This window comes from Patagioenas fasciata, chromosome 2 (assembly GCF_037038585.1).
Source record: "Patagioenas fasciata isolate bPatFas1 chromosome 2, bPatFas1.hap1, whole genome shotgun sequence".
NCBI classification, from domain to species: domain Eukaryota; kingdom Metazoa; phylum Chordata; class Aves; order Columbiformes; family Columbidae; genus Patagioenas; species Patagioenas fasciata.
This window is the reverse complement of record NC_092521.1, coordinates 63,476,085-63,764,442: the sequence shown is the minus strand read 5'-3', so window position 1 is coordinate 63,764,442 and position 288,358 is coordinate 63,476,085. Positions and strand designations below refer to the sequence as shown.

At 38.3% G+C, this 288,358-nt stretch overlaps 3 protein-coding genes and 2 long non-coding RNA genes across 22 annotated transcripts in view; 2 read left to right on the top strand and 3 right to left on the bottom strand.

Moving 5' to 3' along the window:
• The window catches only part of GALR1 (galanin receptor 1), a 21,438-nt gene extending 6,584 nt beyond the window's left edge, over positions 1 to 14,854 (bottom strand). Inside the window, exons 1-3 of the mRNA XM_065832675.2 lie at positions 12,912 to 14,854; positions 5,817 to 5,882; positions 1 to 2,291 (exon numbers count right to left, since the gene is read on the bottom strand). The exon at positions 1 to 2,291 is cut by the window's left edge and continues 6,584 nt beyond it. Coding sequence (XP_065688747.1) covers positions 1,974 to 2,291; positions 5,817 to 5,882; positions 12,912 to 13,613 — 1,086 coding nt within the window. The 5' untranslated portion in view covers positions 13,614 to 14,854 and the 3' untranslated portion in view covers positions 1 to 1,973. The remainder of the gene's footprint in view (positions 2,292 to 5,816; positions 5,883 to 12,911) is intronic.
• A 50,530-nt stretch (positions 14,855 to 65,384) lies between these two features.
• Positions 65,385 to 77,480, bottom strand: LOC139827183 (uncharacterized). Of its 2 annotated transcripts, XR_011737483.1 has the most exons (4): positions 76,635 to 77,480; positions 71,922 to 72,054; positions 70,366 to 70,583; positions 65,385 to 67,739 (listed from the first exon to the last, which is right to left on the bottom strand). It is a non-coding gene; the product is annotated as an uncharacterized lncRNA (long non-coding RNA). The 2 variants fall into 2 exon arrangements; XR_011737482.1 differs by having other exon boundaries at positions 65,385 to 70,583.
• On the top strand, positions 76,625 to 191,945 carry MBP (myelin basic protein). Of its 9 annotated transcripts, none has more exons than XM_065831425.2 (9): positions 76,625 to 76,744; positions 103,869 to 103,943; positions 132,521 to 132,611; positions 171,137 to 171,567; positions 185,450 to 185,557; positions 186,807 to 186,842; positions 187,410 to 187,442; positions 188,406 to 188,531; positions 190,193 to 191,945. In XM_065831425.2, the coding sequence occupies exons 2-9, from the start codon at positions 103,893 to 103,895 to the stop codon at positions 190,247 to 190,249; spliced, it is 933 nt and encodes a 310-aa protein (XP_065687497.1). In that variant the 5' UTR covers positions 76,625 to 76,744; positions 103,869 to 103,892; the 3' UTR covers positions 190,250 to 191,945. The 9 variants fall into 9 exon arrangements, with proteins under 9 accessions (XP_065687497.1, XP_065687495.1, XP_065687499.1 ...); XM_065831423.2 differs by lacking the exon at positions 76,625 to 76,744 and adding an exon at positions 77,386 to 77,516; XM_065831424.2 differs by lacking the exon at positions 76,625 to 76,744 and adding an exon at positions 77,769 to 77,944.
• A 1,945-nt stretch (positions 191,946 to 193,890) lies between these two features.
• Positions 193,891 to 271,435, bottom strand: ZNF236 (zinc finger protein 236). Of its 8 annotated transcripts, none has more exons than XM_065831323.2 (33): positions 271,258 to 271,435; positions 260,581 to 260,723; positions 259,142 to 259,306; positions 255,394 to 255,572; positions 252,221 to 252,345; positions 249,041 to 249,213; positions 245,498 to 245,644; positions 244,719 to 244,790; positions 241,022 to 241,225; positions 239,028 to 239,256; positions 237,183 to 237,455; positions 235,342 to 235,545; positions 232,748 to 232,892; positions 229,645 to 229,905; positions 229,171 to 229,421; positions 228,353 to 228,460; positions 223,024 to 223,175; positions 221,771 to 221,877; positions 221,525 to 221,676; positions 221,195 to 221,407; positions 220,430 to 220,709; positions 219,867 to 219,970; positions 217,266 to 217,631; positions 215,757 to 215,902; positions 213,732 to 213,975; positions 213,121 to 213,300; positions 211,766 to 211,918; positions 211,264 to 211,454; positions 209,554 to 209,685; positions 208,724 to 208,921; positions 202,824 to 202,953; positions 196,103 to 196,279; positions 193,891 to 195,663 (listed from the first exon to the last, which is right to left on the bottom strand). In XM_065831323.2, the coding sequence occupies exons 1-33, from the start codon at positions 271,433 to 271,435 to the stop codon at positions 195,536 to 195,538; spliced, it is 5,910 nt and encodes a 1,969-aa protein (XP_065687395.1). In that variant the 3' UTR covers positions 193,891 to 195,535. The 8 variants fall into 8 exon arrangements, with proteins under 8 accessions (XP_065687395.1, XP_071660415.1, XP_065687396.1 ...); XM_071804314.1 differs by lacking the exon at positions 271,258 to 271,435 and adding an exon at positions 271,053 to 271,116; XM_065831324.2 differs by lacking the exon at positions 271,258 to 271,435 and adding an exon at positions 270,915 to 271,000.
• On the top strand, positions 270,695 to 280,251 carry LOC139827182 (uncharacterized). 2 transcript variants are annotated; one of them, XR_011737481.1, is made up of 2 exons: positions 270,695 to 271,078; positions 273,545 to 280,251. It is a non-coding gene; the product is annotated as an uncharacterized lncRNA (long non-coding RNA). The 2 variants fall into 2 exon arrangements; XR_011737480.1 differs by lacking the exon at positions 270,695 to 271,078 and adding an exon at positions 271,436 to 271,708.
• Positions 280,252 to 288,358: the final 8,107 nt, after the last annotated feature.

Below are 288,358 nucleotides of genomic sequence, written 5' to 3'. Positions count from 1 at the left end.
TGACACATAAACATAGATATTTTCATGTGAACTAATGCTCCATAAGTGATGTGGTTCCACCACTCTGAACTTTTTCTTTAAAACAAGTTTGTGGAGAAAAAGGAATCTGACAGAGTATCTGGCCAACACTATTTCACATCTTCAAAAATTCACACAAGGGTGCAGGACTCTAAGCAAGCATGCACACAACACCAAACCCAGGGGAGGGGTGGATATGCTGGAGAGCAGGGATGCATTTCAGACAGCCCTTATAAGGCACAAGAATGGAAGTAATGGCTATCAAGTGAATGAAGTTCAACAAACCCAAAAGCAAAGTTCAGAAACGTGGACTTGGACTATGCACAATTCTGCAGAAAACGACTTGAGAGTGCTTGTAAAGCAGAAATTAAATATGACTCAGTAGTGTACCCTTGCAGCAACAAATTACTGCAATACTGGGCTGTATTAGCAAGAACCAGCCAATGGGCCATGGGAAGCAATGAGTCTGCTCAGTGCTCGTGAGGCTACATCTGGAACACACTGTTTGGTTTTGAACACCCCAGTACATGAGGGGGATGGGTAAGCTGGAGGAAGGCCAGTGGAACGTCGCTAGTATGGCCACAGAGCTGGAGCACAACAGCTGAGGAGAGACAGAGCACTACACATTGCTTCAGAAGAGAAGGCTGGGGGTAAATTTAATTGCCACCTTAAATTATGTATTAGTTCGTTAGGGAGAATACTCAAGTGCACAGTGATGAGCCATGAGTGAGGGTGATTAGGTACTGGGAAAGGTTGCCCCAAAAAATTGCTGAATTGCCATCCATGGAATTTTTCAAAATTTGCCTAGACAAGACAGCATTCCAACTCTGAGGGTAGCCCTGCTGTCAGAGGATGTCCAGAGGTTCCTTCAAGTTAATTTACTCCATGAATCTGTGGGTTATTAATAAATCAGGTAAAAGCATGTCTTACGCCAGCTAACAATAATGTTCTCAAACCACTACTTTTTGGCAGTTTACCACTTAAAGACATATGAAGTACTTTTTATAAAATTGCTGGAATTACTCATTTTATTTAGGAATTTTCAGAAGTGGACCATTTACCTAATGTAATTTAAAATATAAATGAATCCTTCTGAATTTTTCCAGTTTAGAGAGACATTTTGAAACGTATGTGTACATTTCACTATTAAAACTCTCTCTCCATTTCAGAGTCTATAAAGCTAACAAGGCATACACACAGCACATGCAACACATGAAGAAAAGCTTATCACAGACAGACACAAATCCTCATTTTGGTACAACTACATGCAGGCCACAAATAAAACCTTACATAGCATACACAAAGTTCTGTGTACACAGTAAGGCGGGCATATGAAGTGAGAGAAGTCCATCATTACTCAGTATGTTATGTTAAAAAGACAGCTAAACGGATAAAATTAGCATTTCCTCTCTAAAGCAATTGCCTCAAGTTATACATAGGCTATTTCAATTTTGAATCAGAGCCCATCTTTGCTTTAAAAAGAAAAAAGGCATTGTCAAAACAATTTGAGGAGAACAAAAGTTTTCCTCTTTGAAATCATAGTACTACAACATTCATTATCTCTAAGACAGAAAATTTAGCCATCTCTTCACTTTGATGGAGTAACAAGTCAGAAAGTTACCTGTCCATATCAACTTCTCCTTCTTATATATTTGAATGTTTACAGACCGTATGCTTAGTGAGTAAGAATACAGACATATCATCTCCAACATTTTTTTCCTCAAGTATCTTTTAAAGGTCCAAGAGCTTGATTTGACAAACCTATCTAAGATGCAGAGGAGTAGGCCAGTTGTGTTTCATACCAGTTTCACAAACTTTTGCTACAAACCCAACTTCAGTATATGAAATACTGATTAGCTTCATCAAGATAAACCCAGGATAAAGCTCATTGTGCTTTGTTTTCTAGGTGTTTAGCTCACACAAATTAAGAGCCAGCACACAGGACTTTTCAAAGTTCACACATGTGTACAGTTAGTAGATGATGGCGTATCTATCCGACTTCTATTTTCCTTAGCATCATTCAGAGATGACTCCTTATCCATCTGGCATTTGAAGACTTGTTTGTAGGCCTTCCTAAAATTTTCGGAAAGAAATGCATATATAATGGGATTCACAGAAGAATTGCTGTAGGCCAGGCAGTGTGCAGTTACTCTGAAGAGAAACGAGGCTTGAGTCAGTGGGAAAACTCCAAATTCGGCCCAGAGATGAATCACATGATGCGGCAGCCAAGAGATGCCAAAAACCACCACCACCACCAACACAGTCTGTGCTGTCTGAGACAAGGGAAGGAAAACACAGATGTCTGATGAGCACTTGAAGAATCAAATCAGCTTCAAACCCACTTCAGAAATGTGGGGTTTTTTTTGTGTTTTTTTTTTTTTCCTTGGTTGTTGTTTTTTTGTTTTGTTTTGTTTTGTTTTTTAATAATAAAAGAGAATGCACTTCAGAATATTTATTACCGATTTTACTCCATTGCCTATATGGGTTTTATTTTGAATATTGAACTACGGCAAGGAGAACCTTAGCCTTGAAAATGTCACAGTAAAAGGCAAACGTGCAACCTTGCTCAAAGGTACAGAATGATGCTCCTGATTCCCCGCACAAAAGCCTAGCCTTTTCTGAGGTGGACATAAGCTTGATGTAAAATAATGGTAATATCGGTCTTTGGGAAATGTCATCCAGATCTAATCATCTATATTTCAATAGAATACACAAGGATTTCTGATCAAAATTGCAAGAGAAATCTATTAAACATGAAAGCAGCTCGTGGAAAAGCTTAGAGCAGTCAGACAAACACTTTGCCTAAGTGTCTACGAAAGGAACAGGGGCTTTTTTGAAAGTCTCTCCTTTAAACGGAAAATTTCCACAGGGGGAGTCACAGAACAACATTCCAGGATACAACTAGGGGAAAAAAGAGAAAAGTTAAGGAGCTTGAAATTTATGGTGATTGCACATTGTCAAAACCATTCTGGAAATTAAAGCTCATCAGTGAACACCGAATTCAGAAAAATGGAACACAAAAATACCCTTAGTGCTGCCTCCTGATTCCACTGTTGCTATTTATGAGAGGAAGGGCCATTGAGTTCATTAGATTGATCCACACAGCTACAGTATCAGTACAGAACTTTTGGTTGCCACAGGCATTCTACTAGGACACAGTGGAGTTTGACTGTCAATATTTTCTTTAGCTTTCACTTACTTCAGAAGCAGCAATTAGTGCTTCGCAGTTGCTCAACTAATTAATATGTACTCCTCTAACATGTATCTCTTTCAACTGAACCAGACTCCCAATAAAAGCCCAATATTAATTCCAAAGTATATTACGTCATGGACCACTATAATTACTATATTAACACTTTACAACATGATTTTTCAGTATCTTAGGCTATTCTTCACAGGGAAAACTAACAAAGTGATAAATACTGCAGCACAGAGAACATATAGACTTTTTGCTAGTTTATTATTGCTAGCTTGGTCTATACTTCTTGGATTGATTAATGCTCGGTAATAATTCAGACTGACCTACCTAATCACGACATGACTTAACTTATAGAAACTTACAGAAAAAAAGAGTTTAATTTCTGTGTCAACAGATCAAAATAACTTATGACAGATAGTGTTGTTGGTTGGTAAAATCTTTCAACAGAAACCAAAGGACATTATATCTGTAGTAAATATAATTTGTTTAGTTTCAAGGATCCACCTGTTTTCACAAGCTGTTCCTTTACTTAGCCTATGGAGTTTAAATCAGTTGCCACTAACAAACAGCCATGTAAATATTTTCTCTTTCAGGTGTCATCAGGAGAATATGTGCTAAAAAAAAAGAACAAATTATGAGCAGTTAATTCTCTGATCCCTTCCAATGTGTTAATATTCCAACTGAAAACAGATTATCTGGACACCACATGCACAATCACTTCAAAAGAGGCATATTACTTAAATTCTAAAAAAAAAAAAATTACACCAGGAAAATCATGGACTTCCAAAAGACTCTATAGATGCACCTGAAAGTAGAGGTTGACCATGTGTCTCTTCTAACTATTTTACTTAAGGTATTTCATATATGCAGAATAAACAATTTTTCATTGGGAAACATCACAACATCTATTTTATCCCATTATTCCTCCTAACCCTAAATTCAGACCTTACCCTTCCAAAATCATCAATATGCCTTGCTACCAAGGTAACACTAAAGAGCAGTTCTTTTTAGTCTAAGAAGAGCTTGCTTTGAGTTTCTCATCAGCAAATAAAACCCACCTGAAATACGTGATGTTAATATTGATGCTTTATGACCAAAAATTTCAAAAAATAGCATTTAGGCACAGTCATATTTTTCATTAATTTTTTCCCACACATATAGCAAATTAATTTTAAGATTCTACTTCTGAAATTTTCATAAAATTTGAATAAAGCTAGAAACATATAATTAAGCTTGAAATGTACTCTTAATAAAAAGGCTGAAGGAAAAGAAAAAAGATACAGTAATCAGAGAGAAACAGCACACTAGTGAAAACAGAGTTGCTTTGAAAAACATGAGTTAGACATTAGAATCAGAAACTCATTTTTTAAGCCAAAAAAAGGTTTGAGGTGCTGCTTTTTTTTTTTCACCCTTTGGTTACTGACTGAAGCTTGATACATTCAAGGAGTCTTGGGCATATCTACAATGCTTTTCCCTGAATCTATGAAAGCTAGTTCCAAGCCAGATCTGATTTTTACATGAAATTTTTTAGAGTTAGCATTTAGATGAAATGCACAAATATTTCCAGTTTGAGAATAATTTAGATGAGAGTAGAGATGGCAATGTACAGAACACCTTTGAGAGCTACACCTTCAGCCTTGACAACATTAAGTGTAAAAGTATACATGTTAAGTGTTTTAAGGAATCAGGGTCATAATGCTTTTAATTCTATGAATTAAAATCTTTTGACTAGGATGGTTTTCAAACAAAAAAGGGAATGCATAAATAACAGATTACTTGTTCCCTGTTGAGCCCATGTATATCTCATTTACATTGCAGTCTGCATAGCCAAATGGTAATAGTGATCAGATTGAATGAAGAGCTATAGCCTAAGGGGTTTTTCTGACTCCACATTCATAAACTGAGTAGCCAAGTGATTACTATGGTCAAATCTGCTCAGAAATCAGAACCATACTATATTAATGGACAAATTCAATATATAAATACATCTTTCAAACATTGTTCTAAATCAAAAAACTAATATTCTGCTCTGAAGACCTTTCACAATTCTACTTCTAGCCAGTATATAAGTTAAGTCTTCAATATAAGACAAAAAAAATGGTTTTGTGGAAAATCAATACAAGAATTGCAGAATCATTAAAGTCTCTTATTAGACTCAGGAAGTACAATGTACCTTATTTGGAAGTTTCATCATATAACCAAGGAATTCTTTATTTTAAAAAATGAGCTGGTTAAAAGAAAAAACAAAAACAAACAAACAAACACAGATGTACAAGTTAGGAGAAAATGCTGGTGATACAAATACCCTACATCTATTATTGGTAAGCCTCTCCGTGTCTAAATTTCAGATGCTCAGAAGTTCAAAATATGGGGATCTCAGGGGATGGCTTGACCCACTGCAAATGGAAAACCCTGATCAGAAAATATTCCAATCCTGCTAAGTTCAGAGAGACACTGAATATGTCATTAAATACTTCATCTCAACTGCATCTCTCCATTACACCTTTGGCAACAACTAGTATAATACCAAATTAGCTTAGCCATAAAACTAAAACATAAACAAATAAACAAATAGATATTGGTAATGAAAGCGATCTACCTTTTTCTTGGATGCTTCTGACTTCTTTGACATGATTCTCAACTTTTTATGCAGATGATTAAGAACCTGAAAAGATGAATTTGCATCTTGTATTTCACCGTTTTCTGAAATTCAAACCCATATATGTCAGAGTATGCTCTCCGGTACTACATGAGTCACTTACAAACATTCCTGATTCAATTTACACATTTCAAATGTGCACAGTATAAAATCCAAAGGAATTACATGTCTGCATCTGTGTGAATCAACAGATACAAAGCAGATCATAACTGAATTCTTGTATGAAAGCTCACATGTATTACATAACAAATACATATTACAAGTGAACAAGGCAACAAATGAAAATCTATCATGCACCTAGAATTAGAAATCATTCTTCTTCCATATAAATGTCAATCATTGTTAATTTGGAATGACTTTTACTACAAGTAACATTAAAAGTGTATGTTTTGAGGAGGAGTTTTTCTGAATCACCTGCAGAGTTTGCTTTCTTCAGATGGTAATTTTTTTAATATAATCAGGATGTTGGTGCTATTTGATCTTTGAAAGAAGCCTATACTTTCAAGAATAATTTATACTAAAACGTATCTCACATGAGGTGTGACTTTTATCAACAATTTGATGATATCTGTCATGTACCTTTCACAAGTAATTTTTTAAAATATGTTTCAAAAAGGTTTATCATCCAAGAGCAGGGTCCAAATTTTAACATGATGATTTACACGTAAGATTTTGGACAGTGGATGTGTAGAGATGCATGCCCTACTTTATCTGCAGTCATTAACTGAATCTAATACATTCATATGGCATGATTTGTAGGCATGGGAGAGAGGGAATATGCTCTTCAGGTGAACGTGTTTAACAAGTTGTAAACCATACAGAATTTTTAAAAGAAGATGATTAAACTCGAGGGCTTAATTAAAATATGGTGAGAGGAATTTTTTTAGAGAGAGTATCAGAGTGTAGAACTTGGTTAGATGATGATGGTGATGTTAGATTGCACTTTACATAGCACAAAGATGAACAGAACAATTTAATAGGTAAAATCATCCAGAATTAATAGATAAGATCATACAGCATTTAAAGTGTTTTTTTAAGGAATATAACACTAAATTTTAGGGCTTATGAGGAGACTTCTTGAGGTGGAGAAAAGGATGTAAATTCAAATTCTCTTATATCATGTTGGGACATTTTCCCTATTTTCTTTGGGACACACAGCTAACCACTACCAGGACAGACACCAGACAAGATGACCTATAGACTTGGTCCCACTCTGCAATTTGAGTCTGAGAAACATGCATAATGAATTACAGTAAATAAAATGGTATTTGTGGATAACCATAGTCCATCAGTGGATTCCACTTTTTGAGTAACTACTCCTAGCTACCAGTGAACCACAAACAACAATAACAATAAAAACTACTTGTAACCACTTAACATTGGAAGTGCAGTTCATTTGTGCTTATCTCTGCACTAACACGTTTGTGTGTGAAAGACACCCCTGCATGCTCTCCCTATTCTGAAGTAGTAACCAGGACATTACTAAGGCTAACCTGAGCTCAGGAAAGGCAGGAGGAAACTAAACAAGTTTTCTCTGAGAAGGTCTGGTTTTGGCTTCAGCACTTCTGCCTTTCCCAAGATGAAGCGGATCAGAGGGAAAGGACAGAAGAGCCCCTCAGGTACAACAGAAGACTGAGGAGATGATACTCTGGCTTATACACTCTTTATTCACCTGCTGGCACTATGTGCAAGGCAGCTGAATTGCTTAGTCCATGGGTGAAAAATGTAAAAACAAAAAAGAGCATGGGAGAAATACAGTGAAGTTCACTTCCCATCACTGCTCTTTCACCTATCGCACCCCCTTCACATAACTTACAATGATGGGCTGCTTCTGCTGGACCTTTGCAAATCCTATTACCTGCCACCCAGATGCTGTCCTGTATGGTGATTTTCCCTCACAGGCCAAAATTGAAGTCAGATGAACTCTTCCCAGAAATCAGAACTGCAAAATCTTCTTTTAGAGTTCTTTCTTTTGTTCTGAAACTTTTAGCACAAATTTTTGTATTGCATCTCCCTCCAGTCCAATGAAAGATGCAGTAGACAAAGTTATTAAATTGGATATTGGGGACAAGGGGGAGCGAGACGTTGAAGATTTAGATTATAACCTTCCAAGGAATCTTTCTCAACTTCTCTTCTTTCAGATTATGTATGTATTTCACAAAATAAATGTCTGTGGTGAAAACATGCTGGCTTTATGTGGCAGTGTACCAGATGGTATGCAAACCAGCAGCAAGAGAAATAGGCAGAATTTTAGTTACCTGTCAAAAGCAGTGGAACAGCTCTCAGAGACCTATACAGAACACCGTGGAGGGATATTAAAAGCCATGTTTATGCACAAACACTACAAGGCAAATCAGAGACACCTCTCCTCACGGTCCTGTTCAAATTTTCTCTTCTCTGGGCCAATGAATAATCAATTGTTCCTCTAACTGCCACTGTCACTTCACCTGAATGAATAATTTTGTCTCAAGTTATTTCTCTAAGGAAAGTATTTCAAAATATCCACTAATCAATTTACATGTGCATTTTTAACTCACGGAGCAAAATACTCACCTTGCTAAGAAATAGGTGGCCACAACCTGGTGTATTTTTAAAAAATTCAGCTCTGTGGAAAAATTAACTCTTTACATGGAAAATTTCTAATTTCAGTTTTCATGTACCTGTTGATCAGAGAGCTTATTTGGCTCTCGGGGAAGGAATAGCTTTCCTTTCCACTGATGATGAGGGTCTGGTGCTGTGCGAAGAAAAGCTGTTGTGAAAGTGGGTGTAGGGAGATTTGTAGGATCATAGAAGTATAAGAAGGTCCAGGCTGCTCTGGACTGTACTACCACAACTACCACTGATGGCATTTGAGAGGTGCTGGATTTTGTCAACAGACAATCCATTTTTTTGTTTTCCAGTTGTTTCAGGAACTACATTCAGGATGTTTTGAGAGCCCAGCCTAAGGGACTATGACCAAATAAAGCTGTTAAAGGGACTTTTCCAGTAAGGGAGAGAGGAAAAAATAGCTTAAACTATCTGTGCCTATTTACATAAGTCTACTAAACACTGCAAAATTCTGAAGTCTACACTGTTGCAAAATTTATGTCCTGCCTGGCTACATATAATCATTCCACTGACTACACCTTCATTATCAGCCATTGACAATCACGCAGCAGGAAAGCCAGCCCAAGCTCATTATCTAATAAGAATGAACTATTTGTTTAGTAGAGCCATGATGTGACCATGACATTCTGAACCATATAGTATCAACCTGATTCAAATTTGAGTGCCATTGCCTGCAATTCGTTTTTAAAGTAATGCTGCTACTTCTATCATCACAACAGATCTTTCACCCTTTTTCATTTAATAGCGTGTCACTAATGTGTTATACTCTTTATTTTTCTTTTTCAGTGTAGTTTAATAAAGCCTTCCCTCGCTGTTCAGCAAAATTCAAGATGCATTAAATATCTTAAGCCAAGAACCATATAAGTTTGTATTTTATGTTGAGGGTCCTACTTTCTATGGCTTACTTTTAACCAAGTCTAGAAACCATACATGACGTCCATCAATTCAGAATTACCAGAATGGTAGATAAGAATGGAAACATTCTTAAGACAAGAAATTTATTTATTTATTTATTTATTTATTTGAATCTTTTAACATTATACATCTATAAAAGAAAAAATTTGCGAATGATTTTAGGTGTCCAACCAAGAGGTACAGCTGAAATAGGCCTGACTTTCAAGGACTGAATCCTCATGATTGAGTGCTCAAAAGCAGGGACACACAAAATTAGTTGACACATTGCACTACCCCGGCAGACATCAATTGTCAGAAACTCACTGGGAATCATTTATCACTTTGCCCTTTAAGAGCACATTAGTGAACAAACATCATAGCAGTGCTAAAAAACACATGCAAAACCTCAGTATTAAAAAATATGGCAAATAATATGATAAACAATTAAATAATAATTAAAAAAAAAAATAGAGGCTGCCTACAAGTATGCAGCACTGTAACTCAACTAATAACCACACAATCACTACTCCTCCTGCTGGACTAGTAACCTCCTTTCTAGAATAGTTCTGTGAGGCAGCAAAAGTTAGTTTCCTCCGGATTTGTGATTCTTTGACTGTTTGTTCCCAAAAAGCTAGATCTCCTCCATGAGTAGATGCAACGTAAGACTTCTTCCCCCTATGGTTCGTCTGGTGTTTAACAGCTGAGTGCAAACTGACTCTCTTCAAATGAAGGAGGATGACAGAGACTTTCCACCTTCATTGACTCCTGTTTTCACAAAACTAGGCAAATATCATTCCTACAGATATTTTCATTCCTCAAATTTTGTTGAAACTGAACCAAAGTTATTTGTGGCAGAGAGGAAAACAGGCAGCTGTACACGAAGGACACAGAGCACGATCTCTATCTGCCTTAAGAGCACAACATGACATTTCCAGCTCTGATTCTGTGGGAGGACACTGTTCCCAAATACCTACTACTATTTCAACACTTCTGTGGGTTGTAACACAATTGCTGTCCACTGGGGAAAATACAAATCTCTGCTAAAATAATTTAAGAGAGATTGAGAGAATGAATGTGGCTCCCTATTAGATTACCTAAAAAATAAGACTTTCAAAACTGAAAGTTCATTTGCAATTTACTTATAAAAGAAACAGAACTGCCTTAAAGGAGTCTGGAAAAGGCAATATATTCAAATAGAGAAATGAGTCTCCTTCATCTTAATCTAGTGTAGCAGAAGATTGGGTTATTTAGCTGATCCACAGTTCATGAAAACCAGTGAAGTCCATAAGAAACTAATGAATTTATTGCTGCTACACAGCAGCAATTCTCTAACCCTGCCTGCATGCAGAAGGCAAAATACTTGTTGTACGTCATAGTACTTGATTGACATCAATAAAAGCTTGCAGTGAACACTTTGCCTGAGACCTCTCAAAACAGCAATGGCTTTGACAAGTCTAAAACTTAAGTTCAGATTTTCAAATACTATCATCCTTAATTTCTCCCTCAGTGTGTCCCACATGCCAAAATATTGCAGCTGGAGATTTGGCAGTGGCTCCCAATGAGGGCAGGAATGAATCTTTATACTGCAGAGTACAAATATGTCCCATAGTCTTGCACAAGACACAGCATCTTTCAGCTTCGTTGACACTGATGGGAATACCAGATATCTCCAAGGTACCTCCTAATACTCATCCCTTCAGCTTGGGTCTTCCAGTCTGACACCAGGGCAAGCAGGGTCACACATGCAGGTTCAAAACACATCACCAAGCAAGGGTGGGATCCTAGTGTGGCAATAATTACAGCACAACATTTTAGTTGTAACTTTGAATGGCCTTGATTTTATGAACTTTTTAGGAGCATGTATTTTATATAGACTTGCTTTGTCAATTTTTTTTTTTTTTTAAATTTTGGAGGGAGGGGGTTGTTTTGTTGGGTTTTTAAACTACACACATACTAATATTGAGTAATCTTCTGTAGTGGTGCTTTGTAACAATAAGGTATGTTATACTTACTATGCTTATATATATATATATCTTTTCCCTGTACTCTGCAGACCTCGTAATTTTGAAAAACCTATTTTCAATCTTCAGGCATATATTAAATTTTGAAGGCTGGCACTTTATGCTGAAGCTGAAAATGCTTCGGCTTTGAAAAATATAAGAATTCTTAATAGCTGAAAAGCTCCCTCTGCACACATTCCATAACATTCTCCCTGAAATATGTAATATTTTCTTAGAGCTCTGATGATCTATGGCTATAGGCAAGTTTCACCCCTCTCACAGCTCAGTCATATTTACCACTATAGATGAAATACCAGTGTATTGACCCAGGGAAAACAGAATTCAGTTTATGTATGAAAACATGTATTTCTTTTCCGTTTGCCAGGTTGGACTTGATTCATCACAAACAGTAATTTAAAAATGTTGTCCTTTGAGTTCTGCAAAACCCGGTTTTAGCAGAGTTGGATGCCAATCTAGCCTTGAGTTGCACATCAGTTAAACTGATATAATACATACAAAACTGAATAGAACATAAAATTACTTGTTCAAATTAAATACTTCAATTACATCTGTTGAACTTGCCAACTAATGAATTGACCTCTCAACACTTAAGCAGTCTTTATTTGCAAGAGAAGACCTATTTTCTTAAATGTAAACTACTGCCTATGGAGAAATCCCTCTACTGAAGGTTGTGGGCACAGAAAGAGGAGGACCTCTGCCTAATCCCGCAGGCAGCAGCTAGTGCTCCAAATCCTGTCCAGCAGTAAGCAGTGGACCCTATGCTGAAAGCTGCAATTAAGATTCACAGAAAAACTGCGACAGTTTATCTGAGCAGAAAAGTCCTCAAATACACTTATTCATGCACCCTTACTTATTGCTTTTTCCTGCCTGGGTCCTCATGCGCTGCTCCCCGGCACCACCTGCCCTTGCTGAAATCAGGGGTAAATCTCCCATCCACTTCAACTGAGGCAAGACGGGGCTCACAGGGACCAGACAGTGTGATGCATCTTTTGCTCTTAAGATGTTAACTGGATCAGACCAGACTGGTGGATTTATGCCATTTTTAAGTGCACTTCTTTTTAAAGAACTGCAATGCCTCGTCTTGAAGGCTGAACAACCTGTTGCTTTCTTGCACTTTAGTTGAGCTAAGCTCCTCATACAGCACTGCAAGAAAACAGGTAAGTTGTGTTGACAGAGAAAACAGCAGAGTATTGGGGTTTCTTAGCACTTTGCAATGAGGAAATCTGGCAGAGGGATCCCAGTGACTGGCAGAACAACCCCCACTCCCCACCCTATGCAAATCCCTGTCCTGACATGTCTGTGCCACACATACGTGTCCCCCTCAGTCATTCCTCAGCTATAAAATCTGCTCTCTTCCTTTGCACCACAAACTCAACATTGTCCCATTGCCTTTAGATAGTGCCATGTCTTCCCACATGCCCAGAGTTGGCCCCACACCTCATGGACACCCACCACCATCATACCCTCCCCCATCCCTTTTACATACCCTTCACCACTACCTGCATTGCCCCACCTTGGCATAACAGAAGGAGATGAGCAGCAGTGGGAGCAGATATCCAAAGACAAATGTGCAAACCACGTAGACCTTCTTGTGGCGCGGGTTGGGCCAGTGCTCCCAACAAAAGGTCTGGTTGCTGGCCTCACGGTGAAAGAGATGCTGGTGGTGAGCCACGGGTGAGGCCATGGCAAAGGACAGTGCCCAGATGAGCCCCACACCCAGCAGTGCGTTCCGGGAGATACGCAAGGCTGAGGAGCGCCGGGAGTGCACAATGGCCACATAGCGGTCCACAGACATGGCTGAGAGTGTGAAGATGCTGACCAGCATGGAGACAGTGAAAAAGTAGTGGATGAACTTGCAGATGAAGGCACCCAACACCCAGGTGGGGAGCGCATAGACCGTGGACTGGAAGGGGATGCAGAAAAGCAGGTAGGCCAGGTCAGCGATGCTCAGGTTGAGGATGAAGATGTTGGTGGTGCTGCGGCTCTTGCCTGGTGTGCTCCTTGCCAACACCGTGATCACCAGCGAGTTGCCCAACACTCCCAGGGTGAAGATCAAGCCAAAAACGATCAAGGTGATGAAGTTCTCGATGCCGATGCCAAAGAGGGGCTTCCCCTCTGTCTCCGGTAGCTCGGAGATGTTGAACTCCCCGCGGGGAGGCTCTGCCCCTGCTCGGGACCGGTTGAGCGGCGCAGCCGCTGGCTCCTCCGGCTCCATCCTGCCCCTTACGCGCCGGCCAAAGTTTCTGCGGACGGAAAGCGGAGCCTCCGCCTCCCGGTACCGCGGAGAGCCAGGGGCGTCCCTCCCCAGCCAGGGCCGGGCGGCAGCGGGGAGGGAAGAAGGGAAGGAAGGGAGGAGGGTGCCGCCGCGGAGGGTGCCCCGCGTCTCGCAGGGGCGCAGCCTGCGCCACCGGGCACGGAGACGGCACGGCAGCCCCGGTCACCCCCTGGGAGGCAGCGCCCTCCGCCCACCTACCCGCGGGGCTCGGTGTCTCCGCCGCCTCCTCCGCCGGGGGAGGCGCCCCGACCACGGCCGTGCAACCCCTCTCTGCAACCGGGTCCACCTCGCGGAGTGGTGGAGCCTCCGCACCTGGGCGCGCTGGTGGCCGCCCGCCCGCTGCTGCGGGAGACTGAGCCCCCCAGCGATGTCTCCTTGGGAAAGACGGATGGGAGATTTTTTTACCCCCCTTTTTATACCTCTGGTTTAGCTGTAGCCGCCTCCACAGGGCAGCCCGGCGGCGCCCCGGGGCGACAGACCGAGTGCGGAGCGGAGTCTGCAGGACCAACCCCCACCTCAGAAAACTTCTGCTTTTTGTCTTCGCTCGAAAGGAGGCTCGGAAGTCGCGTCTTCCAGCACGGTTGGAGCAGCGCTAGGCAGGTCCAGCTCGTCTTAAATAAACTCTCCTGGAAAGACAGAAGTAATTAAGCGCCTGCGTAAACCCACCTCAACAGGTAGCCGGCAGCAATAGTTCGGGCTAAACACCGCCTATGTTCACTGTTTTCATCTCGTTCGCAGAATTTTATTTATCATTCCGTATATACGCAGTAGCTCACAGGCCAAAAGGTGACAGACGCTGTTAATTTTTTTTTTTTTAAAAAAAAAAAAGAAGTCTGGCCGCTTTTCGGGCTGAAATCACGGAGCGCATGTTTGGAAACGCCACCGCTGCACGACTCCATCCCTGCCGAGGGCTGGCGGGCTCGGAGCCGGGCAGCCGCAAGCTGTTCTTAAAGGTGCCGGATTAAGAGATTTTGAAAAGTCATCTTTTCAGAACTGGGCGAAATAGAAAACTTCCTCCAGAATATGGATGGAAGTTCGTGTAAATATTCACACGGGCACATACACCTTGTGAATGAAAGATATTTGCCTGAGGGTTCTTAAACATTTGCTTTTAAATTGCCAGTCAGCGTGCTACAGCTGATTATACGGTATTTTGTCTCTTTTTCTCTAGGGACCTTGACTGCTCCTTGTTAAAAATCCCTTCGCGATGCAGAGCACACACTGTGCACCCGGCAGGAGGCACAGCCGCCCAATAGCGACCGATTTTCTCAAGGGCTCAGTGATACTTCGCGGCAGTTTTCCTGGAGGAGCAGCAGGGACAAACACAACTGCTCAAAGGTGCTGTTGAAGACAATGAGTTTTTTTGTTTACTTTTTGCAGTCCGCAATTTGATGTGATTTTTTTTCTACCTTTTCTTTTGCTACTTCTATTGAGGCATCTCAGCAGCTGCACATCAGCTGACTACAGAGCTCTTGACTTCTGCAGATGTAGATTTTAATCAAACCGACCTGTTATCTGGTCCATTATGCCCAAAGGAACACATTAACGGGAGAGCACAACTCAGTTTCTATAGATCTGAGGAACTTTTATTTGGATTGAACTGTTTTCTATGTTGGTTGTAACTCAGTTTAGAAGTTACAAACATGCCAAGCAAAAAATAAACTAATAAAGGTTCCTAAAAGACTGGTGTTGCATTTTTTTGTCCTGTGTGCATCTGTTATCATTATATCGTCATCGTCAATTATCATGCAAACCTGCTAGTCTCTGCTTCTGTAAGGGATTTGAGAACGGACATTGTTAAACATTCCTAGAATATATCAGGTCAATGCTGACGTTGCATTGCTTGCAAATCACCATCTGAAATGTTGCATTAATCCTTACCTCTCATGTTTCTGTTTTCTTAAGAAATATTATCTTTTGAACAGTATAGACTAAAAGGTGACCAAAGAATGTTAGGTTGTTTTACAGACGAATATACAGGAAAAGTGGGTACAAAGCCAACACAAGTTTTAAGGGAAAGCAACCTGAAATCACATTTAGTGATCTGGATGGGAGTGTTGACTCTGTTAGTTTCCTTAGATGTTTAACTGGCAGTTTTGTAACTTAAGCTTTTATTTTCTGTTATGCATATATTGCAACATATATAGTAATTAAAAGCCTATCACTGAGCAGTAGGGGGGAAAAGCCCAGAGAACACAATCATATTGTAGTTTTTCTGCCTTAGGAAAATAAGTTGACAGACCTACAGGTTTCAGTTTTTACATCAGTAAATTCTGGCAGCACTCATGAACCCTGTTAAGACTGATGCAAACAAACAGGTGTTGACATTTAAATCCATTGTTCTTGTTATCTGGACTGAGTAAACTGCTAAAATTTGAATGAAGTAGAAAGTTCCAGCGGTGAAGTTTCCATGAATTCAGTACAAATAATTCTATAATTAAATACACAAATTACCTGAAAAAGTGTGAGAAAAAAAAATGAGTAAAAATTTTACATGATGGTTGAGGAAAATAAATTTTATAGCTTGGCAAAAGAGACCTCTTAAGCATGTCTCTCACACGTGTTCTTGAAGCTGGTTTCATCAAATCTAGTCCTGAACACCTTTTGATATGAAAAGATGTACTTTTGTCAAAACTAGAATAGCCTCTGAACTTCAGAAAGAGCAAAGCCAGATGTGCTGGGCAGACAGCAGGAAATCAAATGCAATTTTCTTCTGTCTGTGGCCAGGAATCCACAGTTGTTTCTATCAGATATTATTACTTACCTCCCCCAAAGTATTTTGGCTCCACAATTTTACCTAGCAATCAATAGGAAATGCAGTGGAAAAATCTATAAAAGAGCTGGGAACCTAAGTAAGTCTAGTTAGGAGCTGGGAACCTAGTCAAGTTTGGACCTACGTGTTTACTCCTCAGTGGCTTAATTGGGAAGTTACTACTGAGAAAAAATATCACAAGGATGTCCTTCCTTTTGCTCACTCTGTTGGATGGGTACCTTATTTTTTATATGGTTCCAATAATAAAAATGATTTATACTAGTAATTTTTTTTTTTTTCACAAAAGACAGCTTATTATGTAACAATCAAACAAATTGATTTAAAATATTAATTACTACCACGATCTTTGTTTCTATGTAATGTACATATAATAAAGCATAAAATTGAAATATTGTTGGTAAAATGCATTTATATTTAAAATTAATATTAGTATCTCAGAAACAATGAACAGTGCATGTTTTAATACACATTTCCTATACTTTTTAACTGCAGTCCCACTTGTTTTTTGGATACATTGACTAAGTGAGGCACAAAAATCAGAGGTTGATTATACACATATATACTCAGGTATATTCCTTTAGACATTGTATCATTCTGAAGATGAAGCTGGGGTTGAAATTCAAGCCTCTAAACTGCATCCCAGTGTCAATACAGACAAACAATTTAAAGTGAACTTAAAAAAGTTGTCCTTGCTCATTGCAGGCAGTTGGACTAGATGACCTTTAAAGGTCCCTTCTAAACCAAACTGTTCTATGATTCTATGATTCTTTATTAAAGCATGTGAGTAGCCCAGAAATCTTTTGACAACTCAGCTTTTAAATGATTGACCAGTTTTATTTGCTACAAAAATATTCTCCAGATTTGATTATGTTTTGTTTATAAAACACAAGGATGAAAATAATAGGTTTATTTTGAAGATGGACTCTCTTATTTGTGAAGCAAGATCAAACACAATAGTCACATCCAGCCCATTATTTTTCTTTACGACAGTTCCTGGAGTAGAAGTTTACATTTTAAAGGCAGACGTGAACTTTAAATATAATTCAAAAGCTGAATTTAAACATTTATGATTCATAACCCACCTTTGATTCACCTTCTATAAAGTTATTAGTATGGAAACTGTCAAGTATCTATAAGCAGTTACTCACCATTCTATCTATATTATTGGAAATAGTATTACCCTGAGGTCATAGTTGTGACTACATTCAGATTTCAGTAGTGGAGAGGTGTCAGTAATAAACTGAAGTTTATGGTTCCTTGTTGACATTTAGAAACAAATAAACATCTGCTCTTATTTGTTTGAAAGCCATTGCCATTCCATAACAGAGTTTGTGCTGATTTTTTTTCTCCTAGTTCTCTATTCCATTTCTTCAATATCAGTTCTAAAATGCCCGTTAAAATGCAGGCAATCAAAAGTGGAGAACTATATTTGAAGCTATAGTTAACAAAATCCCATCCATATTTTGTATTACAATTTAGCGCTTTAAATTACTGCTCTAAATATATGACTGAAAGTTATAAATGAAAACATTTACCTATACTTCTTTCAGTGCCCAGCAATTTTCTCTGTAAAATGACAAATGCTAATCACCATGGTCTAACAACATGCCATTGCTTTCTAACTGTTGAAAAGGGCTGCTTGTTTCACTTCACTTGAATTGTGACAATTACGCCATGGGATGCTTTTTATTGTTGGTTGCAGAAGCAACTTGCTTGTGCATTAAAACACAACTGTATTTCATTTAAAACAGAGAGCAGAGACGAAGAGTGTTTTTGTGAAAACTTGGAATACAATATAGCACAATAGAGCAAGTCTTATAAAACTAAGGAGAGTGCTGCAGACACTCAGGTCATGGACAGTGTCTGCAGAAGTCATTTAAATGGATATTTAGTCTACTTTCAAGCAGTTTCATAAGATGGGCGTCTGAGTGGTTCGAGGTAGTAGGGCAAGAATAGAAAGAGTTAAGTCCTGTAAAATGAACTTCATGTTTCTATACAGGAAAAATAAAAATACAAGCTAGAGAAGATTCTTCAGTCATGTGGGAAACATCAAAGTTATCTATGCTGACAGAGATTATAGTGGAAAGAAGTAACCAGGAAAGCACGACTGCTCCTGAAGCAGGTGTCTACTGCTTGTAAAGCAACTAGGAGTCTACAGGCTTCTCTGTCCAGGGTCAGCTCCAGACACCGACCAAGAGACCAGTTGCCAAAGGCAGTCTGATGTCAGTAAAAAGGCCAGGATCTCACTGCTGAGCCCTGCAGACATTCATCACCAGGGCAGCTCTTTGAGCAGAGAGAGAAGATGGGTGGGTAGGAGGGCAGCAGCCAGCAGAGAGCAGATGGGGCATTCTTCCCAGCTGTGGCCACTGCTGCCACCCTCCTCTTCATCCTGGTGGCAGCAGGAGCAGCATCCTTGGCTTTCTGAGGTTCGCTGTAGCTGCTCAGAACGGGCTTGTGTGTCAGCAATGTCCCAGCCTTGGCTTGATCCCCATCTTTCCACTTCAAGGGATGCAAATTCCAATTTATCCACATTGCTGAGGAGCCTGGAGATGACTCAAAATACAACTATGCAAAAAAACAACATGAGAGGACTGCCATTTTTCTGCAGGTATCATGACGAAAAAGTGTGTAAATCATGTAATTTTGATTGCTCTCGGAATATTGAAAATCTGTTATATGGACACCTATATAAGCAGTTTTACAGCTTCCAGGAAAATGCTACAACTATACTTTGATAGGTGTGCCAAGGCCTTGTGCAGATATAGTAAAGAAAAACAGGCTTTTTGTAGACAAAACCTGGTAGTTCACTGTTTCTGTTAATTTTATATGGCAGACTCTCATCATATAAATTCTGAGACAGGAAGAGAAAACCCTAAGACGGATTTAGTAGTCTTTATTAGAATTATCAACAGACCTTGACTGCTTTACAAAACCCATTTCCTATCTTCTATTTAAATAGCCTGATAAAATTAATTTCAATTATTAGGTTCTGGGGATGACTAGAAAGTTATTTTGGTTTGTCTGCTGCCCATCACTTTACTACTGTTATGACTTTGGCTCTGTCAGAATTAAAGGACATTAAAATATAGAGATTAAAATGATGAATTCAACACAGAATCACAGAATCATTGAATGGTTGGGGTTGGAAGGGACCTCTGGAGATCATCCAGTCCAACAAACCTGCTAAAGCTGGTTCACCTAGAGTATATTGTACAGGAATGTGTCCAGATGGGTTTTGAATGTCTCCAGAAAAGGAGACTCCACAACCTCTCTGGGCAGCCTGTTCCAGTGCTCCGGCACCCTCAAAGTAAAGAAGTTTCTCCTCGTATTCAGATGGAACCTCCTGTGCTTCAGTCTGTGCCCATTGCCCCTTATCCTATCAATGGGCACCACTGAAAGGAGTCTGGTCCCATCCTCTTGACACCCGCCCTTGAGATATTTATAAATACTGATGAGATCCCCTCTCAACCTTCTCTTCTCCATGCTCTCTCAGTCTGTTCTCACAAGAAAGGTGCTCTAGGCCCCTAATAATCTTCATAGCTCTCCACTGGACTCAGAAGAATTCATTCCATAGTTGCCATAAATGCAGAAGCCAGTTTTCAGTGCTGCTGTCAGCTCCTTGGATTTTGGTGAATCCTTTTTCCAGCTAGCACAGAGACCAATTTTACTTCCAGGTAATTAGTGAAACTTTTTTATTGCAGTGGGTTGAGGCATCTTAAGCTTCATTTTGTTTGAGTCAGACTTTTTTATTGACTTTGGTAACTACCTGGGTTGGTGTTTATTGTTTCAGGCACAGCTGTATGGTGTTTTAATTTGCTCTGGCAGAGGATTTCGTTCAGAGTCCAGATCATTGGACTGAGTCTATTTTTCATTGTTTTGAGCATCCGAGATGCTATTACTCAGAGTTTGTTTGGTGTTTACTGACATATAGGTGAGATTTTCTTCCCTCATCTCCCAAGACTCACTGGGTACATGCAGAGCACCGTGAAAGAGGGTGTTGCTGGAGGAGTTCCTAATCTAACTGCCCTGCTTTTCAGAAGGCAAACAGAAATCAGAAAGCAGAATGGTTATGTATAATGAATCTTCATTTAATACCTATTTATCCTTTAAAAATGCCACTGATGGAAACCCCACCACCTTTGTTGACACTTTGCTTTAGTGCTCAGCTGTCATGTATAATCAGAAAGCTGCTTGCTATTGTTGACTTAAATTTCAAGTGCAGCCATTTAGCAGCTCCTTTCTGATCCGTGGATATAAAAAACAGTTTGTTCTCTTTCCTCTTGCAGACACTTTTTAATATGTGAAGAGTCACAGCCCTTGCTGGAGGCTGTTCAGATTCACAGGTGTCCATATGGTGGAGGGACTTGAGGGAAAAAGGTTGATGGAAAATGCCAAGATCACCTGTACTTGTCCTCCAGTAATGCAGCTTGATGTACAATGATCATTTTTAGTGAATTCAGAGGATCAAATGAGCTGTCCTAAAGAAGCACTGAAAGTAGACAAAACGGTGGAGTACGTATATTGTGTCTCCTTAAGTGTTCTCCTTTATCTTTCAGTCCTGCACACAGCCCAGTCCTTGGTGTCACCAGCCCTGACATGGAACAAGAGAAGCTGTGGCTGCTTTCAGTCATCAAAACCCCTCATGACATTATTTTTGAGGTGTTTGACCCTGAGGACTCCTGGCCTGTGAAAATCAGCATGGAACTGGGGCAGTTTCATATTTAATTAACCACAGTGACAAAATCCGTGTACCTGTCAGAGGAGAAATTATTCCTTTATTTTCTTCAATATTTTTTATATATTGATTTTCTTTCGAGTTTTAGTTTGGTTTTGTTATGGTCTGTGTCATTTTAGATTGGCTGGCTTCTTGCTATTCCTTTTCTTTTTCTTCCTTTTAAAAAATTATTGAAGCCAGCCTTTGAACATTGTATTTTTGAATTAGAAGTACAATTTTTGAAAGCTAATTATGCTCAGCTTCCACTGATATCACACTAAGTAAGCATCCAGGAATGCCTAAGCCAAGTCAATCACAGCATCAGGTCAGTAGGTTATAGAATTTGCATAACTGTGTGAATCTGTTTCTTTTTATTTTAACGATATTAGACTCTTAGGTTCACTGAGGTTGAAACCTATCACTGATATAATTTGGCTCACCTGAAGCCCTGTCAGTTTGTATCAGTTTTGTATATGTCTTGACTTTTTATAAAAAGTCACACATTAAAGAAAACCCCAGCCTGTATTTCCTATATTTATGTATTCATTTAATAATTTATATGATAATTTGATAAAATACAAGCTTTTTAGTATTGTTATGGCAATCAGTGTTTGATAAAAAAGAAAAAAAGAAGAAGAAAAATTAAAACAATGAAAAGAAAATGTATGAATATAGAAACTAAGCAGGAAAACCAGTTTTCTTCTAATGCTGTTTTTTTCTTTGTACATTTCTATTGAAGACTTTTAAAAGAAAAATATGCAAAGTATGCATACAGAGTGAATCCACAGCTCCTTTTGTCTTTACAAGAATATGCTGATGTTCATTAAACTGTTTCAGTTGTGAAAGAATGACTTTATTAATGAAATATGCTCTTTTGGTATACTTACAAAAAAAATAACATGTAGCAGTCAAGACCATAATGGAATTAGTTTCAGTTTATTTAATATTTTACTAGGGTGCATTTTAGTGGATTGTATCAGTCAGTTGATTTCTGGAGATAGAATCAACTCTTCTGATTTTTTCAATGCAGAAAAAAAATAAACAAGAGATAAAATACATTTCTTCTGAGATGGAGAGAACCCGGAGTAGCGTTGTTTAAATCATCAGGAGAGCTTATCCAAATTGATACTAATGAAACTAAAATACTTTCACGAGATTACTGCATTTTTCCTAGTATTTTATACTGTTATCTTTTCTAAGAGCAAGATGTTTGCAATTACACAAGTTCTTTGCAGCACTGTAGAAAAATATATGGCTCAAAGACAGGCATAATATCATATAGTAATGATTGAAGAGAATGAGTTTGTACTTCTGTCTTAGGATAAAGCTATGCTAGACTCTTATAATATTCATTTCCTTGTAAAAATTCAGAAGGAAAATTTCAATGCTTGAAATTTTTGCTGTCAGGTTGTTGAAAAGAAATCAGCAAATTAGCATTTCTCTCACTTTCATTAATCAAGCTGAAAAACTCTGGACAATGTAATATAGACTGGCATAAATCAGCTGATATCAAATTTACGTTGCCTTAACAGTCATACAAATGCTTTGTTTTTGTATTTGCTACTCATGTCCAGAACAGAAAGATTTCCTGTCAAAATCTGTGTTACATATTGCATATCATTTTCTGGAACAATTTGGCTATATTTATGGAAAGTACAGAACAATGTACTACTGTTAAGGACTTAAAATGAAACAGAAGTTCTCTGTGTGCATTCTATAGCCGTATGATTTATCTGAAGCAGCGATGTATTGAGCTGTCGGTAGGTGTTCCACAGTTCCAACAGAGTTGTAATTCACCTTAGACTTTTTTTGTTGTTGTTTTTCTGGATACTAGAGAGAGCAGGTGGCTTCTTTGTGTTGAAGAGAAACTGCTGTGAAATGTGTGAGGGTGGCTTAAAAAGAATAAGCATACTTTAAGAGCTCATTCAAGTTACAGACTACGGAGGACTTTGATCATTTAAATAATACTACTCTTTTAAAAATTTCCCTGTGGCCAGAATCCATGCTTAAAGACCCACTATAGCCTCAAAAATGCTTTTCCAGAAATTACATTCATGTTTGAGTCTAGAAGACATCATGTTCTCAGCATCCCATCAACTCAGGCATGTTGGCATTTCCTATAAATGAACAGTCATCAACAGGTGCTGTGTTTCCCAACCTTTTCATATTGCAGCTGCCATGAAGCAGGTACCAAGTATATGTGCATGTGTAAATGAATCTATTTACCTTCCTTCCTTCCTTCCTTCCTTCCTTCCTTCCTTCCTTCCTTCCTTCCTTCCTTCCTTCCTTCCTTCCTTCCTTCCTTCCTTCCTTCCTTCCTTCCTTCCTTCCTTCCTTCCTTCCTTCCTTTTCTTTCTATCTATCTATCTATCTAAATTAATTTAAAAATATATGTATACAACCAGACACATGGTTGTGAGATTCTCTGGATCGAGAACTGTGCTCTGTCCAGCAAATGTGAAAGATTTTTACTTTTTGTACAATTCTGGCTTAGATAAAAGACCTTCTGATATGCCATACACAATATAAAAAGTATAAACAGAAGAATAACCAAAAGTTTCTGTGTTACTACATTCATAATGTAAACATTTCTCATTTAGAACTATCATGAAGAAACACGTATTTATCATTCTATTTCTTTTTTTCATTATCTCTGTACTTAGCTGTTTCTTGGAAATGAAATACAGGTATTTAAACCACTAGAAGTTCTGAAGAGGCAAGAAATATCAGAAGCTTGATCTCAGTGAGAAATGATTTAGTCTTAATTCTGTTCCTCTGCAAAGGTGATACAGCTAAAATAGCCTTCTCAAGCATATGACCTGTTATCCAAGACTATGTTGTGCAAAATTGTGTGTGTTTTTGTATTTCAAATAATTCTGTTTTAATGAAAATAATTACCATATAAAATTATCAATACTGATAATCTGATTTTTAAAAATAGATATCTTCTTTTTCTTGCACCTTTAGAGGTGGGTTTTCATTATACTGATCGTGGAAAGATTTTAAAAAATGTATTTTTAAACTAAATAGTAATGTTAAAATTGGTTGGCTATCAGCTGGAAAGAGGGCCATATCTACTGAGATTTCAGCCAGAAATTTTCTCATGCTATTCTGCAATATCCCTGGGACCAAGAGAAAATCCACAGTCACATTTGAGGTAGGAGAAGAGATTGTCAGCTGAGAGCATGATACATCCAGAGTATTGCAGAACTTTCCTTGAGTAAAGAGAGATATTAAATATCATTTAACTGAAATCATGGATTTAGATGTTCTATGTGGATCATTAACACTGATATTTGGGATATTAACCTACTGGTTAGTTGTATCATCTATTTCTTGCTTTCCAAACCCCAAAATGTTTTGAGAAAAACCAAACCAAACCAACAAACAAACAACTAATGCTTTTTTCAAAGATTTTTAGCTCAGAAAGCATACTGTGATCTAGATTACACAACAATGGAATACACAAACCCTTATACTTTAATAAATGTATCGTTTCTTAATCATTATGAAAGCAAGAAATGCTAATTAAATCAGTGTCTTTAATTTGTGGATTTGTACATGGCCCTAAGCAAATCAGTGTTTTTGTTGGATAACCACCAGAGGGAGCCTGGGGAGTCTGTAGAGAGAAAACGATGTCGAAAAATGACAAAACAAAAATGGTGGTTAAAAAAATAATAAAACCCAGGAAAGCTAATCTTACATTTTTACTACTATGCAAGAAGCTTTTACACAAACTGATGCTTCCATTGATGTGAGTAATGAAATCTGTATGGCTGAACGGTTTCCTGACTCAAATCCTGCAAGAGGGCAATGAAGATCAGATGATGCATTCGCATTTCTTTAAACCACTTCTATAGATTTTTCAAATTCAAATAGTTAGTAGTGCTTTGTGTACACAGAAGCTGAAGTGCTTCCTTTAAAAAACTGATAAATGGCCCTAGCTTCTCATAAGGGCTATCTTTAATTCAACATATACAATAAAGTCAAGGCATTAGATTTGAAAACTCAAAAATGTGTATTTTTCTTTGGATGCTGATAACACCTCTTTCGATATTGCAACAGTAAATGGATAAAATAAGGTAGCATAGCTGTATAAACGAAATTCCAATGTATATAGGAGAAAACTGATTTCTGAATGTGATTTTCCAGTTTATGAATGCTTGATGGTCAAAACGGAATAATGTATTGAATAGGATAACTGCAAAAAGTTTTAGTTCATCCATGTCCTTTTAAGTAATTTCAACAGTTATCTGGATTGTAGGATGAGGACTACACTCAGTAGATTTGCAGACAGTGCTGTTGTCAACACATTCAAGAGCAGGCTTAGAAATCAAAAGGATCTGAGAAAAACTGAGCACCAATGCCACTCCCTTTGTGGCAGGATAACAAAGAGTCAGGATCTGCATGTGCAAAATCGGACTTACATTTCTAAATGTCAATGGCAGTGTTCCGCCATAATTTTATTAGCCTTTTTCTCCTAGTAATAGATGAAATATAGGATTATAATCAGAAAGAATGTTCCTTTTAAGGGGTGATTGCTTAGGATGATGGCCTACTTGTACTATTTCACAAAGAAGAATTTAGCAATGTCACTGACAGCAAATCCAGATTCTCCTGTATAAGGGTATGGGTTCATCTCCCAGTGAGCTGAGTTTTAACACTGCCTCATAAAATCAATGCTGCCATTTTCTGTAATTTTATTACAGTATTAAGTGAGTCAAGTTTTTCTACTTCATCAATTTCAATTACATGTAAGGAAAATGAGAATTCTTTAACTTTCTTATGGTCTTGTCATTAATTGTTGAAGTTGTACAAAAATATGTTTGTCTTGCTTCAATTACTTACCATTGCAGTCTGGATGTGGTATTACACAACCTTTTAATTGCATGCTACCTCACGCAATAGCATTGCTATTTGAGATAATTGCTCTAAGAAATTTAATATAATCCGATTTAACTTCAGATCAAGTAGTACTTTAATTATAGTTATAGCTAATCCAGTGAAAATACCCCAAAAGAACATTGAATGATTTATAAATGGATGTACTGGCATTTTGACTGCTACCCAGTAGCTGGATTCTGTAAGACTCATAATGATCGCACAGTATGGGAAATATGACTGCAATTTATCAGAAGAATTGTACTTGTTTCCTGTCAGGGGTAAAAATTGGGTTTTTTATGTAATACCATAACCCTGGTTTCCCAAATCTGATGGAATGTTTATACCTTATCCTCTGAAAAGCACAGTAAAGGTATGATATATGCAGTGTTGTATGTGTGATACTGTCGCTTTGGCAAGTTCTCTGGGTGATAGCAGGTACTGAATAAAGAGTAACACACTGAACCAAGCCTCCAAAACAGTGGGAAAGAAACAGAGCATCTGTTTGCTAAACCTCCTGCCCTCTGTGTTATGATACCGTCTCTCGGCTTCACAAGTCGTTTCACGATGTGACAAGGTCCAGTCTGGAAGAATGGCAGGTTGGCACGGGAGCAGAAGGAATGAGCGTTTATCTGGGTTAGAGCTTCTGTACTTTCAGTAAAAAACTAGGAGGAAACAGCAGGAATTCCCTCTGCAGCCACTGTTCCGGATTTGATTTTCAAACTGGAGGACAGAAGGGGAAAAGCCAGCCTGTTTCACATATTAGCACTATCCCCTATGAGACTCTCATCTCACATGTTGTATTGTCTCAAAGAGGGCAGGCTGGATTGATCCTTTAGCTTTGATTAGGTATATTTGTGAGTCAGATAAAGAAACCAGCTACCCCTGGGACAAGGCTTGCAGCTGGAAGCTTAGGTTTGAGAGATGTAGACTCAGTTCTTTCCATGCTATACTGAGGAAGTAATCAGAACGTTTCTTCCCCTCTTTTGCCATTAGTGAATTCCCAGGGAGCTTTTCAGTTGCTTAGATATATTGCTGGCCAGAGACGTATGAATACCTGATGCAGAAAACAGTCACAATACAATCTTCCTTTCTGGACCTGATGGCAACAGGTCAAGTAAACATAGTTTCCTCATCTGTTCCCAGAAAGTGAATCAATTAATAATAAGGATATATACCTTGAGCTCGAACTCAAATTGTTTATTTTCAGCAATTCTGAAAGCTCACCTGGGTTTTACTTGTCCTAAACCAGAAAAAATCCTTCAACTTTAAACTGCTGTTAATATTCCTAACATTTTGACAAGTGGCCATGATCAGACAATATCTAATTATTTCGCGTGTTTAAAGGAAATACAAGTACTCAGTTGCTACTCAATCATGTGGAAAATACTTGTACATGTAGCTAGCTATATAGCCTCTATAGGTAGGAGTATCATAGGATATCTTACCGGTTTCTGTAGAACTTGCAGAAGAGCTAATCATGTGCTTAAGTGGTAGTATCGCCAAAATCTTGGAAGACATACAGTTAAAGCATTCCAGCTCTTAACAGCAAAAGGTTTTAATTCTCTTTTTTCTTTCTTTCCAGACAGTTTACTATAATAGCATGCTATTTCTACAGAAAAAAAAAAAAAAGTTCCCTTTCAATCAGTACAGTACACTTTTATCACTAATGACAGTTAAACCACTGCAACTGGAGTTCTTGCCTGCTTGGCAAGATTTACAAAAGAGCACTTGTTGCATTTCATGATTGGAAGAGCAAGAGCATTATGGCCCACTTCACAGATGAAGATTGAGCTGAGGTCACTTCTTAGAGCAGTGAGCATTAGTAGTCTGCGTTGCATATGACATCACCACCTGCCAGGGAGAGGAAACAACAACAAAAAAAAAGGTAAAAAGTAGCGCATAGAAACGTGACTGGAAGCAGGAGAGACCAGGGAACAACTCACAATGATGGCTGTGCACCCATTGCTTGAAAATCTTCCAACATAGGGAAGCCTTAGGGCTGATTTACAAATTTAGTTGAATGCAAATCCCTTCAATAAGGCTGTCTTGAAACATTTCATTGAGATCTTCAAACACAAATACGAAAAGGCAATAGAATAACAAACAACATAAAATACACCTATAAGGAAAGAAATAGCACCCCAAAAATCACTTTCAGGGAAAGTGAACAGAACTTCATTTAATAGAGCCATCTTCAGTTTATCAATTCCCCTTAAACTTTTTTGTAAGATTTACACAGGAGACATTGACTGTATAAATAAACCATCAGTACTGCAAAAAAGAAAAGCAATTTGATTCTGCAGTATTGAAGTCAAAGGGAAAAATTACCATCAAGTCGCTTGGAAAGAGAATAAATGACAAATTTTCTTTATAATCATTTCCACATTTTCTGCAAATAAGCTTAAATAATAATAGACAGGGATGGTGTTTTGTAGGGCTGGTAAAGCTGATGTATTTGTAATGACTGCTTTTTATACTTGAGCTGCTGTCTTTCTGCTCAAACTCAGGACATGTTGATCAAGAAAGACATAGTGTAATGAGACTTCCTGAAAAAATTCTGATTTTAGGGTAATATTCCTGTAAATATCTGTTTCTGTAGAAATTTATTTTATTTGCATAGATAACACTGCTACTCTGCTTTTCTGGGATAAAGTTGTTTGGTTTGGTTTGGTTTGTTTTAAACAGTGATTATTCAAAGGAGATTATGTTTATGTTGGAAAAGAAGCAGCATTAAATCTGAGGCAAAAGCAGCAAAAACTCTGGAAGACGAGGGAAGCTGTTTAAAATTATTGATCCTGTGATGATATTAAACACTTTAATGGCATCAATTATTTGGTGTAGTGCAGGGGTGGATGAACAGGCAAGAGTAAGATTTATAATAGCAGCAGATGAAGTCAGGCTGCAAGCTGCAATGCAAGAGGCACAAGAAGCTGGGCTGAGATGTAACAGCAGTCCTAGCAACATCCATAATTTGGATTCTTCAAACTGCTTAAAACCATCATAATCAGGATCAAATCCACCTGCTTTCAGAGCAAGATTCTTCACATTTGAAGAACCCACCTGCTTTTACATTAGTGACTGGCTGAGATATCATTCCTGAATTGCCCCTTAACATCATGTACTTCATTGAGGTTATAGACACAGAATGCCCAGAAATGTAACATATCATGGAAATAAACACAATACTGAAATTAATGCAAAACTTGACAGCATCTCATATAGTTTTAGGTAATGAGTGAAATCTTAATTTCAGAGCAATGCCAATCTACTGAATTAAATGCCAAACTGGGCCTTAAAATTCATGTTAGGAACATTGAATCTCACACAAAATGTGCAATAAATACATAAAGGTTTGAAAAACAGATATTCACAAAGTTTATTAGAATCAACATTAATAGTCTAAGAGGTAGCCCATAATTAATGTGTCTTTGGCCATCTCCTGATGCTGTGCATTTTCATCTGAGAGCATGATTCAATTTCTGGATAAAGCAAAGCTAAATGACACTGAACTCTGTCAGGCTCAGGCCAGTACAAAAATACTTGAAGGATAAAATGACATTGCTCGATTAATCATCATTAATCAACATGGGAAAAGGTCTGTTGTTTTTCACCGTAAATGCAGGTAGACAATCACTTAATGACTTCTCCTGCATTTAAACATATCTTTGAAGCACTAAATATTGTTTTGTTTCCATGCTGGCCATACTACTGAATCATGTTTTGCTCTGAGATGTCTGGATTCAAATTTGCTGAGTTAAATTTCTCTCACGCACACCAGGAAAGAATTGGTTTCAACTGTACCAGACCCTAAAATCACTAACTTGAGCAGAATTAGCAGTACAGGTCCACACAGAATTGTTAAAATCCCTGCACAATAGATTGTCTGTGTTTATTTTAAAGGCTAATATTCCCTTGAATTACAATGAGCTAATATGGTGGAAGGGCAAAGCAGTGAGTTTAAATAAAATAAGAAACTTGATAAAGAATTGTGTGCAAAGAACAATCCCTGTAGTAGTGGAATGTGATGTATCCAAATAGTTATTTGCCCTAAAGTTACAGGTACAGTTTGGCCACAGATTTAAGTCTGCATAAATTGGGCTCTGGAGATTTACTCCCAATAATTCTTGCCTAAATTCTTATTAAGGACAGCAGTGAAGGATGCAGAAAACACATAAAGTAAGGCTGAATGCAAGGAAACCTGGGGTTTCACTTAGGCTATGTCTGCATTAGTGTATTCGATTTGATTAAGAGTGTGTTTTTGAAGCAAATCACCAGCTGATCCCTGTTCTACTCACTCAGGGTGAGCCTGGTGGCTGCCACCCAGCTGAAGCTGAGCTGGGGTTACGGTGAGAGGAAATGACTTCAGATTGTGCCAGGGGAGGTTTAGATTAGATATTAGGAAAAATTTGTTCACAGAGAGGGTTGTGAAGCATTGGAACAGGCTGCCCAGGGAAGGGGTGGAGGCACCATCCCTGGAGGTCTTTAAAAGACACATAGATGAGGTTTTTAGGGACACGGTTTCATGTCAGTGTTAGGTTATGGTTGGACTCAATGACCCTGAGGGTCTTTTCCAACCGAAATGATTCTATGATCCTGTGTGCTCCAGGATGCACACCGTGTGCTGCAACCGCTGATGAATACTCAGTGCCTCAACCAGACTGAAGTGGGGTTGTGGTAAAACTGCTGGAAATATGCGTATTGTGGATTTCAGTTCCCCAACATTAACTGTTTGGTTCAACTGAATGGCTCCCCTGGTGCTGTGCTACCTGGTTCCATAATGCGCCCAAAATGCGACTCTGGCCTAAAAAATCTGAAAATCATCTTTTTAGAGGAGTAATTAGTCTGTATGACAGGTCAAACAATTTGTTGAATTAGGGCCAAAGTTATGTCCCTTAGGATAAACATTGGAACTTTTTATACTAACTAGCATAATTGCAACAGGTTTTGTTGCTGTGCTTGTTGTGGACAAGTACCAAGTCCACCACTTAAACAGCAGTTCTTTCTGGCTGACATTCCATTAGTCAAGTATCTTTCCTGAAGTGGTTTGCTTGAGGTAATGAATGTTACACTTGGCAGTGTATCTGCCCCTTTGTTGCATTTACTAAGAATAATGAGAAATAGGGAAATGAAATTTCGAAAATAAAGAAGCAATTGCACAAAAGACTTCGTAATTTGCATTCAGTCGATTCAGTTGTAATTTGTATTCAGTTGATGACACTGTTGTGCGACTTGTAAAAAATAATAATAATCAGATAGTTATCGTAGCCCGTTCTAGTCTTTCATTACAAAACCAGTTCCATAACAGTATTCTTAGAGATTTGAAGCGGTGTTTAGAAGGGAATCAATAAGAAAAACAGATTTGACCAGCGACTGCCTGAGTCCCCCTATTAATCATCCCTGAAATTTGCTTAAGAATATGTGATAGAGAAATACATCTCAGTGGAAAATAATGTTGTTTAGCTTCCTGCATTGCTAGGTTCAGTGAATGAGTTATCAAGTCAGAGCTTGAACTTTATTAATTACATAAAATATAAATATAGCAATAAACCCATGTAGTATTTACTTTGAATTAATAATGACTTGCAACAAGCTTACTTATCTGAAAATTAATAATGACCTGCAGCTGTGAGTCTGTTTTTTAAAAAACACTGAATATTTTCCCTCTTTCCTTCATGTGCATCATACAATGTTGTAAAGATGCTTAGAAATCACTAACAGAATTGCAAATTATTCATATTAATTTCTTTGTCAGCTACATAAAGGGATTCAAGCCTACAAAGGACCATCTAGGTTAGTGTGTTGCAGGGAATCACTGTGGATAGGTAAGGTACGGTCCTCTCAGCGTCATGGAGCAGCAGGAATTTCATCATGGTTAGTCAAGTATTGCTTCTTAGAAAAAAAAATTATTTGCTCTTTGCTTAGTCCATGGCTCTCAGACAACACTGATTTAAATAAAAATACTTTTAATCTTAGAGAACACTTAGAGAATTTAAATATACATCAAATCATTTCTGTGATTCTCTGTCTAAACTTTGAAACTTCTGGTTTCATATAGTTATTTTCTTTATTAGCATTTTAGGGGTGGAGAGCTGTTTGTGTGTGTGTGCACGCACATGTGTTGCCTTATTTTTCAGTCTAGAAAATGGAAATATTTCAGATCACATTAAGCACAATGACAGAAAAATGCTAATAAGAAGCTAGACAGTACAAAAACAACCTTTCAAAAATACATCTGAGGAAACAAGAACCACAGAAGTCTGGCTGCTTTGCCAAGATTCCTACCAAGAACTCAATCATCAAGTGAAAATTTTACTGAGTACTCACCTTACCTGGCAGCTGCTCACCAGGCTAGATATCACCTATGTAATTTTCCTATTAATTAATAAAGCAATTCTGTATTTTTAGGACTTTAGTTTTAAAAATTCAAGACTTAGGAACTAAAATTTGATCAGTTCTGGCACCCAATATGGTATTTGCAAGGTTCTCTTTCATTTGATTCTTCCGAATTCTCACCTGTTGACTTTCCTTCTCAAGTAATTTAAATACTGACCTATGATAAGCATCCTTTGGATCCAAAGAAAGGGCAAAATCAGCGGCAAAGGATGCCGTTCTTTATACATTACCTCATTACTCATATCAGTCATTCTAACAGGTAAAATGGGTTAGAAAAGTAAACATTTTCAAGATATTTAAAAGACCTTTCCAGTAATTTATTTGCTTTCCAGTAGTGTATATGAGTGGAGGTATTCTGATATTAGTGCATTCTCATGTACAAGGTTGTGTTCTGTCACTCGTTCTATTCACTTTATATGAATCAGTCATTAAAAATATGGTGATCAGGTAAAGCGGCTTAAAAGCTCTTGCTGACTTGCTCACCTTGACAGAAAAAGATTAAAAGCAAAGTCTGACCAAGATCTGCACTTACTTATGAGATCTATATGCTACATTAAAATTGTAATGGTGCAGCATTTTTCTAATGCTTGGAAATGACCTAATTTATGTGCCTTTGCTAGGAAATCTGAGCTCCGTAAGTAAACAACAGACAAAGATGAATTCAAGGACTCTAAAATGACCTCCAGAGATCAACTCTCTCTGCTGACTACCAAGGAAAACTAGACTACTCACCCTTGTTAGAATTCTACAGCAAAGGACTGTACACACCATAGTGTGAAGTAAAAAACATGAATAGAAAAAGACGCTTTGAAGTTCCCATAGGTTAAAAACACTGTTCAACCCAACTGGTCTCTCATACGTCAAAAGCCAGTGACAGTTTCTTGTAAACACATGATCTATCAGAAATATGACACACAAGTTATAATTAGAGTATATTACATAGATATGTTCCAGACTGCTTCCCTACTCTGTGTGCTGGCCTCCTGTAATTTGATATCTGAAAATGAGCAGAGTCATCTTTGAGATGAGTTGTCTTGCTTGATTTTACCATCAAAATTTATTTCTGGAGGGTAACTATGAAATATTAAAACCAAATAATGATTCATTTTATAGCTGTGAGGACTCAGTTATGAGCTGTCAATGTTAATTGAATCTTAATGTTAATTAAAATAACCATGTTTTCAGTTTTTCAGTCAGTCCCAGCAGATCTGTAGTAAGGTATGCAGAAGATATTTTACAAACCCTCCAGTAAAGTAGTTAGAGCACTAAAAAGAACAGGTAAAACTTCCTCCAGGAAAATTCATATTTATCTCTTTTTATTTTTTTTTTTTTTACTATACCCTTTTATTTCTATGCTGTCCCAAGGAACTGGATATCTTTGCTGATAAATGACTTCTCTTTTATAGAAAACGCTTTTGTGTTCTCACAGTCCAAAAAGTAGTATTCACACAATTGTATACTTCCTAATAGATATCAGATTACATTCAGCTACAGCCTCCTAAGTTTCAAATATGTATTATACTGCTCTCTTTATCCGGTTTGGCTACATTGGCCCACATCCTACAAAAAAGCAATGGGTGACCTGGCCTGCCCTTCTCAGCAAGCACATCTCTTTGGAAAGACAGCTCAGGAATGAATGAGAGAAAGTTTGCTCTGGATGATGCTGAATTCTGCAGGACCTGGGGAATCTTCCTGGTAGGAAGGTGCAGTGCTGCATTTAATTCTGGCACAGTTTGGTTGTCAATGATGAACCACGCAAATAAACTTTTGATCAACAAAAGGCTTTTATACAAACTGGTTGACAATGCACCTCTACCACCAAGGTTTTACACAATTTCCTAAGTATCTAAAGACTATCAACGCCCTTGGCTACAAAGTAAAATTTATCAACTTACTTCCAGGCTATACTTGTTCCATTGTTTGAGAGAAGAAGAAAGAGCCCACTGAAGAGTTAACACTTCACTAAATTAGGATTTAATCAAGTCCATGTGAAAATCAGCAGAAGCGTAATTTTACTTTCCTCTCTGTGATACATTACATGGGTTTTGTTCCAAAACATGTTTAAAAAATGTGTAGTCAATTACTTTTGGGTTAAACAAACAAAACAAGCTTCTTGAATTTCATATTATTTTTTTCACAGATATCAACATGATAGCATTGGTCTTCATAAATACTTTGCAAAGGCACTGGATTACATGGCAGAGCTGAAATGGTAATGATGTCTCTATATACTGCTCGTGTTGAAGTGCACAAGAAATGATCCTTAGTCCCAGCACTTAAAAACTGCTGGGCCCTTTTGGGCTTGTCCCTGAATTCTTGTCACAATTAAGCAAATAAAACAATTTGTTTCTGAGAAAGTATCTGGGAGGAAGTTCTTTAAATGAAAGAGGAGGTTGATATGACAGGGAGACTCCCTTTGGTGTGAGGTTTTTTCGAAATCTGTATTGTCAGTAATTATCTGACTACCCACAAAAATGACAGCAAACCTCATTCTGAAGTTTTGAAAATGTTGTATTTGAGAGATGCTGAAAATTTGAGACTTTATATTCTCAATTTTGGTTTTGACCTGTTCTGATAAACCCAATAAACATTTTTTCCTTGGAAACTGTGACAAGCGCTATGCAAAAGACCTCAGCACATGAACCTCTTCTACTTGGCTGATAGAATCACTTGCCTGTGCTAAACCAGTAGACTGTCTGTGTACTTTAACCAATTTTATGAGGTATTTTGCAAGATTTTTTAAATATATATACATATAATTTATATACGTGCATATATATATATGTAGAGAGAGCTATTTTTTAATAAGATCACATATATTTTTTTTTCCTTCTGACATGCGTCTAACTGTGCAGGCCAGACAGCCAAAGCCGGTTAGAAGCATATTGAAATTTAGAGTATAATTATTATGTCCAAATCCTTATTCTTATGATCTTTTTTCTAGTTGAAAAATAATAGAGAGCTCTGTGAAGTTCCTGGAAGTATTGCGAAACTGTCTTAAACATAATAAAATAATCTGAGAATTTTGTAATCCTACTGCCTTAAAAAGTAAGAACTTTGTGTTTTAAAACCTCTAAGAATCTCTTTATCAAGGAGGATATATTTTTCATCAGTTATATCCATTAAATCTGTAATAGCATAAAGAAATGACAAGAGAAATCAAGGTCAATATAATTCAGCGGTATTTTTCTGGCAAGAGAAGCTATGGATAGTCTTCAGTTTACTGTCAGAGATACACACTCCCATTTGTAATGTAAGCATAACTTAATAACTTCAAGTGCTATTTTTAACCTAGCTTTTCTTTTTTGCTTAGTTATGTATTGTGTATCTCTTGTGTATAATGCATAGTCATATTTTTTCAGGTAAAAGCAATGCTGAAAACAAAACCTAACAGTAGAACGACAACAACAACAAAGAAGCCAATCCTTACAGTTAGCTATACCTCACGTTTTAAAGAGAAGTTCTGAAATTTCCTCAGGCAGGAAGTAAAACTGGAAGATTGCCTGAATTTGTCCCAGCCTTCAACTTGCAGATAGCAGAAAGCTGTTGAAAAAGTGTTTACATCTCGCTTGGGTCTTGTTTTACACCTCTCGGCAGCAATGTGAAAATCATTAATGAAGTATTATAATGAATTTTTGTATTTTACTCAAGCAAAACATTTGCATGTGTGTAAGCATTGCTAGATGTTTGTCTAATACCAGCATTAGCTATGGTGACAATTCGTCAACTGAAGCCCTGTGGGCAGATGTGTGACTACTACTCAAGGGTTCAGAGGTTTCAATAGCAATTTGCAGAAGTCACTGGCCTTATTTTCTTTTAATAATGGTGCTCCCTTCTGGCAGCACCAGTCCTATTGTCTTTCACCTACCCAGCTGAGAGCAAAATTGGACCAAAGGTAATATTTCTATGATATTCTTCCTCACTACGCCTTTTTTGGGTTGTAGAGAGTTAAGTTTTTCTAGGACTTAAATTTCCTCTGCAGTTTACAGTTTAAAGTATTTTTCATGAACATGAACTATAGTAGCAGTTGTGGCTGCAAAATACCAATTTCAACTTGTTCTCATCTTGATAATTATTTTGCTCACTCTGTCTTGTTTGTTGGGTTATAATAATTGCATTATTAATATGCTTATGCTGATCCCATGTGCTGCTTAGTGGGCTGCCTTCTCCCTCAGACAGGATTTATCTTAAAATTAATACATCCCCTTCAGACTGAAAAAGAATAATTTATTATTTTTAATTCAAATATAATGTTCATGCTACCGTACCTAGTGTTTTAGGTGCACTTCAGAAAACTGTGATACCAGGGATCTAATTCCTCAGAGAACCAGCATAAGTAGTTGTTGTCAGCTGTCTCCTAAAACACCAGGTGCACAAGGCAGCACAGAAAAACTCAGCAACCCACAACAGCATTTGAGGTTATCATAGAATCATAGCATATCCTGAGCTGGTAGGGACCTACAAGGATCACTGAGTCCAACTCCTGTCCCTGCATGTGACAACCCCACAGTTCACACCATGTGTCTGAGGGTGTTGTCCAGTCTCTTCTTGAACACTGTCAGGCTTGGGGCCGTGACACCTCCCTGGGGAGCCTGTTCCAGTGCTTCACCACCCTCTGGGGGAAGAACCTTTTCCTAACGTCCAACCTAAACCCCCCCAGTGCATCTTCCTGACATTCCCTCGGGTTCTGTCACTGGTCACCAAAGAGCTCAGTGCCTGCCCCTCCTCCTCCCCTTGTGAGGAGGCTGTAGCCCTATAAGGTCTCCCCTCAGTCTCCTCTTCTCCAGGCTGAACAAACCAAGTAACTTTAGCCTTTCCTCATACGCTTCCCCTCCAAACCCTTCACCAACTTCATAGCCCTCTTCTGGACACTCTCCAGTAGCTTAATGTCTTTTTTATCCTGTGGCACCCAGAACGGCACACAGTGCTCCAGGTAAGGCTGCACCAGAGCAGAGCAGAACAATTTAAACCTAACAATCCCTGTTTCTTCCAATGATAAATCCAAAGGGTGGTGAAAACATGACAGATCTATGATGCCTGAAATTCTATGCATTTGTTGTAACCAAAACACTTGTGGCTGCCTTCCTGCTATACCTGGTCTGTGTGACAGCGAGTGATATGAGGATCAGGCAATTGGAAAGGATACTTTCTAAAGAAGTGCTTGACTTCCTTTTATAATCTTTGAAGTGGCCACTTAAGAAAAAAAATAACCATTGAGAAATTATTACTTACACTTAAAAATGTCCATGAACTTTAGAACCTTGGTTCCTTTTAAATTCTGCTGACCTCCAAGTGGTCTGCCTGAGTATACTTGAGTTCAGGCAGAATTATCTGAGTACCTTCCCCTCTCTGTGTTGTACTATGGAAATCATCAGACCTGCTTCCAGAAAGCTGCTCACACAAGGCCACTTATTTTATCAAGCAGGGAGCTACTGGCAATATGTTCCAACTGGGAGTACTTCCATTTGCTGGAGTTCTTCTGACCTCGGTATCTTAATCTTTTGACTTCCCCAGTGAACCGCAGGGGAGAGTTAGGGAGGTATAGTTAAAACAGTTTTATTGGGCCTGTTATGTAAAGGTACTTTATAGAGCTTGGGTAAGGGTAAGGGTAAGGGTAAGGGTAAGGGTGAGGGTAAGGGTAAGGGTAAGGGTAAGGGTAAGGGTAAGGGTAAGGGTAAGGGTAAGGGTAAGGGCAAAGTTTGGGAAGGATAGAGAGAGAACTCATAGAGATCAGTCGGCTGCATTTAAAGTTCCTCACTGTGAGCCCTCTCTTTGATGTCCAGTCTCTATGCAGAAGACGTGACTGATCTGCAGAAAGACTGATTCTGTGACCATCTGCTAAGATAATGTTATTTAGGGCATGTTTATTATATCAGTTAATTTCTGCTCTGGGTTAGACAAGATAACAGAAATACCCCTTTCTGCCAATGCTTTTCAAAGTGACACGCTTTATACAGTGACTCATTTTATTAAATTTCTTTGGGTATCTAATGGAGGAAGAGAGTCCCAAAAATAACTCATATATCTTGTTACAACAGTTTTTAGAGTCTTTCTACACATTTTAGTCAGCTGCTAAAGAGACATGAAAAAGGCAAAATAAAATAAATTTAGTTATTTTACCTAGTTGAATGTCCCTGAATGTATTAAAAAATCGTACAGTACTTTAGAAGGAGTTTTGTAAAATTATTCATAAGAGATAAGACCATTTTCTTTACAGGCACCTGAACAAGAAAAAAAAAAAAGGAGGCTAGTGAATTTCTTCTTTATCAATTAGCCATTTCTTTTAATTCTCCATAGTGCTAGGAAAGGCTTTTATATGATTTAGTTTAGAAAGGCCTCTTGAGCAACTCTCATCCCCTAGTCTGACAGCAAAAATATGTTTAAAATACTACATTGATTCAATTTATTTTAAAAAGTATAGTATCTAATCTACTTACCTGATGACTCCTAATGGGAGCATATACTTGTGTATGCCATGGAATTTTTTTGTCCTTATTTACTGACAGGAATAAAGTGTCAGCAACAAACAATCTGAACATTCAGCATGTCAGAAAAGGCCCCCAAACCAATTTGACATCAGTGTATTCTTCAACCGTCAGTTTTAGATGTATATAGTTTTTATGAGATGCTGAAGGAACATTGTTGCAGATGTCTTTTTCTGCATCTTGGTCACTTCTGAGTCAACTCTGGTTTTCATCTCAAAACATCCATAGCCACATACCTGCTTTATTTTCTCTTGAAAGCTGGCTCAAGTGCCTTACTACAGGTCAATAGGCTATGTCAACAGTTACAGGTCTGACTGACAGACGACTTGTATGTCTAAAGGCATTGTGTAAGGTAGCCTGTGTCTTCTAAAGATGTAGAAAAGCAGCTGTCAGGCTGTACTTCCTCTTGCTGTTTTTTCTATGCCAAATTGAAACCTGACTCATTTTTTATCTATGTGAGATTTTTCACACATTCTTCAAGTACATGTACGTATTATATGAGTCAAGACAGCTATTGTTAATGCTCACAGACAAAATAACAGTTCTTTCTGGAAAAGTATTCCTGTCATATTTTAGCTGTGAACATTTTGTTATATCACCTTCAAAGACAGATGGGATCTTCACTACTTGCTTTCTACCAAGAAGGAAATATAAATGAAGACCAGAAGTGAATGATACAGAAGTGTGTCAGGTTTATGGAGGAATTATGTTGCAGGGAAGCGCAGGTAGTATATCTTAGCAAGGCATTGTATAAAGATCCTATAAAAAATGTTTGGAACAAAACCTTTGAAGATTTGAAGCAGAAACTGTACAAATTTTTCTATGAATCAAAGTTTCTAGATAGAAGTTTTCATTATATGTTTATAAAAGGAATGCAAAATGTATAAGGAAAATGCCGTTCTCTACTTTGACACCATGTGATTTGCCAGTGAGAATGTGCTGGGTGGATTATGCTGTACAGTGCTTCTTAGAAATGTTCATGGAAAAAATATCTCATGCAACCTCCTACACTAGGACTCTTCCTTATCATGAGGATGACAGGACCTCTGATACGGTCCATATTTTCACGATTTCCTGATGGTTGCCTGTGGGGAGGCACGAGTGTCAAGACCAACATTCTGTCTTCAGTCCTTAATGTGCTGAAGTTAGTGCAACATTTTTAGTAGCTTCAGTGGTACAAGGAACAGTAGAAGCTTTGCTGAAAGCTATTCACTTTTATAACAAAACTTATCCATGGGCCCAAGACAGAACATTGCTCTTATTGCTGCTTAGTGCAAATTTACCTGATACTGAATCCTTTTTTCCCTTCTCTGTGCCAAGACTGTGAAGTAATCCCTGAATTGTAGCTCTGATACACTTTTCATTTCTTCTGTTGGTATGTTCCATCTACTACAGATCAAATCAGCAAGAAAAAAATCCTATCATGCACTATTTAAGAGTGCCCATAGCAGCTGTTTGTCTGATAGTATTGTCTGTGTTTTCTTACAGTTACAACTTCTAAAAAAAAAAAAAAAAATAGTTTGACAAAACTTTACCGTATGCAATCAAAATTCTAGGTTAATTGCAGCACTATATAAGTTGAAATGTGCTTGAGATATAAGGCATGCAGGGATCATAATGTCCTTTACAGATGTTCAAGGAGATAAATAAGCTTTTGTAGAGGAACTGGTTTTGTAAGGAAGAGCAGAGTTCTTGTTCAAACTTGGAGTAATTTCACCCAGTTTATAACTCTTAATTTAATCTCGTTTGTAATTTGAAATACCTGCCATAATTTGCATTATCCCCACAAAGCTTTAAATATTAGTTTTGTTTTGTTTTGTTTTGTTTTTTTTCTTTTATTCACTAAAGATAACATTTTGGAAACAAGGATGATCAAGGGACTGGGAAGCCTGCCACCGAGGAAAGGCTGAGAGAACTGGATTTGACCAGCCTTGAGAAAAGAAGGCTTAGGGGAGACCTCATCACTATGTTCCAGTATTTAAAGTATGGCTACAAAGATCAAGACAAGGAGTCGCATGGAAAGGAGGAGGGTAATGGGTACAAGTTAATCCTAGTGAGATTCTGATTGGACACTAGAGGACAATCCTTCACAATGAGAACAACTGGAATAACCTCCCCAGGGGAAGCGGTGGGTTCCTCAAAATTGAACACTTCTAAGATTCGTCTGGACAGGGTGCTGGGCCATCTTGTCTAGACCGTGCTTTTGCCAAGAAAGGTTGTACCAGATGATCCTTGAGGTCCCTTCCAACCTGGTATTCTGTGATTCTATGATTCTCTTGATTGTCAAGAGCACGGTAAGTGCTATCATTTATAATGCCAGACTGTTTATTTAATTCTTCTAATACATCTTTTGCTACACAGTATTTCTATGTGTTTAGCATGTTGACATCATGGTGCAAGGCCAAGTAAAGGTTGATATTGCAATTTAGCTGGTTCCCAGCAAAGACGTCAAGCTTTTCCCACAGCATGCTGAGCTTTGTTTGAAAGAAATCAAGTGAATTCACATGTTCTCCAAGCACAAAAGCTAACATCTATTTTCAGAGTATATCATCACAGAGAAGAACAATGTGTTCTCTGTTTAATTTGACTCTACTTCTTGCACTAGAAGATAAAGCACTAAGTATTGATTTGGAGAGGAAGCTCTACTAAAAGTATCATGAAGATAGCCCGCATAATTTTATTCAAGTTATCAAGCATTTGTTGTCTCACAAAAAACATTTAAGCTATGATGAAGATTATTTTTACATTGTTTTAAATAATCTATACCAGTTGTGAGTGAGGTTTGTAAGATGCTTATCTAGCTCCACGGATGTCACAGTAAGTGGATCAAGCCCCAAGTCTCTATCACGTGACAGGGGAAACATCCACAAGTGGGGGAAACATTCAGTACCAAAAACATGACATATGCATGCAGGTTTATTCTGCTCTGCAGAATAGTCACATACATTTACCAGAGATGAAGACAAACGGTGATGATTAATTTATTTTCCAACAAAAATATAATTTTCCAATGATTTTCCTATAATGTTTGCAAGACAGTTCATTTGCAGCACCTGCTTTGTGTATCTACTTTACTCCCAGGAGATATAGAATTTTATCTAATGAAAGGAAATCTCCCCTGGATGTGTTGAAGGCACATGCACTAAATACTCCACAGCTATAGCTAACAACCCCAAAAGGGCCCACATAGTAGAACACCATTTGCTTATGCAGAACTGTCTTATCTGAGAACTTCTGGCCTGCTCCTAATGAATGGGCATATTCTTCCTGCCAGCTACAAAATTATCATCATTCATGGTGTGATATAAACAGAGTGTCTCTTAGTATAATAAAGGAGAATAAAATAATTGATACAATATGAACTTTCCATTATTGCTCCTACTGCTGCCACAGTTCCTGCACAGTTCCTCTAAGAAATCACATGTGCACTATTTCTTCTGCCTGGAAAGCCGATATTCTATGGATATGAGAAGGATAGTATTAGTATCAGTCAGTAGAAAACTTCCTGAAGTTTTGAACCTGAAAAAATCCACGGGTTTCTTTATTATTTAAAGAGGAACATGCATCAAAGTGTGTAGTTTATATCTAAACTGGTGGACTCACAGTTATTTTTGAGTCATATGCTAACCCTGGGCCATGTCACGTGTTTACACGTAGATATGCACAAACATATACTAGCCCTATATTTCGGTGAGTTTTTCTTTACAGCAATAATAATGGCATACTCAGACCAGGAACGAGCTATAGCATGTTCATTTATCATGGGTCAGTCTCAGTGGAGCCCCAGAATTTTTTTGTGTGTCCAAACGGGCTGTTATTGCTATAGAGAACTGATACAGAGAAGTAGAATGATGCTGAGCCACACAAGTGAACAGGGGTAGCTCTTGCCTTTAGAATAGTCGGGTCCAACCCAGTATAACTTCATAAACCTCACTAAAACATGTATTTGTTACTCTATCTTAATAGTAACATACATGCAAGACAACACAATGTGTAACAAAGAGGAAAAAGGCCACAACAAATACCAGATATCAAAAGCATGTGGCAATTCAGTCTTAGTGCAAAAGGGGGCAGGTCGCAGCAAGTTATAAGGTCTTTTACATGGTAATGGCTATTTTCTATGTTTTCCAAAGTGTAACATCGAAGTCATATTTTCTCCTCAGTATTATCATGTTACTGTTAGGAGTAACATACACTGGTTTTGTTTTGTGCTGTGCTTCTCTCTGAAATATAAATTGTGTGACACATGCAGAGATTTGCGCTTGTGCACAAATCTGCTATCAAGTTTTCTGCTGAGACCTTTACCAGTCAAAATGGGTTAGAGTTGCCAGTGATGGTGCCTCCACTGAAACATCATTCTTTTAATCTGTAGAGGGGTTAATAGGAATATTTTTTTCATAGCCTCACTGAAAAAACTGTTTTAATTTTCTGTGTCCACTAGTTACACCTAGGAAGGTAACAAAACAGGAGAGATAAGTTAAGGGTTGGTGCCTACATCCAGTTCCCTTCTGTAGCGTGCTTAGTAACTGCACACAACCTTTCATGCCATTATTCATAATACATAGCAGCAAGAGCAGGAAGCGTTCTGTTGACAAGAAACCAAGTCAAGTAGCAGGGAAATGTTCCAGTTTCATCACTGCAGTAGTACAGATCAGCCAATACACCCACAATACTGCTACAAGGAGCAATGAAAATGGCAGAAACTCAGAGGAAAGGTGATGGACTCAGCTGCATTTCACATGGCTAGTGTTACTACACGTATGTTTTTAGTGGGCTGTGGCTATTAGCCTTAGAGACATTAATGAGTGATTAAGACAAGCTCATATGGTCTCCTTCTGTCAATGGGAGTCTGCCATTCAGCAATGTAGCCTTTATAGCAGACTGCAGAATGAAATAAAAAGTATAAATAACCTTGAGGAAGAGAGAACAAAACACTTCAATATACAGTGAGGTGTTGCCCACCATTATCTCTCTCTTCCAAAGATGGTAAAAATATGTACCCAGCGACCAGGACTTGCCTGATCTCCAGTTAGTTTTCTACACAAGGACATTTGTTACTTCTTGTCCTATCCTCTCTCTTGTCTGTCTGGCTCTTAGCCATGGGGACATACAAAGAGAGACAAAGTCATCAATTCATAATGTGTTTATGTGCTTGCCTAGTATTAGCACCCGTTACCAAAATTGCCAGGCATTATAAGAGTGTTTGTTAATATTTTTTTCCTCAGTAATGTGTGCTTTTACTGAACAGAAATAATTTAAGCTAAACTTCTCCACTCAAACATTTATCTCAAGGTTTGGGGGAGGGAAATCTCAGCCCATATGGTTTAGCTGCTTCTGAGAAGAAGGAAATGCACACTGTTATCTACATTAAAAATCGATCTGATTGCCCTCTCACAATGACGCCGTTTTTATAGCTGTATGGAGAGGAAATCTTTGCCCACTACAAAGCTCTCTGAACCCTAGTGACTTCATGCTTGGAACAGGTACAGGCAGGGAATAGGAGAGACCTAAATCAAATGTATAAAGATTTCACATTTTCTTATGTGCAAGAGCTGATCCTGGCCCATTCTGCTAGTAGATTTGGTACCTGTCATGAAGGGCCTTTTCTGGCATGTAGGATTCTCTTCCTTCAGCTCCTATGCAAAAAGAACTCAGAAATACAATACAATACAATACAATACAATACAATACAATACAATACAATGCAATGCAATGCAATGCAATGCAATACAATGCAATACAATAATACTTGTATTTACAATTAAATTACATGATTCCAACATAAAATCACCTTATTTATGAGGAAGTAGCAACATGGTGATGGCACCAATGGGGAAGTCACTGAGAGGGGATGCCCTGGCAATGAGGTCTGCCATGAGTCATGGACAGGCTGCTGGGGACAGCTAGTATAAATCCTGAAAGAAATACAAGGTATTTAGGGCATAAGAAAGCTGACAATACCACTGTCTGTTGCAAGAAATTGGTGGTTTGCATAAGGAAGAAAATTACACTGTGCCTGGAACATGCAGGATATTGCTGTGCTATTTAAGGCAATACACAGACATTTTAAACAATTTGTAATCAGTTTAAAGGAACAGATCCGCTGAGAATCAAAGGCAGAAATACTGAATCAGGCCTGAGTGTTGGCACAGACCTACTAACACGAGTTTGCTTCTCTTCCTGCTTAGTGAACACATTTCTGATATTCTTATATTACTTGCCTGCATCCTTTTTGTAACGGATTCCCTCCACTTTGTTCAAGAGGTGTTTCTCAGCACTATCAAAAATTATCTTGAAGAGAAAAATTTTCTCTTGGAGCTAGAGAAAGTTTCTTTTTCTGGGAAGAGAAATGACTGCAGCTATATAGCCATAGTACAGCTGTCTTGAATCACACAATTCCCCCAGCAAAAATAAAAGTCCAACCTGTGCAATGATCTATAAAAGCCATTAAAATCTTCCTTTAATTCTGTGGAATTAGAGGACAGTTCTTGGCAGAATCAGTAGTATCATAAAAAGGCAAATTGTTCAATGAGTAGCAGAGAGGGAGCATTGCTGGCCATGCTCCTTTCCTAATTTTGTAATAAGAGGGGTTTCTTGGTCTCAGCTTTCCCTGCATTGAAGGACATGTGTTCAGTCTCTTGGTTTACATTGGTACCATGTGGAATTACTTTGTGCTGTTGTTCTGTAAAGATCAGTGTCCCTCCTTTTAAATCGAGCAAAGAATGTGACATTAATATGAGATTCCTCCTGCCTACAGAAAGAAAGCTACAGAGCACCTCTTCATTGGCATCAGCCCTAACAAAGTACAAATAAATCCAAGGGGTTCAAAAAGCATTCAGCTAATGCAGAGCAGTTAGAAAATAAAACAGTTAATGAAGTTTTAAAGGTCTCATATGCCTCATTATTTGAAAGTGTATCCTGCTCACAGACTGATACTGGAGGAAGTTAAACAAAGTTAATTAGCAGGTATTTTGGCAATCTGTTCAGTTTAATTGTCTTGCTATATCCTGCTAGGTCAGAGTATCCAAAGAGTAATAATAAAATAGCTTTTGAAAATTCTGTCTTGGCAGAGTGGCTTTACATTGTGAGCCATTGCTCTTACACCCTTGCTGCACATATTATTTTATCAGTCACCTGAGCTGGTAGAGATGCAAGTGGACACCTACCCACACTGGTAAGGTTGGGAAATAGAAGGACCATTTTTTCCTTGATTCAATTACTTGGACAAAACCACAATAAAGCCACAGCCTACAGGTGGTATTCTGTCACCTTACCCATCTCAGCCTCTTAAAACTGAATGACTGAATACCCATCAGGAAATGAGAACCCAGATCCTTGGGCCAAGATCTGTGTCACAGTGAGAATAATGGTGCAGAAATACTGGCTTAACACTCAGGGGGGGTGATTTGTCAGGGAAAACTGAGGGATTACAGTTTGTACATGACTTCTATACAGTCCTCAGAGCAGACAGAAGGTATAGTAAAAAGAAGTGTGACTACTATACATCCACAGCAGGATCTTTTTTTTAGAATCTAAAATCCATCTTTTGGGTACCCCTGGAAGCCTGGTGCTAGACTCTTGAATCAAAAGCTCACAACAGCCTAAGCAAGCAGGCTCACATGGTGAACAGCCTGAAACACCAGATATGTTTGGCACACGTGGTTCATCCATCTTTCAGTTTTGAAGAAACACCAGAAGAAAACGGTGCAGAGCTGTGCCTTTTCTGAGCATCTACAACCACGCAGTGAGCAAGATCTGCCAGAGAGCAGGTATTGATGGCCATCTCTCTAATTTCCCACTGGAGCAGGCAGGGGGCAAGGACCAGCCATTTTGTGCCAGCTGCATACAGCAGTTTCTGGACAAAATCATCATTCACATGTTCTGTGTGAAGTTGTGTTGTGCTCGCTAAACCTCCTTAGTTAACCAAGTTACATAAAGAATTGAGCTCTTTACTGGGGATAGATGGGTAGGACCATGCTTCTACATATAGCCTAAAGCAAATACAATTTGCTTAGGCTGCTAGGACAATGTTTCCCACAGGATCATCTGCTCAGAGGACAGAAAACTTCTACTCACATAACCTGCTTCCAGCTTTCGCTTGCCCCACACTGGCTGGATGTTTCAGCTGCACAATGAAGGGTCAAATGGAGCAACTGCTTTTTGCAAGGCGAGACACTCCTGCTCCAGCTTCTGAACTCGTTCAGCCTTATTTTTTCACTAATACCAACATTTTTGTATTAATGAATACCAAGCAGAAGGCAAGCATGTGGAAACTGATGAGGAAAAAGGACACATGGGAGAAATTCATGCAGTGGCCTTTTACAAGGGAACAGATCTTTTTTTTTTCTTTTTTTTTTTTTTCCCTGTGTTCCAAAGCATAACAACTAAATATTTCACCTTGTTAGTATCACCTTGGTAAGGAGTGACCCATGAGTGACCCATAATGCTCTTATTTCTCATAATGTTGTTCTCTCAAACCTCCATTAGGTGCACATGTATGCATGAATAACCTGCAAAATTTTATAAGACCAGGTTAAGAGCACTAACACTGCTACCAGAGAAGATGAAATATAGGTCAGCAAGGGGGTCAGTTTTAAAATTTTGTTTAACAAGTAGAGGTACTGATTAGTCTCACATGTACTTCTGGAACTTAATTATTGTGCTCCGTGCCTTTTGAGCAATATACTGTATACAGAGGATGTGCATATCTTTGGCCTGTGGTATGTTTTTTTAAGAAGTAAACATTACACAGTACAATCTTTGGATCTGCATAATGTCACCAGAAGTATCTGCAGATCTTCAGTTCCCTCTAATTTCATTATTTTCCTGACAGCTATAAACTGATGCTTCAAAATACAATATTTATTATTCGCTAAAAGGCTTCTTCTCACCAAACAGAATTCCTGTGCTGGAGAAATAGTCCAGTGACAACAGTAGCAGTAAGCTAGGATTAAAGATTTTTAAATCAGTTTCATGGTTTTAGGTGCTGGTCTGGCAATATGTTTTTCTTTTCAGAATATTTGAGCTTGCAATATTTTAACAATCAGAAAGCAACTGCCAATGCAGTGGGATAGCCTGCTAGCCTTTTACCGGTATAGGCTTGGATTTTCACACATGCTTTGGAATGTCCACCAGTGACTTCAGCCAGTTGCAAGAATTGGTAATTCTATAATGAGGAAGAACGACTTGGTTAAGTACTACACAAAGGTGATACAAAGTTTGCATAGATATCCACGATAGATAATCTAAAGTTCTCATCCTTTCTATTATGCAGTGTTATCTAACATGACTTGTGTTAAGTTTGTGTTTTCTGGCAGTCTCTTTTTCTTGCCTACTTTAATCAGACATGCCATGTAATTTCAGACAAGATGAAGTGAGCTGATAAGGGACAGTTCCTGCCTCATAAAGCTGTTGTGTCAGTTGGCAAACAGAAAGATTGAAGGAGATTGCACCACTTCATGGTTAATCTGAGCTTTGAAATGTTCCTATCTAGCCTTGGAACAAGAAGCTTTAAAGCATTGCATGCCATACATGAGTCTTCTGAATCACCAGGTTGTTTCAAGTTTGATTAAAATATATACATCAGGTTTGTGATACAGGCAAAAGAATAAACAGAAGTTTGTACATGGGTCTGGTACTTTCCAGAATACGCTAATTCTCTGCATTTAAATAAAAGGTGTTACATGTAGAAAACCAAGTCTTCCTCTTTTGCCAACATTTCCAGTTACTACATCAGTCTTACAGTGCTAGTTCAGCGTCCTGTTTCTCAGTATACAGACATCATCTCCCGAGGGCAGCAGAAGCATATGTAACCCCATCAGTTAGTGTTTTAACTTTGTGCCAGGAATGCTCACTTGGCTGGAGCTCAGTGGCTGAGAGTCAGCTGATTCTTGCCTTTGTCCTTACCTCCACCCTCTCTCCTTGAGTCAAATCACTCTGTGGCTTCTGAACAATAAGACAAAGTAGTAAATTTGATTTTCCTTTGATGTACCATGTGTGACAACTATTTTGGAAACATGAAAGATTGTGGATTTGTTGTCACAGGTTTATTTCAGATACTATTGTGGGCTGGGAAATAGTCATCAGTACTGTCAGAAGGATTATTTAAGAAAGCTGTAAAAAATATTGCGTGGCTACCAGGCGATGAAGGTACCAGGAACATCTGTAGAAAAGGAAAATTCCTGCAATCCAAACTGAACAGAATTAGTGTTCTAAAAACATACCTTGGCTGTCTGATCTGAAGCTTTCCAAAGTCTCAAAAACAGTGAAGAAAATCAGAAAGACTTAAGGAATTCCATGCAATAATGTCAGTTCAGTGTGACTTTTGCAACCTGCATTACTTTCAAAAATTTAAATTAGAATAGATATTATTTTTAGCTTGATTAATTCAGTTGGTTTAACCATTATGATATTTGTTAATTAAAGGTTGGTTTAATTGAAACTAAGAAGAAACAGTTTATTAAATCTTTATCTATTGAAGTCAGGCTTCTAGAAACATATATAGAGGGATTTTGACTGGTTTAAGTGGTAGAACTAAAGCTATGGAATAAATCTATGCAGGAGGTTAAGTCAGATGATTATAATAGTCCTTTTCAGTGTTAGTCTTGACTATTAGTCTTTAAGTCAATGCACAGTGAGACAGATGTACAGTTATATGTGAAACTCTGTCAAGGCAAGGCAAGAAATGAACTGGACCGGAATGTGGAAATTCATCAACAAACCCTTAAAAATAATGCTGGTTGAACACATTCAGCAAATCAAAGGACAACTGATGTAGGATAAAACTGCTGAGTAAAGATGCAAACTAAAAGCCTATTTCACAGTGAGCACTTCAAGTTTCCTGTAAGCAGTTCAAATGCTCTGAAGTTTAGTAGCACAACTACAACCACCCTCTGTATTGTAAATAAATGTACTTTCTGATTCTTCCAGTCCCCCTAAAAAGCTTATCATTAAATTCTCTAAACATTCCTTTACAAGCAAAATGGATGCTGATCACACCACTGATTATAGGGAAAGGAACATTTTCCTCAGCTAAAAGCAGAGGGAATTTCAGAGGTTTGTGTTGCACATTTTAGAAGTGAAAGAACTCTTTCTACACTCAATTGGAAGATGAGTAATAAATATAGGAAGCCAAACTACTTTCTTCATTTATTTGATTAGCTTTTTAAACCTATTTATCAGTGAGGATATGCTTTTCTAATCAGATGTACCCTGTTTTCCTGAAAATGAGACCTACCCCAAAAATAAGCCCTAGTATGATTTTTCAGGATTTTTGAGGATGCTCAGAATATAAGCCCTACTCCAAAAATAAACCCTAGTTACAGTTTGTTTTTAAAAAGTCAATTTATGTAGTGTCCAGGCAGTTATACATGTAGAATAATAATAATAAGTTTTGGAGCAAAAATTAATATAAGACCCTATCTTATTTTTGGGGAAACATGGTAACAGCTACAATGTCAAAACCAGATATAGTACAGCAGTGAAGAAGTCTAAACATGCTCTACTGATTTACATTAAATTAATCTTCTGTGCTAATATCATAAAAGGATTGGTGAAAGAAAATGTTGGTTTACTTGAGATGCAATTATAGAATATACCAGGCCTGGATGTTTGATTAGATTTGATCTACAAATCCTATTCTGTATATTCACACTCATAATTCAAGTGTAAACAGGTCTTTCTTCTAAATTGAGAGGCTGTCAGGTGCAGATGATAAACATGAAATAGTACAGTACTCGTTACTGTATGTGAATGCACTACTCTGAGGTAACAACATTTGACCTGTATGTGTTAGATAGCTGTTCTCTGATTTTTGACACAAATAAAAATTCATCCTGTGAACAAAAAGGCCTCTGCTACTTCACTTACCTGATCAAATAATTTGTATTTGTCTGGTTTTGTATTGTGTTATATTTAAGGTCTCAAAAATGTTGCAATGTGCCATAGACCAATTGCATCATTAATATAGTTCAAAATGTAACTGTCATAAAGCCAATTTGCAGACTCTATCCTCGATGTGCATGACTGCAGTTACAGTAATCTAGTCTCCTATTTCAGCAGTATAAAGAGTCTTGTGGAATAACGAGAGTTCCTTCTTTCATAATCAAACATTAAGGCAAACTGCACTTGAGATTTAGAAAACCTGAGAGCCTACCAACATACAGGTTCTGTACTTATAGTTTTGTTCTGCATTGGGGATAAAAGTTTTAATCTAAATTTAGCACAGGTTAGAGGGTAAAAGGTAGCCCTGGCACAGCCTGTGAGGCTGCACAGAAATGGCCATACCATGCATACTAATAGCCAACCTAAATTTTTGTCTCTCCACTATCAAAACCTCAGGGTGGACAACATTAATGTAGCTGATGCTGGAATTTCTCTGGTTACTTTACTCCTTGTCTTGATGGTAGCTCCTTCTGACACAATCTCAGACCTATGTAAATGTCAAATCTTAGGAATGCGTTGCTGTGAGGATTGAATCAAACTTTTAAGGGACTGTCTTGCTGAACAACTGTTTGCTTAAATGTAAATGCTGCACAACAGAACTGCTTGCATGTCAATGCAGTAAAGACAGCTATGAAAACAAATAATATATTTGTATCCTCAAATTTAAAAGTCTCCATTAGAAGAATGAGAAGAACAATTCTAGTTCATCCTCTTTTGCACTGTGGTGGCACACATACAAACTAATAACGTCATTGCAATACCCAAATACAAATCGTAAAGGCCTGAAACTTGACCTTTTAGGTCTGTCTACAAGGTTTATTATAGTTCTTTCTCGCTTTTTGAAATGCAAGACATTCAGGGTACAACCTTCCACTCCTTGTTTTTGTATACTTTTTTTTTCAGAGGGCTTGATGAAGACCAGTTGTTCTGTCTGAGAATGAAATAAGGAAAATTTGGAGCTTTCTTACTATTATTAACAGAAAAGGCTGGGAAAAAGTCTACAAGGGTAATCTCCACTCATATCTGCCCTGAAGCATAACACACTGCAGACAGAATCATACTTTGGTGTGGGGTGACAGAAGAAGCAGTAGTGACCTCAGAATTTTTGCAAGAAACTGGTACCTGTGGCCATGAGAGGCTCTTCTAGCTGTCACTGTCATTCTTGCAATTTTGGCAGAAGGCCATATCAATCTTGGCTGCTTTTCTCTTGGGAATGCAGTGTGCTAGTTACATGGTATGATAGTTTATATAATCACGTGATATTTGTTCATTGAAGCGTAGTTTCAATAAGTCAGACCAATAAATGCTATGGGCTTAACTGAATTCTCTTACACCTTTACAACTACAAACTAAGCCAAGGAAACCTGTACTTTCTACATTCAAAATATGACACTTGAGTATTGTCCCATCCCACTAGGTGGGATTAGAGATGAGTTAACTCTGAACACGACATGCACCCTGTCTCACCAGGTGTGGGTTAACTCTGGGTATTTCTGTTCGTTAATGGGAAGTGAACAACAATCACTCGAGAGGTTGAATTTAACTATAAATTTACTAAAAGCACTTGGTGAAATACAAATTATGGTGATTAGTGACTTGGCAAAAGTATATTATCATATCACAAAACTTCACAAGACTTTAGCAGCAGAACTTACAAGTATATTACCTTTGTATGTTCAAGAAGGGAAAGAGAGAGAGAGAAGGAAAACTAAGATATCAGAGAGAGAGAGGGAGTAAGTTATCACCATTCCAGAGGTCCATCTGTCTCACAACGTCCTCTGGAAGAGGGTGGACACGTTGAAGATTTTGGTACACACCACGACTCCATGTCACGTGTGAGGTCGTTTTATAACCCAGTTCATTTACATGTGAGATAGGGGAGGGCAGTTCATCTCCTCCCTCTGTTCGCTCTTCTTGCTAATTAGGCAGATTCTTCTGGAAATTGGTCTGCTGTCTTCAAACTAGGGGAAAGTTCACTGTACTGACCAGAAAAGAGTTGTTTTGCCCATCAGAGGTTCATGGTTTCTTCTGGTAGTTGGTTGTCTGACAGATGGGTCCTCTCTGTCACTCCAGTTAGGCCATGAGGCCTTCACAGCAACACTGTTAATTGCACAAAACCTTGGGAAACAAAAGACAAGGTGTCTGCCTCCACAGTCATCTATCTTTTCTGCCCAAAGTATCAAAAACTAGATGTTTAAGGCATAACATCATTCTTTATTTTAATTGGGAGGGAGGGAGTGCTTCAAGGTTGTCACAGGTATTTGATACTTTGAAACCAAGTTGTAGACATTTCAGACTGGGTATCTGAATTAATATAAACTTCTGGCTGTATGCTTCTGGCTGTAATATTAATTTCTGGCTGTATGCTTCTCTTCATGAAAGTGAGAGAATACCTTATCTTTCTATCACACAAGAGTTGTGAAATACCCCAGTGCTACATTTACAAGCAGCATAAAAAATCATGAGAAGATGAACAATTCTGCTTTTAGAATGGCATTTCTTTTGTATAGGGTCAATATGATTAATAAGGCATAAAAAGGCATTTTTAAGCCTTTTTTTAATGCCTTTTTGTACCTGCACATTGACCAGAAGTGGGGTATGATAGCCAAAATACTGAACAACTGTCTATCTAGAGAACACTGCCCAGTCCGTGTGCAAATGAATAGTAATTTGATTATGCACTTAGTGCATTTCTTTGCATTTCTTAACTTTAGAAACCTTGATTTCTTAGCCTTCCTGTCTTTGCCTACTTGGTTTTGTAAATATTAAGTATTCAAGGAATACTTAAGTCCTTGTAAGGTGGTAAACAACATTCAAAATACAGTTCGAGTTTCCTTACTCATCAGTCATAAAATAGTAACTTCTTGCACATTGCCTAATAATGCTCATAAAGGAAGAGAGAGCAGGCAGAGGAAGATTTATAAACGTTACAGGAGAGTTGAATAACTCATTTTTCCACATTTTTTCCCTTTTCCTTCCTCCTGCTAATATTTCTTCAGACTTGGTCTTTTCCATTTCTTCATCCTGTGCTGTCACGGCATTTCAGCACTGAAATTATAGATGAGAATAAGTATTTCCAAATCTCTTTTATTTTTAAATGTTATAATAAAAATATAATGAGCCTCCACTGAGTGATTTGTAACATCAGAACTCTGGTTTTCACTATATTAAATGTACTCAAAAGTGTCAAAACTTCACAAATAAGATTAAAAATAAAATAATGAAAAAACACCGTGGAAAAAAATTTATACCGTAATAGCACTTAGAGGGATGTTTTTCATCCTTAAATCAGTAATATTTTTTTGTCAAATTCTTTACTAAAAGATTGCATTAATTCCTGGCCAGTTAATTGCATATCTGCAATAAAATGGAAGAAACTGTAAATGCAGTATGAATTGCTAAGATAAAGTTGGTAATAGACATTCAAAAATGTATATGAAATAAAAATGTTATCTGTAAGGACAAGATTCTGGGTTTTTTTTCTTTTCAAATTCAGAAATGACTGCATGTATTACTCTCAGAATTGAATTGTTAGTTGAACTCTGGAACAAACCTATGTAAGACAATTGCGATAAATTGCTCAGATCCTAAAAATTCAGTAATGTCTCCTTTATTCAGTCTTGTTGAGTTTTCAAGCCATTTCCTATTGTAAATGTTAATACTATATCATTCAGATGTGACAGCAATAACTGTTGCAAGCTTCACATAGATCAAAACTAAAAAGCTTGTGATAGATAACCTGATAACATCACCAAGGTTTGCTGTCAGTTTGTAGGAGAATTTCCTCTTATTTCTATATCCTAGCAAGGTGGGTTTTAGTCTCTTTTCCCAAGTAACGAGCAACAGGACAGGAGGAAATGGCCTCAGGTTGCATCAGGGAGGTTTAGATTTGATACAGGAAAGCTTTAGGAGGCCTCCAAAAGACACATAGATGTGGTGATTAGGGACATGGTGTAGTGGTGAACATGGTAGTGTTAGGTTAACAGTTGGATTCTATGATCCCAAAAGTCTTTTCCAGCCAAAATTATACTATGATTGCCATAGGTGTTACAAATCAAGCAGACTCAGTCAATGCAAGGACAAAGGAAAAACGTGTAGAGTTGCATAAATATTCAATTACTTGAAATTGCTTAAATCTATCAAGTAACTACCTAACTTTGGACAAATTTATCCCATATCTCTTAATGATCTTCATCTAACATGTAATTAAACTGTCCTGTAAGTCTAACGTATTAGCAATGTGCAGCAGGTTTCCAAGTTTTACACAGTTTGTATTTGAATCCACGCCATTTGTATGACACTGACAAGTTGCCACAGTGATGTCAGTTTTTCCTGACCCTGCAATGGCATGCCAAGGATAATGCATGAGCATTGGTGCAAGACTAGAGAGAGTTTAATAATATTTGTATAGACTGCTAGTTTTCTTCCTTTTACTCAGGAAGGACAGTGCCATCACCAGCAGTAAGTTCAGGTGCCCCTTTCAGTAATATTTTAATTTTTCTCAGGACTGATTTTTCATTTGTTGTTATAGGCCATCAAATAACATAAAACTTTAAACCTTTGGAGAAAGGGTTCCATGAGTGTTGAATGGAAGACCATGTCCAGGAAAGGTGTGCTGGTACTAGATGGCACAGAGATCGTTATTTAGGAGAGCGCAGATAGTGATTGGAGGGCTCAGAGACCTAATACTCCAGCAGTGTTCAATAGCATTACTAACTAATCCTTTTTATGTCCTCTGGAATTGCAGACATTTAAAATTGCAGTACTGATGTAGCAGAAGAATATTGCCCATTGCATTTCGTCTTGGAACAGAAGATTCATGAAACAAATGTACTTCCTTGACAAACCACAGAGACTTGTGCAGTTTCCACTTGTGTTTCTCTTCCTTTCTGCTCAAACTGCCCAAACCCTTTGGAGTTTCTGAAATGAAACAATTGCTAAAGATTGTTGTAGCAAAATGGTATTGCCTTCATAATTCATACCTAAATCAGCTGTTGGCAAAAAGATTGATATGTCTCTGGGCTCTTCTGTCCACTGGGTCCTCCTTTTTGCTATGGTTCTCTTAGTTTCCTGCTCTGGGAAAATGACTGACATTAAGGATAACGAATGTACCAACTCACACTTCTGTTAGTGATTAAGTCATATTAAAGATTCTCCCTCTGTGTGGGTGGAGGAAGCTGGGCCTCATTAGAGGTTCAGATGGAAAGATCCATGTATTAATTAACGTACTAGAAAATAAGAGCCAGGATCTCTGGATCTGATTTCAGGCTGTGTTCTAGCTGTAATATCTCATATGACAGTTCTTCTAGATTTAGTCAGAATTCATTCCATTAGAAGACTGTTCATACTCACAAAGTTGACTAGGTTTTTCCATTGTTAAGTATCAACTTTGAGAATTTATATTCCTTCTGAGAAAAAGAACTTGTATCTGTTCATCACTGTAAATAATTGAGATAGCTCTGGTTACCTCAATGCAAAATTGAAGGTCAAACCCAGACAGAATTATTTCCCATATTCTTGTAGTAGTGTAGCCAAAATACTGACAAATTGAAGTATTTAATTTATAATGGCTGCCTTTGTTCAGGAAAGGCTCATTATCATTTTCTGTGGCCCTCTGAATCTCAATAAGTAAACAGGACAGGCAATTTTGTAGCTCTTGGCTCTGTAGCCAGACAAAAAGATTTTTTTTTAATTTCTAGTTTTCAAAACCTTAAAAACTTATATGCACGAAGACACCACTTTATGAACAGAGAGACTTTCTCACAGATGATAAATCTTGTGTGTATTGAAGATTTGGATTGAGAAAATGATTGTTTTTACAGGCAGCAAGGACAGAAAGAGTTATGTGATTCTTAAAAATGACCATATTTAGAGCCTGGTGCACCTAACCATTTATCACTGTTGCAACAAGACCTTAATCAAGATGGGGATCCCACCTCCTTGTAAAGATTTGCATTGTATTTTAAGAATGTTTGCATCCTCCACTGAAATATCTGAAGGTTTGTAAAAGAGAATGCAGTAAAATAGACATGACAGTAGCTGATCCAGCATACACCTAAGTGCTAAGTTTATTTTCTGGTATTTACTGTACATTCTGTCATTTTGGGAGCGTCAAATTACAGCCAGCAACTAAAGGAACAAGAAAGGCTATTAAAAGGTACCTAGAGACTTTGTTGTATCTAGCCATTCTGTCATTCAACTTCTGCTGAGTGCCACTGACTTTGCCCCCTCTTGCCCAAGCTTTCTATTTCCAAGTTTCCATCATTGTTAAATACTATTTTAATGCACAAGGTTCAACTTTTCAGCTGGATAATGAATTATTAGGGTCCACAGAATATGCTAAATACAGTTGCCTTTCATTTGGTTTTGTGTGCTTGCTTGTATTATACATTTCTTGTCTTTTCATTGTGTATTTAGATCAGAAGTTCTTCCAGGCAAAGGCATTATGTTTTTCCATACATTCACTTAGTTCATTTTCTCTAGATGGACTTTAAATGTATTTTAATTTGTAATCCCCAAAATAAGAATTTTTATCAGTTTTACCTGTAGTTTTGTTTGTAAAATACTCAGTTTAATGTTTTTAAGACTTTTTCTCCATATTTTTTTTTCACCTTAGAGACTAACTGCTCAAACTGCTGCTTCGGCTTTGAAACCACTGACAGTCTTTTACGCCTTTTCAGATGCTGCTAAAATTCAGGTTCATGTTTAGTGATTCTCATTAGAAAAGGAATAATTTCTTAGATCCATTAATTTAAATGTACTTGGGTAAGAGCTGCTTATGACACAGTTATTATAATAATATTCTATTCTCATATTGCTCAGCTCTGAGTGACTGCGACTACCAGCAAGTATCTTGGGATCCATATAATTAATGAGAACCAGGAGTATGCTTGGTTAACGAAAAAAACATTAGAGGAAGAACTATTAATAAATGTCCTCTGCTAAGTAAAACTCTCTTATCCAAGGAAAGAACAGCTGATGAACCTGAATGGTGTTCATCTTAGCATAATTTAATTCCTTGCATTTGGAAGGGATTTTGTTTTTCTTGTTTGAGACAGGAGGGACAGAACATTTTGTGCTGTGGTGTATCACTCAGGGTCCTTTCCTTACCTGCTGTCCATTACAGTCAGTGTTTTCTCTCCATCCTTCTCCTTCAACATTTCAGAGTAGTGCAAGCAAGCAAAGTTCTTGATGTAGCTAATGGACACAAATAAACTAGAAGTCTAAATTGTGATGGACACATTTCAGATGGGAAGAACTGGGTTTCATCCTGACCTATTTTCTGTGGCTAAATTGGACCAAAAGCCTCAGAAAATACATACCCACCCCTCTGGTCAGCAAGAGCAGCTGGAATTCTCGTGCTGTTTTTCTGGGGTCAGGCAGGGACAGCCAGGTTGTCTGTGCCTTATGGCATTGGCCCATGACATTGCTGTTAAAAGCAAATGCATTGTTTCAGTTTGTTCCTCACCAAAAGGAAAACACCATGGGTGTAAACAAGACCAAGAAACTATTTGCATCACTGGAGATGTTCAGCTACAGACAACCCCAGTGAAGAGATGGGAGCAGATGCTGCCAAGCGACAGTTGCAGAGCATTGACAGAAAGGTGGGACCTGTGGCAAATGGTGGAGTAATATTATTTATTTTAATGTTGCAGAAGAACCTATTTCCAGAAAAACCCTATATTGGAGTGAAAGGGGTATGTTACATCATGGGTGAGTTTCTAGAGGAAGAAGAGATTTCGCCAGTACGTGACATTTCTGTTGGCACAAGTAGTCTTCTTTAAGGTTGTCCATGCTTGCTGGTGTACCAGTCAGACCGTTACAGGTAACAACACAGAAATGTAAATAATTGAAAGACAAGGTGAGCATTCTTTGACTCTGCCTCTTCTGTGCTCAATTATATGCATATCTTATATTGATTTTAGTTTGATTAATGAGGTGACTTTTTGGATTTCAGATATTTAACTGTTAGCTAGTCCCCTGAGAGTGGTGAAGGCTGAAATTGTTGTCACGTATCTAAGAGGGATTCTCTAAACTACTAGAGCAGATTGTGACCCTCAGCGTAACCATCACATGCTTCAAAACAGCATATTGGTAAAGCTTCCTGAAGTGAAAAAGCGTCAGAGTGCCAGTTTGTTCCCAAATCTTGTCCAGAAGGTTTGGCTAGAGTTTTGGTAACCTGTCACAGTTGGTATTATGCTGACTATAGAAGGAAAAAAAAAGAGGGATTAGGATTACGCATATGCACCTAACAAAACCAGGCATTACGTGCCAGACAGCAGAGAGTATGTAACTTATGTGGGGTAACTTTCTTTTAAAAGAAACAAAAACTGTAATAGATCTTGTCTGTCATTTATTTTTTTATCTTTCCTCACACTCTTCTAACAGTAGTATTGGAATTTTAAGAAAGAAATTCCATCACATTTCTTAATAACCGCTCTCCACTAGCAGGCTAGAGTTCTTCACATAATAAGCATGCAGGAACGCATTATACTGTATTTTCCAGTTCATAAAGTATAAACAATGGAGCGAGCTATTCTGTCACCAATGGCAGCTCCATGCCTTTTATTCCCCCATCTTTGCAGGTGTGCAAGCCACATACAAAGAGTCTAGGCTTTGACTACTTTTTGGTGAAATGCATGCTCTATCTCTATTGCATTCAAAATTAATTGGAGAAACAAGCTCTTGAAACCTTGTTTGATTTAATTATCTTCTTCACTTATACAAAGTACTCAGCCATATGCAACGTTCGCTGAACACTGTGTAGGGATTTCTATCTCAGAAATTGGGTGTCTCAGATGATGTAGCTTCAGATGAAATATGGGAAATCTAGCAATTGTCTTTGTTAATTTTTCTATATTCATGAAGAATGACTCGTGTTCCTTACCCAGAAAGATTCACTGAAATTTCTCATTGCCCATTAGCCAGAGTGTGTCACGGTGCCTTCCTCCTGATTTGAGGCATCAACCAACATTTAGAGATTAGGTACCATGTGATGTTTTCTCCTCACCACTGATCATGTCCCTCATGGACAATCTGCTTATAGAGAGTCATCTGATTCACAGATGATTCTGTCTGTAAACTCATTTTTGTACAGAATGTTACAGTTTTTCAAGATCAGATATCACTAGGCTGAAGGGAACTAGCTAGGAATGGAGAAGACATTTAACAAAACAAGCACAATAGCTGAATATGAATTGTTACATGGTTTTAATTTTTTCCCAGGTAGCTTTTGTGTAGGACTTTGATTTATAAAATTTGGGTGAGATTAACTGCACATTTCAGACGCGTGGCCATATTTTTTTCAAAGCTCAACAAACCGTTAGATCTGACAGCTTTGTTTCAGTAAGATCCAGGCTGTTTGCAGCCACTGTCACAGGTAAACTCTGCGGATTTAAGCAAGCAATTTCATCTCTCTTTGCATCCATTTGTCTCTTAATTTGGCTTGTCCACCTAGGCTAGGTTTTCTTCAGCTCAATGGTCCTTACTGTGCTTTTTGACTCTGCTGTTATGACGGGCAAATATAATCCAGGCAGGATCTTGCAAGCAATGTTGTAATAACAATAATTAAAAACATAATAAACAATATATACCTGGAGATAAAACATCAACTTAAATAATGATTTCTTTGTTTTTATAATGGATTGTGGAACACGGATGTGTTAATCAAAAAGCATTTTCTTTTTGTTTCTGAGCATCAGAGACCTACACTGAAGCATACACCTTCAGAGAGGTGCAGGAATAAAGGTAGAGTAAGAGGATGGAAGAGCAATCCCAGATCATGGGCTTTCATAATATAGATAAAGTCTAAATGTCAGTTAAATACAGCAATTTTCACATTTCAGTTTTGAATGAAACATCTTCTTTCCTTCCTTTACAAAATCTCCTGCCTTTGGAATTCATATCATTCCACTTTTCATAAAGGAGAAAACCCCTGGGGGAAGCAAGAGCAATGCACTGTAAAGATTTTAGAAAGAGCCTGCTGCACTGGAAGATGATATTGTAGGCTTACTGGTTCATGAAATGTTTATGCCTTATCTCCTACATAGTTTTCACTCCAAAGCTACTGAGCAGCTTGTAAAGCATGTGGCTTTGTCCTATTTTTTTAAAGATTCTTTCAGCCTTCAATGCAGTGGAAACCAATAATGACACTGACATTTTCCCTGCAAGCCTCACACTTAACCATGACTCTTTCCTGATGTCTGTGATGAGAACCCTCCATCTGACTGGTGTGATTAAAATGAGCCTGTTCTGTTACCATTTGAGTACACAAGTGCATACTAAGGAGGCAGAGGCAGGAGGTAACCCAGAATACAGAATTATTTAGGTAAGCAATGTTGTGCTCTTCCAGTTACATTAAATTCCACTCAAGCTCAGTTACGATAGAACGCAAATACAAGTATTTATTCACAACATCCCAAACCAGCACAGTTACAAATCGTTATCAAAAAGAATAGATAGATAGATAGATAGATAGATAGATAGATAGATAGATAGATAGATATGTAGAAGTGAAAGAAAACCTTGACTAGTGTACTTAAAGCAAGCTTAGGTAAGAAAAGCCTTTCTCCCCTATTTATGTGATTTGATATCCATTTTGAGAAGTTGTCATTTGGAGCTTGGGTCTTTGTCTCCTGCTCAGCAGCTTCCACCAGAAATTTTTCTCATTACAACTTCTTTTAGCTTTCAACAGGGAAACACGTTCACAGTGCACCTTTAGATACACTTACATCTCCCATTCCCACCCTTTGGTGGAACGTTAGCTCTCCTTCCTTTCACCCCTTTAAGGACAACCAGACAGACCTATTCTTTTGCTCCAAAACTCATGTTAATCCATGCTTATGTAGGAGATAAATAGGCCACTCTTCTTAATGAAAACCAGAATTGTTTCCTCTCCTTCAATATGTATATATTGCTTTGTTAGCCAAGTGGTTGCTGCCTATATATGACGAGCTAGTAGACAATACTTTCCTTCAGTGAGTAAAATTCTTTCCTCCTCTCTTTAATGACTGCTTGTCAGTGTGGGATGCAGCTTTCACTGTACTTCGTATCAATCTGTACATTAAAATCATAAATGATGCACTTAGGTGCCTGCCTGCATCTTATTATTGGCTCAGTCATGCCTGGACTGACTGATCTCTGACCTCATTCTCCAAAGGATACAATTGTCCATACGAATAGTCTTAAGTTTGTTTTATTTTGTTTTTTAATTACATTTATAGCTTTATTATCCTAAGAACATTATCGGGAGAGATATAAGACTAAGTTGTACTTTGAAAACTTATAATAATGCAGTGATTTCTGATCAAGTTAAATAAAAATATTGAAAATTTTTTACAAAGTTTCATTTTGAAGACTAGACAGACCAACTACTACCAAAACCACATTGGATGGAGGTAATTCAGTCTTGTATTTCAGATTCGGAAATCGCAGGTTTTCTCTGAAGTGATATTAGTATTGTTGAAAAACAGATTAAGACAGGCAAATGATGTTTGTGAGACATAGCTGAAAAAATAATTGGTATCAGGGACTCTGATGAAGAGAAAGTGAGATTAAATTCATCAAGTAGTGTCCATACTTTCAATTTTCTTTTGTTTTTTGTTTAAATTTCCTAAGAAAAAGTTATTTGATTGCAAAGGGATTCTTCTACCTAGTCAGGAGCATCTCAAAATTCAAGCTTTTTGATGAGCTAGTAGACCTCATCACTGTGCCATCACTAATTGAGTGTGTATGCTTATTGACCTCGATTCTTCATAACACTCCTGAGGCCCAGTTTAGAACACACAACTGAATCCCACGGGAGTTGCTGTAAGCATGCATTTAAATGTCTTTCCTGAGTAAAGATGGACAGAAATCTTGTAGATCTGCTTTTCAGATCTTGTGCTTTCTTTCCATCCTCCAAAAGCTAAAATCCCTACAGCTCTTTCAGTCCTTAAAGGATAAGGGAGTTGCAGAAGATACTGTCTTCTAGATATTTTTTTTTCTTTTTTGGGAAAAGAAGTCCTTTAACTGAAGCATAATTTCTAGAAGAATTAAGCTCCTGACAGTATAAGTGGCTGAATGCAAATTTGCATTTTCTCTTGTCACTGCTGGACAATCCACTATATATGCATGAGCCTTACCCGTAATGAAGAGAGAAGTTTGATCAATGGCTGGCTTTGCTAATTGCCTCTCTGCCAGGGCTCTGACAAGGCTTCAAGAGTCCTCTTCACTATTTCACTACCCTAAAAAGTCTCTCCTTTAATATATACGCTATTTCAAAAGCAAGCAACTCTACAAGTGTTTCACTTCAGCCTTCTTGACTCCTTGAGATGCTTGTCCCAAACACTTGTGACAGGAAGCCGCAACCAATGACATGTTTTTCTTCTTGAGAATGCAATATAAAAATGGAGAAAAACATGGAAAAATTAATGTTTGGGGTTTGTTTGGTTGGTTGTTTTTTGGTTTTGTTTTTTTGTTTGTTTGTTTTTGTTTTTAATTATTTTTTGTTTTGTTTTTCCTTGATTAAATGCACTCAGAAAGCACTGGAAATATTTACACAATTCTACTGCTAACTTTTCATCTTATTCTGAACAGAGATCAAATTTGACAGTTTCATGGATTTGGAGAAGGGGAAACAGTTACATAAAAGACAAAAGTGATTTTGTCCATCAAAATAGCTAATGCACACATCAGGTGCTAACAGTTGTGCATGAACTTTGTGTTAGGTGTCCTGATTATCACATTATCCTTTTCCAAACCGTCTGCATTTATTTCTTAATGACAGTCTTTTTCTCTTAATTAAATGGTTGGAAAAATGGAGGAAAACAGCTGGAGTTTTTCCTAAATGAGACTAATTTTTCAAGAGCAAAAGGTAAATTACATTTTTTTCTCAAATAAAAAAAAAATCTCAGAATACATCAAATAGAAAGAAAATCTTCTATCTCTTGCCCCAGAAAAGTGTAACATCCAGTATTTTTATCTCTTTTCAGAGTAGTTCAGTCTGAAGCCTGTTATAACTGAAAAATTAATTATCAGTCTCAGCAGAAGCTAGGCATTGAATTGGGCCATACAAGCCAAGGCCTTAACTCACAGACAGCCTTGAAATGGAAAGACTGTGACAGTTTCTGTGGAAGAAGGCAGGTGGCAGTGCATTTATATTACATAGTTTTCTAATCATGCTGACAGACATCACTTTTATAGCCCTATTAGCTCAGCACTTCTCTTGAGCAGTATATCCAGGTGTGAATGGCTCCTGATAAAACATCACTGTACAAAACACGATTTCACCCCTCCTGAAACCCCATGTAATAAATAATTTTGCAACTAATGTCATTGGTTTTTAATAGGTGTGTTTGTAAAAAGTCCTCCATACTGCATTAAGAAGTCGCACGATCTAATCCTAAAGTGGGTTTTTTCCAAGTACAGGCATGAAATAATGATGCACTGTGTCACTAATTCTCAGTATTACTGGATAAAGAAGAATTATTTATTTACTTTGTGATCTAATATGTAAGACTTGGATATAGAAAGAGAGAAATTGACAACACAAAACTAAATTTAGTATTTTGCAAGCAAAATGAGGCAGTCTGAGGCACTGGAACAGGCTGCCAAGAGAAGCTGTGGATGCCCCATCCCTGGAAGTGTTCAAGTCCAGGTTGGACAGGGCTTTGAGCAACCTGGTCTATTAGAAGGTGTCCCTGCTCATGGCAGGGCACCTGGAATTAGGTGATCTTTAAGGTCCCTTCCAACCAAAACCATTATATGATTTTACAAGAAGAGAGAGAAAAACAATTGAGAATGTGAAATTGCTAAGTATTATTCTATTATTGAAGAAACAGAAGACATAATTAATAGACAGTGCTGAGCAAGAGACATATTAGTTGATGCTTGATGTTTTATTTTAACCTAGTATTTCACTTGAACAGTGACCTTATGACAGAGGTTATAATTAAAATACTCTTTTCTATACTTAATAAAAAGGTTTCCAGCTTTTTTTTTTTTTTTTTTTGTAACTACTGTTATTACCCTGAATTAAATCTCTGACAGCAGCCTGGATGCCACACATCACAGAAAATTCAGTTCCTTTCCCAGGAGAGCTTATGGTCTGATTAAGCTGACATTAAAATCAACATAGATCTCCTCGTTAACTTAAGGAAAAGAGACTGATTACATCAGTCCAGATTTAAGAGTTAAGGATCACAGTTGCATACTGCTTTGAACAGGCAGCTTCAGTGAATCTAAGTGCAAGATGACATTCAGCAAGCTGTTCTTTGCAAGTGGAACACTCACCAAAAGCACTTTTTTGCCCACATGCAGATATGCCTTGAACACTTTTCAGTGCTATTCCCGGCACGCAGCACAAACACAAGATTTGCAGTGAGGCTGGAGACATTCTACTTGACTTGTTAAGCCTTCAAGATGAGCAAAAGAGGCTTACTCCTGAAAAGGATCCTTTAATTTTTGCAGTTTGGTTTCAACAAAGCAAATGTGGAAACTTATTGTAGAAACACATTATTTCTTACATTTATTGACAGGGTTTTTATAAAGATAGGCATAAGATTTCCAAACAGTGATTTATTTCTTCCCCATTTGAGTGGAAAATCAGAAGCTAACTAATAGCCATGAACAAAATATGTTCGCTCATTGTTAAAACAGATATTATTTTCCCCATCTGGCTACAAATCAGATTGTATGGAAGCCCTTAGTTTGTGCCAAACCGGCAGGAGGTGGGAATTCTTATTAAAAATAGAGGTAGTACAGAATTCGTCAAAGTTGTTAATGAACTACAGTCCCACAGCATGAGAAACCGATGTAGTCAAATGAAAGAAAAATGAAACAAAATAAACCCAACCCAACCAAACCAAACCCAAAAACCACCACAACAAAAAAAAAGTGCGCTAGCTGCAACAATGTTTATTAAGGTCACTATGAACCCAAGGCCTTTTTCTGCTGCATGCCATTTCCAACATTAAAGTAAAGGATAGTGGATACTATAAAGACTTTAAATAACAGAAAAGATAGCAAATGGACACAGACAGATGAGAAGGTGTATAAAGAGGCAAATATTATCGGTGAGCTTGCTTGGTAGTTGTCTTAGTACACCCTGGCCTTAACGGCAGTCATGATGTCTGTGGGTGTTTTTATTTGGGGTGGGAGTGGGTGGTTTTTGCACATTCTGTTTGGGGTTTTTTTGAACATATGTGTTATTGCAACTGAGGGTATTAAAGTAACTGGAAGGAGGATAATGAGATAGCTCTGCAGATGTTTACAGGGAGAATTGAGGGCACAGATAATCTCACGATGTCATCTCTACCTTCCCCTCTAAGGATTTGTGTAAGTTTGCGTGGGTTATATACTCAATTAGCACATAACTGGCTTCAGACCTTTCTAGTTCATACTACACGCCTACCTTCGTTTTGGTGAAGTTCAAGTTGGAGAATTTTAAATACAAGAGATTTTGGTAACAGGGGTGAGGTGTATGTTACCTGTAAAACTAAATGTTGCTATGTAAAGAGGTGTTCAGTCTAAGGGTCTTGTGGTATTAAATATGTACCTGACTTAACCTGGATTGATGGGTCATTACTGTCATCAAAAATATATTTTCCTTTCATAGTTTTTCTACAGTAGAACACTTTTATATTTTTCACTCTATAATACATCATTTCTGAATACATCATTTTCTCATGCTGAGAAATGCTGACACTTGATGTAAAAATTATGCACCAGTTATATTACTAATAAAAAAATAAAACTATTTTCTGCTATTCTGGACAGTATTGTGGCTCCAGTACATGCTGATTTACAATAATAGTTTCACAAAACTGATCTTTGAACAAAGTTCAAAATAGAACAGTAAATGATGTTGATTGCCAAGTATAGTGATATTTTTTTTGTTTGTTTATCATCTTAAAATGGCTATTGTAAAATTATGTTAGCTGTTTCTTCCTACATCTATTATTTTGGACATTGTTTACAATTTATCTAGCAAAACGCCTTTTCATTTGTTAATTTCTAGGGACTCTTTGAATTTTTTCAGATTTACAATTAGCTTGATGGAAAATTGTGGAAGAGAAACCTAGCCATGGCCTACAATCACTGTGGTACCAAACCCAAAAGTTAATGAAAGATACGCAACAGTTTCACGTGTGAAGGAAATATTACACAAAATAATCTGAAAAAAACCCCATGCATAGCATAGAAGTATGACTGAAACAAAGCTGTTTTCAGACAAAGACTTTCCTGGGCTAAGGCTGAACCATAGATAAGACTGGTCTACAAAAAACTTCTCACATCAATATTTTTAGAGGGATAATTTCAATCACTGGCAGCTGTTCTGCTGTGATTCATTTTTTCCAGTAATTTACATCTATCGCTATATAATTACAAGCTATAACTATAGATGTTGGCCTTCACAGGTTCATTAATTTATGAAGACTTTTCTGAACATGTACACAGAACTGAATGCTTTGGGATGAAGTTTTAAGATTTGTCTGTTTTTATGAAATTATTAATATATGCTACTATTTATGAATACACTCACTTTAATTCTAAATTCATTGAATTTGGCTGCTCCCCAACGGAGGTGTTGACAGTAAGTTCGAAAGCATTCACAAAAATATCTTGATCTGCTTGTTTTCTATTTGTTTTGTTTCTTCTTGGAAAGTCTGCTGTCTGCAGACAAGTAACTAGCATTTTTTTCTGTTTTCCATTTTAAGTATTTTTTTCCCTTGAAATGTCAAGTTTCCAATTTACATCATCTCTCTGGGTGATGCATCAGACTTCAGTCCTTCCCCAGCTGTGTGAGCGGTACAACAACAGAGTATACTTTGCATTTTCTTCATTTTAGAAAAAGGGCATGTTGTAAAACATGGAACACTGGATGTCTCATCCCACTAAACAAAGATAGTGCGTAGTCAGTCATTTATGCAATATTTCAGCAGCCATCTTTACCTCTTCCACATTGCTGTCACCTCTCTGCTTAGTGGCAACCATTTACATGCACAAATATCTTTGTCTTAGCTACAAATAGTACTGAAGCAGAGATAACTGTATACAATATTTTGCTTCCAATATTTAGCTTTCAAGTAACTTTGATGACCAATTTTAAGAAAACAAATCTTCAAAAATCAGTTCTAGTCAGGAAAAAAAAAAAAAAAAACAGAAAGAAAATACTTAGTCTAACAAATAGCCCTCTCAGGTAGCTTCACTAAACCCCTACCATGGACTTGCATAAGAAATTTAACAAAAAGGTTTCTTCCCAATATTTGATCCTATGAAGAAGCTAAAAATTTTGCCAGCTATTTGGGCCACTTGGTGTTGGCACCGTAAAACTACCACAGCTGTAAGTAACATCAGTTGCAGTCTGGCATCGTGGTTGCATTCTTTAACTCAGCACGCACCATCACACCTCTTCATTAGTCTTCATCAGGAAATTTTGGACTACCAAAACGATCGCAGGGGGTTGACTTCCATGGCATGCATGCCGTCTGCAGTGCAGATGTCAGAGTTTGAGAACTATGGGGGTGTGATGGAGCAACCCCAAGAGGGATCACTGGCTGTGCCTTCTCCCTGCTGCAGACAGATCATGTCCAGGGCATCGAAGCTCATGCTGTTGCCTCACCCGATGCTTTCAGTTAGCGTTCCCCACCTCTGAACTCCATTCCTACAAATGAAACTACCTTTCTCCCCTTATTTGTCCTGCTTATAAGAATCTATGATACACTGGCAGATTCACAGGTGCACCCTTGCCCAGCAACGTGAATGGTATACTTGTGAACCCCAGTCATGTCCTACACTACTGCTGCCTATTACCCATTTGTATTAATACCTTTGTTTTCCCTTCCCTGAAGGCATTACTTAGGAAAAGTTTAGAGTTTAATTGCTTCAAGAATTTAATTTTCATCTTGTCCTATCAGATTATTTGCAACCTTTGTCAGGTGGCATCTTCCACCCATTTTACAGACATCCTTCTTATCGAGCTCATATTAAACAGGAAGGAATCCAGACAGACAACTGTAGGGTGTGTTCCTATTGGAACACATCTGAGCCCCAAATCTTCCTTTAGTCTATAAGCATTCAATAATCATCACTGATATCAGACTGTCTGTTTCTGAAGCACATGCTACTGCAAATCAGGCCATTTATTCAGGTGTTTTAATACGGACTGAAGAGCCCATTTTAGTCTCCTACTCTCAAAAATCCCTACTTACACACTTGCGCCAATGACCATTACATGAACTAGTGGACAAGTATGAATGATAGTTCCTTGTATGTAGAAGCAAAACACCTCATATAACTGAATTATGAAAAAAGGGAACCTTCATAATCATAGCTCTTCTTCTTGCTCGGTTTGCAGTATAGAAACATTTAGGGTTTCTTCCTTGAAAGAAATTTGTGCCAATAAATATAATCATACTTTGCTTGACCATGTCATAACTAGTCATTAGTCTCATAATGTTAAAGTGTTCTTTACATAGGCAGTAAAACTAGCTAGTAATAAGTTAATTCTTAAATCATTTTGTCTATTTGTAGCTAAAAATCAGATACATCTCATCTGACAGATAAATCCAATAAATCATTGGCAATTCAGTCTTTCTCCCACCAAAAGAGCAGAGTCTAAGCTATGGATTTCTTTCATTGGAAATTATGTTTAAGAAAATCTTCTTTCCATGGAACAGACACTAAGTCCTCCAGCTTCTGTTATCTATTCAAGTTGGAGTTCTCTCTGAATTATTTTTTTTTTAATTTGTTCTACTTCTTTCTTTTTTTTTTTTTTTGTGCTAAGCATCTTCTCTTTTTTAAGTGTACCTCCTCTTACCACCACCTTCCTTCCTACTATCATCTAGTTAATCTATTTTTTGATTTCCTGTTTATTATTTTTTCAGTAAGACTCCATTGATGAAAGTAAAGTTTCATACTACTAACTCAAGCTATGAAGAATGGAAAAACTTACCAGGAATATGATAGACTATTGCTGTCTCTGAGGTGCCTACTGTTTTTCCTTCAAGAGGCAACTTTAATATTTAAAATTACCTAATACAAAGAAGATGCATGGTGTGCATTATTACAGAGCTCAGTGGTGTATTTTGGGAAACAGCTGAATTAATTTGTTCCTGCTTCTTCACTGCATACAATTTTTACAGGACACTTATTTCAAATACATTGGGAAATACCTAATAATTAGCACCAGAAAATATCACAGATACAAATGGAAGTATGCTAGGTGGTCAACACCACCCACTGGAAGACTTGGCTTTGGCCACTTATAATTTCACCAAATTTCAGTTGTTTGGGAAAACAATTTATTTGGACTCTGCCTTTCCCTAACGCCTCGAAAACATTGTTTGAGCTATTTCTTGCACTAAGATTACACAGAAAGTTACTTGTTCCAGTAAAAATAAACAAGCAAACTTAGGTTTTGCAATGTATGTCTAAAAATCTACATGGATTGTTAGTATTTAGAATTTAGATCTACCATGCAGGTTAAAATGAACACCCAGATGCATTGTCTTACCATACCTTATATTTGTTTTCTCCAAGAAATTGAAAGCTTGGCATAGTCAAATCCAGAGCTGATCTGAGGTGAAGTTTTCAGTGTTGCCTGTGAAAGCGAGACAGCAATTAACCTGCTCAAGCCCCTTTGAAACGCTGAGGATAGTCCTTTATCTTCTGAATGTTTGGAGGCTATGGCTTTTCAAAGCTGAGTCTTGTTGCACTGTGACTGTAAAGAAGGTCTCCTGAAGATTGAAGTGTGGAAAAAAAACAACATAGAAATAATAAGAAGGTAATTGAAGACAATACTGTTCAATCTATCATTGTTCAGGAAGACAAGATCAGAACTGTATTTACAGTGATTACTGAATATTGTGTCTATATTAATAGATTCAGACTTCTCCATCATACTTATTTTCACAGTACTTTTCATGGTCGGTTCAAACAGCATTCTTTTATTACAGGTAAATTTATTAGGTGTATAAATCTGAATCACTTTCTGATTGCAGTTTGAGTCACTCTCCTACCCATCACCTCTGAATTTGGGGTAAACTCCAGTCTTAAGCAATTCAGTACAGTGCACACTGTAAAGGAATGAACTGCTACTTGAAAGCTTCTCTGTTTCTACTTAACTATTTGTTAACCCCATAGCATACGTCAATACATATCCATCAGTCAGATGTGATCACCAAGAATAGACATTCTCTGGCACAAACTGTGGTACTGTCATGCTGATCTTTAAAAATACTACTGGCACTGATGCTTTCTGGGCCAGTTTCATTGTAGTGAGGCAAACTCTGCAAGGGTACCCTGTCCTCCTTTTTAAAAACAAACTTCACAGGGGCAAACAATTTCCTTTTGTTGTTGACCTTCAATTTGCTAACTTCAAACACTCTGCAAATGTGGACTTCGGGGGAGGGCATGTTACACATTGACAACTCTAGCTAAAGCCGGTCGCAGAAGAAAGTTATGTGTGCTTTATTAACAAGCATTTCAAGCGTAGCTGATAGAATTCCTTCTTATTTACATTGCACTAGCTATTTCATCCGTTCCGACTGAAAGAAAAGATAAGAGAGCGGTTAACAGGCTGCCATGTATGAAAGAGAAGAGTACTTCCCGGGGGAGGAGGGGAAAGAAGGCAGTGCAAGCAAGTACATGCCCTATAATGGTACACTTTGCATAGATTTATACTGAAAAGTGCTTGCTGTTTCCAAATCCCTCTAGACTGTGCAACAGCAAAACAGCAAAATGGCACGATTTCCTACCCTCCAAAGCTGAAGCCCAGCTGCAAAACGTGACTGTTTTTGTAGCAGGAGAGGAAACAGCGCGAAGGGGAAGGCCCCAGTTCAGTTATTAGACATGTTTGCTGGTTTTTCTATGCTGCAGCTGTATTCAGGCATTCTGGAGTACGTTTTATGTGTGAGACTGGTTGACTTCCTCTCGTTGGAAACGCGTTGAATAGCAATAAAGCAGAGCTTTGTAGGTGTCTGCCCACACAACGACTACAGTTTCTCTCTTTAGCAGCAGGAGAAAATGTAATAATGGCTATAATGTTTCAGATGTAAAGAATATGTTTTACTTACTGTAAAAGTGATCTGAGCACACATCTCCTGTGAAGACATCTCATATTTTATCTGCATTCTGTGATTTAGTTTCAAAATGCAGTGAATTCAAGAGGTGAGTGATCACAAATTGCATGTAACACAAATCTTACGCCTTGGCAGATTTTCATTTCAAGAATTACACCATAACAAAAAAAAAAAAAAAAAATCAGTCATTATCTTATATCACACATTTTTAACACATCTTTTATTTCCCTTATAAAAATGAATTTGTAATTTCAAATGTCAGAATCCTACAACTATGTAAAGAAAAAAAAAATACATTTAACTGTGAGTGCCAGGCAATTATTCTTATTGGTAAATACACTAAATCCATTTTTATGTTTTAAGCCTGTTTGCTTGTTTGTTTGTTTGCGTGGTGGGGGAACGAGGGGAGGTTTGGTTGGTTGGGTTTTTTTACCCCAATTACCCTTTTTGGATACTTTCACCTGGGGAGTTATAAATCTTGTTTTTTAAAACTAAGTGAAAGCATTCTTCCTCTTTTTTTCATTATAAAAAGCAAACAGATTTCCAACTGGACAGCCTTGCATTTAACATTTGTTTCCAAGTTCAGTGTGATAGATTGTTAGAGCTTTCACATCTGTGGAATAAAACTGATTTCTCCAAATGGCTCCCATAAGCTGGTCTTAGAAACAAACCAGCACTTCATGGCATTCTGGGTGTTGTATTGAGAACATGCATAATACAAATGGACACACGGGAAGAACTCCCTCCGACACTAAGCTGAGAAAGGACTGCTATTTTAAAAACTTTTATACTAACATAGGGGAAGTGTTGTGCTGGTCATCCCAAAGTGAAGTCCCGGTTCTGAAGAACATGTAATATAAGAACCAAGGTGTGATAAGGGGAGAGGGGAAAATGAGAAGAAGAGAGTTTCAAAGTAGGTAGAGCCCTGGATATATCCATTTCTTCAAGTTAGTTTTCTGTCTGCCCACAGAAGCCTTTACCACACTTAGAAAGTGGCTTAAGAAAAAAGGGCTATACGTATACCATACGTGTAATTAGTGAGAATAAAGGCACTTCGACTTGTGTAAGCAAAGACGAATTTATACTCAGGCTTGTTTTCCATTCACTCATTTGTAAATTAACCACACACATCAGGTATGTTTTCCAGTTGATTAAGCGCTAGTGAAAAACAGAAACACGCTAATGTGCTTAATAGCACTGAAACACATCAAATATTTTTACTAACTTTTCCTTTCACTGGAATGGTTGCATTAGAAGAAACAGAAGAGTAAAAACTCCTTTTGTGGTAGGAATTTTTGACTATTATTGCAGCAGTGCATGAGATCTGTTCGACATATCCTGTGAGGTAATCATTTTTACAGAAAACTGCGTTGTCAGAGGCAAGCATTAGACAGAGACAAAAAACCTACAAAATGAAGAAAATCAGTTTGAAAGTCTGCGATGTTCATCTTCACACTCCTGTGCTACTACAACCACCTGTTACTGAGCTTTTTGATCTTTTTCAGCAAACAGGATATTGGTGGGTGACATAAAAATAATGCTCGTCTCTTGCTTTAGAATTTGAAGAGAAAATTTTTAGGTAAACAATTCTGAACAAAAATTCTTGTTTGATCATTATCAGGTTATTTTTACTCTAAAACACAATATCACTCAGATCTTTAAATGCCAGCATTTCTGTAAATTATTATTTTTCTTTTTCATTCAGGCAAAGATATAACATATTAATTAAAAGGTCTGTCAATATCTATTACACTATCATCCATCCGCTGCTGTCTTCATCTAGTAGGGAATCCTAATTTACCAGGAGAAAGATTTTCTTCCGAATGCATATTTACAATAAGGTAATGTGCCTTAATAGCATGGGTAGTAGGAAACTATGAGTTTGGACAAGTTTTCTGAAAAGGGTCGGTCTCCTTGTGGCTGCAGAACACTTCGATTCTCAAGGTTCATTTAGAAAATAAAGATGAATTTTTTTTAAGACTCAAAGGCTTAGAAACAGTGTCTTTTTACTGCCCCTTTCACATTTATTTGCTGAAAAAGGACACATTTTGAGCCATTTTTCTAAATGTTTGGTGGAGAGCTTCTGAAGTTTAGCCACCATGACCATATAGAAAATTCTCAGCAACCAAGCCTAACTTTGGGATTCACCAGTTGCAGACACCTAGGTCCTAGCTGGTAGTAGATCTCATCATCTGCAGATAATGGTGTTCTGTTTGATTACGTACACAGAGTTAGATTATTCAAGCACTTGCTCTTGTATGAGAGTCTTCTTGGAAAAAAACTTGTTCTGATTCTACTTATAAAAGTACTGTAAGCATTGTGTTGTTACTTTCAAGGCCTCATATATAACAAAAGCATTTATGAAATACACATCACAAAAAGGTTTTATGAAATACACCAATCTCATAAGCCTTTATAATTAAGATTTGATCTTAAGACTTAAACGATAGTGGTATCAGCTGGAGTTCATGGAAGGTCCACTCATCAAAAATTTCAAATTAGTTCATAATTGGGTCTAGATTAATGTTTCCTCTCCATGTAGGGCTTGATATCATTAATCTTGCATCAGCAACCACCACTGCCTCAGTGATGGTTCCTCATTATGGCATGTGGCCATTTTCAGTCCTTTAAAGCGAATAGCCATTCTTTAATCTTAATCCAATAACATTCTGTGAACTTTAATTAAATCATTCTTTGAGTTTATATGACATTGGTCTGATTACCCATTATGAGGCTTTCATGCCCAAACTACAGTTTCCCTACTAAGTCTAACCTATTGGCCAACCAGGTCAATTGTTTCTGATTAGGAATAATAAATGGCCAATTCTAGTACAAAAATATATATGAAATATTGTGCAAATTCTGCTTCCTTTCCATTCCCTTTCTTTGATTTGCATCTCAAGTAATTTTTACTGGACAGTTAATTTAAAAAAATCAAGATTAATTTCCTTCTATCAGTTGTTTTCATACTCAGGTAGACCTCTCTAGAGTGGCTCAAAGAGCAGGCATGAAATAGCGTGTGGGGAATATTTAAAAAAGAAGACGGCATTTTTATTTTCTCTATGCAACAGGAAGGAAACAAAAGAAGAAATTATACAGGCTTTGTAGGCCAAGACACATATGCACTTGCTTTTTCCATATAGAATTTCCAGTAGCTGGCATTCATTAGTAATAGAATTATAATCAGAATGTCTACATTAATAGCTACCAATGCTGTCCGTGATCCTAGGGTTTTTACAGAAGCTAAATTTTTATGACTATATATGTAAACAAGCATACTGACATCTGCCTACATACAAAATTCCCGGAACAATAAAAGAAGCTACACACTGAAAAGTACGGAGATGTTTGACACATTAAGAGAGAGCTGATGCAACCGTGGTATGCAACACAGCTGTACAAGGGCAATCATTTTTCCATTTTGTTTTTCACATACTGTATGACAATCCATATTTTGCAGCTGTGACTCTCCTCACTCTCTTATAGGCCTTTAGGCCACAACAGAGGAACCATGCATAATTGTACCTACACATGCACACATGGGTATTTTTATATATATTTAGATGTGTAACTGGCGTATGCACATCTGTATGCAAAGATATGTTCACGTGTGTAAACACATGACCCACTAGCTGCAGCATAATTATTCTTGCTCAAAACTACAAGTAATATGAAAATATGCGAGGCTGGTGTTCTAGACTCTTTACCATGATTTATTAATCTGCCTTCTGAGAGTGTGTTTAGACAGGATTTTGGATCTAATTTTACCCTGAGATTTTATGTAAAAAAGGCAGAGATGACCACCTGAAGATTGAAATTGACTGTCTTCTTTTAATGCCGATAAATATTGATTTCTTTTTGTCATGCTTTCTAACAAAGTTGCCATTTAAAAGTTAAAATATGCAAAAATCTTAACTACCAAAGTTATTTAATGTGCTCCTCAAATTTCCAAGAAAAGCAATGTTTTTTTGCCAGTGAGGGAGTGTGAGGAAAGAGGCTGATTCAAAACAGTATTGTCTGTATTCTCAGACTTGGAATTGCTCATACTGGTAGTATTCCATCTATTTTTTTCCCCCTGCAATCCTTCCTTCCATGATCTTTTTTAACTCACACTCGAGAGTTTTATCTTCAGGCTTAGCATGCTGTATGGTAGCCTTCATACTTACAATAGACTCACATTGCAAACTTCTCATTGTAAGGAATTACCAGTAGGATGTTCCTATCATACAGTGGAAATGTTTATCCAAATTAAACTGTTTATCCATAAGAACACACAGTTTATAATCTGACTCAAAGTATTTTTCTAAAACCTTCTCCATCTTCAAAGAGAAATAGCAAACAAAAAAAGTCTTACTTATTGAAGAATTAGTGGGTAGCTGACTTAATAACTCTGCATTTGCTGAGGTTTAAACATGATGCACTTGACAGGTGCAACAGATAAACACAGTAATCACCAGTGAACTTTACAAATAAAGTGACTTCTTTAAAAAAGCAACTATCTATAAATTTGCTTTCTACTTTTGCATTTTTTGCACAGGATGGAAACTCATATTATTTGCCCAAAATATACATAAAAGTGAATTGCTTCCCCCCCTCGCCTCAGGTCAGATGAAATTCCAAAGGCAGTTTCTCTTCCCTCTAAACCCCGAACAGCCCCACCCTCGGGGTTAATGCTCTGAAACTTCTTCCCACGAAGGTGGCCCGCACCTCACACTAACGTGACACCGAGTCACAGTGCTGCAGGATGCCCATCTGATGGCGTGTGAGTTATGCCCTGGGACTCCGATTCAGACCAGGCAAAGCACAGCGTTACCCAGGTATCTGTTGCGGGTGCGTGACTTCGATTCTAAAATTGCAGGTGGCGCTTCCTCCCGCCCCGACTCAGGTTCACTAAGGTCTCGCTAGGCCAAGTTGTGTGGACGAATTACCGGCCCATGGTTGTCAGGCCCGAGAGGGCAGCGAGCGAACAGGGTAGCGAGGTTGTCCCCGCTTGCCTCACCGGAGCCGCGGCCAAATCCAGCTCCCAGTGACCCAAGCCCACTCGCCTCGCCTCCCCTTCCCGGCAGGAGCACGGTGCTCGCCCAGGGTAACGGGCTCCCGTCCCCACTTCGCCCTCAGGGATCCTTGTCCTGCCCGGCTCCACCGGCGGGGTGCGGGGCCAGTCCGGTGCCCTCGCCCGCTGCTGCTTCCTGGTTGCGGGCGGCGCGGCTGCCGAGGGGCGGGCGGTGGGGAGCGGCTGCCGGGCAGCGTTGCAGCCGCCGGGGCGCACCTCCCGCGCAGGTACCGCCGTGCTTGCAAGGGGAGGGCCGAAGGCAGGAAAAAGCAACCCAGGAAAGCGGCAGTACCGGGCGGGGGAAACGCGGTCGTGCGGTAGCGGGAGGGGACCCAGACGCAGAGGTTTCTTCCCTCCCCTGGCTGCGAAGTCTGCCGCCCGCCCCCCTCACCTCCCGGCTCTGTCCCTGCTTCTCCCCGCCTCCTCCCCTCTCGGTGGGTGGCGGGGACGGGTGTAGGGGGTGCTGCTCTCTCGTACCTCGGCTGCACCCCCTGCATGCAGCCCCCGGAGCGCCGCAGCCTAGGAGGACACGCCGGGTGCGTTATTATTTACTCCTTCCTCTATTATTATTGTGTGGTGTGTGTTTTGGTTTTATTTCTGTCCTTCTCTTCGGGCGGGAGACGTGCAGGGAGCAGGTCGGGGGAACTGGGGGAGACCCCCGCCGCCACCACCAGCTTTGGGGCCGTACCCGCCTCGCACGCCGCGCTCCGCCGTGTTTGTTGTTGTGCTCCGGGGAAGGCGGTGGCAGAGCGAGCGGTTCACCCGGGGCCGCAGGGAGCGGGGGGGGAAGCGTTTCGACTTGCTTCTCTTCCTCTTCGCCGTGCCTGCCCCGCGTCCCTCCTCCTCGGCGGGGCAGCCGCAGGGGGCTCGGCGGAAAACGGGCAGCGCTGGGACACCTGGAGCAGGTGGTGCCGGGACGGACGGGCAGCGCTAGGTGGCCCGTGGGTTCCCTCCCCCGGGACAGGTACTCGGCGGATAGGGCGAGCAGCGCTCGGGGCGGCCCGCCACGATCGGCGGGGCGGATGGGGAGGTGAGGGCAGCGCCGCCCGGCCCCGCGGAGGTGACTCCTCCTCGGCGCGGGCAGCCGAGGGACTCGGGGCTCCCCCTGCGGCGGGGCAACGGCGGCCCCGGCCGGAGCCTCTGCCGGTGCGTTACATAACCGGGCGGGTGGACGGACACAGCGTGTCCGCGTCCCGGGCGGCAGCCGGAGGCCCGGGGTGGGTGCTGTGAGCTTCCGGTTTTACATCGTGGACGCGCACGGAGTTTTAACAGAAACAAGACAACTTCTCTTTTTTTTTTTTTTTTTTTTTTTTTAAAACCTCAGGGGGCAAACCCGCGGGGCTGAGGAGCGGGGCAGGTGCTGCGCCCGCCGCCATCCCACCGGCTGCCCCCTCCACCTTCCCCTGCCCGGCCACTCAGCGGTTCTTACCAGGGAATTCCTTGAAGTTTCTGTGCAGAAAGCCTGAGCCGCCCCGGTGGCGGGGTCCGGGCTGCGGGGTGCCGCTGTCAGCGCCCCCGCCGCCCCCGTGTCGCCGCCGCCTCCTCCTCTCACCGGCTTGAAGCTGCCGAACCTTTGGTGCTGTCACCAGCTGTGCGGTTTCTGTGGAGGGTTTGTCGATGTTCGAAATAACTCGGTGTGTGTGGTGGGCTACAGCAACAGTGAAGGCTGCAGATTTAGTTTCTTTCTGTGCTTGTGGGGATTTTAATTTTTTATCTTTTTTTTTTTTTTTTTTTAAGTCGCTGCACGATTAGTCTCAGGAAGAATGTAAACATGTATTTTTGTAGTTTTAAGTAGGTCAGTCATGATAGTGTTTCCTGTGGGCATCACATTTGTTCTTCAGTATATTAGATGCTACATTTGGAGTAATGTTGACTGAAAAAAAAAAAAAAAAGAAGAAACTGTGAAAATAAAGCCTTTCTTGTGAAGAAGCTGAAGGTTCCCACCTTTTCAGTGGGACCAGAATTGAATCTCAGGTGATCAGGAGTGACAGTGTGTATATTGCACTATTTTATTTCTGTTATGCCCACTAATTATTTTTAAAATGCTGAGGCTAATAAATATAGCTTTATGTCTGGAGTACTGCTAGTTCACAGATGGAAACAAGTTAACCTGTAGATTGTGGGGTGATTGTGCATAAAGGCTTGAAATGCCTGTCTGGAAGGATGATGAAGTGCTGCCTGTCAGTCAAGGGCAATAATAACGGAGTTCAGAGAACAGCTTTGTTTTATGTTAATCATTTGGTTACTGGTCAGTTGAGTGGGAAGCAGTTCTCTAAAGACTCTAAATGGTCTTAATGATAACTGGTGTGAGTCTGTCAAAGCTCTCAAGCATCATGGATTCTCTACTTTTCGTGTTTTACATCAGCTCTGCCTATATGCATTCTGAATTATTCTGAAAAGCACCTATGAGAACACTAAAAAGGCCATACTGGGTGTGCTGGTGTTAAACCACGACACTGGGATATACCAAATTTCTACTGGCAGTGGCCAAGAGCAGGTGCCCAGAGAGGACTGTGATGGGGACAGCTTGAAGGGGTGCTTCCCCAGAATATTCTGTCTAGGCAGCTGTGGCTTGAGGATTCCCTTGGGTTAAAGTGTGCTTGACAGACACAGAGTTCATTTTATGTTGTGTTGTTTTTTGTTTTTTTTTTTTTTTCTTTGATCTGATACAATAGTTTTTGAAGCCATGTAGACTTTTAGTAAGATTACAGAAAGGTATCTGAAGAAATAGGTGACAAGATGAAGCATTTCACAGAAATTATTGATCAGTAGTAAAATGGTCAAAGGGCAGTTTCTAGTTTGCAAAGGCCTATGCATAGAAGTTATATTAATGTATATTAATTTTCCAAGCAATGATCATGCATTAGACTCTGAGATAATCCATCTAAAATAAAGCTTGGTATTCATAATGAAACAAATGGCAGAGAGTGTTTTGTTCTTCTAACATCTCCTAATGAAATGGATTCAAATTCATTTTCACTGAGTTGGGAAAAAACCATGAATAAAATGTTTTGTCAGCTTCGCTGGATTTATAATAAGTAGAGAATTAAGAATAGAAATTGAGAGTTTATGCCCTACTGCACAACTGAAGAATGTGCACAAACTTTCAAAGCCACTGATCTATAATGATAATTTCTATGAATTAGGTAGTGAATGGTACGGTTGTTACTGTGGTTATAAATGTTGGCCCACCCAGACCCTTTGCTTTATGATAGAAATTGCAGCATGTTTCTTAAAAATAGTTTCATATTCAAATAGTTGCTTAATTTTGTGCGCTCATGAAAATTTTCATGACAAAATTGTTCTTGCATTGAACTTTGTTCCTCATAAAGTCAGCTCCCATGCCATACCTAGATTTCTAGTCAGCTAAGCTCTACATCCTTTTTAAATACAAGCTTGTCAGAATTATAAAAAACAAAGACCCAAAACATACTGCACATGCAGAGAAGGATTGTAGCTGTTCTCAAGGCATGGCAACAACAGAGACTTGATGTTAGTCACCCTTTGAATCGATAGCATAATTGGGACATGCTGCTGGCTCTTTCCAGTTCTGAGAGTTTGAGAAGATGGGTGCTAGTTGTGTGTTGGATTACAAATGAAGGTAAGTGGAATGGTAATAGTAGGATCAAGCAAGAGAGCAATCCGTCCTAGGGAAATGCCAGTGTTCTCGTTCCATGTTGCTTGGAGAAAGAGGGAATTTGGAAAATAGATGCTTGCATCTCAGTGCTGCCGCATATGCACAGATTTCCTATTTATTCTTTTTGTGATGTTTTTATTCCGTACTCCATATAAATTAGCCATATGATTGAAATAGCCACTTCAGTTATTTGTTCCACCAAATAGAACATATGATTATAGTTTAGGCTCTAATTACTCTGCTGCGTGATTGTTATGACTAATGAAACACTTTCATTGTAAACTGTTGAGAGAAGGCAGATAAAACTGAAATCCGTGTCTCATACTTACTTGCAGGGTAAGTAGCAAAATTTAAGTGTTCAAAATGATGTGCTACATGTGTTCTGTTGACTTCCTACCTGCCAAAAGGGAGTGCTGTGAAAATAGATGAGTGTTCATATGTTAGAACCTGGACAGTTTGGTTCAAGTTTTTGCTTACCAGAACTAAGCTAATTTAATTTACATGAGAACATAACAATTACTGACAGTCAACACAACATATGTGTGGATGAAATCTAGTATTCTTTGGTTAATGCACTGGAAGCTTAACCAGTATTTATTGGGGAGAAGGCTGGAAAGCTTGCAGTCTAAGACTTTCATTTGCATACAGGTTTAAAGTGTAAATTCTGTCATGAATTAAAGGATAGCACAGTCTTCTGGGCAGCTGATGACGTGTCCAGTCCTGTGATGTTTAATTACCTGAATGATTTTTCTCTCAGGCAAGATGTCGCGTTGAAGCTGTGATCCGTGTTTTCTGCGGTGAGGCTCTTGCTTAAATAAAAGACACCAGTGACGAACAGCAGTAGGTCAGGAACTTTTAGATGCAGTTTTGAATACAGCCAGTTGATAGACTTTTATAAAACAGGCATGTGTCTGGTTGCTTCAAAATGCTTTGTAGAAAATGGGAAGGGAAAAAGCAATTACAGTTGTTCAGAGCTGTTAGGTGCTTCCAAGAAAAAAATCAGCAGGACACTGTCATTTCTGAAGAAGCCTGAATTTATATGTCATAAAAATAGTAAGAAGTTAGCAACCAGTGGAAGAATCAGTAAAAGGATGTATGCTTTAGAGCTTGGCTGCTCAAATAGCTGGTGCAGCTGCAGTTTTATACAGATAACCCTAGGCTCCAGTACTTTATTTGCATATTTCTTGTGTTAATATCCATTTTCTGGGGCACCCAGCCTTCTGCACAAACTGTTTAATTTGTACTTAATTAGATAATCGGTAAAAAATGAACAAGTTAGTCTCTTGAGGGATGGATCCACTTGCCAAAGGCAGCGGCTGACTCCAGTGGAGATGACATTAGAGCTACGTTACTGTAGCCTTCAGTCACGGTTCTGGGGGCAGATCCTTCTCACCTGAATGAGACAACACGCGAACACTGTTCAAGCTAAAGGAGCACGATATGCTGATACCCACTAGGTCGTAAATTCAAATGACACAATTGGAATCTGGTTCTCTAGGGGTTTCGCCCACCTGAGGATTTAGATAAAATGTTCATAGTTATGCTGAGCACTGTAGAGTTAGCTGTGGTTGGAAAGTGTGGCACAAAACTTCATTGGCAGCTATCCACAAGTGAGACAGTGATAGTGTCTAATCTTACAGATTCAGTGACATTAAATAGTGGCTATGTCACACTCAGTTTTATATTTTCTTAACTTAATCATCTCATTTAAATCACTTACGGGTCTTCTGTATTTGTTTCTCTGGTTATTTTAATGTATTAGTTGCACATGAAATAATTTCTTGTACTATCTAATCACCGTACACATAGCAAATGTAATCCTGGTTGAATCCTGGTGTCACATGGACTTTTGGGTATAGTAGTAAAAAATTTTTATGTTAATTATGTAGATGATTAGCAATTTCATTGACTTCTGAAGAACAAATTGCACTCATGTTTTCTTACTTTGCCAGCTGTTTTCAGTTTGGCTTTTTCCTTTTTTTATGACATTTTCTTGATGTCCAGAAGATATCAGTCACCCTCATTTCAGTTTTCTCCACCTCATCTTCTTAGCTGAGAGGTTTGCAGAGACTGACCCTTCTTTAAAAGGCTGATCATCCTGGGTTTAACTGTTCTGTAGAGACTGACCTACAGCTTCCTACTATTTTCTTTAAAGGATTCAGAATTGATTATGAACAATTTTTCATAGCTAAAGAATTTCTAAATGGCAGCTACTTAAACAGTTCCTGACAACAGTATTTGGATTTTAATGTTTTGGTTTTCTCCTATTTGGAAAAAAACTTTATGGTTCTTAACATGCTTGGCTAAAAATAATTAGAGAACTCTTTGGTTAATATAAAGTGAGATCGTTACCATGAGGCTTCTTGCATCAGTTGCAGTAACTGTGAAATCCCAACTCTGTTGCTTGGAATAGCTGTAAATCTTGGACATATCCCAGGAAAGCCCACGCAAAGGGCAAGTGAGAGAAAAACAAGAAATAACATGGAAATTTCCAGCCAGCTTTTTTTTCCTTCTTCTTCTGTCCTGAAGTGATTTTGAAATAACTCAGTAGGGAAGTTTGTTTTCTAAATCTTTACTTCACTATAGCTTTTTATTTTTTTTTCTGAAGCTTTTGTAAGGCCTTTCAATGGTGAGAGATTATGAAAGTAATAAACCCGAAAAGATTGATCAAATCAGAATTTATATATTTGGTTTTTTAAGTACACAGTGACTGAAGGTACAATGGTAATTTTTATATTAATCTTTTTTTAAATGTGAGCTGGCTTTGATCCATGTATCAGCTGTATTAGTTCTGGTTTGCACATTGGAAAGGAAGGAAAGATGTTTTTTAAATGTCACTTATCTGTATTTTGTTCGAACACGTGCAAAATCTTGTAGTGTATAATTGCAATTCCTAATATTTAGTCCCTTAAGCTTTTGGGAAAGCTTGCACATTTGAGAATGTTAAAATTCAAGCCTTCCCAGATGGGTGAAATCAAGAACTGAGGGAATTTAGCATCTAACTATTATAATTTGAAAGTGAGAAAAGAAAATCAAAGCAAATACACACCAACATTTATTCCTGAAATTAACTCAGGCCTGTATTGTATTTTTATATGTTTACCTGGTGCATTATCTGGTTTCTGCTAAAGAGTTGAAATCTTTGGATCACAAGTGAAAGTATGTTTGTTCTTAGCCTACTTCTGATTTAGAAGTCAGAAAATTCAGGTAAAGCAATGCAGTTGGATAAGTTATAGCTATCTTTGGAATTCAGACACTTGGCAGAGCGAGAGGTCAGTACTAACAGACACACATAAAGCTGTTCTGGAGAAAGTTTATGTATTGTTTACAACCCTTGTACTCAGTCTTAATGTTTGATTTCAAACCTTGATTTTCTGAAAGAGATGTTTGAAGAATACAGAAAAGGGAACATTGTCATCAAAGATACAGATATGTTTGTCATATCTGGCTGCATTTTTCAGTCAGTTCTCTGGACTATGGTCTTGTGAATACATGCAAGACCATGAAAAATAATGGTTTTATGCAGTGGGTTAGGTTTGATCAAGGACTCCTATAGTGGAATAGTAGTCTGTCATCTCAGTGGCAATATATTTGTCCTCCAAAGATTCAAAAAGCCCTGAAATACAGTTCTGTAGTTGTCAGTACTCTCCCAATCTTTTCTTTTTCTGTTGCAAATTGAGCCATCATAGTTTCCAACTTAGAAGACAATTGAATATTCTGGGTGCCCAAGGGTCTTTCAGAGGACAGTGTCTAGCTGCTGCTTCTGATGTGTCTCAGGATCTGCTGTCAGCCCTTTCTGGACATGGTATTGCCAAAGTGTGGTATGGTGGCAAGAAGCCAACCATGAGGTAGGCTTGTCTTTGGATGTAAGATGTCCCACTGGTAAAACTGTCACAGTAAAATCATAGTTTCCAATGTAGTGGTAGCCTCAGAGCCCTATGGATAGTTGTCCTGTACCATCTACTTAGTATTCGCAGTCCTAATTTTCCTTGATAGAATTCAGATAGATGAACTAAAGTAAGGTAGAGTGGCTTCAGGCTGGTAATGCTGGTTGGGTGCATTAAGTGGTAGAGATGATCTTTGCTGTCTGTTCAAGTCTTCCTCACTAACCTAACAGTATAACTTTCACCTTGTCCCTTTCAGCTGGCCAAATCTCACTTATTCCTCAGGTTTTGTGTAGGCTATGTTAGTGTCTTGATGATGATACACTGTAGACTTTGGGTTTTTATATAATGCAGCGATTCTTCAGATCCCAATAACAGCTGTTGTTGTCCTCTGGCCTTAAACTCTGTGCATAAACCTGAGCGTCATCAACATATCCCTCACTCACAGCCACTTTCTTCTGACTAATATATTTAATAGTATATATATATATTATTAGAACTTCTGTTGACTTCCCAGTATACCCACTCCCAGGAAGTGTTCCTGGGGTTCATGACAAATTCATTGAGTAACCAAGGTTCTCAGCTCATCTCAGAAGAGACTCATAATCTTCTGGGATAAGACTTAAGTCCAAAGTATCTCATGGTTAATAGCAAAACATTGCTTTATGACGTTGTGTAATGTGTTATAATGCTTTTCACTTACCTTACACTCCATCACTGTTATTTCCCAGATGTCAACATCCCCCTTCTACAAAAAAAATCGGTCCTTAGTTAAACTCTCTTGTCAAATCTTGTCAATTCTCTGGATGAATAGTAGTGTTGGAATGCTATCAGATATCATCCCAGGCAGAGCTTGCAGTGATAATAAAGTCATATACTTGGGAATTGTGATGGATTTGCACATCCGCTGGCTTTTTTAGTGTGAAGGACAGCTGTACAACTTTGTGTCTAGAAAGGACCTGTTACAGTGAAAACTATGACAGCAAAGGTTGAAGCCAAAACAAGGAAAATAACTAGCCGATGTTTTCAGTACGTCTGTGGTATGGGATAAAATACTGATGAAACAGTACAAAGCAGTAACTTTGCAGATTGATGTGTTCCTTGAAGATTTATCCATAAAGAATGTTATAATAATTAGAATATGAAACTTTCTACCCTTATTGTGTTGTATTCATAGAGTTTTTGTAGCTCACACCATTCTAGAGAGCTATTAATAAAATAAGAGCAAAATCCATAATCCCCTAAAATACTAAAATCCACTGTCAGGTTACAGAGTGATCCCATTTTAGTTTGGCTCTTTAGTGAAATGGTCACTGAAAAATACTCAGCAATTTGATTCTAGGCTTTTTCAGCTCTACATTGCTTAGTTCAAAGGAAAAAACACCCAGTTCCTGAAAGGATGACCGAAAGACAGTGATGAACTGTTGTGGAAATGGTTGCCTGCTGTGCTTCATATGTTAGCAAAAGTTGTGATAGCAGATAGGCTTTTCACATTTTTAAAGTGAGCCTTGATATTAACTCTCCTTTTATTTTTGTAAAAGTAGAAAGAAAACAAAACAGTGATGTTTTATCTGCAGTTATTTTTTAGCTTAATATACATGCTCAAATAATTGGGATTGACTTGAAGGGGAAAAAAATGCAATCATCTTTTACTTTGGCTCTTTGTTGGGCCTTTTAGACTCTTTCTTCAAATTATGGAAGTATCGAGGGACTTCTTACTAAACAAAGTGCGTAGTTTCTACAGATAGAAACTCCCTGGTTTGGTTTTTTGTAATGTTTTATCTGTACTATTACTTTGCCCTGACTTGTTTGTGGAAAAGAGATAAGTATAAGCTTCTGCTTGGCTTTCATCAGCATAGTCTGACTCAGCACTGTTCACCTGGAGGGTAGGCAATAATTTGGCTTTGTTTTTGTTTTTCAGAAAGATATTCTTGTAAAATGGAAAAGGGCCCCTAACAGTTTCACAGGGAAAAGTAGTTGTTTTAAAGGGAATTCTAGTAGGTGCTTTTCAACTGAATGCAGGACTGATGATGTTGAAAAGTTCATCTTAAATTTTGGCCGACTTTTAGAGTGGGTTGCGAAATATTCGTTTCTCCTCCTCCTGTGTTGGAAGGCTTTGTATGTGGTGTGGTTATTTGGTTTGATTTTTTTTTTTTTTCCTCTCCTTAATTCTAACTCCTCAACACTGTGACCTTCTTTATTAATGAAAGCACTATAGGAAGAAATTTGTGCCCCTGGAAAGCATGAGAAAGGTTGCAAAATAGTTTTCATTACTTTTAATTGGCCTTTTATTATAAACAGTTTGTACATTTCATTTCTGTGAGTAATATTTTGTTCAAGTATTAGGCCTTAGTGAGGCCACAACCAGTAGGTAGCCACAACAAAAGTGTGCTCCTTGACTTAATGGAGTGATTTGGTACAATGCTGAGTAGCATCATATTCAGAATTCTGAACCGCAGTTTATATTCTACCATGAGGGACTGTTGTATCAGCCATGAAGTGTATGCTGTACCTGTAGTCTCTTTTGGTTTTGGTGCCTTCCCTCCGACAGCTGCTGTGCTATTAAGTGAATTAGGATTAATAGGAGTTGAGGTTGTTCAGTCATCCTGGCTCAGTGTGTCAAGCAGCTTTGTAGAGGGTTTTGAAGGACATATTTTGTAGGGCCCTTGTCAGTCACATGACTGAATAAATATGAGCATACACAGCTCTTTTGATCTGCGTAACTGCACACAATCGAGACAATAGTGAAGGCATTCACTGTACTGAATGTACCTAGATCATTTGTACAGCATGTTTTGAGTATGCCTGAAGTTTCTTCTGTCTTCCTGGATGCATTGTGCCTAAATGTGCATACTTTGCATAACGTACATTTGCATAACGAACAATTCCAGCATAGATGCATTCAGCTTAGAAGAGACTTTGGGAGATCTCCAGTCCATCCTTCTGCCCAAAGTAGGGTCACTCATTAAATCAGCAGTGTAGAGCCTTGTTTAGTTGCATCTTTAAAAGCTCCAAGGACAGAGATTCCACTGTATTTCAGGGCACATGTTTCGATGCTGGATTATTGTCATAGTGTAATTTTTTTTCGCCCTTATCTAATAAATATTTATAACTTCCTTGGTTTCAGTTGACATTGTTCTCCCCCCATGCGTGTCGGTAAAAAGCCTGGCTCCACCTTTTTAGTGATCTACTTTTAGATATTGGAAACTGGCTATTAGGTGCTCTAAAGCTTCCTCCAGGCTGAACAATCCCAGTGTCTTCTGCCTCTCCTCATAGGACATGTGCTCCAGCCACCATATATCTTTGTGGCCTTTCACTGAACTTACTCCATTTGACAGATACTTCATAGAGGGCATCCAAAAGTAGACCCAATAGTGCAGGTACCAGAGGAATGGATCATGCATGAAGCAGAACAATTCCTTCCCTCAGTCCACCAGCTGTGCTTCTGTTGTCAAAGCCCAGGATACTTTTAGCTGTCATTGCTGCCAGGTGGGCTGCTGACTCATGTCTTGCCTACTGATGTCAAAGTCCTCCAGATCATTTTCAGCAGAGCTGCTCACCGGTAAGTTAGTCTTCAGGCTGTGCTCACATGAGGTTTCTGTCAGCCCTATCTTAGTCATTCTGAATGGCAACCCTGCCCTCCAGTGAATCAGCTGCACTCCTAACTCTTGTGTTGTTTGCAGACTTATTGAATGTTCTGTACACTCGGCCAGGCTGTTGTTAAAGATATTAAACAGGACAGGGCCTCTAAACTATCCACTTGTAACCAGGTTGTGAACAATTAACAGCTACTGTTTGAGCCTGATGATAGAGATAGGGGTTTTTACCATCTAGTAGTCTGTCTGTCTAGACTGTAACTGAGATCAGGTTAGGCGCAAAGATGCTGTGAGAGGCGCTGAGTCTTGCTAAAAATCAAGGTAGGTGATACCACTGATCTCCTCTCATCTGCAGATCTCATTATTTTATGACAGAGAGCAATAATATTGGTCAGGCGCGATTTAACCGTGGAAAATCCATGTTGGTGATTCCCAGTCACCACCTTCTCTGTATGCCCAGAAATGACATCTGGGTGGGCATATGTCTGAATGTACTATGGGTGAAGACTAACAATGAAAGTAGGCTGGACTGTGATGCTTTCTTTCCCAGTGATCCCTCAGTCTTGGTAACTTGCGCATAATCCCTTTCCTCCTTTTCTTTTCTGGATGCCCTCTTGTCCATCTGTAGGTGGTTGAGTGTGTGCTGGTCACAGGATGGAGCACCTGCATCCTGGGAATGTGGTGATGAATGAGTGGGCACTCCATGTGACCTGGGGGAACAAGCTTGTTAGGAACAGGATATTGCTACTGGAGTGATTCCTGCTCCCTGTGTGTGAGGAATTTACAAGAAAGGAAGGTAGCAGCAGAAGTGACAGTAAGTTTAATAATTATATTGGTTTGATTGTTGTATTGCTGATCTGCTTATAGCCAGTGGGCTTTGTCTTGGATTCTCTTCTGTATTCATTTAGGTCCATAATCTTGCCGTTAGCTTGATAATAACAAGAAATGGATATGCAGGTGTCAGTGAGAGGACATGTGAAAAATCTTTGTTTGCATTCTAATATACATTTAAACCTTTTTTTTTTTTTTGGTGGTTGGCTGTGAGTTTTTTTTGTTGTTGTTGTTTTTGCTAATATGCATTTGAAACTTCTCCAGTCATGTACTGACTTGCTTTCTTCTAATCACAATTTTGATATTCCCTTATTACTCATAATTTTTTAGGTGTTTGTCCAGGTTTCAACTGGGATAGAGTTAATGTTCTTCTTAGTAGCTGGTTGGTGTTCCCATTGTAAATCCAGAATACAGCACTATAATGTTGATAACACACTGATGTTTTAGCTGTTGCTAAGTAGTAAAGGACTTTTCAGTTTCTCATGCTGTGCCAGGGGCGCAAGAAGCTGGGAGGTGGCACAGCCAGGACAACTGCCCCAAACTGGCCAAACGGGTATTCGATACCATATGATGTCATGCTGAGTATATATTTTGAGGGAAGAAGGAGGAAGGGTGGGATGTTCAAAGTGATGATGTCTTCCCAAGTAACCACTGCACATGATGGAGCCCGCCTGTCCTGGAGGTGGCTGAACATCTGTCTGACAATGGGAAGTAGTGAATGAATCCCTGTTTTTGCTTTGCTTGTGTGCGCAACTTTTGCTTTACCTATTAAACTGTCTTTATCTCAACCCATGAGTTTTACTTTACTGGATTCTCCTCCCCATCCTGCTGGGCGTGGGGGAGAGAAGGAACAAGCAGCTGCATGATGCTTAGTTTCCAGATGGGGTTAAACAACGACAGTGACCTTTGGAAAACACCAGTAACCCTCAAATGCAGTGAGACCCACAGTAAAACTGAGACTTGCTTGATTTGCACGCAGTAAGAAGCAAACAAGTTTAACTTAGTTGTATGGTGCTGAGCACTATGTTCAGAATGGCTTATTGGGGAATTCAGTATTTCTCAGGTCTTATCCTTAGCACCACATGCCTTACTGGTTCAGATGTTTAGTTTTCCAACTTTTCCTGTTATTGATGAGCAGTGATTACTCTCCATAGTTCATCACGTATCAAAATACTTCTGTCATGTGGAGACAGTTGTCCTTAGTTTCATACTGTAGGGAACTACACATAACGGTTTAGGTATTCATTGCATTATTTTGGCTCTGAAAATCCTCTCGAGAGCAAGGTTATAAATATGTTTAATGAAGCATTTCTCCAGGACCAGTAGCTGAACTGAATGTAAGAGTTACATTTTACAGGTTAGAAATGTTATAGTAACAATCCTGTCAGCAGTGAATTAATCAGAAATACAGCTTTCATAATATGTTTTGAATGGCATGTGCAATTAACTAATGATTTTGATGATTCCAATAGTGTTTAATTGCAGTAAGGTTTTAATACTTCAGGAAAAAATAATGAGAGATTGAAAGTCATTGTCAGTGTTTTAACTCAGTCCTACACGTGCCCCAAAATCAATTTGACAGTTTCTAAACTGAGACTGAAAAATGTGTGCAGGGGAAAAAAGTCAGATGCTAAAAGGTAAATAGGACCTCAATATTAAGTTTTAGATATATAACTTCTTAGTTTTATTTCTAATGTATATGTGTCTTATATTTTAGGAATCTGTTTCTATGCTTTCATTATTTGTGAAGCGTAAAATCACATTTTCCTTTTGTCCAGTTTACTGATCACTGCAAATAAAAGATTAACACACAAATAATGACACTGGTAGAATATTACATTTGAAGATGGCCAAATGATTAAAGTTATTTCATGACCAGCCAGCTCTGTACTTTAACATGAGAAAAATAACCAGGGCTTCGTCAAGAAAGCAATTAAATAATTTCGTAATCACTCGTGCATTATGGCAATAACAGTGGCACATGCAAGCATGAAAGCTGGTTTTGCGGTGTCTTCCTGATGCAAACCAGCATGATTGTCTTCGGTGGACTTGCTTGTTTAAGAACGGACAGCCCAAACAAGTAAGATCAAATGGATGCAAGAAGATTTTAAGATGTTAAAGTCTGTTGTCACACTAATTTTACATAGATGATATATAGATTAAAAGGTTATTCTGGTTATGTCTTTTTATGGTATTGAATCATCTTGTGATTTATTTTTTTTTCTTTTTTTTGATTGAGAGAGACATTGACTTGGAGTATGTTGACTCAATTCCAGCTGGTATTTACATTCTGTTTGTATAAAATGTCATCCTCTAGTGCCAGTTGAAAAAGTTGCCTGTCATTTACTGTTTCAAGCATTTGAAGTATTCGCTATCTAAAGGTTGCTGCAATTCAGAAATGTTTGAAGTTATTCTTATTTGTATTTGTTTGGGAACCCTGTGCATTGAAGTTATTGAACAGATTTTAATCTATGTTGCGACTAAAATTGCCACTCCTTCAGAGTGGTTTTTTTTATAATAATGGTTTATGATCTAGCAGTCTGACTTTACATAGAATACCCATTTTAATGAGTTCTGGTGTCACTCAAGTTCCTGAAAATTAAGCTATCATTAGATGAAACTGAAAGATAGATGTAAATTATTTCACTTCAAGCCCTGTCATAAAGAACAAGGCTGGCTTGTCAGCAGGGAGATTCTCATGATTACCATCCTGACAGAAATTTGTAACAGCCTGAAGCAGGCAAGTCACAAAGTAGTACCGGTTTGCATGAAACTTCAGAAAATAAAAAATTATGTGCAGGGGAAACTGAGGCAAGAAATTCGAGTTCAGACTGAACAGAATTCAGAGTAGTGTTGCTATGGGACATGCATAGCAATTTTCTGGCCAAGAAAGATTATTTTGTTCTGCTTGCGATACCGTATTTATAATATAAGATCAGGGGAGGGGAGCACTTGCTTTTGTGAAAAATTTTATGTTTTGGATTGTGTTTGGGCCCAGGGAGGCTGCAGTGTCGTAAGGGTAAGCAAGTGATGAGAAATGAGCAAAATAGTAATTGTTATCAAAATTATTAGGTGCCCTTGTTTCTGCCATTATTTTATCAAGTTGTGCGTGTCCTAGTTTCACTGTGCATCTGATTCCTTTATTACCTGCTTATTTATTTTCCCTATGTGGCATTTGAGAGAGCATTTGTGGTATGATCTGCAAATCTTCTCCATTCTAGCAGACAAAACAATGTGTAGTGTAATTCTAAGTGTTTTCGGGCTAGCTAGTTATATGATATAGTTGGGAAAATAAGGGAAATTTATGTGCACTACTAATTGAATTTAAGAGTGAATGCAAGTGAACTCTGATGTATCTAAACTGATGAAAGGTTTACATGGAGCTATGTTAAAAAATCCAAAATATTTGTGGTGGTACTTGCTTTCCACCTTGCTTAACTTTAAACATACAAAGTCTGCAGTATTTTTAGCTTATATTTTTAAACATCCTTGACAGATAATATGGAGGCTGTGGTTTAGGGGTGGAGCTGTGTTTTTGATCAGGGTGGTTTTTTTTCTGAGTTAATACTGTGTGCTTCAAGATAATAAATGGGGAAAAAAAAGTATTTATTTTTTTTTTTTCCTCTCCTAACATTGCTGTAATTTTGTTTTGGACATTGGCATTAATTTTGGCAGATGCTCAAATACCGAACTAGGAATGGATTTACTAATAGATACTTTTTATGAACGGTAATGCATTAGACTTGTTGGATGCACCAAAATAAGATAATGATTAAAACTGTAGCATTAGCTTGGTAAGGGCAAGTTTAGTCATTCAGAATTATTGTTAGCTATTGGAGGGTTTACTGCAGAGTGCTCGAGGAGGGAATGGGATTTTAAGGACTATTTCGTAATATAGTCTTGGAGGAATGTTATGAAAATATTGTGAATGATGATAGTTTCTAAACGGTTTGGGAAATAGCGGTTAAAGTGACTTGAAGAGCTTTGCATAAAGTGTCTAGTCTATTTTGTGCTGAGGATTAAATGTCTCAGATGATTATCCAGTGTAGCAAACAAGCTGAGCATAAGGCTCCTTGAAGTCAGTATCTCTCCAATCACAGTGTGTGACACTGTTGTTCCCAGGGCTGTGCGGGGCAGAGGTGGGTTTTGTGTGTGTCTCACAGCCCTTTCCCAGGGGCAGATGCCCACAAATTTGCAGAAGAGGCCCTGCTGTGTTGGTGGAGATCAGCTCCCTCTCTTCCCTGGATGGTCCAGACCTGCATTTCCCACTCCAGGCTGCAAAGGTAGAAGTTGGTGGGTAGGACTGGTGGCCCTTTTCTTCAGGAGATGTGTGTCTTTGTGCAGAGAGAATTACAGTTTTCCTGTACCTTGTACTGATCACTTATGGGCTAAAATGGATGGACAGGAATTCATCAATGAACTCAGAGTGGGAAATAAAGTCAGTTTGTCCAGTCTGCTACACCTCAGTGAAACCCAGCAGGCTAAAAGATAACACATTGCATTTTTTTTTCTCTCTTTCCCAGGGTATCGCTAGTTTTGTGATTTTAATTTTGTTTGGGGTTTTGATTATTTTATCTTTTTTAAAAGTCAGTTGTTAGTATATGAACAGCTTCAGTAAGAGGTAGTCCCCTCACTGCTCCACCCCTACCTTGCAACGCTCCAAGTTCACTGTCTAGAAATGTGGACTGAAGTATCTTCAGGCAAAAGGAATTACCTGTGTTATTTGGGGCTGTTCTGCCCTGGCAAGAACCACACCATTCACGCAGGCTCTGAAATATAGTGGTTGGTCAGACTCTTGCTTTCCTTCTTGAGCGTAGCTAGGTTTCCTACAATTCTCTGGTTCTTCCAGAGCCCTGCTCTTCTGATGTTTAGAAACACTCTTTCAGCTTAGATTTATATGTGGACAGCATGGATTTTCTCTTCTTCTGACACTCATTTGGCTTTGCTTTACTTAGGCTGGACATATCATGGGCTTTTAGTCTTATCCCTATATAAGAGGCTCCTATTGCTCTCATCATCCTCACATCTTGTTCAAGTAAAAAATTCATGTTGTTATATATGGCTGACCAGAATCGTACCTTGTATTCAGCTGAGGTTATGCTAGTGGTTTTTATTACATGAATTCTTCCGCATCTTGACTGGAAATATCCCCTCATGATACAGCATAGGTCTGTTTGTCTTTTTTTTAATTTTCCCGTGCCAGATCACATTGATGACTCACAGTTATCCTGTGATCGAGTCAGACTGATCTTTCCGCTCAGTATCTTCTAAAATGATCCCTGGTTTCCCACATCCTGTGTGAGTACGCTAATCACAAGCTCATTATCTAATGATTTGGGTGACCTCTTGCTATAGCTGTTTTTAAAAAAGGCATGGAAGGGGGGTATTACAGTGGTTTCCACTCTGTCTTGTGATAAGCCTGGGCCTGATGGTTAGCATTTTCTGTGTCTGAGAAAATCTGCTGAATTAAGAGCTAGGATGGCAGAGAAATAGCCTCATTGTATATTGATGGCATTCTGGTGTAAAGTCATGTGAAGCTGCTTGGCAGCGTCATCATGGCTGGAATGTCATTTTGTATGACTGATGACAGAACTTGAAGTCCACAAAGCCCTTGCAAAATAAGAAAGGAGGTGTCTGTTGTGATTACAAATCCCAGCATTATGCGGTAGCTGAGAACGGGTTTTCAGAATTGCAACTCCGGGTTCAAGTTGCTAACATCGGCCTAAGCTTCTGAATTAGTTTTTCACTTATTGCCTCTAACTTACCTCGCCTTTGTTCTTTAGCTCTAATATGGGAGAAACATTTAACTCCTCAAATTTTGTATATATGAACTGCAAGACCTTTATGGAAGGAACTTCCTTGTTGTCTTTGCATGCTGTCTGGAATGAAATTCCCTCTTGGTTGAAGGCTGTGGACTGTGTCATGATTTTAATGATGACATTAGAAACAATTTCTTCTTTTAGAAACAGTTAAGAATAAAAGTATAATAGTTTGTCCCCGTACTTTACAAGTGCACCTTGTTCAAAAGCAAGATATTCTTGTGATGGGTGCTATGAATATTATATATAAACTTACTTAACTTTTAATCATGTAGTGGATTTGAGGTATATTTTGGTAATGATCTCTGAAGGTGAATACACTGCTAGTCTTCTTACTGGAACACATGTTTTCTTACTCTATTATTTTGACATGTTGCAAGATTTTGTTATGTGTTGGTTTTTGTTTTGTTTTGTTTTTCACTGAATTTGACATAAATGGTGAAATGCATTGGAAAACTGTGCTGAAGAAATGAGTATTTGGCCTGTCACATTCTTTTGTCTTCCTTTTACCATGAAATAAAAAGTCTGATTTTCTTTTCAACAAAAGAAGGGAAAATAATTGTCTTGAGTACATTTTGTACATTCTTGTGTTCAAATAGAAATTTTTCCCTGGATCTGCCATTGTTGTCTTCAATAGTAATTCAGTAATGATTATTTCTCTACTGTCCTTGTACATAGGTTGGATAAATGTTGGGAAAGCAATATTAGTACATGAAACTTAAGACTGAGATAAAATGAGGCAGTGTTTGAGTGTGAGGCACGAGTACTTGGAAGCACATTTGAAGAAGCACACAAGTACAATAATTGTATCAGGGTGATGTAAAAACTGAAGTGTTTCTCATGCAGATTTCATTGCCTGACTTGCTGCTGTCACTCACCAATTATTCAAAATTCCAAGTGCAACAACTCACATGTAGTGACTGTAACCTCCTGAAACTCCAATCTAAACAACTAAAGCCCAAAATACCTGGACTAAAATTCCATTTGAAAAGGAGACAGATGTGTTTATTTCTCAGATATACAATTATCCTTAGCAAAAAAATTATTTTGCTTTCTTTGTTCAGAAAGGAAAGCAAACCATTGTGTCACTGCCAGAGAAAATCCCAAACTGGTGTGTTTTTGTGTTTTCATATAGGCATTCATGAGCACAGAAAAAATGCTTCTATACAGCTTTGTAAGTCACTTTGTTCTTAAATTTATTTATTCATTTAGGAGCAGAGGAATTTACAAATCTTTACTTAAGCTTCATGAGGCATCACTTGCAACTTGCATAGTGAACCATTTCAAGCTAGAGAACTGGCTTGTTTGTCTTTATGCTGATGGACTGTGGATAATGGTAACCTGTTAGGCTGTCACATGAACCTTGAGCACACTCACAAATTAAAATATTAAGGACTAAGTCTCCAGCAAATTACTTAAAAAAAAAATACTTTCAGAGCATAATCTTATGCATGAATGCTCAGGAAATCAAGCTACTAAAAGAGGAGGCAAATAGAAGTGAGGAACATAATACACAAAACGTGAGAAATGCAAGCATATAGTTAAGGACACAATTTTTCCATGGCAGAAAAGAAAGATTGGGTTTTGTTCCTCTTTAGGGTTGTGTTTATGGGAAGGGAGAGACATGGCTTTATATCAGTAGATTAAGCCAACAGGGAAGTCAGCTTGGAGTACGGTGAAAGTCAGACCCTTTCGTAATATCAATATTTGTGCCAAAGGTAACAGAGGAACATTTACAGGAAAACCTTCTTTTGGTTAATACGTTTGCAGTATAGATAGATTGTATATGAAGTCAGAACAGCAGGAGGGAAAGGTCGGGCAAAGAGAGAAGCTTTTTCTTCCTTTTTTTTTTTTTTAAATTGAGTTATTTAATTGAGAAGTATATAGGGGTTCACTGTTTCTCACGGTAAAGTTAACGGTGTCTGGAGAGACTGAATCATCTGGTACATTCTGTCAGTCTGTTGAATATGAGAAGAGCCGGCATACAGTGCCTTTGATTCATGTGTGTTTAGAACTGCAGGTGTGCGTTTTGTCATCAGTCTCTATAGTGTGCTAATGAAATGCTGATCATTGATGTGGCTGTGTTCAGGTGACTGCGCTTTAAAAGGGAGAATATACTGTTCACCATTTGGGGAGGACTTGTTTTTCAAAGCAGAGAAGGGGAAAAACACGTGAGTTTTCAAATATGTCTTGTTTTTATTCTCATGGTATTTTTTCATTTTTATGTGAAAACAGATGTTAGGTCTTGTCTGACTTCAGAACACTTTAATCTCAAAAACCGAAAGTCTCCAAGTAACAGGTAATGATACTTGTCTGTACGGTTTCTTGATTGCTCTGTACTTTTTGCCCCTCTGGTACTGGTGAGATTATTACTTTGGCCTGAAATGCTCTATCATTTCAGTTTGAATTTTACACTTTGTTTTTTTTCTTTTTCCTGGTTAATACTGCACTTACCTTATATATTATTGTATGCTGGTTTACCTTTTAAAAAATATTTAGCATTTCGGACAAGCATGTACGTTTTAGTTGTTGACTTACCGAGGCCAAGAGGTTGAAGTCCACAGCTGCACAGTGGACTCCTAAAGGAAATACAGTACTTTAGAAAGAATGCTAATGGAAAGTAATGGTCTTAGGAGACTACTGCATATCTTTACAGTATATAGGATGAGTTTTTCTCTGTTCTTAGTCATTCTGTCTCTATCTTTCTCTGTCGTGTGTGTGGGGCTTTATGTGTGTGTGTGTTTTGTTTTAATTAGAGAATCTATTTTACTGCAATATCAAATAATTTTGTCTCTGGAGCATACAGGTGTTGGGAAAAAAAGTTACCAATGATCATGTGTCTGATCCTTTACAGAAAGTTGGGAAAAATTGGTCAGTTGAAGCAATCCTAGGTTTTGTATGTTATGCAGACCTAAACAGTCCTCCAGTATGAAATAATGTTTCAGAACTTGGCCCATCTCTCTCTGAGGGATGGTTTTCTAGGTCTAGGATCCTTGCTAAGGCACGTACAGTCATCTATAAATATGGAAATTGCTGTAATGTCTAGAAAGGCCAGGAAGGGCAAGACTCTGATACACAAGTCACTGTATAAGCATTATTAATTACACCTATCGCTACTAAACTCCTGGTGACTTCTCTGATTTAAATGTTATGGTTGCCACTGAAATCTTGGGTTTGATAATTTATGACAGAAATGTGTCTGGAATAATGTATTTTTCTGTCAGGAAGTGTTCCTCAGAGAAAGATTGTTGTGGTATTCAAAAGTGAAATAAGGTTTGATCTATGCAGTTTCACAGATAATGAAAAATGTGATCTGTGTTAAATAATGATGAAACCTGTAGGAGATATAAAGCACTTTATTTTATGAAATAATTTAATACTTGAGTTCAGAAGGAGGGATTCCAAGGACAGGGTTTGCCTGCAAGGCAGGCGGCTTCTGTGCAGTGGTTGCTTGCACCTATCTGTGCAGCATGTGGCTGTGGCTGCTGAGGGACTGGGCTGCAGGTCACTCACCTGGGCCCACCGCAGGTGAATTTGTTGGTGCACTGCAGTACCAGTTACCAGGAAAACGGAATTCTGAAGAAACAGATGAGGCGTGCCTGGCGCCTCAATCTGTTTTGAAAGAAGGCTGAAGTGAAGGGCTTGCTTCCAAAGATATTTATCACACTTAGAGCCCAAAAAAAAACACTCAGAAGATTTCCATTTAGCTGGCAGCCAATGCTGGGCAGTGTGTCAGCTTGCTTCCCAGCAAACTACATAACCTGGACCTGACGTGAGGAGAAAAAAAAATATTAAATCTTTTGCATGTCATTTTGATGGGTAAGTTTGTAATTAAGAGTCTCCATTAGAGGGCTACCAAAATTAGACAGAACTTGCACATTTCTTAAAAGTAATTACAGTTTTTATTTTCTTTAACAAGGTCTGTACGTAGTAGTAAAATGTAATATTTATTTGGATAAGAATAGTCATTATTTAGCAGGGTAAATTCCTCAAATATTTTTATATTCTGTGGTTACCCTTCCTATACGTGAGTAAGGCCATAAACACTTGGTAAACCTATCTAGCGTTGTAGCACCATGCTATTATCCGCCAACATCAGTCTGTGGTGAATATGTTTTCCTAGACAAGGTAATGATGATGTTCTGATACTTGTAAATATGTAAGTACTTGCATACCTTTATTATTATGTGTAGTTCTGTTGAGTCATAACTAAGTGTGTGGGACGAGGTAAGATTGAACCCTTATTTTACATAACTAAATTACTCTTCAAGGATCATATTTAACAATCCATTTGCAGCATCCTTTGATTTACATTTAGTAGTTTATGTACTTTAATGTGAAGTAGCCATTAATGTTCAATAAAGGTGCTCCAGGTCCATTGCTTTATAGCCCCTTGTAATTCCTGGATTACAGTTAGTGAGCTGTCACTGTAAACCAGTGCCTGGGCTAAAGTTTATTGTTTGTATTTAGAATATACAAAAATTACAATGTTCTGTGAGATATTACAGGGGAAGGACACTTTTCTGTCTGACAATTAAAAGGGGTAAACTTTTCTCAGGCTCCCGTGAGTAAGAAAATGCTGTTTTGCAGTTAAAACAACGTAAGCTGCAGAAAGTGATATCATTGTATTTCTTGGTGTATTCAAAAAGTTTAGGGAAGCGTTCTTCTGCATTTCAGTGAAAATTCTAAGTAATAATTTAAACCTCTTTATAGGACAGTGCAAGTGTACAAGAAGATGATCAGAACCTCTTTTTGAACTACAAATACATATTTAATTTTAACAGGCAGACTGGAATTAGGTAGAAAATCATGATACATGTTTACAAAACCCTGTTTTTAATTAACTGCTGAGATGAACAGAAATAAGCTATGGTATCCCAACATACCTGTATTTTGATAGGTGTTGTTTATGAGTGTGATGTGTAGAACTGAGGTTTTTTCCATCCCTTTTTGTATTTGTGCAGTTTTTATTACTATTTTGTGTTTGTCAGACAGCCAAGAGAGGTTTCTCTCCTTGTGTGAGGCAGTGCTGTGTCTGTAGTTGTTGCAAGCTGGAATAGGGCTTCCTATCATGAAAAAAGCGGGAAGGCAGCTTGGTTGGAGCTTCCGTCAGGTTACCTCCTAGACCGACTCCGTAAGAAGGTAGATTGATGGGAGGAGACGCTTAATTTTATTTCCCCAGGCAAAATCCCTGGGCTGTTTTTGGAACTACTTGTAGCCGACTGGATACCTGGAGTTATTCCTGTGTCAGTCACGAATGGGGAAGTGCCCAGGCCTGGGTGGCAGAGCTGGTTCGGCTGGGCTTGTGGCTGTGGGCAATGTTGCTGGGGATGTCTGCAGCCATGCCTCACAGCTGCCTGCCCTCCTTCACTCGCTTCACCCTTAAAGAGCTGTTAGGTTGCCGAAATGTTTTCAGCTTTTAGTCCTATTAAATCAGTTTGCTTGCACGGCCCGTTATTTCCTCAGCCTCTCAGACGGTTTTCAATATGCTGAAACCTACAGTCTCGGCGAGGAGTTTCGTAGGGGAGCTGGTGCTGTGCTCATCGCTGCAGACCTGCGTGGTGTCCCGTCTCATTTGGTGACTCAAGTTCACATGCAAAATCTTTTCATCTGCCGGATTTATGAAACTTGCAGGGTTTCACCAGGAAGATTTCGGGCAAATGCTGTTGCGGTCATAAGCTCGATCTTGTGTTCAGGCCTATTTTGGCAGATTACTGTTAGGTGTGATTCATGTTGCATTCAAAGGAGGTTACTGCATTTCTACAATACTGATTTTTGCATTGTTTTGGAGCTTCACAGCTGTTCTCGTGGCTGTTAATCAGTGCTAAAGCATGTACGGATTCCTCTGCAAACAAGAATGTTGATCAGTTGACTGACACTTGTTAACAAGTGCAAAAAGCTGCTGTTTTGCTACATACAGAGCTGATTAGTCTGACAACCTGTATGTTATGAAGGTGACTAAAAAGAAGATACAAGTCTTTTTCAAGCTCAGATTTTTTGAATAGTTGGCTGCAAGTTCCTACAAAGATCACACAATGAGTAATCTCACTGAAGTCAGTGACTCACCTCATTGCATGAAGATTGGCACAGGTAGAACCTGTGCAGTGTGATCTCCTCATGACAGTAAGAACAAAAACCACTGTTCAGATCTTACTTAACACTTCAGGATATACTTTCATCCTGAAGTGAGAATGACCCATGTGCTCGGTTTTAAATCAAGTAAGGCAGACTTCTTGAGGCTAAAGTGAAAAACTAGGTCTTTTTGTTGTTGTAAATGTTTTTAGTGTTTACAGGCTTGTATATATGTATGTTTTAATTTCCTGATCAGCTGTCTACAGAATATTTAGCACTATACTTTTTTCTTTCCTAATTAATATCGGATTTTTTTGGAAGCCTTTTTTTCCCCAAAAGATTACTTACAGTTTTCTCCACTTAGCAGGTGACATGAAGAATTAGGATATTATAGCTGGTTGCTCTTTTCCCTGCGGATAAAATGTAGCTTTATATCTACACAAGGAATGTATAACAGGTGCCTATAGCTAACTTATCTTGAGTTTAAACATCTGCGTTCATTTATGCATGAAAAAGATGCAGAGAAATCTAGTTGTATTAGTCTTAGTTTGTGGATATGAGGTGAGAATAAGAAGGAGTCAATCATGTGAATTTGGACCACATGCTATCCCTCAGACATATTTTAATCAATAAAGGAAGCAAGTGCAGATTTACAGGCTTAATGCCATTAGTTTCAGCTTATAAGTCTGTTCCTGTAGAGAAATCTAACACTCTGCCGAGAGGCGGATGTACTCTCAAAGCGCACTCCTGAACTTTGAATAGCATTGTAGGTTTCCATTTTTCTAAGCCTTTTTTTTTTTTTTTTCTTTTTGATTCCCTTTTCTGTGTAATTTTTAGCATCTTGTTGGAGGAATTATGGATGTGGGAATCAGGAGTGTATCAATCAGCTGTTTCATACACTTGTCTGTTTGCTTGGTTTTCGTTTTTGTTTGCTTGCTTTGCACAGACATTTGAGCAGAAAACTGGCCTTATCGTTTTCAGGTACCTACCATGTGACAGCATGGAAATTTTTATTGCCTTTTATTTTTTTTTTTTTTCCCCCACTGGCCAACAAATTATTTTTAAACATGTATCTGGCTTAGTTTCAGAGCATAGCTTGTCTGTAGCTGGTATCTTTTTCTACCTTGGCATTGCAGGACTGGGACTCTACTATGCTCAGCATTTCATGGGTACAAAGTTCTGGTTTGCAAGTGTTACATTGGCTCCATAATCTGTTTATTTAAATGTAAATTTATTACAGCTAAATTTTGATAGTTAATCTTCTGATAAATTACTGGAAGAGTAATTCATGGAACATGATGCCTTTATATTCCGTTGTAAGCTTTTCATACAGTTTTGTATCCCACTCTAATTTTGTTATATTGTGAAGTAGGTGATGTGGGAGGTGAGCTGCTGCTCATAATTTGCAGAGGAAAGGTCAGTCTGAGGTAGTTCAGCTCTTAAACTCAGTGTATATGAATATATTTGGGTTTTGCCTTGAAAATCTTCATAATCTCACAAAAATGTGAATTGATCATGCTGCTTTCACAGTTTGAAAGGATAGGTTTTTTTCTTTTAATCTTCTATGCAATAGGTTGCACTGTTTGGGAAAAAAAAAAAATATTTCCAATTTGCCAAAAATCTTCAGTACACTTACTGAGTTTGTATGTTTTTTAGTTTTTTCTTTGCAAGATGTTAGAAGTGGATATTTGTGAGGAATTATTTAATCAGATACAGTGATAGATAGCACTTTGATTTTAGGGCGAATAGAATTCAGTGAATAGTCCAATGAGCACTGCAGACCCTGACTAATTGGAAAGTTTATCATTGTGAGCAGGGAATAAAAATCTATGTCTCTCCAAAAGTTGCACTAGAAATACAGGGCGAGATTGTTCTGATAAAGTACACATTTCTGTCATGGAAAGTTAGAAGTAATCAAGGTCTCTATAGTATTTTGATATACAAATCAGTGCGTGTAGCTGGGGTATGTTTTACTGAGTGTAACTGGTTAATAGCCTCTTGTTTTACTTCATGCATTTTCTGCCACAGTAAAGGTCTGGTTGTCCTTTTCTGCCAGGCCTTTTCATAAGATTATGCTTAATGGCATAACTCAGCCCCCAGTGAGAGCATTGTGCCAAGATTTCTGATGCTAAGGTTTTATGGTATATACCTTTGTTTATTGCAGAGTAGTGCACTAGAAATTGAACTTTATTACTGAAAGTTCAGTTCATAATTCTGAAAGGAAAAAGTCCGCTTGAAACTGCTTTTGCATGTAGTTTTAGGTTTCAGGGCTTTAAATGCTACCGTTGCACTGCGTTTAAATTGGCTGAAGTTAGCAGCTGTTTATGAGATCCTATACAAGCACATGCTTCTGTAAGAAATATGTAGTATAACCACAAGTGTACTCTAAAAGCTGAAATTTGAGTGTTGTGGTTTAACCTACATAAGCTCTGTTAAAGCTGAGATACAACAGGATGAGCCAGAAAATACAAAGAAAGAGTTGGCATTCCTTTCTTCTGTGCTCGTCATGAAGGTGTGGGCTGTAAAGAACATATCCATTCTCACCTCCACAGCAAATTCTTAGTAGTTTAATGTGGTACTTTTTTTTCAGTAATTGCTGTTTATATAAAGCCAAATGTGAATTTGAAAGAACTTACTTGATCTTTTATGGAAGTTTGTAGTTACAGATTACTTGATACATATTACTCTGTTATGCTATTATAATACCAAAAGAGGCCCTCTACCTGGTTTCTTATCTAGTCTTGTTTTATGTACAAATTTCACAATAAACCCTTTAAATTTCCTCCTCTGTTTATATATATATACACACATATTTTTTGTTTGTTTGTTTGTTTTAGAAGAAAGAAACTTTCTGGTATTGCTTAGGTGTACAAAATAGACCAGATAAGCAATATATTTTCTTAGTGTCTTTCACAGAGCTTACGTTGGGCTGTAAAAATGCTTACTGTATGAGAACTATCTCTTTGTTCTGCGTCATATGAAAAATTAATTTGCATTTCAGTACAAATGTATTGGTTTCAAAAATGCTGTTTTGGTTTTATTTTTTCAGAATTTGGAGTTCTGGTGATCCATCATGGGGAACCATGTAGGAAAACGAGAACATAGCACTGACAAGTCAACCAAGGTAAGTCTAGAAAATTGAAGAGGAAAGGCCACTTTCAGAAATATGTATGTTATGAAATATATATGTATTTTTAGTACATTAGTGAGTTTCCCAGATCACTTTCACCACAACTATTTTGTACTTGTCACTGTAAAATGACCACCTTTTTTTTACAGAGGGTCAATGACATTTGGCCAAACCAGGATTTTGCTGTGCTGGATTTAATGAGATGTGATGTTTTCCTGCATCAGATCATAGCTAATAAAAAGCTTCTTAGTCATGGTGGAAATGAATGAAATGAGCCTTAAAAGTGCGATATTGCAGAAATTTTTAAAGAGCCGGTGAGCTGAATTATGTTCTGCATGTTGACGGTTTTCCATTTGAGCAGTCATTGGCTTTATCCATAAGAAAGAAACTATGTAGAAACAAGTAAAGTAAGAGAATTCTGAAGGAAAAGATTGTCAGTCTGAGGAGATACAGCTTTAAAAATCTCCTTGCGAGGAGGAAAAATAAAAATATGAGAAGTGTCAAAATGTTCATTAGAAGTATTTGCTTTCTAAACCTCTGCTGACATGGTTGTGTATTTTGTACATAATGTGGTATTCTGTTTGCCTTGTGATAATATCTTGTTTATTTGTTTTTCTACATTGTACCGGAAGAGAATTCACACATATCTTTTAAAAAAAGGTCTTTCTATATATAAAACAGAAATGCTTCTTGTTGTTAGCTACTGCTAACTTCCCTCCACCCATCCCCACCCAAAAATAACAGTTTACAGTCTGAGCTCACGCTGTATAAAGCTATTGCCCTTTGCATTGGACAGATGATGTAAACAGATCTGTGCTTTATCTGGAGGAATGTGGGTATTTTGCATTGCTGTGGCAGACAAGCAGCTATCCCTAAAAGGTATACAGACTAGAATTTATACAGTTATTAGTTTTGTGCTATCTCCTTCACGAAAGTGTGTAAACACACTGGAAAAAATGGGGAGAAAACAGCAGGAAGAGAGGACAACTGCCTAGATATGGATTTGGTTTGTGTTTCTGCAGTATTTTACAAAATGGTTTTGTGGCCGAAGTTTCAGTTTCAGTACAAACAATAGTGTGAGCCTCAAGATGTGGTCTTGTAGTGACTGGTCTTGTAGACTTCCCATCTAAAAAAACTCCGTTGTGCAGATCCAGCCAAGTCAAATGCAAGGAACAGATGTATTTAGCCAAATACTTTGATGCTTTCTGACAATGGTTGTGAGATCCTGCTGGTGTGATAATGCAGCTACCCTGAGCTTGATGGGCTGTTGTGTACCACATATACCCTGCTTTGGTCTTTGAGTACAAAATCTGATTAGAAAAACACGCATCATAACTTTTCTCTCCCTGTGGAATCACATATGTGTCTGCATCTGGGTGGCAGGTGAGTGAGTCGTCAGGCACATGGAGCTTCAAAAAGGAAAAGATTATTCAAACTGTAGCAGGCGATGCAATTGTTCTGCAGTGGTGAGCAAGAGTCAGGTGGCCATGAGTCTTGCACTAAGTGTGTAAGGCAGGTGTACAAGGAAATGGATTGCTGCAATTTTGTTTTAATTTCTTCTTTTTCCCAAGTCGTTCATGGGAAATACTTGATTCTGTAAGAATACAATATTTATTTACCAAAAATATTTTTGAAGGGAACACTTATTTCTGTAGCAATATCTTCTGTCCCTCATCCTTCTAGAGTGACAAAAAAAAAAAAGACTCCAAACACCAAAACCCTAAACTTTAAAATAGGCAATGCTTGATCAAAATCTCCCTTTATGTATGTAAGACAGTAACTATGTCACAAGAAATAAGGCCACAGAACTAAAATCAGGAAATCTATGGGTAAGGTGTTACTATGTATTCCACATGACTAATCAGTCTTGATTCGTTTCTTACAGGCAGCATTAAAGTTACCAGCAGTAGTAACCATGTGTCATACACTTTTTTTTTTTTTCTTTTTTAAGCTGAAAGTAGCTTTGTTGTTGAATATAGCTGTAAATTAGAACTGTTTTACCACCAGTCTTGCAGTGTTTTATGGGAGACAATTGCTGAAGGCTTGCAGAGACTACAGTGGAAATGCTTAGTGCCTGTCCTTGTTCTTCACAAAATAGAACTGCAGTGAAAGAGACTTAACATCTCGTTAAGGGTCTTTCTGAAATTCATTACTTGTAACTTCAGGCTGCTCATTATATTTTCTTTCCCAAAAATATAGCACCAAAGAACAATATCATTTCAACCAGCTGCTTTGAACCTGTGGTGCCAGGTTTGCTGCACAAACACTGTACTGGCTCCTGAACTGATGGACCAGTTCTCCACATGCCTATTTTGTGTATGGTGACATCAGCAAGACTGTTACCAAACTGCAGCAGTCATCATTCTTGGTTGTCCGAGAAATGTCCTGTAATACAGCAATTATTATGGGGTTTTTTTTTGAGTTTGCATCTAGCTTTGCTTTACGTTCAGTAAATTTGGGTATTTGAATTACAAAAATAGAAAGAGAGATCTGGAGATCAATTATTTCATCAAATGTCTAACGTGACGCCAAGATGCTTTCAAGTAGGGAAACTTACAAAAGACAAGAAGACAACTTCCCTTGCTGTGATACTTCTCTCAAAATATTGTTCTTCTCTTGATCTAGAAATATGCCAAGCTACAGTGATCATTTAATAAATTATAGGAGGTACTGTGAAATTAATTGGATGCTTTGAAAAAGAGTTGGTCTATTTTACCTAAGTAATGTTGCAAATATTTGCAAACCCCTCAGTTTTACTCAAAGCAATAACATATTCCATCTCATGTCTGTCAGATTTCTTTCTCTTGTATTTAATGGATCTGATTTTTGCAAGATACATAAAAATTATTCAGTGAACCCAGCAATTTCTCTTCTTTCTTTTTACTTTGGATGCTATGAGACTTGACTGTCTCTTAATGCATTAGTAAACATTTAAGTATTTATTTTGTTTAACTTTGTTCTTAGCTTGGGTTTAAACTTACATAAATATATCTAAGAATATATCTAAGCAACAGCAAGGAAAAAAAAAAAAAAGTATGGTCCTTCATGCTCCAAGTTCCTTCAAGTTCTTGGAGAGCTAAATGTAGAAGAGTAAACGACTGAAGTTTTATTGGTCTTTGGATTTATAGTTAACGTGTGTCCATGTGGCACTGTTAAGCTACAAAGAGCAATGTGTTCTTTTGTAATGATGAAAGCTGCTTGAAAGTATTACAAGAGTGCAGTTCTCTGCTACTCTCTGTTTCAATTGTCTCCCTCAGAAAATTCTGCACAACATATATATTGCCATCCCAAAATCTTTGAACCTTCTTGGTACTGTCAGAACTGGCCCTTAACTTCACTGGGGTTGGAAATACATTTTCTGGTATCGTCCCATCTATTCCAAAGCAACTCCCAAATGTACCAAGTCCACAGAGCCTGGTTTCTGTGTGTCCCAGGACACATACTACTGTGGGAAGCTGGAAACCAAGCTTGTGACTTATGATAACAGTTTATAACTCACTGTCCTGCCATGTCAAGGGATTACTTGAGAAATTTATACAGGCCTGGAATATGTTAGATTATTGGAAATACTGGATTATTTACCTATTTCATGTCCTTGACGTACCTGGGACATGCTGTAAATAAACACTAAGAAAACAAACCCAATTGCTGCATCTGATATCTAACTCTCAAATCCTTTGAGAGATATAAATTGCCACAGTAGATCGGTTTCTCACAGGGAAAAACTGAAAACAGGCACTCAGTCTACAATTTAATGTCTTGTTTGGACCAAAACTATCTGTTAACAATGACCAGGTCTTGCTGTGTAGTAAACTTATGAAAAAGCTTGTCTTTAATTCCTCCATGTATGTATGATACCTAGAGTCTAGCATGTGTTTCACAGTGCTCGATTTGATAATTTTAATAAACTAACTGGTTCTTCGTGTTTAAGGAGAATTCAGTATAAAAAGTTCAAACTAAATTGCTACAGTGAGCATGTATCAATAAATCGTATGGTTTCTATGGTGTTTCTGAGGAGCTTCTGTTTTCTCTCCTCTTTTTTCCCTTGATTGTCTTGCTAATGTTCAGAAACTTGCATCCTGCACAACCTTACTCCCTATAACATTGGCAGAAAGTTTTCTGGCTCTCCCTGATGAGAAGGAGGTGAATTTCTGGCTGGTAGTTGTATTGTTCATCTCGTAAGTTCTCAGTGATCAGTAAGCAAAAGGGTTTTCACACTGATCTCATCCGATGCCTTACCTCTCATGGTTGGGAGTGCTTACAGACCTCAGCCATATGTGTGGTTTTTACCAGGTGCTTCCTGGTGCTTCCAACAGATGAAGTAATTTTATTTTGCTCTATTAGGTACTCTGAAGTATTACTTTCATAAGATAGAGTTTTAGATGTATTAATAGTGACAGTTTGAGAGATACTTGACATACAGCTTATGTGGATGTTGAAGTCTAGGATGTGCTTTTCTGTCAAAACAAAAACACCCCCCAAAAACCAAAAGAAAAACCTGCCCAAACAAAAAAACTCAAAAACTAAAAAAGTTGCACTTGATTTCATTATGTTTAAATAAATAGTCTTATTACCTTATAGAAATTAAGCAGATTGCAGCCTTTTCATTTTTTCCCCTATATCAAAGTTGTATAGAACTATTTTTGTTTTCTAGCACATTTGTGTGTTTTTTCAGAGTTTTACCTTTTGTAGTAAAGCAATAAAGAACACTGGTTATAGTAGTGTGTTCTTTTTAATTTGATACGTTGATTAAAACACTTCCTCTCAAGCCAATATCTTTCTGAAGGCAAAGGAAAAATAGAGAAAAACTTTAAAATGTTGGGAGATTTGATTAGTGTTTTCACTACCCGGTTTTACAGGTTCCAGACTGTAGAAATTCCCATGACTGACCAATGTCTGGTTAAGCTGGTGCCTGGTACAAGGAAGTGCTGCTTTTGGAAGAGGCAAATTCACTTCTAGGGTGTGAAGGGAAGTTCTGAGCAGCCAGGTTAAGCAAGACCAGCAAAATTTGATAGATGTCTGTTTTCTTCAAATTCTGCCATTGACTGAGATTTGGCCCTGAGCAAATCCTGTTGTGCTCCCTCTATCTTCCTATTTAGTTTCTTAACCTTTGTAGTGTCTAAATGTTTTTTTTTGTTGTTGGTACAGATGCAGTGTCAAACTGTATTAATAGTGGTACTTGCAGACCTTGAGTGGAGCCTTCAGGTACAAATGTGCTTCAGCTAGTGAGGTGATATCATAGTGATACAGAAATGAAGCCTCTGAGAATGCAGAGTATGCAGTAGCTATGACATCTGTCCTCAAAAATTAACCTTAAGACCATCATTCAGTGTGGTATTGGAAGCCTATGTCTAATGTTTAAGTAGGCAAGTAGCTCTACTATAAAGTTAAATGGACCACTTTATGTGTCTAAAATTCAAGTAATGTGTGTGAATAATTGATTATTCATTAAACTCTCCATGTGCTGAATTTAATAGGGTCAATTGTATTTATAATAGTTAATCTTTCTAGTGTCTAAAATATACTAAGCTCATTGCAAGCATGTGTGGAACACAAACTGTCCCTGGTTCAGAGCTGGAACTTTTACACTTCCATGTTTCCCTTTGTTGTGTGTATGTGAAGGCCACTGAAGGTGCAGTGCTCTGCTGTGCAGGGCTGGACTTGATGATCCTTGTGTGTCCCTTCCAACTCAGGACATTCTATGATTCTGCATTCTGGTCAGTGCCACGGCACCTCCTATTAGTCTTTAAAGAGCTGCCTGAATTGTATAACCTTGGCAGAGTGTTGCTAGATCCATACCTTCAGTGAAAACATGAGTAAATATGTAGGTAACTGTTATGTGAAGTATGTTGAGAGCGTGCTTTTCTGTTGTGCGCAGAACTGAGAAGTACTAATGTTTCCTGATTTAGGTCTCGAGCTGGTTGAGCTTGCCTGGGTGCGAAAGGAAGAGGTGCAGTCACTGTGGTTTTGGCTGGGGAGGAGTTGTAGGGTCTTGGGCTTTGTTCTCCCACCCTCAGCCTGCAGAACTGACTAGAAGAAGAGGGAAGTATGCTCTGTACTTTTTAAGGTCTTGTGCTTCAGATGTCATGCTGTCGTGGTGTCGTTTCCTATAGTTCCCTTCTTGTTAGCCTTGATATAGACCTGGATAAACATCCTCTCAAATGAGTTTATGACAGTACCAGTTAAATTGGCAAGGAGCTGGAAGCACAGGGGTGTAGCGCACTGCACATTCTTTGTGAACTCCCTGTCAACTGTTCTAGTTGCTGAGATGGCTTTTTTTTTTTTTTAATAATAATAATAACACTCAGCTGATACTTCAGCCTGTGAACATGTGCTTTAGCATCTTCACACTGGAAGAATGGAGGTGAAGTTGTTTATGTTTTTATTCTTGAGGAAGCAGTAAGTGACCTGGAGATCCTGAAAGAGAGCCGTATCTTCTTCCTTCCTCACGTAACCTTTTTGTGCTTTTACTGTTGTGGTGGTACATAGACCAGCATGTGGTGACATGTTGTATTACCCATTCTGAAAGTGGGTGAGATAGGTCAGAGTAACAAACTAGAATTTCCATCAGTTATATTTGAGAAGAGCCTAAAAAAATCTTTTGCAATAGTGTATTACTTTAGAATGCAGTTAGATCCATAAAATCAGTTACAGTGAAGTGTGTTCTACTTGTTGGAGAGCTTGCTGAGCTTTACCTATGGTACCTGAGACCAAACTGTCACAGAATCTCCAGCAGCTAAGACAATGACTGGTAAACCTGTCCTGTAGCTTTTATCAAAGTATTAAAGTCCTGTATAAGAGCATTTTGAAGTTTATCCTCATCTTCTTCCCTAATGCTAGTTCTGTTGTCTTTGGTGCTCCTGGGCAGCAGCTGAGAAGAGGACCACTGGTGCCACGTTTTAGTTTAATTCTGTTTCACACACTTGTAGTGTGACTGTGCAGCTAGGTCACTGTAACTAGTTGTGAGTCTTGGTTTTACACTGTGCATTGGTACAAAGCCAAAACTCCCATGTTCTGCTGCGAGGAAAGAGGAATTCCACATTGCTAAGGCAAGTTGAATCTTGCTCTCGTTTGTAAATTCAGCAAGTGTGGAATGGACGTTAGAAGGAAACGATACAGGGCTTTCCCATACAAAATATCACTTTAAGAGTAGCTTCTTTTTGCACTTCAGATACTGAAGATGAAAGATAAACAGCAATTTCTTACGTAATTGCAATTATTTGTACACTGAGTAAATTTAAATTGTCTGCGGCTACAGTTCAGAAATTGATTTTTCCACTTTGAGATAAAATGTCATGGAATGTTTTTCCTTTTCACTTAACTTTCTCATGCCCTTTGCTTTAAGTTGATGGAAATACTTAGGTAGCATTTGCTGGAGGAAAAAAAAATGGTTTTCACAGAAGGAAATTGAAAAACTTTTAAGCAGACTAGTATGACACTATTCTTGATTGCTGAGATAAGGTTCACTCTTAAGAACCATCTGATCTTTCAATGCATCATCGCATGGATGTGGCCACAGTAATATAAAAATGTGCATAGAGCTGAAAGCCCCAAGATACAATCACTTACCCTGGGTAATTTGGGGGACTTCTGAGCACCAGTTATAATCAAGAAGAGCTAATAACAGAAGTCTTGCATTTTTGTCATAGTGCCACAGAGTGACATTCAGGTCAGTGTAGCTGCACTTAGCTAGAACTGAAAGATGACTTTAGAGAGGCATGAGGGCATCTGGCTTGCTAGTGAAACCTTTGCAGCTCAAAAACCACAAAAAAGACCTAAGAACCAGAAATCTTAGCAAGTCTGTCACTGATGAGATCTATCCTTAGACAAGTCACTTATTATCAAAACAATAGTCACCATTTTCGGGTCCTGAGTTACTCCCATTCTGTGTAAGAGCTCAAGGATTGGATTCACTGTTGGTAGTGCTGAGGTTTTCCGATGAGTTATGGAAATTCCAGTATACTGCCAATGTCTCCGTTAAAAGCTGCTATCTGAGACTGTTACATTGAAATCAGTGATATTTTTTTTGGTTTTGTGGTCATAAATGACTTAAATGTCTAGCACATTTTCCCAGCCTTTCACACACACCCTCTTCCTTCCTCCCTGTATCTTCCTTCTTCTTACAGCCAGTTTCTGTCTGCACGCTACGTTCTGCCAGCATCTCCATCTCTGATACAGTCTAAATTCAGTGTCATGTTTTGACTTTTCTGACTCACCAGAAATAATACTTAATTGCTAATGGTGCAGTTGCATGCTGAGAAACAGCAAAGAGATGACCAGCTAACAGGCAGTCTGATCAGGAAGGTGGGAACACTGTAGAAGAGAGGGGTATACACTTGAAAATGGTTTTCCCTTCCAACCAGCTTTCCCTCTCCGTGTTGAGATACGACTTCCAGCAACTATACCAGCCTAGCACAGTACATTGCTTTACAAAGCAATCCAGTAGTGCCATTGGCAATATTTGAAAGCTGAAAGTCCAAACTGTTTCCTTGTGTTTTTATGGCCAACTGTCATCTACATTTTTATGCTGTTTTGGCATAAGTTTTTTTGCTTTTTTTTTTTTGCATTTGTACCTTGTTCCTGTTAAAGAATTTGTTTTATGCAGAAAACTAAGAATTGCTGTTGAATTCTTCTGGTGAAACGTGGCTAAAATATGTCAATGTGAAGTGGAACTGTGTGCAAAATCCTTGTGTGCATGTATATATATGTATGTACACATCCATATTCTAAAAAGTACAAGTGAATATTTAAAAAAATATACATGTAAATATGCAAGTATATATTCAAGTATAGACACTCTGCATATAGCAAATGTGTTCACTGTATGAGACTCAAAAGGCAAGACCAGTAGCCATCCACCCTGGGGAGTCCAGCTGTCCGTTCTGATCTTCCCTGTGAACTACAGGCTAAATGTTTTCTTAATGTTGAGCCAGACCTTTCTAGTGCAGATGAAATGTCCCTTATGGCACACAGTGATAAGGCCTGAATAATCACTGTCTTTTTTTTTTTTTTTTTTTTTGACCAATGACTGAAATTCCAGATAACCTGTTTTTACATTTGTTTTGAGACTTGGCAGATAAAAGGCTGGTGAATGTGAGACTCTGAGAATCTCAAGTCAGTGCTCGTAACAGTTGAGGAATGTTTATATTTCATAAAATATAATAAAGATGTTTCAATAATTACTACTACTATGTATTTAAAAATTAAATATATTTAAGAATTTAACAAATATATTGTATAGATAAATATTGAGTGTTCTAGGAAAGGCTTTAGAGCTCACAGTAGCTGAGACCCCCTGCACAAAGTGATGATTGTTTTGTCTTTAGTACAGTGCTACACAAAAAACTTGGTAGGTTTGGGATGATTTATGTTATTCTGGAGCTTGGTCACATGAGATGAGATTTTTCAGTCAAAAGCTGTACATAATGAAGACTAAAACTTAGTTTTTCCTACTGAGAGAAATAACTTGCCTTATGCTGCAGGATACTTGCTGATAGAAAGAGATTCTCCACTATGATGTGGTGCTAATCTTCAGTTTGTTTCAGAATCAAATTTGTGTTCAGTGAAGACTTGCATAATATATTTTATCTGAGGAGGATCTGAACCACTGTAATCCATTATATTCAGATTGACTTAAATGAAGTGTGATTATTTGTAAGTGCTGACAATGTGGACCTGAACATTAGGATTCTTGCAGATTCATTTTCTCAACAAATTACTTTTGATGTTGCTTTTTTTTTTTTTCTACAATTCAGTATTTCAAAAAATATAATTATTAATAAAAGATTTTTCTGTATATTTTGGTCAGCTAATTTCTTGCCTTATAAGTAAAGGTATTGGTAAGTAGAAAAAAATAGGTGAAATATCTATTTAAAATTAGGCTTTGACACTTTTTCCTCTTATTTTGACCTCAGTGCTTTGTATTTTAATTTCCTGCAATCCTCTTGGGAGGCAAAGGGACATAATTCCATTCTGGAATTTCTCCAGCGTACCTCTTCTGCCTGTTGCACCCTTTTGCTTTCCTCTGGCATCTTGTCTGTTGTTTATAATTTTATTATTATTCTTTTAACCTGTATTATATAGGCCCTGTGAGGATTGATAAAACCATCTAAAAATGAAAGTTTTATGGAGGCTGGGGAAAGGAAACCAGAAGGTCACTGCTAGTGGATGGATTCAGGTGGGGTGAGGAGCGTTGAGTTATAATACCCTCTCATCAGGTTGTCCAGATGTCCTGGCCAGTGACGTTTAACTCCAAGTACATGGAGAGGCAGGGGACCAAGCCCTATGTCTGCCTTTGAAAAGGGATGCTGAGATCTTTCAGGCATCATATTCTACTCTGGGATTTTGCAAAAAGAGTTTATAATGGGATAATGCAGTTGATGCTATAATAACACTGTATTGCAGCTGTTGAGTCACGTGATTATGGGAGAATAAAATATTTGTGGCGTTTTGGAAGCTTATGGGGCTTGCCATGTTGACTTTATACCAACTAAATTGTAGGTCTTTGATCACTTCCGATTCAGCCTCTTGCCGCTAGATGACAGGGATGGGAGACCCTCTGAATGTGTCTTATGTGGAGCCCACAAGGGAGATGGCTCCACCAGAAGCAGGGGATGGTTTGGCTTCAATCCCAGCCCCTGAGCACTGGTCTCAGCAGTTGACAAGTCATTCTGTTTTTTGCCCCAGTGAGCTTGTTTTAACCAATTAGGCTACAAAGCGTGGGCTGGCAGAGCAGGTGCAGAGCTGCTTTATTCCATGCGGAGAGCCAGATGGCCAGTTAATTGTCCCAATCACTGAGTAAGACTTGGCCAGGTCTCCTGCGCAATTCTCAATTCTGCTGCTGTGCTGCCAAGTTGGGTCTTGTGGCTTTAAGAAAACGAGGACTTCAGGGACATCTCTAAGCATCTGGACTTAGTCACTATTTAGTGTGGTTAGTTTCAAACCTTGAAATGGTTCCTGGCTGGGTTTTGTTTTCTTAAAAGAAAAAAATGCCTGATGCTTAACAGGAGTAAAGACTTTTTGGTCTGAGTTAAGACGTCTTACTTGCTACAATATTGTTAGTATTGAGATATAGTTGCAGTGGAGGAAAAAGCTTATAATTAGGAGCCCGTATTTTGAAAGATTGATTCTGTGGGATTTTGCAAAGGGAACTTGTATCTGTTGAGTTACCTATTACAGGAGAAGAGTTGGAGCGAGGGTGGGATTTTGAGGGGAGAGTATTTTGGCTTGCTAGAATTTCCAGAATTCTTTTCTAGGATAGTAATTCTTAACTCTTAGGAAGAAAGGGGAAATGATTATTTGAATGCTGCACTTAAGAAGATGTGCTAGAATTGTTTTCTAAGGGATCATAAACTTGCTAATAGAATTGCAAATGAAATGTGTTTATTTATCCATGTGTTTATACTTAGTCACTCAGTGTAATAACTGCAACTATAGTTTACATGTAACCTCTTGTATAATACATTTGTTTGTGAAATGCAATATATCTAACTCAATTAAGTTGCTTTTGTGTCAAGATAATCCGCTTTTGTTACAATAAATGTTTTTAGGAGATGAAACAGTGGGGTGCTAGAGGCAAAGGATGGGATGAAACAGAGTAATGTTAATACGTCTTTTGCAATGGTAAGGAATTTAACTGAATTGAAAAGATGCCTAGGTATTTCTAGTAGACCACCTATTTTGTTAAATGCTGAAAAGACAGTCTCTTGGTCTAAAGTGATTCTGAAGTCCCATGGTGATAGTTATTCAAGGGGCTTGAATAGGTTATCAGTCAATTCACAAGTAGCCTGTGTATGGGAAGGATCAAATGTGCAAGTTAATACAATACAGCTAATTAAGATTTTATATTTAGAGTTGATGAATTCTAATCTCCCCTCCCCCCCCCTTTTTTTTTTTTGTGTGTCCATCATGTTCCACCTGTTTTCTTCAGCCCTGCATCTGTTTTGCACAGCTTTTTTTTTTAGTAATGTTTTGACTGTGGATCTGGCGGTACTAATTATGCATAGAAGTTATGTAGCCAATGGATTTTCCTACCTCTAGGGGAGAAGGTGAAGAACTTTGCATAGTCTGCTGTGCTTATGTCTGAGGTCTATACTGCACAGTGTATGAATAATACCAGAAAGTCTGGCTGAGGTCTAACTTCTTTGAAGTCCTATCTGCTCCTTTTTCATTATGAAATACCAGCAAGAGAATGGCAGTGGATATACCTTTTGTTCATGCATAGGTTTTTCCCTGTCCAGTTAAATTCTCTGCCTAGAGAAGCAGATGAACATAGCTGGTGCAAATTCAATTTACAGTTCCCCACATGACTTTAATTCCTGTTTTCTTGTAGAATTGAGGCATGGATTTTAGCCTTCACAACACACATGCAGTAATATAAAATTCTATTTATGCGCAGAGCGTTACTAAGTAACAGTTGCTGAGGGAAATTCAGTCTTTAACTGCATGACGTCTGTGCACTTGAAATTGACAGCCAAGTAGTGCATTAACATAGATTTTGCACATTAATGTAATGGGATTTGCTGTGGGCTATGTGTGAGCAAAACTTTGGGAAAAATAACAGCGGTGTAGTTTGAGGAGCTGGACTCCCCACAGACTGGTCTTTTGGGCAGGAGATCAAGCTCAGTTTTCCCAGTCTACCTCATCCTCTCTATACCACACCATAATTACGGACCCTAATATATTTGTGTGTATTTATATTTGTATCTACATATGCCTATAGATATAAAGGTTTCCACATGTAATCAGCGTGTTTTGCGTATGTTATCTTCCTTCAGGGGGAGGAAGGTTGTGGGGCAAACAAATAAAAAGCCTGTTGTGACTCAGGGATAGGTTGGGTGTTGATAATTCAAGGAGAAGATTGACTTGAGCTATCTCTCCTCTAGTAACCGTGTTTACCTCTGATTTTGCACAGACATTACCGGAGGATTTGTTTTTCCTAAGGATTTATTTTCAAGGATTGTTACTTTGGAAAGGTGATGTTTCTAGCCTTGACATGGAGCATATGTTTGAAAAAGATTTCACTTAAGTGAGCAACCTTTCCTTTAAGTCATATTTGGTATAACTTAAGCTAGGGCTTTGAGCTGGAGACTTTCATATGCTGATGAAAATGAGCTGTTGAACTATCATGAATCCTACAGCTTTTAACTCATTTCTCTGTTACAGAGTTACTTTGTGTCTGCAAATACTTGGAATATCGGGGTGTGTTTGAATAATTGTTGCAGTGGGAAGGTAACATGAGTTTATTAACTGTATGATTTGCTCATAGTGGACTATGTAGCACTTAATTTCAGTGAGGTTCTTATCATTATGTCTCTCTAAATAAAAGATGTGAAAAATAAATTTTGGTAAGTAACTACTGCCACAAACATGGCATAAAAAGAGGCCAGAAACCTTTCCTTCTGGGCAGAAACGAGTTCCAAGTTCTTCATTGCTCCATCAGGCTCCGCCTTTCCTGTAACTCTTTGTGACCAGCTATGACTGTTCAAGTGGTTTTAAACTGATTAGCCTCATCTTTTTGCTCTGGAGGCTGACATCACTGGTGACAGTATTCACTCCAAGCAAAGTATCTTTAAAGTCTATGGAACAGGCAAAGCAGAACAAGGGGAGAAAATTTGTCAGTGAAACTCTTAAGTACATATCTGTTCTTCCAAACACCTTTCTTGTTGCTATATAGGGACTCGTGCATCTTTTATCTCATGCCCAAGTTCAGGGGACCTGGGGTTAAGTGTTTTCACTAATGGTGCCTTTCTTTGCCATATACTTCAGGAGCTGCTCCTCAGTTCCCAACATCTGTCATACAATAATTTACAGTCATTTAACTTAAATGGATGCAAAAAAATAAACCAAACCTTTTTGGCAAAACTACTTTCTGGTCAGTTGGCTCACAGCTGATCCTGGTGAATGGGAAAGCCCCATTTGGGCTTTCCATTTGTCTTTATTGAACGTCATGAGATTCTTGGGATGTAGCCTGTTAGGGTCCCTCTGAATAGCAGCTCTACCTTTCAGTGTACTGACCGGTCCCCCAGTTTGTTATTATCTGAGTCTTTAATAAAGACATTAAATAATATTGGCCTTAGTGTTGATCCCTAAGGGATGTGACTGCTGACTGATGGCCAGTTGGACTTTATGGCATTGATCACAATCCTCTGAGCCTGGTGGTCCAACCAGTTATCTCCCCCTTGTGTTCCACCTACCCAAACCTTATCTTCTTGGTTTGACTGTAAGGTAGGGTGGCAGACTGTGGGAGACTGTGTCACAGGCCATGCAAAAGTCACGGTGTGCTTTTCTTCTCCTTGGCAGAACCAGTCATTTCATCACAGAGGCTGTGAAGTTGGTCAGATATCATTTGCCTGTGGTAAATCCAAGCAGGCTGTTCCCACTTACCTTCTATCCATGGGGAACAATTACTGTTAATCTGCCTTTAATAAAAAGATGAAAAGAGCCAAGCGTTTGAAATGCGATGTATTAAGAATGGCTCTCACTTTACCGATGCATTATTGCCTCTTCACTGTAGATGCAGAGGTTTCCTTCGGGTACGTTTTGTGCTCTACCTTTGATAGTCTTTTATACTTCAATAGAATACTGCACTTCGGGATAATTGACCAAAAAATACTGGGGATGAGACCTCTTTCTTTCAAGACAAATCCACATAAAAGAAAGAAGAGGCATGAAGTGCCCTTCCTACTTGAATGATGATCCTTGCTTGCTTGAAACCTTGCTAGAAAGATCAACACTGTTAACAGCTTCACAAAGATTTGACAAATTTATACCAGCCTGTATATAGTAACTCTTAATAGTGCAGAGTTAGTGTTGAGTGGTCACAGAAGAAAGGCGACGCTGACTGGCCAAGCTAAAGTAATTTTTTGCTTTTTGGTCATGTTTGTTTGTTTGTGGTTTTTGTTAGTTTGTTGTTTGGTTTTGGTTTGATTTTTTTAATTGAATAGGAAAAAAAAAGAAGATCTGAAAATTAGGTACTGAAGGAAAAGGTGGAAGTTGAAGAAAAGTGTTTCTGCCTGGAGTTGGAGAAAGATGCAGGCAGTGAATAGAAGTGCTTACTGGTAGTGCTTCATTTTCTCCCAAGAGCCTGGGGCTTGCACAGATGGTGACTATAAATGGTGCAAAAGTAGCACTTATTTAAATAACTTTTTTTTAATGTATGGCTCTTGAATTTCAACATGATACAGATATGTCTGTTCCTGCTGCCCCCCACCATGATACTTTTTCTTCTACTGAAGGTGTGAAGGGTTTTTACTAGAGCCACATTGTTAAACCAAACTCCAGTAAACTGAATCATCTTTTGAAATGTCAGTTTCTATTTGCTTTCTGACTCCCTGAGCGAAAAGGTGGCCTCTCACAGGCGTGGTTGTATTTCTGGTATTATAATTTTTCCTGTCTGTACATGCACATGAGTCTTTCATTGTCATAACTTCTGATACTTCTTTGCATCGATAGTAGAGAAGACAGACATTTATTTTTATAATCAGTTGGAAATTTCTATTCCCCAGTCTTTCTCAGGTTTGTTTTCTTTGTTTGAATTTATATATTGGAAAAATGGTAGCTACAGCTGTTTAAAACAATACTGTCCCTGTAAACTGTTTGATTTAAAAACCCCACAAAATAACCCCACACAAACCGCAACAGAACGAAAAGTGCTCCTGAAGAACAGGATTGTGTACAGTGCAGATGGCGTCTCTCAAATTCAGTGATTAGATTATCTGTTCATGCTTTTCAAAAGGCATGAGAACAGCAGTGTGAAATATTTACATTATAGAGCATGTATCTTATATTGCGCATCTGAAGACACTTTTGATAAATCATTTCTGATCACAGTCATTTTTTTATGGTGTACTTAAATGGAAGCAACTGGGTCTACAGGAAAACCTACCCTATTTCCAGGTGAGTAATAGTGTGTATTTGCTGATGAATCAAGTGTCACCTGGGACTGAAGAGGCACAAAGTATGAGACACGAGTCATTTCCTTGGGCTCTCAAGCTTTGTTGTACTATTGGCTCATTGCAGCAAGCAGCAATGGCTAACTCGGGGTGACCATTTCTGAAAACTGGAAATGTGGTAAATTCTTGATATGTCGGGGGAAAAAAAAGCAAAAAAAAAAGCAACATTTTACCTGTACTCATTGCATATGAAATCACCAAGACATAGAATCACAGAATCATTTTGGTTGGAAGAGACCCTCAGGATCATCGAGTCCAATCATAACCTAACTCTAGCACTAAACCATGTTGATAAGAACCTTGTCTTGTTAGAAACTAGCCAAGTCACTTGACCGAAGTGTGGATAGACCCTTAAAAAATCACATGTGTAAGTATTCACATCTACGTGGTACAGCGTGGGCTGCGTTAAGAGTGTGAGTGTGCTCCAGAAGAGGGCACCAGTATCTGAAGATGGCAGTGGAACTGGTATAACAAACCACTTGGTGACCTGGTAGCCACAACTCACTGAGGTTGGGCTCTGAGTGACAGCCCTTACCATATCTAAAAGCCCCAGCGAGTTCAGGTGCGCTGACTGGGTTTAAAATACGTGCTTGTTAAAGTGCATTTATCTCACAACTGCATAAATGTTCTGGTGTTACTGCTGCTGAATGAAACAATGCATCCTCTATTTCCTTGTAGCTTTCTGCTTGAGTTAGGGAACCTTCATGTGCCACTATGGGGCAACTAATGAAATTGGCCTCTGCCATTCATTAACATTGGTGGCTCTTCAGGGTTTGGTGTTTTTGTTGTTGTTTTTCCCTTCACAGTAGTCAGTGCAATTTGAATGCCACTTTAGACATTTTAAACACAGGCCGAACAGTTGCCTAAAAATAAGCAATTAAAGTGTTATCTTTTTGGGCATCTGTGGATAAACAATTTGGTTTGTTTTTTTTTTTTTTTTTTTTTCCAAAAATATATTACCTCTTAGACTTTATTATTCCCTTCTGAAATGGGAAAGTTATTGAACATATAGGTTAGTATTTCATCTTGCTAGTTTGGTACATGTGTTACAATGGTCCATTTTTCTTCTAATCATATTGGTGCAATTGTAGCTCTGCACAGTAGTTCTTGTGAGGGTGCCTCTGTGTTGGCTTAAAGCATGGAGGAAAGCATTGTTCTCTTGGTTTGCTTTTAGAAAACAGAATAAGAAGCAAAATTACGGGAAGAAGTTTCTGGCTTTACACAGATCATGGATACAATGTCATTTATGCAGAGGTGGCTGACAACTTTTACTCTGAAGGCATTCACCTTTGTGATAAGCTGAGCTGCCTTTACTGCTGAGTTCAGTAGAACCTCTTGCTTGAAGTCTCTGGACTTTCAATTCTCACCATAATCAGCATCACAGAATTGGTTGCTTCTGAAGAAGCCATCAAAAAAGGAAATGCCAGTTTTTATGTAATGTCAGATTCCCTGTTTCCTCAGCGTTCTTGCACAAAGTGATCAGTGTGGGTACTGACTTGGTACTTGCTGAAGACTATGAAAAAGCCTATACGATGTCTGAAGAACTGGCTTCCTAATGATTTTCAAATCATAGGATCAAATCTACTTTTCTCTGAAAATAATGATAAAGCACCAGGATCTTGTTTAGTGCATATGAACACTGTGAAAGGGAAATTCTCTCAATAAGGATCTGCTCCTTCATTCCTGCTAACAGATGCTGAAGTCAAAGTAAAGAGTGAATGGAAGCTGTTTCTATTTATGTTGGAGACATAATGGTGAAATTTTTCCTTGTTACTGGAGAGAATTTGTTTTGGTTAGCTTTTTTGAGATTCTCCTGACTTGTGTTGTATTGCTTTAGTGTTAATTAGGTGTATTGTTATGTCTTATTTGTTGTATGTCTTATGACAGTCTTTCGGATTCAGTTTAGACAGTTTCTTGGAAAATAACAATGACAGCTAGAATATTTCAGAAATCTGTTATTCTCTTTAGATTTTGCATTTTGTGGTTGGTAAGGTAACTAGTGATTGTGGGAAAAGGATCCTTGTTTTGCTTCTCTTCAAATGTCTCAGTCAAAATCATAAATTGATTCTAATAGATGTTCTAAAATTGCTCTCTTAAAAATATTCAAAAAAGCACTGTATACATTTCAGTGTTTGTTATTCGGATCTAGGGTGAGTGGAACATCGGAAAATAGCTAGGTGTTTTTCATGTTTAGAAAGTAATTTCATTTAAATATCATTGACAATTATCTACTAATTCGCATTTGGTTTATATGCAAGAGATTTACAGCACCCTGCTGAAAGGAAAGTCTTGACAGATTTGGGCCCACAGTTTGGACGTTAGGTGAACAAGTCCCTGGGATATAGTACTGTGGCTTTCTGAAAAGGTAGTTGTTCCTGACTTATGATTTTGATATAAAAATTTGGCATTTAGATTGCTGCTGCTTTGTGATAATTGTCTTGCATGAGAAAGAAAGTTGGTGAGAGCCGATGGGCAAAGTCTGTCCCTTAAAATCAAGTATAAATCAAGTATTTCAAAATGTATTTTAGCGGTAGTGCCAGAGGAATATTGTTGAATTTGCATTTACTGGATTTCTTTAAAGGAGAGAGAAACCTTTTATGCTACAAAAGGGTAAAAATGTTTTGCAAGAACCATTATTGATGAAAACCTTTTTTTTACTGAATTGCAGCTTTCTGATTTACTGTGGTAGGGTAAGATGATCCTACTTTAGGTTCTGGCTTTCCTTTGCAATTTTCATGCAACTACTACCCAGAATTTCTGATACTGCTTCTTTTTCAAATAAAAACATGGGGAAGATACCTACTTGCCACTGATGATTGAGGAAAATAATCCTTCAGCAAATACTAGTTTTTGCTTAGTGACCATTCCTGGTAAATCTCCGTTAGACCCAAGGTTTTAATAAGATGGAGAATCTAATGTTTGTAGCATATTTTTGATGTGGTTTTACTGTGAGGAACTATTTTTGATACATTACTGTCTTGATAAACTGATCCTTGATAATGTGATCAATGTCTTGCCTTATCTTCACATTATTGTAGAACCACAGAATGTCTCAAGTTGGAAGGGATCCTTAAGGATCATCGAGTCCAGCTCCCTGCTCCTCACAGGGCTGCCTAAAACTAAACCATATGACTAGGAGCATCATCCTCATGTTCCTTGAAATCTGACAGGCATCAATAGTAAAGGTAATACTAAGATAGAAATTAACAGGTAGCACCGAGATAGTAAAAATAAAGTATCCTTACTTTTCTGCTCTTAGTGTTGTGCATGGAGGTTTTTCAACACCTGTGGGGTTTGGTAGAGGCACTTATTTTTTCAAATACAACAGAGGAACCAGACTGACTGCAGAAAATTATGTCCCTGCTCTTGTTCACTTTGTCTCTTGTTCCTGATCACTATTCCGTTCCAGTGACTTAAGCTTCAGTTTTGGAGGTCTCCTACAAAACCATATGCTTCTGAAGTTAATGGAGGTTTTTTGTTTGTTTTCTTGCCTTTTTTTTTTTTTTAAATTTACTTAAGTGAGAGTTAGAAGGTGTCATAACAGTGCTTTACAATTACGCAATCTATTGTGTCTTTATCAGTTTCCTTTAATTAAAAAAACTTCCACGTCAACTGTATTTCGAAACTGTTATCTGAAAAGAAATCTTTATTTACATTGTGAAAAGGGCAATCGCATTTGGATTATTTTGTAAATATCACCCCCATAAATCTTGACATTGGAAAATATTTTAAGCAGTGTTTATGCGTTTATTTACAGTACACAGAGGACTTGTGTTCATTCTGGGAGCATGGAGTAATAAAAGTCAGTTTCTTTCAAGATCATGTATTTAGTATTGGCCTATTTAAATCAAATAGGGAAGAAGAAAAGCTTGTGTCATTCAGTTACAAAGTCCACAATTTTCTGTCTTGAGTGGATTTGTCCAAAGGGCTCGCTCTGTGTGACTGGTGGTAAGTTCAGGGCAGCTTCTCCTATAACCAAACGTTATGTGGCAAACCTTGCTTCTCCCACCACGCCCACAAAAACCTCAAACACTTTTTGTACAAGATTTAAGAAACTTTATAATGTTCTCTTATCACAGCACAGAAACAAATGCACCAGTCAGTACTGTGGTCAGAATGTCCTTTGAACCTACAAGTCTTGCAGGTAAATATAATATATATTAGACTCAGGCAACTTGTATGTAAAATTTTTCTTACCTTTGGCATAGAAATACACTTCACAAGGCTAGTGACTGCCAAGTGACTGAAACCAGTGAAAATAGACTTCTAAATCTATATGTTAGAAAAATTCCCTTCTAAAAATTAACTGCTGGGTGTTAAGTTTAATTCTTCTTTTAATTCTCGGCAATTACTTCTTAAATGCTGAAAATACTTTGGTGATTCTTAGGGAGTTGAAGGGATGTAATTTTGAATCTGAAGTGTTTTTACATAGCAGCTTGGGAGCTTTCTTTCCTCGTGAGCTAAGAGCTAGGAAGTGAAAACTGAATTAATTTCAAGAACTTGAATGTCCATTTTTGGTGTGCAGTGGCAATGGTTTCAGATGTGTTTCCTACTAAGCTCAGAGGGGATTTGGATTACTCTAATGTCTCACTGTGAACAGAATAGCGAAAATGCCCTTTAAAGTTTCCTACCCTTCTTAGCCTTTTTTTGTGGTACCCTCCTAACACAGAGCAAGCACTAAAAAGATACTTTGGTTGTTCAGTAAAGGCAGTCTTCAACTGCATATAGAAATGATGCGAATGTATATGCTGGTGTATTCATTTTGCATGTTGAACAAGTAGTTGTTGCACGTAATGCAGTTAAGAATAAAATACCAGAAGTGAAATTCGGGTCTCTGTGGAGACTGGTTTGCTGCTGGGGGAACTGGGCAGAGATAAACTCTGTTGGTTGCTGAGTTCCTTCTCACTGTGTTTAGCTGACACAATCATGCTTCAGCTCTTTGTAGCCCACATAGTCATGAGTGTTCCACCTCACTTCTGCAGGCCCAGGGACTCAACAATTTATATTGAGAAGGCAAACTTTATCAATTTTCTCTTAACAGATGTAATGCTGGCTGCAGAGTCAGGGTGTCAACTGTGTTGGGTTTTTGTCAAAACTACCTGTCCAATGTCAGCTGGAGTACTGTTAAAGCCAGAAGGTTTTCACAGCTGGAGACTGAAAAGATGTTTGCTTTTTTTTTTTTTTTTTTTTTCTGATAAAATGGGAAACTGGTTTATTTCTAATAGTCTTGTATTGTTCTTAGACCTGATGCTTTTACAGTGAATATTTCTGACATGCTCTGAAATAACTTTAGTTTTATAATATCACTCAAAATACCTTCTAGCTAATGGAAGGAGCAGGCAAACTTTTGGGTGATGAACAGGGACGTGGCTTCAGGCTTGATTTTTTTGTTTGTTTGTCTGTTTTCTTTAAACCTCCATAAGCAGCAGGCAAATGCATCATCACAGAGCCAGTGTTTGGTGGGAGTCTAGGAAAGGGCTGTGCTCTCTCCTGTGATGATCATGGCATCAGGTACCTGCTACATTGCATTGTGGTTTGGAATGGTGAAGTCTCACAAACGTGCTCCTTTGTGGCCAGCTCGTTTCTGGGTTGCCCATAGGGAAGCATTTGAAGAGCTGCCTCGGTGCCTTTGCTTCCTTTACCATTCCATGCAGGTCTGGGAAGGGGCACGTGTGGCCATGCCCCCTTGCACCCTGCAGAAACCCTCTCACCGAGGCACAGTGGCAGGGCTGTACCATGCCCTTGTGCTCCACAGAGAGGGCTGCCATCTTTTTACCTTTGCTCTTCCCCTTGTTAAAAGTGGCAAATACACAGGTTTACTGCCACAGACTGTCCTGGATAGACCCCTATAGGAGGATTCAGGGCTGAGAGCCTCTAATACTTCGGGCAGTGGCAAGTGTTTTGCTTGTTACTTGCTACGGACTGCCAAACTCAAACCTGTGATACAAGAAGTTCTGTGTATAAGGTTGAAAGGCAAATTTTGCCTGAAAAATACCCTGAATGCTTGTAATCCTCTCACCCTGACTAGTGATTATTATTGTGCACTTTTTAAAATGATCATAGTTTTGTGTTGGTTTTTTCTTCTTAATTATTATGCATAATTCTGTAACTAGTTGCTAGTTTTTGCATATCTGTTGTGCTTTTCGCATAGATGGAATATTCAGATGCTTAGATGACCTTTTTTATCCTTTTCTGGTGTATCAGTTATGTGTATTAATTCTTTTCATATTTTACCAATATGCTAGCATAATCAAGTGGCTTCATTAGCAGAATGAAGCAGCATTGCCTTTGTATGCTTTTTTTTGTATGCTGAGGTCAGAAAGACCTCAGGTGTTGGCATTTGAAAATTAGTCTGCTGGGGTAGACACTGCCCTTGTTCAAGGTATTAATGAAGCCATTAAGGAGATACACTGAGACTTGAGGCTTCAGCATCAATGTTGTGTTTATGACTTAAAAGGACATCCTTTTCTTGGAAAAATAGAGAGTGAAATATTTGTACTTGCTTAGCATGTGGCTCCAGTGAGTGCTCAAAGGAAAGTAAATTAGCAAACAGTCTAGATAAAGGTGACGAGCGGACTGTGAAAGCATCAGTATTGATAGATGTAACTCTTTAGACTGTTCTGGAAGTCTGCTCAAATACCTTTTGTAAAAGAGATTTGCTATTGTGTGTGATGCCCAAAATGCCTGGTTTTGGTTTTGTTCATCAAGTGTTGTTATGGTTCCTCTTTGATTCATTAGGTCAAGAGCTGCATCTGTCAGTCTGCCTGCCAGATGCTGTTTGCAGTGGCACTAAATAGAAAAACCACCTGGCTTCAAAGCAGGCAGCACATGTGCTTTAATAACATTAGTTTCAGGTCAAGGGTTCTGGAGGCTGTCAAAACTCAGTGTGTTCCCTAGTGCGGTTCTTAGATCCTTATATTGATTGTTACAGTTTTTTACGTGTTTGTGTGTGCCCCTGTGCTGTGTGTACATCTGCTGAGGTGGGGGTTGCCCTGCTTGGCAGGGCTGGGGTGGGATGGGCAGGGGGAACAGCAAGTTGTAGCTGTGTCCGGACCTGTCTGTGTTTTATGTGATTCACCTCCAGGTTTCCTGTGTACAGTTTCAGGATTAATGTGCACAGTGTGAAAGACACGTGACAGGATTCTTGCTTCAAATTGAAAATAGTGACCTGGAGCGTATTTTTGTGTCTTGCGTTAGCTTGTCTTTTAAATTCCTTGCTGTTTTATGAGAATTCCTGATTCCGTCAGTGTCTTAGAGTACCTACAGAGAAACAGATCACTCACACAGCTTTTCTTCTCCCTTTGCCCCTATGAATAGGGTACATGAATTTGGGTTTGTTGCATTTTCTTTTCAGCTCATGGGAAGACCTTGACTCTTGCACAAGGTTGTCTGTTATGGTTTTTATTTTGTTTTGTTTCCCAAATAAACACTGTCATTTTAGCAGCTTGCTCCCAAATGCAATGAGCCTGTGTCAGTGGTACGGACACAGAAACATAATCACTTGTTTTCTCCCTATCGTGTGCTTGAACCTCCCTCCTCAGCATCAGGGAATACCTCATGGACTAGAAAAGCTGTATGCCACAGTAGCATACTGTGGATCCATTAGTTGTCTTTATCTGTTATATTCTGAAGCTGAAGAGATTTTAGTGCAGTTATAAAATATGAGAACCCTAGGGCGGTCAGGAACCTTTTCTCAAAATATAGCAGAATTGCTATAAAGGGAAGATACTCCGTGTATTAACCCAATGTGTAAGAACTTCTGTACAAACAGAAGTAGCTTTTAAATGTTTTTCATAAATGTAGGGAAGCACATTGCAAAATAGTGTGGAACTGATAATGGGGAATGTGACAAACTACAGAGTTGGAATTCAGTGTTTCCTACTGCAACTGCTCAGTATCTTAAGATCTTAAAATAACCTGAATGCATTTCTTGAAAGACCTGGATAATGTGTTTGAGACATCTCAAACCTTTTTCAAAGGCCCTTTCTCTGCCTTGGGGGTTAGTGATGGGATCCTTTTGTTTGCAACTTCTTTTGAAATTGTCCATTGGTGACATTAGCAGCAGTAGCACTTTACTGTTGAAGCTGAGAGGAACAGAAAAATGTTCTTTGGAAAACTCTAGCTCTCACTTTCCATTGTTATTTAATTTTTTTATCATTCTTTTATGTCTCAAATAAGATCCTTGACACATGCACAGGAACTTAAGAATAATTACTTTATAAAAAATTATTCAGAAGAGGGTATTTTGAGTATTCCACTTTAGTAACCAAATGTAAAGAATATGTAGAAGTGAAAATTTAATTGAGAATATGAGATATACCAGGAAACTGGAGATAATGATTGTGATTAGCTTGCTGTGTAAAAGAGTTATTTTATTTATCTGTAAATTAATGAGAATATTTGAATCCTGTTCATGACTTGGGGACTGAAGAAGGAACTGATGTAGGAGCTCCTGGAACATGTTCAAGAGCTTGAATCTGTGGAGATAACATGAGCCCAGCTTCATTCTGGCATAACCCCATTCTGAATGATGGCAGTGGTCTTGTTTGGGGGAGTATGAATTAGCTGGTATGACATTGTTAATATTCACCGTTCACGTTCTGTGCAAGAAGCGTGGTGCTTGCCAGTAGATGTATGAGTTCCTGTATTAATGAAAAGGGAACTGGAGGATCTCCACAGTTAAGAAGAATTAATGGTTGAGTTCAGGAAGATGTTTGAACATACTCGTTAATGTAGGTCCAGGAGATCTCTGCCCACCTGAAGAAGGCCAATTACCATTCCATTAATTCTGACTGCTACTAAAGGTTGTCAACAGCATTTCATCCATTTGATTGTGTTAAGCTGTGAATGTCAAATTCCTCACAATGGACAAGAGAGAGCTAAAAACTTTTGATACTGATGGAGATCCTTATGATTGCAGCAGTATTTGGTATTTAGAGAAATGTTTGTCCATTTGACAGACTCACCAATATGTGACTCTCAATAATGTTACTGTCACATTTTAGAAGGAGCTCATATCCATGATTTAAACATTTTTTTTTCATATTTTTTTTTTCCCCTGGAACAATGTGAGAGATCAGTTAACTCTGTGGAGAAAAGGTAACATATATAATATTCTGAAGGTGTACTGGGCATCATACATACATTTTGTGAGTATTCAAAGAAAAGTAGCCTTGCATGATGGAATTTACATGAATATCACTGGAGAGGTGGAAGATCAGGAATGTTTTGGGCTTCTCCAGATCATGTTAAAATCAGGTGCAATCTATATTTTTTGGGAACTGATATTACAAAATAAGCCTCTTTCACCTATCACTTCTGAAATTCCACTGAGTGCTCAACCTGAAAGTGCTAGATACATTTACCATGTTAGATACAAAGGACCTTTGTTTTAACCAACCACAAACACTTTACAGCTGTAGGTAAAGAATCCCGCCTGGCACAGCCAAGGCAGCGTAAAGGGAATGTTTTCAAATGTTTTCACTTTTTCTGTTTATTGATTGGAAGGACAGAGACATTTAAGAATCTTTTTTTAGGACGCTGGAAAAAAAGAATTAAGCAACTGGCTAAATGTTGTTTTTAAAAATGCTACTTTATACTATAATTTGGTTTAGAACACTTGGATCATTGATTGTTCTTTTGCAGTGATTTTTCTTCTATGGTTTTTGGTAATATGAATATTAGATATGCCAGTAATAATGTGTAATGTAAATTTTAATGCAAATAATAAAGCAAAATAAGGTTTTTTTGAAGTTTCTATTTTGTGTAAGAAGTCATGCTAAGTGGATTTACATCCAACCATGCACTGTCATGTTAAAGACTAATATATCACACAACTTACCTATCAACTTCTTGGAACTGACATCTGTCAACACCAGCATAGTTGGGCTTTTCCAGGGAGCAGACAACTCAGCTGCTGTGTGATCCCCTCCAGTGATTTAACTCAAACTCAAATATCTCAGGGCTGAGTCTTTCTGATTTCCCTGAGACTGCCAAAACTCTGTTTTAAAAGTAAGGGATGCAGACATCTATAAGAACCTGGAGTGACAACTCATTTCATCACACTGCTGAATATCTGTTGGATAGTGTTTTGATGCTGCTGCTCTTGATGCCTTGCAGCAAGTTACAGACTTTCAGCTGTTTTTCAAGAGGAGCAAGAGCATGAAGAACAGCAATCCTTCTTTGCACCACCAGCTTTCCCATACGCTAAATACTATGGAATAGATTTGAAAATGGAGCTGATAGGCACTGTCTTTACAAAACTTAGAGCAATAGCTCTGATCAGGAGTTCAGCTGTCCCCTTCATCTGGTAAAGTCCTGAACTTGGTTTGATCACTGAACTGCATGAATTTTGTCTCATCCATGATGGCACAATTTTAGTGGCCTTTTGCTTTGGGATTGGTTCACTCTGTAGCAGATGTCGTATTTTATTCAGAGCTGAGGGCTGTTCTGCATTTCTTTCTGCAAAGATGACATAGTTGAGTTGCTCCTCACTGTAGAGCAACTAAAATCGTATGGAGAACCCAACTTGAGCATGCAGCTTAGTGAATCGGTGGCATCTACATGCAAGTGGTTCTGTAAACCAGTACAGATGCTGTGGACCTTGGTGTGTGTCCCTTGTGTGTGTGGACAGCACCTAACACATTGCAAACTGCGTGGCTCCACAATTTACAAATTATATCTGCAGGAAGAGGGCTTAAGTATTTGTACTGGTTATAAAGTGGTTTACCCAAAGCAAGTTGTCTCCCAGTATAGCCACTGCTGGTTTCTGACTGGGACCTTCCGTCTTCCCGAGGAACACTGTTTAACCGAAACTGAGGTGCTAAAACTGTCTTCTCAGCTTTGAGAGATACATAATAGCTGATGGGTTTTCTGTGTGGGATGCTCAGGTTGTTGCCCTGAAGCAGTGCAGAACACTTTCTCTTCCACGGGTGTTTCTTCCTCTGAAGCACAGTTTCTCTTTCCTTTCCTGTTCTCTCTGCTTTCTCTAATTTTTGTCTGCTGCTGGGTGACACCAGTAGGTGTCCTAGGTCTTTGTTTCATTTTTCCTGACAAAGATGGCTGTCTTGCTTTCAAGCCCCTTGAGTTTACAGGCCCGAAGTTTGTACTTGTATTCCATACGGAGGTTGACAGACTTAATCTACCTCCTCTCTTATATCTTCTCTCTGGTTATTAATATGGGGAAATAAGAGACCACTTACTGTTGGAGCAATAAAGGACTCAGCATTCCAATTCAATGTGAATCACCCAAAGCTATTTATTACAGAAACAAGTCTCCTTATATACGCAACTATTCTCTAATCATGCGTCCACGCTCCAAGCATGGATTCGCTAAATGAGTATCATGGGCAGTCCACACGCTGGAGCCCCACCGATGATAGGTCTGACGACTCACGCCATGCTGAGGCCCTGTTAATGAAGAAACGCCCCTCTTTCTCACAGAAGATTCTGTTCTCAACTTCTCCAAGTGGCCCTGAGATTCCTTTGGGCCTGACTAATTCAACAACGTATCTCCATCTAATGAAACCCCTCCACAACTTACAGCTTTGAAGTGTGATACATTTCTGAGGACAAAACCAATAATTTTCATGGGCAGGTTATGTAACTGCATTTTCAAAACTAAGTCAGAACTTGTACAAAGGTAATTTCTCCACAACATCACACAAAGTCTTTGGAGTGAGCACGTATTTGAACAGAGATACCTGTCCTTTTAAAAGCATAGGCATACTACATTTTTCCCCCCCCTCCCCCTTTCTCAACTCTGTCAGCTCTTTCCAGTAATATTTAATATTGCATCAGTCGCTTCATATCCATTGCTCCACAGTTTACTGCATATGCAGTTTACTGTCTGCATTGCTGCAAGCATGCAGATACATTTCTCTTAAGTACCAAAGAAAAACCTTTTGAAAATGTGAGTTATTTTTTCCTTAGTAGCAATATAAATATTTTAAACTCAATGTTTCACAGGCTATGTTTGCTTCAGCTTTTTCTAGCTAGGAAATTGAATGCATTGACTTATGGCAATTAAAGTGCTGAAGCCATTGATTTATTTCTGGACCCAGCCTAAACACCAGGTAGCTAGTTGGCAGATTTATTTCAGAAATAGATAAGTACTTGTGCTTTAAACAGTAAGTACATGAGTTGATTAAAGACTTGAAGATGGCTGCTCCTACACAGCAGTAGCTTTCTCTCATTCACTTACCTTTGCTTTGTAAAGAGAATTATTTGTGCACTATCTTCTGATCTCTTGGTTCACTAAGTCAACAATGGAATATCTCAATAGAAAGAAAATTAAATATGAGGAGGAAAGGTGGAAGCTTAAAAGACCATAATGGTTTTTAAGATCTCTCTTTTATTTAGATGCCTTCTCTGGTCTGCCATTTTATGTCCTCCAGTCATATAAAAACAGACTCAAAAAAAAAGCAGCTGTATTTGCCCTCAATGTTTTGCAAAACTTCATCTATATAGTAAAGATACCAACACCCTCTGTGTTAATGCTTCTGTATTCATTAGGAATGTAATGTGTACATAGTTAAGAAGTTTGAAGAATGTTTCTGGTTGATAACTATAAAAGAAGACCTAATCTGAATAAATGTATGTTTGTTTGGTTTTTTACAGAATGCTGAAATCAAGGTGGAGGAAGCAGCTAAAGAGAGTCCAAAAGCAGCTAGACTAACACAGCAGTCTTCAGAGGATAATGAAGTATTTGGTAAGTTACTCAGACAACTATAAAATGTTATTTGATCTGTTAGTTCAGATAAGAAAATTCCCATAAAGTCCTTGTGATCTTCTTAGTGTTGGTGTATGGCATTTGAGAGTGGGCCATGCAGTTCCACAGAGACTTGGAAAGGTGGAGGAAAGGACCAAGAAGAACACAGAGGGATCAAAGGTCTAAAGTAAATAATATCTGAAGAAAGATTTGCTGTTGGCTACCACAGAGAAGAAAGATTGAATCCAGTTCTTCAACAAAATTAAAGGTGTATGCAGTAAGAGGGGAAATAAACTTTTCTCTGTCTATGATGGATAGGACAAGCAATGAATTATTTAATTGCAGAAATAAAGATTTTTAATAAATATTGGGAAGGAAAATCCTAAAATGAATACTAAAACATTGGGATGCATCATCTGGAAAGTGTGGGGATTCGCCACTGCAGGCCTTTAAAAATGGGTTAGACAAGTAACTCTCTGAACTGATGTAATGCAGTTCACCTTGTGTCAGAAGGATAGACTAGATGACCTTTGAGGATACTTGGAAGCCTAGATTTTTAAATGAGCTCTTCTTGATAGTCTGCTGTGAATTCACCACCCCCCTCAACTACCCCCCATAGGTTTTGCTGGTAGTTCTGTTTTTTGGTCTGAAAGCTCTATTTGGCCTTTTCTTCTGTATTAAGATTTCAAAAAGAGCCAGGGAAACCTTATTATTTTAACTTTATGTTGATTTTTTGCTAGTGGAACTCCCAATAAAAGGGCAGTATTCTAACATTCATGCAGGAGAGGTGAGGATGAGGCTGAAAGTTTATCAGTTGGTGTAGTATTTAGCTCAGTTATCTTTTGGAGTGGAAACTCAAGATCTGCAGATGTCATGTGGATTTTATTAAGGGTGACTAGCTTGAAAACTTTAGGATGAGTCAACTATTTATGAATACAGTAAGGAATTTTTTTCTTTCAAGGTACAAAAGTAATGGAGCATGAATAATTAAATCTCTCTTACTATATACGGAAACAATGTTTGTGACCATTTAAACTGGTTTTGTTTAAAATCAGCCTTCCTCTATGAGGTAATGTAGTGTGATTGGCACATGAGCCTGAATTCCTGGTATGAATGTTTCCACGACTGATCATATAACATCAGTGTCTGAAGAATCCACGAGTGGACTTAAGAACTAGGTTTCAACTTTGTTAATTCAGTGGTGAGGCTACTGCCTCACTTCCTCTACCTCTGATGCACCAGTTATTTGCAGTAGATCCAGCATTACCAGTTATAGAGCCCCACAGCGCTGTGTAATGTGCATCCCAAACGGTGTTCTTTCTCAATTCAGATCTCTCGTTTTCTTGCTGTGGGGAAGGACAGAGGCAGCAAAGCAAGGAGACCTCCATCTGCCTCTTTCTGCCAGTAAAATCTCAGGCTTTAGAACCTTCTCTGTATTCTGATAGCCCCATGTACCAGTGAACTAAACCAGTGGTTAGTCAAGCCTGTGGTCCATGTGGGAACTGTGAACTTAAAAATGAGAATTAAAAAACATGAATTTCACTGTTCATAAGCTTAGTGTTCACCATCTAGTGATTCATACCCTCACTACAAATTCTTTTATAAATTTAAGAAGGTCAACATGCAGCGTACTACATGTTCTTTAAGGCTAATCATTTACTAGCATTGCTAAATATTTCCATGTTCCAGTTCTGTGAACTGAACTTCACATCTAAGCTAAGCCAGTGGTCAATCTTTGATAACTTAGCACAAGGAGGAACATTTTTTCCAATTCCAAAACCAATCAGACAGTAGCATCATATATCAACCCTTTTACCACTTTACAAATGTTTGTTGTTAAGATTAGATCAAAGTGACAAAAAAGGAGAGGAAATATGGTGCAAATAGAGTCTATCTTCCTTTTCACCCTGGTCAAGTGAGGAAGTCAAAGCGGACTGAAGGTGCAAAGGAAACCACTTTAGCGTGAGATGCCCTGAGAGTCAGGGAGGAAATTTTGGCAGATAAAAGCTTGGTGTCTCTGAGAATGACACTGTTGTGTATACCTGCCTTTCCCTGCAGTTCTGGGCAATTTCTTAAGATGTTCGGATCAGTCTCATAAGGGATAAATTATAAACTTGAAACAGTTTTCCCTAGGTGAGTTATTTTTTTGTCCTGTAACTTAAATGATTGTATTACAGACCCTGGTCATTTATTCTGCCTCTGCCTTGCTCTATTTCAAGCTGTCCTTCATTTCAGCGATGTTGATTAGAGCAAGCATCAAGTATGCACCAGGACGTGGTTAATTTACAGCTTCAGCTTTGACTAGAATCCCTCTTCAGAAGAATTTTAAGGAGCCTCTGGTCTCTTTGAGTGGATGCAGTGCAACCTTCCTTTTTCACATAGATCACTGTCCTCTGTGCCTTACTTATTTTTCACAAAGATCACTCTCCCGAGCTTTTTCTGGACAATGCCACCCCCTACAGCAAGGTCAGCACAGGCAGCAGAGAAGTCAGTTCCTGCCTTAGGGAACCCCTAAGCCCGGTTCAGAAAAGGGGGCAGCACCCCTTGACTCCTGCTTACCTTTTCAGCACTGGGGCGCAGGTCCAGCGGGTGCACAGAGTTGGGTCCCCCTGAAACCACTGACTGTCCCTCTTCACCAAGCCACTCGGTGGCAGCAGCTGCCAGTCCCTGGCGGCCACCAGGGTGTCAGGATTGCCAGGTCAAAGGCTCCTTAGCAAAGGAGACAAAAAATCTCTTCCTTTGCTCTTGTCTCCCCCACCTCTCCAAGGTTAGTATTGTCTTGGACTTAGACCAGGTGACAGTATGATTCATCAGGCACAGGGAATCTTCTGTACTGTGGACAGTGTGGAATAGATGCAATTACTAGAGATTGTTATCCGGAAGATATCTGAGAGACCTGTGCTGTTTGAATACAGCAATATTTCTTTTGGAAGTACTTGCTTCCAGAGTAAGTGTGCCTTCTGCAGTCCCTATCAGCTGGGTATGGTTTTGGAAGCAAGTACAGTACTATTGATTGAAAACGTTGTGGAGATACACAACCAAGTGTGGATATCTCTTTCAAGTCTGCTCGACCAAATAGCACTCTTTGTAAGTACAGGTAAAAGATTGATCCACTGCTGTGGAGGACCACTTGTGGGTGAACATGAGTGTCTTAGTGTTTTTCTTCCTCTTCCTATGAGTTGAATTTGGGAATTACCACTCTGGAGTATTTTTTTTTTTCATTTCTCTTGGTTTTGTTTTTTGTTTTTTTAAATACTGAAATGTTCTTATCAACAGTGGAGCTGCATTGTACCAGCTGCTTTACAAAACAAACAAACAAGTCAGGTATGTCATGTGTTTGAGAGTTCATTCTCAAAGGCGATGAACTTTTTATACAAGAGGATAGAGTGGAGAAGCGGACCAGAAGGGTAAGGATATGGGACAGAAAAGAAATCTAGCCTGTACAGTAATGGTATTTGCAACTCTGGAACTCTGAATTAACAAGAGTTAGTTTTGTTTGTCCTTTGAAAGGATTTTCTTGTGATACCCAACAAAGTTCTGTTGTCTGATAGATACTGAATATGAATCTGTGCTGTGGAACTAGAATGTCTTGCTTGCTACAAACTTCTCTTGAACTTGCACGTAGTCAACGTGGCCTCTGTTGCAACCAGTATGTAGTCAGAAAGGATTGTGAATGACGTTTCAGTCTAAGAGAGAGAAGCAAATTGCATGGTTGAGTGCTATGTGTTTAAAGAAATGGATGGGCCAATTGGAGTGAGACCAGAGGAGGGCCATGAAGATACTCAGGGGGCCGGAGCACCTCTGCTACGAAGACAGGCTGAGAGAATTGGAGTCGTTCAGCCTGGAGAAGTCTCCAGGTAGACCTTATAGCAGCCTTCTTGTACCTAAAGGAGACTGACAACAAAGCTGGTGAGGGAATTTTTACAGGAACATGGAGTGATAGGACAAGGGGTAATGGCTTTAAACTGAGAGTACATTTAGATTGGACATAAGGAGGAAGTATTTTACAATGTGGGTGGTGAGGCACTGGAACAGGCTGCCCAAAGAAGCTGTGGATGCCCCATCACTGGAAATGTTCAAGACCAGATTGTAAAAGGGGATTTGAGCAACCTGGTCTTGACCCTGCTCATGGCAGGGGTGTTGGAACTAGATGATCTTTAAGGTCCCTTCCATTCCAAACCATTCTATGATTAGAACTTATTTCTAAATGCAATTTTCAGAAGTTTATATAGGTCTATTTCTGCTCTACAACTGTGAGGCAAAACCAAGGGGCCAAACTGTGGGCCATTCTGACTGGGAGGATTGGACCTTCCTTTGATGCAAACCCGTATTGCATTAATTTGGAGAAAGATAAATCGAGATTTTTATTGATAATTTTTTTTCCTTAGGGCTGAACTAGCATAAAACCACAAGGAAGGAAAAATTCTCCATAGAACTGTGGTATGTTGACAGCATATTCCCCTTTCTGATAGCAAAGAAAAGTCCAGGTGTACTAACGTTTCAGGATATAATGTCTTGATGTTCTAAAACAGGAAAGTTTAATTTATATTTAGTGGAACAGTTCTAAAATTATATCTGTGAAAGTAGCCATGATTCTTCATGCCTTAGTGCTTTCCAGTGATCCGTGCTATGTGGCTGGAGTTGTACTTGTAGGGTGTTGTGTTTTTTTGTTGTTGGGGTTTGGTGGGAAGGGTTGTGTGTTTTCTTGTTATAAAAAAAGCAAAATGACTCCCCCCCCAACAAGATCAGAATTATAGACTTTTTTTTTAAGCAGGAGGTAAGCTCTGTTCTGAGGGTGGCAAAGTGACACTCGACACAGCACCATCTGTCATTCTGCCATTTCTAACCACGGGGCCAGGTACCTCCTGGGGTATCTTTTGAATGCAGCGCTCAGGGATATAGCTAGAAACGGTACATTCAGCATAATTCCATGGTGACTCTGACCTTGATTCACTGCTTGTGCTGATGCCTGCTGCTGTGTCCTACGCAGAATGTCCTGTGGGTATTTGTATAACCCTACGCAGGTTGAGGAACTTCTGTCCTTGTGAGATTTCCATCTGTAACGATTTGACAGATAGAGTCATACTGTTGGCCTTCCTTAACGTGGTAGGACAAGGGTAGCTGCAGAAGATATGTGACTGTGTGTTATATCTGTATGGATTCCACTCCTGTGTTGTATCCATTTTTGCTTTTTGATTCTTGTTTAAAAAGGGGATGTGGCAGAATGCAAAAGGAGGAGCTGGAAGGCATTTACCAGCCCTGGAGTCACAACGCCTTTGTCAGGAGGTGATGTGATCATGTCAGGAGCTTGCTAAAAGCTGAGGGTTATTGCAGTTCAGTGACCTTCCTACTGGGAAGCTTCTCTATTTGTAAACACAATCAATTGTGGAACACAAGCTATGACTTTAATGAAAAATAATGGCAAGCTTACATGAAAAAAATCAATCTGGTGAGATGGCAAATTGTCCTAAAATAAATATTATTGCCACAGTGTAGTTGTTCCCTCTTGCATGAGAGGTAAATGGGGGACTTGAATCTCCTGTAGTTTTTCATTATAAGCTAAGTAATGATTCTGTTGTTCCAACCATCCACCTATTTCCACTTTCCTTCACCATCTCTTTCCCCAGTTTCTCGCAAGATTTGGCCTGTCTGCTTCCACCCAGAGATCACTGGTTTAGCAGAATTACAGCAGCAAGACTGGATTAACTTTCTGAGATTAAAACAATGAATTTACATTTTAACTAAAAAAAAAAACAACAAACCACTTGGCTTTTTTGTGCAGTTGTTGGATCTCAGAAATAGGGCTGAAACTCTGTTCTTTCAAGATCTTATGTATCATAAGACACTTTTTGCAAACTATGTGTAGGGAACCTTGATCAGTTTACTAATGGCCAAGAGAAGCTGGAGATTAGAGAAGAGCTGTGGTGGAAAGAGACTCGCAGGACTTCAGAGGCAACAGGTGGCCAGCTGGTGGGACTTTTGTTATTTTAGGGTTTGGAGCTCTTTCTAGAGTATAGATATTTGCATTTTGATGTTAATTCGGTGGCTGGTTTAGTTGTGCCTTGTTTTTATGGATTTTCTTTTTTTTTTTTTTTAACAGTGGCATTCCAATGTTTATTTCTGGCAGTCATCTGATGCTTTAAACAGTAACAGTAGCTCTTAGACATCTAACTAGTTAATATGCCATTATAATTAATGTACTGCTCTACAGTAGCATCTAAGCCTTTAAGATTACTTCTAGCAGGACACTGATGTTTGCCACAAAATTAGTGCACTAGAACTTAAGGATAGCTTAACAAGTCTCACCTGGTATTATTTTGGGAATTTAAGCTGCATGCATAATAGAGGTTTGTGTTTTTCTCCTTTCATAGGGACTGGAGTTGTTACCAAATTCATTACCATAGACAGGGACCTGAGCCAGTGGTGCCTGCTGTATTTTTAGCAGTGCAGAGCTGGTGGGCTGTGCTGGCTTAATTAATCAGCACAATAACAGTATAGTAAATGACTTATTCATTATTTTAATACTTGCTGTACAGTGTACAGGATCTGCTGAATATTTTCCCCTTTTTTATTCAGTGAGTCTTTATGCGAGATGGGGAGAAGCACAATAGGCATTTACCCTCCTGTTGTTATCCAGAGTACACATTGTGGCTGATTGTGAAAGTGAGGATGGCTAAGGGTGGTCTAATGTCACATGTTGCTGGGTGGTGATATGAGGCTTTCGGCTCATTAGCTAGCCATGAAAACAAGTTACTCCTTTCCCCAGTGCATTTTGTCGTCTTTGTCCTGTTTGCAGGCTGCAGCCCAAGGGAGAGTTCTGTTTGCAGAGGAGAAACAGAGTCCTTAGTGTTCTCCCTCGCTGATCCTTATGTACCATCCAGTTTGGTTTAGGCAGGATTTTATCTGTAAATGATTTAAAAGTGCTTCTGAAAAGTCGTTATGTTAGGGAAAGTGGCTGGGATGTTGTTGCTGTTGTCCCATTTCCAGTTCTGTTGAGGCTGAATAAACACTCCGTTCTGGTTTGAGTGAAATAAGAAGCAGAATAGTCCTCTGTAGGCCAACCACTCTTCTGTCGTGTTAGCTGAAACAGATGTTGTCATTAAAGTTTAATTACAATGTGACTCACTTCTTAATGCAATGGCTAGAAGAGAACCAGAGTGAGTTTCTGTACAATCTGTTAGGAGAATACGGAAACATCAGCTGAGATTGATAATCTTTTTGTGTCTTAAAGAAAAAAATAAAAAATGAAAGCCACCAATTTAGGCCTCTTGCAAAATAAGAATTACAGATTTTCATTTTGTAATTTCCGGATCAAATCCATAATACCTGATTTGAGCAAGAATAATGTGCTATTGCAGTATTAGTACAAAAACAATGGATTCTCCTCAGGCTTTCAGTGGTCCATTATCCCGGTTAAAAAGAGGTGCTTCACTGATTGTCTGGTCCCTATAATTGTCTCTGATTGTGTGCCCGGCTCCATTAGGCTGCCCATAGCAGATGTCATAAGACAGATCCTGACTCAGATTTCTTTTTTTTTTTATCTGAATGTAGAAGACAGAAACCAGGGGGGAAAAGGGATACAGAGGTAACATCTTACCCTCATGAACATGGGAGATCAGTATTAAGTTGGTGCTTCCCATCCGGTGTGCTGTCAACTGGGTGAAATTTCAGTTCTTTTTAATTCCTTGTCAGGATTGGATATGCCTGAGAAATTTTGGCTTGAATTTCTTAGTGGTACTTCCCACTAGACCACCATTTAAGCCTCGTTCATTGGCAATATTGTAACTAGCTCTGTTGACTTTAGCAAAACTATAAAGGTAGTGAGTTGAGCTTAAAAATCAAATATCCATCAACCAGTCCTTCCAGCACTAAAGGGGTGGGCTGGAGTTATGAAAAGAGCTGTGGAGTTTTTTATGTTTAAACTGTTGCCCAAAGAGCATGGAAGGGAGAGAGGTGGTGTAGCTGCATCCTCTGGTTCAGCAGCAGCTCCTCTGGTACAGTGTCAGGCTTGGTGCGTGATGGGTGTAGCTCTGGAAGGGAGAGCCAAGCAGCAGTAAGCCCACTGTGAAAGGACTGTGAAATCAGGTAATGTGACAGCACATTGTGAACACCCCATGCAAGCTGTTCTGGTGGTGACCCTGACAAAATCTTTTCATTCCTATGCCAAGTTAATCTGAATTATTCTTCAGCTTAATGTATGATGCTTGCGACTGTGTCTGCACAACTGAAAAGGAATCTATTGGTGGTGAAGAGTGAAACTAAGAATGAATGTGGAGCTTCTGAATGAGTGAATGAAAATTTTCAGGACTTGGTATCTGTCGGCTTCCCTTTGGCAGCCCCATTGCTGTACCCTGGAGCTCAGTGAAACTCCAGGGCTCCGGTAAGATGTCAGGCAGAAAATCCACCCCATACTTGAAGCTGTTGCTTTCTGTTATGCATTGGTTCAAGAAGGCCAACTGTGGTTTGGCTTAACTCCTTCAAACACGTATCTTGGCAGCACTTGTGCAGTAGTTCAGTTTTACGAGCGTGACAGTGTCCCTTTAAGTGCTTGACAAGGAGGCACAGAGCAGAAATTCACATCTGAGGTATCTATTTTTGATGAGGAAAATAGAAGTGAAAAGGACTAGTATTTACTGGTGTGCACACACTGGTACTTGTACAGAAACATCCTGGTGGCGACAAGACTGCGGTCGCTTCCCAGCCTTGCGAGGAGCAGAGAACAGCCACGATAATGCTGCTCTTTATTTCCAGTGCTGTTCAGAGCAGCCTCCCTCTCTAGAGCCTTCCCTATGCTTCCCTTCCCCGTTGCCAGTGAAAAGCTTGGCTTTCTCTAGGCCTTTTAACATTTCCCCTTAATTAGAAGGAACCACTTTTCTACTGCATACTAAGTATCTCCATCATAACAGGAACTTTAAATTAGTCTGAGTGTTTTTTTTTTTTTAAAGTAGCTGTCATCCACTGTGTTTTTGTTTTTTTCCTATTTTATTGTTCTTGCTGTAGGATCTTAAAATTTCTGCTGTGTGTGATGTTAACCATGGAAAATTAACAATGTCCCCGGTAGTGCTGACATGGAGGATTGCAGCAGAAATCAGCATTTTAAAAACTAAAATCTGTTGTTTAAATGCATGTGTATGGACAGTGTTGCAAAAATACTTCTAAATGTCTGTTCATCCTGTGTGACTTAAACAGAAACTGACTACGGATAAAAGAAATTCTCAAAAGTTCTCATTTCTGTTTTGAAAGACCTATAGTAAGATTTTAGTTCTAACCTTTGCTTGTGGAAAAGTGATTGAATATACTTTTGAAACAAAAGTGCTGGGTTTAAGGCACCTAACTAAGCCACCACACAATGTTACCATAAATAGCCTTGGTTTCACTGAACTCAGTAGAGACAAAATGACAATGTTGATGCTTCTAAAATAGAAACTTAACATTTGACAAACTGTCCTTTCTTTTAAGTAAGTGGGGCTTCCCTCAATATTTATCAGGATGTGGTGACTCTACTTACCTTGATTTATCTACACAGAAGCTGCTGCTTTTTCAGCACAGTAACTCTTACTGATTTCAACACAGTTTGGCGGTGATGATGCCCAGGTTGTTGCCAAGGAGGATGCAGATGTGAGGTCCATGGAGCCCCTGGCTCGGCTGCAGGCTCGGGGAAGCCGTCGTTCACATCAGGCGTCCTTCGCGCAGCCAAGGCAGCTTTGGGCAGAAAGACGTTTCCATTTTCTTGTCTGCAGATGTCTTGCAACCCAAACTCAAATGAGAGAAGTAGAATTTAATTCTTGAACTGTTGAGGGCCTCTCTGTGTTTATTGTCATGAATGGACTGAATTTTTTGCAAAGCCTTTTAGGGTGGGATTAGTTCTAGACATGATATGTTTTTGCCTCCCCCTGCTTCACCTATTCATCAAGTCTAAAATCTTCCAGTTTTTCATTTTTGGAAGGTAAGATTATAGCATGAGCAGGACTTTGCCACGTGAGTAGCATTGCCCTGTTACCTTTTACTTTCAGGCTGTCCTTCCTTTTGTGTGTCATGTTCAGTCTGGTGTATACACTGGCCATCCTTAAGATGACTACAAAACCCTCTTGTTTGATCTCCAGGTTTTTTTGCTATGGTATCACATTTCTTCTACGTTTGTCAACACAGGAAATCTGATGGAAAATAGGATGAAATGGAAAACTTAGGATGTGTGGATACAAATTATAAAGCAAGCCTAATCTGAAAGTTTACTTAGTTTATTTGTCAGAATTTATTGAAATAATTTTACTATTCTGTTTCAAAATATATAATTCCTATATGAAGATCTGAAAGCAAATTTGTTTCAGGATCCATGCTAAAATAAAACCCTCAACCACAAACTGTCAGGACCCCTGAAAAATGAAGGCTTCCCTCTTCTTTTTCCACCAAATTACTCTGCCTTTACTGGGAGCGATCAGTGTCTGGCCACCATCATCATGAACTGCACAGCCTACAAAGAGATAATACTAAATGAAACTAAACAAAGGAGCTTCCCCACGTTTCAGTACAATTAAGCATGTGCTGTAATACTTCGAAATACTATCCAGATTTTGGCATAGCTATTTTGTTGAATCTGGTCTGAAAGTGTGAACTGGAATACTGGGCAAAAGAACTGTTTTCTCCTTTTCCCTCTGTGATAAGTCCCCCTGGGCTCAGGCAGAGAGCAGTTATCTCTGTTTCTGTATGCCAGCAACAATAAATCTGGCTTCTATTTCAAAATCAGTGCTTGCCTGATTGTATTAATTTGTATTTAGTGGCCTGTTTTCAGGATGTGGATTGGAGCAATCAGTGGGATTGAACCTGATTAACAGGATGTTCTGAAAGTGAGAAGCCCAGTAGGTGAGACTTCTTAAAGCATTAATGCTTGTGATTTTTCTTTTTCCTTTTTAACCAGTTTTATTATTTTTATGGTGCACATTCTTTTTTTTCTCTATTGCTGAAGTACCATAATCCAAGTGCAGACTCATTTCTAGCATTATTTCAGTTATTATTCATACTGCAGAAGCACCTTGTTGAGGACTAGGACCTCACTAAGCCTATTGATCTATGAACATGATGGGAAGGCTGTAAGACACTTGCTGTGCACCCATTACAGACGAGTCCTGTTTCTCTGAGTAAGGACTTGCTCTGTCAGGCAAACTGCTTTTGCGCCAAGGAGTGAGCTTACTGTCTAACTCTAGCACAAGAGTCAAATTGCTCTAGTTTTTGCAGATGAACTGCCATTTCAGGATAAAGCCTGTTTTACTTGGCAAAACTGAGTAGCAGAATCACAACAGTACAATGAGTCTGTTCCAATGGGTGCTCCATTAGCACCTGCTCCACATGCAATTTCTGCTCTGGACTGAGTTACAACCGCAGTGTTGTACTTGTACCAATAAAGTTCTGCTAGTGGCTTCTCCTTGAAGGCAAACATTTATTTTTCTGTCCAGCCCTTCTCATCAACAATCTGTATATTCCCTTGTAAATTTTGTTTCAATTCTAAATAATTACAAGGCGTGAAAAATGTCTTTCTAGTTCGAGTTACATTTTTCCCATCCACTTTTTTTCCTTTAACGTATGTGCTGATTACAAATGTCTCCTGCAGTGAAAATGCAAGGCCTTTTCTAACGTATTTTCTTAGTTCCCTTGTAAAAGGACCCATTTTAGCACTGCCTAAAGTTAAGATACCTATTGTGAGATTTCAGAGTCTGAATATTCTTGTGATTTATTTTCAAGATTCCAATAAAAAGAAAACGTACAGAGCTGCCCCCTCAAGAAAACAGAAGGGAATGTCTTAAAATCAGCATGTTACTCAAAACTGCACACTGGTTTGGCTAGCCATTGTGACTCTCGACCTCTTTGTAATACATATATATAAAAATATATATTGTAAAAATATAAAATATATAAATAGAAGTATAAATATGGCATATACAAATATCTGACTTTTCTAGTCAGCTCCCTGTGTTTTCCAGAGTATCATAATCATGTTCTTTATCAGGAACAGAAGTGTGGGAAGAGGCTGAATATAAGTTAGTTGGACATAGGGAGCTATTTAAAATTAGAGCATTTTCTCCCCGATCTATATTTGTCTGCTTATGTTAACATAGTTGTGATACAGCATTGCAACATAAAGACTTTTAAGGACCAGATTCATAATTCAAAAGTTCTGATTTAAAGAAAAATATAACCCCTTTAACAGATTTCTCTGAGGCAGTATAGAAATATTTCATCCTTATGATGGTTTTATTTATGTATTTTATTTGCTTTATTTTAATTAGAGGAAAAAAAGGGTGGTTAATTTAGAGGTTCTCAGTCAGAATATTGGAAAGGGGTAAATTGTTTGATGTATAGTGTTAAAAGAAAAAAAAATCTGTTCAAAATAATGACATTTTCATCTGAGTGAATTATCCTAACATTTCTTGGTTGTAAAACTTTTAACAAGGTCACATCTTTGTGAAAATTGCAGTTTATTTGCATGAAGTGTAGGTTTTTAGAATCCATTAGACCTCCTTAAAATGTTGTGGTTACAATAGTGCATTTATTTTAAGGATGTTATTTATACACAAAAATAAGGAATCATGCTAGTAAGCCGTGTTTTCCATGGAGGGTAAGTACAGCTTGGATTAGGGGGAGGAATTTGATAAGGCATATTTGTGTCCTTTCCTGCATTGTAGATGCAGCTTATTCCTAATGGGGTTGAGGCTGGTTTGTGTCTTAATTCAGAGAACAGTAATTTGCACATAGTGGAGGTGCACAGGCAATTGCCTTGACTCTCTCAAACATAAATAGTGAAGTGCATCAATCTTCTCTAGATTTTAGCACGTAGTACCGATTCGAGTCCTTGCCTATGTGCTAGTTGTGCTACAGTGGCATGAATCAGAGGTGGTTTTGTTGGTTTGTGGGTTTTTTTTTTTCCTGTTTTTTTAAAATCAATATATGTAAGAGTAAGAGCCTGGGCATTTCATTATTGAGAATACTGGTAAACAACTTAGTGTTTTCAACATAACAATGTAAGAATCATTAAAGTGCATCACAATACTATCTTAGTGACTTGAATGGAATGCTGCAAAACAAATTTTAAGAGGTCAGAAATAATTTGTACATATTCTTAGGAGATGGTAGGAGAGGACAGCATGGAGAAGCCTTGTTCTTTGCTAATTGCACTATTTTTGTGTGCAGCTTTTTAGTCTGGCATGTGGGTTTTGAGTGTAGGGATTTTCCTTGTGGTTTGGGTTTTTTTGTCTTGTGTTTTAGTATCTGCTTGTATTAAAAACCTTAAATGCACTTAGAGGTTTCTGCCTGTGGCTTTCGGGAGAGATGGACATGGGATTAGAAGCACATCTATATTTATTTTGTCATTTTTAAAACAGCTTCATTGTTCAACACACAAACTCTCAAACTTGAAATTGTTAAGTAAACGTTTGCTTGTACACTTAAACCTTTTAAATTAGCCCGGTGGTTAGCAAATTCAACTGTCATCTGAAAATGCAGAAGAGAAATTCCAGGCCTGTGAAAATCTTTCACTTAAAATGTCCTGCCAGCAGTTCTACCTCTGTCTTTATATGTGATGGGCAACATATCTCAGATGATCTCAACTCTCAGGGGAGCATAAGAATAGAGGCATTCTCTGCCTTCATGAGTGGCTGGAATAACACTGTGCTTAGTGATCAAATGAACAATCCCTTTGAGCTTTCGAGATAGTACCCCCTCTCACAGGGCATCGGAAAGCATTTCTTTAACAATTATGCAACAACAAAGCACAATAGGATCGCTGGTTGCCATCATTGCTTTTGGAGGAGAAAAGTCGGAGTTTGTATCTTACCTTGTTGTTACAATCTCAAACTAAACCACTTCAGCAGTCAAGGAAGGGAACCTAATCTGTTGCCAGATCCCTGGTATTAGTGGAATAGGCTGCTACATAAATAAAAGTTCAAGATTGTTTTGCCTAGTAACCCATAGATTTTTGCAAAAATGTTACCTGCCTGGTGCCTTTTTAGTTTTGGTTTGGTTTTGGTTTTTTTTTGTGTGTGTGTGGGTGGGTTTTTTTGTTTTATTTTGTTTTGGTTTTTTTGTTTGTTTGTTTATATTTTTTTTCCTGTTTTCTGGCCTTCCTGCTTTGCGGTAATCAGTTTTGAAATCCTCTTGGTGTTAACAGAACCTGTATCACCAACTATGCTTTTCCTAAGCTCCAGCTTACCGTTCTTGCTATTTACTGTGATTTACTCCCAGGGTGTGACTATGCTATTTTGCTGCTGTTCTCCACTTGTTTGCCACCAGTCTGTTCCATGTGCTTTTCTTCCCATATTTTCATCTCCCCTACTGATCTGTTTCTTTCTGTCAGACCTCTTTTAGCTGCATTTGCATCCTCCCATCTCTATGTACATATTTCTACATATTCTCTGTTCTTTTGGATGTTCATGTTACCTGATCTTTTCATTCTAGATAAAAGAAGAATAAAAGTAGAAGATTGTAAATTGCATTCGTTTAAATTTAAGATCAGGTGCTTACATTTTTTGCTGGTGCAGTGCTCATGCTTCATTAAAAACTCAAAAAAAGGTTTAATCTTAAGCAAAATTACTAGTTCTCAGCCATTAAAATGGGTGGGTTTTTTGTTTTGGCATTTTTTTTTCTTCTTTTTTTTTTTTTTTTCTTTTACCCCCTTCTCTCCCTGCCAATGAGATTGATGCTGCCAGCTTACAATCTTCAGACCAAAAAGCATATTTTTACTTTTGTATTTATACTGTTTATCTGTACTTCAGATTCATCTGTACTGTTAAGGAAAGGGAATAAATTTCAGTCTTAGCCTTAGATTTTAGATATGACCTATTATTGTGTCTGGAATCTGTCCTCATCAGCTTTTCCTACTGATGCTTGTATTTTCAGAGAGGTTTTTTTTTTGCTCTGTTTGTAGTTTTGAGGTATCTTGTTTGTCACCAATCCTTTTGCTCTTACAAGTCCAGAAAAATCCAATACCAGCTGTTATCTGCATGTAATCTGTATTGTGTCGTGCTCTGCTTCAGAATCCCTTGGTGCTGTTAAATCCAGCCAAATCAGACTGACAGGTGCTTGCAGCTCCGTTTGTCTGAAATAGAGCTCTGTGAACATTAAGACATCTGTAGTCTGCACTCTAATGAGCCAGGTGATTTAACGAGAACTTTGTTCAAGTACGTAAAGGTTAAACATTTCTTCATAGAAAAGTAATTGCTGTGAATTTCCTGTGTTTTTAAATTTTGCTTAAAATTAAAATCGAAGCTTCAGTTTTATTAAAGTGGAGAGTCTTGTAGTGGAAGTTTAGTAGTTGTTTATGGGTAAAGATGAAGGCTAAACCTATTTTTATATTAGAAGCACATGATATCAAGTAGGTAGAAGTGGCTTTGAGCTTAAGATATTTTTAGGCTTGTTTTTTCCCTTTCCACTGCCTTGCAAAGAGTTACCTTCACCACTGCGCTCTGTAACCTCAGTTGAGGCACCATTTTGCAGAATTCAGATTTTACCCTGCTCTATTTGGGTGGGATTATTCTGCCCAGCTTGAAAGTTTTGAAGTAAATCTCTACTCCAAAGTAGATCACTAACCAAGGCATCTTCAACAGGGATCATTCACACAGATGATACCATTGATGTTGTAGGACAGTCTGGTAACATTCCCCTTCTTCCTGCTCATCCCGGTAGAGGAGACTGTGATGGTTGACTTTGAGCTGTTTATAATCAGAAAGCACACAGTTTGTTAGATTTTTGCATGGCTGGAGTACCAGAGGCTGGGAGTGGGGGTGTATAAATTTTATGTTTGATTTGATATTCTTTATATGTTGTCTTAGGTTCTTTTCTTTCCATTAACTTTATGTTGATCTGATAGGCCTATACCTGTGTGTCTTGGACACTGAATTTTTTCAGGTTTTGACTCTGAGATATTTTAGAGACTGTAAAGTGAATTTTGCACCACTGTTAGTGGGTTTACTAATCACATGCCTACCACAAGCTGTGCTTTACAATCCCTGCTGAGTAAAAGCCACACACATTTCTCCATCTCAGTCTTATTTTCTCCTGATGGAGCAGAACACATCTGATAATGACTCCAAAAGCAAGTAGTTATTTAGGTAGCAACAAAATGCTGCATAACTATGGTCCCATGGAATAATGGGGAGGCGGGAAGGTTGTTCTGGCTTTATCTTGTGGGAGGGTATTTAGCACAGACAGTTCTAAGTGTCACGCTGTGAGATTCCTTCAGTATGTAGACAAGTAGTTTTAATGTCTGAACCTACTGCTGGCCTTTTTTCTGATATCTTAATTATTTTGAGTCCCGTGGGTTAGTGCTTCAGATTTTAAAAACAAACAAACCCGCCCCAAAACCCACAAACACCCGCAGATGAAAATGCATAATAAATTGATGGCATGTTACCCTGTCTGTTAAAGTATGAAACTGGTACAAAATAAAAATCAGATGTAAACTTGTTAAACAGACAGTTTCTGTGTTGTGGGTAGATTTTCTGAAATACCCAAAGGGAATTTTTAAATATTCCAGAAGAATTATCACGAAGATCTATAACCTGTATGTGTTGTAAATAACAAGGAAGATTAAGCACAGAGGTGAGCTCTGCGGAATATTGTAAAGCATTTTCACATTCAGATCTCTGTCTCGAAGAAGAAAATTCTAAATGGAAGGAAAGGACGAGAAAAATCTGGACCATGCAAGTGTCAGTAATGAACACTATGTCAATACCATGTTCTGGGAACTCGGAGATGTAAAATAGCTGTTGACATTTAGGAGTTTGCATGAAGTTTTTGTTTGTTTTTAAGAGCCGAAGGTCAAAATGACTGATGCCAGACTGTATGTGAGCTCTAGCTTGACAGGTGGAGTACTGACACCACTAAACTTTCCCATTTTGCTGGGAATAGTGCAAACTATTCTGGGGGACAGCCAAGCAAGGTGGCTAAATGGACACATACTCTTAAACAGCGGCTGTCTGTAACATCTGCTTTCACTTGACTAAGCACTCATTTGTTCTTTTGCTGCTATTATTTATTTTTTTGGGGGGGACCACATTGTAATCTGTTTGGAATGATTGGTTAAGTTAGCAATAATAGTCCAAAAGCAGAACCTGACAGCCGCTGCTTTAGTGCCAGCTCCTCCATGCAACTCATTTAAAACAAAACCTGTTTTCAGGGTAGAGTGCTTACACATTTCGATTGTTTGGTTTCAATTTCCATTAGACTTTACTGCCAAAAAAACCTGGCCATACCAGTGACGAGGCTGAAAGTTGATTTGCTAACAAATATCAGTGTTTGCCGTAAAAAGAAATTTGATTAAGAGTCAGGCAAAAGCCTTCTCCAAAGAGGGAGGTGTTTTAAGGCAGTAACCACACAATAAAAATATTTAATTTCACTTTCAGAGACCACTCATTTTTTAAAATTTTTCTGGGTGAATATATTCCATTGTATGCTGTAAGTTGATTTTATTTGTTATGCTTGCATGGGGTGGGAGAAGAAGGGAAGCAAAAGAATTGTCTGGGTACAGAGAGTACATTTCTGCTGGTAGAGGGGGAAGGATGATTCCTTTTTCTGCAGCTGGATCTTGGTCTGAAATTCATGGCATGAGTCTCATACTGGCCATGATCATGGGTGGAAAGCTTTGAGTACTTGGCTCATTGCTCTGTTTCGGACAGATACAATACCAGAGTGTTCACATCCTAAGTGGGATAGAAAAGTTGGCTGATCAAGCACATAACTGATCCTGGAATCCAAAGATTTATTTCTGTACTTTGAAATTCTTTCTCAGTGAATGATTTATTTTATATGTGCACCATTAAAAACAAAGAAGTGTTTCTCCCTTCTTTTAAAGTTGAGGATTAACAAGATACGCAGGATCCCTCTAAATTGCAGGAGCCCAGGAACATTTTCCAACACTCTCCTGGGGCTGGGTCCTGGCTTCTCCCTGTATTCGTGTACACTTGGTCCCTTTGTACCCCCCTTCCGCACCTCTGTGTACATGTTTCCATATCAAAGAAGCCTTAAAGCACAGGCTGGGTGACAGAGGACATCAGAGCTCACCTCCTGCCACACAGCATGGGCACAGCTCTATGACCTGAATGCATCCAGGCTGAACAAACGGAAAGAAGAGACTGTTTTTCTGCGGTCAGGTCATTGGGAGTGTGGCTGAGGCTGCCTCCTAGTTCTTAGAGGTTTGGAGTGATTGCTAGCCTTGATCCATTTTCAACTTGTGTAAAATAGCTGCAGGAAAGACTAAGGAATGCTTGGACAATACGATGGATGTTTCCCAAGCATGGATCAGCTTAGTTCTGGATCATGATACCATATAATTCCTGTGAGAGAGACAAAGCACGTAGGCCCTGATATGTATGCTTGGTCAGAGGCAAGAAAGTTTCACTTGGTTATTTTTAAAGACTTTTTATAGATTGCCTAGGGCAAATAGTCTTTCTGTAGAGGAAGAAAAGACATTGCTGTCGCTGTTTCTCTGGTATCATTGGCATCACTGGCATCTCTCCAGTCAGCATTCAAGTGCAATGGTATTCATTGAGTGTTATGTTTTTCAGAAGCAGAGCCTCTTGCTCTATTTCAGCTGGTGTTACAAAACATGAAAAGATGGTCTCTTCAAATAAATTTCCATCTTCTAGTCACTGACCCTTTAAAATGTATTTTTGTTTTGTTTTGTTTTGATACCTCTTCTGGCTACCTTTCAAGGCATACTTGAACTAATTAGCTAACCCTTCTGCAGGCTTAATGCTTATGGTACTCCTGAGTTATTAATGCTCGTGTTTATGTAGATGCTGCTGGAGAAGCTGTGTATACCCACTGGGAGAAGCTTCACCAGCAGAAGATAACCTGGTTCACTCCTCAGGGATGTGGTGCCTCTGTGTTGGAGTACATCCACCCTTGATTTTTGCTGACATTTATCCATTTTCTTAGGGTTTATGTTTATTAGGGGAATTAGCTTTATTCAGGCAGCAGGTAGGCTGACATTTACTAATTGCATGGCATTTGTGTATGCGTATATGCAGAATAGTGCTGACAAAAGGCTTCTGCTTACAGAACTTAATAATTTTGTTTCATAAAATATGTCTCAGTTGTCTGTGAGTCTGTGCTGACGTAGAGCTGTACAGATGCAAATAGCGAGATTTGTGGTTCTATCCAAGATACATCTTACTTATACAAGGTTGTTCATCTTTCCAGTTACATTAAAGCGCCTGTGAGCTGGGCTGGATGTCATAGATCTGCCACTAGCATAAGCACAAGTGGCTTGTAATGACTTGAATACTAGTCAAAATAATCTCTGGCAAAATTGGCAGATCTATACTGCAGTGGAAGCAGAAGAGTGGCAAAAGATTATGCAGTTTTTCTGCTGGTTATTGGTGATGATGATGATGATAGTTGGCACCTAGCCCCATGCAGCTTCCAAGGACTGCACTACTTAAATGTGAATTACTCTTTCAGTTCACTTTTATTGCATTCAGGAATCTTGAAGCCTTTTATTATGTGTGGCAGACCTGGCAATGAAAAAAGATGTAACCAGCATGACTTCAACTTGAAATCCTCTAGTCAAACTGTAGCAAATCATAAATTAGGTTTGTATGAAAAAACATAAATGCACAGATTATGGCATGGTACTATTTCAGATCAAGTTATCCTGTATCTTTTTCACATTTTCTATATGGATCGCAACGCTGCTTTTACCATCAGTAGAAGTGTAGGATAATTTGACAATTGCTGATTCCAACCAAGTTGTGTCAGCCACCTGCAAATAATATGGGCCTTAATTTTATTCCTTTCAGGTATAGGAAAAATATTTTCCTTTTCATAATAGAAAATTGGGAATTCAGAAATAGGGTGGATGTTCTTCTATTCCAAATATTAGGTCTCTCCCAGTTTCTTTGTTGCTTGATAGACTTCTCTTATTTAATGTCACTGAAAGAATTGTCAGGAGGAGGTGTGGGTAGGAAGGGGAGGGGATTTGTTTCAGTAAATGCTTCTTTATGACACTTTCTGAAAGGCAAGCAGTCAGAGCTGGAGGCTTTTGCAAGTGCAAGTCTTTGTCCTAATTATGAACTATGTATTTTTTTTTCCTTTTATTTAGGTAATTCAGATAATTCAGTGTATACTGGAGGCGATTCTGTAAATTGAAACTGCAGATGGAAATGAGGGGGAACCCTCTGGTTTTGTTATGTGCATGGATTAGTTTTCTGTCCGTATCTTTTTGAAGGACAAAGATAATAAATGAGGACTCAAAAATAAATGCATTTTCTTTTTGCATTTTGATGCTTTCGGGCTGTCAGGCAGCAGCAGGAGTGACCTATCCAACGTGGGGGACAAGCTGGGACCCAGAGTGATGGCGAGGCAGGCTGGGCAGGTGCCTCAGGGCCCCAACAAGGGAAGCAGAGCGGGATGAGGGACGGCTGTTACAGAGTCACAGAGTGACTGGGGTTGGAAGGGGACCTCTGGAGGTCATCTAGTCCAACCCACCTGCTAAAGCAGGTTCACCCAGAGAAGATCACACAGCAGCGTGTGCAGGTGGGTTTGAATGTCTCCAGAGAAGGAGACTCCACAGTCTCTCTGGGCAGCCTGTTCCAGTGCTCTGGCACCCTCAAAGTAACAGTTTCTCCTCCTATTCAGATGGAACCTCCTGTGCTTCAGTCTGTGCCCATGGCCCCTCATTCTATCATTGGGCACCACTGAAAGGGGTCAGGTGCCATCTGGTGACCACCATGCAAGTTTGCAGCAACCTGTCAGGACCCACCTCAAGGAGACAGGAGGCTGGGCATGGGCAGTGTTGTGCAGGCCAGCCCAGGTCAGGAGCTGGAGCCAAACCACAACTCCAGGCCAACCACCCAGGTCTTTCTCTCGACTGAGCTGCTTCCCAGCAGTATGTGACCCAGCTTACAGCTGCCCCGTAGCAGAGCTGAGCTTGACTGTGGGCCCGTGTAGTCCCAGATGTGTGGGTGGGAAGAGGCTGCAGAGCCTGTTGGTGCGCTCAGGACTCTGCCAAGGTTACCTCCAGCTATGTTTTTTCCAAGCTATTCTTCACAATTACTGAAGATGGAGTTAGCTTTTTTTCCTTTTTATTTTTTTAATTGCCTCTTATAATACCATTCTCTCTTGCTTCCAGTAGTTCAGGCTGTCAGTGCAGGGGGGAGAGAAAAGAGACCCTCAGTCAGCCATGGACACAAATGTGGAGGTACATGGGGGATTTTCCTCCTACCCCCTCCAGCACACTGGGCTTCTACAGTCTGTGGCTGCACTGGTTATCCTGATTTATCAGGACAACCAAAGTCCATGATTCGCTATGATGGACTACATCCTAAATTGGGAACTGAACTAAATTACAAGGGCTTTATAAATACTGTACTATAATATTATACATACTATTTAAATGCATATAAATACACTACTTACGTATTTCAAAAGGATGCTAAATAACTTTCTGGTGTAGCACAGACTGTGAATAGGAAAGACTTCTTACTTTGCCAAACAATCACAACTTGTGGCTACAGAAAGGTTCTTACCTGGGAAACAAATGACCTTTTATTTTAGGAGATAAGATTAACACAGCGATTTTCTGTTTGTGGAACATTTTTTTTACCTTTTCGTGAGTTGTCTGCACAGCTTCCTAGGAGGCAGAAAAACAAAAACTTCCTGCTGAGAAAATCGAGACAGAGTTGTTGTCTTTGTTTATTTCAGAAACGCGTGGTGTCTCGCACACAGCACTCCTGCACGCACAGGCACGCACACGTGTTTCTTGTCATGCGAGGGCAAACGGAGCGTCGTTTAGAACCAACTGCTAATTGTTCAGCTTTTTCCAGGTGGCACAAGTCCGCTGCACCTGAGGAACTTTCAGCTGGAGGCTGCGAATCCCCAGATAGTGCAGCCCCAAGGCCACTCCAAGCATCAGCCAGGTTTGTTAGTGGGGGTCAGCGTGGCCCTGACGGCTGTGACGTGATTTCTGCTGGCCCAGGGTGTGAGTGGAGCAACCTCTACCTGCAAAAGGCTTCCTGGGTTTGCACCTTCAGCCAGGGATGTGTGGCATGTGTGTCTTCTGTGATGTTGCTTCTGCTGAGACTTATTGAATTGCTCTCAGGCTCAGGTTTTTCGAGGAGTGGTGGTTTTTCTCATTCTCATCCTTTCTGGGTGGATCGAGAGGAACATACCCAAATTACGCTTGGCAAATATGTTTATAACATTTCTTGCCTGTTAAAACATTTTAGATCGTGTGTAGCTCAATTGTACTATCATTTTAGTCTTCAGAACTAATAGTTCTTTTTCTTGAGTGTATTTTCTTCATTGCATAAGTGACTTTCTACATACTCAAATAGCAAAATCAAGTTTGTGAATTATTTTTTTCTTTCTTTTTTTCATAGTAACTCCCACGAACTGGTACAAGGCCTGGTACTGTTCAAGCAGTTTTTCAATCTTAGAATGCTGCTACTGAAAAACAGATATTGTGTAAAGTACCATCGATCACTGCCGCGGTTTTATACAGTTTGTCACCATTGTTCTCCTTATAGCATTGAGTCACATTTAGAACTATGGTACAGCTCATAAGTGTTCAGCAGGGAAAAAAGAAAGTTTTTTTTTTTCACTTAAAAAAAACCCAAAAAACAAAAAACCTTGTTATTTATAATGTAATATCAATGATTTCTTAGTGTATAGAAAATATGTCTAATGTGGCCTAGTCTAGATGAGAACAGGTTTATTAATAGATTCAGAAGTATATAATACAGTTTGCAATGATGGAGAGTGGGATGGAGTTTCTAAAGACCTGAAATAGCTGAGGTAAGATATTGCAATGCTACAGCAAAAATGTAAAAGGCTGTGTTAAAAAATGGTTAGCTCAGAGGCAGAAATGGACTTCTGTTCTGTCTAGATTTACTTTAACAGCTTTAGGATTTCCTAATAAATTTCTGGATTATTTTTCTGACTAAGAGCACATTGTGTCTCAGGTAAAATCCAACTGAAATACTAGATATATATGTCTTTAGTCAAAGAGATTAGTAGCATACATTTCAGTAGCTTTGTACAGAGACTGCTATTCCCACAGCACCACAGAGCTTGTTGTGCACCTTGGATAGGACCCATTACCTTGTGCTTTCACCAGCTAAGAATCCTAAGTCTACTACAGGATTCAGATTTTTCCTAGATTTATTTCTTCTAATACAGCATTGATTTAAACCAACTGTTTCCCTATGAATGTGGTTTAGTGATTCCACCGGGTATTTTGTTTTCATTTGGTGGATTTTTCTGGCTGCATTGATGGGGATGCTACTGTCCTGACTACCATCATTGCCACTTACTGCAGAAAATACGGTGATAAGCACAATAAATGCTTTTCTCTATGCTCAGCTCGCCTTGATCTGTTACAACATGTATATATAAACTGGTCTCTGTGTATTCACTGCTATAACATGTGTTCTGGGGTGGGGAAAGATAGGACTAAGATTCCAAGAGACATGTTTCTTTCAAAGGTGAAACAACCTAAAAAAAATGACAAGTGGAAACTTTTAGCACTTGTTGGAGGCTGGAGACATTTAATTTTGCATAGAGGGTGCAAAGCATTCGTGAGTTTTCTAACTAGTTTTTATCTTGAAAAAAATATGCATTGACAGCAATCGTCAGTTTGCACGAAGAAATCATATCAATTCAGTTGAATTTTTTAAAGGAAATTTTCCTCCTCTCTGTGTGTTTGTACCTGGGAATTCAGCAAAAGAAAACATAGCTGATTATTGCTTTGCCTAAAACATGTAAAATAAAATATTCAAAAATAGTCTAAGGCAAAAGAGTGAGAAAAATGAAATCTGCTATACTCAAGACCATGGAATCCTTAGTAGGAAGACCAGTCTATGATAGCCTGCGGCTTTTACGTTCAACCATCTTGGTCTGGAGTATACTGGTGAGAGGGAGAAGAGATTGAAACTTGTCTCTATATGTATGGAAGTTTGATACCAGGATAAAGGGCTATGGTAAAGTGAAAAGTGGGTACCATTTCTGCTAGCAGAGTTGAGAACAGAAAAATTATTTTAAAGTATCTACCATCCATACCTTGAAATAAGCAGAAATGAACCTTGAAAGGTGAGAGGGATAGGGAATTCTAATTTTTCTGCTTTCAATTAGCATGCAAAAAGTACCTAAAATTTGCATATTAACAGTATAAGAGTATGCTGTCCTTATTGGTAGACTTTACAGTGTAAAACTCAGTCATGTTCTAGATTTACAAATAATTCTATCAAGGAACAGAAGATGAGCTGCACTTAAAGATTTAAAAATAGTGAAAGATGATTGCCTCTCTGCTAAGTTCATCTGTTGTTCCATTAATCTTCTAGCAGGAGAATATTGAGGAGTTAGTGATTGCCCCCCGCCATGTTGTGTGCTGGTAATTAATCCATGGAAAGAACCTGCAATAAATCTATGCACCACACTTCTGTTCAGTTTAGGCATCCTGTGAGGCTTGAAGCTTGAGGACTGTGTATTTTGCTACCAGAGGGAAGCCACATTAGCACTGTGCTGAGCTTCAGCTGGTTATCAGGATCTCTTCTGACTGAGCTACTTATGCCTCGAGCCTTGGAGAAATGGGCCAACTTTCAGTTGGCCTCAAGTCAAGTGCACAGCAAACAAGATCATAGACTCAGAATAGTCTGGGTTGGAAGGGACCTTCAAAGGTCATCTAGTCCAACCCCCTGCAATGAGCAGGGACATCTTCAACTAGATCAGGTTGCTCAGAGCCCCGTGCAGCCTGGCCTTGAATGTTTCCAAGGATGGGGCATCTACCACTTCTCTGGGCAACCTGTGCCCATATTTTACCACTTTCATAAAAAATTTCTTTCTCATGTCTAGCCTGAACCTCCTCTCCTTTAGTTTAAAACCATTACTGGTTGTCCTGTCATAACAGGCCCTGCTAAAAAGTCTGTCCCCATGCTACTTACAGGCTCCTTTTAAGTACTGAAAGGCTACAATAATGTCTCTCTGGAGTCATTCAAAGATAACTTTGACTTGATGTGTGGGCAGAGCACGTTTGCTGTCAGCCTAGCAAACACCATGTAAATATATCTTTTAGAAATGTGAGATTTCATGCTGCACACGTGGTACCAATGGCCCAGGCTACTTTGGAAATCTTGTAATTTTGACCCTTCCTTCAGTCAATATAGAAATATTTTGTTTTCCTTTCATGTACTACCTGTATAGATGAGCTTGTTGTAAAGTGAAATGAGGAAAAAGCTATTTGTAATTTGGACATGGAGGAGGCATCACTCTGTGATCTTTGTATTAGCACAGCCATTTAAATTTCTCTGGGAAGGATGAGAAATGAGCTGTTTCTTCTTTCAGTGCAGAAAGGACAAATTTCCAGAACGAGATCAATCTGTAACATCAACCAAGCAACTGTTCAGGCTGGATATGAGATCTGCAGGCAGATACTGATCCAGCTGTGCTCTGTGGGCAGAGCTGCAGAGGGTTGATGGGGCACCGTTGGAAAGATGGTTGTGAAATGTGCTGTGAGATGGCTTTGAAAGCTCTTAGTCAATGTAGACAAATGTCAGTAATCCAGAGCAGCAGAAGGATTTGAGAAAGGGCAAAAACCCATGCAGTATTTATTTTCCAGGTGGGAATGCATTGAGTTTAGACATTTTGTGTTAACTCCCAGTTATGTAAATGTGTACATGGTCATAGAATCGTCTGAGTTGGAAAAGACCTTTAAGATCAAGTCCACCCATTAACCTAACACTGCCAAGTTCACCTCTAAATCATGTCCCTGATAACCTCATCTACATGTCTTTAAAACACTTCCAGGGATGGTGACTTAACCACTTCCCTGGGCAGCCTGTTCCAATACCTGACAACCCTTTCTCGGAAGAAATTTTTCCTAATACCCAATCTAAACCTCCCCTGGTGCAACTTGAGGCCATTTCATCTCAACCTATCACTTGCTACATGGGAGAAGAGACCAACTCCCTCCATGCTACAGCCTCCTTTCAGGGAGTTGTAGACAGTGATCAGGTCTCCCCTCAACCTCCTTCTCTCCAGGCTAAACAGCTCCAGTTCCCTCAGCCGCTCCTCATCAGACTTGTGCTCCAGACCCCTCACCAGCTTTGCTGCCCTTCTCTGAACTCTCTCCAGCACTTCAGTGTCTTTCTTGTAGTGAGGAGCCCAAAACTGAACACAGGATTCAAGGTGGGGCCTCACCACATGACAGTGTAAGTTAGAAGAGGTGGTACTTTAATCTTGTGACTCTTTTAACTGATTTAGAAATGAACATGTGTTGTCCACTTGTAGTAGCTTCTGATGGCTCTGACTGGTGCTGGACGGGCAGGCTTTATGAGCAGAAGAGTTTTCAGAGGTGAACTGCTGTGAACAGACAATCTGGAATTTGGTCCAGAAGAAGCCTGCAGAAGCCTGCAGCAGTGTGGCAAGGGATTGAGATGTCTGCAGAGGTGGAACCTTGCAGGGGTGGAATAGGTAGCAGAGCAGGGTGGTTTGGACAGCAGCTTTGGTTCAGGAGCCTAATGAAGAGGAGGTGGGAGGAAGGATTGGCAACTGGTGGGGGGGCAGAGAGGGTGCTTGACATGGGAAAGCAGCAGGATGGTGTGACAAACTGGAAGTGCAAATACACTCCTCTCCTTCAGGGTTGGAACATCCAGACATCCAAGCCTATGGATTCTGTGATTCACTGTGGAGTGTACGGTCTTTCAATGTGATGACTTGTAACTCCCTGCTAAATGCTGGCTATTGTTTGCAGGATAGACAGGCAAGGTGATTTGTATCCAGCTCTAAATGTCTGAGTTCACATTTCTCATTAACCTCCTTATTGTGAAAAGAAAGACTCACCTCTTGCTTTCCACTGTCTTTCTTCCAAACGTTTTATTCTCAACTCTCTGCCAGTATTTTATTTTCTTTCTGTGAAATAATCTCTCTACTGTAAGACCCTGTGCCAATTCAGTCAGTTCAGACTGCTTTAGTCTTTGGTGTTTGTTGTTGCATTTGCTGGAACTTCCTGCTTGGTTTCAAGTATTCTTTATCATGGTTTTAGGACTTCACTCAAGGTTATTATGAAGAAGATCTTTCCTTCTCTAAACCATATGATTAGTTCTGGAGATAAGGTTTCATTCTAATGTGTCTTTTTTTGCCAGGCAGGCAGACATTTTAATCAAATGTCATATCAATTGTTCAGGCAGATATTAGAGTTTGCTTCTGAAAAATACTTCTTTAGTTATCAGACTTCTTCACTGAGGAAATCACTGAGAAGGCTCTGAATAGTGTATCTTTGCTGTGTGATCCAAACTGCCTCTAAAACTCTTGTTTTTTTAATTGCATATATTATGAAAACACAAAGGCCTTGAAATAATTTTGCTAATAGTTTAACAAACTACCCACTGTTTATTGCATGTATTATGATATTTTTATACCCTTCACTTGTTCTGCCACAGCAGTTACATGGCTCTGCTTCTAGGTCTGTGCTGACGTGCTCCATTATGCAGCTTCCAGACAAAGCTGTTTTGACAAGCAAGACAGAGCATGGTAGCAAAAATCGTGTTCCCTCCCTTCACAGTAGTCAGCAGGAAGCATCGTTCATGGGAGCCATGTTCCTTGTGCCAGGATCTGCAGAGAAATTTTAAACTGTGAGACAGGCCAAATGCAGCTGTGGGAGTCTCTGCCCTGGGAGCAACCTCATCATAAATGTGCTCAGGTGGGGGTGGTTTCTGTACATGGCTTTGGATATGGCGTGTGGAATTTGTCCTCTGAGTAACCTGGCTTTGGGATTTCTCTTCAGAGGGATCATCTTGGCTCTCGCCCTCTAGAATCCCATATTATTATATGAATACCTTTAAAAATCTGTTTAGAGTAAGCATTGTAAGGCAGACAAAAACTAATATCTGAGATGCTGAACATCCCTGAAGTGACACATCTGTGAAGCATTGACAGTGTTTTTAAAATGAGCAGCTGGCTGCCGATCTTTTAGGAGGAATTACTTTCTCACTGTCTGTACCAAAGGCAGAGCCGGAGCTGCAGATGACTGCCACACACATCGTCTCTATCGGAGAGGGATCTTCTCTCATTGCCAGCATCTTGCACTGGAGGTGTGGCTCATGGTCTTCTTGCATCCCCAAAGGGCACACAGGTGCTCATGTCTTCCCCCTCATGGATGCAGCTGCTGGCGTGGCTCTTGTCTCCGCAGAGGTGTGAACTTCTGCTGCTGCCAAAGTCTTGAGTTAGACTGGGGGGCTGAGTCACAACATGATCACTGCACTGCCCCAGGACCTAGAGGTACTCACGTCTTCTGCTTCCTGGAAGCAACTGGGGATGTGTGTCACAACATGGGCCCCTCTGCACCCTCACAGGGCAGGGAGCTGCTCTTGCTGTTGGCATCATGGGCAGCATGGGTGGGAGGTGTGGGTCACCTCCTGGGCTTCTGCCTCCCACCAGGCACAGAGGTGCTCACGTCTTTTTGGAGTAATCCCATCAGTATCTGAGATGTGATGAGCTCTATGAGCAAACTGTGCAACTGGAGGAATCTCCTGCTCTCTTTTGCTGCTCTGACCTTTCACCACAAATGTGAGGTGAAAATTAATGACAAAGTGAAGATAACTTCAGACCAATACAGAGTCTAACAGTTGTGGTCTTCTGATTGTAGAGATTGCAGTTTGGGCAGCCTTGAGCATCCCTACAGCCCCTTTTGGTTTTTTTCTTGAGTATTTTTTGTCAGCTTCTGTAGAGCCAAATCTTCAATTTTGTTTTACATGTGCAAGAGTGCAACACAATGGGAAGTAGTCTACAGGCTTATTTGTGCCTGGATATTTCAGATATTTTTAGAAATGTTAGCAAATATATACTTTGTACTCCAAATGTGTCACTTAATAGGACTGTAGTGTATGCTGAAATTTTGTGGAAAAAAATGCTTTCTAAAAGCTACCAAAGTAACTCCCTTCACTGCAAATTCTGTAACGATGGTGACTCCCAGAGATCAAATGCGCTATTTAAAGCTTTAGTTCAGAACACATTAACAGGGAAGAACAGAGAAATCCAGCGACACAGCAACGTACACCTGAAAGATGCATGGAGATTTCAAGTGTATTGATTATGGCATCCTGCAGGTAATTCACAGTGACCAAATACCCAGCTTGTGTTGTGTGCTCTTCTCCCTAGGACTACCACATTCCTGTAATTCGCTTTTTCCCTGCACCTGCTCTAGACAAAGCTATCTTGGAAATCAAACTTTGACTTTATATCCACAAAAGAGCAAATCAGTGCATTATTTTGGGGGGAGCTACAAGCATTCATATTCTTTTTTTGACCTAGGTAGAACTTAGAGTACTTTACACTATTGTGCAGTGTTTTGCTGGGGTTAGGTTTAGGTAGTTGGTCTCAGGAAAACTTAACACACATGAACAGTATTATTCCATAGGGCTAAAATGCAGTTTGTATAAATAGGGGTTTGTAGCAGTAAGTAGTAAGTAGTTTCGCTGTGGTGGCAATCAATGTGTGTTTCTTAAAGTTAGAAAATTTGGTTAACTTATTACAAATGTATTTTATTCTGCAGTTTATACTTCCTAAGTAATAATCTGCCACTCAGACACTTAACCTGTGGTCAAGAAAAAAGCAGCAGTGTTACCAAGCCCTCTTTTGGAGAGGCTACGTGATGGATTTTAACAAAACATTTTCTACAGCTGTTTTTTTGGGCTGCTTCCTTTCAAGCAGCTGGTTCAGTCACTGTCCTCGCCTCACTCATCTCAGCAACATTTCTTTTCCTGCTGCTTTTAAGGCCCTGCTTCTCTGTGGTGTTATGAAAGAAATCTAACTGTAATACTGTGTGTTCACTTGCACTGCCAGGAATAGGCTATTTTTCAGAAAGACGTAACTGATGTGGAAAATACGAAAGACAGTGGAAGTTATTGTGAAATGTGATGTAAGCCCTAGTCATTTTGTTGTGCTGTTACTTTGGGCAGGGGTGGGATAGGTACAGGTTTTGCGACCTAATGGTTATTCAAGTTCAGTGTGACTGTAGCAGAACATATGAATAATAAGGGAATCTTTGTTTAATACTAGTCAGTTGCGCATTTTTTAAAGAAAACAAATGCTGATGGGTCAAACAGGTGATTTAATTTTTTTCTCTATAAGTACATGAAACTGTTTGTTACAAAGGATACCCCAGCTCACTTTGCTGTGGGAGGATCTTTTGTGAGATTCTCAAGATTAAAACAAACCTATATGTTCTAGTAACACAAAGGAACGTTTTTCTTTGGAACTGGTGGGCGGGTAAAATTCTTTTGTTAAGCCTTTAAAAAAAAAACAAAAAAACAAACCCTCTCCGCGGGCTGTGTGGAGAATTGCCACATGCCTCTCATAGATTCCAAATTTCTGCCATAGCAAGTCCCACTGGTTCCAACCACAGGCTTTTTGTGTTTTCTGTACTCTCCTTTGTAACCCTCTAGCAAAGGGAGACAGTGCCAGAGGTTCTGGAGAACACGAGGAGAGAGGCTGCGAGCCGGGCCTACACTGCTGCATTCCTCCGCAATGGCAGGCCGCCGTGTGGGCTTCGTGTCAGCCCTTCATTGTCAGCCTCACAGCCATACAGTGCCTTTGCACACTCACGAGGCAAATAAAGCCCAGAGAAGTTTTCTTTTTGCTGTGGTTTGTGCTGTGTATCCGCAAATAATGGGCTTTCTTTACATGTAGATGGTCGATGCAGTTAGCTAAAGGCAACAAATGGCTCGGTAGAAAATGTTTCTGCGAGACCTCAAAAGTTGGGAGCAACTGGTAATTTCTTACAAAGATGCATCAATGAATTGCAGAAATACATATATAGTCTATACCAGGGTGTCAAACTCATTTCAGTAGTAGTTATATTTATATAGTCCTGAAATTACATTCAGCCCTTTGAAGGCAACCGTAAGGCTGATGTGGCCCCTGATGCAAATGAATTTGGCACCCCTGGGCTATACTATAAAACCCCTTTAGAACAAGGGAAGAAGAGGAAATTAAGCTTAGTGCAGCTACAGATGACATGTAACTCAGGCCCCTTAGCTAATACCTTGTGTGTTGAATCTGATGCGACTTTCAGAGGACATTTAACAAAAAAAAAAAGTCTGTTTTACCTCTGGTTTTAAGCTTCAGCATCATCTGCAACAGGGACATGCATAGAGCTGGCATGCAATTACTGCCGCAGTTCCTGTGGTTTGAAATGCGTTGTTGACTGGTTTGCTTTGATCTCTTTCCATTGACATGGCCAGAATAAATATGGCTATTTCAGCTGCTGCCATGACTTGTTTTGCTGCTTTAATTGAGCATCTGTGTGCAGGGCTAAGTTTCTTTGCTAAGAGAAGAAAGAGGATACTTAAAGACATAAATAACACAAGGTGTACAAGTTTGGGGATGGTATGACCTTTTTTTTCCTCAGTCAAGTCTAAAGCCTGGCTCCAAGAGAGCAGCCCCTCACAGTGGGTAACGAACGGGATGTGAACACGTTGCAACTCCCGGGAACCACATGTGCTCCCTGTTAATATTCAGACTTTTGGGCACGGACTGCAACAATGTGTTATTACTGCACAGGCTGCAAATGTTTTTTCAGCAGATCTGGAATACTTTCTAGGTTACTGTCAGAAATTGAGAGAGAGGAATTGCACTTATTTTTTCATACTGTAGTAATTAGTATCTGAAAAAGTTGTCATTCTCCTATGCAATTTTCAGTTATTTCCCATGCCGTAGTTTTATGCTAAAACGTACATATTCCTGGTCTACCTGAGTGAATGCAGTATTTATTTCCTTCACAATATGAGCATAAGTAATACAGACATACTGTCACTTCTTTCTCCCATTAAACCTGCAAAGATGGGTATTGCCATAATAGGATGTGATGGGCAGTTCCCTTCTCTCCATCGAAACCTCTTGGTATTTTCATGCGAGCTCTGCTGCAAGGCCAAGCTTTGCTTCCTCAAGAAACACTCCTCAGCGGAGAGGGACAGAGAGGGCTTGGAGAGATGTCATCTTACATGAGTCTGGTAGCAAATGTGCCAAGACTTAGGTATTAGCAAAAATCCAGCAATTAATAGATCCTATTTGATCTATTGGTTTGCAGTCCAGCAGTAGCTCTAAGGGGGCATAATGCTGCCTGCAGAGAACAGCTATGAACTGGTATTCCACAAGGCATTCCACTTTTTAAGGGGAAGTTTCATTCGTCTGGCTGCAGCAACAGAGTCTAAATGTCAGCTCTAAAAATGTCTCGTGCCTTCACCAACAGCAGCGCAATTCCCGTTCAGCAGACTTAGCCAGGGATCTTTATTGACCCAAGATGTAGTACAGACCTGAACTTGGTCTTTTATTCAACTTAGTTCAGTAGAAGTAAATACAGCTCTCTAGTAACCAGTATTTATGAGTCTATACTGGGCCAGGTGGGGTTTTCCACTTTTTACTGTATTTTCAGTGCTGAGGTTTATTGCGAGGAAAATTGTGGCCCAACAGACCCCTGATTCACTGCTTCATCAGATCAGTGTAGAAGTGTACTGAGCTCATCAGTGGAATGGAAACACCTTCACAACCTTCATTCTTCTCTGGTAAGAGCCTCATATGGTCTGTAATATCTAACGTATGCGGCGAGGGAGGACAGTCAAAGGATTGCCTGTTGTGCTTAGCAGATGGCTTCACATTCTTGTGCATGTTTGGTCTTACAGCTTGATTACTCTGTGGGAAAAGCTGAGTTTCTTGTGCAGAAAAATACCCTTCCTTCAATTATTCTGAACTGTAGGGAAGAATTGCCTCTGGGTGGAATTTTTTCCCTACAAGTGATGAGCTTTGGCAAGGATGGGAGGAGGAGAGTGAGCTGCCCTGGAAGTGATCTCTCGGCTAACAGTAGCAGGAGCGTTAAACTCATGTGAATCTGTACTATGAGACACAGTGGCATTTCTCTCTGCGTTCATTTCTGCTAGCAAATGGGGAAAATGTTTGTGTAAAGGCTAAATGCACCAGCAGATCAGTTCTGGTTGTCCCCAGAGCTATGACCAACTGTTTGTTTCACAATTATGCTGCATGCCATCTATTCCAAACAGAAATATTTGTTCAAAATTGATTTCCAACAGTTTGACAAGCTTCAGACAAACCCAGTAATTAGATCTGTGAAGTGAAATGCCTGATGGCACGTTGCCTTCTAACCATATTAGTGAAGTTAGGCTGAGAGACATTTTTTGTCTGCAGCATCTTAGCATAATGAGGATAAATCAAGCTTTGCAGTTCAGATTTAACAATGCAGACGTAATTCTTTCCTCCCTCTCCCCAGATACTTACGTAGTGAAGCCTAATGGCTATAAACCTTCCATTCTGCTGTCAACTGTGCTGCAGTAGAAGTCCAGACCAGGAGCTTGGATTGTACCTATCATAGAATCATTTTGGTTGGAAGCAACTGTTAAGGTCAAGTCCAACCATAACGTAAATCTGGCACTAAGCCATGTCCCTAAGAGCCTCATCTATGTGTCTTTTAAACACCTCCAGGGGTGGTGACTCCACCACTGCCTCGGAAGTCACTGGTGTTCAAGGGAGAGAGTGGAACTGCCTGAAGCGTTTTGGTGGCATAACTCCTGTATTTTCTGAAACCACTCAGCAAATGACCAGGACATGCATATCCTTGTTTGCTGAACCTTTCCCTGCACCTATTTACTGGTTTGCATCCATCCTCTGATCCCTTTTTCTCCTTTTAGTCTGATCCACAGGTGCTCCCATGAACCCATGCAGCGCTCTGCGGTGCCACCTCCAGGGGCAGAGCTCTGGCTGGAAGCTGGGACTGGCCTCTGTTTCTGGCAGACGACCTGCACCCGTCTGCTGGATAAACAGTTTTTGCTACACTTGCCTTTGATACAGCCGAGCACCAAATAGTTGGATCCTTTTTCCAAGGAAATTAAGTGTTAATTAGACCTGATTTTCATTTGATCCTGGCTGTTGCGGTAGGTTGCAGTGTGTAATTACAGCTGCATGTTCCAACTCATTTACACGTGCACCCAAAACTCCATTGTCCTGTCTGCTCAAGAATGTCAGAGTTTGAAGCGAGGCGGGCGATAGTGCAGGAAAAATGGACGTGTGTGACTTCATGACAGTATCCAAAGCCAGAGCTGAATTAGGGCTCCCAGAGATGCCTTATGCTATCCTTCCTGCAAAACAATTCCTTAAGGTCCTTTTTTCTAGAGAACTGCATAAAAAGGAAAGGCAAAATGCTGGGAAACAGTTATCTTAACACAGAGTTGGAGCACAGACATCCTCAACTGCAGCTCGTATGTAGTGATGATGGATGTGCTTCTTCTGTCCTCTCCATTCTTTCAAATGTCCTGATGTTACCACAATTGTTGCTAAAAGCCACATGTTGTAGAATAGTGGTTTTCAGCATCTTAAATAATGCAAGGCAAACTATTGTTAATACATGGCACATGTGTCTTGCTACTACAGTTTACTGAAGGTCTTGAAATCGTAAGTGTTACAAAGCTGAGTAATTTTTAGGTGCAACCTATTGTTATTCAAGTGACTAAAAACAGGTAAGTCGGTGAAAAATTCCAGTTGCTTTACTTAATATTTTAGTGTCAGCGTTTCACTAAACATACTGAAATATAGTTGACTCCGAACTGAGAACTGTACTTGCATTATATTTAACTATCCAGTTGTCTCCTATAGGAAGAGATAGAACCAAAAAAGTAGAAAAGGACAAATACACATTATATCCCATATACTGAAGAGCAGTGCTTTATAAATATACATGATTCAAGCTAAAATGAAAAGTTGATACAAAAGGACCCTAAAGTTAAGTGGGATAATTTTCATCTTCATATGCTGGGAAAAGAAGGCCAAGAAAAAGGAAATTAGTAATCAGTTACAGCAATGTGTAGTTACAATAAAATATATTAAATATTGTGTGTTATAAATTTGATTAAGCTACTTTCTGGTATTTGTAAGGACTAAATAATACTTAATTCTTAAGATTTTGTACAAATATTGGAGTTGCTGTCATGTGTTATTGCAATCAATATTTGCAATATGCTTTAACTATAGATCTAAGCCTCTCTGGAGAGGCAAAGTGAGGGAATACACTTCGGCTTTCATCAGGCTCATTTTCCTCATTTATCTTACTGCATTTGTAGAGGGAGCAGCAATAAGAATGTGAGAGGAATTAAAACTATCTGCAAGAACGCAAGACTGGAAGGGGGTAGGAGGAGATGAAAAACTTGTAATCTCTTTTTAAAGAAGAAAAAAAACTTAACACATCAAAACTCTTAGCTTAACAACCTCTTTCCAGGTTGTCCTCTGTATGGAAGAAGGCTACAGACTTTTATATGCACAAGGAGAGACTGTCATAGAGCAGCTCTACCAGGTGGCCCATGAGAAGGGTATTTATAACCGAGGACTCTCCATTGGGGATTGTTCTTTGTATAAAACAGGTTTCCATGGTCTTCACAGTAGCTACTGTTTGAACTATGGGGCTGAGAGGTCCCAGCTAACTGGAGGATTAGGTAAAAGTGTCGATTCTCAGGAAATGGGATAAACAGTTAATGTCAAACTGAGTATCAAGGCATGGTGGTTTTGAAAATACTTATACATGGCCTAACACCTATTAAAGGCAATGAGGGGCAGGATTTAATGTCATCTCATTGAAACCACCTTTGAAGCTTCTGTTTTGTTTAACGAACAGACTTTTAAGATTTTTTTGGTCCATCTATATTCCCTGTGTACCCAGGGAACAAATGGCTTTGTTCCCTCTGACCAACATGCAGAGGGAGGATTGTGCCGGGGGCAGGCTCAGGAGCTGTGCAGGGCGAGGGGAAGGGGAGAGGTGGCGTTGGCTTCAGGACCCGTCCTTTGTCACTCGTGGGGTGCCAAACCCCTGCTCAGCGTCCCGCTCCTTCCCGCTGTTTTTGGGCTGGGGCAAGGATGCTCTCCTGCCGTCGCTTGCGTAGCCTTCCAGGACTTTATTCACTTAAATGTAAATAGATGACACTTTAATAGCCTTCCGGTAATGCCTTTGGCAATGTGTTCTGCTGTATTTACTGCCTGAAGACTTCTTCCCTGGGCAGCTTTTGCTTGTACAAGTGATATGGTCCAGGAAGGGTACTCTATTTTAACAAGAGAGCTTCATCTTGCAGGGAAAAACAAACAAACAAACAATATCAGTATCATATGCACAGCATTTGTAATGGGTTTTAATAGGAATCATCTAAATATTTTTTTCTAAATCAATGAATAAGCATATGTCTACATGCTCCATTAATTCTGGATATCCTTAAGATGTTATTAAAGCGATCTGTCTCTCAAAATGCTCTTGAAAACTTAGATTATGTTAGCTCAACTATTAAAAATATCTCTCGGTAATATATTTTTAAATATTAGAGAAGACTTAAGCATGCAGAAAATCTCGAAGGAAACTGAAATGTGTGCTTTCATTACTGAAATAAGGCATACAGAAAGATTTATACTTTATAGCTCGCTGCGTATGCATTGGGAGAAGCTACTTTTGTGGTACAAATACCCTTCTTTGTTGCTTACCAATACCCGTATTCAGTGACACAAAGAACAACTGTTGAAAAAAATATTAGTATGCAGATGCTCTGGTGTTTTGTTAATGCATTTAATTAAATACAATAGCTCTTTTGGTTGTTTTTCTTTTTCTTTTTCCATTCTTTTTTTGAATGGATTTGTATTATGGTATAGAATCTAAGCTTCGAGCTGCTATTTTAAATGTTTTCCAGTTTTAGAATGTGTCGTATATCCATGTTAGTTACTTTCTCTTTCATTCAATTAAGAAAATCATTTATGGGCTTTCTTAATTTCTAAGAAGTTTGAAAGTATCTTTTCAGGGAAACCAAAATCCTAAGGTTGCCAGCAAATATTTTCCTTTTCCCCACTGATGAGGTCTTCAGTGACAATTAGCATTGCTTAAATAATTGTATTCCCAAGAAATACTTTCAGAAGCTTTAACCAAACAACATTTTCTTGAAGTTCCCCAACATTTTCTAGGTAGTTTTCACAGAAGGAAAAAGAGTTGCAGAGCAGAACTGCGTATCATGTTTTTCTATGAAAAAATGCAGCAGACTGATTACAGCAAATTGTAACCTCAGTACGGTGGATGGTTGCAGAAGCCATTGTTTGGCTCATGTCGTTACTCCTAAAATTATTTCAGAATTATTTTCAGCCGGAGAAAAGGTGTCTTTAGTGCCCTGTGGGTGGGCGAAATCATCTGAAATGGCCGTGTCAAGTTTAAATTGCTCTGGTGAATCAGCGAAGTACTTGAGTCCAGAGTACTTTGAAAACATAGCAGGATGTGCCAGATCCCATCCCTCCCATGGCAACAAGAACCAAATCAAATGGGGATTTAATGAGGTAATTATAAGTCCCTAAAGGTAACATTTGAATAACCAAAACTTATTTCTGAAATGCTGAGTCCTGTTAACTCCAAAAAAAAAGTTTCTGACGCAGAGTGAGCATGTGGGAGGTGTCTGCTATGGAGGTTGCTTCTCAAGTAGTGACCTGCTGATGTTCTTGTGGTGTTCCTTGGGGATTACACATTGCTCAGTGGATGCAGTTTCCTTTAGAACAGTAGGAATAATGGTATAGAAAGATTTATGGAGGTTTTTGTAGGTCTGTCACTGACAGAAAGAGCTACCGGAGGCTAAGAGCTAAGTGTGCTGCAGCTGATTATTTTCAGGTACTTTACTGTGTGCGTCAGAACACAACCGTGGAGAAGACAGCAGACCACAGAGGTCTGTCTCGGCACCTTTCTCGGCTAAAAGCTTGTCAGTTTCTGATAATTCTTTTTGTCACTTCTCACAAGCACTAAATGCAAATTGGACAGTTTTGCTCCGGGCCTTCAGCATCAGAGCTAGGACATGGTACAACGAGTGCCAGGATCGTACATGGAGAAAAACTGTCATGGGAGGCCAAGGAGAAACTGCAGCTTTGTGTTCTCTACTTTTTTTGAAGTGAGGACAATTTAAATACAGGGGGGAAAAAAACCTCTCTCCTCATTACAGCTGTTTGACCGGTATTCAGGTTACAGTGAGGGGTTCCAAATGGGGACAAAACCTTCAGGTACAAGACCTCAGACATCGTGGAGGGGGAAGCTCAGTGCTGCTATGTCACTTTAATATTTTTTTCGTTGTTTTGGAGAAAAGTGGCACATTTGAGAGTTGCAGTCCTCAAGGGAAAGTACGGGAATTCTGATTCTTCAGACATCGTAACTGAAAGCCTGCTCATCAGTAAGCCTTCCACGTAAATAAAGTTAGTTGCAGTTGCGCTTCCTATTGATCTATTTACAAACTGGTTTAATTTAAAAAAAAAAAAGCCACCTAGAAGTACTGTGAATTTTGTGTGAGGACATCATCCCGGTTTCGGTTCCAAGATAGCTTAATGTTCTTAAAGGCTGGTAGAGAACATAGTTTCATTACAACTGCACATATTAACGGGTTTTGTATGAAATGAGCATCTCGGGGCAGGGAAAAAGAAAGCAGCATTGTTCCAGGGCTGTTTTTCACAGGCCTGCATTCATATCTCATCCTTGTTGTTTGCAGGAGAGGCAGATGTGAACCAGAACAATGGGACCTCCACGAAGAGCCCAGCGGTGACAGACCCCAAAGGCACAGCAGACCCGAAGAATGCCTGGCCCGAGGCCAACCCAGCTGACACGACCGGTCGCCCCCACTTGATCCGCCTCTTTTCCCGAGATGCCCCAGGGAGAGAAGACAACACCTTCAAAGATCGGCCCTCAGAGTCAGACGAGCTACAGACCATCCAAGAGGACAGTGCAGCAGCTTCAGAGAATTCGGATTTGATGGCTTCACAAAAACGCTCCTCTTTCCGGTACGGATCAAAAATGGCATCTGCGAGCACTACAGACCATGCCAGACATGGATCTCCACGGCACAGAGACTCGGGTCTACTTGACTCGCTGGGCAGATTCTTTGGAGGTGAAAGACACGTTCCCCGGCGGGGCTCGGGCAAGGTGAGCTCTGAGGAATAGAGAACTGCACAGCTACAGCAAAAATAACATACAATTAAAAAGGAAGGGTGGGACTAAAGGAAGGTGTAACTGCTATAATGCAAGAGTTGACCTAGCCAGCAAGACAGTACTTGCAGGGGTGTGATTTAATGCTTGGCTATAAACTGAAAACAACAACAAAAAAGGCATAGATCTGGGAAACAAGAGGAGCTATTCTGGGTAGTAACAAGGAGTATTAGAAATCCAGGTGGCTCTAGAAACATTACTGAGAGGAATTTTTATGAGCATTTAATGTGATGTAATTGTATTCATTTGTATGCTGTGCCATTTAGAGAAACTTCAGTCTGCTTTTGTGTGTTGTTCTTCACTATTTGCAAAACGGAGCTGGATGAGAGCACTAAATGCGAGACAATCTCTAGATAGTTTGGCACTGAGTGAGGGACAGACTTGGAAATAGCTGTTAGTAAAAGAACTGTGGCCAGATTCTCAGCCTGCTTGAGCAAGAGCATGTTTTAAGGTCAGTTGATATCATTGCTGAGGAGATGGCTTGACAGATATTATCCTGAATCCCAGATGTACAAAATAGTCCAGCTACTTTATTCTGGTGAGAAGTGAAGATTTATATTCCAGGCATTTCATATGAGAAGTTGTGTAACAAGCCATTTCTTCATTATTAGTTGAAAAACAAAGTATTGATGAAAGGATATTACTTGAATTCTTTCCTTTTCCGGGAGTAACTCACATCCTCTGATGCATTATGCAGGTGGTATGGTAGTTCACTATTGTTCAAGTGTCAAAGCTTAAGACATTTTCACTGTACCCTTTGCCATGGAAATGATAAGTGGAGTCTTGTGTTGGTGTGTTCACACACTACATGAGCATTTGAATGGAACTACTGTAGGGCTAGAAAACCTTTGTTTTAAAGGAACTTATTGTTTGATGTAGTTGTTCAAGTTGTGTGTTGCAAAAAGCAATGCTTAGAGTTGCTGACTGGGCTCAAATTTTCCAATAACCTGTGACAACCTTCGCTGTGTCTGTTCAGTAGTTCTAACCTGTGGCATTTGCTGGGATGGGTTAGACTGGCTGTCTCATTGTGTTGTACTGGGCATGATCCATCCTACCCTGTGGTCTGAAACTGATTTGTGATCACACGACGGCTGCAGGCTCTCCATGGAGTTCGCAGCTCTGCACTGGGAAGCACAATGTGTAATGTAGTCCTTCCTGAGGAGTTGTTGTAATGTATAGACCACTGGATGAAAAATACTCTAGAAACGTAAAACCAGAAGCTTCTCACACTTGGTAGCCAGTAGTAAGCAAGCTGTGTGTTTTGGTCTTCTTGTTTCTCGCCTTTCCAAACTGGGGCCTGTAACGCTCATGAGAAAGCTTTAGCAATTACGCAGTCATTTCTGTAAGTATTCGGTATTTAATGCTCATACATGCAACAGGCAGCTGCTGTGAGAATGAAGAAAACCACTTTCCTTACTGTTACTGCGAATATCAGAGACTGTTCCCAACATTGCTGTTGTCTGGAACCTGCTTGGCTAGCTCAACTCTTGCTGTTTTATTCATTTACTGTATTACTCGATGAAAAATGGTATGTTAAATACTCTTTGTACACCAAGGAAACAATACCAAAAACTTAGATTCTGCCTACAGAATATCCAGAGATATGTACATTCTTGCTTAGCAATAAATCAAACCAACTCACTTTTTAGTAGTGATGACTAAAAAATGGCTGCAAGTTGTACTAATTCTGTATTTTATCCTTTGGTGTAAACACGATTGCTATGATTCTCTACAGAGCTCTACATAACTATGTATGAGAGGACAGGATATTATTTGTTTCTCTCTGTTGCTGTTCAGTAAACTGCTCTTTTGAAGCACTTAAATGTCTGCAAAATGGTACAGAATTACAGACAATTCTAACATTTTTTTACTTGGCAGAAGTTTTTTTTTTGTTTTTTAACAAGAATTACATATAATGTTGCCGAGTCTTGACTTGCAGATCTCAGCTGGTGGCACAGGGAAGCTTTATTATCTTGGCAAAGATCAGGTGCATCATGACTGCCAGTGCCGAAGCATCTCAAGCCCTGTTTCACACAATAATATTGAGGCATAAAAATCTGCCCTAGGACGTGTGTCCTCTATCATAGGAGTGTGGAAAATACTGAGCAAGTGGCACAGACAATTGTTTCAACTATTATTTATTTAGACTTTGAATCAATGCCTTTTAGTTTCTTGTATCAAGGAAGGCTTGTGGTGTCATGTATTTATACCTGTGTATACAGAAGAAATCTAGGTGGTTAATAGTCTTATTTGTGCTTAAAACCTAAATAGTTGTCACTTGCTGAATTTTATAGAGTGTCGGAGTACTGATAGATGATGAAGATCCTCATGGATGAGTTGAAACAGGATAAAGTTCTTGGCAGTTTTCCAGATTCCACTAAGTAAACAGGACTTTTTGGTAAATAAGACACCAGGAAAAGCACCTAAAAGGCTGAATTTTAAAGGCTTGAAATTGAAAAGTCCCTAGAGCTGCACTGTTTATTTGCTTGCTCTTGCTTCTGATTAATTTTTGGAGCACTTCAAAGCAATTTTGCAGCTGCCTTTCTTGCAGTCTTCCTTTTTTAGCCAGCCCGTGCCCCGGTGGGAGCGCGTATCTCGCCCACCCACGCCAGCAAGCAATGGAATGCAAAGACAACACTTGCTCTTTGTACAGATTTAGGGCTGACATTCAAGGAAAACACATTAGAAATTCTTTGTGGAGGCATTTTCATCTCACAGCCATTGCTGAAAAGTACATTAATGAATAATATTCACTATTGTGTATGGAAAGGTGGGGTAGGAACAAAGCGGGGACTGTTTTGTGGCCTCCTTTACTCCCGTGGAGCAGGTTCTCCCATACCCTGGAATTCTGAAGTGAAAATAAGAGTGCGGGGGAATCCTATGGGAGGGAATAAAAATAGAAATACTGGAATGTACAGAAATACTCTTTCTCTTCTAAGGGGCAGCATTTCCCATTGTTTCCCACACCCCCTACCCCATCAATATTTTAGATAACTGAAACCAAATCAAAAACAGCTTGAATTTTGTACTTTAAGGACTTTTTTTTTTAAAAGGTAGAATATTGTTGTGCACAGCCTAAATCTAATTGTATTACAGAAGATTTTAAAAGAGTGACAGAAAGAAACTGTGGTGCAGACATTTTAAAAAGCATGCAAGACAGTAGTGTCACTATAAATTATTTCCTTTCTAATCTTTATAGAATATTTATCCAAACATTTGTAAAGCCTATAAGCAAGTTTGTTAAAATGATGAAATCTTTCTTGTGCCTCTGAGATACTAGCCTGTATTCAACCTCAGTATGTACCGAATGCTATTTTGTTTCTTTTATGCAGTCGTTAATGCTTTTGTCATTTTTTTGTTTATGATTTTTTTTTCCTATTGTACTAAGGTTATTGTGAAACGAGAACTTTTCTGTCCTGGTTTAACATCACTCATTAACTTACTAAACTTTAAACTACATTTGTGACACACATGCAACAACGCAAAATATTGTGAGTGACAGTAAATAATAGGCTGAGGCCAGACTTAGTGGAAGATTAAATCGGTGTTTCTTTTACATTTTGCTTCAGTTTTGTACACAATCTTGTAACGTTCTCCTGTTGCCTGTACAAATCCTTGCTCCTGTATTTCTGTCCTAATATACGTGTGTGTGGGTGCGAGGAAGGCGGGCACGGGGCTTTCCCTTCCTAAAGCCAAACACGAGGTGTGAGGAGCACTGGGCTTAAGTTCTGCTCAGGTTGAGCAGAACCGGGGTTTAGGGTCAGCGGTTCTGAAACAGCAGCTCCAAACCCACCCCAAAGTCAAGCAGCTGCTGTGAATGGGATCTACAACATGCACAGGCAACAAGTTCAGAACCACGGTTTTAAACAATGACATGTTCATCAGGATATCAAGGCGTCTTTCTTTTTGCACTTGTACTCTGTTCACATTTCTTGTGCGAGCTTTAATGTAGCGCTACAGCACCGCAAAGACGTTGGAAGTAGCTAAATCAGTGCTAGTCTGACTAGTATATGACGTGATTTAAGTTAATACTTACTGTGATTTTCATTTCCAACTCTTAGTTTTCAGGGAGTGGTATTGCTCATGATATACTGTTTTGTAAAACCTGGTGTGCAAGCAATACGCTTGTAAAAAAATAATTATATAGTTTATGGTGGTTGTAACAATAATTTTGTTTTTATCTTTTGCTTTATATGTGCTTTATGTATCCATTAAACTGTTGACATCACAAAACTGGCGTACTAATGATTTAATTTGTTTTAAATACTTTAATCCATTAACAGAAGTTGCAACAAACTACTTCATAGTACATCATGGGGTTTCAGATCATTAACAGAGGCTGTATATCCTTCTAGAAAATTCAGTTAAAGCAGCGTATTGGACAGAAATGAGTAAAACTTGCCTTCTGTAAGGAAATAACCGGGTTTTAAATAACTGAAGCTGCTGAATCTGCTGTTCTGGATTTATGAAAATCAAAATAGAATCTGGCCCCTCTTTTTCATAACAGGTAGTAATGAATGATGGAAGCCCTAAAAATAAATTTGTGTATAAGAACTGCCAGTTTGATTAAAGCTCATTTAGTTGTATGTTAGGCCTTGGAGCACTTTAGATTTGTCTATTTTAAATACAGTCATTTGTACAAAACACACAAGTAACAGCAGGTGAGTACTGCACAGCCCGTGATAAGTGAAAGGCTTAGGAGCTGACGTTACATAGGACTGATTTTTTGACATGTTCATTTAAGATACATATAACCATGCACATGTTATACACGTTGCTTAATAATTAGTACATTACTTAATGCACTGCAACTAATTATCTCTTGCATTTTGAAGGAAATTACTGCTTGAAGCAATTATTACAAACCCTAAGAGGAATCCTGAAGTCAGACCAGGTTAAATGCTCTGCAAGTGACGAGCAAACACTAACTTTAGGTGAGGCATTGCTGATGCTTTGTGCCCAGACTAACAGCAGATGCCTGGCAACGCTGCTTCAGAAATGGGACAAAGTAGTTGGGGCTCCACAATTTGTATTAGAAGTTGAAGAGAAAATGATGATTGGGTGGACAGGAAAAGCCCATGAGCTTCACTGCTTTTACTGTCATTTATATGGGATTTTTTGGGGCCTCTTAAATTCAGAAATGTATTTAGTAACGTGACCAGGATAAAATATTAATGAATCAACTGGAGCATTTTAAAGAGCACTGTTTCTAATCAGTCCACAGCAAAAGATAAGAATCATAGAATAGTTTGGGTTGGAAGGGACCTCCAAAGGTCATCTAGTCCAACCCTCCACTTCTGCTAGATCAGGTTGCTCAGAGCCCGGTCCAGCCTGGCCTTCAGTGTCTCCAGGGATGGGGCATCTACCACCTCTCTGGGCAACCTGTGCCAGTGTTTCACCACCCTTATTGTAATAAATTTTTTCCTCATGTCTAAGCCTGAATCTCTTCTCCTTTAGTTATATTTCTCCTTTTCATTAAACTTCTGTCAGTATCTTCCAGTTCAGTCTTGGCTAGGCTAGTTCTAGATTCTTCTGTCCACCTGTACAATATAATAATCCGTTTAAGAGGGAGCTAATAGGGTGTTCTGAATAAGAGTGACAAGAACCCCCTCTCGTGCTTGTTGAGGTTCCTGGACCGCAGTGCAGAGTGGTGGCCACTGGAGAGGCAGCCAGGGCAACTTTGGGCTCCTTTGGTGGGAACCGGCCTGGGCTGCTCTGCAGCAATTGACCTGATTTTCAACCACACAGTACCACAGCCCAGCTGAGCAGAAGGTCTTGACTGATTTTTTTGTTATGATCTACCCAGCGGGTGTTTGTTTAAACAACTGGGAGGAGCAAGCGGGAACCCCGAAAGTAACATACATAAGATCAAATGGATGTATTCAAAATTTAGCATATGGCTTTTTTCTACCTAACATTTTTTTTCTCATTGTGTTTATGTCAGATAGACCAAATTTAAAAGTAAGATATCCATTAAAATCTGTTATATTGGGTTTTTTTATCACATATATTAACTACTTGCAAATGAGGAACTGCATTATCATTAGTACTTTCCATCATAGAATGCTAAAATTACTGACTTTGTTCTTCAGCTCTTTTGAGACTGCAGAATGGTAAACACCACCCAACTGAAAACTGAGGCACAAGTTAAGGGTTTTATTCATGACCTTGTTTTGTACCTTCATCATCACACAAGTGCTGGCTTTCATTTTATGTATTGACGTAGAATATCTCTCCTTGTTTCTGAAATGGTCTCCAGTTGGTTAGACATGCTCGGTTACTCATTTTACTCTGAAGGTACGGGATTTCATTTCTGAGCTACACAAAAAACCTCCACTGCCCTTTTTGGGTACTTCTACTGAATTTCTTACAAAGCAGTTTAAAAAGTGGTCATGAAACATACTGAATTACGGCTGCAGACCCCAGATGGTCCTTGGCTCTGTTCTGCCTTTAGTTTGTGATGCGTTTACTCTTTCAGTTCTGACATACGATACAGTTAACGTGCCGTGGATCATGTACAAGCCCCCGGATTAGGGTGGGTCATTGTCCCCCCCAGTTTATACTGACTACATGATTGATAATTGTTCCTCAGAATGACAGTGTTTGCTTCAATAAATTACACTATTAACCATGCCATGTCTAATCATTTCCTAATACTAAACTCCCCTTGCTATTATACTTTCTCCATAAATTATGCTAACGTAGGCAATAATACTTTTAATAACCAAGAGTTTAGCTAATTTTCTTACCTATTAAAGGCAGAAAAGAAATAAAAATTGGGCCAGTCCCAAAATGAGAACTGATAAAACAGATTGTGAGTGAGTGGGTGTGTGCAACCTGTGACCTTAAACGCAAATTTCAAGAAATCAAGGTTGCAGTAATGTTTTTCTCTTGTTTATTTCTGGTCAGCTGCTGTAAAACCATAGTGTCCACCTGGTATTTATGGTTTTGTTTTCCAAGTAACTGTCATCTTGTTTAATGTATGAGCTTCTTACCTACATGAAAATACTAGGCAATGGGCTGCATTCAGATTTTACAAGTTTCTGCTTTCTTACTGATGGCTGTAACAACAACGTTACATTCTTTTGTCATAGCAGCACCAAGAGATGCATCTGCACCACCTCATTGATCATTGATCAATAGGCATTGATCATTGTGAATACTAATCTAGGACACCTTCCTTATCTTGGCCACGTAGTTTAGTCTGTAAGGCTGTGAAGTTTGTTGGTTGCAGAAGTTACCCTGGAAACTACCATGAGAATACTTACTAAGCAATATCGCTTTTCTGCTGGAGTGATCTCAGAAAAGCCCAAACCCAAAGCTTGGCGCTGGGTTTCCGTGGTGGGTAATTTCAACAAGACTTGACTTAATCTACATTGTCTGACTGATGCCAACTTGATAAAACAATACAAAGGACAATACTGAATATGCACCAGAGACTACGTCCAAGCAGATGAAGAACTTCTATCAAGAATAATATTTGCATAAAATGATTAGTGCTGGGCAGAAAAATGCTCCAGAAAAGCAAAGGTAAATAAAAGCATTGGGTTTTGGCCCTGAAATCATCTATCAAGCATCACAACAATGGAAAACATTGGACATGGAGAAAAACCCGGAAGGTATGCTAGCACCAGTTTCTCACTCAGGACCCACCATACAACAGAACTACTCTCCTGAACAACTGTCCTGATTCTTCTTTTTACTCCAGTAGTTCTTTGCTCTCACCTTCTACCTTGCGAACCCTAATCAAGGCACTAAGGAGCAAAAGGATCATGGAGAAATGTTGTTCTGGATTAATGATGATCACTTACCTCTCTTGGTGGTCAGTGTTCTCCACTGTTTCCTTCTTCATGCCGTCTTTCTTCTCATCTTCCTTGGGTTTCTCACTTTTCAGTCATCTCAGTTCTTTCCTCCCATGTTTTTCACTCTCATCTTTCTGCTAAGAATTCTTCCTCTTTCTGTTCATCACCTGTTTCTAGACAAATACTATATTAATGATCTCAGCACAACACTGGAAAGCAGAATCTCCTGGACTCCACATCTCTCTTCTCACCAATTTTGCTCTAACTTTAAGCAAGTAATTTCATTTCTGTCTTTATTTCCACAATAGTAAAAATTAACAGTACCACTACAAGGATGCGTGGTTCATCCTTTCTAAGGTGATCAGAAAAAGCCTTCTGAATTAGCTAATTAATTACATCACCATCAGACCAGCAGATGGGGAAAACGTCAGCATTCCCATTGCTTTTTGTAACAGATTCACTAAGTTTTAAACAGCCTGGAACAAAACACCATCACGAAGAGCAAATTGGTACCCGGGTTGTACATGAATAAAAAGGGAAGGAACGACAGCTGTATACCATGGCTCTGGTTCCGCAGTGCATGTTTGCAGTAGGTATCTTACTCTAGATCCTCGCATTACACATGCTATATATTTTATCATCACCGCCTGATGAAATGCTTGGTAGCAGCACAGGAAGGCTCTGATGCAGCATTGGCTACACCAAGGAACACAAACCCCATGTACAAAGCACCTCCAAATCTCAAAATGATGCAATTTCTGTATACAAGAACCTGTCGGATTTCCCAATTGCATCCAATAAATTTGGTTTTTTTAAAAAAATAGTTTATATATTCACTGAAAGGATGCATCTCAACTCCTGTTTGGAATACTGGTTTGAAATGGTACTAACTACAGAAATTCAGACCTGGGTAAGATTATCCTTATTTTTAGAGAGACTTTGGGTTCAGCCTCCATTGCAAAGCCTACAGAAAATCAGCTGAGTAGGTTACAAATTCCTTGTGGGTCTTTTACCTGCTCCTACCACAAACCATCAAGGACAGGGTTCATCACTCGGGGCCTAAAGGCTAATTTTAGTCTATGGGTATGGCTGTAAATTTCTTTGGGGTTTAAGCATTACATCCTGTAGGTTGTGGAACACTTTGGTGTTCTAAGGCAACCTGAAGTACTTGTCATATCTGGAGGAATTTGAAATTTGTAGATTTTTTTAATTATTTCTTTTAAATTCACAGAATCACAGAATGTTAGGGATGGGAAGGGACCTCGAAAGATCATCTAGTCCAGTCCCCCTGCCGGAGCAGGAACACCTAGATGAGGTTACACAGGAAGGCGTCCAGGCAGGTCTTGAATGCCTCCATTCAGTAGGTACCTTTTCTGAAGACAACCCATTGAAAACCATGAAATCCATTGAATTCATGAAAATGTCCATCGTTTTGGATTCTTACATCGAAAATGCTTATGTGGTTTGATTACATTGTAAATCACCTATTTCCAGATTTCATATGTATTTGGAGTTTGCCATTACAGAAGTGAAGTGGTGTTCTTTAGATCTTCGTTTCACATTCTAAAGCAAGCAACAAAACTACATAATGATATTGAAATGATTTGGAAAAACTGTAAGTTCAGTATTCCAAATCAAAAATATCTTAATAGTATTATGGTCACTAATGCATATCATCTACTGAGTGGGAATTAGAGCTTTAAATTTATATTTATTTGTATATGCAAACTTTAGTTATAAGCAATCCTCTTGTGGAAAATGCAAACTCTCAGTGAGAGCTTATTATATGCATTTAAAAGACCCTCTTAATGACACGAGTTGCAAGATCTAACACATCATGTTTATAGCTAGCAAAGTTAGATATGGATTTCATGGGATCTCATAATATCACTTTAAAGTATCTGCTACTGCTTAACCGTGTTTTTTGCACTTCTGCATCAAATCTGAAAACAAAATCAAGCAGGCCATGCAGAACACATAACTGCAAATGAAATTAATACCCCAAATCCTGCTACATCTCAAAAGTCAGATGCATGTATGGTCACAAACCTGGATTATCAAAGTCAATGTACAAACCAGAAGGGCTCGCTCCATTGATCACAAACCTCAAGATCCCTCTTCTCCAGGCTCCCATGGAGTCACCATACAGACAGTAACACCCCTTAACCCTCTCAAAGTGCCACAGAAAAGACCAGGAGACTTGGTGATGCCAGAGACTGGGGAGCAGATACCCAGGGATCTTCACCTGGATTCTTGCTACTGTGTCAGAGAAATGGCATGTTTTTTTTCCAACAGTTCTTTCAAAATATTAATACAGGTTGTGCCAGTAAATTTAACTACTTTGATGTGAAAGTACACGGGTAACACAGAGAATGCAATGGCAATGTATAGCTACTGTTAAGACGTAGAACACCTGTATGTTTTCTTTGGATTACGTTGAAACTTACTCTCTTTTTTCTTTTGTTTTAGTGGCCAAAATACATAAGGTAGGTGGCACAGTGAAATAATGCAACTTTCCTGTGCATCACCAGAAAGAGCTGCAAAGGATTCCAATATTGAATCCCTCCCTATTACAGAATAACTGTGGGTATTTTACATACATTTTAGAGTGTTCTTATTTGCATTATTAATCCTTCAAACTAATTGCACAGTGTCTGTGTCATTAGATCTCCCAGATTCTGCTTAAATGTCCAGCAATGGCAAACATTTTTCTAATAATTAAGATCATTCAGATCAAGGGATATTTCCTTTTTTGGCTTTTTTGAATGTACAAAGTCAACTTAGTAGGGAACATTTATTAAACAAAAAGTTAACTGGGAACAGTAAAAAACTCAGTGTTCTCTGTCCTGTTTTTTTTTGAAAGCCTGCTCATGATTACAAACTCTGCAGTTACTCTAAAAGTAATTATTTTTTAAGGGCATAACAGAGGCACCTCTGTTCTCAAATTCACAAACAGTACCCAAGGGCTCTGAATGCAAGATTATACTTTGCGAGTACATTTCATAATATAGAGATGTGGAAGCCAAGCTCGCTTTTTATGAGCAGCACTCTCAAGACTGAAATTCATGACAATGTCACAAGAGGTGTGGGGAGAGACCCATAACACAGAGAAACAAGTGTATGTCACCCCTTCCTAAAGCATCGGTTGCTCTGCTGTATTCCTAATAGCTTTTAAATAGGAGTATTATTTAAGGCCAAGCACTTACAGCATATTTAAAGATAAATGGTGGCCTTCCAAATGTCTTAGTGAAATGTGCTCTAGATAAGCTCATTCAAAAAAGCCCAATTATATAATAAAGCACCACACCTCAGTAGCAAATCGTAGCAGGATAAAGCAGTTTTCTCTTTCATTCAGCAAAGCATTGCCTGAACTCACTCAAATTTAAGTATTGACACTTATAGATACCAGTTAATACTCTTCTGAGGGAAATTATTTTCCTAAATCACATATGGGAACAATCTCAGAACAAACCCACTTGATTCCTGCCCCTCCCCATCTCCCCCTTAGGATTCCAAAAACTGAATGCAGGTGGAAAAGCAATTCCAACAGCTTATATATTAAAGGGAAATGTGTATTTGCCTGGCACAGATTTAGAATAATATGGAAGATTCTGACTGCAGATGAAGTTTGCTGATGATAATATGAAAAGAAAGTGCTTTATTTGTAACACTGGGAAAACCACTGTATTAAAGTCGCACAGAGCTATCACTAAAAATAGATTCAGATTTACTAATACCCGATAAGCTTTAAAAGGGGACCCAGTCAAAGCCTTTTGGCATGGCAGACAGACAGAAAGCTTGCATTTACTACACAATAACCTTTTCAATCAGCAAAATTTAACACCTAATCGTTGATCAGAACACTAAATTCAGGAAACTCAACCTCATCTAGATTTAAAAAGCCCTGTTATCCCAGCTTTCCTCTGTGCCTGGTGGCCATCCAGAGCCCACTGTGGAGCTGCAGGCTCCGCGCAATCAAATCCCATTTTGAAGTTTTCTGCTTCACGTGCCGCAATAGTTTTGCAGTTGGATGGCAACTGGTTCCTGCTGCGACAGATGGCCATTCGATCTGCAACACCCCGGTATCTGTCCTAAAGGCAAAGCAGTCAGCTGGTTTCAGAGGCAAAGCAACCCATCATTTGAATACAGATTAAAAAGACAAACGCATGGCTGAAGTAACTTATTCTAAACATGTGTCGATGCCTTTCTGGCTCCCACAGCCTAACCATGACAGCAGAGGATATTTTAACAACACTGAAACTAGGGACAAAGCAGGACCTGCTCCAGAAGTATAAGGAGGGCTGGCTGCCTGACACTATGGAAATTTCACAGAGCCAATAAAATTCAGAAATTCCTGTTTTTTAAACAGTAAACCTCTACATATCAGCATGAAAAAAAAAACCTGATACTGATAAATACCAGCTGAACTTCTCTGCATTGGCTCATTTCTTTCCTAAGGAAATTAATCTTATAAACAATATATCTGAATTTCACTTCTCCTCAGAATTACAGAACTTAAAAGACCACTCATGAAGATGGATCCTTCTGCCTCTTATTTCAGATGTTTCAACACAATATAAACCCATTTCATCCATGTAAGAGATCACAAGATCTGACACCACTCACTTAGAATTGAAACTTCCGTGTAGCAGCTTTGAGCAGTAACGCTAGATGGTTCCATGGGACCTTTCATTCAGGAGTCTTAGAACATGTAAATCTCTGCACAGCCACTTTCAGCAGTAACAGCTTGAGGCAGTCAGGGTCATTCTGAAAGTTACTGATGTCACGAGATTTCACTTGAAGTGCAAAAAGATTCTTCAAACTTTTGAAAGCCTGTGCTATAGATATTAACGTATTTGTCAAAAATCAGCAAACCCATCAGGAGTCCCAGTCCAACAATCAGAGTGAGCTTTTTCCCTGGCAAGTTGATCGTGTTTTTCTGTATGTGATGAAAGCAAAGTATATTTCAAAGAACTATTCATACTGTTCTACAGTTAAATGTTCATTCAGTTTGTACTCCTAGGGAAGTGCTTATGTGAGCTACTGTCTCACTATGGATCTCTATTCCATCCTCAGAAGCCAATGAAATTTTTTAGGATCCACATGATGTTTGTAAGATCATTGTACTTTCAGGGAATTCATTACACTAAGAGAAGCATTGTGGCACGATTGTTATTTTCATTCACTCCCACCTTCTCTGTTCCCCACTGAACCCAATTCAGCTCTGCTGCATTGAACGTGAAGCCTTGTGCCTCTCCACATGCAACGACGGGCACGTGTCTGTAATTTGGGTCAGTCCTTTATTAAACTCTGTACCAGTAACTACACCAAATTCTTTATAGCATTTTCACTGCAACAGATGCATCATGCTCTAAGCACCAGTCAAGCTATTCACTCTTCACAACGTGTTACTTTTGTTATTTATTTTACCTTTGCTTGCCGGACTGCTTTCTGTATTGCTCAGGAAACAGCACTGAAAATAGAAAGTATCGTCAGTCTCATTTGATTTCCCCATTCTAAAAAAAAAAGTTGCTCTTGCAGTTCATCACTGTTACAGGGTTTTGAGAACTGAGAATACACACAATCCATTCCTGCTCTCACATGGAGAATGACCCAACATCATTTTAAGTTTTTCTCCGTTTCAGGCTTCGTTTCTAAAGTTACATTTGATGATCCTGCTTATGAAAGAAGAACAATTACAAGGTTTCTGTTACCAGAACTTTCCAATAACAGCTATAATTCCACACTGGGCTGTGATGTTAAAAATATGTACATATATATATATATGCACGACATATGCCCATGTACATACTGTGTATTTGCCATTGTATTAAAAAAATTTTGCTTCACAGCGGTGACATCTTTAGATTGCCATCTCTGCAGACTTCTGAAGCATTTTTCTCTCCTCTTCCTCTTTCTTATTTTCATTCCTGGTGCAAATGCCTCTTCATTTCAAAGGGTTGCTGGTTCTCTTTCCATCCCAGCTGATGTGGCCATATCCCTGTTGTGCCTTTCAGGATATCCATGCAGCCAGGGCCAGCCACCACGTAGGGTCCATCCCCCAGAGATCTCAGCACGGCCGGCCTGGGGATGACAACCCCGTAGTCCACTTCTTCAAGAACATTGTAAGTTCTCCTCTCTTCTTGTTATGCACCCAAATGAAATATTTTCCTTAGGATCCCTTGGTAACCACATTCTCTCCAGTCATTAGCTATGATATGGAGCTTTGTGCTTGTATTGTGCCTTTGGGCTCATAATGCCATTCGATGCAAAAATAACCTGGAAACGCAAACAATATCAAAATGCTACAAAGAAGTGGAGAAGCCCTCCATTAGCACAGTCAAATTTCAACAACAATCATTGCAATTATACAGCTTCACCGTTTCCAAGTTTTGTCCTTGTGTCACCAGCACTGGCTGTATTTAGGCACATCTGTTTAAAAACAGACAAAAATCTAGTGTGTTCTAGGCAAAGCCTAAGACAGCAGAGGAGCTTCTCAGTGCAATTACCTGGATAATACTTAAAGGATATCCTAAGTTTACTCTCAAATATGAAATAGCTTATAATTTTGGATACCATTTGAAATCATAAGCAAAAGAACACAACATTTTTTCCCAATGATTTCATTTAAGACAACAGCAATTTGGCTCAAGCTCTGAAATTGGTTGCTTTTATACCAAGAAGGAGTTTTCACAGAAAATATCCAGGAAAGATGCAATTTCCTGATATTAAAATCCTGAGCACCGTGTAAATACATAATTAAATGTAATACTTTATTTAAAACACTGCACAGTGACTATGCAGGGAGACAGACTCCACATATTGCATTTGCCATACTTCTGATTTCACCTGTACAGGTACTCCCTACCAAATTTATTTTTCAGGGCTTTTCTTTTGAAACAGAAGTCTCAGTATTTTGATGTTTAAATGCTGAATAAAGAACCTCCAAAATATAAGGGTAGCCTTAACCAGGACAGAAGTATTTGAAGTATCACAGTCTTTCTTAATAACTACCTTCACAAATCAATTTTCCCAACGTTGATATACAAAAAAGTGAAAGTAACATGCTATCTGCTTGGAGCAGAACATGGCCATCATTTGATCTGAAGTGTAAGACTTACAATAGGTTTAAAAAAGAAATCCATCAACACTGAGATTTTATGATAAGAAAATTACCCATACTATGATTCATTTTTGAACTATCCTTTAACAATGGACATTCTGAAATATTCGTGTAGCAAGACAGAGAAGGATGAAATGAAACAATAACTGATGCATTTGGTGTACCAACTCATACATAACATGCAAAAAGCTTGAGAATTCCCTACATTTACTGTTGCCTTGCTTTCAAAAGTCTCTTGTGTTGGTTTTTAGGTCTCACCCCGTACACCTCCCCCAATGCAAGCAAAGGTAAGCGCTTTCAGAGGCTCACGCAACATCCAAGGTGTTTTGTGGGCTAATTTATACCTATTCAATTGCTAGCTTGATCCATTTTCTTTAATAGCATGAAGTTTAAATCTGGATTTATCATTGGGAATATTTAAGGAAAAGGGACTAAGACAAAGCCATGATTCTTTTCCTCATTTACTTGCTGCATGACATGGAACAAATTAAAGCCACCCATAGCGCTCTTTACATTCAATTTATGTTGTGATTGCTTTACGTAAGAAACTAATAACGGGTAATACTTTCAAACAAGCCTCACCCATCAGAAACTGTCTGATTTACTGAGCTCAGTTAGCTTCTAAAGTACATGATACCAATAAAACCATGGCTGGCAAAGTCAGTTCACACAGGATTTTGCCTTTTTTGTTCCACGGAATGGCAGTACACAGATTGTTGTTTTGAACTCCTGCCTCATTATCTGGCCAGTATTTCATTATTCCTACTGCACTTTCATCTTCTGTGTATGGTACACCCAGATGCTATGTTCCATAGTGATCATCATGTCATTGTTTCTGTCTTTTGCATGTCCAGGGAAGAGGATTATCCCTCACCAGATTTAGCTGGGTAGGTGATGAATGTGCTTTCAGTAACAGCATTTTATTTACCAGGCCAAAGCATATCTCGCTCCGTTGCCTCAAGCTGCTGCAGCAACATGATAATTTTGTTTTGTCTCAATTTTGCTATTTTGCTTCTCCTGTTGCACTTTTCTCCCTCTTCCTACAGCAGTTTAAGACGGTAATTTTGTTGCTTGCTCTTATCCAGCAACTTGACAGCCTTGCAGAGATAATTTCTTTTGCTTCAGCTCAAAGCGAGCAAAATCCACTGCATGGCAAAGCTCTCTTCCCTTAAAGGCTTCTGGAAGACTCATCTGCTGCATTTTTCTTTTCCTGGGAAGGACAAAAATGGGAGGGAGGGCCGGGACAAGATGGGTGCTTATTCCACAGTTCCAATTGCTCTTATACAGCAAAGTCTGCAAAACTAACATTGTCACTAATTCAAGTATTTTGTCCCACCTGTCCTTGCAACCCCTTTCAGTAAGAAGTAATCTGTCTGAACAATTACTAGACATGGGTATCATCTCACAACTGATTAAATTCTACTTCTCTACCACAGGTTTGATTTTATGAGAGATGGACATGTAAATCACTTGCATTTTAAGACAAAATATTAAAGACTTCAAGCCATTAAACTTTTCTTTCACTATCTGAAGAACACAAATTAGTTGATGTCTTTGACATCTTAAAATGTTTCCCTTTCATGAGTTCTAAGTTTTGTCCTGCAGGTTAATCTTCCAGGTATCCATTTTTTTAATTCATTCCTCTTTTACAGATTGGTGCTTCCCTCACCTTTGAGTATATTCAGATAATTTCCCAACGTTTTCCTTCATCCTTGCTTATTAAGATCATTATATTCCAATGCCTTGAAATTTGAGTATTACGTTTCAGTGATTGGAAACAAAGCTTACAACATGCATTTGATGATTAGAATGCAATAATTTGCAATATATATGAAAATTTTTCTTTGCAGGGTGGTGAAGGACACAAACCAGGATATGGAGGAAGCGGAAAATTCTATGAGCATAAATCTGCTCACAAGGGACATAAGGGATCCTATCATGAGGGACAGGGCACTCTTTCCAAAATCTTTAAACTGGTAAAGTAGAATTTAACTTACTCTAAATACAAAAAAATTTGAGTTCAGAAAAAAGAGAAGCCAAAGCTCTCCAGAAGCTTCCATGTTTGAAACAACCCCATTTCCTTAGACATTCTGAAAGAACTAGATCTGCATGGAGAAACCAGAAGGTTATTTCATGGCCTAGTAACTACTTACATGACAGGAAGCAAAAGTAAAAATACACAGTGAGCTGGCATCAGGAAAGCAGGTAAGTCCACATAGTCCCACAAAGACCTGCACCAGGATCTGTGGTGTTCCTCAACTCACAAATGACCTGGAACACAGAAGATGAATGAGGTTGCACAGCTTTGCTGCTGCTAAATTAATTAGAATAGTGAAAATGGAAGCAAACTGATAAGCTGCAGAATGGCAGGACAGAGCAGGGCTGGACATACATTTGGTTGAGATGCAAACAACAACCTGACGAGTCCCTGCTTGTTCCCACCCCATGTGGGAGATGTTCTGCAATATGTCAGTACAGTGAGTTGTGACACCACATAGTCAGGGAAATGAGAAAACTGCATTATGAAAAATAAACGTGGGAAGATTATCTTTAACCTGGATCAGCTCATCATTTTGAGTCACCACACAGCCCCACCAACACAGCTAATAAATGAAAACAGAACAGGAAAAAAAAAGTCAGCTGTGAGGATTTTTCATATTCTGTGTCAGGACAAAGACACATGAAAAGGAAATCAAATCCATCTACAGCTACCTTAACCAAAGTAATTGGTTTTTAACTCAAAGGCAGAGAAGCATTCACTTGTTCCATACCACCAAGTACACTTTTTGCACATCAAGAATGCCATCAGCAGTAACATCAACTTCAAGACAGAAGGTCTGGGATCCCATTAGTAGAGTTGATTATCTCATTACTGCTTTGCAACAGGAGACGTAAGATTTGCCTAGAAAGTTGCTAAAGCTACAGGAAAAGATACACAGCCAGCTTCACCTTAAGTTGCAAAAATGGAACAGCAAAATTTCAGCTTGGATCATCTTCACTACAAAACTGCTGAAGGGTTTTTCTCAATTGCAGATTTACAAATTATCACTTCCCTCCCCACGCTGCCCCAGTTTGATGTTTTGTTATTTGTAAAATCAGGCCACATTTCCGTCCATTAAATTTTCTTGGTTTTTTTCCTGTATTTGCAATCTGAGCTTTCCATACAAAACTCATGTTGCTATAATCACATTAACAATTTACCCTAATAAGTATTACGTAACTAAATTACTACATTTCAAGTCTTTCAGATGTGAGACTATTAAAATCTGGATGCAATATTTGGAGTTTTTGGTTTTCATGTTTGTTTGGTTGTTCTTTCTGTTAAGTATACACACAGTATTGCTTTCATTAGGAAGGCCTGAATAAGAACGTACACCTAAAAATAGTTCATGAGAGTCTGTCTAGCCCTATATGAGAGATTTCACGAGAGTAAATTAATCCTATGTGAAAATACACAAGAAGTAACCATCTCCTTGAAGTGAACGTTCCAGTAATACTTAGCGATGTACTAGAGGCCACTGCAAGCCGCTATCATTAGACAATATTTAAAATCTTCTTGTACTACAGATTGATGGTTTTTAACGTATAGCCCCAAATATACAGTACCTTTTAATTAAGTGTGTTCTTCCCTCTGCAGGGAGGCTCTGGGTCCCGACCTGGATCGCGGTCCGGTTCACCAATTGCGAGGCGCTGAAGCTCCAACATGCCATCCAAGGATCATGTACTCTGCTTCATAACGTAACCGCCTTAAAATTAATAACAACTGCAACTATTACCTAGATAGACGCGATCCATTACTTAATGCCAATTAGGTTCCGCACGCAGTAGATTATACCAACTTCTATCGGCAATCCCTGACCAACAGTTGAATGAAAGGAACACAAGAAGTAGCTTTACTAGATGTTTTCCTTATTTTGTGTGAAGTAACAAGATCTCTGACTTTACTCATGCTTCTTCAGGATGCCCTAACTGTATGCTGGACTTCATTATTTACCCCAAGTGCCTAATTTGAGCTCAAGTCTTCTGGTTTCGTTTTAGTGAACGTGAGAATTACAAATAAAGAGTTAATGTCTTGGATACTGAGCACTGCTGTTAATGAATTTCTGAAACACTGCTGTTAAAAACAAAAAATCCATCATGTGCAGAAGTTGTAAGGACTGTTTATCCAATTTTTTTTTTTTTTAATTTGGTTTTGGTTTTTGTTTTGTTTTAATCTTCCTTCTCTCACTCACAGAATAATCTATTTTCATAACAGGATTAGGCAGTCATGGAAAGGTTTACCAAACATTGGGAGTTCAAGGTATGTGAAGTGTGGGAGGGGGCAGATGTTGTAGAAACTATATGATGCAGAGCAATAGCAATAAGGAAATTCTTTCTATACCATGAATTGCTCACTGCATCCAAACCATTAGAATAAAGAGTAGATGAGGGAGAGAAAGAGGATTTTAAATTTGAGTTAGACTAATGTTAAGAAACAAGGGATATTCCCAGAGAAGAAACATCTAAGATTGCACGAGTGACCACTGGATACCACTGGTGCTTCACACCAACTCTGCTGCAACAGCATTAACTTTGCAGTACAGTAAATAAGTAAATATACATGAACAAATAAGTCTAATTACTGAAAGAGAGCCCTTCAGTACTGGTATCTCAGATAGTCCTGCACATCTCACATCAGAATTTCAGATCTTTCTCTTGGTATTGCAGCAGTGTTATATTGGATCGGCTCATCTTTTGCCCAAGTAACATCTGGATGCCTATTAAGGGCAGTGCACCAAAGCAAACTCATAGTAAACTACTGTGAACATTTAACTGTTGTACTGTAGTTGCCTTATAGAAATAAATTATAGCTGAGTTAGATTTAGATATTAATCATTCACAAATTACTAAAATGAATGTGTGGTGATGGTATTTCCAGACACACTTAGGGAAATAAAAGGCTCTTCTGAATTGCACTGTTGTATTACTTAAACTTACTATTTCTTCAAGCTGTCATCTAAGTGTCTGATTAATTTTTTTTTGTTTGTTTTAGTTTAAGCCTATGCATTGTAGACTATAGTTATTGCTACCCAGGTTGAAACTGCATTCCTAATATGTGCCCAATAAAAGTTACCTATAAATATATGTTAATTGCATTTCACATCTAAGTCTATTGTAGGTTTAAATCAGTGCCCATTAATATGAAGCAATGAAAGATGAGAGGATAGAAAATACATAGAGACTAAAGAAAAAAAAAAAAAAACACCAAAATTATTAAGCATACACACACGTATTACATCTTCTATTACCTACATTGGTTGCTATGTGTATTTTTCTATTGTAGCTTCATTCAGATGTATACTCTGCAACATAATAGTTGATTTAATTTGAATACGTATTGTTCTTATAGGAACACAGCTTTTAAAAATATTCATTATTGAAATAAAGTAATCAACTTGAAATGAAACTTGGACCGGTTTTGTCTTTTACAACGGAGAAGATCATATATATGAAGTTCTCTGGGGATTTTTCACAATTTATGAACAATATTCAGATACTGGAGAGTGACACTCTGGGACCCAGGACAGGCTTCTGGTGACATTGCTGGTGACTCAGCATGGCCCACATGGCTGATAACATGACACAGGATTTACGGGATGCCGGTGTCTTTGTGGGGCGGCAGCTAAAGGCCGAGGGATATTGCAAGCCGTAGAAAGTCTATGTACATGCAATGAAATCCCACTCTTCACAAACAAGTATAGTACGAAGTATCTTCTTTGAACAGAGCATGCGAAAATCAAGTTGTTTTTTAAAGCAGCCTTCACAAATAGGAAAGAATACTAAAGGTATAAAAAAATATATAGATATACATCTTTCAAAATACTGCACTGCAGAACTACAGAACTAATCTAAAGCTTCTTCCTTATCTTCAACACTCTGTTTTCCCCTCAGTCAGCTCTTCCAGAGGTTGGAAATGGCTTTTTTTTGTTTCCTATAGAATGTATGGTACTTTAAAGCATTATTTTACCAACATGAGTCTCTCGAAAGAGATTAAAACTTTGAAATTATTCTTTTAATTACTCAGTAATAGTTTTGCTGAAAAACACATTTAAGTGGTTACTTGATTTGCAAGTAAAGGATTTTTCCTGAAAGAAGAACACACAACCAGTACTAGGAGTGTGTCATTTCTTGTACTGAAGGGATGGCCACAAACCAAAAGAAACACTCGAGCAGACACGAGCCAAAAGGCCTGAGGCTGGAGTGAGCCTTCTACTGCATCGAACCAGACAGAACAGAGCCATTCCTAAGCACTATTCACTTACCCACTACACAACAAGACTCTTCAAACAGGCTTTGGAACACAAGTTCTTTCTGCTTCCTAAAACAATGCATCTATTTCAACATTGCTTTTGAAAATATCACCATATTGGTTACAGTGTCTGTATTTGCACTGAAACATGAACAGACACTCTGCTTTGAAAACCTCCCACTCAATCTTAGCAAGGAACCTGGGCTATAAAAACTTCTATCTCAGGAGATTCATGAGTGAATGCTTGAAGTCCGTGGGGGAGTAAGATGCAGGGAAGCAAATCAAATACCATTTTACAAAAAGGTTTTTTTGCAAGCCTATTTACTGTGAGTGACAGGACTCCAAACTGAATTCAGGAAAATGTCAGGTGACTCCATAATTCACACTGCTTATGTAACACTTTAAAGACTTACAACACAGGCTCATCGCCTCTGTCTAATCAAGACGTTACACTTTGAGAAGTGGCCATTTAAAAGCATCTTTCTATTAGGAAATGCACTTTTAGCACATTTTCATGGAGCGTCAACCACTACCAGTTGTCACTTGCTGGCAAAGCAATCAATCACAGCTAGAGCAGACTAAACCCTTTCAAGCATTCGGCAATCACGTTCCCTTTATGAATGATGGATTTACATCTGGATGTGAGCAGCTGTAAATCGTCTTCTGTCAAACTGGATTGGGCAACCTCTGGAAAGTGTTGTCCCCTACGCTGCCAGTCAACTTGCACAAACTTTGCTGTGCATTTATACAGTGCTCTCCGACAGAACAGGGAAAAGGTTTTATAGGTGGTACATGCAACACAGAACGTATGTCTATATTCTTACAGATGAACAGAGCACTACATCATGGGGGCAGTATGCCTTCAGACAACTGCAAAAATAGAATGGCTGTCTTAAACAGCTGAAACACTAAGAGGCTGTCTGAAAGGAAAGGCACTTCACAAATATTCTTGAAATATAATACTGAGACACGCACTTCTGGTATATGGAGTTTTTAGAACTTCCTAGAATCCAGAATCAAATGCTTAAAAAATACACAAAACAGAATTTGGAAAAAAGTAATATTATTTAACATGTTTTTGAATTAAATATTCCACATAACAAAAGTGTTATTTTCATGTCACCAACTATATTACTTATATACATATGCCAAAGAGTTAACAAAAGAATTAAGAGATGCCCTATCAAAACCAACAATGATTTCTTGCTTCAGCAATCTGAAATGACTAGTTTGTATCATAGACAAAGTATAGACAACATTTACAGAAAAGGGCTTCTGGGATCTGAGAGCTTTCAGAATCAGCTTTCAGAAGGTAAATTAAAATCCAGCTCTGTATTATAGTACAACAAACCCATCACTGATCTAGAAGTACTTGAGGCAAACCAAAAAGATGAGCTTCCTGCAACTGAGATTAGTATTTACAAAATATACTGATCAGCCACACAGAGGCTCATATAACTTTAAATATATATATATACATACAAGCACACATATATATATCTATATATATATGTAACATATAAATAAAATTCAAAAGAACAAGGTAAAAATAAGAAAAGAGCTTCTGTCTTTGGAATGTCTAAAAGATGACTATGGTTTTACTCCAGTGTTTCTTTGCTATGAATATACTTAACAAGTGGCACCTTTCAAAGCATTACTTAAGTCAACTAGGTAGTTTTGCTGAAACCATGACTTAAACAACAAATGAAAGTAATGTATTTCCAAAATTCACAAAGAAAATAATGAGGAATTTACAGATTTGAAATGGTAACTGTTTACAGCACTGGGGAATATGGTATAAAATAGGTGACCTAGTGTGTATCTACGTTTCTCACTGCTAATACAAAATTGCAAGTTTACTTCCCCGATTTAGTATACGGCTGTGTTATTCACAGATACTGAGATATGTACCTGCTGATCCAATACAGCAAACATAAAAGAAGAAGCTTTCATTGGAACCTCTTCTAGTTTGGATTCTCTTTAAATAATTATTGCTGAGTTTATAACCTCAGACTTTTAACATAAAAATCAACAACTAACTGCCTCTGTGGTTGGAATGGAAATGAACATGCTCCCTCTCAAGAGTTTAACTCAAGAAAAGCCATAAGTTCATGGCATTTTATTTTTTTCAACAAATTCTCAAAATGTACTAAAAAAAGCTTGAAACAGAAATATAGCTTTTCCCTGTGCCTTGGAAAAGCCAAACTGATTTCCTACTGCATGCACCTACTCCGCAACATTTTGTTTCCAACCTCAATTATTTCTTCAAACACGTAAAAAAGAAAGCTGACCGACAGATTTTCATGGGTTTCCCATGGAGTTATTCTTGACCTCCTTTAAAAATGGGTAGCGTTCTATTCTGATATAAAGTTCCAGTTTATTTTTCAAATAGATATACTGGCTGTGAATTAGAAGATGAAACTGTATACAGTATTACCTGAGTTCATTGATTCACAGACAACTTAGCACAGATTAAAGGATATTTTCCCAATATTCTTCTACAAGCTTAAAAAAAGAATGATTCTTTTAGGTAATTTTTGTAAATAATTAAAAAAACTATAATATATTATTCTATTGTTAATATTTTCAATGCTCGCAGTTTAACTGTAAAATCCATCTTTTACTTTTCTGAAAACTTGTTTAGAGAAATTCGAGTCCCAGGAACATTTTTAGCTTTCAGATTTTAAGGTGTCATCGAAAAACATTGCCTATACTTTGCCATTCATTTGAAGATTCTTGTACCACTTCTTCTAAATTCAGAGCACGACTAATATCTTCCCCTTCTTGTTCTTGATGACTAGCAGGCTCTTGTACAGGACCTATCAAAGTACCAGAAAAAAGACAAGTGAGTATGATTTGATGTGTAGTGTAAGAAAAACGCAAATATAGCACTTGGGAATAAAGGAATCATAGTAGGAAAGGTATTACACAATTACTTCAGATTTTGTAAATTCATTAGATGCTCTTTGAAAAATTAAAAAAGCAAAAAACTCATAGAATAGATTTTTTTTCCCTATAAGTTTTTGAACTTTGTATTTCTGCACTACAGAGCTCCACATGAAAAACAAGGAGCCATGAGCAGTAACCAGTCTCTGTTTCAATCTGCTCTTTGGGTTGCGTGTGCAACTACCAGCTCATCAACTCTGATCTTTGGCTGTTAGCGCTTAACTCCTCAGTAACTTAAGGGAAGTATTTTGTGCTTTCCCAGCAAAGCATATGGCTTTCTGCACTCATCGTTACTACCGTTATGCTACTTACCAGTGTAACCATGAGCCCGTTTCATATGCAGTTTCATATTGCTTTTCTGTGTAAATCCCATTGCACAGTAATCACATTTATAAGGCCTCTCTCCTGTGTGCTTTTTCATGTGGACTTGAAGAGCACTCTTCTGGTTAAAAGCCTTTTCACATAGAGTACACTGAAATGGCCGTTCTCCTTATAAAAGAGAAAAAAAGTAATCAATAATTTCTTATTTTGACATAAAAATACAGTTCAGAATTCAGTAAAAATAATCAAGATGACCGAGAAATTTAGTAGACATGATCTTTGTCCTTGAGATTTTCTCAAAACAGTGCTATGGCTCTGTATCATCACCAAAACATCCCAAATTAAATGTCAGAATATGTACATAAGGCCTAAACCACCGATACTGTTATCTTTCCTATCTAATTTATTATGTAAAAAAATAAAACAGTTTACCAGTTTTGACTTTTCTGTACTCAAGGAAACCATCATCTTTCTGTATTATTTACAAACAATGCAGGTAAAGCAGTACTCTAGAATTAACAAAGCTGGTGTCTGTAAGAAACTAAAAAGTCAAATCCATCAAAAAAAAGTTCTGGTAATTCTACACGGGAACTGCAGCCTCCTCTGTCAATAGCTACTAGCGATTCCCATATCCGACCAAAGCAGGCTTAGAGTTCCAAATCCACCAGAATACTAATTTCTAAATATAAACAAAAGAAAGTATTCATTACAAAAACATTTTAAAATTTTAAAATACCTACTTTGCAAAACCAGACCTTTGCTTCCACACTCAACACCATGATCTCTGACATCAACACAGAACACATTGCTGTATGTCATTAAGGCCTTCTAAAAGCACTTTCTGAACTTAAAAACACACTTTGTTTTTAGTTAGCAGAATAAAGAACAAGTAGAAGTAGTTTTCCACAATTTTTCTTAAAGGACCAGTTCCTCTCTTACTTTATCAGCTGTATGTTAGTGTCCCCACATGCACTGTAGCTTCCACGCTAAATCCAGCTTCTCAAGACAATCAAAAAAGGTTCTTTAAAGCACAGAAGAGTTCTATTTTCATTAACAACGATTTCACTATTTTTAAGGGAAATCTTTGTTTCCTCAGATACTCTTGACTCCAAGTTTTCTATTGTGTTGAGATGAACAGCCTTTCAGTGTTGTGTAACGGATTACCACATGGCTTTTTGGTAGAACTAGAAGTATCTTCCCTCATGATTTCAGCAACATTTCTCCAAACTGCCATTCACTGATAAATTTGAATGTACAAGATATTTAGAATTATTCAGACAAATAACGTGTTTTCATTCTGGCCACTGATTCAGTAGATGTTGCCCATGAGAAATCATGAAAAATGTTTAATCAAAATAGAAACCATAAACACTTTCTCACATACAAAGATCATATCTTGAGGAAAGTAAAATCAGTTTAGACTTACTTTAGCCTTTCCTACCATAGTTCATGTAAGAGCACCCATCTAAAAGAGTTCTGTGCAGCACATTTTGACTCTTTTGGTCTTAAGGGATTTTTTTAAAGAACATTCTCTTCTGAAAGAATAACTATCATGTGGATTGACTTGCTGTTTCAACGTCAGACAACAGTTAAGATAAATTTTTATTTAGCCAGTGTTGTTACAGTTTGTGGGCATTCCCAGCACGAGCACCCAAGTAAAAGAAACCCTCAAATATCTGAGGATTTAAGGAGTAAATTACAAGTTATTCGAAAATAGGAAGAACTTTTCCTAGGACAGTGCAGATTTATGAGAAACAGATGCATGAAGGGACTCTGTTCTCTTCCCAGCCTTGCTGAAGTGCTCTGTGGCTATTAAATGGGCAGCATGAATCAAAGCAGGGAAAAGGGAAACTGGCCTTCTTTCCTGCTTTCAGATTATTTTGTGAAACTCTTAAACAGAACATTTTAAAGGTCTGGTTTATTTACGTCAGTTATGCAGAAACCAAATTATTGGGAAATTCTGAAGTATTTTAATCTCCTTGGATTGTAACTCCTGCCTCTCTTTTCCTGTCCCGAATATGACCAAGATGTTCCTTCGTATCATAGTAACCAAAAAGCAGCTCTGTTCTCCTTCTTCAGTTTTACTCTCAGGAAGCATCACAAAATGTCCTGAGTTGGAAGGGACCCACAAGGATCATCGAGTCCAACTCTCGTCCCTGCAGGTGACAACCCCACAGTTCACACCATGTGTCTGAGGGCATTGTCCAGTCTCTTCCTGAGCACTGTCAGGTTTGGCGCCGTGACACCTCCCTGGGGAGCCTGTTCCAGTGCTCCACCACCCTCTGGATGAAGAACCTTTTCCTCATGTCCAACCTAAACCTCCCCTGGCACATCTTCCTGCCATTCCCTCGGGTTCTGTCATTGGTCACTAAAGAGAAGAGATCAGCGCCTGCCCCTCCTCCTCCCCTTGTGAGGAAGCTGTAGCTGCCATGACTTCAGCTGCTCCTCAAACAGCTTCCCCTCCAAACCTTTCACCAACTCTGTAGCCCTAAAAGCAGTCCCCATTTCTCTTGGGGCAGGGGGTAGAGAGAATCATAAGCAGGCAACCCACTGGAGGAGAATACATGGGCTAGGCAGGGATCCTAACACATAGAACCAGCTCCAGTAGATCAGATCAAAGTTTCCTCCCATACTCAGATAAGAAACCATCTTCAAACAGTTGGTACCAACACCCTTATAAAACATGCTTCTACACACCTCTAGTATGGTGTGCTGCAACCAGCAGCAACCGACCAGCAATGATGAATGCTGCTAGCTGACAAATAGCTGCAAATACCTATCACCCTTATCAAGAATTATTGCTTATCTACCACAACTTAAGTTTTGCTGAAAGTGGCTGACTCAGCCCACTAATATTAAAGTCTATTGTACCACTGAAAACCTCCTCTCCTGTCACAGTACTCTCTAGTTGCCATAACCACCCACATTGCAGTATTTCATACCTTGATACAGAAGGATCTCATCCCTTCCCAGCTCACTGATTACTCACATTCTTCATGTGCTTTTTATGCCCAGTACATCCCCTAACTACCCACATCTTCCCATTTTAGTATCTCTAAACCTGCTCTTAGGATTCCCAAATCTCAGAATTTCCTTAGCAAAAGGACTCATACCATAAATACACCAAGTTCATGAATCTTCTCTATCCATTCTCCTATCCTTTCCCACTGGAGAGTTCTCAGCAACTGAATGAAATGTGAAAACAGTCAGGGCCAGCACCTGGGACCTCTCTGGCTTTCAGCTGCCTAGTAAACCCTGACACCCTAAAGTTCACACACTCATGTAAATGAGGTGCAACAACTCTTGTAACTACTGCTCTGACTTTATCTTTGACAGTACATGAATGAGGCAACCAAAATGAGCTGAATTCATTTTACTAGAACAAATTAAAAAAAGTCACAGTAAGCTGCAAGGTGGCAAAACGACTATTGGACTATATTAATTTCTTTATAAGCCTCAACATATACTGTAAAAGCCAGCAAGAAGGCACAGATAGAAAAAGTATGAGCTTGTCTTCACTAGTTGTGTCTCAGTAACTGCTTATGTGCAATGGTAACTATGAACTAATTTAAACCTAATGGAAGCCAGCCATTCATCACCTAACAATGACTGTTCTATATGGTCACTGCTATGTTGGATGTTAAAGCAGTTTCCTAGACCGTGGCAATCTTAACATGTTTTCAGTTTTATCTACTTCTTTTTTTCTCTCTGTCTTCCCAGGAAACTCTTATCATTTATTATTCATAACACTACAGTACAAAGCCTGACACGGACTGAAATTTCACCATCTTAAGTGCTTCATGAAAACAAACAAACAAACAGATCCTACCTTTAAGAACTTGCCATAAACACAGTGTAAGAGAATCACAGAAAATGTTACGGATTGGAAGGGACCTCAAAAGATCATCTAGTCCAATCCCCCTGCCGGAGCAGGAACACTTAGATGAGGTTACACAGGAATGTGTCCAGGCAGGTTTTGAATGTCACCAGAGGAGACTCCACAACCCCCCTGGGCAGCCTGTTCCAGTGCTCTGGCACCCTCACTGCCAAGAAGTTTCTTCTCAAGTTTAAGTGGAACCTCCTGTGTTCCAGTTTGTACCCACTGCCCGTGTCTTATCATTGTTGCCACAGAGAGGAGCCCGGCTCCATCCTTGTGACACTCACCCTTTACATATTTAAACATTAATAAGGTCACTCCTCAGTCTCCTCCAAGCTAAAGAGACCCAGCTCCCTCAGCCTTTCCTCATAAGGGAGATGCTCCACTCCCTTAATCATCTTTGTGGCTCTGCGCTGGACTCTCTCCAGCAGTTCCCTGTCCTTCTTGAACTGAGGGGCCCGGAACTGGACACAATATTCCAGATGTGGTCTCACCAGGGCAAAGTAGATGGGAGGGAGAACCTCTCTTGACCTACTAACCACCCGCCTTTTTAATACATCCCAGGATGCCATTGGCCTTCCTGGCCACAAGGGCACAGTGCTGGCTCATGGTCATCCTGCTGTCCACCAGGAACCCCAGATCCCCTTCCCCTACAGTGCTCTCTAACAGGTCGTTCCCCAATTTATACTGGAACCTGGGGTTGTTCCTGCCCAGATACAAGACTCTACACTTGCCCTCGTTATATTTCATTAAATTTTTCCCTGCCCAACTCTCCAGTCTGTCCAGATCCCGCTGGATGGCACCACAGACTTCTGGCGTGTCAGCCACTCCTCCCAGCTTGGTGTCATCAGCAAACTTGCTGATAGTGCACTCTAGTCCCTCAAGAGAAAATAAGAGATAGACAAGTGTATAAGGACACATTAAGATAATGTAAACTATCAATACTGGCAGTGGTCCCAAGATATCAGACTATCAGACTATCAGACTATCAGATGCTATAAAAAGAATTGAAAAATATTACTGAATAAACATTTACATCCCTTTCAGACATTTGGAACAGCATGGTAGAATGCATGTGAGGCTGTATGTGTTTATATAAGCTTGTGTTTCTCAAAGCCAGAGAAAAGGAAGTTTCAATGCATGAAATGAGAGCATGCAAAAGACACATGGATAGATAGGCAAGTCTGTACTTCAGAGATGGAATTCTAAAAACTCCCCAAACTGAATCTGAAGGTGGAAAGTGAAGGTCCAGCGGCGGGCTACGAAGATGATTACCACCTTTCTTATGAGGAGAGACTGAGAGAGCTGGGTCTGTTCAGCCTGGAGAAGAGAAGGCTGAGAAGGGATGTCATCAATGTTTATCAATATCACAAGGATGGGTGTCAAGAGGATGGGACCAGACTCCTTTCAGTGGTGTCCAATAACAGGATGAGGGGCCACAGGCACAGACTGAAGCACAAGAGGTTCCATCTGAATATGAGGAAAAACTTATTTACTTTGAAGGTGCCAGAGCACTGGAACAGGCTGCCCAGAGAGGTTGTGGAGTCCCCTTCTCTGGAGACATTCAAGACCCGCCTGGACACATCCCTGTGCGATCTGCTCTGGGTGAACCTGTTATAGCAGGTGGGTTGGACTAGATGATCTCCAGAGGTCCCTTCCAGCCCCAACCATTCTGTGATTCTGTCCATTCAAAGACAAAACTCAAATTATATGTTATAGGACTGGCAAGTGATGCTAATCAAGCAAAAATGACAGGGTTAACAAGATAACGTTAAAGGAAGAGATTGGCAACTTTGCCTTAAATGCACAAAAAGCAGTCAGAAGCTAACTACCAGAAGTTGATATTAGGCAAAGAGAAAGCTTAGACTCACTGCAAGTAAGCAAGGTATTCTTTTTTCAGGAGTTGCCTTATGTTACAGCACATCCAGTCAAATTCCTTGGCATCCTCCAGCTTAGTAGCAATACAGATAACCTTCTCCTGTCCTTTTTAACTCTACCAGCCATGACAGCTCTTTATTGGTAGCAGTGGTAGGGAAAAGAGAGAAGTTGTGTTGGAGAACTGACTCCTACATTTACAACTCATGTTCTTAAGAACACTGTTCTTACAATACAGAATTTAAGGGGAAAGCAGTTGAGCTATCTTATGTACAGCTTTCAACTTGTAGCAGGCCTGAGGCTACAATGTGAAAAGCATTTTTATTACAAAAAATATGTGCTCCCTAGGAGAAGTCAGCATAGTCTTTTTATAGAGTAACAGTAGAAGAAAATAAATAAGCAGAAGAGAACACAACAAATTAAAAACGCTGGCATTAGAAACAGATGAACTAAGTAGTTCAATGACAATGAAGCACTGCATAGAGCAGTCAGTATCAGCAGTCAAGACTGTCCCTTATTTACCATCACTGAGCACACTCACTTATTTTCACACTCTCCTATATGCTTGAAGAAGACCATATCCAGTGTCTTCAAATCACTTTAAACAATGCTTTAAAAATATACTTTTATCAAACTGTCTCAAAGACTGACAAACTTTTAGATACAAGCTCATGCATCCACATTACTGTTGCATTACTGCCAGTCCCAAAATTTGGAGCTTAGTCACACCACTAAGCATAATGTTCTGGCTTTAAAGAAAACATCACAGTTACAGAGATTTCCAGTCCGCTGTTTCTCATCCTAATTTCTAAACTCTTTGGGTTAGATATTTAATTGCTTTGTTAAGCTTAAGTTAATATTTAAATGTAGTTAACCTGAAACCATGAGCAAGGACTCCAAATATAACATCCATATTTTCATGAGAAGATCTTGCAAGACCAAAATAATTTCTGTTGTTACCTGTGTGGATGCGACTATGTCTCTCCAGCTGACTTGGCTTAGCGAAAGCTTTCTCACAAGTATCACACTTAAACACTCTAGGCTTCTGGGAACTCAGTGAAGGTCCAGCTTGATGGGTTTGCATGTGTTCCTAAGCCAGTATAGAAAAAATATACATTTCAGTCCATTTAAAAAAAAATTTCAGTATTTAATGTAGAAATACATTCACACTTGGAAGACAGAAGCAGAAGATCTTAGTCATCAGCAGACAAGCTGGAAGAAGATGGAAGCCTGCTTTTTTTTTTTTCATTTAAATGAGAGATTGTTTTTGCATATCAACCTTACAAAGGCTGTTGCATCTTTAAATTTCTGAAGACCTGTCAACAACTGTATGCATTGCTTTTTTTGTATGTTAATCCCTTCACTAATTATCTGAAGCAAAATAAAAATAAAACAAACAAACAAAATACCAGAGCTCTTGCAATGTTTTGTTCATTTATAAACATGAATTTTTGACAACTATGCACTGTAAGTTATTTTTTTTTCCTTCCCTCTATAGTATCCCCACAGCCCACCTGATATATAGGTATTCCTACTCAGCACCTGAACAAGTATCATTGTAAAACTGTACAGGCCTCAAACAAGTGACCATCACAACATACACACATGCAGTTCCATAATGCCAACATGTAAAGAGAACCATTTCACAATGAAGTCTTACATTAAGATTTAAAAAAAAAAAAAAAAAAAAATCACCTGGGTCCTTACAGGTAAGAAAGCAGAATGAGGGTATGTATGACATGTTTTATCTCTATGAAGAAGCACTAATCACAGTTGCAACTTCAGAGCTTTTACTTCACTGATAGCGAGCCCAGAAGTTTTGCAAATTTAAAGGAGTATCCTATGTTATCTATTAACTTTGGCATTTAAATATCTTCATTAACACTATGATACAATTCAGATTAAAAAAGAAAGCAAATACGAACATATTTAATTTAAAAATCTAATCAAGAACTCTCTGTGAAACAGTACTATGAGTACTTGCCCACTTTCTAAAATGTGCATGGATATTCTCTTCTAGTCCATTCATTATAGACTAAAGACTATTAATAGGTCTTTACTACACCTGAACAATAAGCCTTCCTGATGCCTATATTCATCACTTCATAAACTGACGCAAATTGTGTCTGCAGAATTTGTTTTCACTGGAAAGTTAGCGAGACAGTTACATGGAAGAATATAATTATTATTATTGTTATAGTAATTATTATAATACAGCATTATAGGGAAATAATAAAAGGTCTTCTCAGAAAATCATGTGAGAGATTCATAAACCACAGTTTAGTTGGAGATGAAGAAAATCTTTTGCTTTTATCTTGTTCATTACCTCCTGAAGCACTGAAATGGTTAGAAGCAGCCTATGACCTACTCCAGAAAAATTACTTGAAAATGGCTGTTTCTTTCTGTCCCCCTAACCCAAAACAAAAAAAACTGCTCAAATGCCAACAACCCCTATGCCTCATTTTCTACTTGAAAGCGAAGAGGAGAGCATCCAGATAAATGCTGCAAAAGTTTCTCTTTCTCTGAAGAAGCAGTTTGTAATGCAATTCAGTTCCACTGATCTGCCAATCTCTTCTACTTTTCCTATAAAATATAGGCTTTTGAAAACAATTCACGGGAATAAGATGCTTTGAGGTGTAAGCACTATAATATCGTACAAAGTATTTCTTCAATTGTTCATATGACATTTTACAAGTTTATTTGTGTAATTCTCATCTTTTTCAGATAGGAAGTATCTTGGGGTCCCAAACAAGGATTATCTAGCTAGAAAATAAGAATAGGAAACCATTTTTGAAAAGGCCCTTTGGCCATCACAACTCATACACTGGTATGCATCTCTTATGCCCTATCTTGAAACATGAATTGTAACCACCTCTGAAAGTATGGCAATAAAAAGTTGTTTCATTCCATTGTTTCAATAAGATCACAACCTCATCCTATTTTCAGTCACCTTGCAGGTGTTTCCACTGTCTAGTGATATGGAATTGGATAGTTCAGTCACTGTGCATGTCTTATGATTCTCCTCTCTGAAGCTTTAAATCAGGACAGTCACCAGCATCAGAAAGGGAACTAAAGACACTGGACCAAACATTTTTGATGGGTGGGGTGGATGGTGGGGGTGTTCCTACATAACCTCTAAAGAATCTTTTCTTTGTGGATAATTGTGAACTTGCTGGTAGTGATGCCTTTGGAAAAATCAAATGCAGTTAAGTATTGACATCTAAACACTGGTACCCTTACTTTCTACTGGGTTTTTCTGGAAAGCCTGAAGGTTGGTGGCATTCTTAATATTTTTGGTGATCTCCAGAATACTAGCAGTATAAAATGAAGACCCTGAGTAAGAGATCACTGAACCCTTTCCAAGACTGTAAGCCAAAACCTGTGTTTTCATTTATCTTTGTGGAATGTCCCGTTAAGAGCTGCTCACAGGTGATGTTCTGAAACACCCTAATGAAGAATTTGATTAAGAGGTGGAATTTGTTTTAGGACGTGATGGCCAAATATTAAACAAAAAGACAGTTTGGTTTACAACATCTTCTCCTCCCCAGCAAAAGTGAAAGATGATGATTTGGAGATTCATTTTAGCTTTCATAATCAAAAATCCTGTACTGGGTTTGTAAATGATAGAGAGCAAACGTACCTGAAGTAAGATTTATCAGCCTTCATAGTCACTAGTTGGTCTGATAAAGATCAAACCACTGTGAAGGTTGAAAGAGAATAATAATGATGCTTTCATGGTATCAGCTGTATCAAATTGCAAATTTCTGCTACAGTTTTGATGAAATGTTCCAAAAACTTAGCTGGTCACTCCGCTGGTTTATGTACATTTATATTTGTGTATAGGAAAATAAACTGTGGAAACTTTCCCATCACCTGGTGAGGTTCACTCTCTAATTTTCAGATATGCATGCAACATTATCCTCCTTTCTTAGGAATTAACAAAATGTGATCTTTGGCAAACCATGATACCTTTGTATGTGAAGGTTGAAAACGGTCCACTGCACTGAACAGGAAGTATAAAGCTGCAGTTTAAAGCAGCATCCCAAAGAAGGCAAATAAGGCTGTGCTTCACATCAGAAAGTACCCGTTCAAGAAGTTAACTTTCAAATATTGATGTTTCTCTATCATTACCCTAGCCTTATCTAACAAGCAGGTTTTCGTCCGTGTTGTTCCTGATACGAGCTGAACTGCAGAATTTTTTCAAATCTCTTTTTGTGCAGAGAACGTTCATAGAAAAATTTAGGTTGGAAAAGACCTTAAGATCGAGTTCAGCCATTAAGCTGGCACTGCCACATCCACCTCTAAACCATGTCTTCAAGAACCTCATCTACACAGCATTTAACTACCTCCACAGATGGCGATTCCACCACTTCCCTGGGCAGCCTGTTTCAGTGCCTGACAACCATTTCTGTGAAGAAGTTTGTCCTAATAGCTCATCTCCCCTGGTGCAACTTGAGACCATTTCCTTTCACCCTGTCACTTGTTGCTTGGGAGAAAAGACCAACACCCTCCGTGCTACAACCTCCTTTCAGGTAGTTGCAGACAGTAATCAGGTCTCCCCTTAGCCTCCTTTTCTCCAGGCTAAACAGCCCCAGCTACCTCAGCTGCTCCTCATCAGAGTTGTGCTCCAGACCCCTCACCAGCTTCGTTGCCCTTCTCTGCACTCTCTCCAACACCTCAGTGTCTTTCCTGCAGTGAGGGGCCCAAAACTGAACACAGGATTCAAGGTGGGGCCTCACCAGTGCTGAGTACAGTGGCAAAATCACTTCTCTAGTCCTGCTGGCCACACTATTCCTGATACAAGCCAGGATGCTGTTGGCCTTTTTGGCCACCTGGGCACACTGCTGGCTCATGTTCAGCCTGCTGTTAATCAACACCCCCTGGTCCTTTTCCACTGGGCAGGTTTGCAGCCACTCTTCCCTGCGCCTGTAGTGCTGCCTGGGGTTGTTGTGACCCAAGTGCAGGACCTGGCGCTTGGCCTTGTTGAACCTCATGCCATTTGCCTCAGTCCAATGATCCAGCTGGTCCGGATCTCTGTGTATGGTCTTCCTATCCTGCAGCAGATAAACACTCCCACCCAATTTGGTGCTGTATGCAAACTTAATGAGGGCGCACTCAATTCCCTTGTCCAGATCATTGATAAAGCGATTAAACAGAACTGGCCCCAATATTGAGCCCTGTGGAACACCACTTGTGACCAACCACCAACTGAATCTGACTCCATTCACCACAACTCTTTAGGTCCAGCCATCCAGACAGTTTTTTAACCCAGCAAGAGTACACCCATCCAAGCCATGAGCTGCCAGTTTCTCCAGAAGAATGCTGTGGGACATGATGTAAAAGGCTTTGCTGAAGTCCAGGTAGACAACATCCACAGCCTTCCCCTCATCCCTTAAGTGGATGACCTTGTCATAGAAGGAGATCAGGTTGGTCAAGCAGGGTCTGCCTTTCATAAACCCACGCTGACTGGGTCTGATTGCTTGGTTGTCCTGTATGTGCTGCATGGTGGCACTCAGGATGATCTGCTCCATAATCTTCACTGGCACTGAGGTCAGACTGATAGGCCTGTAGGTTCCCCAGATCCTCCTTCTGGCCCTTCTTGTCAATGGTGTCACATTTGCTGACCTCCAGTCAACTGGGACCTCCCCAGTTACCAGGACTGCTGATAAATGATTGAAATTGGCTTGGTGAGCACCTCTGCCAGCATCCTCAGAACCCTTGGGTGGATCCCATTTAGCCCCATAGACTTGTGTGTGTCTAAGTGGTAGCAGGTCGCTCACCATTTCCCCTTGGATTATTTGGGCTTCATTCTGCTCCCCATCCCTGTCTTCCAGCTCAGAAGGCTGGGTACCTGGAGCACACCCAGTCTTACTATTAAAGACTGAAACACAGAAGACATCTAGTATCTCAATCTCTTCCTCATTCCCTGTCACTTATGTTTTCCCCCACACCCAATAAAGGATGGAGACTTTCTTTAGGCCACCTTTTGTTTTTAATATATTTATATATATGTATATATAAAGTTCTAGTTGGGCTTTGGCTCTTCTAATTTTCTCCCTGCATAACCTCATGACATCCTTGCAGTCCTGCAGAGTTGCCTGCCCCTTCTTCCAAAGGTCAAAAACCCGCCTTTTATTCCTGAGTTCCAGCCAAAGCCAGGCCAGATGTTTTCCCCAACGGTTCATCTTTTGGCACATGGGGACAGCCTGCTCCTGAGACTTCAAGATTTCCTTCTTTAAGAATGACCAGCCTTGCTGCACTCCTTTGCCCTTCAGAGCTGCCTCCCAAGGGACTCAGACAACCAGACTCCTGAACAGGCTAAAGTCTGCCCTTCAGAAGTCCAAGGTAGCAGTTCTGCTGACCTCAATCCTTACTTGTCCAGGAATTGAAAACTTGATAATAGAAAATATCGCTAGACAACAGTAATAATATATTTTAAAACAAATGTTCCCTCTGCAGATGTCACTTTTACGCACAAGGCAGAGCATCTAAAAAACAATAGACAGAGTGCAAAGAACATAGCTTCCTATGATTCCAAAAGCTTCTCTGGAAATCAGGATTAGCAGTGATGACATACATAAGTAAATAAACTAAATCATTTTCTGGCACTATCATTTGCATGACAGGCATTCACATTTTTCATTCTGTAGTCAATATATGCATTAAAATATCCTCCATGCTCCAGGGAAGAGTTCTCTATCTTTGCATACATTATCACTTAGACTGTCTGTCTCAGATGCACCCCTCTCATACTGCAAAAAGAAAGGAAATGTAAAGGGATAATAAGTATTTTTCATTAATATTGCAAAAACTCCAAACCAAAACAGTTAACAGAACAATGAACTGTTATCACCAAATACCTTGAGATGTGTTGCCCTTTTGAAGGCTTTATTGCAGACATGGCAAACATGTATTCTCTCCTTGCCATGAACCTCTTTACTATGGTGCATCAACATGGTGGCTGAAGAAAAGGTTTGACTACACTCAAAACACTGGTGCACGCGACCTTCTTTTTCTGTTTGACCGCTTTTACTCACATTAGGAGAAACCTCTGCCACCTATAACAATTTACAAAAACAAATGAAGATAAAGAGAAGGAAGTAGTATTCTAAATGAATTACTCAGGATGAACTAAACTTGAAAAGATACAGAATATAGTTAGAATATTATCTATACTGGAAAGAAATGCCCATATCAGCCACAACTTGTCCTTTGCTTTCCAATCCAGCCCACCACTTCTTCAACTTGATTGTGGGTCACCATCTGCCTCTTCCATTTTTCCTATTTTAGAGCTTGCATTAGCAGGTTGGTTGAAAACATTAATTTTGCCTTCAATAAGAGAAATCTGAACTACTGTTTATAATACTAATACTATATTACATATATAAAAGTTTCAATTTAAATTCAAATACACAAGAAGTCATAAAGACTTTGTTTCTCCAGTATTAACGGTTACAAGAAGAGAATGGAAAAGGTGTAACAATATGTGCTATTTTTTTCCCACAGCTTTCAACTTTGTCCATTTTAATTATACAACTACAAACCTGGAAATTTTTGGAGCAGTCTGTTGAGAGCATGGTTATGTAATTTGTAGAAAGAAACATTATTAATTGCATTTCTTTTTTGCATATGAAAAAGTGGTTTTAACTCAAAACTTAGAATCTAGGATACAGAAATACATTGTATTTACCTGATACGTTATTTCATCAGAGTTTGCAGATGCTGAGTGGGGTGTATGGCTCACCAGTATGACTTGCTGTGAGCCTGACCCACTTTGGCTGGCCAGACTAGAATCTGTGAGTATAGCAGGAAACTGCTGACCCTGTCAAAGAGGGGAGAAAATAAAAAGAGAAAAAGTACAATAACTATATTTAAACAGCTAACTGCACTGTCATGTAAATTATTTTTATACTTCAAAACTACTTTTTTTTTTTTCCATGAAAAAGTCAGTCCAGCATCCCATCTGAACAAATACTACTGGTTTCTCCTTTTCTCCTTCCATTTTAAGTCTACCAATTTACGGGGAACAACAACTGGAAGTCTGTAAGAGTAGAAACTCACTTCCAACTAATTTTTCCCAGCTTTACGTCAATTGCTGTATGTCTCAGCCTTCCCTTGTCTTTGTCTCTTTGTCCTGATACTTTCTTTAACCCCTCCATTCTGCTTTCCTGCATGGTGTTCCCACAGTATTTTCCTTTTTTAAAAAAACCTTTCTTAATTAAAACTACTACAGGAAATTAAGGTACAAAATTACTAATTAAGATACTGCTGTTAAAGACTTTCCAATTTCCTCGAAGACTTTCCAGTTTCCTCAGGAAACACCATACCTTTATGTACCACTTGTCTATTTATCAAGATTCTTGGCAACACAGACTGTATTTGCATAGTACCTAAAAGAATGTTTCATTTTTATTTATGCCTGCCTTAACATCAAGTGTAGCGGCTGATTAATAAACATCAAAACTGCCAAATGTAATTGCTTAAATTATTACAAAGTCTCAAATGAAACCACAGGTTGCTTTGTTAGTCCGTGTTGCCAGAAATCACAAATGTGTCATAAGAACTATTTCGGAAGTCTTTTATTCCCCTCCCCAGAGCAAAATTGCAGAGAGGGAAGTGTATAATCATCCTCACAGACTTTGTTTCACCAGGTTTAATCACACCATATGCTAGACAAATAGGCTTTCATTTATATACAATTACATCTTTTAATTTGGGTCAACAGGTAAAAAATCAATCTAAATGCAGTTAATCCAAGAAAGTAGAAGAAACACCTTAAATTTTCACACTGTAGTCTTTCAATATTAGGTATTGTTTTTTCTCTCCACTCTATACATTGTTTGCCAACATGTCTTCGGCTCTTGATAACACCACAAAATCTTAAATACGACAAAAACAAAACTAACAGCACTATTCTTACAAAATGTCTTATAATGTTACCTGTTATTAAAGACAGTCAATTTAATTTAGATTCTGTCCTGATATTTGTTGTGAAAGATCTGTTGCAATTGCTCTTCAACGCTCACATTCACAAGGAGGAAAAGAAAAATTAACATAATAAACAATAAAAAGCTCAGAAATACTAAGCTGTATTACTTAATAGTGATGATGAAGTACACAATTTAATTTAGCACTAAAAACAGATGTCAAACAATGTTTGAGACCATAGAATCTATCTATTTATTGAAAAAAAAAACCCTGCAATGTGTATCTGTATTTCTATTTAAATAGTTTATGCTCCTAGGTGGCAGTGTGGACACAAAGCTGGCAGAAAGTTCACTGATTTTTCAAATACTAGGTATTTACAGAACAAAATTATTTTTTACACAAAAATTTCCAATTCCTGCCCTGTAAGACAATAATGTTAGTTTATTTGTCAGTTCAGAAAAGCATTTCTTACCTGTGAAGTGATATTAAGTGTAACTGCATCAAGACCACCTGACAACATTCCCTGAGTGTCAGCAAGAGTCAAGGTGACACTACCATCTCCTCCAACTCCTGATGAAGACATTACCAAATTCTGGGCAGAAACTGCAGACTGAGATATAGGTGTTGTTGAAGGAAGGTTTGTTCCACTTGTTGTATTAAGTTCTGGAATATATGCAAAACAGTAAAAATATATATATATATATAAAATTTATTACATACATAAACTCTTATCTGCAAACTTATTCCTGTGATTTCCTCAAAGTACTGATTTTAGATATGACTTCCTGTTTTCATTTTCTTCTTACGATGTGGAGTAAGGTTCATTTTAATTGGCATACCAATTTAAAGCTAGTGAGAGTATACACAAAGCCATGTTCTGGAATCGTAATACGCAAGATTATACAATTTCATATGGTTTATTTTTTTTTAATAAAATGTTATTCTTTTTAATTAGAATATCACTGTATGCATACCTGGAGCATTTAGTGAAGTTCCCTGAGAAAGAAGCTGGTCGTTGCTTATAGTTAATGTAGCACCTGTAGTCTGACTGTTGATGGTTGGCGCCGTCAGCCTCAAGCCACTATTCAGATCACTGCTTCCAGAATTATGCTGAATAAGATCTTGGCCTGAATAGAAATTTGTCCTATTATAACCAGGAATGTCTTAACATTATTCTGCTACTGTACTTAGAACTATAAACAAGTGATCATAAAATAACACAAGTAAAAAAAAATACGATCGAAATACAAAATTAATTTCTATACATGCAGATTTTTATGCAGAGGTTTGACAAGTTTTCAATACAGGTATGATTATGCATATCTGGATACTAACATGTAGAGAAATAGTTGTGCTTCATGAAACCATAAAAAACCTAGCAAACTGAATGCTAACGGTTAAAACGTGATTTTTTTCAATCTACTAAATGGTTAATGAATTGCACTGAACACGTCCTCTTTTGTAAAAACATCACTTCGCACGGCATTAATCTTGTGGAATGGTCAACAAGCACAGAATATATATAAACTCAAAGTAGACTCTATCAGCTGTTAGACATCTATACTCCATTTTCCTTTTATGCATGAGCATCCATTAACAAGCAGAAAACCACAGGTGCTGGACCCTGAGACCTTAACACTGACATTCTTGTCATTACACTCAAAACCAGTAAACATGTTACAGAAAATGGGAAAAAAGAGAAAGGAAAATCAATTAAAATAAAAAAGGATAAGAAAGAGAAAATGACTAAATATTATACTGGATCTATTAAATAAATGTTATGACACAAAATATAACCTGTCTTTGGGGGAAACAGGAAGATTTTCATAGTGTATATAGGATCAGTCTCTTCAGGAAGAAAGTTGGTCTACATTTTCTCAAAAACACCTGAAGCATTAACCACATATTATAAAGACTGAGTACACCTCAAAGAATGATCAAAACTTGTATCAGAATATGGTTCCATGGGCATTTAAAGAAACCCAGATTAAACAAACTCGCCCCCAACGCCTGCCCTGCTCCAGTACCGCCGAGGAGTTGTACTAGCCCTGGTTATAGAGGCTTTGCCACCAAGATAAGTATCTGTTAACTCAAGGCTATGAACAAAATAGGGAACCAATCTAATATTTGTCCCCAAAGGTGTTTGTTTTCAAAAGCAGATCTGGGGAGTATCTTTTAAAGCTGATGAACATTAAAAAAAAAAAACAAAAAACCACAACAAAAACACTACGGGAAAGCTGTGGACAGTGAAAATATGCCCAAATGCTACTGTTTAGCTACCTTATAAAATACAGATCTGGAATCATTAAAGATCACTAAAAATACCAACCAGATATTGTAAGAGTGATTTCTTGAGGACTTCCTGATGAGCTTGCAGTAGTAGAACCTGAAGCATGAGCTAGAACTTGACTCAAACTGGAATTATTTATGGTCAATGTTATCTCATGTTGTCCATTTGAAGATGATACCATACCCTGTGAAGTCATGACTTGAGAGATGTCCTGTGCACCTAAATATAAGTGGATAGAACAAAAAAAAATGAAGATCCTTTCTTTGTAATAGACACAACATTTTAAAGCAATTAATACATTATTTTTTGAACTACTATAAAAGATGTAGCCAAGATAAGATGCTAGAAATTTTTGTTTTCACAACCAATTTATTCCTTGGCAGCTAAAGATCTTCAGAACAAAGATTTCATTTTTCCTGAAGACTATAAATGATCTTCAATATTTTCATTATAGATTCCATCTTCTGAAAAAAAATATTCAGAAATGGTAACACAAAGTTGTAAAATTTGCTGAAGATGCTCATAAAGAAGTGTATGCTTATTTTATTAAATGAGGTATTTGACTTCGGGGATGCATTTTCTCACTGTGGGTAATACCATAAGTACAATTAAGAAATTCAAAGCACAGTGAAACCATTGACACCGCTTACCACCAGCGCTGGTTGTCAGTACAGACTCTTGCTCAGATAAGGATCCTATTGTCATGTTAGCAGCTGACGTTACTGTGGGCTGCAAAGACAGGCCTGATATGGGCTGAATAACCACATTAGCTGGCACTGCATTCTCTGCTGCCTGGAGGGAAGGGTTCTGTGGAGCCATACTGGGATCTCCAGTCAGCTGCTGAGCAAGTAAATTGCTCTGCTGTAACGTCTGCTGTAGGAGACTTGGATCGATCTGAAAAGCAAGTTTTCCATCTGATCAATCTCAAGTTAACAAATATGAGTTAAGTGAATATTCTTAAAACAGAGTTCATATTCATTGCATATAGAGTATACATAATAGTTAAACTTTATAACTGACCATTTTTAACTTAAATTTCTTTTTAAAGTGTCTATATATAGCCAGTCTGCAAAGTCACTACATAAACAGTCTATTCAGCTTCCCCTGTAGATATTCCCCTTCCTTCCCCGGCAAAATGTTCAGGAAATCATGATCACAGTTATACAAGAGCATGCTGAGCACCAGGTACCCACACTGCTGGCATTCTGTACTGTCTTACTGCTGCATACAGCATTTATCACTGTCTTCAGGTCTCTGAAACTGAAAAGGCATGGAGTAGAAAAAAGACCGACATCAGAAATTATCTATTTTATCTGCTACTAGGGCTCACTAAGGTCCCAGTGCACAGACAAACAGTCAAAGTTCTTGATAGTTAAATACAGACATTTTTTACTCTTTAGGGATGTTTGGGGATTGCGGAAAACAAAAGTAAAATACAGATTTTTTTGTTGTTGTTGTTTTATGCTAAGACTTGAGTAGAGAGACTCTGAGTAACTCAATGTAACTCTGAACATGTCCATTCCTTGAGCTTGGGGCTGGACCTGGTGACCTCCAGAGGCTTCCTCCAGCCTCAATGATTCTCTGAAACTCATCAATCACAACGAAGTTCAAGAAAATCATTATTTCGCATAATTTCAAATACAAATTTTTAAATGTAATCATCTCACCTTTTTCTATCATTCATTTTACAAGCTCAATGGGAACTTAAGTTGTGAATCCAAACATTAAAAGCTTGCTGAGTAACACAGGTGTCTTATGTTAAGGAAAAGAACACTCTGCAATAAATTGGGTTTATTTGTTTCTGGGGGGAGGGGTTCTTTCAGGGGGTTGGGTGGAGAGCCTAAAATGCTATTAAAGTGAAAAAATACAATAGGAAAAAAAACCCAACAGATTTTCTGTGCAGCAGTTCTTTAAGTCTTCTAACAAGGTACAACGAGGGGGCTCTTCCAGAATTACATTATATCACAGTATCACAGTATGTTTGGGATTGGAAGGGACCTCAAAAGATCATCTAGTCCAATCCCCCTGCTGGAGCAGGAACGCCTAGGTGAGGTCGCACAGGAATGTGTCCAGGCGGGCTTTGAATGTCTCCAGGGAAGGAGACTCCACAACCTCCCTGGGCAGCCTGTTCCAGTGCTCTGTTACCCTCACTGAGAAGAAGTTCTTTCTCAAATTTAAGTGGAACCTCTTGTGTTCCAGCTTGATCCCATTGCCCCTTGTCCTATCATTGTTTGCCACTGAGAAGAGCCTGACCCCATCCTCGTGGCACTCACCCTTTATATATTTATAAACATTAATAAGGTCACCCCTCAGTCTCCTCTTCTCCAAACTAAAGAGCCCCAGCTCCCTCAGCCTTTCTTCATAAGGGAGGTGCTCCACTCCCTGAATCATCTTTGTTGCCCTACGCTGGACCCTCTCCAGCAGTTCCCTGTCCTTCCTGAACTGAGGGGCCCAGAACTGGACACAATATTCCAGATGGGGTCTCACCAGGGCGGAATAGAGGGGAAGGAGGACCTCTCTCGATCTACTGACCACCCCCCTTGTAATACACCCAAGGATGCCATTAGCCTTCCTGGCCACAAGGGCACAGTGCTGGCTCATGGTCATCCTCAAACTCCCTTCAGCCCTCAAAGTAACTCTATAAAATTAAAAGCATGAAACTGTGAGCAACCTACCTGTAATGTTATGTTGTTAATACTGGTAGCATCTATTCCAGAAATTTGAACATTTTGTCCAACCAGATTAGCAGCAAGTTGTAACTGTATTCCTTCAAGAGTGGCCAAGCTACCATCTGTCAAGGACACAGTTAAGTCACCTCCAGCTACCAAAGAAAACAGTTATATTATAATGCTTTTCTTTATCATTACTGACTGCCTCTTTAAACTTGTTTATTTTTATAAATTAAATCAATATAAAAGCTATATGCACATTTATCTATGCCAAGAAAAATAATTTGAAGTAGATTATTGCCTGTTTTAAAGCTTCACATACTCTGTATCATTTAAGGATCATTATTATTCAAGCAATAGCTATAACAGCATCCTACAAAACAAGAAGCACTCCGGAGTAGCTCTGGAACCTGGAGAAATTTGGGATAAATCTCCTTGGATAGCATGCAGTGCCCAAATACAAGCAGCACTCACACATGATATGTTCATTCTGACTCCGAACATACATATGGAAGCTACTGCCCCATTTTTTGCACAGCACATCGTTCAAGAAGGTATCAAAGTTCATCCTATGTGCATTACTGTGAATTTGCGGGCATATCTTCAAAATCATAGACATTTACAGAAAAAAGTGCTGAAGCAACACAGAAAATCAAAATCTTACTTTCAGAAGTGACAGACAGCCCAAGGCCCACAATTTAAGTAGTAAATTTAACAGTACCAGAGAATGTTTCAGGATACCTGAACAGCATTCTGCTCTTAAAACCATCCCTGTCCCATCTTTGCCTGAGGCCAGTTGGCACTTACACAATTCCTGAAAGTATTTCAGAAGTTAGCAAAGATCATTCTCAAAAGGTCATTTTCTTGCAACATGAAGCATGTTGGGTATTCTGTGCCAGTTTGCCTCAGACTCAAATCATGGTCTGCGGCACATTTAATGTGCTAATGCAGCTGTAGTCACTGTCAATCAGTCAGATTTCACTAGGTTTATGTATCAAGGTGTTTTTACTTTTTTTAAATTTTAGACTATTAACTACACATGTACACTAGAGCATGTGCACTTGAAGCACACTCTTCATTATTCATGTAAGTAACTAGTGTAGACAAGCTATTACTTTGCTCTATGATCTAATGCTTGAATACAAAATAAATCTTACGGAATGGAAAGCTTACAGAATAATTGTTCTGCTTCTCTCCTTTTTAAGAAAACGCAACAGAGTACTACCAAAAAGAATACAAGTACTCCAGCTACTTGCCGTCTGTATTTTCTTCCTTTCTGTGGTGTAACACCACAGTAGAATTGAAGAGATCTTTTTAGGTGAACTGCATACATTTTCCCCCACATTCTTAAATAAATAAATTTCTATTTATGTCACCATGTTGCACTGAATCATTAATTCAGTATAACTCTTACCTGTCTGGAAGTAGTGTTTGGTATAATTTTCTGAACTTTAACAGAAAGCAATGTTCAGTACTTGATCTCAACACCACCATCAAAAAGTCATCCATTTTTACCTGACACTGAAGCAGGCAGGATAGCCTGGCCCACAAGTCCTTGTTGAAGTAAATTTTGATCAAACTGGCTCGTCAAAACGGAATTATTCATGATGAAAACGTTAGGGTCTGTTGAGGCTGAATTAAGAAGATTGACCGGTTGCAGTCCCTCAGCTGAAGTACGGGTGACAGGCTTCCTAACTTTCTTTGTCTCTGTTTTATAATGACACTGTATGTGGGTTTTTCTGCGCCCTGAAGTACGAAACCGTAAATCACAGTGCGGACATTTAAAGGGCTTTGCTCCTGTATGCAGACGCATGTGGACTTTTAGACTCCCTTTTGTAGAAAAAGAATTACTGCATACATGACAACTGAAGAGCTTCTGGCCTGGAAAAGTTTCAAAAACAGAAAGATAAGTGATAAAACCTCTGAAAGTCGACAGCAGTGTACCAACATGTAAAAAAAATATATTCTAAACTAATTTGAACAGAGCACATTTGAAATAACTAGTGTTCTTCATTATAATTTGGCTGCTTTTTAAATGAATTATTGATCTCAATGAAGAGTATCTTAACTTTTTCCTATTTCTAAAACTCAATGTGCTGTTAAATCTTTCATGCAGAATCTTATTTGGTCACTTTGATGCCTCTGTCCTCATCATCTCACTTTCCTGACTAATCAAGTTGTTTCAACTGCACAGATCATAAAACTGGAGAATTAGAAGGTTTATCTGGCTTTTCTTTACTTAGCCACTCCTCTCCTCCTTAATTCCAGCAGTTGCTCTATCCCACTAGATGCTACGTCAGGATACATAAACTAAGCGCTCAGCTGAAGAACCGCGCATCTCGCAGGAAACCTTCCAGCCAGCCTGCTGGTCTGAAAGGTACTGATACGATAGAAGCTACAGTAAAACCCCAAAATAACTCTTTACATCAAGGTCTATTACAGATGAAGTCAGGCAGGCTCCTAACCAGGCAATTTTCTTTTACAGGTGAGGAGCAGAGTAGCTTTTCAAACAGAATGGTTGTTAGGGAAGTTCCAGACCATCACACTGTATATTTTTTAAACATTCATTTATATAAAATAAGTATGGCTCAACATAAAACCAATGAACTATTAGCTGTAGCTATTTCCCACAGATTAAAACAGCCCTCTGAAAAGGGTTCCAGTGCTCTTACGCAGAAACTACACACCAGTTAAACTTCATCCAACACAAGCTGGTCCAATTGTTAAAGAAAACTGAAAAAAACCCCACAAGATCAAATGACTTCATAGGGCAAAGTTGATGTGGTTTTTGTAGTGAAAATTACACTTCACAGATCTATGAGAGCTCTTTGAAGTAGACCAGATTTTCACTAAGTCAACTGTATCTGCATTTTTGGAGTTTTACGGTGGTTTTATTTGAGAGGACCTTAGAAGAATTGTTGTCACAGGATGAAAAGACAGAGTGCTTTCATGAATTAAAGAAAACAAAAGAACAGTGGGCTTAAGAATAAAATAATCAGATGGCACACTGAAAACCAAATGTGAATCAAGGAACTTACTATTACTGGATGTACAGGAGGCCATTTGTTTTTTACACAGTTTTTCAGGGTTCAGAAAACAACTGGATAAAACTAATGTGGAATGTTTGGTTAAAGGTAGTGAGCAAAAAGATAAAATCGCTAGTTCAAAGTCCCACAACTTGCGAACTGCTTGAACCTAGACAAACACAATCAAATCCCTGCTTTGTTCTTTTCATTATCCTTAGCATCTGTCACCAATCTACACAGAGATCTACACACAAGAGTAGTGTTTCTTACTAAACAAAAGTCGAAAGTACAAGTACACTGAAGCAGAACAGGAGCTTCCATGAGCAAAATAATCATGTATTACAGTATTAAAACAGTATTAAAAGCTTCCTTTTTTTTTTTTTCATTTTTGACAACAGCTTATAATGCATTCTAGCAAAACTGTAGCCAGCTTTAGAAATTAATTAGTTAGCACTGGGTTCATTACAGAAGTTCAATGGGAAGAAGAAAATGAGTATAAAAGATTTAAAGAGTTTTTTCTTTTAATTTACCCCAAACAGGGGTTGAAAGATACTACTATTAAAATCAGACCTCTCTCAGGAATACAAATAAACCACTGTAAAAGCCTAAATATTACAGAAATTAAGTTTATATTCAACTCGCATGATTGAAATAGCTGAATGCTCATGTTTTTTGTACTCTTATATTTCAATCTACTTAGCGGCAAAACCATTAACATTTATAAGTTTTTTCTTTATTTTAATTTTATAAAATCCTCTAACTCTACCCTCTTGCTCAGGAAAATAATTCCGCATTGAAATGCTACAGCAGGTTTGAAATCAAATATATTAGAGATACATACACAGCTTTTACATGAGCTAAGCCTATGACTGTTTTATAAGCCTACTAATACAGGCAGCTGTAATAATATGGTTTATTCAAAATATCATAACATGATTAATTTGATGATGCTCTAAGTACCAGATTTTACCTAGCACTGCCATTCAGTGTCATTTCCCAGATCATAGTGTAACATACCATTCCTTGCAAAATCTTCAGTTAGAACAGCTTGTCAAGAAAGTAACTGGTTCCTAAACAAAATCTTACTGACCTGTGTGCGTTTTAACATGACAATCCAGAGTGGATTTCACAGTGAAACTCTTTCCACATTCGTCACACTTATACGGCTTCTCTCCAGTATGGATACGAACATGCCTAATAATTCCAGAATACATGTATATGTGATTTTCTACTTTTATATCAGTTTGTAGAAATATTTATTTTGTATCTAACTATTTTTAAAATTTATTGAATACTTACATTAACATTACATTAAGCAAAACTAGTAAAAATTGTTTAAGCATTTGCCTTTTTTCAAACTGATTTTTGTATATTTTCATATGCAAGTCTTATAGTAAGAAAATAATTTATTCTAAAACTTACTAACAATATTTTTAATAATGCAGGTAAATAAATATGAAAAGGCCAGTTTAGTCATATTCAGAATAGATAACATTTTGACACATTTTTAGACCCTTCTGAAAAAGAGAAGTGTGTGTAAATATGAGTCAAACTTTAGCTTAGGCATTAAAAATTTATATGAAACTCTAACTGGTAAGTTTCTGGTGAACAACTCAGAAAACTGAAAATACGCAAAACTTCTCTGCCCCTTACCTGACTAGATCACTGGGTTTTTTAAAGCTTTTGGGGCAATAACTACAACAGTTGGCATATTTGGGCTCTGCTTCCAGTTCTGCTTGTTTATCTTTGATCTCACTAATTCTGTCTTTCTCTGCAGCAGACTGGACAAGAACTTTTTCTGAGACAGTGGCACTTTCTCGAGGCCTAATCTTTGCCAATTCTGCTGTTTCTTCTTCTGTAAAGGTTATGACACCAGGACGAGATTTTCTGGAAGTTCTTTCAGAGTTTTCATCATCATCTTCAACACATGCAACTGTTAAAAAAAAAAAAAAATACACGTCTGTCTAGTTTAATCTGTCAGCTGCAATTACCAAAATAGAAGGGTTTGTTATTAAACACATGATCACTACATTACATGCTTGGACTTAGACCTCTTTCAGAGATCTCACTGCTCATGTCTGTACTTCTTTTAAATAAATCCGGATTTAAAATTCTTATTATTTTGCAATAATTAAATACAGGTGTAAGCCATTTAGGACAAATAATGTTCTACTTCAGTGACACACTAAAATAACTATGTAACATTCAAAACCTTGAATACACTGGACAGACTCCCGGAAAACTGATTTCTTTAAACAATTTAGATAACAGAGCAATTTCAGTGGCTCTGGCCATTAGACATTATCCATGCTGGAAGGCTAATTTACAACATGACTGTCACAGCATTCATGTAATCAACTGAAACATCTGTACTTGTTACGTAGTAAGGACTGCAAGAGTAAAAATGAAATAATTTACCTCCCCCTTCTGTTTCTGTAGCTGCTGCTACAGCTGAGGAGACTGCCTGATGTTTTTTCATATGTTTTTTGCAGTGAACAGTTGTTCGAAAGCTTTCATCACAGAATGGGCACTTGTAAGGCTTCATGCTCATGTGAGTTGCCATGTGCCTGGTAAGGCTGCCATTAGTTGTGAAGGAGGTATTGCAAATGCTACAGCTGAATGCTTTAACTCCTTAAAGTAACAGAAACAAATAAAAGTAGCACACCATTTGTTTAAATTTACGTATACAGGACATCCACAAAACCCAAACACGAGTTAAGCTAATACAGAGCTGGTGTACACTGTTACCTGTATGAGTCTTCTCATGTGACTTAAGAACTCCTGAGGAAACAAAGCCACGGCCACAGAGTTGGCATTTATAAGGTTTCTCACCAGTATGTGATCGTACGTGTTGCTTCAAATGGCTGGATTTCTTAAAACCCTTGTTGCAATATTCACATCTATTAGAAGAAAATTGTTTTCATTAGTTGCATATAATTATTAGCCATAAAAGATTCAGGAGATTCTGTGACAGAACCTAAAAGCGAAACAAACCTATACGAACGCCTGCTTTGATCTTCATTATCCTCAAGAAAATGAGGCCGTTGGGTATGCAATTCAAGTTCTTCTTGTGACGACTGATCTTGTATCAAGCGAGTAGTCTAGAAATCAAAGCCTAAAGTTAATGTCAATAACACAATACTGAAATGAAGTCACAGAAATAGGCAAGAAAAAAAATACAGAATTTACAGTCAGTACAAGTGATCAAATTTACGCTTGCTTAACTTTTTGACATGAAATTAAGAGTGGGATATGATACCCCACTCTTTCATAATGAGAAAGAAAGCAGCAAAATGTGCACTTACTGAATCGGAATAAACAGACATCATGCTGCACTTAGACCTCCCTGTGAATCTACACCAAAACTTGAGTCTTGCAGATCTTCTGGTGTTTAAGGGGCTAAATCTAACACTAAAGCAGTCATTTAAAACAGTATAAGCCCCACACCAAGTAGCAAAACACAGTGGTGCTGACAGACCTCACTACTTTCTGAACAGGATTTTCCTCTAAGCAAAAACCACCACAGAATAAACCTCGAGAATAACAGCATGTTGTAAGATTTGAGAAGCAAACTCCAAAGCCTGTATGCTGAAATTACTCAATCTTCCAAATCTTAAAACCCATCTCAGTTCTCTGACTGGCATTTGCCCTTTGTAAATAAGCATGAAGGGACAATAATTCATGCAGGTCACCATGGTAAACACATTACTACAGATGGTCTTCACTCTAAGTAATGCTACCACCATAAAACGTTGTATCTAAACTGTATTTTCAGCAATTAAAGTTTTTACAAGTTTGACCAGAGGAGAACCACAAAAGAACATCATACACTGCAACCTGCAGGCTCCATGAATGATCACTACACATTTGTTATGTTATTTTTATTGCTGGATCATATCTGTATCTATAGACATTACAGAATCAGAACAGAATATAGTGCAATAATATAAAATTATGTTCTAACATTAGGTCCTTAGTTTCAGACTTACAGTCCAACTTCGTAGCATTATATCATTTTTTTAAGCCTATATCATCAAAATGTACAACTCTTTTTTCCAGAAACATGTAGCTGGGCCATTTATCCTCCCCCCAACTTTTTACTTTCCAGCTGTTAAACATAAGCAGCCTAGAAAATAAATCATGAAACTTTTCTGACTTCTCAGTTTACCTAATCACCAATGAAAGTGTTGAAAAATATCTCATCACTGAACATAGAACAATGAATTTTGCCTTCTAGCAGTACTTACTACGTTAATAGTATCTGTATTTGGAACCTGAAGAAGGGCTGGTGGATGGTAACTTGTTGAAAGAGCCTGAGATTCAAGTGTGCTCGAATCCTGCAGCTGCTGTACAGCTGGAAATTGAGTCTGTTGATTGTAGGTGTCATTCACTGTAAAACCTGCCAGAAATTAAACAGTCACAAACCTGGAAAGTACACTGAATTGGACTTTGAATAACACCACACCTTTTTGAGGACTACCTTCAAACAAGATTAAGTAGTATTACCATGCAGTAATACTTATTTTATACTCTTCACTGTTGAGTGCCAAAATACACAAATGTTTCTGGCATCTACATAATATGCGTAATAGGGTTACTTACCATTAGCTGGAATTCTATTGGAAAATCTCCTCCACAGAAAAACACTGTTTGAAGTTTCTTCGGGGTGCCACAATTACCTTAGAGCCATTGAAATTTTGAATTTCTTGTATGTAAGCATGCATGTGTCAAACAGGTTGACCCATCTCCCTTTATCCACGTTGGTACCACGCTCCCTTAACTACACTGGAAGCCGATCACAAGGATGCAAAGCTCAGTGGGGAGGATGGCGGGTGAGTGGAGGGGATGACCCAATAGGAGAACTCCAGTTTCTGATAAAGTAACCCCATTTTCTCCTACTTTGGATCTCCTCCACATATTCCCACTCTTTAGAAAACAGTAAAGTAGAGCCTCTTAAAGGCAAACTGCAAAGTAAAAAATAAACATATTTTTATTCACATTTCTGGTGTAAAGACCTGAAATTTTTATTCGGTTTTGTTCTTCTGAAATATCAGATCTTAATCACTTCATTTTCTAAACAAATGAATGAAATTACAGTATAAATTATTCAGAGCCAGGGAAGCATAGCTCAGATTGCAGGGTTTTTTAATGCTATTAGAGATGCCCTTTTATCAATCTCCCTAAGCCTTAATGCTTCTATTATAAAAAAAAGAAATCAATATTGTGGAAAAAATGAAACCACAAGTATTCAGTAAGTAATTAAGGTAAGGGCGGCGATTTTACAGCAATTTCTGTGCAGTTTGCCTTTAGGGGCCAAAAAGGGTGAAGATTACGAAAACAGGGTAGAAACAAACCCACATCAGATGATCACAGCATCAAAGGCCAAAAAGCAATGCTTAAAGAATGTTCCGAATTATCAAAAACTGGGATGTGTAAGTTCAAGCAGAAATTCTCCCAAAATACCCCTTTAACAGCAGAAGAATACTGTTATCAATATAGGAAAAATACCTACTTGTATGTTATTGTTTACACCACAGAATGAAAACTAAAAATGTAAACAAACCTTAAAAGCATTATTAGTCAGGTTGTAATTTATCACCAAACCTAATGCTGCAACTTGGATATTATTTTCTCTCTAAAACTACCAAGTTTATATTAAAAAAAAAAAAAGATTCAACAAGCTGAACCTTGCACCTCAATTACTCTTAAAAAAATTAACCTGAAGAACAGTGATGCAAAACTTTACGGTGATAAGAGCACTGGTAATTTTCATTTTCAAATATATTTTAAAAGCACCTTTATGGGAAAGTTATATTCCTGCTACGCTTGATCAGAACACGAAAAACCAAGCCTCAACTGAAACAAAAGTTATGCCACTTCCATGCCCTACCAAAAAAAAGACGTAACTATTAAATGTACAAAGAAACAGCTAGCTAAAAAACAAACTTTTTTTTTTTAATCACTAAGTAATTTTTACTAGCTAAGAAGGAAAAAAGAAGTCACTATACATACCCTGTTTCACTTAACACTGTTTCAGAGAAAGAAATTATTGACATGCTGAAAAAATTCCCAGGATCACAAAAAAAATGCTCTGGAAGAAAAGCTCTGAATTTAGAGGTATTTTGGGAGAAACTGAATAAATACTACTTCTGAAAATAGTTCTGGAATAAATATAAACCAATGTTGTAACAAAAATATGCATGATGCACCCCCATTTTCCGTAACACCTAGTATGAGGGTCATTTTCCACTCAAAATTTTAAGAAGACAGTTTTGAGCACCCTAAAGGCATTTGTTGCCACCACTCTTCCTACAGAGCAGCATTTAAAATAAATAAACAAATAAATGAACCCCAGACATTCAGTCTGGGAAATAGACAAAAATAAATTTCAGAACCTTCAGGTCTTGTTTGCATCATTATATCTTGTTTCCCAGAAGCTTCTGCTTGATCTGCAAAGAACAGTGAGCATCTTGAGCTCTGTACAATAAGGGGAATCTCTTATTACCAAGTCCTCTAAACTTGGAACTGGATTTTTTGTTATTTCAGTACAAGTTTGCATTGCTTGTTCTTCTTGGCTTTAACACGTCACCCAATCTAGTCTCTTCTATAGTAATAAAATACACTGACAGAACAGAATACTCTGGAAATAATTTTACTAGTGGAAAGATATGTCTTGCATCTGAGAATCAGAAAACAACAGTATGATAATTCATAGCAAATACAGTATTTTAGCTTAGACAAAACTTGATGCGTTTACTGACAGGTCATTTGAATTCTAACATTATGAACATATCTACATGCACATGTGCATCTCAGTGTGGGTCAGTGACTGGCAATTAAATGTTCTGCAGGTTTGCTTCCTTGGCAGCTTTTGGAACCAGTATTGACTGGAATCAACATGTGAATAGTTACTGAAAGAGTCAGAATTTTAAGTCCCAAGATGACAGATCAGCTTCTTAGGAAAGCAAAACAGCAGTCTGGTGGCAAGGGGTCATATGGGTTACCGAATAACAGTATTTGGCCTTGTAGTTTTTCAAGATCACTATCGTATCACCACTAACCGAATTATTAACATTCAACCAGGGAGACTTTAAAGGAAGAAAAAGTGATATAATCTATATTAAAGCACATTTGGTGACAGACGATATGAAAAAATCCAAAGACATTTTCTGATAAAATGTCCACTTGACTGTTCTGACCTCACTAAAAAGCCTTCAATTGAAGATGCCTGAATATATAAACTGCAAAGAAGTCCTTTTTCTCAGTCTTCAAATCTAGCCCAAATGAATATTAAATTATGATACAGCAGGAGCCTCCTAAGATCTGCACTTCTTTACAAGTCTGAACATATCAAGAAGATCGATCTGAAAAAATTAGAAATTCTGTAAAAGTATTACAAACCTGAAAGAATAAAAGTTCTGACAGGTCTTTGCAGACCTAGAGATCAGCCTCATCTGTCTGGAATGCAAAGATTTTTTCTTTCTTCTTAAAAAAATGAAAAGGAAAAAAATCCCATGACCTACTGAAGATTTTTTTAAAAACTCCTACATTGTTTAATTAATAAACACTGACCCAAAATATTTTAACAAGAATATAGCCTATAAATATCAAGGATAAAAATGACCGTGTTTTAAGTCTCAATGTTCTGCCTAGCTGACAGGAAAAAGAAATTAGGAGCATGAAGCACAGATGCAGACATAGGGAGAGGGTCGACCAATTTAACGCATGCATCCGCGCAAATGCTTACCTACCTGAAATTCAAAAATTTTGAAGGGCTCCAGGATCTTCAAGGAAACTTCAAAGAGTAGGGAATCTGTGGATGAGATTCCAAGTAGAATAGGAGACATCTTATACAAATGAGACTTAAAAAAAAAAAAACCCACACCACAAATGTTCTGAATCTCTATACCAATTTTATAATGTATCGATGATCAGCCTAGATTTCTGATGATGAAAGATTTGTTTTGTGACATCTAGAAGAGTCTCCTCCCTCCTCAAGAAATCACTCGGCATTCAATATTTATTTAATGGAGATGATACACATACATAGAAACTGAAGTCTAAGTAAAAAAACAAAACAAGGTTTACATACTGGATTTTCAAATTCAAAGGAGCCGTAAAAATTCAAATAAAAAACACCACCAATCTTGAGAGTAACATGCTTTTTTTCTCTAGTCTCTTTTCATTCATTTTAAAAACTGTAAAAGGTAACTAATGAAAAATAATCCATTGGGTTTTAATAGGACCTGGTTCAGTCTTGGTTAATAAACGCAGAGGTTTTAATTTTTGTTCTCAGTTACATACTCTCAGTTACATACTAAGCAGCACAACCTAGAGAATTAAAATTCGCAACAAAATATACTATTTCTTCACAGTGTCATGCAACTTTGTACAATCATGTTTTTACAAAAGGTGCTACACAATTAAATGGGAAATGAAATTAAGAACAGAGAAGTTTAATCAGATGGAATAGCAATTACTGGTTACCAGTTATATAAATACAAAGTTATTTGCTGGAGTGAGAAACACGGAGGAAGAGATCAGCTGGTCAGCCAGTGAGGTATGCTTTCCCAACCAAAAGAAATGAAAACATAACCCACTTCCCTGCCTCCCACCAAAAACAAAACACAACAACACTAATAACTTCATATCAAGCAACAACCCCAGAGATCCAAGCAGTGAAAAGCAAAGGAACACAGTCATTTCTTCATTCTCTACAGGCGACATAAGCCTTACACATATTTCTCAGTATTTTGGAGGTAAAATAATTTAAAAAAAAGCTTTCAAATGTTTAGTGTCTCTTAATTTGTTACTTATGTAGCTTTATAAAATAAGAGGAAACTGCTGTGGTTAGGTGCAAGTATGATTTTTACATGAATATATTTTGAACTGTCTTTTTCTATAATGAATCCCAACAGCTACTCAGTCAAATCTTAGATCATGTTTCTGATCCTCTCAAGTTATGAACACTTATCTTTAGTGGGAAAGTTGTGTGAACAGTCTACTGCCACAGCAATTTCAAACACAATCAAGGAAAGAATATTAAATGCTTGACTCTTCTCTCTGGTGACCAATGACAGAATTCAAGGGAATGTCAGGAAGATGTGCCAGGGGAGGTTTAGGTTGGACATTAGGAAAAGGTTCTTCACCAAGAGGGTGGTGGAGCACTGGAACAGGCTCCCCAGGGAGGCGTCACGGCCCCAAGCCTGACAGTGTTCAAGAAGAGACTGGACAATGCCCTCAGACACATGGTGTGAACTGTGGGGTTGTCACATGCAGGGACAGGAGCTGGATTCCATGATCCTTGTGGGTCCCTTCCAACTCAGGACATTCTACGACTCCATAAACCCCACACTGTAATGACGAAATACCAGCTCATAAAAGCAAAATCTATTTAAGTATTCAAAACATTCTACGAAGTATAGTTTCAAAATAGTAGTTTCAGAAAGTTTTTGCAAGTTTTCTGCATTGCAGTTACTTTGACTGTGGATGCCTATTTCTTAAATGCTTTATGATAACTATGCTTTAAAGCCAGATTCATAAAAACCACTTCTAAAACCTTTACTTATTACTAACCTTGCGATAAGCCCTGCTGATCAAATGGCTGCTGTGTTATAGCTTGTTGTTCAAACTGAGTGATGTTTTCCTGTAGAGCATGCTGGGATGTCACAAATCTATCTGAAACTGGGAAAAGTGAAGGAGGGAGAAAAAGAAAATAAAAAAACAAAAAAACAAAACAAAACAAACCAAAAGGAAGAAACAACAAGAAAGAAAAAAAAAAGAAGCAATTAACCATATATTTCCGTTTTTCCCAAAAACCTGAAAATGAATTTTTACTGCATTAAAAATAAATAAAAATATTTAGCTGATTAGTTATTTTAAAAATTCCTTGTTGTAGGCTTTATTTATATTGCTCTGTAGCACTTGCTAACCCATTACACCAAGAAGAAGAGCAAATAAACAAAGCCAAAACACTTTGTTCCACTATTACTAACAGAATGAGTTACATGCAATATTTTGTATTCTCTGACCTCAAAACACAGGCATTATTTCCTAAGTAGGCTATATAGTAGTGCTTTTTATTAAAAATAGAGGTGACATAGTAAAGTTTTGTGCACATGGTATTATTTTGCTTTATATTTCTTTAGTAGTTTTATTTGGTGCAACTACATGGTGCAAACCTTAATCTTAATTAAAAAATATTTTTAACAGTAAACCTAAACACGAATGGAAGAAATTATACAACATACTTTAAGTACTTAGCTTTTACTTCATGTGTTTTTCTAGTTGTTTACTTGCATTGTCTCAAAATCCAAATCATTGAAACTTGTGAAGAAAAAGTTATCTGAGAACTTGCAAACTTACCTCATAAACCTTATATTTCAAATACTCACCCTCATCTTGCTCTAAAGGCTGATCAGCCAATTGTTGTTCTAGTGCTGTTTCTTCTGTGCCTACTACTGGCTGCTGGTCTAACTCTAAAATAGCCTGTTGATCTGTCGCAACAGTTTCTGGCTGCTGTAGCTCATCACTTTCAATCTCCACTTGCATCTGTGTAGAAACATGAATGCTCTGCTGATCTACTGTAGAATCATCTATCGTAGCAGACTGCTGATGCTGCTGAAGTTGCTGTGCAAGTTCATATCTGCAAAGAAAGGTAAGAAGGTCTTTTTATGGCTTCAGTTAGACAGTCATCCTGACTACTTATGTGAATAAATTTTTATTATATATCATAATTTACTATAACTTCAGAGCTACCTAAGTATTTGTTAACCATAAACATCCTTATTCACTTATTAGCATCAAGTATTTTTAAGGAAGGGGTACTAAAATACATCGAAGGATTCACATAAAAATTTTAAACATACCTATGAGTCTTCATGTGTTTTTTACAGTTTAGTGACGTTTTGAAAGTTTTTTGACAATACGGACACATATACGGCCGAAGGTCATTGTGGATCCCCATATGTCGTCTGAGGCTACCACCAGTAGTGAAGGCCCCGTTGCATATAAGACACTTAAAAGCTTTCAATCCAGTGTGTGTTCTAATATGTGCCTTCAGAACTCCAGCTGACACAAAACCTCTTCCACACTGAGAGCACTTAAATGGCTTTTCACCAGTATGTGACCTTTTAAAAAGAACGCAGAAGTTAAAAGACTGAATTTCAAAATGAGAAAAATAAACCAAAGGCAACTGCTGTATGGATAAAAGAGGCCTCAGTTAAGAAAATTCAGAAATTAAAGCTTCAATAAATTATAAACAACCTGCATCTCATCACTGGCAGGGCTAGAAGCAACACTGTCTGACAGTTTTAATTGTGTTCTATAGTCTGATCTCCTCTCTTCATCATACTTTGTCTCAATTAAAACATGTGGGCCGAATTTTTCCATGTGAGATTAGTATACTAGTTCTTCAGACTAGTGTAGTATCATTTACATGTATTTTCCTAGAGTCATCTGAAGTAACATCCACAAAAGTTTGGAGAAAAATATACAGTTCTCAATGTATTATACACTACTACTATGTTTAATAATGAAACTTTTGGGAAAAGGACTGTGTCCATCCTGAATACCTCCTGAACAAGGCACAGGGCAACTAGCCTTTCAGAACGCTATATTCAATAACAATATTCAAGTGGGGAAACTCTCTCAGCTATACTATCAACATGTCCCACTCACTATACCCTTCCTTCCAGAGGTGTGAGAGGAGTTTCCCTTTAGGACTATACCGAGATATAAAACAGACTGAAGGACAGGTTGGGAAATGAGCCGAGTGCAATGAGGATCTTAAGGGTTATGGCTGTAGCATCCAAGGAGTAAGAGCTAGGAGGAAGGCAATGTGAATACTAGGATACAGAAGACAAAGGCAGCAGGATTTAACAAAATCGAGAAAAGTTAGGGATGGTTTATGATTACAGTGGTCTCAGAAGTCCATGACCACCACATCAGATGTCATAATGAAGTGTGACAGATACCAAAATTACTGGTTTGCTACCAATATAAGTTTATGGATCCCAGCCCTTCCTTGATGTGCCTCTAGGAGGATCTGACACACTATCCAGTCACTGCTCTGTTGAAAAACACCCCTACTACAAATTTCTCACTGTTTCAGAAAGAAAAAAAAGCTTACTAAGCAATGATCAGCACCATTCCATGAAGACAGACCAACCACACAACTGTTAAGTTTAGTAATTTAGGTACGACAATGCCAATTCATGAAGAACAAACATGGAAGAAAAGTTTCTAACTCCTCTACAAAACCCCTAGGAAAGCCAAACTAAGAGAAGTTTCACTCAGAACTCTGTTGCAAATATCAACCAGAAAGAAGCACAGTGGCAAGTGATTGATACCTCCATCACATCTTTGTATTTTCTGTATGGGAGAAGGAATACAAAGATGCACATAATAAAAAATGGGACTCTTAAGGATAGTTTATCTGAGCTGGAGTACATGTATACCTAACAGCAGAATGAGTCCAACTACAGGCATTTGAAGAGGAAAATTTTCAAATACAAGATGTATTCTGAGAAGAAAAAAATTATGAGTATTCAGTGCATGTAAATCTATTGTGCAACTAATAAGCTGTTCATACTCTTTGTAATTAAAGCACTTTTAATTTCCATTCAAAGGATCCTGACAAAACTGTGAAAAAGAAAAATAAACTAGATAAATCAACTACTTTTCTCTAACAGAAATGAAAGATGAAAATTTATGAACCTAAATAAAACTCTAAGCTACATAAATGTTTTAGTAAAATTTGCCTAAATTTATCCTATATTTAGGCTAGAGAAAGCCCTCTTTAGTGGCAACTAACATTTTAGTGGTAACTAACCACTCACACACTTCCTCTATGAAAATAAAGATACAAGTGTGAAACGCAATTAAAATCAACTATTTAAATGAAGGACAATGAAGGCGGCAATGATACAGACCACCAACACTTACTAATTTAAAATTATTCTTATTTAAATCAATCCAGCTTGATTGTGTCTACAAAGGACAGTGAGAAATAAAGGTAGGATATTACAAAAGGAAAAGCTGTGATATTGCAAGGGAACTCCCTCCCGTTAAGACAGCATTATAGAAACCAAGAGCTGTTTCAAGCCAGTTTGAGAACCCATTAATATAGAACTTGATTTGTAAGGAGAACATGAGGACTCACCATGATTCGAACTGGAGGGAGTGAGGAAGTGTTACAGAGCTCACACTGCAGAAACAAGCAGACTGCCACCTACTTGCTTGGAAAATTTCCTTAGATCCTAGTGATCACTGTTGGTGGTTTTATTTTTTTCATATTTTCTGCTCCAGTTATTCATAGTTTATAAATCAGGGAGTAATGTTTGATAGCTTGACTAAATGTCAAAGCTCAACGCTTGTAAAACTGCAACTCCATATAACTTTGAAGCTATCTTTTCTTTTGAAACCAAGGTTGGATTAGTTACCTCCACTGGCTCCCCTCCAAACTTAATTCTTCTGTGACTTTATGACCTTGTGGTTGTAACAAACACTCAATATATGGAATTTGAACTGAGCTTCAAGCAAGAACATTTACTTGATTACAACATAAGCCTAAATTGTTTTAGGTTTAGTACACAGAAAACAGCACACAGAACAAAAAGCTAATTTCCTTCTCAAAAAACAGGAGTTACATACAACGCAGATGATCTGGAGTTACAAGATTATGACAAGAATTCACATCCAACACTTGATATTTTCTTCACATTGTTCAGGAAAGAAAAGTGCTAATAAGCTAAACTGCACACTAAACACAACCACTTGTACTGCTAGGACTGCATATAGGTATGAGTTACTTCAAAGTCTCCTCCAGCTTTACCAGAAAACTCAATTATCACTGGTTGAGTACTTAGACACTCAAAAAAGAAGTCTTTTCAGCGAACATTATATAAAATTCATGCTTTTCCATAAATTTGTTACTACATACATTTCCTTTCTTCTTTCTATTTATTTTACCTGATGTGTTGTTTAAGATGACAAGATTTTTTATAAGCCCGATGGCAATAAAAACATTTGTATGGTCTGTCTGCATCATTCACAAAATTGTTGTTAAAATAATTTTGGAAGAACTGGCTGTTCCTTGGGATTGGCTGGATAAGACCTGCACACAAACAAAAAGGAAAAATTAATTTGTAAGGTTATTGCAAAGTGGCAGTAAGCTGAAGAGATACTATTTTAAAAAACAAACCAACCAACCAAACGAGACTAAAACTTTAGTATTAAAGTTCAGAAAGAAAATGAGCATGTTTTCAGCACTTATTTAAAATTATGCATGCATCTATTTAGCATTATACATATTACATCACAGATGCTATCTATTTTAGTGATAGTTCTTCCTTCATCCATAGGTCCATCTCACAACATTAAGTCACACATATGTCCAAAATAAGCATTAACTTTTAAAGAAAGCTGACAGCTATGAATTCACTACTCATCAAACGATATTTTGCTCTTCCAACCTCCACCTTCACTACATAACATTTAATCAGTGTGCCCCAAATACACATTATGACTTGACAAATACTTAATAGGCATTTTGTGAAAAGTACAGAACACCATGATATATATATATATATACCTGTCTTCAGAGAATAAAAAAAGTCCATTAAAAATTGATATATTTGTATCTCCTCTACTTTGGCAAATCATTCAGTCTTGCTAATTCTCTGGGCACCTCCAAAAATTTATTGGTGAAAAAAAAAATAATGAAGACTCAACTTATTTAAACAAATGCTCTTTATACAGTGTTCCCCGAAGTCAGTCAAGTGTAGTTTTGGAAAATCAGTTAAAAGTTTCTGCTATTAAATGACCAACTGCTAATGCAAGAGTTTTGTCTCAGAAGCAGCCAACAGAAAGCCATCATCCCAAACACTGTGACAGAATTGGAACAGTGGCAGATTTTTCAAGTAAAGAAACTACTCATCATCATTCACACATCTATGAACGCAGAAGTACTCATCACAATACGGATACACAAGGCTGAGGGAATGATGCAAAGTTTCAACAAACATGCAAAAGATCCCTTTATGGTCCTGAATATTCACCACAAAAGCCTTTTAGACTGTCTTTTCTTTCTGTAGACTGCTTCATCTAGCATGCTCTGCTTCATAGTCAGAAAGGAAAGCCCAAAGGGTTTCTGCTGACTTCCAAATGTAATTGAAAAGAATAATTTAGGCTTTTTAAAAAATGCAAAATTTGTATCAACATCTTTTTTCCATCAAAGGTGCACACCAAAGAGTAGTACAGAGCAACAATACCAGTTTCTTGACACCTCTAAAAGAATTAAGATATATAAATATTATCAGTGCATTGAAAAAGCATGACACCATCTAGACAAATAGTGGAACTAGCAGAGTTCAGATGTTACCAGTACCTATAGGAAACAGCTTTTAGAGCATTTCTTTTTTGCTACTACTACTTTTTTTTTTCTCCCCAAAACCCAGAAGTTTACTGCACAGATCTTAATTGTTTTTTTTCTTTAAAAGTGCTTTTTTCTTTAAAATCAAGAAATAGGACTGCACCCATTTCCACTGTTCACTGAAAAAAGAAATATTGCGTGATTTGAATATCTCAAGTTGTCAGCTAATTTTGTTGCTACTCTGAAAATTTAAGTTTCTTATAGGTTAGGGCCGTCAAACTCGTTTTCACCGGCGGCCACATCAGTCTTAAGGTTGCCTTCCAAGGGCCGAGTGTACTTTTAGGACTGTTTAAATGTAGAAGAAGTTACACTGCTGTTACAGGTGATACCAAAATAACTGCTGCACTTGCATACAGTAATTCTTGGAAGCAGTGAACACAAAAGCTTTTTTCAAGAGTGATTTTAGTTTAAAGTTATTACCAATATAATACTCTACTATATAAGGATGACTACACAACAGACAAGGCAGGGGTTGGCAGACTGGCGAGTCAAACAACAATGAAGAGTAAATGCCTTGCTCACTATGTTGATCTCTACTGGACAGCAATATATATTGCCTTGATTGAGTTGTACAACTTCTTCCAAAAAGTGGTTTTACATAATGTTGTAACAATTATTCTACAACATAATTAAAATAACTGTATGAATTCTCTATAGCACATTCCAGAATTATTTTGCCCTTTTATGAAATACTACCACTAATGATTACCACTAATTCAGCTGAAGTCACAATTACAATAAATACACTGAAATCATAGAACACACCAACTCATTAATACATGTAATTTGAATAAACCTTTTCATCTTAAGAATCTAGGTCATGAACTGTCTGGCATCTTTTCTATATCAACAGCCTAACAATACTTAAATTAAACTCCTCTCTTAATGTCAAAATGCACACACATTTTTCTATAAGGATTACACAGTTCTCTGTAAATAAAAAATACTCTTCCTATTAATTCTAGTGCAAGCAAACTATAGAACACAACACTTTTCTGAAGCCTGATTATTTCTGATGACTTATTTCAAAGCACATCTTTCTGAGCAAGCTCTGAATGTGTTTGCTCGATTAAACTGGTATTTTCCACTGAAACCCAAATTGCAAGAGAGGACAGATTTACTTGCTCTTTACCTAGATCAGTTATGAGTATGGGCTCTTGCAAAGGAATGTCTGGTACTGGAACACTTGTCTTTCCTACTCGAACTTTTGCAGGTTTACGCTGATGTCGCAGCTTTCTTAGTTCAGTATGTTTAAAATGCGAAGCAATATGAGTTTTCCGGTGGCCTGATGTTCTAAACTTTTTGTCACAGTGAGGACAAGCAAAAGGCCTAACACCTGAAAAAAAAAAAAAAATTAGTTTGTGATTTTATTTTCACCACCCTAGAAACGTAGCTTTGAAACAGAGATTCTCTTCTGTGTTTTCCTTTTTGTTTATTCTTAAATAGGTTTTCAAAACAGATCCATAAAATACAATCAAAAGTAAATATGAGATTAGTGAACTACTAACTGGTTTTAACACATCACTTTAAGCAACCTTATTGCCAAGAAACTGCATGATGCAAAAGTGACAGCAATTTTGAAAGGGTTCCAGAAGCTATTCTAGCAATTACAGATAGCAGGTCAAATCTTCTTCCAAAATAAACAAATACTGTGAGAAAAAAAGAATCAGCAAACACAGAGAAATTACACACAAAAGGACAGAACAGAGGAACAGTAATGTGACAAAGTCGAAAGAAATTCTAGATAGGTCTCTGAAAATGTCAGCACTCTTTGACAGCAGTCAAAAAAGCATGCTAACAGGAATTATTAAAGAAAAACTTCTGGAATGCAAAATCCGGTAGAAATCTCTCCTTGGAAAGGATATGGAGAACTTGTAAGTTACAGAGACCTCTAACCTGACCCAGTAAGCCTGACCTGCTAGACAGAGGAAGAACCAAACATTTCTGACAGGAAAAACAAGTGTGCTGAACGATGGCTAAATACATGCTGGGGTTCCACAAACACTGGACTATTTTTCAAGCCACCATGTGCTTACGCCACTTTGAATGTGTTTGACTTCTCAAATAAAGTAAGGTTGACTTTAAAGTAACAGAAAAAAATACTGGTTCCCAAGTTTACAAAAAACAAAGTGAACAACTTTCTGCAGATGAATCCAACATTGATATCACATGGATTAAAGCCATCTGACTGTAAAACATATTGAACTACAAATGCACATAGCCAATAAATACTACTTTTGCAGAATGCAAATATATAAACAGGAGCGTAAAGAAAGAACGGCTCATCGATGAGCTTATCTTGCTGAGAGCTTATTTACCTGCAAGAACAAAACAAGAAAAGTAGAAGACAATCACACGTTTTTCTTTATGTGGAGGATAGAAGTTGAGCCACAGAAAAACAGGCACTGAAGACATCATATATTATGTAAACAAGAACGACATAAACAGGAGTTTTAAGGTATGCAGCATAAGATGGTGGAAACAGATAAATTGGCGAAAACACCAATCAATATGTTATTGTTGAAGATAAAATGGGAAGTAACTGAACAGTCCTGAGTGATATAGTGAAATTATCAAAGAGTGGGGGGAAGGAAAGGGAAGGAAGGATGCAGAATAAACATGAAAGATGACCAGGGATAAGTAAAATCAGAAATCAAATTTTAAGAATATGACTCTTTAGAAAGCACAACTAAATATGCTCACAACAGTGATATTAAAAGGAAGCAACAGCTGACCCATCATCAGAAAGCGTCCAAGGCTTTTTTAAGAGCCCAAAGTTTCAAAGCCATGAAACACAACAAAGTTATGACAAAAAATTAAGTTCATTTTATAAGACACTAAAATCAGTTCATTTTCTGAGAGATATCAATGTCATGGTAGACATCTCTACAGTTTAAGCACTTCATTTCTTTTTTTTTCATTCAATGTCTCACCCACACAACAGAAAACAGGAAAGCGATTTTGAGGCCTTACCTGTATGCAGACGAATATGAACTTTTAAACTCCCTGAGGTGGAAAAGCATTTCATACAAAATTGGCACTTGAAAGCTTTAATGCCAGTATGTGTTTTTATGTGTGCTGTGAGAGTACTCTTAACGGCGAAGGCGCGGAAACACTGAGGACACTTGAACGGCTTCTCATGGGTATGAATGCGAATGTGACGCACTAGATCACTTGGTTTTTTAAACTCTTTAGAGCAATATGGACAAACATGCCACCTTATTCCATTTTCTTCACGTATAGAACCTAAAATAAGGGACAACATCAAAATGAATGTATTGGAAACATTTTAAAAGTTCTTCAGAAATTCCACTACACTGGCACCATTATACAAAGCAGTCAAAACAAAAACATTTTGCCAAATAGATACCACTAAAATGCACTTTGTAGACAATTAACTTCTCTACCAGATGTGTTCTACTTCACAAAAATAGTGATAGGTTGGAATGACAAAAAAAACCTCTAAGATAATTCAGTTGAAATTCAAACATTTTTATGCTATTGAAAAAGAAGGTTAAAAAAAAAAAATAGACAAAAGCTAAGAAATGTTTGACTTCGCAGAATAGAAAGAAACAATGCAGTTTGTATGCCACTTAGAAACACAAAATGTAGGTGTAATGCAATACAATGTACCAATTAACTGGTATTTATACCACATCTAACAAAATTTTCTGACAGTGAACTCCTCAACTATAACCACACTAAATTATTTTAAGTACAAAACACTTCTCTAACTCACTGGAAGAGATACTTTGTATGGCCCTCTTTTCTCCAAATTCAGACTTGGATTGTAATTTATAAATATTTAAAGGAGCAAAAAATGTCTAAAAAAAAGTCCTTCTGAAATATTTACAATCTAAGGCTACTTTTTCACAAAAGCTGCTTTATGATCCAAAAACCCTAAACTCCATCCTAAAGTCACCGCATATCTTTTCTCAGCAAAAATTGACGAAAGAAATTTCTAAAGCCTATCAGGGTTTTTTACTTACATGTTATTTAATAGCAGATATTCACTCATCTAAATCAGTTGACAAAGTGTTGGGTTTTTTTTCTGCAAACCGCACCAAAACACCAACATTATATTATTTTATCAAGAAAGAAAGGCAGTTGTGTTCAACTGTAGAGCAGTGACCTTTTATTTTTATTTGTAGTCAGAGTTAGAAAGCTGTTACTGTTACTCACAAGGAACAAAAGAGTTATTACTACCCAAGGAAAAAGCTGATGTTGATTTTCAGCACTGTTATGGCTGGATGAGTTTTTGATTTTGGATCACTTTCTGCATTCCTGGCAAGGAAATGAGCAACATCAATGTATCTACAAACTAGCAACATTAAAGCTTGAGCAACTTTAACACTAAAGTTGTATTTAGGCACACAGAGAAAAAATCCATACACACAGTACAGTAGGGATGTGGAATAACATCATGTATTTATGGTGACAATATCATGATAGTAGTGTCATTCCAAACACAGGTGACGTGAACCTTCATCCTTCCTTACATGGCCTAGATCAGCGAAGTTGGGAAAGAGATTCATATTCTTTCTTTTTTATCCTCTTCCAAAAACTCCACTGATCTAAATCCAGACAATTTAACACTGTAACTTCACTTAATGCCATTCCAATATGTTTCTTCTCAGTATAATGAAAGTTATAAATGTTATTGATCATAATTTATGCAAATACTGTGCTTTAGAGAAGAGTAAATGAAGTCTGTAACTGATCCACAGTGTGTTTTGGCAAAGTCCTTTACAAATCCATCACACTCACAAATACTATAGTTCTTATAGCACAAAAAGTAGCGAGCAGTGGCAACATTACCAGGTAAAAATGGCGATTTTTTCTTAATAACCTTTTTTTCTTTTTTCTCCAGTTTATCTGTACTCTCTTGCTCCTTATCTTGTTCTGCATGATTAGAGTCAGCCTGATGATTTGAGAGAGTCTGGACATCTGGGTTCTGATCCTGGGCCCCAAGAGTCTTGGCCTGGCTGCACTCGGTAGGATGTGCAGGGACAGGAATTGAAGATAACCCACTGTTCTCTAAAGCTTGCTAAAAGAGAACAAAAAAACTAGGTTAAGAAAGAAACATTCCACAGTTGCCCAAACTTTTCTTAGAAGATATAATACAAATATAATTAAAGGAATGTGTCATCCTCCCAGAATTTCAGCTGGATTCCAAATTTGCAAAAACACTCTTACACAACACTGACTTGATTGTCTGTGAGATTTTAAGTTGGATTTCCTGCACTAATACATGTGCCAACAACTGCCTTTCAGAAAAGTGCCAATTGTTTCTACAGAATCAAGCATTTGCCAGGAACGTATAGCTATCTCTCATGCTTACTACACAAGAGAATAGTTCCCCATAAAAGGTCAAATTTGAAGCTCATCAATTTACAAAGAAGCTGTAGATGGTATAAAGAAAAAGTAAGAATGCTAAACCAAAGAAAGGCTTGGAAAAACTCAAAAGCCTCTCTTAACAAACCACTGATAACCACCAGTCTGAGGCAAGAGCTATGCACTCGTATTTATGTACATCTGGAAGGAACTGTAGTGTCGGAATCTTTGTGGACACTATTGTGTCTGAAAAGGCTCTGGATCGAAGACCTCAAACATATATTTAAGTAGGAGTGTGTGGATATTTGATTGCTTGGAAGAAAGCTATGTTTTATTTTGTACAACAATATGGCTAGTGATGCTCATACAATAACTTAAAGAACCAACCTCAGAGATTTTTTTTTTATTAGCTATCACAATAATAGTTGTATTTTGTGTTATGATTTGGTGCAACTACACATCACATTCCAAGCACTACAGAACTCAGCACAGGTAACAGCACATACCTACATGTAACATTCAGGTCTTCCAGAAAGAAATTTAAATTGTATTAAAGTACTAGAGACAGAAAAATAGCTTAAAGCTTAGCAGGATACCACCAATACTAGAGAAGAATATTCTCTGCTCTGTTCCATTACACAGTCGAGGTTGCGGAACAAGCACAGACAGTAGAATTACTGCTTGCTTCTCTTCTGTTACACAGCATCTCCTGCTGCCATTATCAAGGACAGAATAATGGTTTGGACAAAACATTGATCTGACATGGGGAGGAATTTTCTTTGCACCAACAGGAAATACTCCAATAGCCCTTCTTAATTAGAACAAGATAAAGGCTCCATATACATTCTCATTTTTTAACCAGATAAAAACTTTTTTTCTCTTAAGTGTCATCATGTTTTAACCACCACATAACTTCAGCATGTTCCACAAGCTGCTTCTAGGCAACAGGAAAACAAACAAACAAAGGGATCAATAAAACATGCATATACAGATGTGTGCACTTAAAGTTTTCTTACAGGTCACGTAACCAATATTTATAACCTTGCTTTTGTAAAATTAGACAAAGGGCTCACATTTTTTTCTAGTCTTGCTTCTATCACTGACATACCTATAGAATCTTTTCTTGTTGCTCTTGACATCCCTGGCCAGATTTAATTCTACCAGGACTTTAGCTTTCCTAACCTGATCCTGGGCTGTTCAGACAAATTGCCTGTATTCCTACCAGGCTACCTGACCTTGCTTCCACCATCCATAGGCTTCCTTTTTATGTTTGAGTTTGTCCAGGGGCTTCCATGCTGATGGAAGATATATTGGTGCATTCCATATTCATTCAGTAGATCTTTACAATTCTTTCTTCATTGATAAATCATTTAGAAATGCAGAAGCAATGCTATCATTGTAAACACTGAGAACAAATTTCACTAAACACAAGAAAGGAAACACTGATATGTAAATCTGTTCTTAGACATAGCTCTTACCTGTAAAATATCTCTATTGAGTCCCACTGCAATGTTGAGTTGTTGAACAGGTTGTTGCGGCTGGTTATTTTCTACAGGACCTGGTTCTGATAACTCAAGGAGCTGCTGGATGACATCAGTTACAGCCTGCTGACCCTGATGAGCAGTAGCTGAAGACACCTGGTTTTCTGTCTGTTGAAGAAGCGGAGACCGAAAATGTGTGGCCTGAAATAAACAGCAGTATATTCGTATAGGAAGATGAAAAGCATATATGAACTGATCTGTTTGGCTGCCTTATCCGAAATGTCTGTTGACTGCCCACTACAAGGATGTCCACTTGTGTGATGCATGAGAATTACACAGGGCTATCATTAAAGGTCTGCTCACTCCGCTGAGGAATTGCTTCTGTACATCCCTTTTCTGCAGTTCTTCCCAAGCTACATAACTCTAAATTTATAGTTTGAATTAAGTTTATCCTAGCTGATGAAACTTCCAACCAGTTTACAAAACACAGGGATCCATTACTGAATTCCACATGTAGAGTAGTGAATTCCACATGACAAGTAATTCTAAAACAAATAAATGTCACTGACAGGGTTGTCTTTTAAAGTTCCCACTTAACTAAAACAAGTCCTTTGGAAAAATAACCTTCTATTAGTTCATATTTTAAAAATGAAATTATTTGTGGTGTTATATCAAAACCTTTCAGAACAATAAAACTACTAACTTTTTTCCCTTCAACTCTCAATCTTCTAAACCTCTTTATTTCACAAGAATCTCTTATACTCTAAAAAATTTAAATGAACATGTAGATGTGTCAAAATACTAAAAAATTTAGAAGTCTAAAAATCAAATTTCTTAATATTTGATTTGATAGTTATATCTTATGCTACCCTAGTAAAAAATATGAAGAAAACAAAGTGATTAAAAGCCTTAGCATTTCTTTCTAGAATCAGAAATAAAACCTCCTCCTGTTCTCTTTCATTTATAAATTTCTCTTTCTTACAAGAAAGACTCCATAAGTACACCATTACTGAAACAACCGCTTTCAGTAATTTGTTTTACTGCAGAAAAGAGAAGCATATGTTTACATAATAGCTAGCTCCATAATTCTGTTTCTTAGAACACACTGGATATTTGCTTCTAATATTCACTTCTGTTCTCAAAAAATAATCACTTCCAGGAGTACACACAAACACACATATATAAAACACTACCTTCTTTCAGATCATTTTTAACAAAGAATAATCTTCACCTTCAGTTGTGTAATATTTTTTCCAATCTGAATACTCCCCTGAGATTTTCTTTATGCTGACATTACACTGGACAGTTAAAATGACACTGTCACCATATTTGAGGATTGTTACAAAGAAATACATTAAGAAAAAACAGCTTGACTCAAGTTATATCCTGAGAATTTAATGTATTCCTAATGCATTCTCATGAGATGATTAAAACAAACCCTTATCTCATATCTCCTGTATGAATGTGAGAATAGCACTTGCTAGTATATTATACTGATTTAACCATGACTTTGTCTTTTTTCACCTCACCAGTGGGACAGATGGAAAGACTCAATCTCTTCAGATTCCAATTTAGCAAAAGTGCTGTAAATATTTCAATATGTATTTTACAATATAAAACACTATATGTCATTTTCATTCCAATAAACCAAAGCAAACTGTTCTGCTAAAGAGTAACTGTCATGGAGACAGTTCATTTTCTTGCAACAGAGAGCAGGGAAGCTCTTTAGTAGAGCAGGAAACCTACACTAGGAAGTCTATAAAACTCTTCCAGGCTTTAGCAAGAGAAAAAAAAATTATTAGTGAAGGAACTGCTCAACATCATCTTTGACATGAAAATTACAGTACCAGACATATTTAGGCAGTATGTTCACATATTATAAAGCAGTTTACACAGAGTCTCATGGAGATTATCTTTTTTGAAAAATAATACATACGCACACATATAAAGTTTGTTACCATTACTGTTAAGATACCATGTTCATTTTAAGAAGTTTCAGAAGTCTTTTTGTAGGTCTCACTTCAATACCTGATTTTAAAAACAGCATGGAGAAGGAACTGTTGTATTACTACTTCATAATTCCACATTTGTTCAGTTCGAATAGTGGAACTTGTGATCACCCTTGGTCTGTCTGATCTGTTGTGTAGCACAGAGCACATGATTGCTCTGAATGAATTACTCCTTCAAGTAAACTAACTGTACAGAAATTATAGCTGTTCTTTAAATCAAATGATTTATTGTGGCAACTTTTTCTGTTACTATCCAATTTCAACGAATTGTTCCAACAGTAAATGATCCACATTAAAACGCCACACTTTATTCCAAAGTGTGAATCTGTTTGGCTTCAACCCTCAGAATGTTTTTCTTTTCTCTACTAAAGAGATTACAGATTTTTCCCTTTTCTTCAAAACAGCAGACCAAGTCATCCTTAAACACTTGAATCTCTTCAATAATAAAATACATTGTATCATACTTCAGGAATTCTAATATGTATTGACAGACTACATTCTAGGCAAGTTTCTCCCTCCATTTCTAGAACATAGATCTGGCAGTCTTAATTTCATAAAACAGTCTTAATTTCATAAAACTTCATTATTTAGAAATATGCCATGTTTAACCTAGAATATTTAAAATAAAGCGCATCCTAATTGATTAGTATCTTCTTTTCAGACCTTTACTGCCACACACACAACCCCCGTAATAACCAGGCATCACCTCTAATGCCACTCCTTACCAAGGAAAAGGGTTAAAAAAAGAAAATGTACTTAAAATAAACTGCTTTTGAAGCACAGCCATTTTTAATACTTTTTAAGATCTTATAAGAAACATAACGTAATTATTTAATACAGCAAGTATTAGAAATTAATTAGTTCACATCGGTTCAGTTTAGCTTTAAGTTAACTGGTCCTGGAACACTGAATTCACAGTAAAAGATAATGAGAAAAGTGGATAGACTGGTTATAGCAACCTTAAAGCAATACTGCCACATCTCCTAGTCCTTGGTTTTATGAATTCTAGTACATGATGAGATAATCAGCGGCTGCAGTTGGGAAGAGGGGAATGGAAATCAAATCCATCTGTCACTGAGATACCATGCTGCAACCTGCAGCTGACAAACAACATGCTACGTAGCTGCAAAAAAAATACACTAATGCTCTCACTGCGATAGGAACATCAAGACACACCTGCCTGTGCCTCAAGACTGATTGCTATGGGGTTCCAGAAAGCCAGCCCTGGATCATCCTTCCCCGGTTTGACAGGCTCCTCTCGAGCCCCACGGTTCCCCTGCTGCCTCAATTCCAACAAACTCAACAAGCACCAACAGCTCCTTCCCTCGACAGGCAAATCTTGGCATCCCTGTGCAGTCAAGTCAGAGGGGCAGGGTAACCCAGCATTTTATTTAGGAGTCCTTATACTCCTCTGTTCTTTTTATACAGGAGAGTATTCGCCTCCATTTTGCAAAATCACGTACGTATAACAAACGAGGGAATATAAACCACTTAACACCCGTTCCATTCCTAAATAACCAGCTGCATTCACCAAGATGTTTGCCTTTGCGTATTAGCTGATTAACTTATCACAGGGGACTATTGTGTATGCTTTTTCACCAGTTAAATGAAAGCTTACAAAATTCTGTGAAGGTTCTCCGGTTTTTAGTCTTGACACAAAAATATGACAAAATCTCTACACTTACATTTTTCCATTTGTTGTCAACAGGTTGCAAAAGATTAGCAGGGGATGTTGTTAGAGGTTGGGCAACAGAGTCCTTCAAAGAAATACAAAGAAAGTATTTTAAGCCTTTGTACAAAAAGAACAAAAACACGACTAATATCCATTAAAGTTGCATCGTTCATTTTCCGACAGTATAGAGACCAGGGACAGAAAAAAATTAGACTATGGGAGAGATACGTTATTATATATTGGTAAAGAAAACAACAACAACAACAACAACAACAAAACCTAAACCAAACCAAACAACAACAAAAAACAGAACAAACCAAAACCAACATTCAGTGCTTTTTCCTTTATGATCTGTCAAATAAGAAGCTAACATTTAAGTTATCAGAAACACTCAGAAGAATAATTTATGTCCTTATATAGAATATAATTATATAAACAAATCCTGAAAATGAGTTAAAACTAATATAAAATTTGAATAGTTCTAGATTTCATTGTTGCAGCAAAACTTCACAATTATTTTTATGTTATCTGAGAAGGAAACCTTTCCTTCATACACAATCTGTAAGCACCAGAATAATATTTTACTTAGTTGTAGAATAAAGTATTATATTTTCACCTAAACCCTCACATTGTAAATCCTGCCAAAATTTAACAACACAAATGAATTTAAAAAAACCCCAAGTAACAGCTACAGGTCTTTCAGTTCTAACCTATATGCACAATTCCTGGAATTAGGATATACATCTAACTAAACTCCTAAACAGATTTTCACATATATCAAGTAAAGCTTACTGCTGTAACATGAGATACATCTGTTGAAGAGCTTGCAGAATTCTGTGGACCACCCATGTGCATCTTGCTGATATGTGTATTTAAACTACCCAAGCTTTTGAAGACACAGCTACATTCTGTACAGTTGTATGTAGGGCCATTCTTCACCTTCAATAAAACAAAAGAAAATTAGGTAAGTTTTCCCTATATCAACCAAATTTTATATTTTCCATTATTTATCCATGGTATAAATATACTATTTATGTGACAACCTTGAAGCACTTTCCCCATCCCTAGCAAAACAATGGATCATGTTATGCCTTAAACATCTGAGTTTTTGTTACTTTGGGCAGAAAAGATAGATGGCTGTGAAGGCAGACACCTTGTCTTTTCTTTCCCAGGGTTTTGTGAAGTGAAACATAGCTTTCTGAGATAAAGACAATTAACAGTGTCACTACACATAATTAACAGTGTTGTTGTGAAGGCCTCACGGAGTGATCAGGATGATAGAGATGAACCACCTGGCAGACAACCAACTGCCAGAAGAAAGCACGAACCAACAGCTACCCCTGATGGGCAAAACAACTCACTTCTGGTCAGTACTGTGAACATTCCTGTAGTTTGAAGACCCCAGACCCTTTTCCTGAAAGGTCCTTCTAATTAGCATGAAGGGGAAACAGAGGGAGGAGATGAACCAGTTTCTCCTATCTCACATGTAAATGAACTGGGTTATAAAATAACCCCATGCATAGAATGAGGTGGTGGCGTGCAGTGAAATCTTCAACGTATCCACTCCCTTCCAAAGGATGTCACGTGACTAATCAATCTGTGCAGTGGTGATATCTTATTTGCTCTCTGATACCTTAGTCTAACATATCTACTTCATTTTTCCTTCTCTCCCTCCCTTATCCCTAACTAACATACATTATTTTTATCTCTCTCTCTCTCTTTTCCTCCTTTTCCTGAGCACAGCAAAGTAATAACTTTTGCTACTAAAGTCTTGCTACGTTTTGTGTTATAGTTACTAACTGTTGCCAATCCACTGATTTTAGGGGGTTTTTGCTGTCAATGCATTATGTTTTGTGATACAGTAATAGACCTTTGCCAAGTCACTAATTGCAGTAATATGTAATTCCATCAAGTGCTTTTGTAAATTTGCAACTGAATTAGACCTCAAGTAATTGTTGTTTGTCAACACTTCGCATTACTGCACAGTCCACCCAGCGTTAACCCACACCTGAGTACGTTGTGCTCACAGTTAAACCACCCCTAATCTCACTTAGGTGGGACGGAATAAAGAGCTAAATTGGCTTATTTTTCCAAGTTACTGATTCCCATTTATGGAGCCAAGTCTGGTATCTCTCAGATATCAGGTCAACAATAGTCTACATCCATGACTGTCATCTCCTATTGCCATTTCTCAACATTGGGAAGCACCAGAGAGCAAAACAAACATAAACTGGCAAATGAGGTCCCAGACTTTTCCCTCCTTATGAGTTCCTACCATTACACACTCAGAAACAAAACCAAAATGCAACTTCATCAATTAAGATGTGCCTGAAGATGTAACGTCATATATAATCAAAACGGAAGAAAATGGAAGAAAAAATGTGGATAATTTATCTTCAAATTTTGTCTCTCTTCTGTTTACTTTTGCAAACATATGTTTTAGAAATTTCCAAGAAAAAATTATATCAATTTTTCAGGTCTAAGTAGAAAGAAGGTAAGATAGATTAGGCCAAAAGCTATTGGGACCATGTGGAAAAAAAAATGATAAAACCCACAAAAAAAATAACACTGTGAAGGACAGGGAAGTTCAACATGTAGTTTGAACTGAATTTGAACACATAAAATAAGAAAGTGATAAGCAGCAACTTGTTTGGGACTTTCAGGCCAAGAGGTTGAGGTAACCAAAGCAGCTAAATCTACAGATTTCAACCATCCCAACCTGCCCCTCCTCCTCAGTTTATCACAGAGCAGTAAGATCCAGTGTAGTATTTTCAATATGCAGAGAACAAAGTCTTCAAAAGAAAACATGCTGCACTCCCTGTAACATCGTATGGAATTTTGTATTTCCTGACATTAGCTTAAAGTGGTAGTAAGACCTTCAGAAAGACGTATAAACTAATAAAATACTGATACAACTAAGCAGTGATAAACAAACTGAGAATCAACCTGTTTCATTATCACCTGTAACGTTATTTTGTGACTGTCTCAGGATAAAATGAAGAATTAACAGAAGTAAACATAGAGACAGCAAGAAAGCAGAAAAAAAATAATCAACAAATTACCCAAAGCAATAAGTAAAATATAGAAAATATAGGCTCAGGATCACAAAACACAGCATAAGATGTGATCAAGAAGCAGAATTTAACATCCCTTATCCCACAACCTTATTTTTTATTTAAAGAAAAACAGACTAACAGAGAAAAAAAAAGTGAAAAATATTTTTGGCTTGATCCCCAGCATTCTTGTAATACTGAAAAAAAGATATGCAAATTATGAAATTAATGATGGTACCTTTTTTTTTTATGTAGCAAAAGCTATCACATAAGGAGCTGTGAACAGTGAGGAAGATAAGGCACACAAATTCATATGAAATGTAAACATATGATCTAACATAATTAGGTGTATAACAAAATACTAGTCTATGAAAGCCCATATCTTAAAAGTAAGAACCTCTAACACACTAAAAGGATCCTTAGTAAAAAAAATCCATAAGATAAGATTTATCGTAACACAAAAATGGAAAGCAAGAAAGCAAATCCTAGAGAGAGATAGGGGAAAAAGTGAGAGCAGAGATTATATTCTGTGTGCAGGGAAAAGAATAAAAAATCCCTGCCTCTATCACTCTATGCCTTCCAAATCAAAACTAGATCTTTTTATATGAGTATTTCCAATGACAAATCACTAAAGTCAGCAAGGAAATTACTGAACAAAGTTGCACAGCCACTGCTGCTCAGAAGATTATATTAGATTACCATAGCAGTACCTTTTGAATCTTAAAAAATTGTCTGTCACAAAGAGGAAAGAAAAACAGCATAAAGACAATAACGCTTTTTTCATAATTTTCTTCTACTTGTAGTTGAAAAAGCTCTGAAAAAAGCTACAAGATATATACTTCAAAGACAAATTGCAAGTATGCTTTATGATGGAGTTAGTGGGTTGCTGTTTGGCCTTGAAATTTTTCAGCATTTTCTGCTTTGCTGCTTTTTGTTTACTTTCATCTGATTCTCGCCTTCGTTCTCCGAAGACTGACACAGGTACATTTTTATACAGCTAAAACCAGTAGTAATTTCTTAATCTGTCAAGGTACTGAAAAGACAATAGTAAATTAGGGTTTTGCCAATTACCTTAAGTATATGTTTATTCAGATTACGCTAATTTAGGAAAACTACATTTGCAGGTAAAACCAACAAACTACAATCTATACTAGAGCAGTAAATTTATGTTGACTTCAAAAAGCACCAGAGAACACTGGAATAGCAAACAGGGCAATTTAAATGCTGAAAATGAAACAAGCAGTATATTAGCACCAACCACTTGATGAATAATCATATTTACCTCTGAATGAACTCTCTGTATGTGTGACTGAAGATTGCCTTTCTGAGAAAAGGCTGCAGGACAAAAGGCACAAGCATGGGGTTTTTCACCAGTGTGCTTGATCATGTGGGTCTGCAATGCCCCCTTCTGGTTAAAGGCTTTTCCACATTCACTGCATTTAAAAGGTCTTTCACCTGAAAAGAGAAAAAAAAAAAAGAACAATGTGGGGTAAGAGGCTTTAAATAAACATAAGTAGTTTCCTATATCTAAATAAATAATTATATCAGCTAAAATAAAACACTGTCTATGGATATCGGTACATACACATACATAAACATTGAAACAAATATTTGGTGTTTTGACAATAAAATTGTGTACCTTGACCACTAATCTCAGTATCTACTCTGATGAAGATGTAGCTTAGTGAAAAAAGTTTTATGACCCAGCTGATGATGATCAGTTAAAAATCAGCACAATAAATGACACTTTTATAAAACAATTATTTAGAACAGCTTCCCTCAACTTATGGTTTGCAAGATCTCAGAAGTTTGTAAACAGAACCACTGGGGAAAGGGAAACCACAAACTGCACTCTCCTACACCAAATCCCGTTAAATGCATATACCTGCACGGAAACAAATGGAGGAACAGAGACTGGAATGGACAGTGGTGTATAATTGTCAAAAATATAACCTTTTATTTAGTCTAAAATCAAAAAGTCTTACAGCAACACTGCAAAACATGGCCTATGGTTCTCACTCCTCCATAAATATTAATAGCCATTCATTCTTTACAACCACCTATTGAAAATGTGCAGTAAAATATAGTTTTTACTATATGAGATAATGTACAGCTCTGCTAAAAAATAATTTTAAAACCTTGAATGTTTATATCACTATTGAATGTTAAAGAAAATCTAGGCAATATTGTAACAGGAATGCTCTGTCACTATTTCCTGATTTTGGGATTCTCAGTGCTGTGCTGTGGAGTTATTTGTACATTCACAGGTTAAGCTTGAAAGATTCCGCAGAAATTTTAACTGACAAAAAATAATGGAACTGCATTAAAATATTAAAAAGCTACATATTTTAAACACGTAGATACTATGGAAATCTCCACTGTCAACTGGTATTACCCTTTTTTTTTTTTAGTGAAATAGTGTAGCTGTCCTAACTCCAGAAACTTGAGAATATTTAACACTTTGCCTTTTGCATGTTTCTATAGCAAAACTCCTATGAGCAGGCTGCACATGATGTCTGCTACACCAGGAAGTATTAGCATGTGTTAAATATTTTGCACACTAAAGCAAATTTTAGTGAATATTTTTACATGTTTTCTAATTATATAGCTGTAATTACACCGAGTTTAAAATGATCAATTCTTAATTAAATTCACATTGTTTGAAATAAAAGTAGCTATTTTCTGAAACAGATGGCAAGCATGTAACTCTCACATAGTATCAACTCCGAAGGAATGTATTTATTTTGTCCTGCTGCTTATGGGTTTTGAAGATGTTTTAAGGTCTATCGGTTTTAACTATATATTTTTTAATATAGCTTACAATACAGTACACTGATTCAGATCTTGAGATACAGTGACAAAATTACTATTGGGCTTTTAAAGGGAAAAAGGCTTTGATTCCATTAATAGTTGCTGGTGGACAAATACAAGTATTGCTTAGGTTAAGTTTGTCTGTTTAAGTAAATTTCATTATAAAAATTAAATCTTAATTCTAGTGTGGAAATGTGGAATTTCTGTATTTCTCAAGTATAACTTCATAAAACATAGATTTGGGAGGGGCAATGGGGGGCTCATTACTTAGTTATTAATATGGGAATTGCAATCCCTGAGGCTTAGTTTTTTTCTCAAAGGGTGTAAGTGCTTGAAATTAATAGCCATGAACAAAAAAGTATTGCAATTAAGACACTAACATGATGTACACATAGCATAGACATGCTCTTTTAAAAATTAAAGACTTAAGTATTCTAAACTCTTCAAAGTAGAGTTCTTTTTTCCTACAAATTTTACAGCACCTCAAGCAACTGGATGCCAGACAGATTGTCTGTGAGCTTAAAGTAATAACATACTTCATAAATAAACGAGCATTCAGTAGCTACTTGGGACTTAAAATGACCTACCATCATGTGCAGACTGGAGCTACATTTCATTTTCTGTCTCTGATTTCCCAATAGACAAACATGTTTTTATTCTTCAGAAGAATTATAAACCCTCTTGAACTTTTTGATGCTTTAGAAAAGTTTCCTCAACCAACTATAATTCTGTCTCTTTAATTCCAACTACACTAAGCTAAAGTAATTTATCAGATAGAGACCAAACTCTAAAATAAGAAAGTTAATTTATTCACAAGATGGAATATACATATATATTGCACATCACTGGAGCACCTTCAATGAAGGTTTTAAGTCAAACTTATGCTATGTATGGCTGAGAGAACTATTCTTACAGTCCTCCATACACTTAAAAAAACTTTTGTACTATTTTATACTTAGCATTCTTCAGACACTTCAATTGCTTAAGAGTTTAATAAGTGCACACATTTATCACAGTAACTTAACAACAAACATCTGCTAATCACTCTGCAAAACTGAACAGTCACCCGCTCTTCTTCAAGTATCAAAATTGCAGTCTAGGCTTACCACCTCCCAAGTTCACTTTGGACATCCTGAAAATAGCAGTTATAATAAGTACAGAAAATACAAGGCAGTAATTTTAAATAAATCAATCTAAAACCAAAAGTAAGGCCACTATGTTGTTACTATTATTCACTTTCATGTATTTCTACTCTTTTTCAGATTGTAAATTCTAGAACCTGTTTTCCAGAGTATGTAAGATCTTATTTAGACTACCTGACTGGCCCTCATCTAAGTTCTTCAATTTTAGGGCTCACCAAAACTGTAAGTAACAAAACTGGTATTCTGTGACAAATGAAACCTGTAAAATACTTAAAATTTCCAGATGTACATTATTAGAAATAGTTAAAAATATTTTTAAAAGCATATACATTTCCTAAGCAACTAGTTACATAAAGGGTGTTTTAAATCAACAGGTAACAGCATCTAATAAGCCAGATACCTTAATACTATTTCAAGTCCCAACAGGGAGAAAAATATTTAACATTTCACAGATCAATTTGGTTTTGTAAAACAAATGCAAACTAAAATAATTAGTTCCAGAGACTTACCTGTGTGTATCCTAACATGTCGTGTTAACTGACTTGGCTTCTGGAACGTCTTTCCACAGTGCGGACAGGAATAAGTAAACCCACTTCTATCAATGTTTCTGTTATAAGATCTGGTATTTGATACCCTGTCATTAAAATAAACAAAAAAAAATCAAATCTTAATATTAAACATTATTTTCAGGAAGCTTATTTTATCCCATCATTTTTTAACATACAGTGTAAATTCGATGATAATGTATAGCATATCAGCTGCAACAGTCAAAAACCAAACTCTTTAATGACACTAAAAGAAAAATATAAACAGCACTTTTCTAAGTACCTACAATCACCAAAAATTTTAGTTATTTCTGTAATAAAATTGATACATCTTAGAAGCTCTCTAGAGGCATTTTTACTGTAAAGTCTGCTAGAAGTATACAGTGACTTCACAACAATTATTATATTGGTGGCAACTTTCACTCTGTGCAACTCCATTTCTTTTGCCTGAATGCAGAAAGACTTCTGTTCTTAACTAGAATACGAAGATTTCATCAACTAGAGCACAAATACAGTTGTTGAAGTCTAACAAGAACAGGTTAAGAATTCAACAATCCACAAATCAAACTTAATGATTTTCAGTATTCATTTAAATGATTAACAGTAATGTGAAAAAAACAACTGATTTTATGCTGGAAAAAAGGAAAAACAAAAACCTAGATCTTACAGATCATCACAACAACTCAGCTGAACAAGCCGAAACGAGAAGGCAGTGCAAGAGGAAAAACAAAAAACCAAACCAATATGGTATCTAGAGTACATTTTCCATAGTGCCTGAGTATCTGCACCTATAAGGTAATCCAGCTTGTCAATAGTGCTTAAAGCTAACTGAAATTATAAAAATTTAAATATCTGGGTTTTTTTTCTGAACGGCTGAGAAATAAGAATTAGCTAATGTGGAGCAGATATGCAAAATACACCACCACCTTGAAGCATGGGCTGGTATAACACCACAAAAAAAAAGCAGAGGAGCAACAGTTCACACATAACGTAAGAAACACTAAACTTCTGTTCAAATGCTGCATCTTCCTACTCTAAGAGAACACAGATATTCAATGTATATTTAAAGGACAGCACATTTTCCCTTCCAATTATTTCAAGTAAATACTACATGCATTTTTTAACTCTTTTTATACTCTTGCAAAATGAGCATAGAGTGTGGGTAACGCATTTTCTTTCCCAGATTAATTCCATCTACTGAAATTTACTGAAGAGTGAAATCGACTGAAGGTTGAGAGAGAACAGCACTGATGTTAGAACCTCCTCTTTCCATCTCATGACAGATCTAGACCAGCCTGATTGTCAGAATACACTCTCTGATGAGCAGAAACATCTGTTTCAACTATAGCTGTGCTATATTAATAAAGGAAATAATATCCAATTTGGAGATAAGTGTAGGGACAATCCTTCAAGATCAGATCAGCTTCTGCAATATTTAAGTTATGATGACCATTTACTTTTTAGCAAAAGTTAGACACCAAATTTAAATTATAACTTCACAACCATTTTCCATTCAAACATTTCATAGACAAAAAACCCATCATTTTAGGAAGCAAAAGTGCAATCACTTTATGAAAAAAAAAAAAACAGAACAAGTGTCTTCATAATTATAACTCCTAAAAATTTTTTGAAGCTTATTTTACAATGAAAAGCAGGAATCAAATAGTAAAATTTTTAACTACTGATGTATGTCTTTGAACTTTCTACACAGTCAAACAGGTTAGGTCAAATGTTAACTTTTCATAATACTTCTGTACAATATGAGAGGATTGTGTCAAATAATAAATAAGATACATCCACATTTTTCCTTTCAAAATAATTTCTACTGAAACACAGAAGATAGAGTAGGAACACTTAACCAATTCATTAACCTGTCTCACATACATGGGTTGCATTGGTACCACTGCTAAAAGGACAACAAAGCACCGTTATGGACAGTAGTTTCTTGAATACAAATGCAACCTGTTTCTAGATCTGAACTGATAAATAAGATGAATCTCATATAAGGAAGCTCTGAATCCAGAAGTAACCCATGTTTATGAAAGTAAAGATAAATTATCTCCATTGTGGAATGCTTATATCTCATTTATATCAAAATGCAGCATGCATAATACTCTCTCAAAATCACAGCCATCATATCAGATTCACTCACCCATTCCTTATTGATTCCTCCTAACTTACACAGGAGATGTCCACAACAAGAATGTTTTTGTGTGTAATATTACATAACTCAACAGAAACACAGCTTTACCTTCATTTTCAGTTTGCAAATGAAAGTCTACAGTATTTTTTAAGCCTTCTGGAAAAAGACTATTAAGAACTCACAACTTGCATCACCTGCTAATAAAAATAATTGGTAAGATCCAATCTTTCTCATTTTTATTTTTTCATCTGTTTTTTTGTTTGTTTGTTTAATAGAAACAGAGTAAAGATTAAAAGAGTGATCACCTATCAAAAACCTTAGGCTTTCTTGATGTATAAACTAAACCAACAGAAGTAAGTTTTTCTTTCTTCTAACAAGTAATTTTCACCTTCCTAAAAGTGAAGTTAAACTAGAGAGCTGAAACAAAGGACAGAACAAATCTTTGCTGAAAATAAGAACAGAATTATTAGGCCTGTTTTTTCCCTTCCTTTTCTGCTTTTTCAGATCTACAAGAAACAGCAGGTTGTGGTGAGGACTACTTGCAAAGGATAATTAAACTGCAAGTAACAACATTATTTTTTTGTGGAAGGCTAGTACTAGGATTTTTGCAATGACAATAATGGCTATGTAAAATTAATACGCATTTGCTTCAATGTACTGGCATTAGCACTTAAAATCACACAAATACACTTCAAAAGGCACTCTGTATCAGAAAAACCTAACCTGTGTTTACAGATAGCTAGCACGTTGAACTAGGGTTAGTATGGGTGCCTAAATACGAAAACAGCAAAAAAGCAAAAAGGCCTCAAAAAATAACCACCTACTTTAGTAAGGTTTTAAAAAACAAATGTCATTTCGTAACAGCATACCAAAGAAAATAAACGATCTGCATAGATCCCAGCACTTCGCTGACTTGAAATGCTACTCCTGCTTTTCTCAGCTATCACCATGAAAGTAACATCTGCTCGTTTTGCCACAATCCCATGATTGTCACCTTATTTTATAGTGAGTTTTCATATGTTCCTTTAGCTGTGAGGAAGTTTCAAATTCCTTTTTGCAAGACTTGCAGCTGTGGATCCTATTGCCTGCCAATTCTTGACGATGTTCTTCCATGTGTATGGACAGCTGACTCTGTAAAGTAAATTCATCTCCACACTCTGAGCAGATAAGATTCTGAAAGATATAATAGAGACTGATTTTGCAAAAGATTCCCAAACGGCAGCACACATGCATAAGCTTTGCTCAAGTAGATGAACGTATCCTTCTATGGACATCGGCAGCTGGAAGCAAGTAGCAATAAAAGTATACAAGTGAAAGAAGTTTTTGAGCCCCATAATATGAAGCATGAACAATGATCACTGTAAGCTTATAGTCATATTTATATTTTAAGAAACTCCACTGAAACTGAATTCTAAAAGAGTTCAAATGGTAGCAGAAACAAGCAGCTCAGTATAATCACCACACTCCCTATTTCCTTGGTAGGCTCATTCACAATAGACACAGAAACATAATTCAGTGACATTATGCCATGGTCTACATCAACACTTGCAAAAAATACTACTTTCTAACTAAAAACACCTTAACAGCAGGTTCAAGGATTTCACTTTTAGTGATATAGACTGTCCCTTACTTTTTAACAGTAATCCCACCACAGTTACTACTGACTTTTCTTAAGCTATTTTCACAGAAAATACGAAATATATAAGGACACAGTGTTTTTGACAGGTATCTCTTCAACCCATTAATTTTACAGCAGTGTTAAACAAGCCACTTTCCAGTTGTATTAGTATTCCATGTCATTTAGAATGGAAATTGTAATTTTAATGCAAAAGCATTGCCATGTCTCTGAAATTCAAAGGAAGAATCAGAGTCAGGTATAATTTCAATGAAAAGTGTAGTTCAAATGAAAACTCATAGTTCTGCATTTATTTGATGTTCTTTTGCTTTTCAAAACCATTAATTTCATTTCACAGTTTATCTTTATTTTACAAAATCTAAGCAGAGAGTTAAGATTAAAAGTATAAAAATATTCACCACCTATTTGGCAATACATCTGCTACATGTTCCTTACTGGTGTGTGTAATAACTTCAGACAGTTTTTGTCTCAGTTCATTTTCCAGTAACTGTGATTATCACTGCAAATGGAAATGTTTTTTATGTTCCTCCCTTTTTTGTCCTCCTTGAATGACCAACAAGAAAAAAAATAAAGGGCGGTATTCATTTAAATAAAGATATTGACAAGAATGCTTTAATCAAGCGGAACAAAGATATGCAGTACTATTTTTAAAATGCTTTGACAATAAATTTGTTCCCTGAACAAAACTGAAGTCCTTTAATGAAACAAAATACTCCCTCAAAAATTACTTGTTTAATCTAACCTAGAGATCATTATTACTGGACTCAAGTTATAGTGTGGGATGATAAATAAATATTACCATCTTTTTCCAGGATCTACATTCAAATCTGAATAAGACTACTTCCTACTTAAATATATTGTTATTATACAACAAATTTGGTTTATGATGACCCTTTTGTACAAGTAGGGAAAAGCCATCGAAGAGAAGCTTACAATGCATGCTATACTAACCTCATGGGCCCCAAAATTGAGAGTTTGTCAATCTCGTCTCAGCATTTTTCAGACACACCTATCTATGACATTAAGTTGCTGTTACACATATTCTATTAAGCAACTTCCACAAACAAAAGAATAGCCTACCAGGAAGTATTTGATACAATGAAAGTGTATGTATTTGTATTCATTACTGTAGAATTTGCTGTGGGAAAGCACGGTCATGGTAAAACAGAAAAACTGTACAAAGCCCCAGGAATGCATCGAGCCAAATAGCCTCTCTCTGGAATTGGCAGTACCAGATTTATTTTTTTGTTCCTCAAGCAAATAAAAATGCACCATCACACACAGAACAAGTACTTCCATGTTAATCTCACTACGGTTAGACTCACCTTCTAACATTAAACAAAAGGGGTTAATCATATAATGCTACATAATGCTTAAAATTCCAAAACTCAGAATCAATCAATCATGAAAAACTGCACTTCAACACAGACAAACTCTTCAGAACCTAACTGGAGAGGACAAGAAGCTAATCACACCAGTTTCTTGCTATTGCCCTTCTGCACCCACGTGTAGATAAGCTGGCTGATGCAGCACAAAACAAGGCTGAAGTTAGCCAAAGCTCAGCTTTGCGCAGCAAATTCAACTGCTACGTATGTTCTCCAAGTGTGTATCTTTGCTTTGTTTTCAGATTTTCAGCCCTTCCAACAGCAAAAGTAAGAACAGCAAACAGAAGGAAGAATGTACTCCACTGATAACTTCTTACCCTGCACATTAGGAAAAACTCCTGCACGGCAGCTGGTGTCATTGTCAAGACCCTCTGCTTCAAGTTCAAATTCCAACTCTCTGCTACAGGCCCTGTGCATAATTACTGGGAAAGTAATTCCTGCAATTCTGTGTGAATTAGTTGTTACATTCATCTCTGTTTTATCACAGAATTATAGTGCATTATAAGAATACATTCATTAGCAATTGAAAGGTGTCCATATTTTCACAAATTTAGTTTTGAAGCCGCAGACTGAATTTTAAATTGGAAGACATCACACAACCTATTCTTCTGACGTCTGCACCAAGTATCAAAATCAGAGCTGCTGAAGCGCATGAAAAATCACTTAGCAATAGAAATTAGTACTAAAAATCACTCTTAGGCATCTTTTTTGATGCTCATTTCCCTTATTCTGATGTTTTTAGCAATTCATAAATCACGTTTTCTCAATAAATACCCACTAAGCTATGTATCATTATAGATACATGAACATGCAACGAAATTGCGCTCAAGTCCTCTCATTTAACTCAGTGTACATGGTAAAGCATGAACTGATAACGAGATTAAAGACGGAAAACATTCTCTACAAATGGTATTCCCTGCCTGGTTTAGGAGGAAATGCAAAGGACCGATCATCCCAAACCTACTGGTCAAAACTCTAAGATGCCTGCACTTGGTATGGAGAAACATGCAGTTATTATGTTTATGGCTTACGAGGAGAACTTGGGCAATAAAAGTGCATAGTTGACTCAGGTCCAACTCTCCAACACAAAGTGCAATATCAAAAAAGCCTTCAAGGGAGGAAGATGTAATTACATGATTGAAAACTTTACTTTGGGCAGTACAATCAACTCTGGCAACTACAGTTAACACAGTAATGACTACAAAGTGTACAAAATACTACTATGCATTAACTGTTTTCTAAGAATCTAACCAAAGTCTTAAAAACTGAAAATGAAACTGTGAGAGGGAAAGGAACAAGAAGTCCTCTCAAATGAAACAACTACACAAAAAAAAAGGAGTGGGAGTTCTAAATAAGAGAACAGGTTCATGATGCAAGAAATAGATGGTAAGAGTTACCTCACCATGACATCTGCCATCAAAAATGGTCACCCAGACTCTTACATGTGGGCTTATCAATGTACATGAAATCACAGAAATTGCTTCAAAATAACAGCATTTGAAAATAACTATTCAGTTAGTAAAGACAGGATGGGAATACTTGCTTATATGCAGTATATTAATTTCTGCTACTATTTTTAAAACAACCTCCCCACTAAAGTTCTGTATTTCTTCTGAATAAAACCATTTATTCAATCCTCCAATCTAAAGCATGTAGGAAGGGATTAAGTACAACTGTTATGACACATCTTTTCAAAATCTTAATGAGGTTTAATGAATTACCTCTTCTTTCTCATGTAGCATTATATGAGCTTTCAAACTGGCTACTCTGGAGAATTTCTTGTTGCACACAGGACACGTAGGATCTTCACCATTGTGAGTACATTTATGAAGTGTCAAGTTGAATTCAACATTAAACGACATTGGACACTGGTCACATCGGTGAGGCTGTTTGTTAAAATCACAATAATACAGAAAAAAAAATCAATCTTCTCATAAGTTACGTATAGCATAGGTAACACATACAACTATGCAAATCAAAATGTTTAAAATTTTAAAAAGAGCAATTAAAGTACCCACATTTTATAACGATCCTTAATAATATCAGTCTTAATTATTTTCTCCTCTTTGCACCTCACTAGCGAAAATGCAAATACAGCATCTCAAGATCACATGGGGAAAGAAGCCAGGGGAACTAAAGACAGCAGAGACTTAAAACTGTGACTCTGAGGAGAGTAAAGTCAGCCAGAGAGAAGAATGAGCAAGAGACAGAAATAAATTTTCCTACTTTAACTGAGATCATGAACTCTCCTTAAGCAAAATTAATACTCGAACCAGCAAAGAGCTTAATTTATGCTAGGATTGACTGCTCTTCAGTTGGTATCTGCAAAATCGATTTTCATTAAGAGCACCTTCACTTTTAGATAAACAAAAGTGTGGTTTTAAAAAGATCAACTTCCATTTTTATATCATCTTTACAACACTGAAACATTTAAATAGTTCTTTGTATACATTAATTATCATCTCGAAGTCCTACATTTTGTGAAAACTAATCTGTATCTACAGCTACCTCAAACAGTAATAATATTATTTTTTCATCATTTGTAAAGTAGTTTTAGCTTTGTGAAACAGAAAACAAGGAAGAGAAATGAAATGTTCCAAGTTACAGATGAAACCTGTGGCAAAAGCTTAATTTAAAGTCAGTCCAGTCTTACTCACATATCTGTATTATTCTCATTCTTTCACAGATTTGTTTTGTAAGTAGCTAAAATGATGACATTAAATTACTGATTAATACATACATATTAAATTAGGTTGATTGACATTATTGAAAACAGCCATAAGAGACTAGCAGGGTCCAGTTAATCAATGTAAGCATTATTTTCTTTTTATTGCTAACATGTAGTATCAGTTTGCAAATTCGATTAAAAGAAACGCATATGTTTTCTTCACCTACCTGAATATTTCAGAAATGAAAGAAAATGGCTAAAATTAAAAGTTACTGAACTGGAAACAACAAACTAACTAAGTGGCATCAAATTAAGGTACTGTCTCAAAGGACGCATGAGGAAACACGAAAGAGAAACTCCATCAGACTCTCGAGGTCCCCAAGTAGTAATTGTAAGTGACGTAATTTAAAAAAAAAAAGTGATTTCTTGTGTTAGCTTTACTTATCAATATACATTTTTATTTTCTACATTTATATCTACTAAAATTCATACCTTGTCATTTTGCTCATGATCCCTCATATGGCGCTGGAACTGGGTCTCTTTTGGAAAAGACAGCAAACAAACGTCACACTTACGGAAGTGAGGTACTTGGTAGGGAAAATCACCGTTCTCTATATTCGGTGTCAGAACATCATCTACAAAACAAGCATAGAAACATTTGTATGAAGTCACATGTCATTTACTTTTATTGTAAAAACCACAATTCTTTGAAGCAGAAACTATTCAAACTCCTGTAAGATTTTGACTTATATAAGATTCTAACTTGACTGGATCTTCAAGATCTTGGGCAGAAACATTACTGCTTCCATTGACACAGGATCAAAGGAATATGTCCATCCCTCTAACTGCTAGTCACAAAGCAGATAAATAATCGCCTTCTCCTAGCAACTTGAAATATAAATATAGAAAAGTAATATATATTTTATATAAGATACATACATAAATTTTTTATTTTAGATATATATATATACACACACATTCTTTCTGTGTTCGATAAACACCCACAAAGTTTGCACAAAATAAAATGCTGCCAAATATGCTCCATATCAGTAAGGTACCAGGGGTTAATATTACATCATGTGTTTCTAAAAAAACCTCTTTAATACTAGGCAGTCAGCAGTTCTGACTACATTGGGTTTTGGCCCTTTTCCACTCCTTTATCTCTCAGCTACACATGAACTCAATGGAGAAAAATAGTTATTTTTTTTTCTAATTGACCATACAGTTTTCTTGTTTCGAACTCCAAGTCACACAACTTTTGACACACAAGTTGCAAGCTTCTATATCTTCTTGCCGAAATGGCTGAAGTCAGTCCTATTAATAATTTTCTTATATCTTAAATATTTCTCCAAGTAAGTTAGACAGATTTTATACTTGAGAAGATACTGTATTACTAAGGAAGTTATCTTTATTTAAGAAAAGCAATTGGCTAGAGGGGGTCATATAAGATAATTCAAAGCAGTATTAATGAAACAAAAATAAAAATCAATTGACTCATGCTGCCAATAAAGGACACTAAAGAGAGGAAAAAAAGAAAACACGACAACATAAGTTCAGTTTCAAACACTGCCACAACTGAACACAGTGCATTAACAACAGAATGCAACAGGATGCAAAACAAAGGAACATTCATTTTATTATCTAGACATGTAAGGTCTGATGTTTTCCTTTAGGAAAGTCAGTACTTCTCACTATGTATGCCAGAATTAGGCATGGAAAGTAACAACACAACCAAAAGTTTATAGCATCGTGTTTACATTTCCAAAAAAGAAACCAAATGTTATGATTCATTTAATATTTCTGCTCAGTACTGCACCTACCTCAAAGTCCTGTCACATTCAAGAAATAACAAAAAACAAACAAACAAAACCAACCAACCAAATGCACAAAAAACCCAACCAATGAAAAAGAAAACCAACAAACCCCCACACACCTATCTTACATCCTGATCACTTTTTCTTTTTTTTCCCTGCTAAAATTCTCATAAATAAACCTAAAAGAGCTTGTAGTCGAGGGAGCTCTAGGAAACATTTCAGCACAAGAAATCACAACTAACAAGGTCCTGGGGACTTTCAGTTGTCATTAGTTGCCATTTCTGGACTAAGTCATCCAATGAACTGTTGCTTTGCAAATTTTAGTTTTCCATCCTTCTGTTAGAAACAATTTGCTTAAGTATCACAGGAGCCTGGAGAAAAGCAGGCTGAGGGAAGACCTTATTGCATTGCAGCATGGAGGGTGTTGGTCTCTTCTCCCAAGTAGCAAGTGATAGGATGAGAGGAAATGGCCTCAAGTTGTGCCAAGGGAGGTTTAGGTTGGATATGAGGAAAAAATTCTTCACGGAAAGGGTTCTCAGGAATCGGAACAGGCTGCCCAGGGAAGTGGTGGAGTCGCTAAAAGGCATTTAGATGAGGTTCTTAGGGACACGGTTTAGTGCTAGAGTTAGGTTATGGTTGGACTCAATGATCCTGAGGGTCTCTTCCAACTGAAGTGATTCTATGATTCTATCACAAATCTTTAATGTGCATAAACATAAACTCTAAGCTCTAAATTCATAGTATATGCAAACCCTATCAATAACAGGTATTCCTTCCATCCCTGAAAGTCACAATTCTTCAAAAGCTGAAAAGCACAACTTTTATTACAAGACACAGTCCTCTAAGCGGTCCTTGTGATAAACGTACCTGAGTAGAATAAAGGGCACAAAATCAGTTTCTGTAAATATTGGCATGACAAGAAAAAAGGAGGTGAAAGAAAAATCTACTGCAATATTGAAATACAAGAAAACTTGATGCAAGAAGCTTCCCTCTCCCATAGAAAATAAGGAGTAATTGCTCAACCCCATGAAGGCTTGACCTCTCACTTTAAATTGACAACAGAAAAATGATCCAATCCATGACTTTAGAAAGGCCTTTAAACCTTCTCCATGAACCAAAGAGATTATAATCTTTAAATGTTCACTCTTGAGATCAAAGACCCTGGACAACACACTAAACCAATGCTTAAACAACCTGAGTAGTGAAAGTGTAACTTGGAAATAATCAAAGGTGCTAATTTCTCTACAAATGAAACAGACAAAGCAACATGCCCACTAGCATCTGAATAAGATTACCAAGCGACTGACTGTTGAGGCCAACAACATTTCTGTATATAATTTTTATTAAAATGTGTATTATATTTGTATCAATCACAATACTGATTAATCCATAGGCTATGAATTTTCTTCTGGGATTCAAATAGGAACTTAAATGGACTATATGTTAAAGAAAAATTAAATATCCATGTGATGTTTCAACAGAATTCGAGTGATAATTATATGAAATCATACAATCTGATGGGCAGAGCTATATGGGAAGACAATTATTTCAGCTTTTCTTTAAAAATAAGGAAATGCTCACCACTCAAATAAACAGAAAGGGGTAACAAAAGCATAATCTTCAAATATTTCATGGTAAAGAATAGAGAAACAGCCTGGAACTTTGGCAAATGAGCTTAGCGTATCATACCCCACATTGAAGTGTCAGGAGTTTATCAAGGCCAGGCCATCAACCCAGAGCTGCCTGCAAGCCTGTCCACCTTCCTAAGTGTCCTCAGACCTCCAGGAAAAAGAAATAGGAGGCACACATTCAGTAAAATTGTTGTTTATGTCTATAACACCATAAGCCATTGCTTTTTCAAATAAAGCCTTTGCAACTCTAAAAAGACAAATTTAATTTCTTTTTGGTCCTATTTTTCATCCTGCTAAGGAGCAAAAGCCAGACGTTTGAGAGGCAGTCCCGCTTGAAGGCGGTTTCTCGGCAAGAGGCCTCTGACTGCAGAAATGAATCTAAAGGCCTTAAGGATAAGGCAGAGCGAATCAATTTAGGTTAGATTCCAGAAATCTTCAAAGGCTCAACTATTGGAAGATCAGGCCGAAGACTGCTCTAAGTACTTACAGCCGGTATGAAGAGAAAAGCAGTCCCGTTTGGATTTAAAAGAACTCTGAAAGTTCAACTGTTTCACTCAAAGGGCGGGACTGAGATCTAATGCAGATTCTAATTAAAATACAAATTGATTTCTTCATTAACACTATGTCTGAACTAGCTTAAAGGAAAGATTAGACTATGATAATATTTTTTCACTGATATTCTCACTAAAATACAGTTTGATTCTCTACTACCAGACAAATACTGGGTATGTCTGAGAACTGCACAGCTCCCTTTTATTAAAGATGCAGGAAGTGACTTTCTTATTTTATTCTTCTAGTAACAAGGAGAGTATTCAGAATAATATCCCCAGTGAAATCCAGCAATTGCATAACAGTAAGGACAAAACTGTTATGATGCATTTAGAACTGTGAAGACTGAAAAACCAGAAAGATACTGTCAATCAAAAAAGTAACAACCAAGTGAGCTATATTTCCACTTTTCAGGCAGATGTCACAAACTCAAAGTATGTCTTGAGTTTGTTTTCATTTCAGTATAAAAATGAAGTAACAGTTTGACAGCAGGCGTTTTTTTGCTAGAATTATTAACCAGACAAAGACATTATTTACATTGATACCTCCATATCATAGCAAGTGAAAGTAATAACCTACATTATCATATTTCAGGGCAATCAGCAATAAAAGCCAGTTGTGCAATCATCTTCCCTTGTATCAGAGAGAAAATGCTTTTAGATGCATTGGCCTAGACCACAAAACAAGCCAAACACTGCAAAATACTGAACCCATCTTAAAAGCCAGTATTTCTGAATACCCAAAAACATGGAAATAATGCCAATTCAATAAGCTGGCAGTGGGATATGGATCCTGTACTTTTAAATACACTGATAAATCTACTGAAAAAAATAATATCCCTGTGTATCAAAGCAAAACAAAAATACTGGCGTGTGTGACATAGCATTTGACGGTCACAATTCACCACTTATCAGATTAGCAACCGTATCATAAATAGCTAATATGGTGCTCATGCTCCCAGAAAAATGTAAGTACTGGGTATACAGATTAAGCAACGTATTTGTTGTCAGATATCCTCTATCCAGATGAAAAAAAAAAAAGTCTGCTGTCTGTTAACAAAGTAACAGAATGTCATTCAAGTCAACAACACAAAATAAAAAGTCTGAGGTTTTAGTTAGAGAAGATATTAACTTATTAAGCATATAGCATCAACAGGATCACAGGAAAAAATGCCATGCTCATACTAGAGGGAAGCTACTCATTGCCATACATAAACACACACTCACAAAACACAATGTTAGAGTAACAAAACCCCTGAAAATAAAAAAAAAACCAAAACATCAAAACCTGCACACTACAACAAATATAAACCTCACTGAACAGATGCAAAGTTTAAAACACTGCCATTTATTACTATTAACTGCATGGAAACAGTACAAAAGGTACTATTACTTTCTGTATTTTTTTTAAATTTGCATGTTTGTCTAGTGGCAATATAAATCAAGCCTATTTCATCACAGTTTGAGACAGTCAATACAATTAAACTAAACAGAGAGCACTTAGCTCATTATGCACTATCAAACATACATTTTACCTGTATTCTTACAGTTTGTCCAAAGTGCCCAAAAATACCAGAATCAGATTTTAAAGTACCTATCAAAGATAATAAACTTTCATTCTAAAGACAGACTTCTTCAAATACTCTTAATGTTACAACCTTCAAGTTCTTTTGAAACTAATTGCCCCTCACAGAGCAATAGCAATCAAAGCCTCGGGTCAACTCAGCTATAGATTTCTCCGATAGAGCCTTCATGAAAGCTTGACCTTGGGAGTTGAGTCAGCAAGCAGGTGCTCTCCACTATAAAGACAACTCAACGTGGAAGCAGGAAGACAGAATTAGAGCACCCCCAACCATTCCTTCCTTATGTAAGCAGCACTGTGCCTCACAGCAGCCAGCAATCCTCTCTGCAAGGCGCAGATGGACCCATTCAGCTGTAAACACCGCAGAGCCTTATTAGATCTCCAATAGCTTGCTCACAGCCAACTGAGAGGACGCTGCAGATACAACAGTCAAGCTTGCAGAATTCGTGAATGAAAACTCGTCACTGAACTTAAACGGCAGCTGGCAAGTTTAGGGACAAAAGAGTCCGACCCTATCAAAACCTATTTACTAATTTACAAGTGGAAAGAAAGTGGTAGGACAAGAGAACAAAACAGCTATGGTGATATTGGTGTTTCCTCTTGCTACACTAGAAGTCATGGAACACAGGTGATAATGAATCATTAAAACATTTTGTTTAGTTCCGCAATCATAAATGGATCAGGTTAGCTTAAAGGTAGCACAGCACTCAAACAGAACAGTAAGCAGTCAGTCCTCATGACTTCTAATGGGAGGAGCAGAGGAAAGACTCAACACTCAATCCATGTATCGGAGCAAAATCCAGAAATTATTTAAGATTTGCTCATATCAGGAAAGGTAGTTTTATTATGTGCTGGTCAATAATCTGTAATTTAAAGCAGTGCAAATCCAGACGTGCAGCTTCCAGGAGCACACTGCTGAGACGGATGTACGTGTGCCCATTGCTTGGCATTTGCCAACACAAAGCAGCTGCACTCCTTGCAGGACCACAGAGGACTCCAGAAGTTGCAAAGCCACCCTGATGCGCTGCAGGCAGCATAGAAGCCTGACAGAACACAGTATTAACAGTGCCATCGTGGCTGGTTAGATGCTAAATAGATTGTACTGGGTCTGGCTGGGATGGAGTTAACTTTCTTCATAGCAGCCCATATGGTGCCATGTTTCAAATTTGTGACTAAAACAATGCTGGTAACACAATGATGTTTTAGCAATTGCTGAACAGTGCTTGTACAGCATGAAGGCCACCTTTGTTTCTCACTCTGCCCCCGCAATGTGTAGGTTGAGGGTGGGAGAGAGGTTGGAGGGGACAGCTGATGCAAATTAACCACAGGGATATTCCCATGCCAAGGAGTATCATGCTCAGCAATACAAAGTCAGGGGTAGTTCTTCCAAGGCAGCGTTTGCTCAGAGACTGACTGAGCATCGGTCTGCTTGTGGGAGGTGATGAATGTCTGCCTCTGCATCACTTGGTTGGGTGGGGATTTTTTTGGTTACTTGGTTTGGTTTACTTTTTTCCTTCATTTATTAAACTGTCTTTATCTCAACCCACAAGCTTTTTCTTGCCTTTGCTATGCTAATTGCTAAAACTAAAACCAAGGTAACAGTTTGAGGGATTATTACTAAGAAAGTATTTCTAAGATATCCAAGCTTAAATCTGATAAATATATTCATAAAAGGGCAGGAGAAAACATATAGCAATATAAATAGAACACAATTTTCCCTGCATGTTTTCTTTGCGCTACTTTAGCTGCCCAATAGCAGCAGCAATCACTTTCTAGTGTCTCACAGAGACTCCTAAGGAAACTGAGTAAACAGAACTACCCCTCAGCCAGTGCTTCTCAAATGAATGCTGGCAATGATGCACAACAGACTACAGAAAATTCACATAGCATAAAACTCTGAGAGGGCAAACGCTGTAACAAGGGTTACTTAGAACCACAGTAGCCACACTGGAAACTCTAAGGCCACACACATGAATAATTTTTTTAAATTTCCTTCTCAGGTTAGAAGCTATGTCACAAGAACCTGTGTACATGTGTTATTAGCGTGTTAACACCAATTTTGTGTTAAGACCAGCTTGTCCTTTTCTTTCTTTAAAAACATATGCATGGAGTACCATTTTTTCTAATGCATTCTTGTTTCATAGATATTCAAGGTCTCATCCTAAAATTTTCAGAAAGGCAAGAGCCAAGGACCTGCCACACCTTTGTAAAAGGATTTCCTATACAACCACTGCTAAGCAGCCAGAGCAAGAATCAAGTAGCAGCAAAACCCCAAACCACAAAAGATTAGCTCTTTCAAGCTTCTTGAGAACCATACCCTATACTTGATCTACATCAAAAACAATCACAGAATGGTTAAGATTGGAACGGACCCCTGGAGGCCACCAAGCCCAACTGCTCAAGCAAGGCCACCTACAGACAGTTACCCATGATCATGTATAGATTTTTTTTTTTTTAATATCTCTATGGAAAGAGACTCCACAACTTCCCTGTGTAACCAATGCCAGTGCTCACTCACCCTCACAGTAAAAAAGTGTTTCTTCATGGTCAGACAGAACTTTCTGTGTTTCAGTTTGTGCCCATCAGACAGGTCAATTCAAACAACAATTGAGTTTAAAAAATAAAAAGAAAAAAGAGAGAGATAATCACGAGATGGTTTTGGGAAAACACTACCAATGCAAAAAAAAAAAAAAAAAAAAAATTACAACAGCAGCCTTTGAGACATTGTTTTTACTATTTTTGCCTAGAGTTCAGGTTTTTATCTAGCATATTTAGTTTTCCTAGAACAAAGAACACATTCTAGTATTTGACATGCACAGTGGTTAAAGAAGTCTAAGGAAGCTGCGCAACAAAACTTTATTGATTCACTTTATTTTCTTCCAAACAAAGATGTATCACCAAAAACATGCAGAGTATACAACTACAGAGAACAACACTTCCCTTCTGTAAAAGACATTAGTGTACCAGGGTTATAAGAATTCTGAGTGCCATACTAAAAAGAACAAAATCTAAATTGTACAATTTACTAAGCAAAATCAAATTCCTCCCACTAAAAATGAAGCATATAGAATTCACAACCCAGTTTTAAAGTCTCTCAGTCTGTATGTGAATGGGCCAAAAAGCCAAAGGTCCTGAGAATATCAGTTCCCCAGATTCAAGCTGTGCTGCTCATCTAGAGCTTCTTCATTCATGACCTTCTCTTAGCCACATGTAAGTGTCAAAGAAAACGCGATGCTTGCCAACACTGACTTTGCTGTTGTCCAAAACTGCTGAAATCTCAAGAGTCACAGACTACAGAACCCACAACACTTGCCTGTACAGGGCAGAGTCCTTGCCACTGCAGAAGTCTCTGAATCCCTATGGTAACCCTACAGTCTGTAATTCTAAACTGCTGTCTGCAATCAAACTACCTCTATGAAACAATTTCATTAATAAATGAGCAAATTCCTTTAAAAAAATACATAAAAAATATCAAACTCACCGCAAGTCCTGTCAGCCATACCTCTTACCACAGGAAGAGTCTAAGACAGAGGTCCAACTAACAAGCAAAACCAATACAGCTATTAGGCACTTCTTCTGGACAATTTGTCTCAGTCTTGATCTTTTTCTCATTCATACACCATGTCATTATTACAGGAGCTTATATGCACATGATACATGTGTACTCTTACAAGAGCTACTAGAAAATTAAGTAGACATTTTAGTTAAAAAAAACCAAAACTTTAAAGAAAACCCCTCAGCTTCCAAAACTGGTGCTCTTTGGGTCCTTTATTATATACTTACTATTTAGTGTACAAAAGCTGAGATCAACAGCTCTGACAACAATAAAATCTTCTGGTAGGAACCTGTGGCCTATTTGGTTTTCCATACTAGAGAAAACATTTTACCCAACTTCCTAACACTCATGTAACAGTATGGCATTTTTTTGCCTGCCAACACATTTCAATTCTACAAAAAATATTCCACAGAAGGCTCACCTACACATTCCTCTTGAAGAGCCAGAACTCATCTGCAAGCATTCAGAAAAACAGACATCCCAAATTTACACTGAAAATATCAATTAGTTTTCATGATGGAAATAGCCATGGTATTTGAACATTTTTTGAAACCTACGCCCTAACAGTTCCCATTGTATCTAGTTTAAAAAAATATATATATATTTTTTTTAATCTACTGCTACATGCTTGTGCTGGAAGAGAAGTCACTGAAGAGGGCTCTAGGTCTACCTGAAACACTGTATTTTTGCAGTTTTTGGGCTTTATTCAGATACTGCTCACAGATCCCTAGTAACATCAGCACGAATGAACTACACAAAAGAGCCATAAAACTCACCAGCTACAAACTGCTGTCGAAAAAATCCCAAGCCCATCAAACCAGTCCTGCCCTTAAGTGTTCTCTAGACATCAGTAACACCAAAATACAAGCAAAAATTTAAAGTGTGATGCAGACTAGCACACGTTCGGGTAAGAAAACCTGTTCTTTCTTTTATACGTATGCTCACAATCAACTACAAATGTATTTTTTAAAACCTCAAACACGAAAGCCTTCCCTCTTGTAGTCAGAAACACGGAAAAAGTGGATTTTCACTCGTTTGTCATCCTTTATTGGAAGCTCTCGTTAATGCGGCCCGGGGAGAGTGGAGGTGGTGCGGGGGAAAGGAAAAGAACAGCGGAAGAACCCCGGACCCTTCCTGTCCTGCTGCCGCAAGCCCGCCCGGCCTCTTCCCTCGGCCGCACCAGCCAGCCCGCCACATGGACCTGCGTTCACAGCGCTTGCACTACGGCCGGGAGAAAGAAGAACGCAAGGCCGAGGCCTCCGGCCTGGGCCGAGAAACCCTTCTCCGCCGGCAGCCTCACCGACGGAGCAGCCAAGCGAACGCAACGCTTGCGCCGCGACTGGTTCCCTCCCACGGGTGAGGGGACGTTGCAGCCGCCACCGCCGCTCCCCGAGTGGGAGGCGAGTCGCTGCAGGCAGGTTGGGGGTTCCCCGGGACGGCCGGGCTCCCCCTCCCCTCCGCCGCGCCGTGTGGGGCGGCGGGCGCTGCCCGCTCGGTATCATTCCGCAGGGCCGGGCCAGGCTCGCTCCCCTCCCCTCCGCCCTCTCGCCTATACACTCGCACAATAGACCCGGCCTCCACTCCCCCATATCCGGGGACTATATGCGCAGCCCGCGGAGGATTTTAGTCTCCTCGCAGCGCCCGCGCTTCCACCCCCCGAGCGCCATATCGCACTGGCCCGGCCGCGCTCTTTACCTGCCTCGGTGCCGGCCCCGCTAGTCTCCCTGCTGGGTTTGGGAGGCCGCCCCCTCGGCATGGCTGCCCCCTCCCTCCCCCCCACCCCCCCGCCCAGCCCGCGCGCGCACACACACACACACAGACACACACACGCACACTTGGCAACGGCGGAGGAAGCGGCGGTTGGTGAAGGGGGGACGAGGGGGCGGGGACGAGAGGGCAGAACCCGGCCCTACACACGGGCCGCCGGGGGCTCGGCGCTGCGGGAATAGGCCCGGCCGGGAGCTGGCGCAAGCGCACACAGGCCTACCGGGGTCGGGGAGGAGGGGGGGAAGCGGGAGCGGGGAAGAGGCGAACTCACGGCACGGCCGGGCGGCGCAGGCGCACTGAGGGCGCCTCACCGGCGCGGGGGGAGGGGGGGGGCACGGCAGCGTGAAGGAGGTGGCGGGGAGGCTCGGGTGCGCATGCGCGGAGCGCCGGCGGTGGGGGCTGCATGTGCCGGAGGTGGGGGGTTGGGACATCCGGGGGCGGCGGCGCATGCGCCGGATGGGGAGGTGGGTGGCGGGGGTGACTGGTCGCGCTGGTTTTCTGAGGGAAGGGGTCGTGCCTGTCGGGGTCAGAGCCTTTGGTTCTGCTGACTATAGGAACCGGCACGGTGGGTGGCTTCGGCAGGACGGCTGAAGTTTCCAATTCAGAACGTAGAAACGAGCGGGGCGGCCTCAGGCCGCCTCGGTCAAAGCCGCCGTTGCGGCAGCGCTGTTCCCTGCCCTCGCCTTCTGCGCCTTCCCTTAATTCTGGATTTAACCTCAGAGGTGTGTAACGTGTGGATGGCGGGTATGGGCCTCACCCCGGCCCCAGAAATGCCTTTGTCCCCCAGCACGCGTCCCTGGCAGGGCTGTCGGGTTTTACTTACATACTTAAAATAATTTCTGGGCCCCTCAGTTCAGGAAGGACAGGGAACTGCTGGAGAGAGTCCAGCGCAGAGCAACAAAGATGATTAAGGGAGTGGAGCATCTCCCTTATGAGGAAAGGCTGAGCAAGCTGGGTCTCTTCAGCTTGGAGAAGAGGAGACTGAGGAGTGACCTTATTAATGTTTAAATATGTAAAGGGTGAGGGTCACAAGGATGGAGCCGGGCTCCTCTCTGTGACAACAATGATAAAACACGGGCAGTGGGTACAAACTGGAACACAGGAGGTTCCACTTAAACTTGAGAAGAAACTTCTTGGCAGTGAGGGTGCCAGAGCACTGGAACAGGCTGCCCAGGGGGGTTGTGGAGTCTCCTTCTCTGGAGACATTCAAAACCCACCTGGACACGTTCCTGTGTAACCTCATCTAGGTGTTACTGCTCTGGCAAGGGGATTGGAGGAGGTGATCTTTCGAGGTCCCTTCCAATCCCTAACATTCTGTGATTCTGTGAATACTGGCTGGTCTGTTACTTTACTGACCTCTGCTGCCTGTGAGTAGATCTGGGGAGGGTCATAAGAGATCACTGGGTCATTTAATACAGTTCTGGACTGTCACAAGCCATAATATGTAGTTCTGTTGCCTGTAGCTTGTGTGCAGTGGAAGTGTGGCCCCTGGAAAGGTGTCAATAAAGATGATGATGTTTCTGTTGGTAGCTTGTTCAGTGATTCATGGTGTTCATTGCTCTCCAAGACCCTGCTGTATTGCATTTTTTCATTCACAGGGCTGTAGCTTCTAAAATGAGATTTTATTACACCTCTTTCTTGCTGAATAAAAACCTTTACATACAGAACAGTTGCTTTCAATGGTTGACTTGATCTTTTTTTTCATTATCTCGGTAGTTTGACCTATTTAAGATTCTAAAGGTTTCTCACAGTTACATTTACTTTCTACACCTTTTAATTTTTAAATATCCTTTTAAAAAGGGTATGTTTCTGTACAAAGGGAACTGCTATGAAAATACTGCTTACAGTGGTAAAACTTTTTTTTTTTTTTTTTTGCTACTCAGTCTTTTACCCAAAGATTGATCCAGAATCTATTTCCCACTGAACCAGGTTGTTGCTGCTTAGTTGATGGACTGTTACGGTGCTCAAATTCTTGTCATAGCTTTCCAAGATATCCCTTTTCACCTCCTCCAATCTGGTACAGCCAGCACCTGACTGGTTTCTTTATTTCAAGCCGTACAATATTTCAGTAGCCTGTATTAAGATACATTTAGTAGGATGTAGGCTTAGTTAAGCAAGCTGGAAGACGCTGTCCTCTTATAACATTTATTACTTTAATATCACTTTCTGCAGTCTCTGCAAATAGTATTAGGCAGGTACTTCAGATCACTGATCAAAAAATATGCCAGATGGGTACTGATACCTGTATAGTAGCAAAATATTATTTAGTTTCTCATCATTTAATGTTTATTATCACTTTGTTGATTTGTTAATTTATCTTGTTCTGTTGCAAATGTATGAAACTATTTTTTTTCATCAGTTCTAAGTTAAATGCCTTTCAGATACCTAATTAAATTACATCTTAAAAAATGCGTTTAGCTACCAAATTTAATCATATCAAAGACTGAAATCAGGGTTTTGAAATTCAGGGTTTCATTTCTTCCTGAAGGCTAAGTTTGGGTAAATAATTTTATTGTGTCTGCCGATAAAAAGTGTACTGTATTTAATTTTCTCTGCAGACGTGCAGCATTGGAGCATAAGTATGGAAAGGAGGACTGAAGCTGCTGTGACCCTTGCTTGGGGCTCCTGTGAGCTGACTCTTTGCTACAGCCCAGCTACAGGCAGGGAAAAGGCACGGAACACCAGTGGCCTCTGCTGGTTATAGGTTATTTCTGTGCTGAAAATTAAGATTGCAGGTTGTCTTGGCAGTGAACTACAACCTGTAACACTTGTACATGAGAAAAGGTGACAGCTGTTGACAAGATTTCAGTTGAGCCCTAGGGGCAGGACTCAAACCTCAACTGAACCAATATCTAAAAAGACTTTGCACAAACTTATTGTTTTAACTACTTCTCCTGATTTTGTTTTGACCTTTGTTATCATGATTATCTGTATTTTTTGTTGAGGTCTTCTGCATTAGGATTAAGAACTTTGAATCTTGAGGTTTTTTTCAGTTTTGGAAAGAACTGATGAACACTTTGCAGGAATGTAGTTGGGATGGTAGGTGCAGGCAGCTTCTGTCTATACAGATAATAATGAAAATTGTACCTTATTTTTCAAGTCTAATGCAGAAGTCCACTTTAATTTCCATTTTATCTTTTCAGCAGTATTGTACCCTGCATGTCTTTCAGTGTCCAGCAGGAGTACATACAGTCATGGTTAAATTTCTACTCCAAAAGTCTCTGCATCATCTGTTCCAGATTTATGTGGCATGTTTGTCATTGCCTCTCTGTGTTCTAGCACGTCTGCATCACTCCTTCCATCCAAATCTAGCTCTGCATAGAAGTGGAAAAGACATCAGATTTTACTTCAGGATCCTGTTATGCTGGGAAACAAAAATAACTATTTTATGATATAGTATATGGAAGAGATGTTGAAGAGCATATGAAAATATCTTTTTATTAATAAGGAAATCCAGTGGTAAATCACATGTTCAAAATACTGTCTTTAAATATATATATACAGCCATTTTTAATCTATTGAAGCTGTTTAATCTCTGTGTAATTTCTCTTCTTTGTCTATGTGATTGACATAATATTTTTCACATGCACTTTGCAAATCCTGGAAGAAAGGCACTGCACGCATAGCTAAAAGTGCTGCTCTACTTGCTAATTAATCTATTGCCTGCATTTGCAGAGATGCTGTTATTTTGAAATATTTAAAATTTGTTGTATTCTGTGAATAATTAATTCAAGAGTGCTAGATGGTTGGCCTTTAACTCTTCCTATCATTGCTATTATCTAATATCACTAATTCCTAGGAAGAAAAGCAGCTGTAATGTCAACCCTTAAAATATGCAACATTGAAAGTCATGTGGTTTTTTTATCTACAGATGAAGAATATAGCGACAGAGAGAGTAAGATTAACACAAGGCCACAGAACAAATTGAATTCTAGGTTTTGCTACCAACTAGTGGTACTCAATGTGCTACTAAATCTTAAGGCAAACTGATGAATCCCAGTGAACCATCTCAAGTAAAGCTACTTACTAAGTAGGGTACTATTTATTGTTACAGTTGTCAGACCCTTACTGTTGTAAGATACTGTTTTTAGTTGCTTATGACTTTGCCACAGGTGAACGGTGTGGACTAAAATTCCCATGCCAGCTGTTTAACTTCAGTTTGGGTTTGTTTGATTTGAACAGACTGCTTCTGTTTGTGAGATTGTTTCAACCTTTTTTTTTTTTTCAGTAGGGCAAATAAAATTATTTACTGCACTCACCAGTGAAACCAGTGATTGAAAATTTTTACTCTAGCCTGAATTTTACGTCAGAATGAGATCATTACTCTCTTCAATAAGACTTCAAATTTATCCTTTTTATATAGGTTTCAAAAATAATATATAAGAATGTGCTCAATATTTTTTTTTAATTTTATTTTGAGGAACTATGTCATGAATTAGCTCTCCATGTTTTCCAAACTAGGGCAGCACAATGCTTTCCCTTAGTTAAAGCTGTAGGGTTGTAGTACTCCAGGTTGGCAAATCCCTCCACAATTTGCTTAAAATAATGAGATTTACGTAAATACAACGCATTTTGAATTCTCATGGTTTTTAGCTTTTGCATTTTCCCAGCATGATGGAAATACTGATACACCAAAGTAGTTCTGTGTTCAGCCAGAGGTGAGAGAAGCAAAGGCCATCACAATATTCTACATACACAGTATAACCAGCCCTCTATAGCGTCTATATAGGCTGTAGAAGCACGTTTCCTTAGTGTAGGCACAAAACAGTAAATGCACTTAGAACTGATTATACTTGTTACCGAAATGAAATAACTCGCACCAGGAAAGGCAGCTTGATGCTTATAGGACTTAACCTGAACTAGAACCTGCAGTCATGTGGAAATGTCAATAAAAGCAGCAGTCTTCTCTCATATTACTATAATAGCAAAAGCTAGAATAGACCTGGTGTGTATTTAGTGTGTATGTAATTGTTGGAATTATATGCTATAAGAGCTGCAGTATATGTTTTGTATGAAGTATTTTACCAAAGAAGCAATTTTCCATTTTTAACATATTAATTTCCAAGGAAAAAGAAATCTTTTCTGCTTTGCTAGGTTGGATTGTTCATTTATCAAAAAAGTATGTCTCTTACACTTCCTTGGTTTGCTTTTGTATGGCTAAGGACTTGGGTTTCCAGCCCTGTCCACTAGCTTGCTTCTAAAGGTGCTATTCCAGTGTAAACCAGTGTTTCGATTGAAAAATAATACTCTAAAAATCTGGTGTTTACACTTATTATAAAAAACAATTACAATTGAAAAGGTAGATTAAAATAGTGTTAGCCACTTAAATAATATCCCTAAAGTTCTCATTGTCATCCATAAGACTACATGTCCAGCTAGGTATTTTGAGAGAAAATTCACTGTAACAGTGAGGTGGTATACTCGTGTACTGTAGCATACTGAGACAGTACAACTGTATTAGAGGTTCAGTCTTAGTGAGACTGGGACTGCTAATCCGGTAAGAACAACACTGGGTCTAGCGGCTTCTTTTAATATAAGCCGCTGAAGTTAGATATCTCATGTCTGTGTGGCTTTGACCTGTTAGCTGGACGCTGCCTCAAACTGATCATCTAAAAGATAAAAATGATATTTGTTATCAGTGTGGGAGTTCTAACTGGATAGCTATGAATCCCTGCAAAACCATCTTATCCGTGCTGGGTCCTATCCTGGGATTTTAAGGCTCATTCGATTTTTATAACTGAACAGACATCGCAGTTTTCTTGGACAGCTTTCCTAAATGTGCAGTTATTACCATCACGTTGATCAGTCCGAGGCTCTGTGACCCGAGCTGTGTTTTTCTGTTGCTCTTGGTGCTCCCATTTTTCTTCCGGTTAGTCACACACCCCCTGTGGTGCCGGTACTCCACTGGCTGTATTTTCTGTGGGTGTAACGTACCTTCAAGACATTCCAATCCTTCCAGTACAACCTGCTGATCTTTCAGCAGCTTTGCTGCAGGGATGCCATAGCGTATTATCAGATCTAGATGGTATGGGGTCTTGGTTTCGTTTTGCTTTTGAATCTGTTTTAAATCATTTATCAGAAATATACTGTAATGAGTTTCATGATGTATTTCAGTGACATTAGTTGCTGTGTTGCCTGTACTACCTGAACTGACAGCCTCTGAGCTGTTTCTTTGTTTTCTTTGTGCATCCTTTTTTGCGGGGGGTAATTAAATGATCTTTGTGATTTTATGATAGTGCATTATATAATTTTAATCTGTCTTTTTGTGGTTGCAGTTTTGCTCTCTATTCTCAAGTAATAATATAGGAACCTTCATAATCTACTGGGTTCACTGATGCTGTGTACTTGGCATTTAATTTCCTGTTTATATGCTGCCTCGTCTTCATGTCTTCTGATAGGCTGAGGTTTATCTTTTCTGTTTCATGTTGCCTTTTTTTTTCCCTTCCTCCTTCCTCCACTTCTCTTCCCTCTCCATTTTCTTTTTCCCTTGTCTGCAAGTTTTGGCACAATAATCTCTTATGCTACAAGTGTAGGACCCCAAACAGAAGGTCCGTCCATCATTTTTTGTTTTACATAACACAACATGAGCGATTTTATGTGATCTTGTAATTTGCTTGTATTCTCTGCTCTGTATTGCTTTTTGGTGTTTTTTAGTTTTGGGGGTGGGTTCTTGGGCAGGCTTTTTGCTGTGTTTCTATTCTTTTCCTATGTTACATGTCAGATTATCTCTGAGGCTGCTCTGTTGGAGAGTAGTTGTCCATATTGCACTTGTCTGTATCTCTGCATAACGTTAACATGGAGCTTTTGTGTATTTTCATTCAGTCTCCTGCAGCTTCATTCCTGTTTCTAATTCATGAGGATTTTAATCTGACAATTACAGAATTCAGCTATCATCTAGCTCAGAAATGTGCTGTTTGGCTGCTTCCCCAGATTCTTGACCACAGTTGTTATTTAAAAAAAAAAAAACCTTTTCGTTAGTTCTTGACCAAATGTACAATCCTAGAAGGCCTCTAAAGCATGAACTTCCCTGGTGTTCTCTTGGTATTATATATCCAGATACTGTTGGAATATGTAGTGGTCTTTGCAAATAATGATCAAGATATGCCTTTTCAAATACATTCCTACATCTGTTTTGTTCTAAAGAATGCCCAGTTAATACACATTATCTTTGTGCCTACAGTGAGTTCATGATTTCATCCATATGCAGAAGTAAACTTGTTTCTGACACATGCATATTTCAATTGTCGAAAGGAATACAGACTCAGAACTTTGTTCTGTCCTCCACATATAAAGACCTGTCCTGAAAAGCAGTTTCTGAAATGAGGCTTTCCATTTGTAGAAATTACACTTTATGTATTTTTTTTCACTAGGAAGACTGTGTTTGGAAAATTGGTCTTTTGATGTGAAGGATTATTTTTTATAAGAAGAAAAAAAACCACACACACACACAAAATCCTTGTATTTGGACACTACTTGTATTTGTCCAAATACGTTATATTTGCTTGTATTTGGACACACTACCGAGCCCTCAGATCTGGATGCTCTGTAGACTGTGGGAGCTTGACAACTCAAGTGCACAGGAGTTGTTTTGCTTCCGAAATTTTCAATGGAAATGAATTTACAGACTTTAGAGCCAGATTATGCATGAGTTACCCTGAGATAGGAATTTAGGCTAAATACTTTGATACTGAGGAAGAAAAAAAAAAGTTTTCCAGCTTCATTCATGCAGCGGGGGAGATCTTAGCTGCTGTAACCAATGCTGATCTGTACTTTCTTTAGATAAGTAGCTAAGGGATTTTTATAATTTCACAAGCATATATTTTCCCTACTTGTTGATAGGAGTCTTTCATGCTGTATCACACTCATAGGTATTTATTTATATAAATGAGCCCACAGTGAGAAAGTAAGAAAGAAGTGAGTATGTTCTTACAGGGAAGGTGAGAGTAAGAAAGTAAGCAATTATATTAGGTTGGTGCAAACATAATGACGGTTTTTGCGTTGTTAAAATTTGCTGTTTGATATTGGATACATTCTTAAATAAATGTGTTTATGTTATACATTATTGTAATCTGCTTTTCTCTTTTTTTTTTTTGCTACTGACTTATTATTACTGTTCATATTTATTTTAGACTATGGAACTCATGCTAGGCAAAAAGCAAATTTGAGTGATTTTCTTATTCACATTCAAAATGAGTCGTAAAGCAGCAGAAGCAACTTGCAACATAAACAATGCATTTGGCCCAGGAACTGCTAATGAACATACAGTGCAGTGATGGTTCAAGAAGTTTCACAAGGGAGATGGGAGCCTTGAAGATGAGGAGCATAGCAGCCAGCCTTTGGAACTTGATGATGACCAGTGGAGAGCAATCATCGAAACTGGTCCTCTTACAACTACATGAGAAGTTACTGAAGAACATTGACCATTCTACAGTTGTTCAGCATTTGAAGCAATTGGAAAGGTGAAACAGCTCGATACGTGGGTGCCTCATGAGCTGACCAAAAGTAAAAAAAATAATCATTTTTAAGTGTCGTCTTCTCCTACGCAACAACGACAAACCATTTCTTGATCAGATTGTGATGTGCAACAAAAAGCGGATTTCATACAACAATTGGCCATGACCAGCTCTGTGGTTGGACTGAGAAGAACCTCCAAAGAACTTCCCACAGCCAAATTTGCACCAAAAAAAGGACATGGTCACTGGTGGTCTGCTGCTGGCACAACCATTACATCTGAGAAGTATGCTCAGCAAATGGATGAAATGCACCAAAAACTGCAATACCTGTAGCTGGCACTGGTCAACAGAAAGGGCCCAATTCCTCTCCATGACAACACCCAACTGCGTGTTGCGCAACCAACGCTTCCAAAGTGGAACAAATCGAGCTACCAAGTTTTGCCTCATCTGCCATATTTACCTGACCTCTCACCAACCAGTTGGCACTTCTTCAAGCATCTTGACAACTTTTTGCAGGGAAAATGCTTCCACAAACAGCAGGATGCAGAAAATGCTTTCCAAGATTTCGTCAAATCCCAAAGCATGGATTTTTATGCTACAGGAATAAACAAACTTATTTCTTATTTGCAAAAATGTGGTGATTGTAATGGTTCCTATTTTGATTAATAAAGATATGGTTGAGCCTAGTTATGATTATTTAAAATTCCTGGTCCAAAACTACAATTACTTTTGCACCAACCTGATACTTCCCTGAACAACAGAAATACAATGCGTTTATTATAAAAATCTAATAAAAGTATTTTAGTTTTAAACTTAAGCCTCACCTTTTCTAGATATAAGTATCTGAATGTTTATGTTTATGTTCATAGTCTTTGAAACTTCTGTGATAGCAAACAAAACAATGTAATTAGGGTTTTTTGTGCTTTTATAGTGTTAATTCATGTGAAGGAGTATTACTGTATACAGAGACGTTCTGGGGATGTAGCTTCACATTGTGAAATGTTTGGTGGCAGTTCTCACTTACAAATTCTCTCACTAACACACTCTCATTGATTTTTCCTGTCTCTACAGCCAGTCACCCTGGGCTGTGCTGGCATGATGGTCCCAAGGAGCACACCATACTTCAGATGGGTCATGGAACTGACCTCATTTTAGAGGACCTTTATTGTTATGCTTTTGGCAAACACGGTAATACTGGTGCCAAACACCAACACCAGTTCCTCAGCCAGATATTAAAGCTGCAAAAATCAGGGAGTCAGATTTACCAGGAACTGGGAACATTACCTTGATACAGTGAAGCCTTATGAGCCAGTTCATAGGGGAACTGGGCTTCTGGCACTTGGGAATACCATGAGTGAACTTGTAAATGAAGAAGCTGTGAGAAAGCCAGTAGGTGCAGAAGAACACATGGTTTGAAATTGAACTTGTGGTACAGGTAATGCTATGGGAATTCAGAGAGGAGACAAATCAAATAGGCTGCCAGTTGAATAAGAAAACACGGCAGAAACAAGTGCTTGAAATCTAAGATCCAGGATGAGGAAAGCAAGTGTAGCCCTAAGTGAAAGAAGTGGCATAGTACACATATCAGAAGTTTGACAGAAAAAAAATAATCCACAGCAGATTGTGACATCAAAACAAAAAATTTGGTGATGAAGGTGAAAAATGAAGTAGGCTTTGCTGTGGTGATGTAGTGTTATGTATTCTTTAAAAATTAGAATCTAATGAAGAAACTCCCCACTTCATCAAGCAGCTTTATGTATCCACATGAACTGATTTTAAGCCTAAACCAAAAAAATGCATCATTAGTTTTGTATAACTGCCCAGCAAAGATGCTGACACTGCTGTGAGTATCCTAAGACTGTCAAAGAAGCAGCTAAAGCAGGGAACAGAATAATCATGGGCCTCCTTGGTTACCTACAGTGACTGTGCAAATACTACATCAGACCATAACACAGAGGTTGCCACCAGTAACTGCGTCATGGGGCTGCTGGTCAGGGAGAGCCCAGGAGAGTCTGCAGCCCCTGAGGGGTCCAGAGCATAGAGTCATAGGATGATTATGGTTGGAAAAGACTTTTAAGATCATTGAGTCCAACTGTTAACCTAGCACTGCCAAGTCTGCCTCTAAACCACATCCATAAGAACCTCATCTATGTGTCTTTTAAACACCTCCAGGGATGGTGACTCCACCACTTCAGCAGCACCCAGGGGCTACCTGAGAGGTACACAGCCGAAGGGTTCTTCTGCAGTGGCCACTGCTGGAGGAAAAGTCAAAGGGTAAAAAACATAACATAGGGAAACAGAGATACTAAGATACTAAGCAGAATGCCTCTTAATAGCACTTGTTGGTCCTTGAGGGCATTGAAATTTGGTGAATGCTGCCCACTCAGCTTCAGGAATTTTCTAGGCACTGCAATTGGGCTTTCTCAAAAAGGGAAACTGTGTAGAAGCAGCATCTTGTTAAAAAAGGTCAGCTAAGAAAACTAAATTCTCTTAGTTTACCTGAAATTTATTTAGGTCATCACCGTGTTGGAAGCACAGGGCCAACACACCCTGCTTATGAAGAAAAGTGTGGGAAAAGGCAAAAGAAAACCCACATAGCTAAGGAGCAAGTGACAAGTAAGGAAGCACTCTTCAAAAAACTGATGTCCATATGAAAAAAAATAGAGTTGTAAATTCTGGCAGGTAACATGTAAAAGCACAGTAAGACAAGAAGAATTTTGAGGAGCATCTAGCAGAAGGATTCACAAGTAACAATACATTTTTCTTCAAATATATCTAATGTAGAAAATCAGCCAGAGTTTGAAGAGCCAGGATTGCAATCATGGTATAAAGAGAGCACGCAGAGGAGGGTTAGGCCATTGCAGAGGAGCTAAATTATTTCCATCAGCACTCACAGCACAAGAAACAGAACAGGTTATGATCTAAAGTCTTCTTTGTGAGAGACTCTCAAGAGGACCTACGTGGAGTGGAAGTGACGGCAGAAGACAACACATGGAGCAAACAGAGCACACAAAGAGCAGCCCATCACCGGGACAGGGTGGTGTTCACAAGGGAGTTTAAAGGAGTTCAAGTCTAAAATAGTTGAATGGCTCGAACATGACCATGGTAACTCCTTGTGCAAAGCCGCCTAGGCACCTAAGAATGGTTGGTATTTTTTTTTTTAAGTTTTGAGAAGAAACCTTGTGAACTATAAAGCTTTTAATCATGACATCTGTACCATGCAGATTAGCTATCAGGAACAGAGCTACTGAGTATCTTGATAAAGTGATCTTTTTGAGAAAAGCTATGACAGCTTTTCTGAAGTCTTAGCAACAGTTACGTGGACAGCTGTGGTGTGGCTGACATATAGATTACTTGGTTTCTCCAACAGGCTTTTGAGAAGTGTCTTATTAGAGGCTTTTAAGGGAAACTTAACACCATGTCATGAGAGGGAAGATCCTTGTATGGTTAAATGGTTAGAAGACCGGAACAAATGGTCGGTTTTTGCAGTGGAAGATGGTGACAGATGAGGTTCCGTAAGATCTGTGCTGGGGCTTTTTCTGTTCAACATGCTCATAAATGACTTTAAAATCACGTTAGTGGTGAGGTGATCAAGTTTGATGATATTAATTTATTCGGGGTGGTAAAACTTAATGACTGAGCAATAAAATGACAGCTGAAATTCAGTGTAGATAAATGTACATAAGGGGAAGAAATCCTAATTTCACTTACATGAGCTCTAGGCTGACTGGAGTGAGAGTTGGGAGTTATGATAGCTAGTCACACAGAAACATCACGCAGTGCTCAGCAGTGATCTAAAGAGTAAATCAAATTAGAAGAATAATGAAGAACGAAAGAGAGAATGTTATTCTGCCATTATGTAAATCTGTGGTTTTGCCATATCTGTAATATGTTTTGCAGTTCTGGCCTTGTCCTTCTCTACTACCTCAAAAAATACAAGGGACTGGAAAATATTTGGTCAAGGTCAATAAGGATGATCAGAGGTACAGAATAACTTCCATTTGAGAAATGACGTAAGCTGCAACTGTTTAGGCTGAAAGGGGATTTTTTAGATGACAAGGGGCAAGCTGCAGAAAAGGCGATCAGGAAGAAACTATATTATCATTCGGGGCAGCAAATAATAATAATAGCAATAACAATAATAATAATTATTATTCTTAAAATAGCTGAAGGAAAATTCAAAGGGTAAAAAACATAACATAGGAAAATAGAGATATTAAGATACTAAGCAGAATACCTCTTAATAGTACCTGTTGGTCCTTCAGGGTATTGAAATTTGGTGAATGCTGCCAGCATTTCTGTGCACAGAGACATGGCAAGACATTTAACCACAACTGAATGCAAAATACTGGACTGAATACTTTTTTTTTAACCAAATACAATTATTTTTGTACGCCTGTATATTTGCATTTTTTCAGTTTTTGTATGCTTTTTTTCACTCTCTTAACTATTTTGTTGAAATGTAAATTACAAACATGTATCATTTAAGTCCAAGAAAAAACTGTAAAATCCTACTAATTAAAAAACAAACAGCAATTTCATATGTAGGTCATAGCAGATGAGCACTCAACAATTTTAGCCATGTCAGTGATGTAAAACATAATTTCTTTCACGAAGGATGTTTCAAAGTTGTTGCCTTAATTTATCCCTATGTAACAAGAATCAAGTAATATCACTTCTATGAGAAAACCAAATTATTTTATACTAGCATATGTCTGGACTCAGTTTCCAGGTACACAGTCAACTGCTCAGAAACCTGATGCTGGCTTTCCTTGGGGAAGGTTAAAACAACTGCATGCTCATCTTCCATGTGAGTTATATGCCTGGGCTGTCTGGGTCATTGGCACAGAACTTCATCATTATTTTATTACTGGAGAAGTAAGAAAAAAGGGTTCTCATTTTTGTGGACACATAAAGAGATGGAAAATAACAGCAATTTGCCTCATCATTATTTACTGAGAAGCATCAAGACTTTAGAGTCGTGATTTAAATACTTCATCGTTTAAATGCCTATTGCCTCCCCAGTGTTTCCTCCTTTTTTCTTGTTAATATTTGTTCTTTTTTCAGTGCTCATGGGCACTTCATGTCTTACTGTGCCTCTCTATTCTGTGTCACACACCCCATTGCTACACCTCTGTCTGCATTATCCTACCTATTATAACTTGTAGGTGTTTGCCTTCCTCAGGTGTCTTTTTTCACTCCTGGTGATTTGACAGAGGTAAAAGCAAGTGGAATCTTCAAAGATGTTGAATATAAAACTGTAATACCCTTCCACTTGTGCAGTGTGTATTGTCTGATTTTTCAGGGGCTCATAGCTTGGCCCAGTATGGAGGCTTTCTAGAGAGCTTCAGCAAGTGAAATTCTGCTGATTTTCAAGTTCTTGTTTCAAAGGATGTAGATTAACTGATTTTTTTAAAATGAGGTAACTGAGAGTCCATATGAAATAAAATCTGTTATACTCCCTGTAATTCTTGAAAAATCACAAAAACATTTCATCTGAAATACTGACTCTCTCTTTTTTCCTTTGATTTGAATCTGAGTATGACACTTACCCAGAAAAGATCAGCCCACGCAGTTAAATTGGCAATGAAATTTAAAATGGTCTTAAAATGGGAAAAGTTAAGCAATCTTAACAGCAGGTGTCAGTGTGAACTCTGCCTGTGTAATTAAGAATGAAAATCTGATTAAGAAGTTTCAGCACCATCACGTGATATCCTTGGTTGTGGATCTTGAAAGCTCCTTTATTATTCAAAAGTTCTTTTCAAATATTATTGTTTCACATGTCCAATATATATCAAATAGTTATAATATCATGATCAGACTTTCTGTCTTGTCAGCAATTTTCACTAGAAACAGCATCATGATGAAAACTTTGAAATCACACCTCTGAAAGCAGAAGCCTTATAAGTAAATATTTGATGTTATATAATATCTACTATATTTACTTTCTAGAAGAATGAGCTAAATAACTGGTAAGGTTGATTGAAAAGACAGACTAAATTCTGAAACGACAGAAACAAAATAAAATATGATTTTGAAGAGTTTTGAAGAACTGTATAGTCAGTGGAAAAAAAAATCTAGTGCAAAAAGTCACTGAGGCATGTAGTAATAAAAATCAATTGTCTGCAGAGCTGGCTGAACAAGTTGTAAGAAGTTAATGAAATGAATTAAATTAGAAGCACCTGGTAACTAGTAAAGTAGGGGTTTTTTTATGGTGGAAGAAATGAACACTTAAAATCCACTTAGCTGTTCCCTCTTTCCTTCTGCTTTTAACCAATACCTTTCTAGGTGCAAAAAGATAATTTCTGTTCCTGCAGATATTTGGAGTGCCTACCTATATTTCTTCTCTAGTGCATGTATTGCAGCCATTACACCATTGGAATATTTAGTTTTCACTTTTCTCAAAAGAGAGGCATAGAAATTTTTTGTCAACATGATTGCTTAACAATCTGGTTTATGTAAAAGCTGAGGGTAATCACAGATCAGGCAGCTGCAGGTTTATTCTGTACTAGACTAGATATGAGGTAAAAATCTCAGTCAAACTAGAAGACATAGGGAAGATAATTATTCCTTTAAAGGTTCTGCTATACATATATATATAGATAGATATATAGATAATATATACGCAGAGCAGCAGGGCTGGAAGGCAGCCCAGTTCTCCCAGCTGAGAATTCCCTTGGCACTGGGGGACCCAGCTGGCATCCAGCCAGCTTCACTGGCTCCTGCCCTGCTCTGCTCCTGTGCCACAGAACTGCAAGTACCTTACCCTTCAGCTGTATTCAGCGGGTGTATGTGAAGAAGCTTTCACCAGGATTTAGGACAGTGTGAGTCTGCCCTGAGAATCAGCGATCCATCACTGCCTCCATCGTTCAGCCCTCTCTGCGCCACCAAAGATGTTTCATCTTTTTTTGGCTGCATGTTTTGTATGGTTCACATGGTGTATTGACTGACTCCAAAATGGGAAAGTATTCTCTTCCCAGTCTCTGTAAGGTAGAAAAGTTCTGTTGCTCCCCATATTATGCATGGGGAATTAAGGCAGTGCTTTGTTGCTTCTGACTTTGAAATCTGTGTTTGAAGTCAAAGAGCCAAATGGCTTCAGCTATGTCTGCATGGCCCGGAGGAGCGGGAGCTCTGGTACAAGCTAGTCCTGCTCTTTGTCTCAGATTTATTCTTTGGAGAGGCACCTTTATTTTTCAGGCAAGAATCAAAGTGATAATCGACATGCAGGCAGTCCCCAGTGTACTTTGATTCTAGCCTCAAGTAACAAGACTGTAAATACAACAGAATTTTGAAAGACAGCAATTAGGTGTCCATAATTTCAGCAGAGATCAGCTAAATTTTATGACACTGGGACTCAAGAGTGGAATCCAAATCCCGGAATTTGGGGACCAGACAAAGTTAGGATAACACTCCAAAAAATCATGTCCTGAGGAGCCCAAAGGTAGTGGTAATACGTAGGTTGGTCTGAAGACATTCTGTTTGGGACTTGCGTATCTATATCAAGACTGCAAGGTAAGAATCTAGATTTCCTCTGAGAAGAAATAATTAAAAGTAGGGAGGAAGCAAGTGAAATTTGGTTGTATTGTACCTTCTATATGATATCCTAATGACTAGAGCATTCAGCCTGCAAATGGAGGACATTGGCCCTTCCATTTTGTCTCATTGCAGCTGGAAGAATTTAAAATCTCTGTCTCTCTGAGGCTGCCTTTACAATTAGGGTATGAATGGGACATTTTCTTACTGCAAGATTAAACGAATTGTATTGGAAGAAGAGAGGAAGGATAATCCTATAGGCTGGCAGTTCAGGCATTATGGATTGGAGTGTAAGCAATTTCCCCCAAAACATGGGAATTCTGGGGGGGGAGAAAGAATTAATGCTCTGGTCTCTTGGCTTCCAGGACAGTGCCTGACATGATGGGCACTCATGTCTTATTGCTTAGAATATTGGGTATGGATGTATTCTGCCTGTAGGTGTAACTCCAACCTGACATGCTGCATGGTCTTAATCAAAGTGCAGAAAAATCAAGATGCACCTCAAACTGTTTCTGGCTTTAGCTGAATGCTGTGTCATCTTTGTTGCAATGGGATTAAAATAACGGGGAGGTGGCTTGTTTAAAAAACAAAACAAACAAAAGACCCCCAAACCAACACGAACAAACAAACAAAACACACACACACACACATCCATATAGATTTGATTAGCAAAAGTGATTCTACCAGAATGAAACTTTACTGATTTCGTATTTACTCTCCTGAAGCCGCCTCGTCATTCTTAGCACTACTGGGAAAGGAATTGAGTATGTCTATACTAGCAAATAAAGTCATTCCCAAGAATATTCCCAGACACATAAGCCAACTGGCATGGGCTGACTCGCAAGTACAGCAGTAAACAAACCCAGCCAGGCTCCAGAGCGGGGTGGCCGCATGCAAATCCTTGGGTGGTGATGGCCTGTGGGATGTTCGGACTCCCCAGCTCTGCCTGGGAATTGCTTGGGAGACTGCTAGTTGGTACAGACCAAAAGCATGCCAGGCACCGCTCTAATCATTTTGGAGCAGTTGGATTCCAGTGTCTGGGAACGCTCACAAGCGCTGTTTAATTCACTGCCATAGACATAGCCTTAGGTTCAGCGGTGTATTCCACAAACTCTTTGCAACAGCACAAAGATGATAAAGACTGGTGATTTTTGGTGAGGAAACATTCTAAATTAAATCTTGTCTCAAATACCTGGTAATGATCCTTTTTACTCCTGAGAGAGATAAATAATATAGTTTGGTTGTGGATTTCCAATCTTGTGGTATTCATCTTGTTAGTGCAGCCAGCTTTTTAATGACTCATAGTAACATAAAGTATCTTCAAGATGTCTACAGGATTTAGAATTTATTCTGTGACCTTTAGGGAAAATTTAGAAGACTGAATTT

Bases quoted from the DNA above. Each gene is read 5' to 3' on its own strand.
- MBP (XM_065831425.2), top strand. From the start codon at position 103,893: ATGGGGAACCATGTAGGAAAACGAGAACATAGCACTGACAAGTCAACC. The intron at 132,612-171,136 runs GTAAGTTACTCA...TGTTGTTTGCAG, and splicing joins AGAGGATAATGAAGTATTTG to GAGAGGCAGATGTGAACCAG. The intron at 186,843-187,409 runs GTAAGCGCTTTC...TTGCATGTCCAG, and splicing joins CTCCCCCAATGCAAGCAAAG to GGAAGAGGATTATCCCTCAC.
- ZNF236 (XM_071804308.1), bottom strand. From the start codon at position 270,721: ATGATACCGAGCGGGCAGCGCCCGCCGCCCCACACGGCGCGGCGGAGG. The intron at 235,546-237,182 runs GTAAGGCCTCAA...TTTTTTTTTCAG, and splicing joins TCATATTCGTCTGCATACAG to GTGTTAGGCCTTTTGCTTGT. The intron at 229,422-229,644 runs GTATGTTTAAAA...CTTTCTTTGCAG, and splicing joins AAACACATGAAGACTCATAG to ATATGAACTTGCACAGCAAC.